Source organism: Pyxicephalus adspersus, chromosome 2 (assembly GCF_032062135.1).
Source record: "Pyxicephalus adspersus chromosome 2, UCB_Pads_2.0, whole genome shotgun sequence".
Taxonomy (NCBI): domain Eukaryota; kingdom Metazoa; phylum Chordata; class Amphibia; order Anura; family Pyxicephalidae; genus Pyxicephalus; species Pyxicephalus adspersus.
The window spans coordinates 40669114-40957471 of NC_092859.1; the positions used below are offsets into that span (position 1 = coordinate 40669114).

The following is a 288358-nucleotide window of genomic DNA, read 5'->3' on the forward strand; positions in this document are numbered from 1 at the left end:
CTATTATTTCAATATTTTTTATTATTATGATTTATAATTATGTATTATTTATAATTTATGATTATAATATAATAAATAAATATAATTATCATACCCGGGAGTTAATCCTAAGAATTCCAGGCCCACAATATAAACAAAAATTTCTATGCAAAAAAAAAGGGTCACTTTTTGCATCAAAAAACTGACAGAATTAGAACGCTAGAGGGGTTAATGAAGCTTCTAAATTTAAATTTATCTTGTAAAAAAAGAATTTTTGCTTTGAATTTAGCTAAAGAATTTAAATCATGTAAGTGTCTACATCATATACACAAAAGAAATGATAAAACATAATGGCGATATTACAGAGGAAGGATGCCAATAGATGCAGAATGCACTAAGCCTGTGAGATAATTGCTTTACTCCACACATAATCTCAGGCACATGAAAACAGGGGAACTGTATGAAATGGCAACCTATTATCTGCTCTGTGTTGCATTCTACTATAACAAGCAGTTCACAACTGCCTTCCACATTATCAACATAAATAGGATGTATGGGTTGTTAGAAATTGTAGTTCTCATTGTTAATAAATCTTCTTAGCCTGAGAAGAATTAGAATTCAATACTTGGGAAGAAAGTGTATATTAATATACAAATAAATATGTAAATATTACTCCTTCAGGAAACGAAGATTTTCTTGTCAAGCACTGTATGTTTGCAGATTCTATTTTCTGTGAAGGAGCTTCAATATATGAGGACAAAATCATCACAGCAGTGAAATTTACCCATAGTATGGAATGGATATTTGGCTGGTAGTTGGTAAAGACTACAGGTATGATTGCATTAGATCATTGTTTCTCAACCTTTTTTACAGGAGGGAAAATAGGAAACTTGAAATAAGTTTCAGGTCCTCAGGGAACCCCTACAATAATTACTTTATCCACAACTCACACTATGTTAGCGTGATAATCAGTGGTCCTCTTACATTGCTGGTCGATGGGAAAATGTCACTCTTTCAGAGAGCCAAACAGATCATTGGTGTCAGTGACCTGAGAGGTACAAATTGGAGGAACTCAGAAATAGACTATTGTTGGAGTTGAGTTCTGGACAAAGCATGATTCATTTCTATTTAATACAAATGTAGCCAAACCCTGTGCAGAATGTCTTCCCTATGCTTACTCTAGAGCAGCTTCCAATACATTGCCCCTTTTATAGTGAGGGTGCTGACATCCAAAAACTCCCTTTTTGTACAAATGTTTAAGTATGCTGATCACAGTTCAAAAGCCAATATGGTTTAAAAAATAGACTGAGAATCTAGAACCCTCCAGAATCACCTTCAACCCATAGTAGCCCCAAACATCTCTAACCATAGTTCCTTCCCCTTTACTAGGTATGAGGGTCAGTGCTTCTATGGTTTGGAGGCCAAACTCATGTGATTGATGTTTTGCTGCAGCTTGCAGTATTGTAGATAAAATCTTTTTTGTTTTTTCTTTAATATTTTTTTTTCTTTTATTTCACATTTATCCGTTTTTGATCTGCTGTATTTAAAAGATTAAACCCAATAACGTACCTCTAACTGCTGTAAAAATTAAATATTTAAATAGATCCTTTTGATTTTGTCTGGAAAAGAGCATGAGGTTTAGTGTTTTAAGGTTCTTTTAGTAGGGGAAGTAAATTTTCTTTTGATAGCCTTTTTTTTTTTTCTGAGTTTGCAGCATATACTTTGTTGATGACAAAGACAACGCTATCTGTTGCAACATGTCACTGCATGCTTGTGTGGTAAAGTAGTGTGCACCCAAGCACCCCAAAAACTTTCCCTCTGTTGCCTTAAAATAAAATTCCTCCCTACCAAAAATGTCAAGCAGGACTTACATGGGAAGCAGAACATCTGTATGTGAAGACAGTAGGGGTAGGAAATAGGTTCTTCTGGACCCAGTCAGGTTACACTAAGTGGTCGCAGGGCATGTCAATTTTTTTATTTTCTAGAGTGGCAGTGCTATAAAGCTACACAGAAGGTAGTTTCATCTCTTAAAAAATACACTTTATTTCTATTTTATTATTAAAGCCTAGCCAAGCTGTAAATACGGTTCAGTCACTCTAAAAAATTTATAGCTATTGTGTTTCAAATACTGCACTGTTTATCTCAGGATAAAATCTGCTTCATCTCTTCCTCTTACATTAAAGTCTAATGTAGCTGCTTACATACTGTCCAGCCACTGAACAAAATTTGCAGCTATTGTCTTTCAAATAAAAGTCCAATATTTATTTGAAGATAAAACCTGCCTTGTCCCGTTTTATTTTCTGACTTAAGTTCTTCCATACTGTTCTGAAGCTTGCCAATTTTTGCAATTCACATACCTAAAGACTATATTTTGATTGTTTTGTGAATAATTAGAGATATTGGATAGGAGGAGGTTCGGGGTTTTGTGTAGTCTTTTCTTACATGAACAGTTGTGCTACTAGCCAATATGTACAAAATTGAAAGCTTAGTTTTACATTTTTAATAGTACACATTCCTATAGGTTTTAGGTATAACCTATGACCAATAATCAGGCATTGCTGTCAAAATCTTTCTAAAAATCCTTTTTTTCCCAAGTTAAAATAAATCAGATGGGGTTCTGCTGTATTTAGACCAAGCTAAATGTAAAAGGTAAAAAAAACTATTACAAAATGGGGTATATTGATCCCAGAATATGGTGTCACTAGCATTGGTGTGTTCCAGTGTCAGAAAATTAGATAGCTGAAGCTGTCCATTAAAATTGTACTGCTCTAAAATGCCACGTTAAACTTACAGGAATCTCATAAGCAACTAATTTAAAGGATTGGTGTTTTGTCTACCTTAACATTGAATTAAAAGGACTCTCACTTCATTGTAATATATTGAAAACCTATATATTTTTTGCTTTGTTAAATGTCCCCCATGTTTGAGCAAATGAACCCAGATTTGCTAATCCCTATTCCTCACTAAGTCCAATTTACTTGTCAAGTTTTCCCTGTTTTGTAGAGTCTTGAGGGTTCTGGTACCACATGCATTCCATTGGCAAAAAAATCAGATGTTCAAAACCAAAAGTTTCTTTCCCTAAATATTGCTTTTGAACAGGCGAGTGTCCTGCACTCAAATACACAACACACAAAGGGCTCATTCACATTAGGGTGTTGTGGTAATACAACATGCTGCCTCGTACAGCACTGGGTGCTCTGAGTGCTCTGGATTGGCACTCATAATGGCACCCCAAACGCACCATAAGAATGCAACGCTGCTCAATTTCCCCTTAAAATGCAGCATGCATTACATTTGTGTGCAATGTTCTGCATGTGGCAGTTTGTTCACATTCATGGAATGCTGAACATAGCACATTGATGTGCACACGGCAATGCATGTGCTTTTAGTAAAGAGCACCTTATTGCTATAGTGTGAATGAGCTGTCAGTCCTATCCAATATAATTACGTATATTATAACAAAAATGGCAGTCCATTTTTAACATTTATTATGTTGATACTAGTAATTTACTTTGATACATGCAATGTAAAAACCAATTTAGATTACCGGAGTAGTTTGAGTGGTTATCAAGTGACAGTAGCTCAGTCCTTTTTACAGGTACAAGAATCATCTTAATTACTGCACACATGTCTGCACTTTACACCTCTTAAGCACATCCAATTTTCTTCTATGTAATTCAACTACATCTTCTGGAGAATTCAAGTTAAATACCTAATTACACTTTTCCCAAATGAGAAATCCCGATTGAACACACACACCGCACACACATACCTTAGGCACAAACGCACACACAGCACCACTGCACATACAAATCAATACACAAAGCTGCATTCTGTAACAACACAATGAAAATTACTTAGTCACCAGCCGCCACTAAAAGGATATAAAACAGAGAGCATGTGTGGGTGGGGAGAGCAGAGCTGATGGGAGTGGGTGAAAATGCGGTGATTGGGAACCACTCAGGAGTGGGAAGACCGTTTGACAGTACCATTTCACCTACAGAGCTTTCATCATAATTATTATGTGTCTTCATGTGAAAGAGAAGTACAGAAAAAAAAAATATTTAGAAATATGTCACTGGAAACAAGTATACATACCAACTGTTCAGGATATCTTGGGATATTCCCAATTTATAACATTAAACCCTGTTTTCTCTGCATTCCAAGTAAGTGAAGTAGTAGATTTTAACACTAGGGCACCCCACATCCTGATTTCGTTGTATGAAGGATTGGCCCTTGACACAGAGAATTCCCATGCAAGAAAAGTGGGTATGCAAATAAATGGTGAAGTTTAAATTCAGCAGGATTAATGTTAAAGTAACGGGAAGGATTATTCTGGGTGTAAGGGTTACAAGGATATTACAAGGATAGGGAAGAGGTCTTCATTGCAGATAATCTCAGTGCAGGAGTAAGGGTAAAGAAAGGATTGGTCCTTGGATTATAAAATACCAGCTGCAGAGGAGGTAAGTATGCAAACATAGGGTTGAGTTTTCTTTGGGGTTAGTGTAAATAAAGATTGGGGGAAGTTGTGTTAGTGGGAAGGTGACAGGTAGGGCTTGTAAGGTAATGAGGGGGAGGACTAGTTACCATTTACAGGGATTGTTAATATACATGTTAGGGTAACAGCAATGGTTTGTGTACTGATGAGGATTACAGAAATATTAATGTGAGGTTTAGGGCTGCATTGAGGCTAACTGTGTGTAGAGAGCTAAGTGGAGGGTAAGTGTTTGTGTGAGGGTTAAGTTTACACTAAACTTAAGAGTTAGAAAGCGGTAAGGTATACAGGGGAGTTTGCAGATTAAAGTTGCAGGTTAAAGTTGAACTAAAGTCCTACTTTGAGCAAATAGCAATCAGGCAAGTTTTTAATATAGAATGGGACAGGCGATGCTACTTTTGCAATAACCGCTGTCAAATTTCACTGAACTCGTGCAGCTCAGTATTGTAGCCAGAAAACCTGGATTCACTTGCTGGGAAGAATCCTACTACTTAATGGGAAATACATCATCCCCGCCCAGCCAATCAAGATGGCTAACTATTGTTTTCAGGAAGCAAAGGAAGATAAAGATGGCAGAGACCTGTGACAGAACTGGGACATGAGTATTGCAGGTTTAGTTTTGCTTTACCTGTGTGGGTTAAGGTTTTAGTAGGAGTAAATGTGAGAGTTGTGGCTACAGGAGAAGGGGGTTGTGGGTGATGTAGGAAGGGTTTATATTGACCCATAGGGAAGGACATCACTTTCTTCAACTAATACCACCACTGCTAAACTGCTGGCACTAAAATCTAATATTTCATAGGCAATATCCCTGGTAAGGAGAATAAAAATGCAGCTGTTTGTACTAGTCATTTGCTCAATATGCAGAAGGACCAGTTGTAAATAAGTTTGGACCCGTGTGCTAAAACACTATATCCACTTTGACACAGCCCACTTCATAGAATACTCATTTGAATTTTTCTATCTTTTTATTTAAATTGAACAGTTGGATAAACTGTTTGCAGTTGAATAGACTGACAAATTAAAAATTTAACTCAATGAACTCTTGCAATAATTTGGAATACTTCACCATGAGAATTTACATTTTGTGAAAGACAAGGAAAGGTGAGACACACACAAACAGAAGTGATAGTAAGATGGGGAAGGACAGATATACAGTGAAAAAATGTATTTTGTACTTTCTAATAATGAAGTGGCCATTTGGTTCTGTTGAGTATAAATTTATTCCAGAAGAAAAGCAACTCACCACCCATAGGACAAGGGGATGAAGACCACCTCTAGAACATTGCATCCCAGTTTTGGTAAATCTAGGTCTTACCCGTTGATGAAAAAACACACCAAGGATTAGCCAGCTAACAGACTCACTGTACCCCCACTGAAATCTGAAAGCCTGCGTAAAGAAGCGAGTTAAACATTTTGGGGTCACCACTCCAACCTATCACTACATGTAGTATGGAAAAAAAGAATCTTTGCTATATCAGTGGAGAAATGCACAGCCATTAAACTGTGTATATGGAATAACGTATAGCATAGCAACTAATCAGCAATGATCTTACCAATTTTACATAGATTATGAGGTGACACCCAGCCCATCAGTAGACCTCATATTTAGAGAAGTTCTCCAATCTTGGTCAATAGGTTCTGTCTGGAAGAACAGTGGGTCATTGCTATGTAAATGATCCATCCATCTCATCCAACATAAATTGAGTTAAAACAGATTTCTTCTGTTCACAGACCCACCAGAAAATGGTAACCTAAGGCTGGTTGGATACTGCTCGCATGTTTGACCACCTTGGGAAGTACAGGAGCATCTTTAACGTAGGTGACAGTGGTAATATGATTGGTCTTCTACTATTCTGTTCTACTATTCTGTAATTCAATTTGCACATCCTTTCTGCTCTTTGCACTGTCTCACACAATACATCTGATTATCTGCTGACATTTATCCAGGTACTGGGGGCTGCCTTGGGCAGAGCTTGGAAACAGAACACTAATAGGCTACTGATAAAAGATGCTGCAGGGTTATAAAACAGCTGTGTATTAGAAGGGTTGGTATAGATACATCAGAATGCTGTAAGGCAGACTTAATGACTGTCATACAGGAGCACTAATGAGACTAGCTTGGGGTCTGCTACATTGCTTCTGTTTTTAAAATTGCAGGCAGTAATTGGAAAATCCACTGGCATGAGAATCTAATGCAGAAAGTACCAATGAACATGGAAAGTGACTTGTCTTGCGTTAGCAAGAAACTGACCAGCACACATGACAAAAAAGCAACAATAAAGCATATGGTTTATGCTGTCATATTACATGTCTTCATTCCATTTTGTACACTGTAGAAGGAATATGTGAAAGTATATTTTTTACATAATATACTACATACCAGGAACAGTTTGTTATACAGCCTTCAAATGTGAGTCTCAAAATGATTCATTTTTTTATTGCGACCTTTCAAACCTCTGAAAAAGTATCCCTGTTGGAAGATTCATATACACCCCCTCCCCAATTTCTCTTCTGGTGACAATTTAAATTTTTGAAATTTTACATTACATTCTGTCTCAATGACAGTGGTTAGCAGGACAAGCAGACAAGTTGAATCTGCCTAGTGTTTGTACAACACTAGAGGCCCGTAGCTATAGAATAAGCGTAGGGCCTGCATGACGGCACTCAGCAAAAGCCCAGGAGAGGTAAGGGTTAAGTGGCTAGGAATGTGAAAAGGGGGGAATTGAGAGGGGGATTGGTTAGGTGGAAAAAGAGGAGGGAGTTAGAATGTTTAAGAGGGGCTGTCTCAGAAGTGGCAGGTCTCTTTTTCAGAAGGAAAAGTTTAGCGAGGACACAAGTTAGTGCAATGGAGTCTGTTGAGGCCCTTATGGAGAAGTTATGGGGGGCAGCGGCTTCACGGGGTGAAGCCTGGCTGCAGAAAAGGGTAGCTGAGGTGCTGGAGGGCTGAGACCCTTTTTGGTTGGCTTAGAGGGGCTGCAGCCTCAGGGTTGTAGGCCTCTGGTGCGCCTAAGCCCAGGTCATTTCCAGAGGGCCTTCTAGCCTGCCTGCTGGGTCTAACCATGCCCAAGCTGGGGTTAGGTTAGGGAGGAATCCCCTGCCTAGGCAGAGCTCTGTTAGAGGAGCTGCGGCTGCCAGGAAGCGCAGCCCCTGATCACCATGTGGTGAGGCCTGGAGCCCATGAGTGTGGGGGTTGGGGACTCATCGGGGTCAGGGATGGATACCCCTGGGGGGGAATACAAGTGGGGGGTTGCAAGTGGGGGTTGAAACAGCGGTGATGGGGGTGAAGTGAGTGACCATGCCAGGGGAGAGGTGTAAGTCTGCTACGAGGGACCGCTAGGTGCGCATTTGAAGGAGGACGTCCAGGAAAATGTTGTCAATGGTGAGTACGTGGAAGTTTTTTATTTTTTTTCCGGTGAAGTGATTTATTTTGGGGAGTCAAGGGGAGCGGGGCTGATGGGCAGAAGGAAGAGAGTGAACTGCGGTGGTATAGGCTGATCCTGTGCATATTCTTCAATTCGGAATCAGGCCTTTGGTATTTTAGCCAATGTCATAGGGGAGAAGCAGCCAAATCAGTGTGTTCCTCTGTTTTGCCATCAGGACATGATTAGTCAAAGGAAGGCTGTGCATCTGTCGCTGCGTTGGAACCACAAGGATATTGGCTTGTGGATGTGCCTGATGACGTCGGTGTGGCAGATGCGCCGGATGACACAGTCTTCTTCAAGATTTAATTCAGGATTGAACTTTAATTCAGGATGATACATCACTTATCATTCCCGCTGGGGGATCGGTGAATGATGGCATCGATCCGGAACTATGTGCGGTGGCTTATAAGTCATTTGACAGGGCGAATCAATGGGTTTGTTGGTATGGGGAAGGATCGTTGTTGGCCAAGGCAGACATAGAGGCCGCTTTTTGGTAGTTGTCGGTGCATCTGGAGAGTTTGCTGTTATTGGGCATTTAGTGGGAGGGGTAATTTTATGTTGATTGTTGCCTTCCTATGGAATGTTCAATTTCCTGCACATTGTTTGAAAAATTTAGCACGTTTTTAGAGTGGGTGGGAAGGACGGTGGCGGAAGTGGATTCGGTCATTCACTACTTGGACGACTTTTTGTTAATTGGCGCACCAATCATGCTCGCTACGATGCCAAGGGAATCTTACAAAGCTCCTGAGGGCACGGGACACCCCGACTCTCCGCCCCTGGGACCAGCTGCCATAAACGACCCCACTAAAACCGAGATAGACAGTCAGCTATAGTGTTAACAGTACCTGGGATATGCACAGCACACACAGCAATGTTCCAGCGTAGACAACAAAAAACCAACCGTCCCAGTAAATTGGAAACCAACCCCGCCTCCTTACAGGACTTAGGCCAAGGCTCGGCGCTCCATTCACCTTGCCAGAAAGCCCCATACCCTGACAAACCTGCCGCATCGGTAAAGAGTTCTAGGTCCACATTGGAAACTGGCCCTGCCATCTAAACTAACCGCCCGTTGTACACCTCCAAAAATCTCCTCCAAACCTCTAAATCCTCTCTCAATTCCTTACGCAGCCAAATAAAATGCCCCAGGCAACTTACCCTAGCCGTAGCCAATCTCTACGCAAAATTGCCCCATAGGCATAATCTGGCCGGCAAAATTCAACTTACCTAAGAGCTACTGCATGTCCCTCAATGTAAGCTTCCTTCAGTCAGCTGTACTGACCACCTCCTTCCAGAGCGCCTCCAAATTGTCCGCTGGCAACCGACACTCCAATGCCATGGTGTCAATTGTGATGCCCAGGAAAACCAATTCCGTCGTTGGGCCTTCCGATTGATCTTTAGCTAAAGGAACCCCAAACTTGTCTGCCAAAAATTCAAGTGTCGCCACCAACACCCTACACAACGCCGACCCAGGAGGCTCAATGAACAAAAAGTCATCCAGGTTGTGGATGACCGAATCCACCCTGGTCACCTCCTGCATGGCCCATTCCAGAAACGTACTGAACAAAGCACATGACAAGGAGCACTCCACTGGCAAACAGCTTTCCACATAAAAGGCACCCTCTCAAGTACGACTTAAAAATCGCTGACTATCCGGATGAACTGGAAGCAGATGAAAGGCCGCCTCTATGTCTGCCTTTGCCAACAGGGCCCCCTTGCCATACTTACGAACCCATTTCAGCACCCTGTTAAATGATGTGTATGACGCTGAAAAAAAGCTGGGGGTCAATAACCTAATTCGCTGACAAACCGGTCGGGAAGGACAAGTGGTGAATAAGCTGAAATTTATTCGGCCCTTCTTGGGCACCACCTCCAAACCCTCTACTGGCGGTGTTAAGAAGGGGCCCCCCATCCTGCCCTGCCCTTCAGTGAGCAAGGAATCCGAAAACCTGCCGAAAACCCCTCCTCCAACAACTTAGCAGCTGCCTGGTCCAGGTACTTACTTAGGAATGGCCGCATTGGACCAACCTTTACCGGCGTCATCCCTCTTTGCACCGAAATCCGGTCCCTTTCCCCACCAAATCTAAAACAACGGGCCGCGCCGTGTATGCCCCCACATTTTGCACACTCGTGCCTAAAGCGGCAGGCATTGCCGAACTTGCAGCCCCCTTCATTGAACAGCCAACCTCACAGAAGGCTGAGGGTCCGAAAGGTGACGGTCAACCACCCCCCAAAAAAAAGGGCTGCATGCCTCCACCCCTAACTGGCGTCATCAGCTTTGTCCACAGGCCTATACACTTATGATCCCACCGGATAAGAAGATGAAAGGCCTTACACTGTCTAAACTGCTCATCGGATCTGAGCCACGCCACACCCCCATACACACTATGCGCCTCGCTAATGACGTCGAAATACCAGAACAGGGTAGAACAATGACCTGGTTCTCTTTCACCCAGCACACCGACAAATATCACAAACCCTTGCAACCAATTAGCAAACTTGCACGGAGTCAGCCTATGTTGTCGAGACTCCTCCTTTTTCTGCCACTCACCTGGCGAATGATCCAGATTAAAGCGCTCCAGAGAAAGCAATGCAAAAATATCCACAAACTCCAGGTTCCAGGTTTGCTACCTCAACTCCTGCCGCAAATGCGCTCCTAAAGGCCCCTCAAAGCACACATAGACCTCGCCTTTAGCTACACCTTTGCCTGGCACCCACAGGGACCCCTGACAACTTACTGCCCCCGAAACCCTGACCTGCCCCCCCTACAACCCCCCTTCCCAACTGCTGATTAACCCCCGGAAACACCTCCCTCAATGCTTCCCCACCGGAATGACGGGGCCCAAAGGCGCCCTGCTCACCACCGGATCCTCTGCAGCTGCCGCCCGACCCAGAGAGCCCCACAACTCTCTTCAAGTGCAGCTGGAGCCCCTCAACTCCTCCTCACCATGTGACCCAGGTAAGCCATATTGGTGCGCCCCCCCCCCCCCACAGGAGCGCCCTCCAACCTCGTGCCCGCGCATGCCACCCACTTGCCTTCTGTGCCCCACAGGCACTTGTACTGAGGACCTCACGGGGGGAGAAGGGGAAGGCCGCTGCCCATGCCTTCCCCCCTCCCACCCCAGGACTCCGCTGCTATTAACCCCCCTAGCGGTATTCCCGAGTGTGACTCGGGGTGGATTTCACTTGCAAAGAGCGGTAATTCTGAGTCACACTCGGGGTCGTCAAAAACATTAAAAAATCTACTTACCTTGTTCCTTTGGCGTCCACCGGTGTCCTGCTAGTCCCTGCAGGTCCTCGGGACACGTCATCTTCCTCCGATCTTCAGCCGGCGACTGCAGAGAATTTCCTCAGGGTTTCCCGGTGACGTCAGTGCAGGCGGGAGGTGCGGCAGGAAATTCAAATAATTTTGTATTGGATTCAATACAAAATAACTGTATTGAATTCTTATAATATATATAACTATATTAAATATATAATACATGCTACTGTACAGTTATCTTACAGGTTTTAGTATTTTTATGCACCTTTGTTTAAACAGATTTTTAAAAAAAAAATTATTTAAAGTTTATTATTAAATGTCTTAAATATTGTACATATTTCGGTGAGTTATGTCAGTTTCAGATAATATTTTTTTAAATGAAGAGCAGGCAGACTTTTTAAAAAAGGCATAAATATAATTTCAGGACAACTAGGAACCAACACTATTATAAGTACATACTTTTATTTTTTAGAAACTGCAAAAACTGATCCAACAAACAAATACAGGATGCAAAAATATTAACTTTATAATGAAATAGAATTTGTCCTTATTGCTAACAGCTGCACCCCCAAAGGCATAATAGCATTCTTTTTTCTGAACTGGTATGTGCATAATTTGGTGATTGGTGATGGTACAGGCTTTGAGTGTATTTATTTTAAATATATATGATTTGCAGATGCATATACTAAATATAAAACTTTTTGACTATTTTGTCATTTTAATTTTCTGACGTACCTCATTGGTGGAATCAAATTTAGTTATTTTACAAACAGGAAACCTCAAGAGGTTTCTAGGGGTTCCTTGAGCACTGATCATTTTTAGGCTCTCAGATAAGTAAACACTGACACCAATTATCATTTTAGCTATGTGTAAGGGGGACATTCTTCCTACTGATAACCTATGTGAGGTGCATCCTTCCCACCGATAACCCCGATCCTTCTAATACTTATTACTACTGAAAGGTGGCCCTTTTACCCAATAACTATCAGTGTTGATGATCAGATGCTGCAATAATGAACCCTACTATTGCTCTCATTGAAAAGAAAAACAGCATTGGTGTCAGTGGATGCAAAATGATCCACCTGTATTGGTGTTAATGAACACAGTAATGATTCCCAGCATTAGTGTCAGTGGAAACAAATATTACTCCAAACATTGGTGTCAGCAGGTGTACACAGAAACCCCCAGCATTCATAAAGAAAGCCCATATTTGATATAATTGAAAACAGAAAGAAACCCCCAATTTGGTGTCAATGGGTGCCAGTCATAGCCAAACACAGCCAGTCATTACAAATAATTATGATAATATTATTAGAGAATAAGCAGCCTTCAATGTCATACTAGCGCAAAAATGACTTTGGATAAACCAGCCATCTAGGAAATTGTAGAGGTATCAGACTGCCAGCCGAGGTCAGTTAACAGATTTCCAAAGCATTAGCCCTAACAGTATGATTCATAGTCCTGTTTCTGGCTGCAGAGTAGAAAACAAGTGCCAGCCCAGTGGTATGCCACAGTCATGCAAGGGTGGGAGGAAACTGATTACGGATTTGTTCTGATTGCAAACCGTAAGCAGTAAATGAATGTCCCCTGGCATATGGATTTAATTCTGATATCAACAAACATATTAAAAGAGTGATGCATCTCATCAGAGATATCTGAAGCTGCCATCAGATTCGGGGATGATGAAAGGATCCTACTGCTGCCTTTCAAGTCTAATGCCAAGCGTAAAATGCATTTCCTTCTCTGCTGCATCTTTAGAGCCAAAATGGCTAATAAATGAATACAGAATCAATCCACAAAAACTGAGATACTGTCTAAATAGTCACTCATTTGTATCTCAAAAATATATAAAAACAATATAGGATGCCGAAAGCTTCCTGTCAATTGAATATATGGGGTGAAGAAAAGGTTTTTTTTAGACAGGCAGTGAGATTTTTGTGATTTTTTTTGTGTGTAGTGGTTTATGGGTGGTTGTAGCTAAATGAGCGCTTCATTAAAACCTGCTGTAAAATGTTTAAATGCTGGATCATTAGGAACCAATGCAGCAGTTGGGGTGGCCAAGTGGTTGGAAAGGTATTATCTCCTGGGAGTCACCTTAGATCCATTGTCTTTCTAATAAGCCCCAGATAGCAGTGAAACCCAACAAGAGTTCTAACACTATCCAAGACAAAGGAAGACATTTTAAATTTGGCCTATAATTTTGGAAACCTAGATCAGCACAACCCGACTTTTTTAATTAAGCCCTGCACATGGCAGTTCAGAGGCGGTTTGACCTTCTTTGCATTGTATTTGGAAGGGACCTACTGAGGTGTTAATGAACTGCAGGTAAAGCAGGTCAAAGGCAAACAAATGGAAAACACAGCATTTGACTAGAACACTTGTCAACATGAACCCTAAAAGTCTGAATGAATAAATTCCTGATCCAATATACAACACTATAACATAATTAAAGCAATAAGTAAGCTCCAGGGATGTGCTTGTGTCTAGGATCAAGAAGGGCAGTCAGGATAAATGAAGTCTTCAGTGTAATGGTCTGGTCAATAAATGTGTACAGGTATTTAAACTAAGTGGTTATCATCAGACAATCCCACTATATCATGATATATTCTCCCTCAGACAATCCCCCATGATATAATCTATGTGATTTCTTTAATGATTAGGGTATGATGTTGTATTTTTGTAATTTTGTAGTTTTTTTGTATCTAAATGGGCAGTGCATTTTGCAAATATACTGGAGTGCTGCTTCTTGTTATAGTAGGGTCTTGTCTCTTTTATTTTTTTATTTTTTTTTTGGGAACAATGAAAAAATATATAATAAAAATTAGGAGCAGACGTTCAGGTTGATATGTTGCTCCTTTCAATCCGCAGGCTGTAGATGCATTCCTAATGAAGCTGTGATGCTGTGCTGGTGTTTACGGGTGTCTGCCTTACAAATCTGGTCGCACAGTAATTAATGTTTAGGAAGAGACAACAGCAGAGATGTGTTTTGGTTAGCACAGTTAGAATTTTGACATGACAGACTGCTAAAATTTGCTCCATTCTAAAAGTATCTCCCAACTGCATAAGTACTAGTGAATCCAGACCAGTCATTCTTGATCTGGGTTCGTGGAACCTTAGGGTTCCTCCAGAGATTGCCAAGGGATTCTTCAATTATGGCTAATATACCCCTCATATTCAAAACATTTCCAGGTCATGTCACTTTCACCTGCGCAATATCTCCAAAATTCGCCCCTACCTGTCCCCAGAGACCACCAAACTCCTTGTACATGCTCTTATCATCTCTCGTCTGGACTACTGTAACATCCTCCTCTCTGGTATTCCACTAACCTGACTCTCTCCTCTACAATCTATTATGAATGCTGCTGCCAGACTCATCCATCCTTCCCAGCACCCCTTTTCTGCTGCATCTCTTTGTAGTTCTCTTCATTGCTTCCATTTCACCTAAGAATCAAAATCAAGCTCCTGTACTTTGCCTTCAAATCCCTCCACAGTTCTTGTCCACTTACTTTTCTGACCTGGTAAAAAAATACTCCCCTAGTTGTTCTCTTTGCTCATCCAAAGACCTACTAATGACTTCCTCAATCATAACCTCATCACACGCACGGCTCCAAGACTTTCCTGGAGCTGCCCCAAATCTCTGGAATGGTCTTCCCCATCTTTTTCGGCATGCTCCTACTTTCTGCTCATTTAAAAGAGCACTCAAAACCCATTTTTTCAAACTTGTCTACCCATCTTCTTCTGTCTTTTGAAACTGTCTTTTGAAACCCTCACTACTTCCCACCACTACATTACACCACTACACTACATATCTCACCTCCTATTGTGTGGTACTTCCCCCACCTCCTAGATTGTAAGCTCTTTGGGGCAGAGTCTTCCCCTCCTCCTGTGTCACTGTCTGTATCTGTCTGTCATTTGCAACCCCTATTTAATGTACAGGGTTGCATAATGTGTTGGCACTATAAAAAAATGATTAATATTATCATTATTGTTATTAATAATAATAATAATAATATTAATAATAATTGACACCCCCTTTAATCCCTCCCTGCAAAGTTTTGGGTCTAACACCACTGCATGGCTCAAATGATGTGTATAGTTTTCTATGAAGTTGGCATTCTAGTCACCACTGCATTCTTCTCACTGACAACCAATTTAGGAGTCTTTTCCCCATTGACGCCCACAAATTTGTTTTAGCAAGGGTTCCCCAAAACCTGAAGTTATTTTAGAAGTTCTTTGGGGGTAAGTAGGCTGATAAAGACTGGTCTAAACCTTCAGACAGGCCATGAGTGCCAAATGGTTGTTCTTTTTAAATGCTGTGCTTGCTATTGGAACACAAATGCAGTGTTTGTCAAGAAAAAGCGACATTGCCCTACAATTCAAAATGCACTCCTGCTTCCAAAGGAACACAGTGCAATGTAGAGCTGGTCAATGCAACCTATGAACTGACATGTGTACCTGTCATTTAAAATGATTTATTGACTTGACTTGAATTAGACTTTAATCACTTGGATTTGACAATAGTTCCAAAGGAACATCAAACACAGAAAAACAATGTCCCTAAACATAAGTCCTAAGGGAGCTAATAGGTTTTACAAGAGAAGCCATTGGGTGCCAGTTGGAATTTTATGTCACCTTTTTTTCTAGGATTTGTGAATGAATAATGATCTGATCCTAATTTACTAAATGACTCATCCTGGTCTAGTAAATTGCTTGGCCAGCCTGACTATATACTCTTTCAATACCTTATTGTGGATTTATTAGGGAGATTAGGGAAATAGGAAAAAACCTAAGACCTTTTTTTAACAAAGTAATTAAAATTTTGTATTGTTAATCTTCATTCTAATGATTCATAATATTATCTCCCAAGACAACACCTGCTGTGATTATGAAAATCACTTCAGTCTTCTTGAGTGGGATTGTTTCATAATGCTTTTTTATTACAATTAAATTGCTACATGCTCATAATATACAGGATATATCTGTAGAAAAACTTCTGTGCTTCTGCCCACAAGCAATTTATTAATAGGTATCCAATCAAATATGACAAATTGCTATATATAAACATGTGTCAAAAGAAGTGACCAGTAGAAACCATCCAGAATAAATCTTTAACTGTTCTGATGTTAATAAATGCGGAATGTTTATTAGCTAACAAGGATGGAGGTTGCAGAGGGTAAATCCAACAGCAGGCATTGGGGTGGAGGCAGCTTAGAAGAGAAGATGTAAATCTGTTTTTTAAATTAATGGTAATATGTACTTGACACTCACATCCTCTGTTGCAGCAATATTATTAGTGAAATAGGGTGCATTAAGTGATGTTACAGTATAACATAATTCCCCTCTTGGCACTACTTTATTTCTCCACCACAAACCATGGAAAGCACAAGCAGATCCCATCATCCTATGCAGCAGACAGACATTAAAGTAGAAGTCAAGGCAGAAAAAACTAAAAAATTCATGCAAGTATGTGTTCATTAAATGTATTTTTTCTAAACACCTTGACTTGAAAGCTGTATCTTGCAATTCCCTGCAAAGCAGAACTTTTTTCAGCCAAATTTGGAGTCCTTTGTTGGGATGTGTTTTCTCTTATGTCCAGAATTATTGCTTTAGTTCTTGTAATAATATATTGGGGATGTGGCCATTTAGCCAATTACCCTCTACCCATTTATTAAATAAATTGAAGGAAGGAAAAGCAGCACATGGAGCTAATCAAAAGAGCAACAAGACTCATCTGACCTTCTGACCTTTATTTTATTTAGTAAAGGGGCAAGACCACAATGAAGGAAAATCAAGTTTTCAACTACCTGTGCTGTTTGGAGGCCTTACTAAATATTAGGAATGCGTGGACTGAAATACAAATCTTTTGGCAGCTAAAATTATTCTTTTATATGTCTTTACTTTGGTTTTACCTGTTGCTTCGGGTTCAGATTTAATTTCGATGTCTAGATTAGCTCATGTATAAATCTATTCCACAGGTCGTTAGAATATATGGAGGCAAGGCAGGTATGGATAGGAAGACCCTCTAATCAGTCTGCTTTTTACCTAAACATAAGTAGTTGTACTCAGCCGAGCTTCAATTCATTCACTAAGCTAGGTGAAAATTCCCAAATAACAACTTGCTTTGCTAAGAAAACAGTCTATATTTCTTCAGAAATTTGGCAGGTGCCATTATTTACCATTTATCTGTCTGTAATTGCCTGGCTGGTCATCTGACTGTATTTCCTATACACACTCTGTCCCTCCACAGGCAAAAAGAGTTAACTCATTCTTTTCCGCCTACCTTGTTTGTCTATGTTGGTTAAATACTCATATATAAATGGCCTTGGCAGTTATATACGTTTATGCAGATGCCATTTTCTGTATTAATTCCTAAATCAGGATCAGTGTGAAAGAAGGTTTTTTGTAGTTTTTTGATAGTACCTCTTTGTAATGGTACACACACCAACAGTGCGTGGTTAGATTCACTCAATCTGAATAGTTGAACCATAATATGCTTAAAGTTTTCCCAAATAAAAAAGCTCCCTGCGTGTTTTTTTTTTCCAAATTATTATGAAGTACCTTAAGTCCCATGTTTCAAGATTGGCTGTGCTCTTTCTTTTATAGATGTGAAATGTGGTACATGGTATGACTTTTTTGTGTTGGGATTTAAATTTGTATTACTTATCTGTGAATGCACACACTGGGGACACTAGTAGACTCCAGTAGACCAGATTCCAAGAGAAAAGTGATTACAAGTGCCTTTGTTTTTGGAGACTGCATTGTGAACACCAGCTAGTGATTCTGAAAAACACATAAAGCAATAATGTTTTATGATTTTTTTAATTCAAGTGCTTGATCTTTGGATGAGGATACTACTATACACAAGTTCAGCAAAGGTTAAAACAGGGGTAGTGCTGTGTTCTTTCCTCAGTGGCACCAAAAAAAAATTTTTGACCAAATGATCACCTGCCTTGGCTGTGTGACTCCCCTTAAGGAATTAGGAGAGGAAATCTCCTGTGTCCCTCTCCTTAGTTTGCACAAGGGTACTCCAGGGCTTTTAAATTCCCAGCAGCACCCCTGCTAGAGAGTAAAGTGAATGGCAGGTGTCTCATTTTGGAGAGGCAAACAATTATTGTTTTGTCTCTGGGGCAGAATAAGGATTATAGCCATTTTCCACTCCAAAACAACAAAAAAATGTTTTTGTTTAATATATACTATAAAAATTGAGTGTACCTTTAGATTTGGTATAATGAGCTTGATTTAATTTACAAGCCACCAAACTGCCTTTAAACATTTAGGAAGGTAGAAACTGCAGTGAACGGTCTTACAACCCTCTCTGTGCTATCTGCCCACTGATTCTTTTATATTTTCCCTTTAGAGAATGAATAGGGACAATCTATTCTCTAGTGAGAAATGTCATTCAACGATAAGCACTTCATTCCTTTTAAAAATGAGTCACTTAGTGAATAGCAGCTGACAGAGAACAGTCTAGGAGCAAAGAGCAGGAAAACATGTTAATAAATCAGAAATATTTTTTTCCCTTCGGTGGACTAAATACATTTACTTCTGCTCAGACCCATTCTTGGCCATTTCAATAAAAAGTAAAGTGCTAATTATAGTAATTGAATAGTATATTAGAGGACAACAGGACTTGGGTATTTAGGTTTACTTTTCATATATATATATATATATATATATATATATATATATATATATGCCTACATATAAAAGTATAGTATAAAAAGTTTTTTTAAAGAAATGTAACAAAAATGTAATGTAAAACATTATGTATGTGTTAAGTATTGTGTCTATGCTTTTATTCTAGGTATATACAGCATGGAAACAGAAAAGCTGTATTTTTCTGCTTTTTGTTTAATTGCAACGCACAGTGATTTATTTTGATTTTTTACAGTTTTATTCTCCCCATGCAGGATGTTTTTGGAAAAGTTGTTTTGACTGGACATTTCTAGCAATTCAGTAGACACTTCTTGCATTTGGTATCAGCATAAGGGATAAGGGAGGACGGCCATGATGATAGTGCAGGGTGATTGGTAGGAATCATGATGGGCAGAACAGACCTATACTTTTATGTATTATAAGGATAATGTTAGCCACAAAAGCAGTACAAATGTCTCAACCATTAGTCATTGCACCATAGGCCATGACCCAAGTGGCCTTGTGAGAAATCTGACCCTGGTTGTCCTGAAACATTTTGGTCCATCAGTGATGGCTCACCTGTTGTCTTATGTCCATGGTAAATTGACAAGTAAACAAGATGGGTACATAAAACTAGTAAACTTTTAGATGTTTTTTCAATGCAATCAAAACATGGAATCCATGTACAGTTACCACTAATGTTAAGTGTTTTCTGACAAACCATGTGGACTTCTCCACTTGGAACAAACCAATATGGATAGCTCCTGTCTTAAAGCAAGAGTTTGCATACCTGTGTATGAAATACCATGACAAATGTATGGTGGTTCAACTCAGAAGTCACTTTGATTAGACAACAATAAATACTGTTGCTAATTATTTATAACCTCTGTAAAAATAAATAATAGTTTCCTATTGGAATATAGTTTCTTGTTCAAGAACACCTGATGTGACCTCTGACCACCAGGCCGCTTTTTAGTTGTGGTGGAGCCTATTCTGCCCTTCATTGCACTGGAACCGGACTCCAATCAAGTAGCAAGAGAATAAAAGCTTCAGAGGCCTTTTTACTCAGATTCTCTTTAATGTTGTACAGTATAGGAGACTTTTGTCTAATTTTAACAGCCCATGCAGGCAAAATAACATGCCTGACCAGATTCCTGGTAAAACAGTTACTTTATTATACTTGATTTAAAGATTTGCACACATTAAACCTATTATGACAACATGTGATGTAAATATTATTAGGATCCTATCACAGGCATCTAAATATTACTCATCTCTTAATGTTTAGCCATAGTGATGTATGATGAGCCTGCACTGAGGATGACTGCTACAATATGAATGTTTGCATCATTTTTCAAGGACAATGTTTTATTTCTTTGCCTCACTTTATCTGCAACGTTGGCGGTTCGGTTAAAAACAGAAAAAAGTATTAACTTTGTAAAATTGTGCAAATAAATAAAAAGCACCTAATGTTAATGTTGCCTTTTTTCCCTCTCCTCCCCCATCTTGTCTTTTTTTACCCTCCTCCACATCACTAAGGCTCCTTGTTTCTTTCTCTCATTTTCTTCTCTCTATCTCCCTCCCTCCCTCTGTGAAGCTCCCATTCTAACTGTTCCTTTTTTTTTTTGTCTCCCTTTATCTTTTTCTTGCTTTATAATGTATATTTTATCTATCTATAAATCTTCTATTGGTCTTTACATCCTTTTATTATTACTTTATCAATCTCTTTATTTGGGTTTCTTGTCAGTTTTAATTATATGAAATAGTAAGGTACACCGTATGAAAATTGTGACTTTTCAACATATTTGAACAGGCACACATTAGATCTTTATTGAAACAGTGTCTGCAGATAAAGGTGATATACTTGAAATGAAACACACAAGAAAAAATTTAAATTGCAAACATTTATTCAGAAAAATGTAAATTAATGTAAAACGTGGAAAAAGTGAGTGGCCCCAGGAGCTAATGATGCCCCCTATAGCAGAAGTTGTTTCTTGAAGGTGTTTTGAAAACTGCCCACCACTTAATGATATAACCTTGGTGACATTTTTCACCACTTCTCCATACAAAATTGCATCAGCTTTAAATAATTTTTACCAATTTTTTTTTTTTTTAAAATGGGTGCAGCACCGCCCTCTTAATTCTTGATCGCCAATGAATAGGAGTGCAGAGCCTCTCGGAATACCTACATAATGCATCCTGGGAGGCTCTTGGCTGGTCCTTTTGCACATGACTGGAACCCTTCATCAATAGTGGAAAAAAAAGCATTCGCAGTGAGATTGGCAAGTTTTTTTCCCCATCTACATCACCCAATTTCATGCCTGCACAGTGAGAGATTGGGTGACGTAAGAAAAAGAACATGGAAGAAGAGAAGAGAAGACGGCAGCGCCTGGAGCTCCCTCTGCGCCGGGCCGAAGACGGATACCCGGACAACGCGGGACCCAATGGAAGAAACCTCTCGACGGATCGACTGATTTGCGGGATTGAAGGTGTGATTTTTTTTGTTTTGGGTTAGATTTGGGTTTACTTCTGCTTTATGTTTCAACTTTTAGACAAATAGCCTCACATTCACTTCAAGCACACTTTCATATTATGCAAAAGTTATAGTTTACCCCATGACCACAAGCTTTCTACTCCTTGAATCAACCTCAGACCATAACATTTTCACCACTATGCTTTACAGTTGGTAGAAGGTTGCTTATCTGAAAAGCTGCCTTTGGTTTGCACTAAACATGTCTAGTGTTAGTGAGACCAACCAACTTCATCTTTGATTTGTTGGTTTATGGTTAAGTCATTAAAATATTAATAGCTGTCACTCTGCAAGAAATTATGCACTTTTCTTAGTGAGTGAAGTAAAGCAATGTTGCCTTTAGCCATTCAATCATGCGTAAGCAATATTTTTTTAACACTGCACATGATTGGGCATTCTTAACTTAACTTTCCTTGGCAAATGATAATTCACTTTGATAAATGAAAAGACTACTACTACAACTATGTTAATATTTTAATTACTATGTTAAAAGAAAACATAATTGTTCTAGAAGCCAAGGTCTTTGCCTATATGATGGAAAGCTGGCATGAATTTTTGGCATGCTTGCTATGCAATATAAATTGGTGTAGCTTTTTCTGGTTGTAGACAAATGCATTTTGATGACTACAAGAATTATCTGGGGATCCTGCATTTTAACATTGGGGCACCTAATAAAGTATTAACTAGTCAGCTCTGTAGCTGAATTTGTTGGGCTGGACAGTCTTGAACAAAATAGCAGTTGTTTAATAACTATACCACTTGTAGACAATTTTATACACAAATTACAGTGAAAATTAGATATTGAAAAAAATTTGGCAATCTTTTAACATCCATTGCTGGACCTATAGACATCTACATACTTTTTCTCAGGGTTCAGATTTTTTTTTTATCTTGTTGTGATGACACCACACATATCAACAGTACAGCAAACAAGACACCTACCAGGTTTAAACAAAACAGGTTACACCTGCATATTACCTAAGGGAGTTTTTAGCAAATTTAGCGGTAAACTTACTATTTCCACATTACAATATGATAATGATAATAAAAATATCACATTAATGTTTTCCTTATCTGTAGGCACTGATAAAAATCTAAGTTTTGCTTGCTCAGGTATGGTGAGATGGCCATCAATTTCTTTCTTTTTCACATGAGTGTATATACATAGGACAGGAAAGGAACCAATCACTACTTTGGTGCACTTACTTGTTGGACTTATTTTGACATGTAGCAGCCTTTTTTGTGGGTTCTGAAACAAGTTTAATGTGTGGGGAACTGGGCCTAGGAAAGGCCTTGTTAGAGGAACTATGGCAGGGTAGCCCTGAGGCCCCAGGGCCTGGCTAGACTGGAACCCAAAGACTGAACCACTGAGGGCATAAGCCTGGTTTCCAGTGTTAGAGGGCTTGGCTTCACTGCAGGGAACCAAAGAAGAAGAAACCTTAAGGAGGTGCTTAAGGACAGGTTCATGTTGGTGCTGAACTTGGAACTGTCAAATCAATGGGGAGACCCACTCTAGAGGAGAGATGTTTCTCTCACTGTCTGTCATGAATGTAGGAGTTCAACAAAGAGGCTAAAGGTCAGCTGTAAGTATTGACTTATTGATTGCTATTGGATGTAAACAGGCACTGTATGACACTCTGCTACCCTAACCTTCTCTCCATGTGTTTTGAATTGAAATAAATCTCCCCAAATTAAGATGTACAAACCGCTGTGACTTCCTATGGCATGCTGCAAGGAAGAATTTGGCTCTCCCTATGGGGATGAGGTCTGTCTTTATCTCCTCTTCCACTGACTGTCATTCTATGCATCCCCCTTTCCGCCTTCGTTCTATCTTACACATACGGTTTACACTTTTCCCCAATCTCCTTTGCACTTTCTTTTTAACTTCTTGGCAGTCATTGAGGTTGATGTGGTCATGCACATTCCGAAGGTCACTAGCACTAGATCATTTATAACTTTCTTTTTTGCTGCTTTTGCTTTCTAGTTCACCACCTTTCGTCACTCTGTTTCCTTATTTTTAACAGTCTGAATGTGTTTCACTTGATTTTAGCACTACATAATAAAAGCGTATTTGCAGTTTTATAATGACATTCTTCAGTCTCTTGAGTTGTTTGCTTTCTTTAGTAAAGGTATTTTAACATGATCATCAAATTTAGATGTGTATAAAATATCAGTATATCTGTAAATTTATGTAAACGTCTTTAAATGATCAATTAGACTACGAAATGAATCTAATTTATTGATCTAACCTTGTTTATTTTGATAAATAGAGGTCTCTAAACACACTTACTTTTTTAGGAGCCCTCTTGATGCCTGTGTGCCACTATCTACAACCTCCCAGAGTAGCCTTAGGTAGCCGTAGGTACACTTGCTGACCATAAATTTGCAGACTACCCAATAACCAAAGCAGCACTTGAACTGTTATGTTCTCCACCCAAGGTAAGTACCATGTACAGTCTTGTAAAAAGAAGGTATATCTCATGAACATTGTTGACACTTTTAACATATTTGAACAGCCAAACAATATATTCAAACAGCTCCTATAAATATTGTCCTTTTAAGTAGAAATTACTTCATGTGAGTGTTTCACAGTCCATCAATCTCTTCCATCCATCTCTTCCATTTTGACCATTCTTTCAAGCAAAATTCCTTCAGTTGGAAGATGTTTGTAGTTTTCATTTTTCTATGAACTAGCTGTTTACATTTCTCCCACAGCATTTTATTAGGATTAAATCAGGGCTTTAGCTAAGTCATTCTACAAAATATTACAATGAAAGATTAACTTCTACTGTAACTTCAAATTTCTGACAGATAGAGCCTGATATTTTAAAACCCTCAAAGACTTGAGAAGATAGACTATCGTGGGAAAACCTGGTTGATTCAGCCAGGCTGGAATGGATCTGTTCCAAGTTGGAAAACATTTGCCATGGAATAGCAACTGATATTTAGGAAATTCATTCTAGGTTTGCTGTATCAGCCAGATTCTCCTATGATAGACTATCCTCACCAGTTCTGGATAGCTTTAATAAATCAGGACCATAGTTTCACTTTTAAATCTGCTACAGGATGATATAATGGCAAAGTTAATTACCTTGACTGAAAGCTGCCAGGCCATGAAGCAGAAAAACATCTTCAAACCATAACATATCCACCACCATGCTTTACAGTTGTGGTTCTTTTGCTGAAATACTGTCTTTGAACATGCCTTTAAACAAGTTGGCCTGGAGCTTGAATAGAGCGGAGGGATGCATGACAGAGTAGAACGACATGCAGTAAGGGGTTAAAATAATAAAAAAAAAAAAAAAAAAAAAAAAGAAAAGTGCGGGGCGGGAAAAAGGGAATTAATGATTGGTGGAAAAGTTGTTATGGGAGGGGGAAATTACTGTATAAATGAAAGGGGTTGGGGGGTGAGGGGGTCAGTTTTACCTTGAATTTAGCGTTCTCTGGACGTGAGAGCAGGATGGCAGAGCTGGAGTCCCTATTGAGCCAGATGAAGGAAGCAGCGGAATCCCGGGGAATCGGCTGGCTGCGGGAACAGGTTTCTTCTTTGATGGAGGGGGCTGGCGGGAGTGCTGAGCCTGAACAGACTCCCCCGTTACGTGCGCGGCGGTCACGGCCGCCGGATCGCTGGAGCCCAGACATGCCCCCAAGGGTCCAGCGCCGCTCTAGGAGCCCCAGGCGGGACCCTCCGTCTCTCCCCGCCAAGACTCCAGGCGGATCTGCCAGCGGGGGGCGCGGGAGGAATCCTCGTCCGAGGCAGGACCCTTCTTCCACCGGTGCCGGACGGGATCTGACGGCTGGTCGGGCGGTGCGGCGTGGGAGTGTACCGGAAGCCAGGGGGCGCCGGACGAGGGGGATCGTTGGCGGCGCTGCCCGTGGGAGCGGAGGACCGGACAGCAGAGGGACCACGGAGGTTGCGTTGCGGATCCGGGAGCCGGATCCTGTCGTGGCAGTGCCTGCTCGAGGAGGGCGGAGGTCAGCGGAGATGAGGCGGTCTGCTGGGATTTCCGGAAGTGCGTCAGCCGGGCAGAGTCGCGAGAGGAGAGGCGGCCGGGAGCGGGGGACGACTTCCGGTTTGAGTACGGCGCCCGGAAGTGACGTAATCAATCTCCGCAGAGAAGATGCGGAAGTGCATGGAAGAGATGTCCGGGCTGTGGAAGGACCCCTTTCTGATGAGGGCAGCCAGTCGTCAGAGGGATCGGTGACGTCCGGACGTGCAGGCGGTACAGCGGCTGAGGGGCCCAGCGGCATCCGGCAGCCTTGTGAGTACCTGGGGGTATGGGATCAGGGTACGAGGGTTAGGGGGAAAAATGTATGTGTAGAAATGTCCAATTTAGAAGGGAGGAATGCTGCAGTGATGCATAATGTTGTATTGTGTCAAGATTCAAGTTGCATTGATAAGGGTTTGACAGGGGTGGGCTCTGAAGGAAGGGATTTATTGCAAAGTTTGCGGGCCCTGTTATGTCAATTTGAAAGAGGTAATAGTGGACTGTCTAGGCCGGAATTCATTCAGGGGGGGGGTACTCTGGGTCCAGTTGGTGGGCAAAAGGATGTCCCGGGAGGAGGTGCGGATGATATATTAGCAAGAGGAGTTAGCGGGCATTCTACCCCGCACTCTGGAGGGTCAGTAGCATTGGGGGCTGGAGGAATGCAAGAAGGTGAGTTACAAAAAAGCAACAGTGAGGGCATTGGCAGCGGAATAACGGATGGTGCAAGAGGTGAAGTATACGTATGCTTTGAGGGGCCGCTAGGGGCACATTTGACGTTAGAAGTAAGGGAAAAAATTTGGAAAGGGGATTATGTTGAAATTTTTTCATTGTTGCCTGTGGAGCGTTTTGGTGTTCGGGAGTTGAAGGCCGGTGACCTCAAAAGGCCTGGCGAAGACAAAGGGTTTTGGCGCCACATTCCCCGCACATTCCAGAATTGGTTGCAGGCTTTTGCGATTTTAGCGAGTATTGTAGGGGAACGGGCGCCCGAACATTGTTCGGCCCTTTTCTGTTATTTGGATGCCATAAGTGAGGCTCATCGGGTCTATGGTGGGGTGGCCTGGCTCAGGTATGATGAGCAATTTAGGCAACGTAAGGCTTTACGCCCGGGTATGAGATGGGACCACCGGGACATCAGTTTATGGATGCGGCTTATGACTTCAGCCAGGTTGCCCACGCAGTCGTTTCATGGAAGTGCCGGGGGCGCAGGAGCCGCGGGGACCCTGGCAGGTAAGAAAAGAGGGCTCTGTTGGTTGTTCAATGAAGGAACATGCAGGTTTGGGGCGACTTGTCGGTTCAAACATGAATGTTCATCTTGCGGGGGAGGTCATGCAGGAGTCCGCTGCCTGGTTAAAGGAAAAAGTAGGCTCAGCGAGCCTGCAGCAAAAAGGGATGACTCCGGTGAGGGTGGAAAAAATGCTTCATTTTCTAGGTAAGTACCCAAATAGAGAGGCGGCGCTGCTATTAGAAAAGGGTTTTTCGGAGGGTTTTAGGATTCCATGTAATTTGGTAAATGTTCCCAAGGGTTCTAAGAATTTACGGTCTGCATTGACTCATCCAGAGGTGGTTACTGCCAAGTTGGAGAAAGAAGTGGCCCTAGGTCGCATGGCGGGGCCTTTTGCGGAACCCCCCTCTGGTTGACTTGGTGATTTCGCCCTTGGGGGTGGTTCAAAAACGGGAACCGAATAAATTTAGATTGATTCATCATTTGTCTTATCCCAGGGGTGCATCTGTTAATGACTACATTGATCCGTTACTCTGTAAAGTTGTGTATTCTTCATTCGATGATGCAGTATCTTTAGTGAGAAGGGCGGGTAGAGGATGCTTAATGGCAAAAGCTGACATAGAGGCGGCGTTCTGCTTGTTGCCGGTCCATCCGGAAAGCTTTTGGCTCTTGGGTTGTGAACGGCAAGGGGCCATATTTGTTGATAAATGTTTACCTATGGGATGTTCGCTGTCTTGTTCGTTATTTGAGGTTTTCAGTACTTTTCTAGAATGGACGGTGCGAGACATGGCAGGGGTGCGTTCCATTATTCATTATTTAGATGATTTTTTGTGTGTGGGCCCTAGAGACTCTTTGGTTTGTGCTAATTTACTGGGAACATTAGAACATGTGGCTGAGCTGTTTGGTGTACCTTTGGCGGCTGAAAAAACGGTGGGTCCTACGTCAGTTATTTGTTTTTTAGGCATTATTTTGGATTCGGTGCGGATGGAATGCAGGCTTCCTGAAGATAAGCTGATACAATTGAAAGAGACAATTATTAGTACTGTAGGCAAGAAAAAGATCTGTTTGAGGGACATGCAGTCCCTCCTGGGGAGGTTGAATTTTGCGTGTCGTATTATGCCCATGGGCAGAATTTGTTGCCGTAGATTGGCGGCAGCGACGGCGGGGGTGAGAGCGCCAAGTCATTACATAAGGTTGACCCGGGTGTTGCGGGATGATTTACGTGTGTGGCAGCAATTTTTAGCCTCATATAACGGTCGTTCCTTGTGGTTACATCCATTAGTGGATAACATGACTCTAGATTTAGTGACAGATGCGGCGGGTGCTCACGGTTATGGGGCTTATTTTGCAGGAAAGTGGAGTGCAGCGGAATGGCCCGAGGTATGGAAAGAGCAGGGACTGTGTAAAAATTTAGTCCTGCTGGAATTGTTTCCAATAGTAGTGGCACTGGTTTTGTGGGGCGAGCTGCTGGCCAATAAGCAAGTGCGTTTTCATTGTGACAACATGGGCGTAGTAGAGGTCATTAACAATAACACGGCCTCGTCTGCACCGGTTGTTTCCCTCTTACGTCATTTGGTGTTGCTGTGTTTACAGAAGAACATTGTTATAAGAGCAGTACATGTTCCAGGTTGTGAAAATGTAATTGCTGATTCGCTTTCTCGATTTCAGTGGTCGCGGTTTCGGGAAGCGGCTCCAGAGGCAGAAGTGCGGGGTACCCCCTGTCCAGAGGAGCTGTGGACGATGGTCTGGGGGCCCTCGCAGATTTGATTAAGCAATCGGTGGGCCCAGCTACTTGGCAGGCATATTCCAGCACATGGAGGGAATGGTTTAGGTTTTTGCAAAATGAGGGGCTATCATTGGATACTAGAGGTATCGAATCTTCAGTATTGCTGTTTTTGCTGGATAGTTCTGCAAGGGGGGTTTCGGGTGGTGCCATAGGTAAGAAATTAGCAGCGTTGGCCTTTTTATTTAAACTCATGGGTTGGAAGGACGGGACAAAAGATTTTCTCGTTAGGCAAGCGTTCAAGGGTTATAAAAGGGGGGCCCACAAGAAGGACTCCAGGAGGCCAGTTTGGTCTTTTGAGCTGTTGGGTGAGTTGTGTGATTGCCTTGGAACAGTATGCTTCAATAGTTTTGAAGTAATTTTGTTTAAAACAGCTTTTATTATTACATTTTTTGCAGCCCTAAGAATTGGGGAGGTCGTAAGCCCCAACAAGCAAAAACCTGGGGGCTTGTGGTGGTCGGATGTCCAGATGGGTGCTGGCAGGGTGCTGGTATGGGTCCGCCGTTCAAAAACGGATCAAGCAGGCAGAGGAGTGCGGCTGGAATTGGGGGCCATGGGAAGTGCGGTCCTGTGTCCGTTGCGGGCTGTTCGTGAGTATCTCAGGGTGCGCCCTTCTATGGAAGGGCCGTTTTTTGTGCATGAAAATGGGGCATACTTAACTCGTTTTCAGTTTTCTTCGGTTTTTAAAAGATGTGTCGGGAGGACGGGAAGAGACGGAGGTGAGTACTCATCCCACTCGTTTCGGATCGGGGCGGCTACAGAGGCGGCCAGGTGGGGGTTGGAGCCGGAAGTGATACAACGGATTGGACGTTGGGAATCTCAACGTTTCAGGTTGTATGTTCGCCCAGATTTGTTATAACAGGTGGGTTAATTCGTTTTCTAGAATTGATCAAAAAAAAAAAAAAAAAAAAATGAAGGGATAAGCCTTGGGAGTTAGGGAGGTGTATTGTTCATTTGAGGAATTTAGGTTTATTTGTGGTGGTTTTTTACCTTTATGTTTCAGGTGGTCCACAATGCCTTATTTGGATCTTGGGGCACTCGTTCGTTTACTGGGGCGCCAGAAGGGCTGATGTGCGTAAGAATGGCAGGCAGCTGGGTTTTTCGCGTGATGTCGCGCAAATTCGATGGCTGGGCTTACCAGGTATGCAGTGGAGTAGAGTTCTGCCTGAAGTGCACAAGTTTGCAAGTTTAGATAGACCCCCGAATTTGCTTTTGATTCACGCTGGGGGTAACGATTTGGGGGTTAGACCCATGCGTGAATTAATCAGGGACATCAAATTTGATTGTCTCAGGATTTGGGCTGCATTTCCAGGTGTCATTTTGTTGTGGTCAGACATTGTGGCACGAAAGGTGTGGCGTCATGCGCGGTCCGGAGAAAAGATTAATAGGGCCCGCAAAAAGGTGAATAAAGAAGTCGGGAGGTTCATTGTTCGCAACGGAGGTCTGGCTTTACGACACAAAGAATTGGAGTCGGAACCTGAGCTTTTCTTGCGAAGGGATGGAGTGCATTTAAATGCGGTGGGTATTGACTTGTGGTTGTTGAGCCTAGAGGAGGGTGTACAAAGGGCTTTGGGGATATGGAGGTGCTCGCAAATATAAGGTTTCATATTTGCGGCTGGTGGCTTTCTTTCATAGGGTCCATGAAAGGGTTAAAGTTGTTGGAGAGAAAAAATTAAAGTGGGGTGAGGCACGGCAGTATTTGAGCCTATGGGTACAGGGTGGGCCTCGCATGACACTCGGTTGTCGTGGGGGCCAGGTGGTTAGATGTGTGCATCCGCTTATTGTCCCTGAGGCGGCGTGAGGGCGGCTGGGGGCCGGTTTTAATGAGTGGAAGTAATGGTTAAAAAATAAAAAATTTTCATGGACCTATAAAGAAATGATTTAGTGTCTGAAAATGTTATAAGTTATGTTTGATGTTTTTGGTTAACTTATATATATGGATATTTGTGTAAAGGTTTTAATAAATGGGGCTGTCATGGCCAATTTAAATCCAACGAACAAACTGGTCTAGTGTGTGTTAATTGTTTTAAGAAAAAGGTGGGGTTTGTAGAGTGGGGTCATGGCTAGCAGCATGGAGGACTCTGCTCTACCCTGGTCATGTCTAGTGCTATTGTGCCGTCTGCTGGATCACCCAGGTTCCCATGATAGTATATCTTCTCTAGTCTTAGCCCATTGAGGCTGATTCATCAAGCAAAATCGGAAGCTCACTCGCGCATTCGTATTCGCGATCCGAAATCGTACGCCGTCGCGCAATTTAGCAACTGAAAGAGCTCGCGGCCGGAGCCGCGCATCTCCGGCAGCTTTACACTGGCAAGCTTGCATTAAAAGTCACTGTTCCCCTAAAAAATCATTCTAGAGCAGGTGTGCGGTAATTAATTGCTATGATCTCACCATTGAGCTTAACAGATCTTCCTTAATCGCGCAGCTGAAATCTAATCGCCTTAATTGGCAGATGCGCGACCCCTATTGCTCATTATTATGAAGGCAGGAATCCGGCTGGTAGTGAGGCGAGTGTACGCGCACACTCGAGTCCGGACCGCGGTAATCCGCGATCGATGGCCGCGCGTACTTTCACGCTTCCAGCGAGCGCGGATTTTATTGATGAATCAGGGGCATTGTCTCTAATGCTATGCAACAATGCCTTACATTTTGCCGGTAGAAATCTGGTCCATTTTCCTTCTTTAATGGAGGGAGACATAATTATACACAAAGAAACACACATTTCTACTGATAGATTAATGTAAACATAGCTTCCGTTTGTATTTGCTATGCTTTGGTTACCTAGTCCTATGGTACAATACTGGTTTAATCATTTTATTGTATTATTTGTTTTGTGTGTGTGACAGTTCCCATATATCCAGGTCACGGTATAGCTAGTAGTGTTTAACATAAAAATCAAACTCTGCTGAACTTCTTTCATCACTACTAAGATATACAGTACGTTCCTTGTGTTTTGTAATTGTATTAAAATTTATTTGGTTCATGTCTTTCTGTCCTCCAGAGCTGGGGAAAAAAACAACTCTTCCGGATGTTTGGAAGAACATCCGCCAGGTAAGGAACCAAGAAATATAGTGGGGAACCTGCCTAGTACTGATTTTAAAGAGTTTTGCTTGAGACAAGATTTATACCTAATTTAGTGGTAGCAAACATGACTATATGTATAATATAACATGAGAATGGCAGTCACTAAATTCTTTAAACACTGCCTTCCTTTTCTCGAACAATTATGTATCAATTGAGACATGTCTCTATCTGTCCCTCTGCTTTTATTTCTCCATATCATTTCCTATTACTACCTTCTGCCTTTCTTCTGTACTGCATTATTTTAACCTTCTTTGCATTTCCTTTTACAACCCCCACAATAGCAGGCTTCTCTGTGTAATAACTAATCATGCAGGGATGAAATGTAAGGGGCTGTTACTTTGCTAATTACCTCTATAGCATGTATGCAGCTGCTTAATTATCCGTACAACTCCAGTATATTCATTTATCTGTGTGAATATTAACCTTTTCTTGTGCTGAAATTCATCAACTGATTTGACGTTGATTGTTTTAACAAACAGCATATGTGGACGAGGTTTAAATGAATGTCACTAAGTGTGTATTACCAAGTAAAAGATTCACAGCTCATTAAACTGCAAAGTGGATAGATATACTGTATAGTAAAACTGTCACAGGCCTGTATAAACATAGGCTACCCTCAGTGAGAATGCAATTTTAAAATGGTAAGTACCCATTTTCACTAGCGTGCTATGGTACTGCTGCATTGGTGCGCTGTGGTGCCATTCATTGTGAAAGGTACCCCAAAATATCTTTCATTAGTGATGCATCAATGATGAGTGCTGTAGGGGAACTTCTTTCTAGTTGTCAGCTAAACAGGTTTCCCTATAAGATAATTGTATTCATCTACTACTTTTGTGATGACTGTAAAATGTTTTATTTATTTATATAGCACCAACATATTACACAGCGCTTTACAAAGTCCCTTGTCATATCACTAATTGTTACTGAAAAGGGCTCACAATCTAATGTCCTATCATAATCATATGTCAGTTACACAGTCTAGGGTCAATTTAGAGAGGAAGCCTATTGACCTAACTGTATGTTTTTGGGACGTGGGAGGAAGCCAGAGTGTAACCCACACAAACATGAGGACATACAAACTCCTTACAGACCGCAACCGGGCTGAGAATTTAACCGATGACCTAGTGTTGCAAAGGCAAGAGTGCTAGCCACTGAGCCAACCGTGCTTGCACATTCTATCCCGGTGATAGAAAACGTGACACAGACAGAGAATAAATGTAAAAATTGTATTTATTCCTTCCATGCACCACCCAACACTGGGCCTGATTTATTAAAGCTCTCCAAAGCTGGAGAGGATACACTTTCACCAGTGTATCTTCTGGGTGATCCAGGAAACCTGGAATGCATCTGGCCTAGGATTCAAAACATTTGCTAGCAAATAGTAAATGACTTTGAAGAAATCCATTTCAGGTTTGCTGGATGACCTAGCTTCACTAATGGAAGTGTATCTTCTCCAGCTTTGAAGAGCTTTAATAAATCAGGCCCTGTCAGTACCTAGCGTACCTGTTTATTCTGCTATTCTTCAGCCAATTAAAAAAATATACATCTTCATTTACTTTGCAGAGGCAGATGGCTGATATATTTACTTGAGTAAAGACTTCATACTCACAGTCAAACATTTGTCTGATTAAATCCCTTGTGGTAGGGAATCTGGGGTTCTTTAGAATCTGACATGAAAAAGTATTGCTGACTGCCTACTATCTTCCAATTAAATTACATAGTATGAATTAATAATATTTCTGAAATAGGGATGCTGTTTCTAAAATTATATCTGCTAGTAACGGTCAGCTTAATATTCAGTGTTCTGTCCCTGTCATACTCTAAAATTTGTCATTCTCTTTGTTCTACAAGTATTTTAACATTTCATGAAAGAGTCTTACTCAAAGGCATTTACAGTTGTTAACTGCAAGTATAAATGATAGCAAACAAATTATTCTGTTCATCGTTTTCTTTTTGATCCCTTGTGTTCATTTATTATAATTAGAGCAACATGCAGTGGTTAGGTAGAGAATCATTGTTTTAAAATATGTTAGTAATATGACCCTATTTATTAGATCTATCTGTCTATCTATCTATCTATCTATCTATCTATCTATCTATCTATCTTTCATCCTATTTATACATATTATATCATCTAATAGACTGTGGGTCCATCTATCTATCTGATTTGCAGATCTGTTTAACTGACTCTATCCGTCTATATTTCTTTCTGTAATATTAAGAAGAGATTTGCTCACTAAAGAGGTACTTAATGATTCTTGAGTATGCCAAGCCTGAGATTATTTGTTAAAAAGTATGGAGAAGGAAAGGAAAAAACAGGCTTTTTATGGCAGTAGATTTTGTATGAATTCTAGTGTTTATTTTTCTAGTGTTTAAATTTAACATTGGTGACAGAAGATTTTCTTCTGGAACTTTTCTAAACAAACGATTCCCATATTATCATGAAATACATATTCTTCACATATGAATTACATGAACATAGAAAATAAACATTGCATAAAAGATAATAAAAATTGTGATATTGTACTCAAAGGGTCCTATTGTCTCAGTTATTACCCAACGCTTTTTGCCTAAAAACTGGCTTTTTCAGGCGATAATGAGACTCAAGTAGATATAAATTTAGTTTGAAGAAGAATCCAAAGGTGTAAGGTGAGGTTGTGTACAGTGACAATATGGAGATGTCAGTCTAAAAAATGTCACTGCAATTGTAGTGAGTGATATTAGACTGGTTGCAGGGTGAGCTTCTTAATGTGGTTATCCTTCTAGCATTAGTGTTTTTTTTCTGTTTTTTGAACATGCAAATTGATTATGGTGCGTTATCTCTCAGAGCCTGAGAGTTTGGGTAAGTGTTCAACCAAGGTGAATAGATCACTAAGTTGTAACGGATCTCTCAAACTCAAATGAGAGTTATGAATGTACCCTAACTAGATTGATGATTGCATAGGTTGTTGAGGATTGGTTGATTCATATCTAGTAGTACAGTAATGGTTGGTAACCCGCATGAAAGCTGTAGTCACCAAAAGGGTAGACAGTTTACCAATACAATCCACGGGTAAGCTGTCAATGAAGGTGGTTTGTATGTATTTGGTTAGTTAAACACTGGTAATTTAAAGAACAAAGGTCTTTTGTAGTTCTTATTGGTGATTCAGTGTAAATGAGGAGAGTATCCGCAGGAAGCCACCACTTTTTGTTTTTCAATCACATCTTTATATACTTTGTTATCTATTTCTGTCTGTTGATCTGATATCTATATCATACATATATCATTGATAATTCTGTCAATCTGTCAAACTTCTATTAGTCTGTGTGTTAAACAATTTGATGATAAGAAACTATCTATATGTAGACCTGTCCATCTGATTCTATCTATCTATCTGTAACACTGATTTTACAGATTTTTTTCCTCTATATATATATATATATATATATATATATATAATAAAAATTATTCTGCATGGTTTTATTTGTGTTATGTAGTAGGTTAACCAACCAAAATTTTAAAAACATCAATAGTTATTCAAGAGCACAAGACAATTAAATAACCTTCTATTAAATTTATCTAATAACTCTAAATTCTATCACATCAATAAACAATGAAGTAATGGTCATTAAATGTACCAGCTGTTGCATTACATCAAGGCACATAACTGTTACTAAAAATGTTATCATGTTGTCATTATATTGAAACTAATTATTTACTCTGCAAATAGTTGATCATAATAAATCTACCAATCTGAGCATGAGTTTGGGGTTGGTTCACCACTGTGTTGGGAAACAAGAACTATCTGTTAGGAGAGGCTTATGTGACCGGCAATCCCATGCTATGCTTCATTACATTATCAAACACTGTTTATTCTTTATCACTTGCAGCAGCAAGGGGAATAAAGAAATTAAGAAATAGCAGCAGCCCCTGCTTCACTTTAGCCATGCAGCCTGATGTATTTTTTCGGCATCCCCAGCACACACTCTGTGGCTGTGCACAGCTGAAGAAGATTTTAGGAGAAGTTCTTGAGATTAGTTCTTTAAGATTAGTTCTTGACTAAATCCTGTGCTGCCATTGGCTGCTAGAGCTTTATAGCCTCTCTGCTCACAGTCTCCAGTACCTGTTGTAATGTTAAACTAGTGTAACTAGCTGCTGGTATGCAATTTCTTAGATTTACTGTTACTGACCTTGCCTGGGTCAGTAACCACCTACAGGGCCTGACCTTTAGCCATGGACCCCAACTCTGCTTTTGTCTAGTCCTTGAATATCTCGCTTGGTGGACTGATTACCTGCGAATGAACCTTAGTACTCTGGATTTGCCTCTGTAAGAACATTGTACTGTATTATATGTGGGATCTTGGTCCTCTGTCAGTCCTTCACCAGACACCATCCCTTGCGCACAAATGTCCCGAGGGCAACCGTGTGCTGGGACAGCACAAATAGCCTCCCAATGCTGAGCAAGGATTTGCTAAAGGTGGAGAGTGCAGCATTAGTTTGGGGGACTGGTGTCTGGCAAATACTGTTGCTAAACCAGGGCCTTACTTAATCTCTGTCTATAAATCTATTAGCCTATTAATGTAATCTTCGTTATGTAGTATACCATTTATTTATTTGTCTATTTATATGTATGCATAATTTCACCAATTAACCAAAACATTAAACCCCGTTGTCCTATATTGTGTAGGTCCCTCTTGTGCTGCCAGAACAACTCTGAACCTTTAACCTCCTGAGCGTTACACTGAGGTCTAGATTTCTGTACCAAAAGTAATCCACTGTTTTTCATGAAATTTTTTTTTTAAATTGTAGACCTGTAACTTACAGAAATATGTCCGAACAGGGGTTCTAGTAGATATTATGAATATAAAAAATGTTTGAAACACACAATCATAAAAAAAAAATTACTTTTAATAAAATTAAAGGAAAAACACAAAAATCAGCTTAAACATGACTACATAAACAAAGCTTGAAGCCATGGCAGGGGTCAGGCAGGCGGTGATGTCCAGGTTCAGGCAGAGATGTCAGAGTCCAAGCAGAGGTCAAAGCAGGCGGAGATGTCAGAGTCCAGGCAGAGGTCAGGGCAGGCAGCAGGCAGAGATGTCGGAGTCCAGGCAGAGGTCAAAGCAGGCAGCAAATGGTCAAAATTAGGCGAAGATCAGCAAAGGTAAGATAAGACACAGTGTTACACACTAGCCATCCAGGGAATAAGTGGCAATTTATAAAACTTTGATTCTGTATTTATTGGGGTTTGTTTTGAATTATTTTGTATTGATTGGATACGGGAGTTTGTATCCAATCCAATACAAAATAAGAATTTGAATTTCCAAGTTATTTACTTTTATTTTATTTTTTTTATTTTTTTGTATTGGATTGGATACAGGAGTTTGTATTCAATCCAATACAAAATGAGCGTTTGAATTTACCAGTTATGTACTTTGTATTAATTTTATAGTATTTTGTATTGGATTGGATACGCAAGTTTGTATCCAATCAAATACAAAATATAAATTTGAATTTCCAAGTTATTTACTTTTATTTTATTTTTTTTAATTGTTTGTATTGGATTGGATACGGGAGTTTGTATCCAATCCAATACAAAATGACAGTTTGAATTTACCAATTACACACTTTGTATTGATTTGAATTATTTTGTATTAGATTGAATACAGGAGTTTGTATTGAATCCAATACAAAATGAATGAATGAGTTTCTATTTGAATTTCCCGCACACGCGCTGACGTCATCACGCACGCAGGGAGGAGCCGTCCGGTTTTTTTTTCTCCGCCGGACGGCTTCTCGTTTCAGAAGGCACCCGGCGCTGGAACAAGAAGGACGTGGGACGATCAGCGGGACCAGGTAAGAAGCCGGCCGGCATCTTGTGTCCCGCCGGCCGGCATCTTGTGTCCCGGGCGGCGGAACACAAGATGCCGGGCGGTGGAACACAAGATGCCGGCCGGCATCTTACCGGTCCCGCTGGCACCCGACGCTGGAGAGGGAGATCGACGGACGACGCTGGACGGAGGACGACGCTGGAATACGAAAACGACGCTGGATGAGCACAGGGGGACCAGGTAAGTATGGATGGGAAAAATCTCGGGGTTAACCATCCTAGCAGTTTTTTTTTGCCCGTACGAAGGTCGAGCTTAACGGCTAGGTGGTTAAGGCATTGACTCCAAAAGACCTCTGGATTTGGCACCAAGATATTAGCAGCAGATCCTCTAAGTCACCCTGCATCCACCGCCCTGACTTTTTATATAATGCAAGGAAATACATTAGCAATCACAAGGAAGCATTTGTTACTGCCCCCTAATCTTGAAACAGTTATCATGACATATGTAAACAATTTGAAGTTCCTTATTCTACAGTGAGAAAATTTATTATTAAAGAAGAAAAACTTTAAGAAAGTTCTATTTTTTTTATATGAGTGGACATCTCATCAAATTCACCCCGAGGTTAGACCATGCAATATGCAGCAAAATTGCAAGAACCCAAGAGCTACATCTCAGACTACAGGCCTCAGTTAGCATGTTAAATAATAAAGTTCATAATATAACAATTTAAAAAAAGTTTGATTTGTTTGCAAAAATTGAAGAGAAAGCATCTTCTGTCAAAAATAATAATGGCATAACAGCTTAGGTTTGCAAAGTTGCATCTGAACAATGGATACTATGATTTCAGGACACATGAGACCAAAGTGGAGATGTTTGGCCATATTCTAGAGCACCACACACAGCATATCGGCACAAAAACCTCATACCAACTTTCAAGCACAGTGATGGTAGTATGATGATTGTTTTTTAGCCACATGACTTTGCCACCCTTCAGACATTAATTGTGTATACTAAAGAATTCTAGAGTCAAATGTGAGGCCATCTGTGTGAAAGCTAAAGCTTGTCTGAAGTTGGATCCATGCAAAAGGACACTGATTCAAAGCACACAAGCAAATCTACAATAGAATTGCTGAAAAAGAGAAGAATCAAGGTGTTGGCACAGTTAAGGAACTTACTTCAACCACATTGAAATGCTCTGGCCGTCAGCTGTACATAAAAAATGTCCACAATCTTCAATGAAATTAAGCAATGTTGTAAAGAAGAGCAAACCCAAATTCTTAATTTATTAAAGCTCTCTAAGGCTGAAAAAGATACATTAGTGAAGCTGTGTGATCCAGCAAACCTATAATGGATCTGGAGCTTTAATAATCAGGCCTAATGTGTGAGACAGATAAAGTAATACAGAAAATTATTACTTCAAGTTATTGCTGGTAAAGGTGTTTCCACATGCTATTGAATCATAGGGTGTACTTAATATTTCACACATGGTGTGAAATACAATTTTGGCCTCATTTTTGATGATAGTGGCCCAGTAGAATCTGTTGTGTACTGTGTTATACCTCTGGTTAGATTTAAATAATTTTATGTTTTGATTTTTAAAACCTTGGAATTTAAATGGTTTAGATCAATATATTCTCTGAGCACCGATTTTCTGCAGGGATTTTCCTAAAATTCATTCTGTGATGATTCATTCTGTGTATCTTGAAATCTTAAAAAATGTCCAGGTATGCTTTTTTCACCTCAAAATGTATTGTGGCTACTAGGACTACCAGCATCACCGCTGCCAATGTCAATTGACTTTAAAAGCCTTATTGCTTCTATCTTCAAAGTCTAACTCTTCTATTCCTCCTCCGCTATATTATAGGATTGCAAGAAAAGCCTTCGATCTCCACCGCCATTACTTCTTTCACATACCATGACTGAGAATAAGTAAAAGATTGAGATAAAGAACAAACTACCATCAAAGGAACTTGAAAAGGGCTTGATGATATATGCTTTGAATGTCCACTACCACTGGTCCTTTAGTTGTCCTTCTTTTGGTAGGTACTTACCAGTGCTTACTTAGAAACCACCCCCCAAGATCTGCTGTTTTGTATCTATCTATCTATCTATCTATCTATCTATCTATCTATCTATCTATCTATCTATCCATCTATCATATTTTTGTCCATTTATATTTCTTTTATTGTTATATATCTCCATCCACAGACCTTGCAATGTCCTGAATATTTATTACTTACTTTAGTCACAGAATGAATTGATCTATTTGGCTTCACGTCCACAGACAGACAGAATGACATGCTGCTGGGAACAGATGGTTTATAATGATGACCCACCGCCTAAATCTGTGAATGTAATACTTGATACATGTAGCAGTCCCAGCAAAGCTTCATTTTATCAGCCATTCCACACAATTCATAGTCCGTAATTCAGATTAATGTCTGTATCAGAAAAAATCGATTTTATGTCTCGTGATATAAATCACATTTATTGATATAGTGGCTGAAATAAATGTTTTTATTGTAAATCATTTATCACCATCTGCACTGTGAACATGTATACGCAGTAAAGGCATGGAAACCAAAGTGTGGCTGTATTCTCCTGTAATATAAAATGTCTGCAGTAATTAAAGATGTCTTTTGATGCTAACCTAGTGATTAACTGCAGTTAATATTTCCCGTAGTTTTTACTAGATCAGATACAAATTTAGCACTGTATGAATATAAGTGTATTTGTTTTGTATTTATTTGCGTTCACAACATTATTTTAAACAAATGGAAAACAATAAGTTTAATATTTCCTTTCCTTACCCAGAAACTAGGACTTAGAAAACCTATAAATAAACAGACTTAGGCCTAGTAAAACCAGGCTAATTAAATTTCCTATCTTATAAAATGAAATTTGAAAAATTCTATCTTTCGTGCATTTAGCAGCTGACACTTCCTGAGAGACCTTTTTTGGGTTTCCAATTGGATTTAGATAAATCAAAAGTGTTTAAAAAAAATTTGGTAAATACTAGTGAAAAGCACAAAAACTGTCTTGAGTGCATAGACAACCATTCCAAGAAAATGTACAGAAAGGCAAAAGATAACACTTATGTGAGCAGTGTTTTATGAATTCTAGCTCATTAATTAACAATCAAAAAATTAATGGGATCAGTTGTTGAAGAGCAGAATTGTCAGCAATCTGCTCATGTATATTAGGCCTTACATGTTTAGTTCTGTCCTACAGTGTGCATCTCTGTGTGTTCTGCCCCTTTCTGTTTTCTTCCTTTTTTAATAGATTTGAAACATATCCGAGATCTCAAATCACGTACACATAGAAATAACAAATAACTCACATTGGTGAGGTAGAAGAAAAAAAGAAAAAAGATTATTTTCATCATTTTTGCTTAGTAATTAAGTACCACATCGAGGACAAAAAAAGTCCCGAATGTCTGACCCTAGAACTAGTTTTTTTTACCTAGCTCTAACATGCCATAGTTTTATATAATGATAGCGTGCTGATTGAAAGGTGAAAATAACTAATGGCTGATAATAAATACTGGCAGTTAGAAAATAACACTGTTTGTGACTGTGAAAAATATTATGATAATCTGAAAACACTGCATTCTTCAATGCACTGTAATTATTCATGGCATTAAGAATCTACTGTGGTCCTGGATTGGTTTTATATTGGAGTCGTGTCTGGCGAAGCAATCCTTTTTGATTGTCTATGGGAAAGGAGAGTATGGGGGAGTATGGGAAAGGCACAAAGTCATCAGGAATTGGCATTGGCCTGAGAACCTTTTGCAACACAAACTACAGCATGAGTGGGAGGTTGCAAAGCACAGAGCTTTATCAGTAATCAAAGGCAGGGTGAGAACTTACTAAATCAACCTGCAATGGATTTGATATTCTAGTATTGTAAGGGCATGATGTCACTTACTTACAAAACCCAATGTGTTGCTATACGGTCCTCTGTGCAACCCCAATATTACTACAAAAAAAATTGGGCCAGGGGGACAAGCTCACTGGATTTTATTCTCACAACTGAAAATTCCTTATCCCAAACTGGCAGATTGCAATCTGAAAGGTCTTTGATAAAAGATAATTCTACCCATAGGTAGAAGTATAAAATGAAAAACGTGGTAATGATCACTTTAGTGGAGGCTGGTGATCTTTGCTTTTTATAGGAAATCTGTATTGAGAGGTATATGTCTGCATGCATCACTGATCTCTGACAAGCCTAACTCTAATGCACAATCAGTGACTTTTTTAACAGTAGAGATGTGATAACAGTACAAGTAAATTCTCATCTTCATTTACATATACTATGGTATTCTCTATGAAATATTGAAATAAAAAATGTTGCCTTGAACAGTATTTTTCACAATGTTTTACAGAACCCAGTGAAGATGAAACAGTTAAAGAAAAACTCCCTGTAAAAGTAACCAACCAATATTGGTGAATACACACATCAGAATGTAACCTCCCATGAACCTTTTAGCTTTTCTCCAGAGTATGGCAGGCAGTGTTTGAAAAACAAAGTAATTTGTAAGAATATGTGACAGTATTGTTAGACGATCATGGTTACACTTGCTCCCTCTACAATAAATATATGTTTTATAACAATATTGAGTCCATCTCGGGGGCACCTCAGTACCAGGCTGATTCAAAAAAGCTTTTAATTGAGGCCCATCCATTAGCTGACAAGTTGTCCTCCACCAGCATTCATGCATGCACAGTTTTCACTAGTTACCATCAAAAGAAAAGTCAGACTCCGGACCCTGATCAGAAGAGATTTTGATTGGGCCCCTACCCAACAAGTTGTCCTCTCCTCGTAGCCTTTAGTTGGATACTGATTTGTACCTAGCTTCCTTTCCAAGTGCAAGCAAAAGGTCTTAGCAAGGAAGCCAAGTGCAAATGGAATCTGACCCCTACATGTTAACCTGAATTTCCTGCTGGTGTACAGGAGTAACTGGAGGGTTTGGGCAAACCAGAAACTATGCCTAGTAGCCATTCATTAGGTGAACCTGTCTTTAGCCTAGGGACTACTTTATACTACCACTAAAGTGAATCCAAATCTTCTGTCTTTGGTGGAATGAGCTGGATTCTTTCACCCAATAAATCATTGCATTCCTGCTGAGTTAAAACCTCAACATAGTGGTTGTATATAGTATAATGTTAGTAATTTTTCAATTAAATTACAACTCTACCTGTATGACAATAAATCAAAAAGTACATGCATATATAGGTTATTAGAAAAGACCTCATCAGGATAGAATAGGCACTGCAAATGTTTAGGTGTAGGCTTCCTTGCTAAGGGTTGCATTCCCGTTTTTTACTTCATTGCTTGGTAGTATTTGACCTGAAACAAACATGAATATCAGGTTCTTGCTTGATAGCCTTATGCATCATTAAAAGTGGGTTCCCTAATAGTCTAGTAATGATTTTGCAAAGTGAAACATACAGATTAAAATGTACTTGTATCGAAGTAAAGCAGTTTAATAAATAAGCTTTGCAGAGGCAGGGCTTTGCTTCTATTAATCAGAGCCTTCAGCAACGATGAGCACAGAAGGAAGATCTAAGGCAGTGCCTTAGACCTCAAACGGTAGATGTATAGAAAAGAGTCTGTACATAGGAGTCCTCACTTACTTGTAAGTGTATTATTTTTTAGGAGAAATTCAAGGCACGGGGTAATTTGTTAGGGTACTGCTTATGTTCTATTAACAAATTTTGATGTTCTCTATATTAAAGCAAATCCTCACTTTAGGAAGATGATGTAAACATCTTTAGAAATAACATTTTACAAGTTTCCCTGAAGACTCTAAAGGGTATCTGTATATATGTAAAATTAGGGTCAGCTTACTTTGGTTTATGTCAGTGAATGTTTAAATTGTTCCGGTTCTATCCACTTTCAATGAGCATGAAATGCCGGCACTAGGTGTTTAAACAGGTGTCTGTGCCTGAAAAATCTGATAAGGACACAATGACAGATGGCAGTTGACCTATTCTACCGGTTCTTGGGGGATTTGGGCAGTCTATTAAATGACAGATCCAAGCTTCTGAACACAACAATTGCTTTTCCACAGCTTTCTGTAAAATAATCAAACAACTTTTTTTCTTGCCAAGAGGAATTTCAAATCTAAAGTGACATAGTTATTTTAGTGTTTAAGTGCATTCAAGCAAGCCACTGTGTTCATCTGTCTCACTTGCCTGGATCAGATTGCTGTCAGAAAGGGACAGCCACTTGTAGCTGTCTTTTGTTTGGTTCCCCAGTGGTCAGCGGTCTCATACTGAACAGCAAACCTTTTTAACCTTGCAGGTACTTTCCTGTAAATGGAAGGAGCTGACTCTCTTGGGATAGCCTTGCTTGCTGAGATCCAACATGTTAATCACAGATAGATATATTCATCAAAGGTTTGACCTTCTTCCCACTCACTTTCAGATTCCTTCAATTATTTGCTAAAAGCCTATGTGTAGAATTCTTTTTCATGTGCTCTATATGGTAATCAAAATACATCAGCAGAGTAATAAAAGATGACTCATACCAAATCTAATTAGTATTTATGTTCTTTATAACACTATTCTCTTTGTGAACTAAAAATATAAAATAGTGACAATGCATTTAATTTTTTTATGTGTGTATATGGGTTTTAGCTTGCTTTTTTCATATTTTATGTCAGTATCTGGGTCCACCTACAATAACTGTTGTCCTTGCAAGGGACAATGATATGTTGAAAAGAAATGACAAGTCATGAAGGGGAAGACTAAAGAGAACTCACCGTACAACTTGCCACACAGATAGCTGCATGCTTGTTTAAGGTGTCTAACTGAAATTTTAAATCCAAAATATCAGTTTTACATCCAGGAATTGGCATTCTTTAGTAAATTCAATAGTGGCAGCTTAATCTCTCAGTGGCAGATCCACTTTAAATTATAGTTCTGTTTAGGATCAGGAATTAACAAATTAGGCTTTCAAGATCTATTTATAAAGCAGTGATCTAATATTTGGCCAAGATTCTCTGGTGGATAATTTTCCAGGTGCATGTGCATGTTTCAATACTAGTGATTGATTCTCCCTGAGATAATGTTATTATTAGTAATATTACTAAACAGTATTTATAAAGCGCTAACATATTAAGCAACGTTGTACATTAAAAGGGGATTGCAAATGACAGAGTTATACAGACAGTGACACAGGAGGAGGAGAGGACCCTGCCCAGAAGAGCTTACAATCTAAGAGTGTGTGCTGAATGTCAGATTTATGTTGTTTTCAATAGACCCCAAGGAGATAGAAAAATGCATTAATGTCAAGAGTAGGGATGGGAATGTGTGTAAGGATTAGGTTATTCATCCAGGTTTAACTGTAAATTTTAGTTTGAAAGTTTATTTTTAAAAAAGTTATTAGGGTTAGGTTTGGGTGGGAAATGTTAAGTGCTAGAGTTAAATTTTAAACCTCTCACAGAAACATGAGTGACTTCAGAAAAAAAGACTGTCTTTTTGTTTCAATTGTTTTTATTAGTTTTCAAAAAAAATTTCAACATATAAACAAAAATATATACATAACAAACATAATTTAAAAATATAGCAATCAGGATCCACCTAGTATTCTGAAAGCAGAACCCAGCTGCATCCAAGAAACCTGAACCACCAGCATTTCCAAATACCATATTTTCTCGAATTCTGAGACCCAATGTTTAATGGAAGGAACAGTGACTTTTTTTCCAAGATCTTGGGATCAAAGCCCTAGCGACCGTGAGAAAATGGCATGAGGCCTTTTTTTAATATGTTTAAGTGAGCCCGGGATCATTGAAAGAAGTGTCACTTTGGGAATATTCAGGATCATGGACCCGGTACACACATTATACAAATCAATTACTGACTCCCAGAACTGAAATATATGTGGACATTCCCACCATATGTGAAGTAGTGTTCCTCTTTGTCTGTGACAACGCCAGCATCTATCAGACTGCTGGGTGGAAAAAGGATGCAGGTCTACCATCTAGATAGAACCTTATAGTTGGTTTCTTGAGCTTTACACGTCAGTGGAAGTTTAGTGCAAGCCTCTACGCATTAGGGACATATCAGTGAAGTAGGGGACAAAGGAAGCCAATTGTCTATATGGGAACCACGAGAGCATCTTACTATTATTGTGTATAACCAGAGAGGCCAAGGGAGGAACCTGGCCATTAATTAAAATATCCTTAAGATGTATATCATTCACAACCGACCAGAATAAGAAATGAGATGTACCCATAGCTGGTAAGAAAGCCGGGTTGTCAAATGAAGGCGTCATGGGACCCGGTTTTGTAGATAGAGAACCTGATTTGATAGAAATATCCTAAATACCGTATTTTTCGGACTATAAGACGCTCCGGCCTATAAGACGCACCCAATTTTGAAGGAGAAAAACCTAGAAAAAAAAGATTCTGAACAAAATACTAAAAAATCACTCTGTGTCAATGTATCCCCTTCTAATCACTCTGACACAGAGTGATCAGTCGCTCAGAGGAGGAGGGGACACGCGCTGCAGCCGGGAGGAGAGCCAGGAGAAGCCGGCACCCGTGCCCTCGCGATCCCGTAAGCAGGCTGATCCAGCCTGCTTATGAGATCGGGAACACCTAACCCCTTGTAGCTGAAGGTTTGGCCAATGTACGAAATGCTAACCGGGGGTGCCTCGCCTGCCACATAAAGTGGCGAAATAGACTATGCAATTTATGTAGATAATATGCTGGTACAGGGATTGGGACTGTTTGCAACAGGTACAATACCTTTGGTAGTATATCCATTTTAAGAGTGTTGATAAGTGCTAACCATCCTAGAGGTAGGGAAGTATATTTCTGGAGTTCAGAATGGAGTTTACTATAAAGGGGGGAATAGTTGTAAGAGAACAGATTAGAGGGATTAGATGTTATCATCACACCTAAGTATTAAATTGCATATTCTAAAAGAAGTGTTGCTGCTAATTGATGTCATTTGGTTAGCGTCTAGAGTAATATTAGGAATTTCGGATTTTGAGTAAATAACTCTAAAATTACTATAAAGACAGAATTTATCAAATTCTGTCAGAATAGCGGGTATCGTGATGTGGGGGGATGAAATATAAAGGAGCAGGTCATCCACATATAGTGACAGTTTGTAGTGTGAGTCACCCACATTGACACCTTTGACATCAGGATTTTTACGTAAAGACTCCCTTTTTGTTGCATGACCGCATTTTCTTGATCTTAGCTATATACTAAAAGTAATTTATTTCAATATCGTCTCCCCCTTTACTCATAGCCGTATGTTTCAATATTCTGCAGTCTCTCCTGATATATTGTGTCCCCTAAACTTTCATAACTTTGTTCTGCCTTTGCAGTATAAGTTTGTTTTGCCAAGTGTTGGGAAGGCCAACTTTGAGAGGTACCCCATGGATAGTGGGAATTGACCTGCTTAACTGGAGCAGCATAGGTAAAGGTGTAAAGTCTAAACACTTTTAGGTATTCTCCATAGGCTATGAGAGAGGATTATGTGCAGCTAAAAAGCACCAGGTTGTGGCCCCCAACTAACTGCCAAGCAGAGTCAGCATAGGATAGTTTAGAGTGCCACACAAGGATAGTTTAGAGTGCCAAATAGCATAAACAAGTCAAACTAAAAATATAAAAACACAGAATTGTCAAAAGAAAAAGTTTGGGGTCAAAAGCCAGAATATGAAAAGAAGCCAAACATCCAGTACATGATTAGACATTAGAGCCAGGAATCAGGAGCCAGAGTACAGTAAGAGCCAAAGTTAGGGGTCAATAGCCCAGAATATATTTAGGAACAAATGTAGTTATTGGGAACAAATTTGATCTGTAAGAAAGCAGGAAACTGTAGCCTTAAATGATAAAACAAGTTCTAATACCCACAGTATGTGAATCCCCTCAGCTAAGGTCTTTGAGGATCTTCTGTAGTAGCTGGCAGCATTACAGATAATGCTTAACGATTTAGTAGATTAGTCTATATTATAAAGATATCACAGTGGTGGTGGCTGGCTGTATTTAAGGTTGTGATTAAAGGGGATTTAAAGTCACAGTCCTCACATTAGAAATTCAAATACAAAAACAAGCACTCCATCAAATATCAGTAATATATATATACCTATTTAAAATTCTCCTTATTTTCTTCTCTACAGCACAATAGAATGGCTACAAAGTAAAAAAAAAACATGAATTGGAGCGTCAGGCATTAAGGATATACAATTCTCTGTAAATTAAATAAGGTTTTATGGGGACTAATCAAGCATATTTTTTTTTTAAAACAACATTGTTGAATGTATCAACAAAACCAATATGGTTTCTTTCTCTTTTGACTTTGCTGACAACTTTTTCCGTGCCTGGTTGTATTCCCTAAGTATACAAAGCTCAAGGTGACAGCCTAACAGTTCTCCAAAACTTCTCCAACAAATGACCCCAACTGGTCTGGACAAGGAAAAACGTGCTGATCACGAAACCTATCCCACTGAAAACAAGACAATTTGCAACAATACCATTGTACAGCCCTGTGGTGCCGAGCAAAAGTGAAGATATTATGCTGCAAGCATTTCAACACAAAGTGACGTAACAGCCGTATCGCTGGGCCAAAGGTCAAGGTAAAACCTAATAATGACCTGAACTACTCCCAGACCGCCGCAGGGAAAACACACCTTAGTATTGGCCAACTCCGACCCCTCTATTTCCACTGCCACCACATTCGGAAACAAATCCACCACCAAACTCCAAACACCAAACCAACGTCCTTCCAAGCCTATGCCCAAACCTCCTGTGCACCATTTACCCCCAAATAAATAACTCCAGGCCCACTGAACCCACCCGCCCCTCCAACCACAATGCCCTACCATTAATGGAATCCAAAACAGCCTCCAAATCTACCCTTTCTCCTTCAAGATCTGAATGAAGTGCGACAGAGCTACCACCCCTGCCATTGCCAACCTCCTTCAAAAAATCTCCCCATCCTCATCACCCTGCAGGCAACAGTAAGCTAACTCATCAAGAACCACCCCCCCCACGCGTACCTTTCACCAACCTGACTTCCTCTCAAAGAGCCAATAAATTGTCCCAAGGTAGCCTGCTCTCCATTGCCCCCGAATCCAACTTGATGCCCAGAAAAACCATCAACGTCATGGACCCTCAGTATTTTCTGCCGCTAAGGTTTTTCCAAAACGCTCAGCCACGTGCTGCAATGTGGCTAACCGCACCCTACATACCAAACTGTCCGGCTGCCCAATCAACAAAAAGACATCCAAATAATAGACAACTGATTTCACCCCTGAAACTCTCTAAACTACCAATTCTAAAAGGTGCCAAACTTTTCAAAAAGCAGGCGAAAATGGAACACCCCATAGGCAGGCAGTGATCCACAACATACTTCCCCCCCAACATACTTCCCATACCCAACAGCCGCAAACTGTCCTAATGCACTGTTAGCAACTTAAATGCGACCTCAATATCCACCCTAGCCCACAGCGCCCTTTTCCCCATAGCGCCTGACCCACTGACTCGCCGCTTCAAATGAAGTATATATCACCACACCTATTTCTGGGCCAATGCCAGCAATTACTAAATCCCCTAGTAGGAACTATAAATGGTGAATCAACCAAAACTTACCTGCTTCCTTCTTAGGAACACTCCCTGAAGGTAAAACAACTAAAACATCAAGTGGCTAACTAAACTGCCCACTCATCCTGCCCAAACTCACCTCTTTCCTCAATTTTCCTCCATTACCTCTAGATACCTCAGCGCAGACTTCCAATTCTGCAGGATCTTCTCCCGCACCCCCACCGCACTCAGAATCCTAAAACTCACCTTGAACCCCTCAACCACTACCCGCACTGCCTCCACATCCGGATACTCACTGAAAAAGTGGCGCATCCTTTCCACCTTCCCAGGGTTATTTCTCTTCCCACCGGCTTCACCTCCTCTACCACCACCTTGCTTGACAAAACTGCCACCACACTCCATGTACTCCTGCCGGAACCTACACCATCCTCCAAATTACCAGCTTCTTTTCCTTTTCACGGCTGACTATCTACCTGCCCATTGACCGCCTCCCTCCCGACAAAGGTGGCCTAACTGCTTACCTTTGGTGAAAATGCTCATCATAGCGCAGCCAAGCCCCACCTCCACTGAAAAATGTTCGGGCTGCTGCTCTCCAATAATTTCAGCAAATTTCCAACTGCGTGTAACCAATTAAAAAAAAAGAAATCAACCGATACAGCCACTGCTCACGCAGCCCTTCTTCCCCTGAACTCCTTACCAAATTAAAATGGTCCAGCGGTAACAGTGAAAAATGTCCACAAACTCACCCTTCCAGATTTTCTTCCAGTGCTCCTGCAAGAGCGCCCCCAAAAGTCCCTCAAAACACCTGGTGAATAACCCCTGCGTAGAAGTACTATAGCTGCATCGCATGCCCCTGAACCCTTCCTCCCACACTCTTTCCCGTTTTTCCCCCTTAAGTCTCAAAGATTGCACTTCCAACCTCACAGCCCCCTCCTCATCCACGACCCCCCCCCCCCCCCCCCACCCACCCCCTTAAAAATTGCCCACCACCTCCTTAAAACCTACAATCACCTCTGCAATTCCCACCACTCCTTACGCACCCAAACCCTGTGACGCAGCCGGTCTTTCTCCAACATCACTTCTGCTCTGGCAATCCTGAACGTTATTTCGGCCAGTAGATTTCCTCTGCGGCCTAACCAGAAGACGGGAAAGCTTCCCGGGTCTGGACTATGCCCGGGAGGCAGAAAAGGCTGTCGCCACTACCACCACCGAGGGCTGGCCGTGAATACTATCTGCTGGACACTCGCATCACGCGAGTCCCTGGCTTCAGGTGAGGCCTCCAAAACCAAGGCCCCTTTACAAGTAGATTGAGGGCTGCGTCCCGTCAGCCACAGCCCTGCATGTACCACAGCCTTTGGATGGGGCTCTACAGGATGAAGGGCCCCTGCTTCAAGAGAGGCCCCAAGCCTGCAGACCTCTGTCCCCAGGGATCAGGGGCTGCTCACATGGAATGGGGGATTCCTCCCTGCCTGGGTCCTCCGAAACCCTAGCTTGCTAGCTATGAGGGTCCTTTAAGGGGCACCCAGGTAGGCGCAGAGCCCTATGAAAGGGGTCAGTCTCAGGCCTCTGCAGCCCTGCTAACCTAGCCGAGGGGGGGCTCACCAAATCTCCCCTCAGCACCTCAGCTTTTCTAGCTTGCAGCCAGGGTTCACCATGGGCCATGGGTCCATAAAATAAATCTCTCTCCTTACCCGTGTCCTGACGGAAAACTTTTTCTTCCAAAAAGAGGGCCTCCCATTTCCGTTTTCCCCATTTTAACTAATCCTATGCCTAATCCTGACGGAAAACTTTTTCTTCCAAAAAGAGGGCCTCCCACTTATGTTTTCCCCCTTTTAACTCATCCTATACCTAATCCCCTCTTACCTCACACTCCACACAACACAGTCCCTCCCAACCATTACTACATTTTATTAACCCTTAACACCTCTGGGCTGGGCCTCACATCCTGTCATGTAGGCCTTGTGCCTAATATCCTATGGCTACGGGCCTCTCTCTAAGAGAGTTCACATAATTTATTGTATTACAGCTACACTTTTATTGCTTGAAATCAACAAAGTCTACATTAAAATCTGCTTTAAAACCTGTTACAATCTTGTTCCATTATTATATCATCAGGACAATTTAGACAGCATTTCGTATGGGATTAATAAGTACCATCTGGTTCGGCATCACATAACAGAACATTAAATGGCTTGTTTTACTGCAGTTCCATTATTTATGCTGGTTTAGTTGGACATTATCACCTGAGTGTTCCTTGTTACATTCCAAAGCTACATGCTCATAATAATTACCAGCAGCACACTGTTTATTAAAGGGAGTTTTTATGCTATTCATTTTCCGTTTATAATAAAATAATACATTTTAACTTGCTGAGAAAAGCATGCTGGGAATGTGGGGGTGTAGGGTTCAGCCATGTAAATGTATGCTGCAAAAGCTTTTACTATGGATTTGATTTAAAACTCTGACATGGCTGTTGCTTTTTAATGAGGATGTAAAGAGACACTGACACTGCCCCTGATTCATCAAGCAGAATCGGATTATCGGTCGCGCATTCGTATTCGCGATCCGAAATCATACGCGATCGCGCTATTCAGCAACTGAAAAAGATCGCGGCCGGAGCCGCGCATCTCCGGCAGCTTCACACTGGCGAGCTTGTTAAAGATTCTAATTGACCTGTAAAGGACTGTAAATAAGCACAGAACAGAGAGCAGGTGTGCGCTAATTAAATGCTATGATCTCACCATTGAGCTTAACAGATTCTCCTTAATCGCGCAGCTGAAATCTAATCGCCTTAATTGGCAGATTCACGCTCCCTATTGCTTATTATTGTGAAGGCTGGAATCCGGCTGGCAGTGAGGCGAGTGTACGCGCACACTCGAGTCCGGACCGCGGTAATCCGCGATCGATGGCCGCGCGTACTTTCGCGCTTCCAGCGAGCGCGGATTTTATTGATGAATCAGGGGCAATGTCTCTGTGCACAACTGTACACAAAATGACAAGCTAAACTTCAGCTAGCAAGAATGCTTAGTTTTGTCCAAATATCACAATATAAGCATGGGTTCCATGGAAGCCTAGATATGTTGAGGTCTTAAAAGACTCTGTACCTTTGGTACAATTTGTCGTTAAATGAAAGCAGCTCCCCAACTAAGTGCAACCTACCTAATCTAATACTCATTTTTGTCCTCTATTCAGAGATCTTTACCAAATGCTTGTTTAAAAAAATGTCCTAATTGGGTTCTTTTCAGCATGTCCACTGCCCTCCCATTCATTCCTGTGGAGAGCCATACTCTAGACCTGAGGTCTCCAACCCCCGGTTGTCTGACAGGTGGGCCGCAAGAGAACAAAGACCAGTGGTGGTCCCCAGCTCTGGCCAGTGCACCCCTCAGTGGGGTCAGGAGGGGCGCACCAGCCAGAGCCGCAGACCTTGTCTCCTGTCCTTATCGCAGACTCAGGGTGGTGGGCTGCTTGTGTCTCTGGATCACCCCTGCGATGGAAGAGTGGGTGGGTTCTGGCATTCTGACATCACTCAGGGGGATGTTTCCATAGATTCCATAGATTCAGTGGTCCGCAAGCTGCAAAAGGTTGGGGACCACTGCTCTAGACCACACAATGAAGATCAATGGGCGAAGGTGAGTATAAGATCAGGTGTGCTGAATTTATTACCAAAGGTTTAGTTCTCCTTTAGCGTAATTCTTCACTTAAGGACAAAGCAATATGTTTGCAATAGCCCCTTATCCCCAATATAACATAATTAGCTCTCGTTCACCCCACAACCTCTCCATGTAAAGTTGGAAGCCAAGAAAAATTAACTAGTACTTTCAGGTATTTTTTACTCACTCACATGTGACATACTAACCAAGAAAGCGATGTTAACAGAATACTCCATACCCTCGTAGGCAGTGTGAAGCACAAAGGAAAGAAATTATATCTGTGTAAAAAACACAGATTCATTCTAAGGTTTCATGCTAAAAAGTTCAAAGCATTTAGTATGGATACTTTATATACTAAGTACTGAGTATACAAACACTCCATACGGATGGTTGACACCGTCTACCAACCCAGCTTTTGTTACTTTACAATGCTGACAATGCATGCAAACACTGCTGTGTGAAATTCTCTGTTAACCTAATGTTCCAGAAACAATGATCCTTAAAACATGATCTGCAGACCCAATGCAACAATTAATAAACATATTAGAAAAAAAAAGTTTTTGTTTGGGCCAAGCTCCCCTGAACAACTGATCTCCGGCAATAAAATTAGTCACCTAAAATGTTCCTGAGATTTTCCTGGACTTAACGTAACCATGCCATCAAAGCAACAGGTTTAGTTTAATGCCAGCCCTGGTAGCAAATCCTTCCTTTATATACCATGCTGCTCTATTCAGTTGATGGGAACAAGGTGAAGGCATGTGTATGATAAGAGTTTCTGGATTCATAACTTACATTATGGTTTATGAACCCCGGATTAACCCAGTCCTATGGCATGGAGTGAATAACATGCTCCTCCATATGAAGAAGTAGAGACTAATATTATTATTATTATTATTATTAATTATAATAATAAACAAGATTTATATAGCGCAAACATATTACACAGCACTGTACATTAAATAGGGGGTTGCAAATGACAGACGAATACAGACAGTGACACAGGAGGAGAGGACCCTGCCCTGAAGAGCTTCCAATCTAGGAGGTAGGGGAATTTACACACAATAGGAGGGCAGATAATTTTCTTTGGCTCCCACAACTAAATGCAGGGGGAGAGAAGTATATGCTAGGGATATATGTGGGAGTGGAGGGGGGAAATAGAGACCTGTGCTTTTGCCTTGAATGCTAAAATATCTTTTATTTAAAAAGCAACTAAAGGCAAGTAAAAATCATTTTGGTACACTGATGTTATCCAGGAAACACTATGTGACCTTTCAATATGAACTTCATTTCACAACACAATGCTGTTGACATAGCCCTTTTATTAGTCCAGTCATCAGTTTGGCGGCTGCTGCCCAAACTATAATACCTATTGCACTGGGAAGAAATAGAATCTTTTCTTTTTCTACTAGTAGGAGTAACTGGATTTTAGTCCAGATGAACAGAACCATAAATCTTTTGGTAGGTAGGCAGTTTACAATCCATATGGAAACTTCAACTATGTATCTTGTGGTATTTTTCCCATCTGTTTTCTCTATAAACCAAGAACTTGAATTATAAAAAACCTGTAAATGTCTCTTTAGTGAAATCTATTCCTCCTGGAAGCTCAATGTGTCATGCTTTCAGTACATTTAATCAAAGAAAAAGCCATTAAAACATGTCATAGTGTTTAAAACTTTCCACAGTTCCATCGTGGCACAGTTGATGATATCTTGCTTGATTGTATGATATCTAAGTATTCATTCAGCAGATATTCTTTTTCGTTTTGAATGGGGTTTGCTTACATTGCTATCATAGCTGCCTGACATTTGCTTACTTTTAATTAATTTTTGAAGGACATTCTTGCTTTTCCTAGTTAACTGCTACCAGATGGTGGTATGATATCGGCCTTCTCAGTTCCAGGAAAGTCTAAAGAGACTTGGAAAAAAAGCATGTAGGACTATTTTCATTGCAAACCCTTATCCAATGTAAATTTTTAAAAGTAAATTACCAACTGACTTAGGGCAGATGCCATCTGTAATCTTCAATAGTGAAAAAATTCTCCTCTGTGCCCGTCTCTTTATGGGCTTGGTCATTGTGGTGGTGGTGTAGTTACCACTTCAATCACTACTCACCAGCCTCACAACAGTGGATGAGGAACTCCTTACAGTCTCATCCATGGATACTTAGTGGGAAGCATGGAAGAATGTGAATAACAACCACTGTCTGCACATCAATGTTCTCAACACTTGAATTCAATATAAAGGCAGCCCATCATGTGGTTTCCTTTGGGCAGGCTGTTGTTGATTCTATCAAGGGCTTGCTCTCTTGGTAAAAGTCAGTGTGTATATATTCAATTTTTGTATCACCTTTGACTTGGTGGGAGAAGGGGGGTGCTGGGGGCAGAGGTGTTGCTTTATGATAATATTGGTTAATGGACACTCAAAGACCCTCTCCATGCAATACTTGCCTGTTTATGTTTGGCATATGTTTATTTGCTGACTATTATTCATATTGATAGTTGTAAAATAAAGGGCTGCTGTGACCAATGTTAAACCAAGTTAGGGCAGTCTGAGTCAATACTTGGGGTAAATGAAGGGGGTGATATTGATGAATCCATCAGCCAAGAATTGAGGAATGTGCCCAAAGATCAAATAAGAAAAAATAAATCACAAAAGGTTGATCATATTCCAGAAACTTTTTCCTGTGTATCATTAAATGTAATATGGTATTGCACACAAACTGCCCCTCTAGAGGGATCTGCATTGGAAAAAACAGAAACAAAATTGAAGTACAGCCGCTTTAAAAGTAATGATAAATATTGAAGCCCACCGATGGGACAGCATCTCTGCAATACAATTCACAGCACAAAGCTCAAGGAAGTGTTACTGAAAGGAAATTTAATAACTCAGCAGTAGAGCAGAATACGGGAGTGCAAATCTAGAAAAATGTTCAGATAGGGGTTAAAGTGGAATTTTTATAAACTTTGCAAGTCTAACATGTATAATTTCCTGATGGCAACTGTATCATTATTAATAATATTATTAATAAACAGTATTTATAAAGTGCCAACATATTACGTTGCGCTGTACATTAAACGGGAAGCAAATGACAGACAGATACAAACAATGACACAGGAGGTTAAGAGAACCCTCCCCAGAAGAACATTACAGTACTTCACCTTTTATGACATTGCCTAGGCTTAAGCTACAAACACACGTCCAGTGATTTTCGCCCGATAATAGGCTCAGGGACGATATCGGGCAAGAATCTGGCGTGTGTACTACAGGAAGCGTCCATAGTCCGAGCGACTGTCCTGGTGGATCCATGGACGATGGATGACAAACGATCCTAATGCAAGGGAAGAGGAAGAGCGGGCAGCAGGTTGCCGCTCTGTCGTTCTCCCCCTCCCCTTTGCATAGAGCAGAACTGTGCTGTACAGCACTCGTTCATGCATTGTGCAGTGCTAGTCGTTGGAAAGGATCGTGAAAGATCCTTTTCAACAACTAATATTGCATGTGTGTATGCGGCTTTAGTGATGTCATCTGTTTGCAGGCAGGAGGAAGTGTTTCCTCAATCTCCCTTTATCTGTAGAGAATATATTGCAACAATGTAACTTTAAAGTCTAGGTTAGTGGCTGCCGCATTGGACTGAATGTTGTCAGGCATTTTCGAACACCGCAAAAGCGGTACTGACTATGCTAACCCACCACAGTTTACAATCTCATTGTCATCTCTGGACCAGTATCTACAGCAGAGATGCCTGTACAAGAGTGCAAGACTAAAAGGTAAGGATGGAGTTCAGCTTTAAAGTAGATGTAAACCTTAACTGCGTGATACTTGGGATAAGGATGGGCAAACGAAATTACAAAATGTTAACACCTATTAGAGGTGCTTGGAGCTAAAAATTTGAAATAATTCTGGCTGAACCTGACAAGAAATCAAAACCCGAGCATGAATCCAAGTCTGAGTCAGAATTCATATCTTTTTAAAAAGGTTTAAATGGCTTATGGGTTGCCATTTAAACCTTTTATAGCCTAATGCTAACCTGTAAGTTACATGTACAGTATAGTGTATGGAAAAAAGCACAGGATAAATTGACTTAGACATACGCTCAGCCAATCTACCCACCGGGCTATGATAGCTGTTATTGTTTGATGCCCAGTTTAGTTCAGATCCGTGGGTTTTCAGTCATTCTGTTGCCCAAATCCAGCAAGGAAGAACCTGGGTGTGCATCCCTTTGATTAATAAAAGGTCCTCTGGAATCTTGCCAAAGAAGGAAGGGCAAAAAGCATGTACCTTTGCCTTTTGCAAAAACCAGACCCTTCTTTACCCCAACAGTGACAAGGGACATTGTTATGGGACAGGGCCTCATCCCCACAATGTGACCTCATTGTTGTGAAGGGGTCTGTGGGTGGGAATTCTATTTGGGATCTAAAGCCCCCTTTAATTAGGTGGTTCCTAGATTCGCAACCCATTCCCCATTCCCATATAATTATAATATTTACCTTTACAGGGTCCAGCAATGTCTAAATATGCTATCCCACAATGATCCCTTCCAGTGCGGGTTGTAATTGGTTGCTCTGAACACAGTATCATTGTTTAGTTAGAGCAGCAGTCAGGGACAGGTGTCCACAGATACCCCCTTGCTGGATTTGCTGAACAGCTCCATCCAGCCGAGATCCTATCATTGTTCAGGCACTTAAGGCACTGGACAACAACAGCATTCATGCAAAAGACAGGTATAGTAATGTAAGTCAGAACCTCAACTGGTAATATTCAGTTCTGAACCTAAAAATTCAGAATTTACCCATATCAGAGTAAAAAGAGATTTTCAATTACTGTGGAAATTATATAGACATGTTTATTGTCAATTGTATGAGATTTTGGCGATTGTGTTTACATTTGCTTTAAAATTATATCAATGTCAAAGCAATAGTTTGGGCATCTTTATATTAAAAGCAATGTAGCATTATAGCAGTGTATAACAGTAAACGGTAAAATTGCTCCCTTATATCATAAACATTTATGTTACTTACTTATTCTACTGACTTATCCATGGCAAGCAAATATAAATAATCAATTCCAAAAATGATCTGCAATAAAAAGCATGAGGTAGATAGCAAACATATGAGAACATATAAAACAGATCCAAGAATCCGGCAGATATAGCATATGGTGCTATCACAGTAACAGAGATTCTGGAAACAGTCATAAAAATAAAAAATAAAAAAAGAATATACTCCACTCTGGATAGACACTGAGCCTCCAGCCCATGGCAGATACGAATCGTTGTGGGCTATATTGTAGAGGAAGATTGCAAGCATAGTACAGTTTCAGATCTCATATTTTGCCTAATGTATTTCCATATCAGCCATACAAAGCTGAAAACAATATACTTACTATGAACTCTAGTTTACCTGGTGGTATCTAAAAGTGAACCTGTAGATGAGTTTACACTGGCATTAAAAAAGTTTAAATATTTTTGAATGGCAGACCTTTTCAAGGCTTTTAGGAGTTAGAGCTGTCTAAAGCTTTTAGAAAACCCTGATAACCTTTTTTGAAAAAAATGTATAAAAAGTACAAGCTAACACCTTATCATTGTCTGAAAGCATCTGGCATGTCATTGAGTCACACTGTTATTGACTCGAATTAAGGCATTTGGCAAGCTAAGCAAGGTGGCACCACCTGTCAAACACTCTTGATGTAAAGAAAAAACTTTCAGAGAAGCAACACAAACCCACACTGAACTTGTGTGTAAACACTTTAATGTTGCATTGATTCTGCAAAACATGTAAAGACTTCAATTCAATAAAACAAATTCCTTTCCCTAAAGAACCTGTCAAGGGATCTTTGTCTGACTTTCATTTCCTGAATAAGCTGAATCAAAGGGGATCATAGTTATATTGGTAATCAATTGAGTGGAGTGGGATGGGGGCATGATGCCCTCTGATGAAAGTTCTCTAGGAAAGAATTGCTTTATCCTACTGGAAAAGAATAGAGGTAAGCACTGAGCTTTCTTATTAGTACAATGACTTCACTGGGTGTGTGTAACTCCCCCTTTACTATTTTAACAGCATTCTCTGAAAATCAATAAGGCTCTATTCAATATAAATCTGCTGTGTTGTGTTAACAATCACAAATTACTGTGCCTTATGTCATGCCTCTGTTATTTCAGTCCATTAGTTTCAAAGGAAATTTGGACATACACTTTTCTTATGCAGTGCCCATGATTGTTCAATGTATATCTGATACTTTATAGTGACTTTGTCACTTTGATTCAGAACAGGTTATCTTTTTAGGTAACTCTATGGCTATGTACAGACACTAGATTTTGTCTTTGGCAACAATCTTTCACGATAGTTTCCAATTACAAACGACTGAAAGATAAATGAACAAGGGCTGTACGTTCTATGGAGAGGGGAAGGGGGAGAACAAGCGAGCAGCACCCCATTGTACTCTCCTCCCTTTACTTCCATTGTGGTCCTTTGTTGTTTATGGATCTGTCAGGACAGATCTATGAAAAATTTCGGAAGGCCTCTGTACATATGTCAGATTCTCATCTGAGAGACGAGCTCTGCGACTCCTATCAGCCAAAAATCATCTGATGTGTATGCCTATGACTTACAATCATCTTCCACGAAATATATTGCCATTATGTACCTTCAGTGTCCTAAATCTGTGCAAGGTCTGTCTTGTATGCTTTTGGAGCTTGCACAAGGCAATGACACATTTTGCTTATGTGATAGTTTTCAGACTGTGGAGCTCGTCCCTAGGTCTAAGTACTACATTGCAAGAGGAGATGATATGATCTGTAATAACCAGAAGCAGTGGGTGTTTTTGATGTCTCTAGTTGAGCAATGAATTAGTGAAGCAATGTGGACTTTAAAAGAGCACAACTGAGTCAGATGAATATTGAAGAGACTCTGTCACTTCTGCCCTGCATTGGCCAAGTGGCAGTCTTAATAACAAAAAATAAATGATCCATAAGTATTGGTGACATGATTGCCCTAATAAGTAGGGAATACCCAAAAGTATTGCCTCTTTTTCTATTGAAAGAAAAGAAAGGAGCCCAATTATATTTAACACAGCTAAAGAATATATTACACCCCATATAATCCTAAACGGTTGGTTCACACCACCAGGACTTTGTTCATTTTTTTCTCAACAGTATATATATATATATATATATATATATATATATGAAAAAAAATAATCACTGCAAATGTCTGTACAGGTGTTTTAGGTGTTTTTTGCCTAGTTCAAAAAAAAGAAATCAACACTGGTATCCCTTTAATATTGAAACCAGACCCTTCTTATATAGGAAATGAAACAGAGAGCTGGTGTGCCTCCCTCTCCTATCCATAAAGTGGTCCCTAGGAATCTAGGTCAGCCCTGATTGACTGAGTGACCCCACCTGCAGATCCCCACAACACCAGCCACTTTGTGAGGAAGAGGCCCTTTCCCCCAAAGATGACCTTTTCCACTATAGGTAGGCAGGTCTGCTTTTTCCCAAACGGGGGGAGGGCTACTTGCTTTTTTTCCTTTTGCCTTTTGTCCACGAGCATTAACATCTTTATTTTTTTCTAAACATACCCTGGGGGGCTAATCATTGTGCAGGCTGGGCTAACAGTACTCCCAGACTAAGCAGTACTCTTGCTATTATGTGATCATCACTCATGGGAAGTTGTGGAAGAATGCCTGCCCTGCCATCAACAGAAATGGCTAGCAGTAAAAAGCATATTTGAATAAAAAGGGTTGGAGGGCAATGGGGAGGTAAGAGCTGTATAAATAGCGCTGCATAAAATATCAATTCGTAGCCATAATTGTGGCACATATGTTAGAATAATAAAACATATTTTGTTAAAGTGTTCATTTACAATGATACTTTTATACCTACAAAGAATCAATATACTGCAATGGTGAACTCTTTTGACATAAACTGAGACATGGCCATCTCCCAAGTTTACATGTTTGTTGAGGGAATACAAGAATGAGCAAGACTGCTTCCGGCTAAAGGTGTTGTGGTGGAAAAAGGTGAAAATGAAACACTTGGCCAATAGGCTTTTTATATTGATTGACTGTAAAGCAAATGGAAAGAAATGCAACACTGTATGCTCTCATTTTAGAACTGAGTGTATATTTTAGGCCAGAGAAGATGGTGAATTATTCAATTCAAAAAGACAAATGACTCCTGGGTTAATGCCGCTGTCACATGGCGGCCTGTAGCACTTGCCACCCTGTACAACCTTTGACAGGTTCGTCCTAAAATAAACCAAAATTCAAATGTTAGATCTTCCTTATAATTTTAAAACCATATCTGCCTTTCTTAACAGAATTAAGTAATAATAAAAACATTGTCAAATATGCTGAAACCTGAAATATGATCTGGTCTTTCTGGGGTCAACAAGTGGTAGTACTAGAGGGGTTAGTTAATTTTCCTGCAGAGTGCACATTTCCCATCAATATATAGTTTATGTATTAATATATAATATCATTTCTGTATGAACCTTTATACTGTATATAATATAGGGTATATAGCTCATGGTTAGGCAAGCTGCATTCAATAGCAACCCCCACAGCAGGTTATTACATTTAAAAGTTTTCATCAAAGGGTACAAATTACGCTAAATCATATAGTAGAAGGACTTTTATTTATTATGTACGTGTGTTTTATGGTGGTAGAGCCACACATGTAGCAATTGCTAGCCAAGTTTGTTTTTATGGAATTAGTCAAGCTTTGCATACAATTTCAGATGCCTGTATCTCTGGATCTCCTTGGTCACTTTCTCATGCACTTTTGACTGCTTCTGTATGTTTTGGTGTATTTTCAATATTGTCCAGGTTTGTGACCTGTTAATTTTATGTGCTGCTCGGTTGCTGTTGTCTTCTTCTCACTTATATGACATGACAGCACTAGTAACTTAGATTGACGCAGGCACAAGAAATCACTGATAAAGTGATTTAGAAGAAATAAACTTGGGCAGACATAACAAATAGTACATACATTGTACAGTATTACAACTCAATAAAAGTGAGCTTTGACCAGGTCTGTGTAATGTGTCAGGTGATTGTTGCAACCCCCTTCCTAAGCCACATTGATCAGGACATCATTTTCTTTTATTTAGCTTCCAGGTAAAGCACAATAAATGTTTTAAATGAAATGTTAAAATTAGAGGAACATTCTATTCTTTCTTCAAGCTAAATGTTTAATGCACCTCTCTTCTCTACATATTGTGCAACTGCTCTCCCTAGATAAGCAACCAGTAGTATCCTGGCTGTCATACTGTATCTCTGGTTCAATAAGTCACTAACCCAGCACAATTGTGCAGTATGGAGTTCTGACTGTACCTTCATTTTACTGTGCTAGGTCAGTGTGAAAGCCAATTGGTTGTATAGTCCACCAACTATTTCTGAAGAAGGTCAGCAATGGCAAATTTATTTTACTAAACCTTTATCACCCTAAAAATATTGTAAAATAGTGGAGCTTTTTAGTTCTTAGATATGGTGCTGCATTAGTTTTTTTTTAGGCTTTTTCAATTATTTAAAACTAGCGGTTCCACTAGTAACAAACTTCCTCTTACAGCCTGGTTATCCTGTTAGTAATGCACTTCCCCTTCTAGTCTATTGATCCTGATAGTACTGCACATCCGCCTCTAACCTGGTGATCCTGCCAGCAACACACTCTGTTGATAACCCATTGACAACACTCACTAACTGTACCGTATATATGGAGGAGCAGTGTTGTTAATCTAGGCTGACCACCTCATCATCTCCAATATAAAGAAGAAATTGTATTGTAGTTCATAGAAGATAGCTGGGAAAGCTGATAGCAATGTTGGAGATAAAAGGTCAGTGTGCAGTAAGTGACACTGGATTTCTAACACTAATGTGCCTAGCTTGAACAATGAAAAGAAATGCATCTACTGCATCTAAAGATTGTTAAACTGCAATACATTATATGTTTATCTTTGTAGGTATAAAAGGACATCTTGGATTGGTGTACAGGGCATTATAATTTCACAATGGATCTTTCCACTGACCTATTGTATTTAAAATGTACCCATGATATATTTTTTTCCTTTTCTCTCTCCTTTTTTTTTTACTTTCATCTATTTTTAGGTCAGTACTGAACACAGCAGCAGACCTTGGGGTAGGACAAGAGGTCGCACATTAGACTAAGCGCCTTAATTATCAGCCATTGTTGCTGTCCCTGCAGGCTTTCAAATCAAGGTACACCTGTCTTTACAAAAGAAAATGAAAAAGTTACTCCCATGCGAGAAGTGCCAGAATACATAAATTTCTTTCTGCACAAACATATATATCCAGATGCTTGAAGAAGTTAATTTATTGCAGGAAGTAAAAAGCTAAAAAATGTAATGGCAGCTACAGTGATTGCTATTTCTTAAACACCGCAGAGCAGAAAATTCTTTTCTTTTGAACAATTAACTTGGCAGGAAAAAATGTTGCTTGGAAACAATTTGATACCTGTCTATTGTAAAGTATCAATCATGGTTGCCATGGTAACAACATCCTGTCTTCCTAGGGACCGACAAGGAAGCTGTTGTTACCATAGCAATCCATCCGCTAGTACAAAACAGGGTCACTGTCCATACAGTTAATTGAGATAGATGGGAGATGCTGTTACCACACCACTGTCCATTGTTCGTTCTGTGTCTTTGATTGAGCTATGCACTCACTTATCATGCCTTAGTTTTCAATATTTTTTTTTGTCAAACTCAGGAGCGGTGTAAAGAGGGGGAATGATGTTTGGGAAGTAGTTGCCCTGGCAACAGAGTTAGGGCGTTTCAGAGGGTGGTTGCTATGGAGATGTGGATGCTGACGACGGCTGATAAGGTTGGGAGGACAGATCGGCTTCATGCTTATCTGCAGGCTTGTCAGTCAGAGACCCTGCCTTCCTCACCTTCACGATAGCAGCAGGGACCGGGCAGAACAAGCGTAAGCCATAGGGAAAATATTATATATATTTGGGTCCACTGCCAGGCAGTCTGCATACAAGCAGAGGAGGAGACAGGGAGAGACTCAGTATTGAAGCAAATAGTAGACTGGAGGACATAAAAAAGCCAAAGCAACACTTGAGAGCTAGCTAGGTGTGAGAATATTTTATGCTTTAAATTTAGGGTAGGTGGAGCACGTGTCAAAGTAAGAAAAGCGTAGCGACAAGAAGCCAAGAAGCGGACGGAAGAATAGAGGGGGGCTATAGACACATTCAAAGACAAGAGCTCATTAAAAAAGCCAGACTGCATCTTTTCGTATTTAGAAAGCGGAGCTTCTGCTATTGTACAACGTGAAGAGGGTGCCAGCTGCTTGTGACATCTCTATCCTGCCACTACCCAACATCTCTGGGGTTACCGCAGTGTGAACAAGGCATGGCTACCATCACCTGTACACGTTTCAGCGAGGAGTACCAATTGTTCGAGGAACTGGGAAAGTAAGTTGCATATTTCATGAAAGCCCTACAGATCGCAACAATGGGAATCTATTATTTAATAATAAGGGCGGTCATCTATTAACATAATCAGTGATGTAGATGTTTCTATTCCTGCTTTGGTAATGATTTTGGAAAAGTTTTGGTTATTAAACGCAAAGGTGGCATTAAGCTTCTTTAGGATACAATTGTGCCTGAAGCGCTTCTACTGAGTGGCATGTGGGGCTTTAAAGCTCTACGTAAGGCATGTTCATCTTGTGGCATGTTGATAAGAAGCTTCACGTGGTGGTATCTGGGCTACTGTACGGTGGCATGATGATTGTGGGATTGTGTTGGGTGGCATGTTGGCTGGGAGCATGTAAAAAGTGGCATGTACGGATTGTGTTGGTGGCATGATGACCAGGAGCTTCTAGAATTGGCATTCGGGCTTGTTAGGTGGCACGTTGACTAAGAGCTTCTAGAAAGAGCATCGGGGTGTTTTGTAGATGGCATATTGACAAAAATCTTTTAGAAGCAGCATGTGGGCTTGTGTTAAGTGGCACGCTGACTAAGTTCTCATAAAGGTGGCATCTAGGCTTGTGTTAGGTGGCTTGGTGGCTAGGAGCTTCTAGAAGTGTCATCCGGACTTCTTTTCGGTGACATGTTGACTAGGCACTTCTGTAGGTGGTATCTGGGACTAGGAGCTTCTGTTTGGTGGCATTGCTGTGTATTGGTGAGATTTTATAAGGTGCATGTGTGGCAGTGCTATTTGATGAGCATGACTGGCAATGAGCTTCTGTAAGTGACAAGTATACCCAGGAGCTTTTATGACTCGTAGGTGGCACATGTCAATAAAATCTTTCTTACTTGCTTCCAAATATATTATTTTCCTCTACAAAGCTTTATCTTATACCCGTCAAACTCCTCTAGGTTTCCATGCTAATACTTTTAGTTTTTTTGTCATACCCCTGTCCTACCTAAGCTTGATGTGCTGTAATTGAATCTTCCTTGTGATTTAAACTGCTTACTTGTGTTTCATGGCACGCTCATCCTTTCCTTTTGCTGTGATATGTAGGATTAGAGCTGAAATGCAGAAAAGCATTTACAATACACACACAGTGGTCTAGTAATCAGTTCCCATCGGTGACAAGTTCCTCTTAGAAAACTGTCAGTGGCATATGGCTTTTCAGTGTACTGGGAATTGGCTAACTTTACAAGAATCAAGGACATCTTAAACCTTCCAATTGGCAGAAAGTCAAGAAACCTGTGCTATCTAACTGAAGATTGACAGCATTTCCTGATATATATCACTGTGTAACTGTTCATGGATAGAGCCCAGATGATCCCTCGAGGATTGCAGCTTATCTTTAGACATATTATGCTAATTATACCTGGAAATGCATTACAAATTCACGTATATAGGATCTGTGAATGCATTGTGAAGAATAAATGGCTCGATGTATTTGTTATGGTCATGTACAGAATATATGGTACTGAAAAAAAATCAAGCAAGCTGAAACAGCAATTTGGATATGAGTTTTTTTGTTTTTTTTATAGGGGACCAAAAAGTCAAAGTATTTTTGACATGCCAGTGGGTTTATGTAATTGGGCTAAGAGATTGATTAATTACCAAAGCACAGCTGCCCATAGCACCTTTCAAATTTTACCTTTCAATAAATTAGAGCAATTAAAGTAAATTGTTGATTGTTGATAACGATTCTTCACTTAATAAATATTTAACACAACTTTCAGTTGGTCTATTGATCTTGATTCTCTTTGCTTATTAAATAATGCCTCTGTTGTCAGCTCACCTTTGATTATGGACTTCTAAATATGCAATTCCCAAAATAACTTACGGTTGAACCTCATGCAAACAGCTACACATGCACGGATATAGAACATATATAAAATCTGTCAATGATTGAGTATTTGTCACCATACAGTCCTGCGATTTATACAGCTCCTCCATACTGAATGGCAAGAGAGGGAACCTGATATCTGTGCTGCAGTTTACCTTTCACTTGCAGGTCTCCTCTCCACCCCCACACTAACCAGGGAAAGAAGAAGCAGCAGAATGTTTAACTAATCATTCAATCAAATCTCTCTGCCTATGAACATTATCTTTCTACTGCAGCTCAACTGATGGGCTTCTTGTGCTGCTTTCCCCTCCTCCAGGTTGAGCTCTTCTGTATAAGGTGTGAGGTTACAAAATGCTCATACCAAGTCAAATTTACATACACTGTTCACAGTGTAGGAGTGATTGCAGGGCTACTTTAATAATTGCCTTTTAATTTCCTAAAGTCTGTGAAAAAAAACCTGTACGGTATGGGTACAAAATAGTTTAGGCTAGCCATACCCTATGCAATAATTTCAATCAATTAAATGAAGACATCAAATCAATGAAAATACTTTAGTTTCCAATCAAGAGCCAATCAAGTCACAAGAGGTCACCTTTGGCATGGTCTTATGAACATGTTGCACAGAAAGTTATTTTTTCTTTTATGGTAACTTTTATTTAAATCTAAAGTGACGAACACTGAACATTTCCCCATAGCTTGACATCAAAGTTATGCAAACAACTTACATTGTAGCGTCTTTTTTTAAAGCAGAAAATCTGACATTCCCTGATTCATTCCCTGCTGGGAAATCTTCCAGGTGCATGCGTTTCAATGGTAGTAATTGATTATCCACCAGGGAATAATTTCAGTCAATGTTAGATTCTCTGCTTTATAAATGGACCCCTATTAGTTAAATTAGGTAAATTTTTATTTTAACACCTTAATGACATCAGACTCAAGTTAACTAACTGGTAAATGAACAAATGATTGCATTTGGTGACAATTTATCTTTTAAGAAAATTTTGCTTTAGGGTATCAACATTTTATCTTAAACTATGTACACATCTTAAATTTCTGCCACTAGAAATCATCTTTTGTGCTAGTTTCCAGTGACAGTAGAACAAATGAGTCCTGTACACACAGCACTGTTCAGTTCCATGAAAAGTGGAGGGGGGAGGATGAGTGAGGGGCATCCCCCGCTGCGTCCTCCTCTAAAGAAAATTACGGCGGTCATTCTCAGTCAGATGTTTAGTGATATGCCACAGTGGATCGCTAAACAACATCAGTGTTGTATACATGGTAGCGTTTTCACCCATGATGATCTTCATAGTACGTCTTGAGTGACAATTATCCAGTATGTGTGTATGTAGCTTAGGAGCCTAAGAAATGATCTGATCTGAACTACAGATGCAAAGTTAGCTCATACAGATAACAATATATTTTCCCTAACTTATGTATTTGCACAATATGTTGGCATTTTTACAACAGCATATTGTTCTACCTGCTTGAGGGTGTGTGTATGAATCTTGGAATTTATAGCAGTACTTTAGCCCAGAGTACTGAGATTGGCTAATCAGGTTTTTCTTTTCTTGTGCTGAAAAAACCCACCCCCTCCCTTTTGTGCGTTGAAAGTGACAAAAATTCCATTGCTTTTACCAGGTTCAATACCAAAGAGGTCATTTCCATAGGATGGTTTAATTGGCTCCAGCACAGCTATTTTCAGTCCCCAGTGACATTTGGACAGTCGTTAATTTGAGAATTGATGGTTAAGCCCCCGAGAGAAGCAGGTTTTAAAGCGTACAGGCAGGAAAAATGAATTTTATACACCCCCAGATAGAATGGATGTTCTGACAGCCTCTTCCCACCCACTGCAGTGTAATGACAACCAACACAGAAAGCCTTAATAGGAGACCCCACGCTGCTCTCAAACAACCCTTAAAGCTTTAAGAGAGGAGTAGCATAGTACTTTGCCATTTCTTGGTTGATGGGTTGCAGATTTTTCAGCATCGAAAAGTCACTCAAAATAGGATGGCACGCTAACCAGACATTTGAAAGTTTTTGTGTCTTTTGTGTGTGTTTATTTGCATTCAATTGGATCTCAAGTCTGCTGAGAAGGGTAGGGTGGTTATCCTTCAGCTGGTGGAAGAAAGAGAAAATTTGACTCAGCATGGCTCTGCAGTCTAAATGTAATCCAAACACTGAGTGCTTATTGAGCCTTTATTGCCCTGACCATAAAGCTCTTTAAAAAAACAGTGTAGCAATTTGTTTTCTTGGTATCCTATAAATGCCTTGTTTTGTATAAATAAGGGGCAGGCAGAAATTATTCAATCAGTTTGTCATCAGATCCATTATTTGATGCCATAATGATCTTCAATGTAATTTAGTTTAAATAGAAATTAGCTACAAATATTCCAGAGGCATAAAAATGTGGGCAAAATCTTACAAAAAGTGTTAGCATGCTGAACAGAAGGATCCTTGCTCTCTATGTGGAAGCAGCGGTCCTTCTGAAAAAGTCCAAATGCTCTGTGCTGATTGGATAACTGTGACTCAATGGGGGATGTGTCAGACTCCTGCAGAGAGACCACTATTTCCATACAGAGCAAGGGTCCTTCTTTTCTGCATGTTGCCAGGTGACAGATTTTTTCACTCAGATTGTGTAGAATTTTGAAATAAAATAGGCTATAATAATTTGTACTACTTTTGTTTTGATGAACCTGAAATACCGTATTTTTCGGACCATTAGACGCTCCGGACTATAAGACGCACCAGGTTTTCCGCACGGGAAAGCAAGAAAAAAAAAATTCATTTGATTTCCCCTGAGATCCAGCGTGCGGCACTTGTGCCCGCCCATGAAGGCGGCGCCGATCGGCATTCATTAAATCAATCGGCGCCGCCTTCGTGGGCGGGCACAAGTGCCGCACGCTGGGACACAGAGGAGGAACACAGACATTGGCTGCTATCTGCCTCTGTCTGTGTTCCTCCTCTGTGTTTCCCTGTCTTCCAGCGTGTGACACTTGTGCCCGCCCACAAAGGCGGCGCCGATTGATTTAATGAATGCCGATCGGCGCCGCCTTCATGGGCGGGCACAAGTGCCACACGCTGGGACACAGGAAGAGGACACTGGCTGCGGGGACCGGCGGGGATACAGGTAAGTAAAAAAATATGCATTCGGACCATAAGACGCACCCTGATTTTCCCCCCACTTTAGGGGGAAAAAAAGTGCGTCTTATGGTCCGAAAAATACGGTATATTTAGCAAAGGTAAATTGAATTTTCATTTGGTTTATAAAAGCACAACTTTTTTATATTATCATGGTTTGAAAATTTTGGGGTTTCCATTTCCACCAACCCAAGGTGATACAGCCCTTGATATTAGGTTGAATTACCAACTAATGTATTGATATCTGTCAGGGACTTACGTTTTAAGATCACTGCACCTGTGGTTACTAGCTCAACACAGCTGCCATGACAACAATAAAGTTTTGCTCTAACCTCTGGAGTTCCCATTTATTTTGCATTGTAAAGGATATAACATAAAAATGAGACTCTCTTGTGTGACATTGCAGTAGTAAAAAGTCAAGAGTGATTTTGGCTTTACCGAGCCCCATATTATCTGCCACCCATAACATTGCCTGCAACCATACATGTAGACAAGCTCATTGATACATCAGTGACTTTTGTCTGTGCTTATTGGGGCCCAGCCAATGATGACCCCTGTACTTAAGCAGACCTAAATAGGAATATGTGTTTGTTGATCTGAACTAAAAGGAGACGAGACAGTGCCCAGTGCCATACCTAGGTAAATACTTAAGAATAGTTTCTTCAAGCTGCTCCTTAGCTGCTTCAAGCTCTTTTGTATTCTCATTGTATCTCATGTCAGAGCTACCCCCAGATGACTGATAATTAGTATTTTTTTAAGAAGATGCAACTAAGATTTAAAAAGCTCAAATGCGTAGAATTAAGGAAGGCCAAAAGAAGAATCCTTGTACTGCACAGTGGGGACATCACTAAATTTCATTTCAAATCTTTTTAACTTAGCAGTCAGAGGAAACAGAGCCTCACACTGCAGATTTGAGACTCAAAGCAGCGAGAGTGTTGGCACTTTGAAGGAAGTGCTGATTTTCTGGAGAAAGTGAAAACAAAAGGCAAAGCTTTCAGGGAATTGTTTGGGCACCTCAGACATTTCTAGATGTCCCCTATACAAGAGCAAATTTTAATTTACTTTTTTACTGGAGTTCAGGTTCATGTTAACTGATAACAAAAGCTGTGTAGACCAGCACTATGAGGTTCAGTGTAGTTTTAGGAGTGGTAGAAGACAGAACTAGCTGTGAAAATGGTAGCTGTATTTTCCAACGCATTTGCATCTAAATGCTATGCTAGCGCACTCTTCTTGTTTTCAGATTATATGCAATAGCTTGTTATCATCCACAGATCAACACAAGGAGCAACAACTTGTCAAAGAGATGCAGACTCAGCACATATAGATATATGTGTGGGCTGTAAAATGGAAGACAATAAATCTTTCAAATACTGCCTAGGCTAACTACAACGGATATTATATTCTATATTTCTAGATAGCCAGATGTCTTATTTTAGATACAACAATTTAATTAGTAGAATATGTTATATTTTCTTGTCTCGGAGTAAGAAGTTATGATTTATTGACAGCATAATGGCCACTGGGGGATTGTGGGCACCTTTACTATAACTGTATTCCACAAAGTCATAGTAGATACCCCCTGAAAGAGACAGATCACCTCAAATATGGCACAAGAATGCAATCTTTGTTGCCTACAATATCTTTCTCAGATGAGGGATGTGCCCATGTTGTACAAAAACAAACCATCAGAGAGTATGTACATGAATAGGAACATGGGAAGGCTATGGGGAATCAACCATTGTAGTAAATATAAGACCTGGCACCTTTTATTAAAAGACATTTATAAATTTGCACGTTTCAGTTTCAAGATTACATTCTGTTTACTGTACAGCTCAGCCAGACCAATTACAGCACTTTCACTATTACAGTTATAAACAAGGAATGCAGTGGTGTTCCATTTATTTATCCCCAGTCTGATGATTGGACATGAAAGAAGCACCAGCAGTCTGATATCTTTCCATCCATCTTTGAACATATAACTCTCCTACATTCATGTGTTCACATAAGTTCAGAAAATTAATTTTAATAATATAGCGGAGAAGGCTGCAGCTGTTAGAGGTGATAGGTGCCATGGCAATCAAGACAGAATGAAAGCGCAGAGCTTCCCGGGATACCTACTTCATGCATCCTAGAAGGCTCAGACTCCTCCTTCTGTGCATACCTGATCTGGGACTTCCACCCCCATCTACATCACCCAACCTCGTGCCTGCGCAGTGCGAGGTTGGATGACGTGTGAGAAAGAACCAGAAAAAGACTGATGAAGATGGCAGCACCCGGCGCTCTCCTGTGCCGGGCCGAAGAAGGATACTGGGATGACGTGGGACCCAAGCGAAGAAACTTCCTAATGGATTGACGCAGTGTTCTCCCCAGAAATTTTTTTCAGCCGGGTGGTAGGAAGCTGTAGCCGGGTGGTAAAAAAGGGGGTGTGGCAAAACACCTAGGATTGGTAACAGGCGGTAAGTGCTGGGCATCTAGGATTGGTAACAGGCGGCAAGTGCTAGGCACCTAGGATTGGTAACAGGCGGTAAGTGCTGGGCATCTAGGATTGGTAACAGGCGGTAAGTGCCGGGCACCTAGGATTGGTAACAGGCGGTAAGTGCCGGGCACCTAGGATTGGTAACAGGCGGTAAGTGCTGGGCACCTAGGATTGGTAACAGGCTGTAAGTGCTGGGCTTTTTCAGAGCTAGAAGTTTTTTAAGCAGCAGTGGTTCCTGGCATGAGGAATGGACAAATGCAAATGTAACCTTACTGCCGGTGTGAATTCAGCCTAACTTCAGATGTGCTCCTGTGTCTATATTTAGTTAAAGTGAACTTTTGTGAAAACATTTTTTTTTACTTGATTCTTTTACAAAATTAGCCCAGCAGGCCCATGCTGGCACAGCTTCCACCTTTTCTTTGATGCTCACTTGTACTGCGCATGCATGAGATTGAACACTTTTTACATTATAAGAAATCCTCTGAAGGTGCATGCACACAAGAAGCATAATAGGACACAAATATCCCTGGAGGCTGTGGATTTCCCCTTTGGTCTTTACCGAAATGGAAGTGAAGACTGAAGGGGAGAGGTCCTCTCCACAAAAGTGTAAAAACAAAAAACGCACATTTTTCCATTACATAACAGAGAAAGTCACTCTTTAATATAATGTTAAAAACGTGGAGATGCTTTAATAGCATCATGCATGTGATATCAGATGGGGACAAGACAGACAGTGACCCCCTCTCATCACTGTCCATATTCTATATAAAAACACTGTCTGTGACGTTTATCCGCAGTGTGTAATGTCATCAGCAGCGCAGTGTGATAGCAATGTGAGTGTAAAAGCTGCTTGTCATATTCTGCAGCCTAACAACTCGCTGTGTTCAAACCTTCATATCTTCTAAACCGTTGGTTGTATTAACTTGAAATTTTTAAGGTACACATGGAGGCATAGGAAACTGAAACTGTAGGAGCAAGTGGGGGACACTTGTGGCTAAACCTTTCTAAAATGTAATTACTATGGCATTATGAGAACATAAATCTCTACCTAGCAAAATGTGCTGCCTGCTCTGTTACACATATCTGTCTGCATCTTACCTCAACCCCAATTTCTCCAGAATTAAGAGGTGCAGGGAAACAAAAATATAGGTGGAAGTGCGAGACACGAGGAGACACTAATCAAATTACTCATCACCATGGCATCATTACAATATTAAAAAAAAAAAACTGTCCATCAAAATGCACTGTCTTGTTACACATGACTGTAACCTTCCAGTACCTCAACCTCAATGACATTCAGTGGGCAGAGTTCTAATGATGCCATAGTGATGAAGTTTTAGGGGATGTTAGTCACTGATGTTCCCCACTTGTACCTATATTTTTGGTTTCTTACACCTCCCCATTCCCCGATTGAAATTCAGAATGTTAGATAAGTGGACAGGAATGTGTAACAGGGCAGGGAAGTCCATTGTAATGGGCAGAGTGTTTTATGTTCTAATGATGCTGTAGTAATGAGATTGTAAGGGGAGAATGTGCCTGCCACTTGCACCTATATTTTCAGTTTTGTACCCCCCACCTAGGAGAAATTGGTGTACAAAGAAGAGAAGCAGACAGTAGTTTTATAGGTATAGATTTATGACAGGTAGGTATATATTTAGGCCCACCCCAATGCTCCTTGCTATGTTAATGGCTCCGGGGTCCCCAATTTGCACTTTCAATTTAGGACTCCTAGTTGCACTTTCCTCAGAAACAGCAACCCCAAAGTCCAATTTACATAACTTTTACAAAATTTACATTTGTAACCCCTATATCTTGAAATTCTTTACAGCTGGGGGGCTGAAATTGTTATAACTAATATCTATGAGGGTCCCCTGTACACCCTGAAAATTACAGGTCATTGTGACATACATATTAGGAGATATGGAGGTTTGTACACAGAGAGCTGGGAGGATGCAGAACGGAATGCAGAGCTAGAGGTGGATACATTTCACAGGCAGAGCTTGTGCTATGAGATGGGGACGGGGTTGCCTGTGTCTCCTTCACATGAAGGCTGAACTGTGTGCTCACCTCTGATCAGCAGCAATCCTCTGAACGGATAACACAGAGCAGCCTCACTGAGATCCGTGCATGCCAGGATGAGAGCTGCCGAGAGCTGGGCGGGGTATTCAAAGTAGCCGGGCGGAGCAACCGGCTAAAAACCTCTGGGGAGAACTATGGACTGACGTATCTTCGGGATTAAAGATAAGTGTATTTTTTTTTTACTTTCGTTCTGCTTTCAGGGTGCTGGAAAGAGGCATGCTGAAATGCATCCTAACTTGACATTTTTACCTGCTCCCAAGTTTTTCAGCACCTTCAGACAAAAGATTTAAAAGGACTTAAAATAGGGTGATAGCCAAACCTTTGATTAGTGTCCAGAACAGAAATAAAGGCTATATAGGCTAATAGGCTAATATATAAAAAAAAAAATTAAAGGCTATACATCATTTTGGATATTTCCTCTCACTTTCTGTTTTTTTATACACATGAAAAAGAAATAAATCTAACTAATGGCATTTCATGAAAAACCTAACAGTGGTTGTAGCTTTTTTCAACTTCAATTAGAAATACTTTAAAATGCATACAGTAGCTACATATTTTAGTCAAGGCATGCTATTTTTTATGTAGCTACTGAAAGCATTGCTTTTATTCTTCTTAAAAGTCCAAAGCAAGAGGAAAATATAATACATTTGTAGGGTATTGATGTACAGTTTCTCAGGAGCTTCATTAATATGTTTCTGCCAGAGCAAATGAATAAAAATTTGAACACGGAACAAAACTTAAAAAAAGTAGTATGGAGCTCATGCATTTCTGCTGGGACTCATGGGATTCATATATCCACAGCAACTTCAAAGGCTGTTTTTACTGATAACAAGTATTTCACAGAACTTTTCTCTAACAGCCATAGGGTGCCTGCAGATAATAAATGAAGTAAGCCGGCATGTTTAAACTGATGGATAACCATAAGGGAGCACTACAGTCCTATTGTGGGAGAAAGCTTTTGCAAAATGTTTGGAAAATCTATTGGATCAAAAAAAACAGACATCCTGGAGAAGGCCTGTAGACCCATGAACTTTATTTAATCCAACCATAAAAGCCAAATCTGCCATTCTCTAAAGCCTGCATATATACCTTTAGGTTGGTGTATACTCCTAATAATTTCAGAAAGCAAAAGGGTTAATAGAATTTTAAAGCAGTAAATCTGATATTCACTGAAGTATTCCCTGGTGGAGAATTTTCAAGGTCAACATGTTTCAATAGCAGTAATTGATTCTTCACCAGAAAATGTTTGGACTACATGGACCTGGAAGATTCCCCACCCTGGAATGTATCAGTGAATGTCAGATTATTTGCTTTACATACAGATCTCATAATAATCATTCTGGTTTCCAAACCTTATTACATTACTTGATTCCAGTATAATGTAGTGCTTGTTACCAGACCCTAAAGTAGATCTACACCCAAGAACAAAAAAGTAAGAGATTGCAGCTAAGCAGTCCTCAGATGTGGTGGCTGCATTTGTTTTCTTTTTTTCCAACTACATTCTGTAAAATTTGTGCAGGTACAGAAAACTACCTATTGATCCTGAACTCCAGTGTTCTTGTGTCTTCCTGTGTATTGAACCAAAATCTTCCATTAACTACATACCCAACTTTCCTATGTAATGAATGTGATGTGAAGTCCAGCTGAAATTGTTTGAGGCTGCATAAAAAAACAAAAAAAAAAACAAAAAAACACATGTCATGATTGCTTAAATTCCCAATTCCAACCCAAGGTCAGAATAGCTCTGATCAAATCTTTGTAACCACCACTCCTGCATATGTAATTTAACATTATTGGAAGTACTTTTCCATGGAATTCGTTTTTGCATGGAAATGAGACAAACTGTTTTCATATTCAATAGATTCACCATAATTGAAAATTTGAATGTGTTTTTTAAGTTTGTACAATAACTAAGAGGTTATACCTTAAATCATTTTTGCAAAACCAAGTAATCCCAACATTAGAAAAGACATCTTTTAATAGTGATCAGATTGATAAGTGAATACAGGCAGCATATAAAGGCAAAGTGATGGACATTATACCTGTTGCATAGGCCAACTGTGCTTTCTTGCTGTAAGTGCTATTTCCTCTCATCTCTGGATTTACCCAGTCAGATGATCAATCAGGTGTAACCACGTGAAAGTCAAAGAAAGAGGAACAATATATGCTATTCTACATTTACCAACATCCCTGCATAACAGTGGAAATCATGTCTACATGAGGTGATGAGCAATTCTAGGACCTCTTATCTGGGAAAATGAAACTAAAAGGCTTGAAAGGTCATGAGCTATAGCCAGGCACAGCTACACAATAGCTTTTTGAATCTAAAAAGTTTAGTATCAAAGGTAAATTTGTATAAATAACGATGTTTGCTTTAAGAATTTAAGCTTTTAAGGAAAGGGTTTATTAGAAACTAAAGTTTCTCCCCATTTTTCATTCTTAAAAATACCTACATTGTATTTCCAAAAGGCTTATCTTTAATAAGCCTCCTCTTCGGCTGTTGGGTATGACAGAATATAATATAAAGCAGAAATCCATTTAGTTATTGTGGGGAATAGCTTATCTACAAGTAGAAGATCTGACGGTACCGTAAGTAAGTACTACAGCTGCTGTATTGCTTCTCAGAGACAAAAACAACAAAATAAAATAGAGTTTAGTTAACTCAATCTTTTGAATAAGGGTGGTGGAAGGTCCTTTTATTTCTTTTTTCTGGAATTTAGTCTAATATACTAATACCAGCCCTGGACTATAGTTATGGGGTGGAATTGAAAGATATTCCAGAAAGGGATAAATTTGTTAAAATGATTGACATACATATTGGTAGGTGTTGCATTCCATATTTTGATACAGTGTAGTAGAAGAGAATTCGGACAAGGTTTTGGATGATAGTCCAATAGCTATGGGCGAACCAATAATAAGGGATCCTGATCTTTCTCTTGTTCCCTAAAATAGTTTGAAAAATATAGATACTTCAGAGGTTTAATGAAATATATGGGAGAGTTGGGCAGCAAGGTAGTAAGGCCTAAATCATTTACTGCTATTACTTCTGTATTCAGCATTTTTTAATGTAGGCCAGTCTGTAGAATATATAATTCCTAATTATTTCATCTTGTCCCTTTTTGCAAATGGTAGGGAAGTTGGCATTGGAGTTGAAAATTGTCTTTGGATAGTATTTGAGAATTAGATCAGTTCATTTTTAATAATCTTTTATTGTATCTTTTAGATACAGAATCATATACTTTGTGTATAGTCTTCTCAACATGGCAACATTGGGTTGTTAACAGAGAACAGTTGCTAAGGGTTTCAGTGGCAGAGTGTAGAGTACGAAAGATGGTGGACACCCTTGTCTAGTACCTAAAGATAATGGCAAGGGTTCAGAGGTCTACCAATTTACATGTATCCTTTTTATGAGATTTAAAGGAGTTTAAGATATCTTAAAGTTAGGCCATACCCGAATGTTGGAATGGGATTCACAAAAAATTTCTACATAATTTCACATATTGGCCAGAATTTATGCACCCACCAAAAAATAGGTAAAGGTCTGTTTCATTTCGGGTCAATGGGGGTCCTATCTGGTTTTGATATTAACATTGTTAACGGTCTCTTCATTGAACATGGTAAGAGATCTTGGAGGGAGCATTATTAAATAAATATAGAGCCTTAAACATCCTAATAAATAGCATTTAATTTAATGGGTAAACCATCCACACCTGATGAAATAGACAAAACAAAAAGGGAACAACTTTTTGGATTATATATTAATGTATTATTTCTCTCCAGCAGATAAACATGATCATGGAAGTATGAGAAAATGAAGTAGAGATACATTTTGTAAATATTGGGGGCTGACTAAGGAAAAATCGTGTGTTACAGACTGTGACTTACCCAAGACACATTAAAATGTAATAGATAGCAGTTGTTAATCATATTTAAATAGACTTCTTGAATACTGAAGACATTTTAATATTTATCCAATTGTCTTCCTTATTTCTTTGACTGGAAAGAAAGGAACTGAAATTATGATGCAAACATTTGTTGTATATGAGCATATAATATGGGCATATCATTATATAGGACTGCTCTTCAAAGTCTATGCAATTAACCAGTACTAATATATGTAATGTAGATACTTTACACAACGTGAGCTAGACTCCTAAAAGCTGCTGAAGTTTAATTTCTGATTTGAAATCTGCATTTTAGCTCATCTAGTTTCATCTAGTTTGGTTAAAAGAGATGTGTATTTAAAGTTCAACCTAAAGTCACATCATCAAAAACCTAAATCCCCATTGTGAGGAACACCTTGAAACATAATCGAGTTTGGTTGTTTATTTGCAATGCATGGGGTGTTCTTAAGTTTTCTTTCAGATGGGAAGAGTACCCCTTTGTTATTTGCAATGTCAGTATATTACCATTTATATACAGTACGTTTATATACTTTATACAAGGAAGGAGAAGAGGAGGTTTCAGATTTGATTTTTCTCTTTACATTTAGTTCCCAGGTCTCAGCTAAGGGCTGAACATAAGACGAAAGTCACATTTCCATGGTCAGTTTTCAGCTACAAAGTACATCTTAGACTTCCCTGCTTCAAATAAGATGATCCCACACCTTCTGGGTATTCTATTGCTAATATTGGGTGGTAAATTAATTTCCATTTCAGACCATTTCATAGATATTTCATAGAAAATTTCAAATTCAGCTGCAGTATACACAATTTTCACATGATTGTATTTCTACATGCCTTTCCTTTGGGGATATTCCATAGGTATAATAGAGAATAAAAAAAATCTATACATTTCAGCATGAATTGCATAGATGATCTGTTGACCTTGTACATTCATGCAATACAGACACCACAACCAATCTGAATATTCTTTCTACCTCGCAAAATATCCTACCTCATGGAATCCTTGTTACCAAGCAATGAAAAATAATACATTTTGCAGGGATCATTGATTAACGAGTAACCTATTTCTTTATACAGCCTACTTTAAGTGCCTGCCTCAGAGACAGTATATTTTATGGTGTTACATAAAGGCTGGCAGGCCCCAGGGGCCCAGTAATTTTACCTGCATATTCTTTCAGCTATTAGATTAATCAGTATATTGTAAAGGTAGAAAAGGCCCTCTTTCACACAAATCACATTTTATTATATACAGGTAATGAGCATTAAAATGAAAACTACAATGAGTTTTTAGATAACACAGATTTGGTGCTGTTATGATGTCCACCTAAAAAAATTGAGATGGTTTTCATATGTTTACCTAGTTGCTGTGTCATATGACATACTAAGTATAGAAATGCACTCTAGTGTTTGGGCCTGATTTACTAAAACTCTCCAAGGCTGGTGAGGATTCACTTTCATCTGTGAAGTCATTTGCTAATTGTTAGCAAATGTTTTGAATCCTGGACCAGATCCATTCCAAGTCTTCTGGATCACCCAGCTTCACTGATGAAAGTGTATCCTCTCCAGCCTCTCACGCTCATTTTGTGTAAGATAGGATAAAATAAACAAAAGGCAACACAGGAAAAAAAACCCTGCACACGTTAGATATTTGTTGCTGGAATAAATCTTTCATGATCGTTTTTAATGATATTAGGTCACAGTACTCAGTAGACACAGTACTCTTTTGTTCTAAGGAGGGGGATGAGTGAGTGGCACCCTATTTCACTCTCCTCTGTAGAAAAGTAACTGCTCAGCCATTTCACGATCCGCCATGAACAGCTTCAGGGGACCACTGCACATTTTCACCCGAAACAATCACGATTGTGCATGTTTGTAGCTAAGTCCCCAATGTAAAGACATAATCATTAAGGAGGGTATAAATGCTGTACTGCATATCCATTAAAGGAAAAGCCTTCACTGATTTTTTTTTTACTTGTTGATTGGAGGTCAAAGAGAGAGGGCTGAAGGGGATGGGTGGGGGATATCAGCAACTATGAACAGGGGGACCTGGGCTCCTAGGTAGAAAAAGCTCCTCCTAATGTTCAACTGAACTACTAAAGGGTCTTTACTAGTTCAATGGGTGAAGAAAAATGGCCTCAATTCTTTCACTCCAATCTTCATTTCCATTTAATCCAGTTAAACCAAAAGTCACATCATCAAAAACCTAAATCCCCATTGAGAGGAACACCTTAAAACATAGGAGTTTGGTAATTTATTTGCAATGTAAAGACAATATAAAGACATCTGATTCACTAAGTCTTTCACTTCCTCTCCAATCTTCATTTCCAGTTAACCCAGTTTAAAAAAAAAGTTCTCACTCTGCAGATGTCAGATTTATGGGAAGGTCTACACTTCATGTTTCAACTTAAAATGGGTATGAAAGCCTTCCTCATAGGAATTAAAGGCATGGCATGCTTGTGCTGGAGGTGGAGACCCCATAGGGAAAATTTTGAAGAGGCCGTGCATTACCGAGTAGGGAAATCTTTTAGAAGTGGGGAGAGCATATGACCTTAAAATCCCTTCTCCTAACCAAAGATCAAAATTGTAATACATTATAGCCTACTAGTCTTTAGGTGTGGAGTGTGCACTATTTTTCTTTTTTTCATAATTTCATAATGATATTTTCTAACTTTACTGGAGCAACACTGTCATCCTAGGAGAAGAAATGTGTTATGACTACAGAGCAAATCCTCCACTCATATTCTTCATAACATAGGGTGTCCTGTAGTTTTCAGAGCATAAATTTAACAGGGCTGAAAATCCATTTTAAGATAAATCTACAGAGAGCACAAAAGAACACCATAATTTTTATGCACCTATTAAAACTATATCATAAAAACTGTATTTTTCTAAGTGACACGCTGGGTTACAAGGTCAGACGTTGAGAATGACAGCCAGCCATTGGTAAGATCTGAAACAAGTCAGGCATTGAAGCATTCCTATTTGTGATGTGACATGATCACTTTGAATACTGCTTTGTCATAAAGATCTGTCTTCTCTTCCCTGTGCTGTCACTCACAGCATCACTGAGATCAACACGGTATAGCAGATTTATAAAAAGGACAAGTAAACATATATAAATCAATGTCACACCAATTTCTCTAGGTAGAAAAGCAAGTCATTCGGAATAGGAATGTTTCACATAATATGAAGGTGACTCAATTATTTTTTTCCACAGTATTAGCAATTCAGGGTCTCCATTTTATTGTTATGTACGGCCCTTGAAGCCAAGCGTATGCATCCCAGCATGAGGTGTTCTAAAACTATAAAAGCCTTTTGTGAGCATCAAACTAACTTTTTTTTACTGTAAAATACTCAGTAAAGGGTTTCCGCCCTAGTTCCTGGGAATTATTGAAGTGAAATTGCTATCTGCCCACCAGCTTACAAACTTTAAGCAGACCTTGCAATCAAATATAATATATGGTTAATATATCACAGCCCTTCTACCATACTAAATGGCAGAATGCAAGCAAAACTGTATTAATAATTACCGGTTTTGACTAATATTTGTGGACATTTTTCCTCCCTTAGGCTGTGACTGCACAGTAAATGGAGAAGCAGGACACTAATTAATTTGTCAACCCTTCTTCTCTGTCCACCTATCAGTATTCTCCCTGCGAAAAACATGATCACTGCATCACAACAAATGGCTTTTTTGGCTGCTAAGTTTATTAGTGTAGCCCTGTTATTGGGGGGGGGGGCATGTAAATGGTTCCCACAAAACAAGCTATGGCGCTAACCTGTAGATAACAAAGAGGATCCTGAGCCTTCGCTATGTGGAAGAATGAGGATAATAATAAAGTTGGCAGTGCCTCCACCCAGGACAGGGTCCCTGTTTGCAGAGGGGCTCCCTTCCTGGGACATTAACCAGAAATAATAACAGCAATATAAAACAACATCTGAGGAACCACTACACCCAGCATGCAACATTAACCATTGCAGCTAAATGAACACACAGGTTGGAGTATTTGTAAGCTTTATATCTCAAAACAGTAATAACAATATATACCATCAATAAACATCAATGAATACACGTAACAAGTACATAGCAGAGTCCTGAGGAGAATTGTGCACAGATATACCCGGGTATATATACAGTCTATTACCACAAATACCTCCAGTACTGATCCGTATCAGGATGAGTTGCAGAGGCCTCTGGAGTTGATTGTAGTAAAGATGTCCTGATGAGATGATCCTCCAAAACAGCAGCAAGGAAATCCTCCAACCGACAATTGGGCTGTGTATGCTGTGATCCTGGATTGCAGGGATGCAGGCAAAGTCTCTGGAGTTCAGGAACAATCTGTCTGCGCTACCACTTAGACCCTAGCAATCACACTAATCTGCCAATGCAACCGGACCTCTGCTACCTATGGGCCATCGGATGCCTAACCTATGCTAGATTTAACTAGACAGAGGGTGCAGATCAGCAAAGATAACTGAAAGGGCAGCACACATATATATTTGTGTATATAGCTGATACACTGATTGTAGGTATACCCCAAAGTGATCTCTGATAAGATATCACATATACCCCCAATACTACAGAGGGTAATAATATAATACTGCACAACACACAGACAAGGCAGTCAGTGTGTTCTGGGAGGGGATGCAAGCACCTATCCTGGCAGAGCACATGTTCTCATCTCTGTCCCTGTACCTCCAGCATTTCTCTATATCCTGATGGGGTTTCCCAGGCCACTATCAGGGGCAGTAAAACTTCAACAACTTTATTTGCTATTTACAAAGTTACAACTCAGCAAGCAGATAGAAAAAAGGCAAGACCCCTACATTAGTTTTTTCCAAAGCTACCAAACACGGTATTGTCACCAAAATTGCTGGGGTTCTAAGGGGGTTATTAACACCTACAACTTTTATTAGGGTTTAGTGATTGGATTTCAATATACTTTGACCTCTTCAGGTCTCTTACCATTCGACCACAATCATTTTTAGTTTCAATTATGTGCTGCTTTATTTGGAGAACTTTTAATTTGACAATATTATTCTGTAAAAAATATTTTATTTATGTAGATACTATCTATGTACAAAATAGATTAAAAATGAAGAAAGTGGGTTGTTTGTAGTTTTTTATTTTATTTTGATCAGTCAGGTCAGTTTTAGTAGTTCAGGTTTCGGTGTCAGTTATAGAAAAAAGTACTTTAACTGTAAATTTGTTAAAAAATGCAGTTTATTCTAAATTTGTCCTGTTTAAATTACCCTGAAACAATACTTCTGATAAAATGTACGGTCTTAATGATCTGCAAAATATCACATCAGTTACTTTTTCCTGCTTTGCAACACTAAAAAAACCTACCAATAAAACATTAAAAAAATACCTTTTTATTCTACCTGTTGCTTTGCTGTGAATAGACAAAGTGAATTAGTTCACTTTGAGGACACCCAAATGTTTTTGTCTATATTTTACTTGTACCAAACATGCTGCAGAAACCAACTAAACTTCCACTGTTAACATCAGTAGCCATTGCAGAACTACCTGCACCCCAGCCAGCAGGTGGGACTTGTTAAATTCCTGCTCTAGCTGTGCTCTATTTTCTGCAGAATTGTGAACATGGATCACATTTGATTTACAGCTTTCTGAGTCAAACAGTTATGGACTGCTGTTCTGTACTGGAACCCATCAGGCATTGTTAATCCTGCCGCAGTGTATAGACTTTCTCTATTTCCCGGCACTAAGACTTCAAGGCCTCCATACTGAGACAACATCAGACCATCTGTTTCAGGAAGGCTGCAATGTAATGGATGACAGTGTCTATCAATGTGAAAGCATGCTCTGATTTGTTCAGTGTAGAGAGTCACTCTGTTACACCTGAAAATAAAACGCTACATATAAATCTACTCTATTAATTCACTGCTTAGACTTTTCAGAACATAATCTACTTGTGTCAACTTTACTGAACCTCTACCCCAACAGTCTAAATTACTATGCCAAATTAATTAATCACAAATAAAACAGCATATTGTATATCATATCATAACTCTTAGTATATCCATCTTTAGGGTACACCCTACATATAGAATATATTCCTTTACCCAATACCAGACTGCTGAATTACTTTTCTGCATATAATTCTCTCGTACCTCCAAACTCCTGAAATTCATCTTCAAGAAGTGTTTAATTTATTCATCTTTTTCAATTTACATACTCTATACCTACTAGAACCTACGAATTACAAATGTATGGAGCTACATTTTTTAACTACATTGGTTATATAATATCAACAATTCTAACTCATAGTTAATCTCATATATCCATACTTTATTTATTTTTAACAATCCCCAGCTACAACATTTATTGTATAATTTTATCTATATCTTTAAAATGATGATCTTTTAATGTATATAATGAATACTATATGTATATATGTTTGCTTGAGTATGTGTATATAAATATTTGTAACTGTAATTGTATCATTCTACTATGTTTGTCTAATTATAAAACATTTAAATCTAGTACAGGGTCCGTCTCGAACTCCCCTGAGGATGCCATCAAGGCAAAACATATCGGGTTTACTGAAACGTTATGTACATTATTTCAACACCTTATCCCTTTATATGGACTTTCTGTTGTTTTATAAAACTCAGCAGTAATTTATGTTTAGATCAGACATCCCAACAAGGTTAAAAAACCTGAATAAGTTGCAAAAATTGAATTCACGTTTTTGTACTTTCCACTATATTTTGTGTGATATGATCATCCTTGAAATTAGTTTAATTCAATATAAATAGTCCTAAAGAAACCCTTCTACTTCTTTTTTCTTTATATATATATATATATATATATATATATATATATATATATATATATAATTAATGTGTAATTACTATACCAGCGGAAGCAAATTTGTCAGTGACAGTAGGTTTGAAAACTTGTAGGCATGCAAATGGTTTGACATTAGCTGTCAAAAGGATACTGTTTACTTTTGTATACTTTTGTAAATGTATAGCTGCTGTGGGAGTTTTATTTACAAATTCTGGGTTATGGGGTGTTAAATTAAAGTCTAGGAAGAAGTCTTACAAATGTTGTGTCTTTTGCATAAAATAAAGATTGATGTGACTGTGATGAGGTCAGGACAATGTTGTAAAACCATTACCCCCAAATCCTGACCCTTAAAGTGATGTTAGTAGGATAAAGCACCTAGCCTAAAACCCTTGGCCCAGATTATGATGCAAGATACAAAATTTAAACGGGAGGAATGCGCATTAAACTGTGTAGATTTTGGTTGACCAAGACAAATGTTCAGGATCTCCTTGCATTATTTACCCAGTAAGGAATTATGTTATCCCCTTATTGGCAAATGATATCTCAATAACAGGGGAGGAATGGGGAATCCTTTGATTGATTAATCTTGCAAATAAAGATTTCTCAATGGATTTCTCATTGTCATAGAGTCTGGACACTACAAACGGCCATCACTGGACTAAACTGGTAATTGGATGCCTTTTAGCACTTTATAGCAATTAGGTCAGGGGTGGGTTGTTTTTTCAATATATTGATCTCCACAGTTTACATCAGATTCATTTGAGCTGATGTATAAGTTTATTTTTACAAATTCAATCATCTCTAGGAATTACATTGATGGATACATTTTAAAATGATTTCCAGGGACACGTTTCTGCTGCTATGTTATAAACTCGAGGGCCTATTAACACCGTAATTCAATGCGCTGAAACTGTGTTTTCATGCCTTGAGGCAAGTTGCATTAGGCAGTTCATTTATTTTGAATGAGTTGTCAGCTCATCCAAAGCATGAAAAATAACAGTGCAGAGCAATGCACAGAGCCCCAATAATACATCTGTGCAGTGCATTATATATGTTTTTTCGGGTGCTAATAACTTGAAATGAATGAGGTGCTTTACAATGCATTGTGGTAATGCATGTTACAACCTGTGTCATTGTGTAAATGAGCCTTTACATATTGTGGTAAGGGTTATATAAAAATACATACAAAAAATAATGTTAATTATGACATCTAATACAAGGATTATTTTATGATATTGTTTAAAGTGGATACAAAAATATAGCAACGTTTTTGCAAATCACTATAATCTTTTGTGGATTGGTATCCTTTCTCACGACACAAATACAAGAAAAACTTTAAAAAAAACTGACACACTGCATCCTGCTGTTATCTAAATTCCAAAGTGAAAAACATTAAAAATGTATTAGTGCAAATGCATAGTGCAATGACACCAAGGTTTTCTTACCAGTGAAGTGTCAGAAACAATCACCAAACCAAGTGCAGTAAAACCATTTATTAAAAACAACATATGACTGCTAAGACACCAACATGTATCAGGGAATGTTGTGCAAATCAGTGTACTATTGGTGACCCAAATGCTTACAGTATGTTAAAAGCTTTAACTCTAGATCCATTCCAAGTGCAATCACTGAATTTTGGCCTCATCCATAGATCAATACAAAGGACAAAAATGCTTATATCGATTATGCTGAATGGTGAAAAAATTAGCCATTTACAGATAAAGTTCTCAAAAAAGGAATGTACTTTACAATGAAGAATTTTAATGTTTCCACATTTGATATTTTGCCAATAATCCAAAAAACAGAAAGGTCCTTCTGGGGAAACTTTTTGTGATCCTTTAGGGGGGCTCAAAGTCTAACGTCCCTACCACTGTCAGAAGTCATTAGCAAAATCTAAGACCAATGTTTTATTTTTATTGGGGCAAACCAATTAACCTATCAGTATGTTTTTGGAATGTTAAAGGAAATTAGAATGTCCAGAGGAAACCCATGTAATAATGGAAGAACATACAAATTCCAGTGTACTGGATGACATTTGAACCTGGGACTCTAATGTTGCAAAGTTATTGAGTGCTAGCCACTCTGCCCCCCTTACACATACTGATTATATGTACAGTTACATGTAAATACAGTTATCCTTATTAATGCAATACAGAAAGGATATCTTCGAGACGTTAAACAGTGTACAATTGGAAGTGTAACAATAGCATTACTGTAGGATCATTTTAATTAAACCAGAAGTAGAAGAAGACAATGCATTGATATTGTATTAAGGTCATATTTGGGAAATACTTTTTTTTAATTAGATTACTGGTGCTATAGCCAGACAAGACTACTGGCAGAGGAGGGGTTGGATACAGTAGCTGTTATTGTGCAAAGAATGAGCGGCAGTGGCTGGTCTTTAATAAAGAAAGTATAAAGACAATGTTTTGCATTAGATCACTGCACAAAAGTATACAAAGTGCATCAAGATTTAAGTAAGGATATATATTTATCTTGTATTTATAAATTTTCAGCTTAGAAGTCACCATGCTGACTGGCACAACAAACTTTTTGGATTGGAATTTAAGTATATAGGCGCAGCAATAGTCAGTGTTACATAGGTGGCTTTAGATGGCATGGCACACACAACAGGATAATGATTTTGGCACTATATTACCCACACATTCTGTAGCAGATAGAACTATAGGATCATTTTTTTTAGAATATATATATGTAAGTGGACTTCTATTGGAAATTTAATATAGTGAATAGTAACTAGTTTATAAATAGACTTTAGATTACTTGTTGCCCTAAATGGAAGATTGAGAATATATATTCGCATGCATAAACATTACTCTGTAGAATAAAATCTGGGTCTACTAATAATATACTATATATAGTTCCACACATCTAGCCTCAATGTGATGGGGTTATTATTAGGATTTTTCATATTGAATATGATATTGATATTAGGCTAGTGATCTAGATTTTATACTATAGATACAGCAGTTCATTTTACCCAGATATATGTTTTTGTCATAGCAGTTTTCTGGTTTTTGATTCTTTTTTGTGCTTTGAAGAAGTTGCACAGGCAGGGAAGAGTGGGATAACTGGCAATACCCAAAAGTTTTCAAGGTTTGTCTATTCAGAATAATTTGGCATGTACTTCTAAGTGTTAGCATCTTCATGTTGATAAAGACATCCAGTAAAAAAGGCTGATCACATACATAAATGTTTAAAATTAGTACTTACAGATGTTATCATTGATATAGTAATTCATTATACCTAAAATCAGCATTAGCTTTTCACTTTTCATAACATTAAAATGTTCTGTGCTGACCTTGCCATCACCAGTGTGTCAGGCCACTGCCTGTAAAGTTGTCCATGACTGTGGGAGACTGTCTGCCTGCTTGAAGTTACACTGGGTATGATTTATTAAATCTCTCCAAAACTGAAGAAGATAAGGTAATCACAGGGGAACCTGGGTGATCTAGTAAACCTGGAATATACCTGACCCAGTATTTGAAATCATTGATGCAAACATTTGCCAACTATAGCAAATGATTTTTAAGAAATCCATTTTAGTTTGCTAGATCTTTCAGGTTCTTTTATAATAGTCTATCTTAGATGCTTGAAAAACTGCTGTGTGAACATGGCTTTGATAAACAAAGCCATGCAACCACAATGTCAGTAAAGATTAATGTCTGTAATAACTTCTGCCATTATATTTCTTCCAAGATGAACTTAATGCTCATGAAAAACTTTTCTTAGGTCGAGACAGGCAGGTCTTGGCAGGTCACTGATAATGATTAAAGGAGTTTCATAAAACTGTTTTATTTTGGCTTTTCTGTTGACTCCAATACATTCTGCTGAAATTTCCCCAACATTGTGGAATTGCAACTGCCAAATTTGGAGTATATTTTGTATGAAGGAGTCTGTTAAACCATGGTGTAGATGATATATTCTTCCCCACACATCCTCAGTTATAACCAGTAATGATGGTTAGATGTGTGTATAAATGCCAGGTCAATGTAAGCACATTGTGCACTGTAAGGCTGACCAGAAGCTGGACCGTGTTGTTTGGCTATGCCCCTATGCATTTAGAGCTGCTTTCCCCCGATGGGCTAGACAGCTCATTATAACTTAATTCAGAAAGCAGTGAACTGAAAGGCTTTAAATTGCTTGCCGAACACACCATTATGATTATTTAAATGTTATAATGAGACTGCCATCCCGTTACTTGGTATACACAGCAGCATCTTTCAGAAGTTACAACACAAGAATGAAAAGGCTTTGCTGGGGCATGCAAAGCCAAAAATTATGTAAATGTGTTCTGGTGGTTTTTAGTCCTTTTCATGGTTGCCAAGGTAACACTAGAAATGTTTAATTATAAAACACTTTCATTTCCAAGAATATAATCATGCAGAGTTACACATACAGTATGTGTTCTTTTTCTTGCAAAATCTCTGCCTGTTATCATACTGTGTTTATCATGTCACAGTGTACCTTATTTCCTTGTTTCCCCCTATAGGAGGTACACAGTGCTCTTTAAATCGTGCTAATATCCATCATTTACGAAAAGTACAAAATGTTCTGCTTTTTTGGGACTGCATTTTGTAAGTGAAAGCTAGCAGGATAATAATGCTATGTTTAAGTTTGCGGCATGGTGAATATTTAGGTGTTTCTTAAGTTACTAGTTTTTCTGTTTTTGTAACAGCTATCGATTACCAAGGGGTCGGGATGTCAGCCCTGTACACAACCCCCCTGTTTTTAGCATGAGGGACTGGCAATGGCAGAGCAGAAAATTCATGCTAAGACTAACAGCAGTCACTTGTACCTAAACTACCATTAAAAATGCATTTGTTTTTCATATTTTTAAGTATTTTCAATTTATATATTTTACATATTTGACAAGGAAACATACAAATTTTACATACAGTGAGAAATTAAGACTTGAATGTACTGTTTATTTAAGTTTCTTTTGTTCATACAAAGGATTTATTGTTACTTTTTTTACAGTAAAACATTTACACTTATATCTTTTCCTGGAGTGTTCAGGACAATCCCACCGGATGCTCCAACAATAGTCAGTCATCATATGTACATCTCATCTACCCTGATACCATTCTTCCATGATTCCACCAAAAACTTGGTGGAATCGTTCACCATGCTTATCACTGACTGCACCAATGTTTTTCCTGGAAGTTAGAAAGATGGCTATGCAAAAATGCACCTTGATGCTCATATTGCAACCAAGCATTTTGTAGCTGTCCAAGAGTTTCTGGACAATTTCTGTGTAATTATTTGCTTGTGTGTTTCCAAAAAAAGTCATTGACAATGGCTTTGAATGATAACCAAGCATTCTTTTCGAATTCTGGCATTGTCCTGATGAAATGTTCATCTTTGATGAGCTGCCGAATCTGTGGACCATCAAACACACCGGCCTTTATTTTTTCAAATGACAGGCTAGGAAATGCCAAAATGAGGTACTTGAAACATTCTCCTTCAGTTGGCAAAGCTTTAATGAACTGCTTCATCAGACCCAATTTCATGAGCAGAGTTTGGATCAACTGGTAGAAAAATGTTTGGATCAACTGGTTTTAGGGCAGATCTTGGAGGCCAATTCCTTTCCACCCAATGCCTCTCACAAGCCCTGCTGTCCCACATGCACAGATACCAGGGATACTTGGTGTATCCGCTTTGCTGACCAAGAAGGGAGCATACCATTTTAGGGTCAACACAGATGACCCAACTGTGTTGGTGATATTGCAACAACTCAATTACTCTCTTTATGTCTGCATATTTCTCACAAAGAGAAACAGAATGACCAATTGGGACTGACCCAAATATATTGCTATTGTGAAGGAAGACACACTTTAAGCTACGCTTTGACCTACCGATGAATAGTCACCGTTCAGTTGAGTTATAGATTGGAATTCCTAATTCCTCCATTAAACCAGGTATGTTATGGCATTACACAATGCCACTGTCAGTTCTAAAGTACTGCAGAAATGCAAATTTCTCTGGTTCGAAAGTACGATACCTTAGTTCCTTTTTCAAGTAAGTTTTTCTCCTGCAGTCTTGATGCTAGGAGTTCTAAAGCCTTCTTCAATAGTTTCAAATCACGTGCCAAATCACTCAACTCATGCTGATCAAATCCCTTATGAACAGAGTCCTCTTCAATTTCAAACTCTTCATTATTGTTGTCACCTAGTTCATCACCATAATCACGTTCTTCAAGAGAAGGTAGTGTAATGAAAAGCAGCACTGGGATTTCATCTGAATGAGCCACTGGGCGTATAGCAGATGGTAGACTAAGTTACTCTATGTTACATTTATTTTTCTTGTTATATGCTGAAGTTTCCACTATACAAAAGGAACAGTCACTGAAATTATCTCCCGGCTCTTGCCAAACCATAGGTATCCCAAATGGCATCTTATCATATGTTCGCTTTGTCCACATCCGTAAACCCTCAACACACTGTTTGCACACCTTATGAGGGGCCCAAGACTTATCTTTATCACCAAGTTTAACTTTGAAATATGCCAAATAGGCTTGCTCTACAAATGTGCTGATGTTTGCCCTTTGACTGGGAATGGTGAAACTGTCACAGATATAACAAAATTAATTACCCAGTGTAATTTGTCAGAATTTAACATCAAGATTTGCCCTTTGTAGACCTAATGAGATTCACTTGCAAGATTGGGTTCACCAAAATTTTATTCACTGAACCCTTGACAGCTCTAACATGCGGTTGGTTCACCAGTACACTGCCCCTACTTAGGTTTGAGCTGTTGTATTCCTCGTTTAAAGCGGAACTAAACTGAAAAAAAAAATCACACTTGCCTTCAGTTCCACAGATCCCTTTATCCCGCTGGAGAAGTCCTTGATCGGGTTCCACCACTGTCTTGGGATTCTCCCATGTCCCGATGTGGAGGAAGCACCAGGAGCCTCCTTCTTGACCTGTCTTCCTTCTTCTGGCTACGTCACCTGATCTTACACTGCTCAGGCGCAAGATCCGGTAATGTAGTCTGCTGTAAAGGGGGGGGGGGGAGGAAATACCCTTTCCCATTTTCCCATTAAATTCTCACTAAATCTAGGGTTTAAGAGATCAGTTCCCCCTATTTTTATAGAAACACCATACAGTATGTGGTTTAACAAGCTAAAAGGCTTTGAACTTCTGAAAAAGATTAACTGCATTTTATTCATCAGAATCTTTTTTTATAAAAATAGCTTTTACTTCAATACAACAAGTACTTCTAGAGCTTAATAGAAAGCAAGACACTAAAGTCTTTAGGTAAAAATATGTATATCATAATAAATATGTTTCACAGTATAGTCTTCCAGGAGATGCAGAGGTAGGGATTAAAGTCATTTTCACAAGCTTATTTATTATATTAAGCAATTGAAAGTCATCTGTGCAATACAGTGATGGGATTAGAGACCAATCAGAAGTCTGATAATCAGGAAATCCTGCATTTTGTTACCATAGGTTGAAGTATATGAAAACCACCATTTTATTTTGTTTTAGATAGAGCATCAAAGACTTACCCTACCCCGAAAAATCTATGACAAAGTCAGGGGTCGTCTTGTACGCCGGGTACCAGTACTTACCTGCAGCACCCAGTGTCCTCGCGAGTCCCCTCTCTGGTCTGGCGTCCCTGCGAGTCCTCCTGTGCCTCCTTCTGTCTTCCTGCTTTTCAGCTTACACGAGTCCTCCTGGGCAGGCTCGCGTTGCTTCACAGCAGGACTCATGTAAGCTGAAAAGGCTCAAACGATCGTATCTATTGTGTGTACAATATCTACGAACGATCGTGTCGTTATCTCTATGTGCAGGATCGGTGCTATACAATCGTTCGTATATATCGTGCAGGATCGTTCGTCGTTCGTTTTCCAACGATAATAATTGGAAGTGTGTACGTAGCTTTACTCCATACTCCAAAAAATAAAGTGGAGGGATGTTTTTTCTAAGTTGATTTTGCTGTTAAAATATTGATTGGCAACATTTAGTTGAAGACAAAACGTTGCTTATTGAGATGCTTAAACAAAATGTTTTTGGATTTATATTCAGTAAATAATTTCATTGACTGTTCTTTATATTATTGTTTTTCATTTTTTGTGTGTGTTTCTGTGTGTGTATGTGTAATCTTTGTTGCTTTATATTCTTTTTAAATTTTCCTTTTTTTTACTGTTTTAATTTCTGTGAAAAAAATAAATAAAAAAAATAAAATAATATATATATATATATAAATATATATATATATATATATATATATATATTCAGGAAATTAAAGACGTGGGAAGATAGTTGAAAAGAGCTTTGTTAACCTGTAGAAGCCATTGAAAGCTCAATGCACCCAAAAAAACACATTTTTTCCTTCCCAAATTACCCCAATGCATTAATGCATCACAATTTGCTAAAATATTTTAAATCTTTATCAAGTTTCATGAGAAAGAAAACTCATTTACTTGCATCTTCATATGCTGTCATATACTGTATATAGTGCAATTATGGTCAAAAGCTTGTACTGTAATCTCCAAGCATTTGGTTCTTTTTTGTTCTAAGCCCATTTATCTCATATCAACTTTTTTCCATATTATCATAATGCTTTAAACAATCAATAAATCAGATACATGTTTTGTGTTAAAACTAAGCTGTAGTTTTCATGAAAAGTAGTTAAATGTAGGTTTTAAAGAATGCTGATCTTGCAAAACCTTACTTTCTTGAGGGGCTTTCAAATAATGTCGAACAGCATTACAAAAGCTTAGCTCTGGCTGTGGAGAAGGCCGTTGTTCTCTGTAAGCAGCTGCCTTACTACAGCAGGCAGCAAGTTCACACACATGTTGTACATTATAATATGTTGTGTTAAGGCAGCCTATTTAAATGAAGAGATTTCCAATGCAGAGGCACACACAAAAAATGGATATGCAGCATTTTTGTTCCAATGCATTTCACCACATTTCCATTGACAACAAATGGAACTTCAAAGCATTGGGATGCGCAATGCATTATTGTGCTTTTTCTGCAGTTCACCACACTGAAAAGGTTTGACCCAGCCTTTCTCATCCCCAAAGAAACTATAGCCATAATTAGGTCTCAGGAAACTACCGATAAAACTAATTAATTAGGGATCAGTGGGAAAAATGCTTCTACATTGATGTTGAATGCTATGAATGAATGCTTCTTCCAGACAGCCTCAGACAGCCTAGATCAGTGTTGTCCTACGTCTGGCTCTGCTATGTGGCATTGATCACGGAATTTGGCAGGCATAGTCAAATGGGAAGTTAATCAACCACAAGTCAAGGGATCCCCAGCAACCTTTGGAGGAACCTACAGAACCCCTTATGAGAATGAGTCTAGCTGTGACTCAGCGGGCCCTTTAGTCACTCCTTCTGATCCCCCATGGGCTTTTGTACTGTACCTGGAAATGATTTGCCTAAAAGTAAGTCTAAAAGATGGCTGGTTTCAGCATATAAAGATATATAAGGATTATTTTCTAGAAGCTACAGTTAGGCCTTAACACAAAGCATGACCTTGATTTACAGGTCTTAATTTGGTTTGGAATATTATAAAATAGACTTATATGATAACTGTAAGGGGAAAAGCACTTTTTATGTACATGCCTACTGTGCTGGTAAAATCAGCCACCCTTAACTGTGATATATTTACATGGCAAGTCATGATTGATAGAGATCCTTCTTATTGGGGTTTGCATTTGGTATATGATAAAAGGTTATCGCAAGAGTAAAACATATAAAATATCATACTCTTTAAATAGGAACTTTATTAGATTTAAAACTCTAAAATGGCCCCTTAAACTGTTATTGTTCATCAAAGTGTACAGTTTTCTGCTTGGCACACACTATATCAATAAATTCCCAGAGGTCATGCTCTATATTCAGTTCTTTCTTGAATTCTATTCTTTAGGGGTAGAATGTTCTACATTTGATACAATGCATCATGTTTGAAGGTATAACATACTCTGGCAATTTTCCTCGAGGTAAGACTGACTTTGGCACAGTATGCTTAGCTTACTTCATCTGCTGTTTACTGAAGCTGTTGTGGGACTAGAATACCAGTATTGAATTCCACATTGCAAATATTTGAGACTCTGTGACATATGTTTCCTAGTACTTATAGAACATGAACCTATGATGGTCTCATTGATCAATTTGTCAGTATAGGAATTATATGACTTTGTATGTGTTTTATGTAAGCTTTGAATTTTACATTTACCATTTTTATGATTTTTAATATGTACAAGTACATGTACAAAATAATTATGGCTGCTTAAAAGCTTTGATAAAAGAAACATTAAAACCAATTATAATAGATCCTTGACCAAACATGGCATGATGACAGGTTAAATAGGAACTGATTTTTTGCTTGGATAAAACATAGGCAGAGGGGACCGAACTGGTCCCTGTATTAACTGTGGTCTCCCTGTAGCTGATCTTTTCCAATTGTTGACCTGCCATACCTTGCACACTGGGTCTTTGTGTGGGTTTCAAGGAAAACAATGAGCAGCACAGTAATTAAATCACCAAAGCTCATCCCATATCTTCTGTGACGAGCAATCAAAGGTAGCAATGCCTTGGATCGCAACCTCCACATAGACAGCTATGACAATCCTCCCAATTTCACCATTTTAGGAAGATGGACACCAGCATAAGCTCCTTATGCAGCAATCCTTTGTACATACAAATTACATTTTATTACAGTGCCACAGGCACAGACACATATATAGCTCAAGGAAAAGGAGAGTTAACACTTTGTCTAAGCCTACTTTAAAGAGAGACTTTATTAAAATAGTTGAAGTACCAGAAGTCCTGCATTGTATGTAAGAAAGCCAAGGGCCTGGCCATAACCCAAAGCATTGAAAGGAAAAGATTGCCAGCTCATGGGGAAGTGAGAAAAAGGATAAATAAAGCTGTTTTTAATTTTCTCTGGAGTTCAGCTTTAATGAATTATTAATCTCTACTTAACATTGACAATGGAAACAATAAAGGCTTTTGATGCTAAAATGTGTGTTGTTCTTGCAGTATGTGCAAAATGAAATCCACAAACATATTCTAATTCAGTGCTCCTAATGGACAGTGAGAATCATTCTCAGTGTTGAGACTTAATTACTAAAGAATCATGTCTGTGTGCCAGCCACATCTAACACTGAAATGGAAAATTTTTGCAGAATTCATTTGCACAGATGTGGACATCTGGCTATTTGGTAACATTGTTATTAACTATTTATGTGTTTGCATTTTATTTATGTTTGAGGGCGTTACATATTGGCACATTTGTCAAAAGTAACAGATCAGTGCTGGGCATTTTTCTCATTCTTTTAACCTGCTGTGTCTCCGAACTTGTAAAAATGTAAAAGATAACTGAATAGTTGACTATGAGCAATAGTTTAGAGACTGGGCCTCTTACCTGCAACCTGCTTCCCCAAATGGTTGTTGGGGTTTGTTGGGAGCTTATTTGGAATCCGAAAACTTCCTTTAATTTTCGGCCCCCAGATTGCCCTCCCATCACCCATTGGAATGAGTATAAGGATACATAGCATCCTTAACTTATTTTGAGGAAGGGGTAAAGGAATACTAGATATTTACTTTACTCCCAAAAGCCAGAGCTAAATTACAATCGAATGAGCCACAACCAACAGGGATCATTTCCGATGGCACAAAGAAAAGTAATTATAAAATAAATTTTATTGTACAACCAATACTTTAAAATAAATGTGAAATTTTGACACATTTCACTATTCCATAGGTTCTTCATGATATGGTATATGTAATAATAACGAACTGTCTAGTAAAGTATACATAAATATGTGTGTATCAAGAAAATAAAATAATCCAAAACATCACAAGAAAGTGCTGTATATCCCTTTACTTTCATTGCTAAAAGCATGCTTAGCATCGTCTGTTCAAAACCTTCTTAACGTACATTTGTATTCTTTGCCCCTTGCAATTGTGTATATGATATGTGTATTTGTGTATAACCCTGTGCTTGACCAAAGTAAGATATATACCATTGTGATGTTTTGGATTGTTTACTTATGTTGAAACTCAAATTTTTCAATGTACACCTTTAGTTATTTAGTTCATTATTATTACCTTTATATAACATAAAGTAATAATATTTGCCTAAATTTAGCAATGTCAGTAAAATGAATATCAGACAAATAATGAATTGCTAATGTTATCTAACAAACATTAAAGTTCTAATAAAGTCAGAAAGTACCAGCAGACTGTCAGTTTGAGTTTATATAGTTTTGTGCAGCTTGATTTATCAGGATTCTCAAAAAGGTTTTGTAGGAACCACAGTGTTTTGTCCCACAACAAAACTTGGGGACACAAAGTCTGTCTTTTTATACGCTTAGACTAAGATCCAGGCAGAAAAGAAACATGCAGCAGAGTGAAGAAAAAAAATTAAGCAGTTTAGGTTCAAATTTTTCAAGAAATATTTTTTGCTGTTTCCAGGCAACGCAGTCTGAATTTACCTGCCATGGCAGTACGTTACTCCAGGCTTATTTTTATATATATATATATATATATATATATACATATATACCCCTTATATAAACATTCATTTTTTTCCTGCAGTCTTGTTTGGTTATGTGATATTACATGTCATCTTCTTACAGCTGAGAGCGGATCTTGAATGCTACATTTCATGATTTCATGACACTTCTTTACTTCCTAAGTTGATTTAATGATGCATGGGGTCATTCAGACTGAACGAGAATCAGCATTGGAAGGCAGAGCAGAGAAAGGATCATTATTTTTTTATTTTACCTAGTCCTGGGCAGTAAGCAACAAAAAAAGAAAGACTTGGACTGAACTATTATCTGAAACCGGTTGATATTTTTGCCTAATTAACAAACAAATCTATCCTCCCCTAATTTCTAAATGCAACTGTTTCTGACCATTTCTTTTCCTCCAATTAAAAGCAGAAATAAAGCCCCACATATTATACAATACAAACCTGTCCCCCAACTCACTTTTATTTATATATTTATCTACCTGCCTTTGTTATAAAATAATGTCATCTATGTTTAAAAAAAAAAAAGTTTCCCTCTTTTCACATTACAATTGTCTTGATATCAGAGAGTGGTTAGATAAAAAGCATTTTGTACTGACAGCCAGTTCATCTGTCATTAGATTAGCAATTAGAAGGTTATCTCCTACCCTCTTTACACCAGTAAGGTTTTGATTGTGGTACACTTTTGGTTTGTGGGTCTGTTAGGCCTGTTAGGAAATAAAACTTTTGAACAAATTTTCAAAGTGTTGTGTGACTATATTACTTCTTGATGTCACACAGGGAATGCCTGAATGGCTTTTCTAGCCTACTATTCAGCCTAAAGTGGATCTTTGGACCACTTTTCCAGTTCACTACATGAGCTGATCAAAGTAAATTAGTTGGATTGCGCAGATTTACTTTAAGAGACATCCTAATGGTAACCTCTGTGTTCCTCTCATGATTTGACTTGACAAGGTGATTTCTAAAAACATTTTATAGATCAACAAGCAATAATGCTTATGTAATCTAACTTTGCTACAATAAAATCAAATAACTTCTACATTTAACTTTAATAATTCTATTTGTACATGTTGAAGAAAATCACTAAATGAAACAATCTATTGACCTTTCTGTCTCTTTTATTCCTAGGGGAGCTTTCTCTATTGTCCGCAGATGCGTGAAAGTTTTATCTGGCCAGGAGTATGCAGCAAAAATCATTAACACCAAGAAGCTTTCAGCTCGAGGTGAGTGCAGGCTGACAACTTTTATTTCTTCCCAGCTGCCTTTGCCTGATAAGGTCACAGCTTCATATGGAATAAATCTAGATCTTATCTGTGTAGAGAAATTAAAAACCTCACAGTACTAGATGGAGAAGGCCAAGGGTGTCATGGTGTTGTGTAGGATAAACAGTAAGTGGAAAAAAACAATAGGAAAGGAAAGAAAGTTAAAAAACATTTATTCCTAATAGTGTATTACCAAAAATATAGGTTTTCTAAAAGCTGTCATATCCCTGGTTACTTGCATATTTCCAGAAATGATACGCACCAATGTGATTCTGAATGACACGTAACCTGGTAACTGTATACCAGGTCTTGTCCATTTTTAAGTTATTGCAATATCAGCCTATTTGTTCATTTGATCATTGTACTTTAGAAGATTTAGAGATTTATGGTTTCTTCTTTCTGTTTAAGGGAATCTACAGTCTTTTATATAGCTGAACTCTAGCTTTTCCTATGACGTATTAAACCACTAGTATAGAACAAGCAGTAAATACAAAAGTTCTGACTTGCTGAAGTATGTAACAAATTCTATTACAAAGAGTTGCGGACCTGTTTTTCCAGACTTTGTAGTGGTGCATTGTGCAGCAACTTAGCTTACTGCTGCATGGCACCCTTCGTAAAAATGTGCAGCATAGTGAACAAAATAGGGCAGTGTGGAATAGGGAACAAAGTGCAAATAGATGACATATCATAGTATTTCCCAGGAGTTGTAATGTGTTTTTTAACATGCCCTGCCTTTTTATTTATTTAAATCAGTGACCCTGTGGTGACAAGTATAGGTTGTGCACTAAAAAATCTATGTTGTTAGTCACACTTACATTTCCAATATATAGATGAAGGCACTCCCACAGCTTCATATCAGGTGCAGCCAATTTGATCAAAGTTCCACTGAGTTTAGAAGAGTATCCTCTGATGCCACTGTCCTCTAAACTACCTACCACCGGTGGGTTACAGTGCACACAAAGCCACTACATCTGACAGCCAGTGGGGGCAGAGTAACCGAGACACACTTGGCAATGCAGCATAAAAGGAAACAAAATGGTGGGCAGCCACAAGGTTTACACTTTAGGGTACTTGTTGGAGTCCTCCTCCTGCTTCTACTTTTTAGTGTGCAAATCATATCCTTTGTGTTGGAGTTTTCCTCCTGTCTTTTTGGTGAGTGTATCCTATCAATCTTGTGGGAGTTCTCATTCTGGACCTGATTTATTAAAACTTTTCAAACTGGATTTTAATTATATTAGTTTATTGAATTTAGAAAATGATATGTATTTCGTAGAATCTGGAGATGCACTGACTAATTATCTTGCCAATACAATTTGGCTCCTGTCAAAGTTGCTGAGATCTTATCACTTCCCAATTTTTTCTGCTTTTAACACATCACCTAAAAATTCCTTAAGTGATACCATCCCACACTTTGACAAGTGCCATTGTAATGGGATAATCAATGTTATTCATCCCACCTGTAGGGGGTTTTAACACTTTGGTTGATTGGGGGGGGATCTAAAGTAGACAAAAACACACACCAGCATACATCAGTCCTAAAACCTCACCATTGCCTCTCACAATTCTCTTTTCTAATACTGTCCCTGTCATTTGCAATCACCAAAAAAATAGAAAACAAGTTAAACAGAATGCATTTCACATCATGATTATTTTATATCAGGTTCTACAAGGCTGTTTGGTGACCAGACACATCTTCATGCCAGGAATGTTATATAACACGCTATTCCAAAGTCTAACATTAGAGATTAAACCTTTTCATCTAAAATATTCTGTTGATGAAAATCTCTGATTCCCAGGAACATTTTGCCTAAATCTGACAAGATGAAAAATACTTTATTCAGCTTGTCTGTGGATCTGCAGAACCTCAGCACTAAGTAAACCAGCACAGGATGGCTGATCGTAGGCCAATCTGATATGAGGACTTCTTTATAAAAGTTTCCAGCGATTTTTCTTTTGGCATACATTTTGTCTGCTCATCTTTTTCTTTCACTGCATAAACAGTATAAAAAGTAGACAATGGAAAATTTAGCTGAACTCTAATCAGTGAAAGAACTAAATCCCGATGATCATATGTTTTTTTACAGAGGTAAGGCTTGTTAAACTGGGCTTGATTAGTTCAATCAATGCTCCAGCCATGGATCCCTTTCCCCAACCATTAATTCTTCCCAAGGAAATGCAGAACTTTCTAAATAACCGTACATTGTATTAAAATTTATTAAAAAACACAAACCAAATATTACCAGCGCTTTATATTAAAAAGGGCAAAATTTGTATTCAGATTTTCTAAGCTAATGACCCCCACTTCCTGGTCCTGACCTCCTATCCACTTGCCCCCTCCTTTATCTCCACCCCCCTTGATGCCACCTCTCTCTAACTTCCAAAACCAAATTAACCCTTTGCTAGCCTGCTCTGTTTGCCCAGTCATGCTGGCCCTCCTCCATGCTCCTTTTATTCGCTCGCTCCAGGCCTGACTTTCCCTTCTGGAGCTGCAGGTTATTTAAAATACCCTTTAGAGAATAGGCTACAAGGGACCTGGCCACATAAAATGAGGAGCCTGTATGAACAGGAGGTAAAATATGTAAATTAGCAATTAACTCTTGCAATGACGAGGATCTCCAAAACAAGGGTAGATTTTTCATTTTTCTGGAGTTAGGCTTAAGATGAAATCTTTAACAGGTATAGTGTGACAATGCATGTCAAAAATTCATATAATTAAGTTTCTTTTATTTCTATGCATTACATCATGAAATGTGCACATAAACATTTTTATTTTAAGGTAATGAATTATAATGAAAAAACTAATGTGACCAGCTTGGTAAGTAATTAAATGTTCATGTACTAAATGAAATGGCATGTGAAAAAAACATATTCTGTGCTGTTGTAAGAAAGAAACCATCAGATTTATTTCCCTATGTCTCTTTTTCCTCTTTCCAAGCTTACCAATTAGGGATTTTGATAGTCTCCTTTTAATGATGGCCATGTGGTTTCATTCCTGCATGGCAGGTGAATTTACATGCTAATAGCAATTAGCAAGACTCATAAACTTAAGACAAAACCACAACTTAGCTGGCATATGATCGAACACTGGAGCATTCATTCCTTGTTATTAAATTCCACAAATATATATTATATTCTGTTAGAATTACCTTTTGCTTGTTAAAGTACAACAAATGCTCTGGTGTATACAAAGTGCTTTGGTAAACCAAATCCAAAGTATTTTAAGCTTCTATGGAACACGTGTCATAATGCTTTACTAACTCTTACCTCTGTCTGGCAGGACTTGCTCTCAAAGATTTACATTAACATAAATGCCCCAGATTATTTTTTCTGTCATAAACAAAAAATGTAGGTTTCAAATTATCTGCAGCTTCGCTTATTTTTTTACAGCCCAAAAAACTTAAGCTCAGCAGTTAACCAGAGGGGAAAGGAGACAGCAAGCCATGTAAGATCTAAGCTGTCAGTGTAGGTTTACCGATATATCCTTATCCATTGTCACACTGAACTTGTGGAATTACAGCACATTTTGACAGCTTGTACATCACCAACCTAGATCTTAGGCCTAAGTTCCAAAAACAAACAGCTTCTTATGTTCTCAGAATGCTACTGCAGGTGCTAGTCAGGAACAGCTAACCATAAATTGTTGGACTGTTCAGATTACAAAGGTAAATCCAGTTGACAATATTTTACCCTAATTAGCAGGGTATAATAACAAATCATACATGCTCGCCTAAAGATCAATTCTTTATTTATTTGAATAGAGAAGGATAGTTACAATCAGATTTTTACTGTTGATATAATTTTCTACTATTTCTATTTCCTGTTCAAAATACAGGTTTCAGTAGAGCAGAAAGTTAGGGGAAACTTTTATTAAAGAATATGAAAATCTGAAGATGTAACCTTTTTTTATTTTGTCTTTATTCTATGAGCTGGATATGGATATTCAACTCATTACATATTCTTAACAAGCAGTAAATTAGATTTAAAACAAATCCTCACTGATATTTGTAGCTGCAGACACTGTGGGGTAATTAATTCCTAAAGTTAATATCTTAGGGGCTTAGATTCCTTTGCCAACCCCTTTGGAGATCCTGTTCTGAATTTTCATTCCAGATTACAAAGCTGTCGGGAGGGATCAGCAGACCAGGCTGAGCTTGATGATTAAGGTTATGTTCAGACTAGCAGTGAGGTTGCAGTGTGGTTACTTTTTCCTCAAGCCACTGAACTGCTGCCTTGGGAGTGACACTATAATGACTGTACACCCATGGCAGCGCAATAACAAAAATGAAAAATCTGCAAATGCTGGTTCTTTAAAAAACTAGGATTGCGGTGCAGGCGGTGAGCAGCTGGCAAAGATTCTGGCAATCCTGGAAGCCACTTGTTCCCATTGTATGTCTGAACCTGCCCCAAGGCTGAAATGTGTTGGTGGATGATGGCTGTTTTTTTTAATCCTTATATCAATAAATTATTTGTCTGCATTTTTGGAGTACAACGCTACGTGCATTTAGTGCTTAGTGCTTTACTGCTTGTTAAGAATAAAAATTCAAGAAAGTCCATAGCCTACCCAAATGTTCACTGTAAAGCCTTGGCCATTTAATAACTGAATGCAAAGGCCCATACAAGAATAACATGCGTAGCATATAGCGGAGCTAAATATCAATTTTATATATATCATTTATTTATTTATTTAATTTGTTTGTTTTTATTGGTCCTAAATCCACCATGTGGATTGTGACAATGTGTATAAAACCTTATACTAGATTAATGCATTTTAATGATGATGGAAAAAATGTGGGCTGACTACTGTACAGTGAAAAAGTCTCCCTTTGCTGCCAGTAGGCACTACTGTGCCTAATGATAAATTCAGAGTGTATGGTGTTCCATATGTCTTTCAATTTCTGCCTGCTGGGTGGAACAATGAAAGTCAATGAGCCTACAGCATTTGAGGACTTGAATGCAGGCAGAGCAACCTCTGATTGAACAAAACAAAAATATTTTGTTATTGATACATTTTTAAGTCACTTCAGCAACCCTCTGCTGTTTTTTCTGCAATATAAAAAAATATCCTAGTGTTTTATATCCTGCATTGTCAGCAGTTTCGACACTTGGACAAGACAACAAACTTAGGTGATTACTTAGCAAAAAAGTAATTGTTTCACCAAGCACTCTCATCTGAGCTTACTCCAGGGTATATGCCCCAAAAAGTTTGTGAGTGTCCCCAGCCACCAGCCCATCATATATATTCATTGTTACAAAGTCTAAACTATACTTAAACATTTAGCACTGACATCAAATTTATGGACTACAAGTGGACTGCAAGCAGTCCTATAACTGAAACCACTGACAGTTGTGTTCTCCTTAAAAACATAACATTCTACTTAATACGGTAGTTTGTTTCTTTAGGCATCTTGTATGCTTTGTCATTGTAACAGATGTCAGTTTGTTGCTAGCTGTTCCATGGTTCTATCACACTGAAATGCAGAAGAGCTGATGGGAGAACTGAGACTTCTGTTATCTAACACAGCACAACACAGCACAACTTTTCCTCCCGATAATCATCCTATGGTGTGTTGCTGGATCCAGTAACAGTGAAATGGAAAAAACATTTGTAATTAAAAAGCTTCTAACTGTTCTATCCATTTATTCTGTCATCACCCCAAAGCAGTGTAGTCAGCCTCCATTTCTTAGCTACCCCCCTCTTTTCTCTGTCTTTCTTTTTCTTCCTATTTAGGTATTTTCTTCCTCTCATGTATCACCATTTTTTTAAAATATCTTCTCTCTTTTGGTATGTTGATGTGTCCGTGCATATTTGATCATCAGTATCCGACTAGGCAAGAAGTTTGAAAAAAATTTTTACTAGGAGGACAAACAACAATAAAAAAATAGGTTCTAGGATTGCCCTTCTTAAATAAAATACGTTAATTATCTCTACTTCTGTCTGTGTTGCTGTGAGAGAGATTTTCCTACATCCTATTGTGAGAAAAGATCTTTTTACCGGATAGAAAATTAAGGAATTTTTTCCAATGGAGTCTGATAGCTGTAAAATGGAATTGGAGTTCTAATTCTTTCCCATTTTATACCAAAAAAAAATCTATAGATTTACATTAGGGTGCCTTTAACTAATTAGGATGAGTGCAACTAAACTTTGAAAAAAAAATTTGTAAACATTTAGAAATATAAATTGTACCTGGGCTGTGCTAAAAACAATATATGTGTCTGGAAGTCAATTTTATGCAGTGCAATTGCTTGTGTTGGAGGGTACCTAGACACAGTAATGCCCACATCCTCATAACGGGATATCCCATCTCTATTTAATTATTTCCTCCTATTTCAAAAGAACTTCTTTCAAAAAGATTAAAAATGTTTAGTCTTAGCCATCCCTAGTGTCCATCCCTAGTGTCCTCAAACTTCTAATATTCCTTCTGCTTTGTAAGAGCTTGATTGTAACTACATTTGCTGTCCCCATGGCACGTCACACAGTAGGCCTGATTTACAGTATATGATATAAAGAATAAACTCTTGTAATGGAAAAGGCATATAAACAAACATAAATTGTGGCATAAAAGTCTGTAAAATTACAGAAATAAAAGTCTGTAAAAGAACCTGTTAACACAGCTAAGAGAAATCTGAGCCTGCTACACCAGTTCATTAGTGTCAGGCTTTTCCATTGTCAAGAGTTACTGTGATGTGCAGGAAACTTCTGGGAGGCTGAGAAAATAGCAGCTCCTTGGTTTTTTTAGGAAAAAGGAGATGATCCAGAGTGGGCCTGGTCTGTGCAGGTCCCGCACAACACACGTGAGGGATTCCCTGTGCACGGACTCCCTGTCTGTCCCTGTCTGTCTTGGAAACAGAGTGGGCGTGGTCCATGCAGGTCCGGCACAGTGCACGCCCACTATAATGATGTAGGGCATTCTCTGTGATGACAGAGACTGTGGGCTGGTGGAAAAATGAACATGGGCCACAATTGGCCTAGGGGTCTGACTTTGGACATGCCTGGTGTAAGGTTAGGGGAGTGCAGAGCCCATTTGAGGGGGCCCCTTCGACCGATCCATTGGTCAGGAGTCTTGATGTTTAGGAAATCTCTGACTAACCAGGCAAAGTGGAGAGGGGGTCCTTTTGGTAATGGTGTAGGAGTGATTCACACATTTCCACACGAGCATCATATTCTTCCGCTTGAAGTTTTTGAACAACCTGAAGTCGGTAAGGGTAGAGCTTTATCACTCTCTGAAGCATCTGCTGAATCGAGCTTTTGTTGATGCTGAGTTCCTATGTGGCCCTCCGGATGGAGGTTCAGTGTTTTCATTGGTAGGGGTAGTAGCAGGCCTTCCGCTGCATGGTTTGTCAAGAACAGAACCTGTTTCGAGAAACTTGCCATGGATAGCCTAAATTGTGTTACGCATTGGAACAGTGTGACGGCCATAAAGCTTCTCAAACTCGCGCTGAAATGCAGTCAGGGACTGAAAAACTTCTTGCCAATTTTGCAACTCTGCTTCCATGTCAATTGGTGAGCCATTCATTGTTAAGAGAATGATACGCTTACAAAAACTACGAAGTCTAAGTTGTCATATGCTGATGGCCTCAATTCTCTCTGAATGATACCTTGAATAAAATAGAAAAATGGAAGTGTGTGGTGACTTTTGGGACGCCCGGTATATAAGAGTTAATTGTCACATTTTCAAATAGAATCCAATGCACAGTAAAAGTATGTGTAAACCTTGGGTGAAAACATTCATATTTATATTGTTTTCTGAAAAAACTAAGTGTGGACTTTTATTATTAGAGTTTCAAAGGAAAACGTGATATTATCCTTACAAAATGGCCTTATCACTGCAAATATGAAACATTTATTTCTGAACTTGTCTTTTTTTAACTGGGAAGGGCACCAATTTTCTACAAGACTCCTATGACTAAACAACTTTAACAAGAAAAACATGACACATTCTGCTTAATGCAGACAGTTCCTATTTTTTTCCTCACTTGCTACATCCTGCTGTCCATTGACTCAGCAAGAGCGGGGGGTGATGAATGAAGGTTGTTCACGGATAACAAAGCCTGTTCAGAGTATTCAAGCTTTTAGCATCTAAGTGAATCAATGTAAATAAATACTTGAAATACATAAAAGGGATTTTTAAGTTTTATAAAATTAGTATTGCAAAAACTCTTGCATAAGTATTATAATATTGAATAACTCTTGCACTGAAATTATAGATTATAAAGGTCTCCAAGGATGTAGTGGAGTTTTTTGAAGTCCTTTGACCCCAGCATGAACAACATTAATACAAGAGAGGCATGTGGTGTTTTCCAATGAACATGTACAATCATTGTAATTTATCCGAAAGCTCTGATAATCCTTGTTTGCCTGGACACGTTGACATTATCCTGGAAAAAGGACCACAAGTGTGTTCAGGGATGGGGAAAGGGCTTTTTGGCAAAGTAAATAGAAATTTCAAATTTATCTGACATCTATTTATAAGTTATGGTTCCATTTATTTTGGGATCTGATTACCACAGTTCAAACTGCAGACAGGACTTCAGATTTGGCATTCCACAAAATGCCAGCACTACAGGAGAATTTTTCAGTGCTTCTACATAATTCTAAAAATCCAAAATGCTGTACTTTTTGTATTTGAACAATATTTTTCACAAATTCACTATTATAATTAATGTAGACATTATTTTGTGTTCTCCAACCTTATCTGCAAAAAGAATGTGAAATGCTTAGATAATTAAAGATAAAATGAGGAGATGCACAGTGCCATTTGACTTGAATACAGTTGGGCAGATGCATTCCCACAAATCTTTCCTGATTTTTAATGACTATCACGTTTGAAAAAAAGTATTGAAAACCCTCTACAATATACGTAAATATTTATTTCATTACTGTGGGAGAAAAGGATTTGCCTGCATGGATACCAATTTTGCTCAGGGTAATTATTTCTGTGTGAAACAAGATTTACAAATTTAACTGTATTAAGACATTTTTACTAAAGATGTCTTGACCTTTTATATTCAAATTAAAGGATACAAATAACAGCTAGATTTTTGCCTGCAACTGTAGGCAACTGACTTATTCCTGAGCAATTTACTTTAAAGAGAACGGGCCAAATTACATCAAAAAGATATATTTTTTGTTTTGTTTTATAGTCTAAACCTTTTTCACGTAGTCCTATGCAAAACTATGCAACCCCCTTCTTCTGCCTTGCAACCACAAACTATACCTACTCCATTCTATTGTTATTCTTCTCTGTTCTTCTAGAGCGCACACTGCTGATAGACATTAGAAGACTTTTTGGATGTGTATCCATATTCTGACCATTTCATTATTTCTTGGTTTTTGTCAGAGCATAAAATCATCTCCACACTGGGGTACACAGACTTTATATTGGATCACCTGTTAAGATTTATTACGTCTCCACTTTGTCCACATATAAATATTTTAGCAGGCATTTGGCTTTAGCTATTCTCCCACAATCTTTTGTGTAAAAGTTTTTGGGCAGTTACAGGTGCTAGATCCTTCTGTCTCAAATAATTCTGTTGTTACAGTGCTAAAGAACTTTTATATCTGAGAAAAAGGATTTTAATAAATAACTAAAAGTATAGACCCACAGAAAAGTGGCAACATTGTAACAGGCGTGTGCAATTGAGCTTGAAAAGATGTTTGAGCAATAACCTTGGATAAAAGTAGCTATTGATTAAGGCACAGCGGGGCACTAGGCATGGTAGTAGCCTTGCATCCCCCTTCTTTTTGATTGGCAATGATTATGACTACAATAAGCACAGAATACTTATCCCATTTGCATTGTCTTAATTGGCATATTCTGCCCCATCACTCACCAACAACATTTTGTGCATCTTTCCAAACTTACAGACAGGTGCATATCTTTAACCAGTCACACTACTCCTCTGGTAGTCAAAAATTAAGCTTTCCCCACCTACTAGATTGTAAGCTCTTCGGGGCAGGGTCCTCTCCTCCTGTATCACTGTCTGTATTAGTCTGTCATTTGCAATCCCTATTTAATGTACAGCGCTGCGTAATATGTTGGCGCTATATAAATCCTGTTTATTAATAATAATAATAATAATAATAATTAAGCTGGTTAGGCTACGTGTATTGAATGTATTTGCAATAACAATATATTTTTTTCTTTTTGTAGATCACCAAAAGCTGGAACGTGAAGCACGAATTTGTCGTCTCTTGAAGCATCCGAACATAGGTTAGTCAATCAATTACCTTATACATAATACATACTATTGAGACAATGTGCAATTTTTACATCTGAAAACAAAAGTTTACAATAATTGAGCACCATAGCAGATGCAACATAATTTTTGCACTATCTCTGACCTAAAGTAACTGTGTGTTTTGAATTTTAACGCTAACACTGGAGGGAAAAACACAAGGAGTGCTGCGTTGTTGGGTGCATTCTGTAGAGAATTTATGTATCTGCAAAACTCCTATTGGCTGGGTTATCAAGTATTAAAACAATATGTACTCCAGGTAAAATGAACAATATGGACTCTTTACTGGATGAATAGTGCACATAGCACAATTACTTCATAGGTGGTACTCAGTACATTTGCCCATTTCAACCTAAAGTAGACTTAAAGTAACTAGAGTTGCACTGTAGGTAGGTGTTTATTGTAGAAAGAAACAGGTGATATCCAGCACATCCCAGCTTCTCTTGCCACTACTAAATTAACTCCTGCACCTTACATCATCCCAGCCAATCAAGACGGCTGAAGATCAGAATGCGGAATAGAAGAAGAAAGAAGATGGCAGATCCCGCAACAAGATGCAAACTGGTGAGTATCTACTGAGTTTAGTTCCGCTTTAATACCTTTAAATTACATTAAAGTATACCCATGTCCATTGATCCAATGTAGTTGATAGTCTCCACTCATAATACAACATGTGCACTTCCCATCTAGACTCATAAACATGTCTAATTGCTTTACCACTGACCAAAGAGAAGAAAATTAATCCGGTTGATTAGTTGACCAATGGATCAGTTGGTCAGATGTAGATTTTACATTGGATTCATTGAACTCCCACAATTTTATCAGATCAGAAATTGTTTGGAAGTGAACAGAGACAGAGTTCCCCAACCCCACCCGGTCCTCTGTTACTTGGATGTTTACATAGGACACTGCAGTCTCCCCTTCTGCTTATCTGTGGTTGGTGTTTTGAGAGCAAGCCTAGTTTACAAAGAGTTTATATTGCTTTAATTTTATTTGTATTTGTATTTGATTACAATACCTCTTGTTTAAATCTACTAAAAGCCATTAAACAAATCCAAATTACTGCAGGTATTTATTATTTAAATGTAATTATTTAAAGCTTGTAACTAGCATGGGTATCTAAATTTGATTTGGTATTATTCCCTTGTACATCACTAAAAGTCACTGGACAGGATTGACAAAAATACTTCTGCCGGGAAAACAACTCTTACAAATGTAGTTCAATTGTATATTTGGCTGTTTTGCCTAGAGTTCAATAAAATAGATTCTACACTTCTACTATTATGTAATGCATGTAGCATTGGAAATCAAAATTTTCTGGAACCTAAGATCAGATGGTATACTACATTAGCAATTAAACAAGACACCCACTTGGACATACGCTGTGTGTTGTTGATGGCTTTTCCTGCACATCCCTCAAAATGGGAACCAGCCAGACAGCAGCTGGTAATAAACTTATCTGAAGCAATATTAACAATTTACATATAGACTTGGCAACTCAGCAGTCCCTTTTTCTCTAGTGCAGGATATGTTAACCAGAGAATACTGATACACTGCTTGCGTTTTCAGTTGTGCCTTATTCATGGACACGCTGGCACTGCCTAGCTCAACAACCACATTGCACCCTACAGTACTTTACCTTTTTCAGATGCCTGTTTATCCAGAAACAAGAAATTGTGAGCAGGCAGCTCTTTATTCCCATGACATTCTGGGCCTGATGTATCAAAGCTGCCCAAGACTGGAGAAGATACACTAATAATTGAGAACCTGGGTGATCCAGCAAACCTAGGATGGAGTTGCTAAAAATAAATTGGCAAATGTTTTTTTCCAGACCAGATAAATCTAAGGTTTTCTGGACCACCCATGTTCTTCCATGATAGTCTATTTTCCTGTAGAACTTTAGTAAATCAGGCCCTCTATGTTTCTTCTGTAATAAAACAAACTTACCATGCATGGAAGTTACGTCATTCTGACCTAGCCAATCAAGATGGCCAAAGACCAGAGCCTGAAAGAAAACTGTCTGAAGATGTCAACGCTAGTGATGGAGCAAGGAGAAAAGTTTAGTTCAGCATACACATGGCAATTGTGGCATTTCTAATTTTGTAGCAATCATTTGATTAAGGTTCTTTTTTTGTTCTGGCTTGACTGTGCCCCTATGCACAAAGCCAGTTCCATAAAATTGGCACCATTTCCCACAAACACATTTTAAAACTTTGTGGAAACAGAAGTTTAGGGGAAATCTTCCAAAGAGGAAAATCTTTCTGGTAGCACCTTTCTAAAAGCGGAAATCACCTAACTTTGGAAAGATCTCCTGTAACTTGTCTGCTGTGTCTTTGGGATGAAAGAAGGAAAATCTCTCTTTTAGGACATGCATATCAAAATAAAAACTTATAGGAGACTCAACCATTCCCTACTCTATACCTCTATGCATTGCTAAAACGTGGCTCTGAGAACCCTTCTATACAATATTTTTAGTCTAGATTGCAAAGAGTACTATGGAAATTGTAAATTATCAAGAAAGATTTTGAAAGCTTTCATTTCAAGTAAATGGTAGCGGAGCTTGTGAAAGTTCTCTTGCACCCAAATCCTGTTTTTTTTCAGGTTGTAAATAATTACACTATTCTATAATGTTGAAGATGTTTCACCACTCATCCAAGTAGCTTCTACTACTTTCTCTCTTTAAAAAAACTATGGAGTAGTGCTCCATTAAGAACTAAAATTGATCCAGATGCCATCTGGGCCCCATTCAAAGAAACTTGCAAAAATCAAGTTCACTTGATTGATTACAGGGGTACCACTCATGGTGGCCCTGCCTTTGGCTAAGCTATGGGGCAAGTTAAATGTCTGAGTTATTTACCCAATTGCTAGCAGTCTTATTTTTAGACTAGAACTGCATATAAAATTTGTAGTAGCTCAATAGATTACATACGAGATAAGAACTGTAGGTTTGTTATTAAGTTGAATTTGGATGTAAGTCGGAACAGGTACATTATTTTAATAAATGCAATTAGGACAGATGTTTGTCTCAAGTGTATCATAAACAAAGCAAGAAAAAAAAACTTTATGAACTGTAGACATTCATTAACTTCTGGAGCAAGCTGTGCTTTCATATGCAAAAAGAAACAACTGCAAAATTTGTCTTGGTCATTAAAGAGTTACAAGATGTTACAGCACAGCTCTTAAGATCACCCACATCCTCAGCTGTGTTTAGCAAAAGATTTCTTCTGCTAGTCATGCAAAACCCCTCCACCAAGCCTCCGTTCTGCACATGAGTGAGCAGGGAAGCCCCGTTCGTATCTAGGAGTCGTTCGTATGTCAGATGTTCTTAACTCGGGGACTACCTGTTTTAGCAAGCAACAAATGGCTATAAATGGAGTAGGCAATCATCTTGAAAGTAGAAGGAATTAATCTTGCACAACTGCACAATGTGTTGGCCATGTGCGATTGATCAATGCAATAAGCTCCCGTCTATTACTTGTGTAGCTTAGTCTGCCAGGAGCTATTAGTTTCATCTGTTTAGAGATCATTTGCTATTAATGCTAGTGCGATTAATCGCTTGTGATTCTAATAGCAGATTGAGCTATTACAAATCTCTTGTGTAGCTCTATTGCCTTTCATTGTCTCAAGCAGTTGACCAAAATTGAAAAACAGAGATGTTACTTTACCAGAGAGAGAACTCTTCGGGGAACAATCTCCTGGGACAGTCCCTGAATTATATTATATTAAATTATATTTCACAGGTAAAGGTTATGCTTGTATAAAAGAGAGAAAAACTACCATGCTGAGCCATTTGAAGGCAACATAATTTGTCAGCTGCTGCAGCCATTAATATTTTTGTTTATATCTTTTAATTTTACCCTCATAATATTCTACATAAACACAAGCAATAAAAATACTTAATGCAAATGAAGAACACAAGCACCTGACAGAGCAGCACAATTTTATGTGTAGACTTCTGCTGCTGTGGTGATACTGCTGCACACATACCAGCACACATAGTGTAGTGCCAGGGATTTATTAATGTTTCATATCATTTATGAGCAGCCTGTCAGGTTCAATCTGTCTCTCCAACACTGGGAGAGAACCTTTCTCTCTCTGTATATGGGACATGAGAACTGCCTTTTGCAGTAAGGTTTCCACGGCAACAGAATTCAGAAGCACACATGGAAATGCAAGAGTAGGCTGCACTCATAAACCTACTAAACGGATGTATACAACAATAAGAAAACAATTCCACAAGACTATTAACATCAAACATGACTTTATGTGCTAATTAGAGCAAGAAAACAACATTATAATAACCATTTCGGTTGACTTTAGAGTTTAATGATTTGCTTTGCAATCCTACCTGTTTCAATTTAAAATGAGCTACCGCTCAAAGGCAAACCCCTAACAGCAGAAACATTTTAGATACATTTTATGTGAATGTTTTTACTGTTCAACTCACTGACAATATTTTTCAGCCTGCCTTGTAATTTATTGACTCCTATCCCTCCTGTCCCTCATGGCTAAGCAGACAACATTACTGCTGTTTTCTGATTACTGATATCTACAACACCGTTCCATGATAACGTCCCAATTCCAACCATGCAACACCAGCTGGGGGTACTAATCCACTTGGTTCACACCACAATTTGGTAGTTCCCTTTCTGAAAAAACAGCAGAATGCTGCATATCACAATAGCTATAATACTTGACTTTTGGAACAATAGTACTATCCTAATTTATATGAAAATTCAGTAATTTAAATAATTTGTGATGTCACATTTCTCTTTTGGTTTTTAAATAAATTTGTTCTTGTACTAAAGCAAAACTTTCACCAAGAAAAAAGGCCTTGATCACTCTGCAAACCGAGTCCAGTAGGACTTTTTTTCTCGCGAGGACAGGACAGCAGATGTGGCCATTCTGTTCACATCATCCAATCTCACACATGCGCAATGTAAGATTGGCACTTTTTTTTACATTCTAGGAAAGTTCTCTATGACGCATGGATTCTGGCATGTGTAGAAAGAGCAGCATGCAGCCTTCTGGGACAAGTGACATATGTATCCCAAGGGATTGCGAGTTTCCCCTTTTGTCTTTACTACTGTAATTAGAAAAAAAAACTAAAAAAAAACATATTTACATTTTATACATTTATATTTGAAAGAGTTAGCCACCCTTTTATATAATTTTAATATAACTGGTGATCTATCCATGCCAATTGGATTGTTCATGTTTAAAACAGCAGCTTACCATTTCCTAACCTTACCTCTTACAGTTACCCTTGTGTTTTTCTGTATGTAGAGCCAATAGAAAGCACAAACTCCTACTAAATTACTAAATGTTATACAAGTGTTTCAAGCTGTGGACCCTTTAGGGTCATGTTGACTTAATGACAGCATCAACCATGGCTAATATCATATAAAGCAGTTTAATCAAACTACTAATGTTTTGGCAGCTTTCGTTATGCAGGTGTACATTATGTTACCCTGCTGTGCACACCTGCTGCATACAGCTAGTCTTCCTATGCAATATTTAATAGATTACTACAAAACAACTCAATTTCTTCTTTATGTCCTGTCAGGCATAATATGGGAATAAACAATGTAACATCAATACATCCTTACTTAAAACAAGCACAGATCTACCCACATGTAGATGATAAAATCCCTAAGAAATTTTCTTCCCAGGGCAACCACATTTTCTATCACCCTCTCATACACTGTTTCTTGCCTGGGAGCGCTGAAGGAGCTGTCATTTTATTTTGTATTATTTGAATAATTAGTTACTGAGATGACACGAGAGGAAACAAAGGGAGGCAGAAGAATGAAGCTATGAGGGTACAGCATCAGAACAGAAAAGCTATTCCTTCAGGATAGAAGAAGCTCAAGGTCACTAATTATTATGTAGAATAAACTCCAGAAAGATGTCTTTATAATACACTCTGTGCTTTTAAATAAGACTTTAATAAAACCTCAAATCTCAGGACGAGATATCATGAGAATTGAGAATTGAGTGGTACATACTAACATGAGCATCCTGAAGCTGTAAATATCAATGCCTATTGAAGGTCCTGGTACACAGATGGGTTTGATAGCAGATGAATTTCACTGGTAGGTGTATGTGTTGATTTTTGGAATGTATAATTACTTTCCAAAGTTTTAATAAATATAAACCATAGGCACTATTTTCCATAATTTATGTTGTCTGCATTTTGACAATTTTCTGTAATCCAAATTACATTTTCTTTTGTGTATTTTTTTGTTTTTTGAATACCTTTAAAGAGACTGTGAATTATTTTAAAAATTGTATTGACATTCTCTTAAATAAAATAACTTTTATACACAGCTCTCCCATTTATACTCAAATCTCTGACCACCACTGCATTGTATTGCTGAAGCAACATGCCAGTTTCTTTAATAGAAAAAAAGATAAAAAAATGATACTCACCTATCTGGTAGCTTCTTTTCAGCACTGCTGCCTCTGTCAGACTTACATTCCCGTAGGAGTGTTACATCCCTCTATTCCTCACCATACGTTGTGGTTCCCTCTGGCAACCCCTTCTGCACCGCTGTGTTCTAGAGTGACAAAGGGGTCAGAAGACTGAACATGGTGGGGAACACTTAAATTAAAACACTTTCAGAAAATTGTGATTCCTTTAGAAGTGACAGAGCTGAAAGAGCTACCTGAGAAGTAAGTATTAAAAGAAATGGTATTAGGATGTATTGATTAACAGGATCATTGTCAAAGGAACTTGCATGGGTGGATTTACCATTAGACACAACATGATTTTGCCTATATGCAACAGGGCCAAAGAGGCAGCTTTTACCTCTATATACCCTGTACAATTATCAGACAGTAACTAACTACCACTATAATACCCACACATTTTTGTCCTTGATAGGAATCATTGGAATCAAGTAGTTGTCAATTTAATATGTTTCAAATAATTATTTTTACCATCCAATTGAATAAAATGATTGCACTGAATTCTGGATTACATTTAAAATGTCTGTGTGTGTTCAGCCAGCATTTATGTTAGATTAATGGTGTCAAATTCAGAATCACATGAAATTGATTTTGTTTGGAAAGACAAAGTGCACTTATTAGTGCACACCAAATGGCAATCAACACTTAAAGCGTATGCCAAAGCTTATACCATAGCATTACTTATTAAAATTCTAGTCTAACTATACATTTAGGACAGGCATCCAACTACTCATACCTCCCCAAGAACATAATTTAGGGAGCATTCAACTGTTTGCAAGATAAACCTTCCCAATAAAGCTGTGACAACATTCTATTTAGAATGTGTATGTTACTAATATACTGTAAGGTATGGGATCCAGTTTAAAACTGCACTTTGTATATGGAAAAAAGTGAAATAAGAATTTATTTTATTCTAATTATGTAGCTAGAAGGCTTCAGTTAGGCTCTAAAGCACAGCTCATGCCACTAAGTGGTAAACAGCGTGGAAAGGTAGGAACATACACCTTCTGAAAATCCTATTAGCCCTTACTTGTGCATTACTTGTAAAGCATTCATTGTCAGTAAGTGCCTCATAAACATATTCCATGATTCCAAACAGAATCAGGAATCTCTTTCCCCATTGCTCAAGGCCCCTTTTTTGGCAATGGTAGCACTCTATTCAGATGCTGGCACTGTAGATAGGTAGGACATGATCATTTCTTTGTGGCAATCAGACACTGCAGTGGTAATGTAATAACATGACACGGCTTACATAAGCAAAGGGAATGTGAAGGAAACATAGCCAACTCTTGTAAATGAAGGGTGCCATTACATGACCATGGGCTCTGAGACAATTGCACACAGTGCAATCTCCCTTAGTTCAACCTGGCACATTTTAAAATACTGATCACACTTTTGTGAGATTTGCTGTCCACATTTCTGTAAACATGGCTGTTAAATTTACCACTTCCAGATAAATGCACCTTGATTCTAGCATGACCAGGTTATACACTGCAGCTGTTATCACACCTGCTCTGCTGGAAGTAGGTCAGAGCTCAGTATGTTTCTAGGGAGGAGGGTTTTAAAAGTTGAATGCTGAGCTGTTCTGTCAGTTCCAGGGGACTGCACACAGGCAGCTGCGATATACAATGACAGCAACTTGGCGGAGAAGATCAGCATTGAAACTCATCCCTTTGGACAGTGAGATGTTTTTCACCAGAGGAACAATTTCTGACTTCACTGCAATTCAGAGGTTCTTGGAATAGCTATGGATGCATAAAGGGCACAGATGGGCTTCAGAAGTTTTAAAACTGGTTACAAAAATATATTTTTATCCAGGACATAAAAAAGTCGTTTATTCAGGCCATTTACATACAGTACATATACTGTAGACTCAATAAAAAATCATAATTTCCCATAAAATGTATTTCAGTTTTGGGCAAAAAGTATTTCTTATATTTGGAAGTGCAGAAAAAGACCTTTATAGCCCAACTGAACCCTTAGTTTAAATCAGCTAAATACATGAATGTGGAAAGTCAGATCTGACCGGCCACACCTCAATAAACCGCCTTCTAACACAATATTGAAACCTGCCGGTATGATGCATTTGGTTGTGTATTACAAAACATCTTAAAAAAAACATTCTCGCATATTATAATGACATTAACCATATACCATTACAACACTGCAACTTATATAACAACATTATAACCACCTTACCCCTCAGGTCCTCGAGGACATTAGCACCTTCACCACTAGTAAACCAGGGATCTGCAGTTCTCATTGATATCGCAGACTCCCAGGCGCCATCCCATTGCCTTGGGAACAATATTAACTATGCATACTATCGATTAACAAATGATCATCCACTTACTGATGAATTACCATTCATGAGACCCCATAACATAGATGGTTCTCCACACCATTTCATCACCTTCTCTGCACACTGCCCTTGAAGGACCTCAAACCACCCATCCCTGTACCGCCCACTAAATCTATTCAATACCAAAAAAGTAAAACAACAAAAAGGTGGAGGGATAGTGGGAATCACCTTTCCATACTAACTGGATCTCTGCCTTACCCTCTCACCCCCACCCACCCATATGACTTCTTTCCCCATCCACTAATTACTTTATCCACATATCTCTGCCTTCACCCCTCCCTGGCCTCACCATCCCTTTAACATTTAGCCCTATCTTTGCTTGTTCAGCCTTCCCCCACCAGTCATGCTGGTCCTACACCTAGCTCCTTCCATTTGCAGACTTTATGCCCTTCTTTCCAGCTATAATTATACAAACACTGTTTAATGCCTTACAGTTAGTTTTCACATGACACATGACCATGACATTAGATTGTGAGCTCCTTTGAGGGACAGTGAGTGATATGACAATGGACTTTGTAAAGCGCTGCATCATATAAATACTGGCTAATAATAATAATAGTCAGGTAGCTCAGTCATTGCAGAGGCCCAACAGTCCCCTACATATTCATACCATAAATTGTGTAATCAGCAAAGCCAATTTTCTCCACTGATTGAAGAGCTTTAGATAAGATTCTGGATGTTGCGCCATCACTACTAATTCCAATTTCATTGGCACTTCTTTAACAACAGATATCTTCTTTAGTCTTTATTAGTCTTATTAAGTGGCTTTGCTGGTATAACTCCTACACATCCATCCTGGTATTGTAGGCATTTTATGGCTACATGGTACCTGCTCAAAAACCTGGCATCATAGTAGGGAATTTATTTGCAAGCTGAAAAGTTATGGGACGAAAGTCATCCATCAATGCAACACAATGGTGCACCTATATATATTTTTACTCTTTCAGTTACTTTAATAAACCATTCTAAATTGTGTTATAGACGCAGGCTCAACCAACATTCCTATCATACAAATGTTACTTGTGGAAGGTAGGAACAAAGCAGCAAGATGGTACAAAATGTTCTATAATACCAATATGAATGTTTATTTCAAAAGCCAGTACCTTGTTTATTTAAATTTAATAGTGGTTAGCTCAGAAGCAATCACAGCTTTATTTGCAGACACATTACATCAGGTGTTATTGTGATTTTAGTTTATTTTAGTAATAGATCAAGTGATTGATTTACCCACAACCACAAGCGTGAACTGTGATATTTATTTGAAAGATGGAAAATAGGTATGATAAAGACTGATAAATAAATTATGATAAATAATATAATCATAAGCAAAAATTTTACATACTTAAAGCACCAAAACCCATTAACCTTATTGCCAAACTAAAATTTTCCAGAAAAGCATTACCTGTAAAGAAGTAAGTATTTTCCCATTACTTATATTACTTATATTCAATCATACTTTCTTGTTGTCCATACTGCAAAATGCAGCCCCATTGAAGAAGAAATGCTGGTAAACTTTCGTCTGCAAACGTCACTTGTGTGAGGTTCAGTCTACTGTGTACTTTATAGCACACGGTGGTTTTTAACATATTTCTACTTAGTTACTTTACCCTTTAGCACCATGAAGGTCAGTAGGATGAACCATTGAGAATAGTGGGGGATGCTCCCATCAAATCCTCTAAAATGAAGCGACATTCAGCAGTGTGGGTGGCAGAAGTGGTAAGTATATATTTCTTCACTGCAGGGACAGCTTTTTTGAGGAATTTTAGCTTTGTCACAGGTCTCTTTAAATACTTAAAGTACTTGCAATGTAGCCCTGGACAAAATTATGTCCGCCCTGTATTAGGTTGTCTTTGGGGCCGGTGCTGACAGTGTTTGTTGAATATACGCAGTATGCTTTTGACATCAATTTGACATTCTTATCAGAATTATTACAGATGTGGTTGACCTTCAGAAATTTGTCTTTAAAAATTATTACTTTGATGTTTTTTTGTCCCATCACTTCCTGTTACAGTGACCACCATCTAATTTAAACCCCTTTCCATTATACAAAAGCAAATTGTAGAGCAAACTTTTGCCAATCTTTGGGAATGTACTAAATCAAGGGTTTACAATCCAAGTGAATTAAGTCTGTTTTTGTAGTTTTGTAGCAGGTGACCTATGTCTAACATCTTATAAATATGTGCAGCTTTGTAATTTTTAAGATGAAGGAGAAAAGAGCCTTACATATTAGAGTCTAGATGTTACCTTTAAAATTTTAAAAAGACTTTGAAATAGCAGTTCACAGTCACAGAAATCAGTGGCAAGCAAATAGTCTGGTGGATTGCAAGTGAATTTTTGGCTTTTTTTTAGAGGAGAATACTAGTTCCAAGTGATTCATATAGCACAGGAGTACCCACACTTTTTTTGGCTTGCGAGCTACTTTTAAAATTACCAAGTCAAAATGATCTACCAACAATAAAAACTTGGACTTAATAACTCCTGTGCGTGGTAGAGTTTATTTTGAAAGGCAGGGCTCTGGGATCTGATATCGACCGAGACCCCTGATATAGCATGTCCCCTGCTAGGCAATTGGTTTTTCCCATTACCATTACAGTGAAGCCATCAACTTCTACATCAATACAAAGTACAGTTCTAAAGTAGTTAAAAAAGTGCACGCCACCTGAAAAAGTTATGTATTTGTACATGCCTGTTTCTTTCAATCTTCAACCAATCTCTTCAAAATCATTTAAAGCTCTTGCTGCACAGTATGCTGCATCTACTGGTTCCCAAGTCATATTAGTCACATAGTGGGCCAACTGACAAAGCCACAGCACACAATGGGGGACCAAGGCATCCACTAACACCAACCAAGAAGTGTTGGACGTGCAAGATTTTGCTGAAGGCCATACATGTTAAGCAAAGCAAAGATAAGAGGGTAGGAGGATAGCCAAATATGACCAGCCTTACGTTTTAGCTGATTTAAAATATTAAAAGGCCTTAAAGTAACCCCTTATTGGACTATAAGGTGGGTTTTGGATTGCAGGGCTGTAGGAATGAAAGGGTTAAAAAAGCTGAAGTCCAAAAGAACTGGACAATTTTGGTAGACTGGCACATATCAGCTGGAACTGCCAGTGGTTGCAAATATCACCTTTACAGATTTTGTCATCAAGTAACATTTTCAAGCGATTGTTTGCCACTCACTGTTGATGCTAATAACACCTAATAGATGCATTTAAATCTAAGTGCAGAAAAACACATTGGTAATACTAGATGGTTTACATGTTTCTGCCTAGGAATTACAGAACATTGTGTCCTAGCTATAAATGTCCAAGCTATTTCAGCCAGCACATTATTTAAAATATTCTAACCTAAGAAAAGGGCTAGTTTATCTATACACTTATATACAGCAATTGATGGACTGTGGATACGGACCTACACTGGAAAGGTTGGTCCATGTGGTTTGATTTAAATTTTAAAGAAATGTTAAACTATGGCCCATGGCTCATAAAATGGTATTACACTAAAGCCCTAATGTTCAATATGGCAATCTGAATTAGCTTAGAACACATCTTCTGTGATTTGGTGGATTTGTTAAGTGGCAACTGATAGCTTGAGATGTCAGTAATGGGGATGCTAAAGCTAGCTGGTATCAATACTGCATAATGACTTTACAAAACTGGGTTAATAGCTTTATGTAATGGCATGTTTACTTTGAAGGGAACTCATTTCTCCCCAACAGTCACATTATACCATAAACATAAACTCCATTCCTTGGTCCCAACACCATTCCCCTATTAATAACCACAGGACAATCAGTTTGGGAGCTGCTTATTGCTACACCCCTTCCTTTTAAATAATGACCCATTTTAAATATCCATTTATTAACCAAATCTTAGTAACAAAAAAATATAACAATATACCGATAAATGTTAACATTACGTCAACAGTAAAATAATAACAACCAGATAAAACAAAATATTGATAGTATCATAACATTTTATAGTTGCAGGCCCTTGACAGCTCACCCAACTATGCACCTTATAGGGGATCTGCACCCTAGGTAACTGTTCTTAGCCACCCCTTAATCTAACAGCTCCGGAATGAAGACCTTCCTTGCAGCCCTATTTTAACAAACACTCTGTACGTTTAACTTGAGGAGATGTCAAACCATAGTTTACTCTTCCACATATTTCACATCACGCCCAATGATGAGAGTTTAATTAAAAAATTGAGATCAGACATATAGGCTTATTTTATTGCAAAAGCGAGATTACTTGTCTATTCTGTAATAAAGAACCTGACTGCTTGCAGTTTTTGTTTTTTGATGTTTTAGTTACATTTTAAAACTCCTCCAAGAAAAAAACTTGTTTTCTAAGATTCAATGTATATGCACTTGAGTAAAGTCACAGTATTAGCATGGAGAAAATGACTTGATTGGAGCGATTGGAGCAATTTTAAAAGATCTTCTCTTTCTCCTGTCTGGGACAGAATGTTATGGAAAAATTTCTCAGCGCTACACCGACAGTATACCTTATGGGGTACAAAAAAAAAAAAAATTAATAATATTAATATACAGTTTCTAAAAAATCTGTATTTAGTGACTGCTACAGATTCATGGCAGTAAAATATATAAAACTTTATCATTATAAAATTTTGTTAAAGAAGTGTTAATCCATGATTTATATGCAATGTAAAGAAAAGTTTTACACCATATGGTAAAAAACTGTAACTCTACCACACAAATTCATTGTAAGGAGAGTAAAGATAACACGTTTATGAATTTATATAGTGGACATAGTGTATGAACACTCATTTAACAGTACTGTAACCTTTTGTTGGGTATCACTGTTTCTGGTATCCTTACTCTAAAACTTAATCTTTAATTGATAATAGGCTTTATTGATGGGGTTAGTTTGATGTCATATTGAAGTGCTTCTGAGATAATGCAAAATTCCTTGGCAGAAGATTCTGACCTGTAGTTGATCTGCTTGAAGTAAACAAAAGACTGTTGATAAATGCTCTTAGTTTCCTACAAGCCTTTATATAAAATACATCAAATGATACAAATACATCAAATGATTTTTTTAAGCAAAATCCTGTTTTCAATAATTGTTCCACCTTTCTTTTATCTCACTGCTACTAATTTCTCAAACCTTTTTTTTTAGTGTCCATGATGGGCCCTTGATTTACCAAAAAAAATAGCTGTTCACATAGCAAAGTGAGTGTTGTCACTTCATAACATGAAGTCCTATGTAATATTTTTATGAAAACTTCAGATTTAAAAGATCAAAAGGACTTTTAAAATGAAAGTGGAAACATTTATATGCTATTTTATTGATTGGGCTTTTGCATACTCCAAACTTTCTGTAAAATCATTGTATTTTTATCACATTCTTAGACTCTAGGTAGTCTAAATGTCATTTTCTCACCAACACTAAACTGTGACCTTCTGGGATTTCAGGAATTGCACCAGGAAATATGATTTTGAAAAGAAAGCACAACAGCTGAGTATTAGATTTAAAGGCAAGGAGTATAATCATAGATGACTTTCTATTGCCAATACAAATGAAAGGGCCAAACAGAGCGAAAGACTTGAATTGCATTTTGATAGAAATATAGGAGAAGGATGTCATGTTAAAATGATGTGTTAAGGGTAAATTTAAAATTTAGCAATTTATTTTACAAAGATTAAGGGTGACACAGTTCAAGCTATTATCATATAGTTTTAAAAATAAAGCTTTTTTTTCAATCATGGGTTATGCTATGCTAGTTTATTATTACTTTTATATTGATAGACCTTTATGCTTTGGATTTTATACTGATATTTTATTTTATTTTTGCAGCAGTCTTTAAATACTGGTTTTCTTGGAAAGTTTTTAAATAATCTGTGCCAGATTTTTGTTCCATTCTTATAGTAACAATAAACAAATACCTATACTTGACACTTGTCTTGCGTGTTCCTGTGCATTGCATTCAGATACACATTTTGTAAATATATGCTTATGTTAACACTAGTGGGAAAAGTGCTAACAACTAGTCTGCAGAAAAAATTTTCACAGTATTGAGCTTCAATAAGGGTAGGTCCCTCTGCAGCTCCGGGCATTGGCTGGGGCCAAAGAGTCATGTCGGTTGCACCATAATCTAGCAACTATGTTCTGGCAAAACTAAAGATTGGTTTGTTAGACAGTGCAAGGCATTTCAAAGGTCATTGGTGTCAAACTCTGGCCCACAACAATATTTTTTTTGGCCCGCAAAGGAATCCTAAATATAAATTGCAGCTGGCCCGCCACTTCATTGAAATATCACTGCTACTACAATTCCCAGCATCACTCGTGTCCATTGAGCAGCTGCCTCTCTGCTTATGCGTGGCCCTGCATTGGACTATTTTATAGACACAAGTAATGCCAGGAATTGTAGTAGGGGTATCACTTGCACCTATAGACCAGCAGGCTCCCTGCCTATACGTGGCCTCGCATTGGACTGTTTTATAGACGCAGGGAATTGTAGTAGCGGTGCTATTTCAGTTTCAAGTTTGGCCCGCGACTTTGTCTAAGTTTTTAATTTTGCCCCACTGTGTATTTGAGTTTGACACCCCTGCTCTAAGTGAACATAGATTGTTGGTGATAACAGCACTCATATGACTCCCAGTTGAGATTGGAGGGTGACAATGAGGCTGGACTGAGCCAAGGTGTTATATAAGCACAACAAACGTTTTATTTTCAGGTTGTCAGGATAGCACAGTTTGAAAAAAAAATTGTGGAGAGCAGTGATTTTAGATCTACTTCAACTTAATACCTATGCAAAAAATGTACCCAGTATAAAGCAGTAAACCTATTAATGCTGTCATTTGCATCTTAGAGCGAGCTATTATTTGAATGTCACTTTAGAATAATCGTGTGTTTCAATTTATTTGCTGTTCTGCTTGTAAATTGTTTTGCAGTGCTGCCAGCATAATTGAAATAGATTAAAAGTGTTCTGGTTTCTTTGAGCAGTAATTTTAAAAACCATTAAATATATTATTTGAGGGGTTTTTTATACGCTGTCATAAAGTGTTGGTCTTTATCAAACAAATAACAATGATTATACCAAAGATGGAACTATGACAGTGCAGACAGTGCTATGGATGGTACTGAATTTGAAAGGTGCTTTGATAGATGGAACTTATTGGATTTAGATGCAGAAAAGCATCAACACTGGTGAGAAGCAAAACAATTTAGTACCCACTAAAGCCTGAATGCTACATGAAAGATTTGGCTCTAAGGAACCACCAGAAAAGTTTACCACCTTAGAGAGAAAAGCGCTTGGGAATAATGCATTTATATTTATAATAGCATGTATACACCATCTTCTTAAGAGATTTTGTCTATGCAGCATTTCCTGGGATCTTAAATCATGCACTAAGAAAGTTGTGGAAAACTGAGTATAATATCTAAATGTCCCTATGACTGCAGTTGGGCACCACCATCCTGGTTGTCAGCATTCCAAGCGCCCTGTGACTGTTTATTAGCCTGGGGATTTACATTGAAGCAGAACTAAACTAAAAAAGAACTCCAGAGCTTTCCTGGATTGTGTCTCACACCGTCCTGGAATCTTCCTTTTTACCAGCACAGAGGAAGCATCTGACACCCTCATCTTCTTCCATCCTCTTTTTTTGGCTATATCCCTGGATATTGCACTATGCAGGAGCGTGATAAAGTCACTGTCAATGGGAAAAGAAAGAGTGCTGATCTCACTGCTCATGCGGGAGATCAGTATTCTTTTCCCATGTATGAAAAAGGTCTTTCTGCGCATGATGTGGTTATCCCAGGAGGTTCTGCGCACCTATTCAGCCTTTACCGCTGTGCCAAAAAAAAAGAAGGGGAGGGGCTTCACTTTTTTTTTTGCTTTTTAAAAAAAAGAGGGTTCCAAGCTTTTTAGAAAAAGAAGATACTTTTCACCTTGTATAAAAGGATTGTCTACCCTTTTATGTAAAGTTAACATTTTGGTGATAAATCTATTTTAAATACCTATTCTGGTGTTGGTTACTAATTTCAGTTCCTCTTCCTCCTAAAATCATATAACTAAAGCCTTAGTCTAATTTGGCATTTAAATTTCCCAAACTAAGGAAATGCTTGAAAAATAAAACTTATAAGGTAGATTTAAATGCAGGGACATTTGAAAGTATGTTATGCATGAAAGAGCCCACCCTATATTCTAGCTCACGTCACTTCTCACTGTCACTTTTTTATTTGCCTTACACAAATGACTTTCTGTTTTTTTTTTTACTTTATTATCCCACGCTCTCCCACAGCCTCCTTGAAAAGATGGTTTACTTTCCCTAACATGTTAAGTAGGAAAGAACTACCACTGTGTTTTTGAAATGTTCGGCACCAAGATCAATTTTTAAAGCACTGTTTCTTCAGATTTGTTTAAGTAACCGTAGCATATAGTAAAATAAAACATAATCCTCTTAAAGTGTATGTAAAACATTAAATATTTTTTTTTGTGAATACACATGCCATTTAAAAAATAAATTAGCAGAGCCTAAATGTTTAAATTTGGTGTAGATTTCTAATCGTGATTCACCAGTTGATCCTGCCAGTTTTTCAGTTCCTATATGCTTTCCTTGTGACAACAATAATCCAGCAACACCCAAGAAGCAGTCACTACTGCATATTGCCTGTTTTCAATAACTGTTCTTGTACCCCCACCCCAATTCATTTCCAGCTTGCCTTTACATATCAGTGCTGCCTTGTACAGAAAATCATACCTATATCCTGCCAATCTTTTTGCACTGCCCAACATACTTTCCTATATCACTCTGAAGAAAGTGGCAAAGGAGTGGACATTGTATAGCTCCAAGCAAAACCCAAGAGTTTAATCATGTTAGTTTTATATGTGCCTGGAGCCGAATGCTTATTGTCATTAGATGCTGAATATTCATTTTGTTGCAGCTAAGATGTTTCCCGTATACACTCTGGCCTAGAGCGAGCGATAAAAAGGAGCATAGAGGAGGGCCAGCATTACTGGGCAAACAGGGGGAAAACTAGCAAAGGGTTAATTTAGTCTCCGAAGTTAATGAGAGGTGACCTTAAGGGAGGAGGAGGTGAAGGAGAGGGCAAGTAGATAAAAGGTCAGGGCCAGGAAGTGCGAGGTCATTAGTTTAGGAACGGATGAGAAGAAAAATTTTACCTCCCAGTAGCCCTATTTATGTTAGTCGGTGTGGGTTTGAGTTTTTGTTTTGTTTTGGTTATTGGGATAGGCGTTTGAGGTGCTTGGGGGTTATCTGGTAAAATGTTGTGGTGAATTGGGGACCCATCGTTGATGTGGAGTACCCATTGGTTTGGTAAAATTGGTTTATTAATATTTGGTCGTAGTCTGTGGTTAAAGGAAGGTTATGTAGTTTCTGAGCTGGGTGGTTTTGTGGCTGGGAGCAATTATATATACATTTATCATGGTGAAACAGACCACCGGTGTAGTTGGGTGCCTACGAGGACCAGCAACCTGTGAAGCTAAAAAATTGGTTAATTGTTTGCAATAAGGTTAATTAATGCTTATTAAGGTAGAAATGTTAATTTATGTTTTAGGCATTTATGTTATTTGTTTTAAGTATGGTTTATATTGAAGATTTGTAATTGTCATATTATTTGAATATTTATTTGTTGTAGTAAAAGGCCTACGGGCCATTTAAACAAAAAATTATTGTGTGGGTATTTGAATATTATATATAAGGGGGGGTTAGTATTGGTTTGGTGGGGTCATGGGTTTTTAGGGTAGATAGGTTGCTAGATCTGTTTTGTTGCATGATTGCTACCAGGACACATTGAATACAGAATATCAAAGCCCAGCTAATTAGTATTTTTTTTCTTTTTGAATACCAAAAAGTTTGCAAATATTCAGAATATAACTGCCGTTTATGTCTTAATTGGGGATGATTCATTTTACTTCCCGATTAGTTACAAATAATCAAATAAAAGAACAATAATAATAGGAAAGCCCTAGCACATAGGTCAGGTTTTTGTTGCTGTGTGCACCTTGCTTTACAGTAACTCCCATGCTAAGATACTTGTTTTGGCACTGCCCCTATGACCAAGTGTCCAAACTCTGTTGCACAGGGGAGGTCATGTGCTGCCTTTTACCTGAAAGCCTAGAACGCATCACTTTTCCCTTAATAGGCAAAAAAAAACAGTCTCACTTTAAGCCTACAATCTCTACTCAGCTACTTATAATATATGATTTAATCTAAAAAACACAAGTACACTTTAAAGGAGCAATGCTGTACTTTACAATAAAAAGTGACAACAAATCCTAAATCTTATGCCACCGTGTCCTTAATCTCCCTTAGGCTCCAAAGTACAAATGTTAGTCATTGTAAATGGTAACGACTTGAATATAGAAGGGTACAGCCCAGTGATTTGGAAAATGAATTAGAAATAGAAACACAATGGCAGAATGTTCCAAATTTTTTGTGTGTTCAGAATGTGATGTTTTGTAACTAGTGGAGCTCTTTGTGGAGAGAATTTGGTGGCTCTTGCTGTGTAAGTGTAGTGTGGATGATGGGAGAATTAGGCTGCAATTAACACATCGAAAACTAATTGCCAGGCTTAGAATGTGCACTTGGGTGTCAACGTACAGAAATAGACAAGTATTCCCTCGCTGCTCATTGTCTCCAATGCTGCTATTAAGTTGTCGCTGTATGGTGTCCCCCCACCTACACTGTCCTCCCACCACAGTGTGGGGTTTTCCAAAGCTGAGGGGGTTAAGGAAGAAACAATTAGAGCTACAATTATGTGATCAGGAGTTCAAGAGCGCCTCTTGTGTGCCATGATTTTCCTGTAAAAAACAGCTCCCGCCTAATTAAAAGAAAAGGTTTAAAAAGAACATTCAATATAGAACTAATTAATACTCAACCTATTTTTTGACTGTCCTATACATAAAGGAAACATTGAGGATATTTCCTAAAATGTTAGAAACCTGGGTTTGATAACAAGCACATCTAATGCACTAGTTAACCCTATAGTGACATAGACATTTCTTGATTCTTCTACACTGCCTTAGGTAGAACGAACTTTTTTTCATTTTAAATAGTTTGGATAATGATTAAAAACCCGGGGGCGGGGGTAAATCTCCCATTAGGAGACAGCAATAAAAAAAAAAAAAAAAAAGTTCGACCTCCTCCATATTCAGTGCAAAGCTAAGGTCAGGGATAGGATTAGAGAGGAAAGTGGGGGGAGAAGCGAACGATTAATAGGGGGGTCAGACAGGAAGTGGGGGGAGTCAGAGAAATGGAATGAAGAGTAAGGGAGAGTACGTTTGTTAAAGGAGACGGTTGGGGTCCTTGGAGGGCATCTTAAAAGAGGGGCGGTAAAATGAAGAACCATCTTTGGTGGTTAAAACTAATTGTAATTGTTGTTGTTACTAAGATGGTATTGTTGGTATTATGGTTATTTATGATTAAAATGTTATAATGTTTAATGTTTTACAGTTATAAAAAATAAGTTTTATATATTTTTAATAAAAGACAGAGTTTTAATGTAAGGTTGTGACAATAAAGTGGCCAACTAGGCCATTTCCCACCAGTTGGATTGAGTGTCATGGTATTGGGTATGGCGGAGGCGGAAATGGTGGAGTGGGGGTGGTAAGGTAAATAGGGAGGAGAATGGGGGGGAAAAGTGGGTAGAGGAAGCAACAATGCTTGCTCCCTGGGTCAAGTAAATATGACAGCTAAATCTCTGTAGTTATATTTATATTTACAAATTTCTTTTAATTCTAATGTAAGCTTGAGCTTTACTTATTTGTTAACAATACTTTCTAAGGTGAATAAATTGCAAAAAAAAACCTCCCTTCCTGACTATCCATGCTGCTCCATTGTTGTACATGGTAAAACAAATCCATTCTAATAATCACCTACCCCATAACTGATTTATAACTTATATTGTTTAATGAGGAAACTAAGAGGAAACTAGAATTTTCTAATTTTGTAAATCTTTCCATATTCCTTTATATGTTTCTCCTTCCCTTCCATACTACTCCTTATTTGTCTGTGGGACAAAAGAAGAAAGATCTCCCCAGTGGGATACCCAATTATATTAAAAAAGTAGGATGATTAGGATTGGGGCACAAGTGTATACAAGTGCTTAAAATACACCCTTTTTCAATTAAAGGGAAAAGAAAGATATGTTTGCATACTACTCAGTGCATAGTACATCATGATCATACAGTGACAGATTTGATATATTTAAGTTTTTCATTATGTAAAGATGGCTACATGTTTTATTGCATAAATGTGTTCACTTCCCTTTGTTTTGCAGTAAGGTTGCATGACAGTATTTCTGAAGAAGGACATCACTATCTAATATTTGATCTGTAAGTAACCTATAAATATTATCAATATAACATGTATACTAGGTTTATCCATCCATTGATTGTGTTTTAACATTTTTACATTTTGCTTTTTGTCTTTGCAATTTGTATATTATATAAAGTAGGCGGATAAGTGAAAAAAAACTAATAAACAAAAAAACTAATAATAATATTAATAAAAACTTGCAATTAAAATGCAAGTTAAATTAAAAAAATCTCATATGATCAACAGAGATTTACATGCTGTAAATTGAAAACATCTCATATGATCAACAGAGATTTACATGCTATATACTATATACATGTCTCCTAAACTTTCTCCTAAAATTTCAAATATTTCCTTTATTAACAGCCACCCCAGCCCCGTTCTCAAACACAAATGCCTTTAAAAAGCCATTAAAAAATAGTTTATATACAAAAAAATATTAAAAGTACTTGGCTTTCAGAATGCATTCATGCAATGGGCTTCAATATAAACACAGACAGAAAAAATACGTAGAAGATAGAAAATGTAACCCTCCTCCCCCACTGTACATTTGACACAAGACACCCACAAGACATATCTACTACACTACTTAGATATATTTTTCTTTTTATTAAAAGCATTTGATGTGGTTCATCTGCTCTTCTGAATCAGGATCTGTTCATAATTCCTAGAAACTTGGTTGTAAAAACAACTCATTAACTTTCTTTGGGAATCCATAAGCACTTCTTACTTAAAGTTTGCTTAGTACAGTTTATGAGAGATAACAACTTTTGGCTTTCTAAAACATGTCTTTCTTGATCACTAATCCAACACAGACAAGTCAATCCAAGACATAAAAAATAAAAAGCTTCCATTCATGCTATTTTTCAATTTAACATGCCATTTTTAGTAATATTGAGGGTGTTAACTAAATGCTATATAAAGTATGTATTTGCACCAGATGGTTTGAAGATTAAAAAAAATTTCCTACCTTTAACCTCTTAATCCGAACTTCAATACCATGCCAATAAATCATAATATAAATAATGTTATGCATCAACATTTACTTTTGTAAAAGGTAATTTACAGTGACCATCAGCTCTCTAATATGCAGTTTATAATATAGTTATGATTGATAAAGTTTCATTTGGAATTAAGAAGTGAGGAAACTGGTTATTCTCACAATACTGCCATGGGTAAACCCGGGAAAGAAAATGTGTGGCTATTTCCACAATCTCCTCATGCAGATATAGACCAAAATAAAAAAAACAATGAGGAATCATAACTTCTCTCCTTTTCCCAAAACTTAATAAAAAAAGATTTCCTTGGTCTGCATAAAAGTTAATGAAATCACTTTATTATGTTTTTTATTTATTTAGAAAAAGATTCTTTATAATAAAATGTTGGAAAATGATTGTTTTTTTATAGTAAATACAGCAGGTTCTTCATTCAGACCCTTGTATTTATAAGGACTAGTGTGTCTTCATATCACACGGTAATCATGGCTGAACTCATGGGCAATGTCTCTGTCTGCAGGGTCACTGGAGGAGAGCTGTTTGAGGATATCGTTGCCAGGGAATATTACAGTGAAGCAGATGCCAGGTCAGTGCATTCTGTAAATAACAAGGGTCATTGCAGTGTTTGTATTTTTTTCTGTTCTCTCTTTTGCCATGCATCTTTGAAAGCCTAAATTGAATAGTACTCTTTAGTAAAACCCTAATTGCCTGGCACATTTATTAATATATATAATTACTGAGAAAACAGACAGCTTATTCTGCCCTTCTTTTATCATGTATTGCCATTCCTTTTCATAATGAGCTTGATAACTAGCCAAAATGCACTAGCTGAATTCAAAGATAAATTCAATACATTACTTGTCTTACATTTTATGTCTTGTTTTTCCTTGATAATTAATGTGCAAATAGGAGAACAAGAGTCTCTTTTTTTACCAGCCACTTGATCCGATTCTAATTTGTGACCAGACTTGGCTCCCTTTAAATCCTATATTTAAGATCAACAAGCGAAAGAAGAGGCCATTTACCTGTGAGCCATCTACACATGCACATTATAGAAATGATAACTTTTGGTAATAAGTGTTAAAATGAGAGTAAAATCAGTTGTGCGCTACAAGTTTCCCCTCAATACGTTAATTGCTTCTGTCTGCTATTTCAGTACACAAAAAGGCGAAGGACAATATCTAGGTGATCAATATTGTTTGCCCTAGGCAATTACTAAGGACTGTGAGAAATGAGAAAATGAGATAAATATCTATATAATGAATGATAGGGAAAGCTGAGAAGAAGTTGGTCTATTATTTTTTGGTTATCCTTCAACCTTAATCCCATTTCCTAAAGTTCTACCGGCACAATAAAGTGACCTTCATCCAACTTAATATTTCCCAAAATAGTTCAGGAGCCACGATTGAGAGTAAATATATTTGGGAGAGTCAGTATTGGGGCATTCAGAAATGTCAGCTTAGAGAAAGCAGCACAAACAAAAATTATTAGAATGTAAAAAAAAGTCTATTTTCCTAGTTCCTAGTCTAGTTCCTTTCCTTTAGGAGACATAATCCTGCCCCTGTACAAAGCATTGGTCAGACCACTTCTGGAATATGCAGTCCAATTTTGGGCACCAGTTCACAAAAAGAACATTGTGAAATTGGAGAGAGTGCAGAGAAGTGCAACTAAATTAATAAAAGGAATGGAGGAGCTATGAGGAGAGATTAGCTGAACTGAATCTATTCTCTGTTTAGAAGAGATGTTTAAGGGGGAATATGATCACCCTGTATAAATATATAAATGATCCATATAAAGAACTCTCTTCCCGATTATTCACTTTGAGATCATTACAAAGAACATGAGGGTACTCTTTGCGTCTGGAGGAAAAGAAGTTTAAGCTCTGGATAAGGAAGAGATTCTTCACTGCAAGGTCTGTGAAAATGTGGAATAGGCTCCCTCAGGAAGTAGTTTCAGCAAGTTCTATGGATTGCTTTAAGAAAAAGCTGGATACTTTTCTAAAAGCACAGAATATAACTGAGTATTAAAACTTTTTAAGAACATCTGAGAATCAAGAAGGAATTTTTTCTCCTGTTGGAACAAATTAAACCAGGGTTTTTTTTGCCTTACTCTGGATCAACTATATCTATAGAGTGTTTATCTGGGATATGTTTACTTCCCTAGTGGTTAAACTTGATGGATTTATGTCTTTTTTCAACCTGACTAACTATGTAAGTTGATAGAGGTTTATAAAGTTTGTGTGCATTGCTCCCATTTGCCATAATAATAAAAGGTAATCCTACTTGGCCCAAAAATGTAACAGGAATGCCTTTTAATATTCTGATATACAATATACAGAAATGTGGTGTAAGTGACAGGGACTGAATCTTTGACACGTATACTGAATCAAGGTGGTCAGCATATAACCCAGACAACTAGCATTTCGGGGGGAGCTCAGCAGCCACAATTTTCACATTTCTTTAGTGATCTTGCTAATGTGTGAAACCAATTTTCACTTGTATAAATCCAAGTCCCATCATAGTCATAGGTACTATTTAGGATAGAACAGTACAGCTGCAATTAAGTGGAATGTTGTTATTTCCAAAAAAGCTTGCCGTGTGTACTATATAGTTTTTACAGAAATACAAGTTTGTTTTGATGTGTTCATTTTTTATTACCGTTATTTTTCATCATTTCTGTTTATTCTTTTTTTTTCAGTCACTGTATTCAACAAATCCTAGAGGCAGTACTCCATTGTCACCAGATGGGGGTGGTACATAGAGACCTGAAGGTGAGAAAACAAATATGGAGTCCAAGGCTAGAACTACATAGGCTTGTTTTAATAGCACAATCATGCTCCTAAAATCACTAGGGATTATTTGCTAGGTGATGGGCTAGCAGAAATCTCTCTGTAGTCATAGCCTTTAAATGAATGTATACTAAACTGGAGTTTTTTTTTTAGGTCTGATGTGCCGAGAAGCTATTGGGAGCTAATGATTGACTCTTGAACGGACTGTGCCAGGTTAAATCCTGGGGAGGGGCATAGCAACCTAAATTTTTATGGTTCCAAATTGCTAGGTCAGCAAATATGAACTTCCCTGTTAGGATGTAGTTCAATCGGTTTGTCTCTGTCTGTGTCTTATTAGGAAAAGTTCCCTTCACTGGGAAGCAGCTGGAAATGAGGGTGGAAATCTGTCCAAAGGGAAAATCTTTTCCCCTCTCTTGTTTTAGTGATGACTGTGATTGTGATAGTGATTGGATTTTCCACCTCTATGGTCACAAGAGCAAATATAGGGGGTGCATCTCCAAAGCAGGAGCTACATACAGCAATAAAACAAAGGCTCTGAAACTTATATACTCTATTACAAAATGTTTTTAATTTATATATAAATACACTTCAAGCACAGCCTTAGTGTTTGCTTGGTAGTATTAGCTGGTTGGTTAGCTCTTAAAATGTACCTAAACTCTGGACGTCTTGATTTTTATGAAAGGTATTTTTATGTTCCTCTTAGATCATGAAACAGCTACTTTAATTTACGTGGTCTATGTGAAGACCATTCCCTGAAATATGCCCACTTTCTTCTTCTTCTTCTTTAAACCACCATGAAGCCTACATGCAGGAGGTGGGATTATCTCAGAAATGAAAATTCACAGAGGCCAAGTAAAGGAAGATAGCTAGTCATACTGTAGGGGAGAGAACATGCAGATACCTTTTTATTTGTCTTTGTGAGGTCCTATCCCTAAGATATGCCTGCCTCTCCTATTTTGCAAAGAATTCTTTGGTGGTTCGAGAATCTGGCCGATCCGCCCCCCACTGGGTCAGGAGAAGAACCCCGCTGGGGCCGACCATGTCCACACTCTCATTGCAGGCTCAGACCTGCGATGGGTGAGTGGGCGGGTTCTGGTATCATGGTGGAGTGTAGTGGGGCGGGTACCTACCATGCCCCTCTTTTTTTTCCTACAACTACACCCCTAGTTCCATTTCTGAGACTTTTCCATTTCCTGTCTATAGTCCAGCGTGAAGCCTACAAGCAGCAAAATGGGGATATTTCAGGAATGGGACTTCATAGAGACAAAGTGAAGATATTTGTATGAAGAAAATGTAAAGTTTTGCAACCAATCATGAGGACTACAAATGAGGAGAGCATACACATAACTTTAATTTATAAAGACATCTAGAATTTAGTGACACCTTCTCTGCATCACCTCTTCAATCTACATGTGTAGTGTAGAATGTATTCAATAACAAACTAAGATGAATGTACAGGCTAAACTTTTATATTTCTGGATAGAATGGTAAAGAATTATAACTTCTGCCAAGTTTTAAGTGGTTAGTGTGAGGTGAGAGAACGGGATACACTTTAATCAGTGAAGCAGGGTGATCCAGCAAACCTGGAATGGATTTCTTCAAAGTCATTTGCTATTTGCTAGCAAATGTTTTGAATTATGGGCCAGATCCATTCCATGTTTTCTGGATCACCCTGGTTCAATGAATAAAGTGTATCCTTTCCAGCCTTGAAGAGCTTTAATAAATTAGGCCCTATATCTTTCAGTGTCTACAAGAGGAATCCGCCTTACTTTGTAGAAATTTAATTTCCTGTTGCATCTCTAGGACAGGCAGTAAAGTTAAATTATTTTTTTTAACAAGATATGTTTAGAAAAACAATAAACTGGCATGTGTTATAACCCTTCCTTTCATTATATCATTATCCACAAATATTCTGATATTCAAACATGCTAAGATCAAGAACATAATGAACATGACCTCAAACTAAAGTTTAAAAACTAACCATAAATTTTACAGAAAGTGTTGTTGATGCCAATAATAAGTGTATTTAGCCATACTCAGAACACAGATCTATGTTCAGCCAAAAGGTTAAAAAATAGTAGGGACAGGCTTGATGGACCACTTGCCCTTTTTCTGCTGTCACTTTTCTATGTTTCTATGCACATTTTAAGGGTCCATAATATTTAGGAAACAGCGTGTTGGTATATTTTGAACATCAAGTGCCATATTTAAAAATTGATAAGAATCCTCTGCATGTACCAAGTGCAACTCTGTTATGTTAAATTACTGGGTAGTGTACCTAGTCACAAAGAGCCATTTTTCAGTTCAATTTTTCCTGCAAATGAAACACAAAAGGCACCAGAGATACAATGTAAGAATAATTAACGTGCAGAGGTGCTGTGTTCTAGCAGAACAATAAAGTAACACATTTTCTTCAATCAGAAAGATTATATCCAGTTACACAAGAAACTGCTTTCACACTCCTCCATTGTAAAAGAAGTGAAAGAACTCTGTATTAATAGCTTGTCTCCTGCAAAGCTTTTCAGGTTATTGTTGTATGACGCTGGCATTAGGAGCACAATCTGTACCAACGACACAGCATCATGACATGCAAAAAAAAAGGTTTCTAAACTGCAATTTTGAAGGTGAACTCCAGGCACAAAAGCTTTCATTTAAATATATTTCTCTATAGTCACAAAGGATATAAATCCACTTTGGGGGCTCAAAATTATTTCACAAACACAGTTATTACTTTGTAGAAGTAGCTGTTACATCATCATGTGCTGCACATTGTCTGAACAGAAAGCAACCAGGGTCTCTGAAGGTCCATCCACCAGGGGCTGCCTTCAGAAATCTACAGGGGATCATATTCAGGACCAGTCACCCAGTACATGGAGAAAGAACAACAGTGACTGGTCTTTACAAGAAGTTCTGTGGCAAGTTTTATTCTCAATTACTGCACAGATTATCATACAGAATTACACAAAACTCACCAACATTCAAGTAGGAATGCACATGCCGCCTAAACAATAATTGCTTATCCCAGAGTTTAAATGTAAAGATATTTGCTGATAGCTTATTTCCTTTTATCGTGTTTAATTAAATAAAACCCATTCCATTGTGTTTATTTGTTTTTATTTATGTGAAGTAATTGAGCCATTACCCTCCCTGGCGGTATTTCCGAGTGTGGCTCCACACTCGGGGTGGAATTACAAAGGTTTTTAAGTCTTACCAGGTCCCCACGGCATCCTCCAGTGATGCCCACAGGGCCGCCCTCTAGCGATGCCTGGCATCTGCTTCCCCTGGTGATGCCCAGCCGCCATCTGTGTAGCCTGGCGCTGCCCCACGGGCATCTACATCCCCAGCGTGTAAACCTTGGGGACGAAAGACCAGGAGACGCAAATGCCGGCCAGGCCGTGTGAGTGTGCAGCTGGGGGGCAGGACTGTGCAGCTGGAAGGTGCAGGAATCAGGCAGGGAATTTAAAATAATTCATTTTTCTTTAAATGTACCACTTTGACATTTAAAAATACATATCATTCAGACCACCAGAGAGGTTAAAAGAATTAGGACCTTCGAGACCTTCTCCTAGATGCAGACTATAATTAGGCTTGTGGCTTATATTATTCTCAGAGTTCCCTTCTAATTTGTTATTAAGTGAAGAAAGGTATGAATCATTGTATTCTATTCTAATGTCCCATTGTCAGTTCGATTGATGCCTAAGAATTGGGGACGAGATTCAAAAATTTGCACTGATTTGAAAATGGGCCAAATAAACGCTACAGCTACAGAGTTTGATTTTCAGGTCAGTTCTATTTGCCTCCAAGTCAACTTTTGGCATCTCTTTGACCATCTCTAATCATGACAGGGGCTGGGTAAAAAACAAAGGACTACTCTTCTGATAAATATACTTGGGCATGAAATTAAAGGAAAATTAGAATTTATATATGGGATCCGCTACTGCAGACTTGTTTGTGCTACTAACCCCTTTTTTTCTTTTAGATTTCGATAGAGTGAGTAAGAGGTGATATTTCTGCCACTTTTTTCTATTTCTGAAATTGCAGGGATGTTATCCTAATTCCTGTCACTCTGGCCTTTGCAGCCCTAGTTCCCAGTTTTGAATCTCGGCCAGGACACTGCCTGCATGAAGTTTGCAGGTTCTCTCCGTGTTTGCCTGGATTTTCCCTGGGTGCTTTGGTTTCCTCCCACAGTCCAAAAACATACAATTACGTTAATTGGCTAACACCAAAATTGACCTTGAACCATATTAAAGACATATATATATATGGTAGGGTCTTTAAATTGTGAGTCTCTTTGAGGGACAGCTAGTGACATGACTATGGACATTGTAAAGCACTGAGTAAATTGTCAGAGCTATATAAATACTGTGTAATATTATTAATGAATCTGAAGAAAGATTAGCAGCTCACTGATCATACAAGTCTGATTTTTTTGGGTTCCAATCAGTTGAAAATACCCAATTGATATTGTATGTACTACTGAGTACACCCGATCAGAATTTCTATCCAGGGAAAATAACCATGTGGCAGAATCTCCCACAAGTATGAATTTTATTTTGGGACTTTTGATTGATCGGATCAGATTCCCTGACTGGAATATTGATCATGTTGTTTGGTGGAGCACAAAATGTGCAGATCTGCTAGTGTGTACTGGGCCAAACCCTTCTCCACTCCAAGTGCCTTAAACTGTTTGGGAACTGTGTGGGAACCACCACCCCTTCCCCCTTACCATTTTTAACTTGCTTACTTTTTCTTACCTTCTTACCCAATTACTTCTGTTTTATGGGCAGAAAGGTAAGTGAGGGAAAATCTCCACAAAAAGCACACTAATACCAATAGTAAATCTGAAGAATACATGGATCACAAAACTAAAAATTCAATATCTGGAGTTCAGTTCCAAAGTTTCTTCTCAATCCTGCACTGTAAAAATTCTGCCACTTTTGTAGAATAAATTAACGACTAGATGGTGATTTTTTTTTTTTTTGCTGTTTTTAGATGACATTTTATGTTACCTCACATGCTCCCATTTATATTCATAAAAGCAAATATGCAAAGAAATATGGACTTAGTGCAGAATAATTTATCACCATATGTTTTATTAAACATTTATAGAGCAATAAACACTGGCTATAGATAGAGCACTGTTTCCTTATCAACTCTTAAAAATATCTGGTAATATATTCAGTCTATTTAAAGGTAGCCAAATCTTGTTATTTACTGCATGTGGGATGTTCTACTGTGTGTAAGAAATTAGCAGAGCTAGATTGGTATCATATTTACTGGCTTAGTCTTTAGCATTAGGGCCTTGTAATGCCGGGCAGTGAACCGAAACCTCATCCCTAGTGGTCACCAAAACAAGTGGGGAGAGTAAATCTTCTAATGTGGACACATTTCTGGGACACCCATCTATGAAGGGGGCAACAGATCTTCTAGGAGTGACAAACATGCATAAAAGCTAATGGTAGTTAAAGTGAAATGTTAGTTAAAATAAAAAAATGACAGTTTCCTTTATCCCTCCACACCTGGCCTTGATTCTGTCCCGTGCTGTCCTGGATTTTTCCTTTGCCCCAGTGAGGAGGAAGCAAGGAGGCAAGAGTGCCAGTCTCATCAAACACTTTTTTCCATATCTGGAAAAGCCCCTTCTGTGCATGCCTGAGATTGTAGATAGGCTCTGTGCTCCCATTCAGTCTTTACAGGTAAAGTCAGAAGGCGAGGGACTTTTTTTAAAAAAAGAATAAAATATAATTTTGGAGGGAAAAATTGTAATAACATTGTTATACACTTTATATAAAAGTATAATCTATATATTTCTGAAAAGTTAAAATTGTGGTTATAGGTTTGCTTTAAAAAATATATAAACAATGCTTCACGTTCACCTGAAAGCACTTGAGGGTCATGAATCCATGTAACCTAGCACTGAAAAAAAAACCTAGCAGGTGATTTCTAATTTTACATGCCTTTCTCCATTATCCAGGTGACTTTGCTGTAAGCAGTAAAAGTCAAAGATCTTACAGGTCCTAATAATTGCCCATTACCAGTGTACACCCTGTGGTATCTTGCATACTGTAGGCAACATCTGTGCATTCTTGCCCATGGGATAACAATCTCCTCTGCTCATTTTTCTTGTGTGTGTTTTTTAAGTGAGCCTTGCCCTTCAGTCATCCAAGAATTTTATATTACTCACATTTCCTGGCAGGATTCTATACTTCAAATTCTAAAAACCCTGCAATAAACATTCCACATTCTTACAATTGGTCCGTTAGATAAATGCAGCATAATAAACCTTCAGGAACAATTTGCATTGTTTTATAAAGCTGATCTCAGAATTTAAAATGTGTCAGAGGTAAACTAATTTGCATAAACCTCAATATCCTAAGCCAAATATAAATTAAGGTGTTTTTTTTTTGTGATTTGTTTACTTCCACTTTATATCAACTTTTTCTGTTGGTAGAACATGCCTAGTTTCATAGCTAGTGAAACCAAGTGCCACCCTTTTGTAAGTATTTTAGATATATTTTTAGGGCATTCAGGAGCTACTGATTTTTTTTTTTTTGGTGTGTTTTATTCCAGACTAAATGTCATTTTTTTACCACATCATCATATCTTATGTGGCTTCCAGAAACTTCCAAAGCATTCTGCTCATTTGTTGCTTTATAATATACACTATTTGGAACCAGGTTGGAATTGCAATTGATTTATAGGGACTCCCAGTTTGAAAATTACACATTTTTAGAGTTTTTAAAATGTTTGGCCAGACCACAATGGATTGAACTTTTTTGAAGTTAGCTTATCTGTACTAAGGCTTCTATAGTTTCACCTCTTCCTTGGAGAGAATGAAAGAAATGGCAAAGAGGCTACTAGTAACAGCCATATGTATGAAATACCTTTACCCACCTCTGTGGCTTGAGGGCAACATGGTTATTTATGGTTAGAAAAACGTGACTAGCTATGTGTTACTAGTACGTAAATGATGTACGTTGATTTTTAAAATTGCAAATTCGAACGTGGTGCATTTCCTATAAGCGACATGACATTTCTTGCCTTGCAGTTGCTTTTCCTCCTCTGAAGGTAGAACAGCACTGGAAATGCAAGGACAACATGTGAAAATGCTTTAACCTGTAGTGCAGTTTGGAACTCCTTGACATATAGCAGCAGTTTGATATGTGCCTGGTAGAGGTTTAACACACGGGTTGCAACTGCAAGTGTAAAGTCTTTTTGTTAAAACTTCCCCTGCCTTCTCTGAGTGTCCTGGTCTCCTTGTGTATCAATATTTTAAACACTAACTTTGAACACTCTTTCAGTATTATTAGGATTTAAAGAAAATATGAAGGTTATATATCTATATAGATATATCTCCGGTCTCTCCTTCTCCTAGATGCATGGCCAAACCCAAAGCAAGCAAGCAAAGAAAATATTTCTCTGACATATCTTCTTTTGGGTCATTGGCTCTCAATTGGCTCTCAAAAGTATTTTCAGTATAAATAGCACCTTTTGTTTTTATACTGCGACAGGTTTTACTTTTAACATTAATGTTTGGTTGGAATAGGAATCTGTTAACTAGTTACAGGTCAATTGAAAAGTCTGGGCTTGCCTGGACAGTCAGTTCCCTAAACCCTCCTTATGGCAAATAAAAGGTGCTGCCAATGATGAATGTTAATGCTGATAAAAAGAAAAAAAAAATTCTTGTTTTTATCTGCAGCCAGAAAATCTGTTATTGGCCTCGAAACTAAAAGGTGCAGCTGTGAAATTGGCAGATTTTGGTTTAGCTATTGAAGTGGAAGGCGAGCAACAGGCATGGTTTGGTGAGTCATTCAAGTTAAAATGTCTTTAAGTATTTTTATTTTAACAAAAAGATTGTGTTTATCCATCACACTGTTAAATGACTAGAATGCTAAAAACAAAACAGCTTACACAGATTATGCTTGTATGTGCAAACTCTCACCTGCCAAAACATTAGTAAGGATTTTCAGATGGTCATAAGAACCAGATGCTATTGTCAATGACCTCAGTTTTCCTTATGGCCATTAAATAGTACACCAGGCCTTCCCCAACAGGTACTTGATCAAAACAATACAATTTAACTCAACCCACTGGTTATCTTTACTATTTCTTTAAGTGATAAGAAAATATTTCTAATATATAATGCCGTAGTATCTCCTTACAATACAGGAAGGAAAACATCATACACCCTGAGTAACCTTCTTAGGAGCTCTTAGCCCTGGTACATGCAAAAAAAAAAAATACTTTGATGAGTAGGTGTCTCTCTGAAGAAGAAAACAGTATTTGCATGCAGAGTAGCCTAGATGACAACCAATCTAATATCCACTCCTGCATTACACTTTATGAAAATCAACCCCTCTGTTCTGACTCACCTGTGTGGCATTCACCTTGCCAGTCCCTCTCTTGTGCTACACAGCCCAGACATATCCTTTAGCTCCCCTGCTCTCTTACCTGAAGCACTGGATTACCAGAGCCCTGCATCCAAAAACATATACTGTATGTGCCAGTCCTGCTACTTCTTTTCCCCAAACCTTCCTCAGCAAAGCCAGTTGTACTGCCTTTTTCTGGCTGTTCGAGCATGCTATTCCACACTACCACCCTCATGTTTCTTATTCTTTTTTCCTGAGTTTGATGCACCAGTAAGACTCTCATGTAACACGGTTATTAAGGTGTATTTTAAGGGTACAAAGCACTGTCATATATATACATTAATTCATTAGGTTAGCCCAGGCTGTATTTCATTTTTTTTTTTTGCCTTTTCTTCCAAACCTATCATTTGGAAAAATATGTCCAAGCTTTTACAATGAAAATATGGTATACTGATATGTAAAAAAAAATCTGGAAAGACATGTGGGAGCTCTTGGCTGCCTCTTATCATGCATGATTTATATAAAGTGGTTTCCAGAGCATTGTATGGCAGAATATGTGATACATATTGAAGTGACATAAAAATAATACAGACATAAATCTCCAGACTGGGTTAATAAATAAAACATGTGGTGACTCTTTGGAGTGAAACAAGATATCTTTTACCGTAAAACAAATGCATAAATATACTCCATAGCAGATGAAGGAGTAAACATAGCCACTATTATTACTTTTTTTTAGTTTTAAATAAAGTAGAAAATGGTTTAGACTCTTGTCAAACCAAAAAGAATATTTTGTCTTTACGTACACTTTAGGCTTTAAGTTAGTCCTAGATATAACACCCTTTGCTTGCCAGAACTACTACTCCAGGGCAGATTGGTTTAGCAGAGAGCATGACCCAAGTGGCGTCCGGAGGTTCATTCCTTCTTTAACTTTAACCCCTCCCCCCCTTTAATTAGATACTGACATAGTAAGGGTGGGTTAAATGGCCGATGAAGGTGTTTGTTAACAACATTTAAAGTTTTTAACTTTTAAAACATACCATAAAACTTTTATTATATATCCCTAAAACATACCCTAACAATTTCATAAATCCAACAACAATAGTGCAACATGACTACCCCAACAGGCTGCAGATCCTCCAAGGCCCAAACAGTTCCCCTCCACCTGAACGCTATTTCTTTGCAGCAGCCCCTACACACCATCTTTACCTTCCACCACTTCGGTAGACCCCATACCTTGATGGGCCCCCGTTTTATCGCCTTTTCTTACTGCTAATCTCCACCTCAGAGGACCTCAGCTGCCACCTTTACCTCCCCCTTAAAAAAGTAATCACACCTAGGGAGGGTGGGCGGGAAGCTTGCTCTCTGCTGTGCATCCACTCTCCCCTCTCCTTGCCCATCCTTTTAACCCCTTCCTTTCCTTCCCGCCTAAACTTCTACCAATCCCTGACTTGCTTCCCCATCACCCCACTTCCCCAAACCTATACTTCACTCCCGCTCATCATTGGTCATGCCTTCCCTCCACCCTCTGCCCCCAGTGGCCCGGCTCTAGTCAGTACTAGAAACAGATTCACTTTATTGGTAACCCCCATAAACAACTCAAAAACTGATCACACTTTATTCTTCAATTATTTATTGCAAAAACAGGGCAATGAAACATGTTTGTTTCTTAGATATCTTCATTCTGTGGCCGCCATGAGCACGATTCAGGTAGCTTGGAAGTTGACCACTTGTCAACCCCTCTAATCAACCAAATGCTTCTCCCTTCTACCAATAATTAGGACAGACACCGACTTTTGTGGGTATAAATGGCTATATAGGCCTCTTTATTCATTAACCATATAACTTTTTTACCTTACAACATTAATAAGAAACAAAAAGGAGCACCATACTTTTATTGACTTTTAATAGTTACCAACTATGACCACATTGTCCCACCAACAGTAACCCACTACCAGAGCAATCCCATATGGTTGAAATCCTTGGTTCCTTCTTGGCCAATCCAGCGCGTTGGATTTGCACCACCAAAACTTGTGGCTCTCAACTGCACCAGACACGCTCGAGGACAAAACCACACTTGCAGGCCTCCAATCAAAAACTCCTACCACCATCCTAAAAGATTCCTCTTTTTTTCACCCTCAAGAGACACCACATCTTACCCCATAAAAACATGATAGCAAGACAAAATACTATAAATCCGCCCCCTGAGAACCCCATTTGCCACCAGCACATCACATCCCACCATAGCCCTCCAAACCTTTAACGGGTGGGCAGGTAGGAAGCTTGCTTCTCCAACTCTGCTTCACTACACCCCCACTTCCACTCCCTCCCCCTATTTAACCCCTCCCACTGTTTCCACCCCCATGCACTTAACACTTTCTCTCCTTCTCCCCCTCACACCTGATCATGCCAACCCTTCCCTTATTCTCATTAAATTCAAAGGGCTCACTGACTTTCTCCTACCTCTGCTGCTTTATTCAATCCTAATTTTCTGACACTTTCTCACTTTGAGGCACCAGAAAACAAGATTCTGATGTGCATTCTTGTAGAGTTAGTGCATCAAAAAATACTAATTCAATTGGATATAACCCAGACAAAAATGATCCATACTTTATCATTATAGGTTTACTATAAACTGCCTCTAACTTCTAAACAATCATTGAAAGTGGATAAGAATTTTAAGTGGTCTAAGTTCTTTGTACAACCAGAAATCCAAGATGCATGTGAGCTCCCACATAGGGATTGATAAGAACCTAAAGTGGTCCAAGCTTTTTGTACAACCAGAAATTCAAGATCTATGTGTGGTCTCACCTAAGGTGCGTACACACTTCCAATTTTTATCGTTCCAATCGAACGACGAACGATCGATTGGGCAAAAAATCGTTGGTAAAAAAGTAACCAACGACGCCGACGAACGAGGAAAATTGTTGGAAACGAACGACCGGACCGGCGGATCGGATTGGGCGACGATCGTTGAACATCGTTCGTGTGTACGGTCGTTCGTTGATCGTCCATGGTCAGAGCATGCGTGATGAACGAACGTCCGTTCACTTTCCTGTCGTGCACATAGTTCCTCTATCGCTTAAACGATCGTATCTATTGTGTGTACAATATCTACGAACGATCGTGTCGTTACCTCTATGTGCAGGATCGGTGCTATACGATCGTTCATATATATCGTGCAGGAACGTTCGTCGTTCGTTTTCCGACGATAATAATTGGAAGTGTGTATGTAGCTCTAGGGATTGAATTAAAAAAGTGTTGCAGAGTTACTGCAGGCAATAGAAGGATTGGCACTTGAAGACTTCTGTAATCTTAAAAAGTGACAATGCTATGTAAACACACACGTCAACAGCTCAGACAGCTGGTTTAATATTAGCTGCATCTACTTAACAACCTACATAGTTAATGGAAAGTCACTATTAAATAAAGCCATGGTTAACCAGCACCAGGGTGAAAATTTGAACAATCATATCAGTGCTATTCATTACTTAGCCGAGTGTTACTACCTAAAAAACATAGGTGTGTGGGTTTAATTGTATGGCACCAATAAATTCTGCAGTACTACACTGTCATATAGATCTACACATTAGTACAACGCTGACAAAAAGTGGAATAAACTATTTATAACTATATATTAAATATATTTTTTTAATTAGAACACTAAAAAAAATCAAATTATAACTGTAACAAATACAAACAGAAATGGGGAGTACTTACAAATGTCTCGACATTTATGTCTATAAATTTTCAGAGATAAACTTAATCTAAAATTAACCTAATGGATGAAACTAAAGACCATACAACTTCACTATAGTTCACCTTTAATGAAAGCCATTGTAGCACCTATAAAGACTAATGAATGATGATGAATTTTTTTTTTTATAGTTTAAATTTTTTAAAATATATAATTTTTAACCTAACTTCTTTTATTTACAGGATTTGCTGGAACGCCAGGCTACCTCTCCCCTGAAGTGCTACGAAAAGACCCCTATGGAAAGGCTGTTGATTTATGGGCCTGCGGTAATATAGGCTATACTAACAAATTCCATAATAAATGTGTCTACCTCTCTATTTAGAACTGCTCAAAAGCAGGAGAACCATAAACCTAATGATTCCACAGTATCTATTTTTGTAGTATTTTCTGTTGTTTATAGACTGTACTGAAAAAAGTTATCACGCAGAAGACTTTCTCACCTATTACCCTGTACAGAATCCTGGGATATAATGCAAAATACCATAGTTTATAAAAAGTGGACATTCTAGCCTTTCAAATAAAAATTGATTGTGAGCGACCCCCATTGTCTAGGAATATCACATGGGGCTCAGAATAAGCATAAACTGCAGTGCACTTTACTGACTTGAATAGAAAAGCCCCAAACATTCAAATTCACCCCAGCCTTCTAGCAAATGCCAGAATTCTTAAACTGTACTGTAGATCTGACTGAATATAACTTTTTATTTTTACAGGTAATTGTGCACCTATATAACAATCATTGTATCAATTTCCTTTTCAAATAGGAGTTATTCTATACATCTTACTTGTTGGCTACCCACCATTCTGGGATGAAGATCAGCACAGGCTGTATCAGCAAATCAAAGCGGGAGCTTATGATGTAAGTAAATCTAAAATCCAGTTCATGGTTTATCCTAAATCATGTACATTGATACCTTGTATACTGACACACAAGGGCCTTCAGAAATAAGATCTTAGACTATAGTTTCTGTTTATTTACAATGTGTTTATTGTAAGATATCTAGAATATTTGTATGTTATTTTAAAATGTTTTATTCTAATGGGTATGCTTTTGTATATATAAAAAATATCAGTATATACTGTATGTCACATTGTAGTATCAAAAGTCTGTATAGACAATTGCTTATGACAACAGTTAAGAATGACATCTAGAAAAACAAGCCTAAGTCTTTAAATTAGGTGCAAAGTATTGTGGGGAACAAACATACCAGTACTTAAAAGAAGCATAGGGAGCCAATATTTCTACTTATACCAGACCTAAAGATCTTATTGTATGTAGGACATTGGTATGCTTGTGGATTAAAGTACCTGCCTCAGTGACCTAAATTGAAAAAGGATATAAATAAGATAGAAGTAAAGGGTAAGTGGATGATATGGAGGCTTGCATGATATAAGTGCTTATGTTCTCTGGATAAATCATGTTAGAGGGTAAGCAGGAGCAAATTCAAGGCAAGGGAAGATGTAGTCCACTGACAGTCATAGATAAGAAAGTCCGAAATTAAGTATTTAAATAACTTTTCAAAACTAGTGACTCAAAATGTAAATCTAAAATCCTGCTGAAGAACCTTAAGTTGATCATACACTAGTTGATAGGTTCACAACAGGTAAATGATTGTTTCCCTATATAATATGCCTGGTTAACACCATGTTCGCACCATGAGTTAAGCTACGTACACACTTCCAATTATTATCGTTGGAAAACCAATGACGAACGATCCTGCACGATATCTACGAACGATCGTATAGCACCGATCCTGCACATAGAGATAACGACACGATCGTTCGTAGATATTGTACACACAATAGATATGATCGTTTGAGCGATAGAGGAACTATGTGCACGACAGGAAAGTGAACGAACGTTCGTTCATTACGCATGCTCAGACCATGGACGATCAACGAACGATCGGTACACACGAACGATGGTCAACGATCGTCGTCCAATCCGATCCGCCGGTCCGGTCGTTCGTTTCCAACGACTTTCCTCGTTCGTCGGCGTCGTTGGTTACTTTTTTTACCAACGATTTTTGCCCAATCGATCGTTCGTCGCTCGTTCGTCGTTTGTTTTGAACGATAAAAATTGGAAGTGTGTACGCACCTTAATGCTGCCCCATATTAGGTATTAGTTCGGAATACCCTATTTTTTTTTTAAATGCATTAAGTTTTTACTACAATAATAATGCTGCTACTCCCTGTGTTCTTATGTAAATAAGGTAAATAGACCATATTTACCCATGAACACATATATTTCCAGTTCTAACAGTGCTATAGTAACTCATTTATAAATAGCACTGAACTGGAGACATTACAAAACCATTCAATAAATTTTCTGGTTCATTGTATTGTAACCATTATTATGTTCTTTTTTCATTGTATTAATCAGTTTCCTTCTCCTGAGTGGGACACTGTAACTCCAGAAGCAAAAGATCTCATTAACAAGATGTTGACCATAAACCCCTCAAAAAGAATCACGGCTGCTGAAGCACTGAAGCACCCATGGATTTCAGTGAGTGGACCTTCATTTCACTAGCCATACCCTTATTTAATACTGTATCTCATCTCCTTATTTGTATCCTGTGTGCAGATACTGAATTTGCTACTTTCTCCTTTAGCACCGTTCCACAGTGGCTTCCTGTATGCACAGACAGGAGACGGTCGACTGCCTGAAGAAGTTCAATGCCAGGAGAAAGCTAAAGGTATATACTGAACTTATTTAGGAAAGGGAAATATTCAATTACCTGTAAAATGTAGATTGTAAGTTATTACTAAAGAAGAACCCCACCTGGGCATAAATTTTCCATTAAATATTCATGGGTCAGTACCTAGGGGAAAAGGTTTAGAAGGGAACACCATGCCACAAAATTGTGGTTGCTTTACTCTTTTGTTTAACTGTAGGGGGAGGTATATAGATACTGTTTGGAGATGTTACAAGACTCTATATCTTCTACAATGTAAAACCTTAGCTCGGTCAATCCTAATGATGTGTCAGCAAGGGGTGGACCCTGTACATGAAGGTCATTATTCATGTGTGCTTTGGGCAATGTCTCAAATGTCTCAACCCTTCCCCTTTACATTTACACCCCCTTGACTCCCATTTTTTGTCCCTGATAGCAATATAACCTATATTTGTTACGGCACAGGAGAAAAAAAAAACCCTTTGTGATGTTTATTGTAATCTGCAATCATATCTCCACCGTGACATTTAAAGTAATCCCACACAAGTATTGTCAGAGATCTTTTCTATTTATGGAGTGTTCTAATTATGAATCAGTGAATATGGAAATTACAACATTGTACATTTGTAGATTTGGCAGAGCAATAAAGAATTTTGTGCAGAGACACTGTATTTACCCTGGACCACTTTCAACAATGTGGGGTATTAGCGGATTATTAACAGTATTACTATATTGATAGGAGTCAGTAAATCATTCTGTAGGCTGTAAATGATAAACTGTGCCAAATTGTATGCTGTCTGAGCCAATATGTATCACTTTGTTTGTATAAAAAGAAGTACATTAACACATTATATTACTTTGTATAGACCCTTGATATACACAAATGCTTGTTGTACAATTGCTTTATAGTTAATTTGTAACATACACAGATTTGTTTAATAAAAAGAACCAGTGTCTCAATGCTTTATTTATAAAGAAAAATAAACATTTTGGAAAAGAAATTTAAACAAAAATGAGAAAAGTGCTGAAATTAATTTAGTCCTCACATTACCTTTGAAAGTTCAGTTCTATATATATATATATATATATATATATGTGTGTGTGTGTTACTTCTAAGTATCTAATTTAACTGTATTTTCTGTTGCCAATATAGGGTGCTATCTTGACTACTATGCTAGCAACTCGGAACTTCTCTGGTAAGTAATAACTACTTCTGTGTGCGTTAGAGTAACTTTTTGGCTGCAGACATTAGAGACAGGTCAGAGAATTATGTGTAAAACCACAAAATGGCATTATATGGAAGCCAACAGACAAGTGAAATTTAGCTGCTACATCTTTGTCTCTACAGAAAATCATAGACATTAATGCTCATTTTGCTTGACATACAAGCCTAATTTGTTAAAGTGAATTTGCAGACACCCCTGTACAAAAAGACCTAATTTGGTCGATGTAGTTAAAGAAGAAAATTACCTCATGCCAATGGGCACCTAAAGTAAAACCTTTTTTACCATCCCACCCTAATGCTAAAAATTAGTTTACTGTAATCTTCAGTCCTCTAACTTCTTCCTATATATATGCAACAAGCAGTGTTGTGTCTGCTTACTGTGTTATCATCCGTTCAACACAGAATCAAGGAACTTAACAGGATTCTTGTGGATGCCCATCTTTTTAAACAGACATACATTTTTAGTACACTGTAGGATCTATTATTAGGGTAGGGTTAAAATGTTTGGTTAAATAAAGGCTGTCTTTTTTGTCAGGCCAAAATTGAAGGATTAGGATACAATTCTGATCCAGCATCTATTCTTTTCCCCATTATTAAAGACAAATTACACAGAGTAAAGGAAAATAGATTATGCAGACCAATACTCAGACCAATAATATATGCATGTTAAAGTATGTTTAACATTGTCAAAGGGCAATTACTAGAATATTGCTCTAAATTGTTCTAGAGAACATAGGAAACTATATGGTCCTATATTTAGGATATGGTTGCTATGATCAGCACAGCCTTAAATAAAAGAAAGACATGGTGGCAGCCATTGCTTGTCTCTCATTGATCCAACAGCCCTGATTTATTAAAGCTCTCAGAGGCTGGATAAGATACACTTTCAACAGTGAAGCTGGGTGATCTAGCAAACCTGGAATAGATCTGGTCCAGAATAGGAGAGCTTTATCAAAGCAGGCCCATTCAGTGGACACAGAACACCAAAACTGCAGCACAGGTTTTTTTTTATATTTCTTGTAGTTAATAAAATATACTTTAGAGTATCACAAAACATTTTTCTTTGTCTCATTTGAACTCACAGTATATAAATGGGTATAGTGGGTGTTAGCAAACTGTTTCCTGCTTCCGAAGTCTTCTGCTGCCTGCACTCCTTTCCCCATGCCCAATGTCTGTTGGAATCAATCCACAGGACATTCTGGGACACACTTAAGAACTGAACGAGGGAGTGAGAGATATAGAAGGACAACTGTTTATCATGCACTTGTGCAGCTGTCTTTGTGGGATACTTGCTTTAAATGTCCAGAGCATTAAAAGGCTATTATTAGACAGGTGAGCAGTAGGGCTTGTTGTACACAGACTGGAAATAAAGATACAACTCATTGGATGGGTGGTTAGGGAGAGATGAGCCTCAGTGCCTTCAGCAGGGCAAGACAGGCTGACAGGAGACTCTGAGACACCAGAAGAAAATGGACTGACATTAGAATGAAAGAAGGCTTCTCTTTACTGGTAGAGGCCCATCACTGAGGACTTATATACAATGAATGGAAATTACTGAAAAAAGTTAATTGGACACTGAGATGAAAAATGATTGGACACAGCACCCCAGTTAATATATATGTTTAACCAGAACAGAAAGTGGAATTTGAATTGATTTAAATACAGCTTGTCTAAGGATGTTTGCCATTTGAGCCTGCCGCAGCTTGATGTCCATACTTGTAAAGATCTTTGAATACAAAGAACTGGTCAATATGCTTCTTTTGATCTTCGGTCTCCTACTGGTTCCCGGATTGGCTGTTCTCACTGCCTGTTTTCTTTTCCTAGGAGGCAAGAGTGGCAGCAACAAGAAGAATGATGGGGTTAAGGTAAGGGACTATTTATTCCACATAGAGATGGTGGTACCTGTGTCTCCAAAAGTGTCTAACTATGACTTTATTTTAGTGATGTTTATTGAATTGCCAATGTCTTGGTGTTGGAATTGGGAATCGCTTGTCTCACAAAAAAAAAACAACAAGACCTTTTTATTTTGGTTGATAACATGTAATGCAGCAAATATGCATTAGAGAGTACATTCAGTATGACTTCCTTATACTCTACAGGCAGTGATGATCTATGCTCTAACCTTTGACCTCTAGAATATATTTGTCCCAGGATCTCTGTAATTGTGCATGGTAACAAATGATTATGAGTAAATATGTTGCTATAAAAGTACTCTGAACTTCAAGACCTAAAATAAATGCAATATGTGCATAGGACTTACCGACCTCTACAAGTTTAACTTAATGCTGGCCATGCATGGTCACATACCACTGAAAAAGACCCAGGTTGAGCTATGCCAAATTAAGTAGGACATCTGAATGCAATGGAGTCTATTTATAAATGTTATCACACAAGATTCACACAGGTTTCTCCCAGGAATTACACATTTTCCCAATTGAATCCAATTAGAAAATGTGTGAATCTTGGATAAAGTTGTTAAATCAGCAATGTATACAATCTGGTTGAACATTCAACTAAAGAGTGAGAGATAGATTGTTATACATAATGCTTCCATTTTTTGCCTAAATTAGGATAATTTTCAGTGGAAACGAGCTTTGCGACAGTCTCCAGTGACAGACGAAGAAACCAGAGCTGTACACACAGCATCCGTTTTTTTCTATGAAAGGAATGGAACATTGGTCATTTACAACCGTTCATTCATTTACCTGCCCGCACCTTTGAATAGTCATGTTCTTTGGCAGTCCAAGGCTTCTCTTTAAGTTAGGGCCATTGGCTGCCTGTTTTTATGGTACTTCCTTTATAATAATACCGCATTTAGAATAAATGGGCGCCTATGCTTACTTCTCTATCATAAGGCTGCAGTTTAAGCATTTGCGTGCCCATGTTTTCTTCTCTTATAACAGTGTTTTCCAGCCATAACAAAGAGATAGTTCCTTTTTAATTGCCTGTTTACTTGATTCTACTTTGGCTTATGAAAGAGGCATATGGCAATCCATGCCTGTATATCTAGGTTGCCTGGATTTTTTATATAACTGTTTAATGATGAAAGATACCCCATCCCTTTAATAGAGAAAGTTTTATTACGTTGTGCAGCCATTATTATACACACTTTAGTTGTACATTGCTGTCTATCATATGTGTGGCCTATTTCAGTATTTTATGGATCAGAAAATCTTCCTTTTTTGGTAGAGATAGAGATACCAAAAATATTTGTTTTTCCTGCATTAATTAAGGTATACAATAAAAGCATGGGTAACTATTACAAGTGTTCTTTACAATATGTTCTCTGGATTTTATTTACTTGCAATAATTTTTGCCTATCATTTTGCCAAGATGTTCCTTATAAGGTAATTACCGAATGACAGATTTCATTTACTGTGTTATGTTACTATATAAATGAAACTGTAAGCATTGCTGCTCACTGATGAACATAACATGTTAATATGTTGAGTGAATCAGCCAATAGCAATTACTGTATCTGTATAATGATACATGGCAGTATGATAGGCATGGTGAAGTGCCATCTGCTGATTACTTGTGAAAATGATATTTAATGCTTGGTGCAAAGAGCAGAAAAGTGCAATAACACACAGCAACCAGTGTTGTCTTTTAATACTTTACAGCAATCAGAACAATTAAAGATGGCCTCCCAATGTCATCTAGTTATGTGTGTTGCATTTTATTTTGGAAGCTTTTATTTTTTTTTTAGTTTTCTTGATAATATAGGCTATAGTCAAAATGTTATGAACTCTGACAACACCTTTTTGATAGCATCTTAGAAATTGTATCTAAAATTTCAGGGCTCTAAGACAGTAGCCTAGAATTCTGAGCTAAGGTGTCAGAGCTCTGCAACAAAAAAAATCAGAATTGTAAGCTAAATTCTCAGAGTGCTGGGAAAGTATCTCAGAATCACGAGCTCATGGGTCATTCTGCTGGCATGGTATTTCAGAATTTTAAGCTACAGAATGCTGGGACAGTCTCTCAGAATCCTGAACTACAGAGTTTAGGAAGTATCTTGGAATCCTGAGCTCCTTATAAAGTCGACTCTTAGTAGTGACTAGGGGTGTAGTAGGATGGGCACAGGTGGGAAGCTGTGCCCTCACTTTTCTCTGGAATGGGCAAGCGTGCCCACTCTTATTTTGCAAACAATTATTTGGTGGTTCATGGCTCTGGCCAGTCCGCCCCCCTGCGGGGTCAGGAGAAGGATAGAATTGCAGGCTCAGGGCGGAGGGTGTATAAAGAAAGAATGACACTCACCATCGCCTGGCGGGAACCTGTAAGGTACAGTAGGAATTGTCCATCTTTAATTACTGTGCCTGATGAAGAAATGTCTGGTCTTCATGAATCCACAGTCCTTTCCAAGAAATCACCCTAATAGTATTTTTTATTATGGTTGATTTTCCAAAGGAATTAAGAATTTTAACTTTGCAAAGTAAATGTTCAATACATGTAGCACATTGGACAAAGCTTGGGACAATTCAGTTATAAGTATTCAAGAGAACATTTGTAGTTATGTGAAAAAAAACAGGTACAACCAACAGAAAAAAATGAATAAATAAATCCATAAAAAACTGTATATAAAGACCCGAATACTTAGAAAACATCTATCTGTTTCTCTGGCACCTGATGCTAGTGTCATAGGAAGAGGGAAGAGGCTTTGTAGGAGTGTTGGACACCAATGAGTAAGTCATGTGCAACCTCTGACAGCAGGGAAATCTTCCACTCGAGTCTGTAAAAACAATTATACGCCAGGATGCAATAAAATGTACAAATGTCCATTGAGAACTAAAATTGCTGCTTTTAAAAGGAGTTGGGCTTTAATAACACTTGTTGACTTATTGCTGTTTATGGATTTGATTAAACGTTATGACATATGTAAACGCTGCATAGGTATTGACAAAAATCTTCCTGAAAGAGACTGATGTTCCAATTACAGTATGTAATAATTTAATTGTAATTACTGTTATGCGCCTTTCACTGCTGGTTATATTGTGATCTGCAGCCTTAATTAGGGCTTTGAATTTAGAACTACAGTTCAGTACTGAACACCATCTGTTACTCTTTTCTTTTCCTCAACAAGACCAAGAACATGCTGATAAATAAGTGTGCTTAAAGGGGAAAGCCCAGCTTTCAAATCATTCAGCTGTATATTGTGCCATGCCTCCATTCTTATGCCTTTGTAGAACAAAATGGCTGTGCCTTTCTAATGACAAATCATAGATTTCACATGTATCCTGTGAATAAAAGCAGTTGTGTTTCTGCCGAAATCAATTAATATTTTCAGTTATAAGCTGCCACAATTATGTTTTTTATTTCATCTGTTTATTGAAAGCACAAATATTTCTGTTTTTTTTTTGCCACACAGCAAGGATAGAGGAGTACTTAAAAATTAACTTTTCACTCTTCAGAATCTTTATCACACAAAGATGTCCAATCATAAATATAGAATAGACTAACTTAAAGGGGATGTATGTATTAATATATATATATATATATATATATATATATTCATTTTTTATGCCATCATTTTTAAAATGTGTTTTAATCAGGTAAATATTTCATATAACTATTATAAATATATAAAATTAAATACAGTTAGGTCCATAAATATTTGAACACAACTGTTTTCTAATTTTGGTTCTGTAGATTACCACAATTAATTTTAAATGAAACAACTCAGATGCAGTTGGAACTGCAAACTTTCAGCTTTAATTCAGTGGGTTAAACAAAAAGATTGCATAAAAATGTGAGGAACTAAAGCCTTTTTTTACACAATCACTTAATTTCAGGGGCTCAAAAGTAATTGGACAATTGACTCAAAGGCTATTTCATGGGCTGGTGTGGGCAATTCTTTCAGTATGTCATTATCAATTGGGTCTAAAGAAAGTCCCATATACCACCCAACAGATGTGACCTCAATCAGAGCTGGTATACACTTTCAACAGTAATGTCCTAACCAGAATATAGCGGCAAAGCCTGTAAGAAAGTAAATATTACAGATGGTCTTTTAAAATGCAATGTTCATAATGGCTGTACAACCCATATAATATATGTTTATGTGCAAAATACAAATAAATAGGGTACAAAATCAGTATTTAAAATAATACCATTTAAAAAAAAATAGAAAATAGTTTCTAATAAACAATTTACATGTTTAGACCTCTAGGCAATTGTAAAATTATTTTGTCTACTTGTATAACCCTAGGGGGTTTTGAATTGTACATAAAGACTTGTTATTCAAAATAATTTGCACAAATTACCACTAATTATTCCCTCTGAGAGTTTTTTAGATTTACAGAGAAAGATCATTGCATAGTTTACAGTTTGTTCGTGCCAAAATACTGCTGAATACACTTTGCATTGAGCTGTGTATTATATGATTTTTTGATGTATTTGTTTGTACCTTTAAAGTGCTCTATTTATATTGACTTATACATTTTAGGCTATAGAAGTATGCTCTATGACAGGTCAGCATAAACCCTTTTGAGTGTTTTTTCTGTCATGTGTATTCTGTCTGCCCTGGAATTGACAGCAAATGTATGACAATACATCCAGTGTGAACAAGCTCCAGGAGCCCCATAGAGAATTTCATTTAAGGTCTAATTGAGCTTTCAGTCTAAATCAGCTAAATACATTCCAGGTGCAAACAAAAGGTGCTTACAGTCCACACACCCCCTGCTGAATCAGAGCTAAAGCTCCCCATTCAGCAGGGAATGTCGGACCCTTATGGTGAGACCAATGCTTCCACATATAGAGCAAAGGGCCTTCTCCTGAGTATGCTGCCAAAGAACAGGCTCTTCTACTCAGGTTGTGACTTCTTTCCAAAGAAAATGTAAAATGTTAAGCACCATTTGTTTTCATTCACCTCTAATGTATTTAGATGATTCCAAATGAGAGTTCGTCCAAGAATTACAGGAAGCTCTATTGTATGTTAAGTTTACTTTCATAAGGTTCATTTTGCTAGGACTTTTTTATGTTTTTTATTTATACTATTCTGCCACTCATTCACATATTGATTCTCAAAAGTGCAGCCAGCATCCCTCCTGAACAGAACCTGACAAAGGGACAGATAGATATCTAGTTTGTCTTAGAGAGAGACAAGAGCCAGGTCTTAAAGTGTGTTAGTCACCAAATAAAGCACTCAAAGTCTAGACATTTTCTTTGTAGGTATTTGAATTCGTTGTCTGAATTAAAGGTCAGCGCTTACAATTTTGCTGTCAAAACTATATGGGTTATAGCTCTTCAAGTAGTTGTGAATGATACTACGCCCACCAAAGATAGATAAATTGCAAACCCATGGTCATATACAGGCACTGTTTTCATGGAAAAAAAATCTCAAAAAAGCCTTGGTAGTTTGCCTGAAACTTTATACAATGGTCCTGATTTGTTAAAGCTCCCCAAGGCTGGAGCATATACACTTTCATCAGTGAAGCTGGGTGATCCAGCAAACCTGGAAAGGATCTGCTTCAGAATTGAAAACATGTGCAAACAAATAGCTAATGATTTTTAGGAAATTCATTCCAGGTTTTCTGGATCAGACTTGGAGAGCTTTTTTTAAATCAAGACCAATGCAAGAGCTGTAAGGTGGACATCCCCTTTAAGCACTATATTGTTTGAGTTGTCCCTGATGTTTTTACTTATAGTACCTTGCACAAAAAGTGTTTGGATTGCAGATGTTTCTTGCTTGGTGGGTACTGAATCAGGATTAACTTCAAGAATCATTTGCACTATAATTTCCACTGTCTAAACTGCAAAGTGTGGGATAGCACCTGTTGATATCATAAAATCCCAAGGGCAGGTGACCAAAAGAGCCCACAAAACAGTTTCCTGCCATCAGCTGCGCTCCTGCTGCACACTGTGTCATCTGACGCTTTACTGCACTGCACACTGTAGAAGCTGCTGCTGTATTGCGCTGCACACTGTATGACATGCTGCTTTCTTGCACTGCATATTGGTTCAGATGTTGCTTTAGTGCACTATGTACACAGGAGATTCATCATCGTATTGTATTGCTCTAGGCAGACGGTAGATACTTTTGTCATGATGAATGTTAAAGTGTATAAATCAGTCCCATAATTCTGCTTTAACACATCGCTTCATTTCCTGACTCATTGCACTGAATTATATATCAAACTGCTGTATGCACTGCATATATTTAGCCTTAAAGGGAAAGTGTCTGGTTAGTGTTCTCCTAAAAGTATTAAAAGCTATAGAAACATAGACAGCTATTCATAGCTTCATCTGTATCCTTTTTGGTTCTATGTGGTAATGGTATTATCTTCCAGCTAGAGTTTCTGAGTCTTCCCCAACATGCCACATGGGCCTTTACGCCTTGACATACTTTTATAAGCTTATTTTTTCTGTTGATGTCTACATGGATTAGATTTTAGTTTTAACCAAAAATGAAAAAAATACATTGTCTACCGTCCACCACTACTCACACACCCTCACTATGTTCTAATAGTAATGAGGTTCAGGTTTGCTGCTGCCATGGGTTTAGCGCTAATCTCTGGGTTTATGGCAAATTCTTAAGATTTCCAAAGATCAAGATTCACAAACATTGGCTAAAAATATTTCAGTTTAAACCTATAGTGCAATGCATAGTTTTTTTCCTAGTCAGCAAGCACCTGAGTCACATGCATCAATAATTTGAAGGAATAGATTATCTAGCCCACTTTTTTTAAAAGGGTAGGTTTATCATGTTGTAGATGTATTTTGGAGATGTATAGAGATCTGATAATTATGTGTAGGGTGGGATACTTTTTGTTGCTATTGGCAGTACCATTTAAGATCAACAACATAACAGTTGCATTCAAGGCTATCATAGAACAAATGTTCAGATGGTAGCTACAAGGGAAAATAGAGGGGAAAATATATAAAGGTAAATTTGATCCCAGAAAAAAACACATTGAAGATTGGAAATGCCCATTAAATCTGATACTTCAAAGGAAAATATTAATCAATCACCTGAGGCCTTAAGTGATTTCAGAAGTCTGTGATCTGTTTTTTTGAGATCCCCAAAAGTATTTCTGGGGGAGGGGGTCCTGATTAACAAGAAAGAGCGATTTTATTGCAGTAATACAGTAAGATAAATCTATGGGCAGCAGGAGCAAGAACCAATAGTTCACTTCTTCAGGCAAGACCCACAATTACTGATTCTGTAAGATGGATTTTTTAAGTATTGTATATTTTACAACATGCAAAGTATATAGGAACACTGAAAACTTTAGGAAGGACCACAACAGAGTCAGGAATGCTGGTGAGAGCTTAGGGTAGCAGTATCTAAGACATATTTGAAGGCAACATTTAGCTCACCAGACTCCACTTTTTACTTAAACTTCACCTTTGGGTAGATTGAAACTTTCATCTACAATTGCCAGCATTATTTTGTTTTCCCTCTAAATATTTGCTAAAGACATGGAATATGATGGAGGTAGGATAATATATAAATAAAGACAAGATTACTCAATATAACTAAGAGCAAGGTGGTCTCATCAATATTTATGCATTCCCTTTAATGCAGAAATCCATTGCTTCATTCAGGCTCTGCTTGCTGGTTCCATTTTCTCTCCTGATTAGATTTTGGTCACTGTGTTCTGTCCTGAGCCTTGGCCATGTCCTTCTCTTACTTTTGTCACTCACTTTTGTGCAGGTTGACATTCTGGTGACATGTTAGGATGCCTCTTTTTAATGTATGTCTCCCGCTGTGCTACCTTCTCTACCCTCTGATTGTGCTTTTGCTTTTATATGCTTCTGCAGCTTACTGTGTATGAAAAACTCAGAGCTTTACCACCTTGCAGATCTTGTGCTACTTTGCTGTTCGGTGTAACACCAGAAATCCACAATTCTTAGCTTTTTGCCTTTTATTCTATCTCCAGTTTAGATGTGTTTTACGGCTGTCCCTGCTTTGTTGCCTTTTTGTGTTCCTATTGTATATTTTCATGCTCTTGGCACCTTGTTTTTTTATTTTGAATTGCTTGTGGTCACTGTGCTGTCATTTGTGCTTCCCTCTGTGGTCACTGTGCTGCTGGCTGTGTGTCTCACTATCCTTCCTATCTGTTCTCCTTGTTTTTCCAGAAAAGAAAGTCCAGTTCCAGTGTCCAGTTGATGGTGAGTCTATGTTTTGTCTTATTCAGTGCTGGTTCCTCTGAGTCCCAATAAGGAGTCCCAGTAAGGAGCTCCGAGTTCCCTGTAATCAGAGCAGTCTGGAAAAAGGGTGATGCAATTAGAGATATAGAAAGCACTCAGCACCAAATGTTCAGTGTGGTTCACTTCAGACTGCTCAATTTACAAGGAGTTTTGGTCTGCTCAGAATGGCACAAAATAAATCATTTTACTTACAAAGACAGACAGGTCTAGTTTTTTACACTGGCCACAATCTTGGTGCCGGTGGTGAATGAGCCAACAGTAGGCCCCTGTGCCAAACTGACCTGGAAACCCTTTGGGGCCTCTGCTGGCTACAGAAGATCTTGGGCCCTTGTGCAGTGGCACTCCCACCTCATTGCTTGATGCACTAGTGGAACCACTATAGGTACAGAAAATTCTGCATCAACACAGATGTTTGGATGCCAGCGTATGTGAAACTGGGGGGGGGGGGGGGGGGGGTCTTACTGCCCGCTTAATGAGAGGAGTCACCAAATGATATATAAATGATATATAAAAATACTTCATGTCATACTTCAATGTCTATTTTGTCAAATCCCTTTCAAAGTAAATTAGCTGTAAGAAGATATTTTTTGTTTAACAAAAGTGGAGGTGCACATTATTTGAGTACAATGAAGATTCAAATAAAAGTAGCTGCTATGTGCAAAGTCCATCAACCTCCCCAGCATATTTAGGAATCTTGTTTTAGTGTAATCCTAGAGAAAAACAAGTGCTGCCATTATTGACACATCTAATTCTATTTGTCGCCAATATGCTGACTATTTTCCTCCATTGTGCTCACAGTCACTGACCTTGAATTTAAGTTAGTAAAGATAGGAAAAAACTAGGACCTAGTATTTTCAGGAGGTCCCATCGGTGCCTACAATGTGTTATCTCTAATAGATGTGATTACTGAGGTCTGTATATCTCATTTTTTGTGGGTAAGGGCAATTTTTATTAAATGTATTTATTTTTTTTTTCATTTTGGTCTTTCCTTGCTTCAACAAAAATAGGACTATCTATGTGAATGGACCATGAACAAAAAAAAAACATACTGTGCCACTCTGAGCAGCTTCCTTTTTTATATCCTATGCTATGCACAAAAGGCAATGGACCATCCTACAAACATTCTGTAATATATTGTCCAATACCTTTTCTGCCCAGCAGATGGCGATGTCATCCTCAATATGGGGCTCACAGAGGAATGAGCAGCTGTGTTTGTAGCCACAGCTCTGTGTGCAGTCAGTTGGTGCAGCTGGTATTGGGATATGTGGGAGCTGTAATTGTCTCCTAGACATGAAGACTGCACAGAATGTTGGGATATAAAATAGTTTTATGTCCCCAGCAATATAATAAAATGTAGCCACATGAGCTGCAGATATTAAATTAAAAAAAAAAAAAAAAAAAAAAACAGGACTTTATCATTATAACCCCTTTTTCCTGGTCAGTAGTGACATCTAGTGTTCAATATATAGAATGCAGGGGAACCTCACTTCAACTTCTGACACTGAACAGGACCTATTGAGATGCACAGCAAGAAGCTCTGCACGATGGGGTGCTCTTCTGGTGCCCAAAACACATCCTAAGCTGTCTCAGTTGAAATAACACAATTCTTCCTCCCTTTTGACTTTTATCCAGGAATCTTCAGAAAGTACAAATACTACTATTGAAGACGAAGACACCAAAGGTAGGTGGTTACATTCATTTCAAATCAGAAACTATTTTAGAACTTTTTCTTTTAGAACCTTTTTAAGCATTATTGGATGAAGGCATGTCTACCTGAATATATCTAATCTCCTGTAAGTGTGTAAAAAAATCTCAGTCCATTTGAACTCTTAGGAGTCTAATTATAAAGTAGTGAATCTCACATTAACTGAAACAATCAGGGAATGTTTCAGTAAATGTCAGGTTCACTGCTTTATAAAAAAAAACCCTTCATTTAAATCAGATGAATACATCAAATCAAAAAGTTATTCTTACAGTTCATTTACTTTCTAAAGCAGCCACAACTAGAAAAGCCTGTGCTTTGCCAGAATGCTAGGAGCAAAGGTTCCACTCTCTGTTTTAAAACAGAATTTATGTTATATATTAAAATATATAGGCATGGAGATTGCAGCTGCTTTGTTTAGGAGACCAGGGCCACCATTAGAGCCCCATACAAAGTAAACTTCCTGAGCCCCCTTTCTCCATGTTTAGTCCAGCATTGTAAAAGTTAAGTTGTTTTAATCAGAGCCCTGTACAGAAGTACCCCTGTGTCCCCCATTGATGGTGGCCCTGTTAGATACTAATTAGCTAATATCCTTGTGCTCCTATATAAACCTGTCACGTACTTGTACACATGCTGAAAAAGTGCATACGCAATGGTTACTTTTAGAAAATACTGTTTGTCTAAACAGTAAGAAATATGGTAAACTAAAGGAATAAGTAAATCACACCTTTTCTGTTAAAGTTGATCTCGGCCTTTTGGAAGGTTTTTGAGATAATGGGACCAATCCTAATTTACAAATGTGAGATTTGTATATAAATACAGCTATCTATCTTAATGCATCTGAGCATTTGCATATAGTTTATAGAGGTTGGAAAGACTAATTAACAAACCAGCATAGAAACCCCTAGACAAAGTGAGCAGTTAACCATTGCAGTGTGGCGGATGAGAAAGAAGAGATTGAGATTATTATTATTATTACCCGGTATTTATATAGCGCCAACGCAGTGCTGTACAAAGTCCATAGTCATGTCACTAGCTGTTCCTCAAAGGATCTCACAATCTAATGTCCCTACTACAGTCAATTGTCTTTAATACAGTCTAAGGAGAATTTTGGGGGGAAATCATGTCTTTGGAAGTTTTTGAGATTTGTCCGTTAGTCATTTTTTTTTTTTTTTGTAGCTGACTGCAGTTTAGTTTTCGGAAGGATGATTTTAGTGCAGAATCTTTTACACTTAAAAGCAGTGTGTCTAATTAATATCTACAATTAACATTGTAACACCATAGATCTGTGAACCTAGTGTCAGGCAAGTTTGTTAGCAGATTTGTTTTTTTACAGATGCTGTAAAATCACTGTACAGCATTTCTTTAAGTAGGTTAACAAAACAAACTACAAAAGTCCCCATCTGAAGCAATAAAAGATAAATTGTGACAAGGAATAGACAAATTACCTCTTTTATATCCATTTTATAACATTATTTAGTCCTGAAGGTCAATGTGTGTTTTCCTGTTACAGTATAGAAGCTTTCCTGTAGATGAAGCTCCCTTTGCTTCTCTCTGGTTGTGCATGTATTTGGTCCTTTTGAAGAGGTTTAATTCCTGCCACCTGCTGTGGTTTTCCTATCCTCATGCACATCCAGTGGGCACAGGGACAGCAGTGTATGGCTCATCATTTAGTTAAATGCCTGCAGTGACCGGGGAGCAGCAACTTGGGAGCCTCTAAACACACAGGCCACCAGAAAGGTAATTATGGGTTCCCATCACCCATTTGTTTAAATTTAGTGACAGAGGAACTTTAATGTCAGCTTATGCAGCAGCTCATGTGAAACATTGACTAAGCATCAAGGAGGATCAGCAAAAAAACAGATTGATCCCCACTTTTTACTTCACTTTTTAAAAAGAATTTGTTCTCTGCTGTTTTGTTCTTTACTTTTTTTACTTTTTACTTAACCTATTTGCAACTTTAAAAATACCAAATGTATCAAAGTGGGAACACCTTTGCATTCCCTGGTAAATATGCTTCTAAAGTTGAGAATAAAAGTACTAAAATACTTCTAAAATGGCAATCAGAACCCAAAAAATACAATTTTCTATTGTTGCCTGTGGCATTCTTAGCGTCCAGGATTAAAAATAGCACATGTATTCTCCATTATAAAGTAAAAAGGAATGAAAAATACAGTGACATTTAAAGTCATGTTTAAAAGCAGAGGTAATTACCGGTTTGGTGAAAATGATAAAAACTATAACAAATATGTTGATAAAAAATAGTAATAATTATTTTCAAAAAAGTGTCAACAGACCTAAATGTGCCTCCTAAGCTTTGTTCTTGCAGCCTTAACAGGGTGATTGCTCTCCCTTGGTATTGGTAACTAGGATGCGTTTTACAATTTAACAGATACACTTTAAACAGATCTAATATCTGTCGTCTAAAAGCTAAATTTTTTACACGTTCTAATTAAATGTAAAACTCTACTTTAAATAATTGCTCTCTGTTTTATTTATGTAATGAAATGATAAGTATGCACAAATCGCTAAGCATTAATTCTCACTAATTTGATTCTGAAGGATACATCATTTACGTCATTTGTCTGCAAGCTTAAATATTAGAGGTGACAATTCTGAGCTATGTATATAATAGAATTCTGTCTCTTGTAACACATTTACACCATTCCAGTGACATCTGATCTCTGATTTAATGCTTACTTTTTGTGATTACAGTGAGGAAGCAGGAGATTATTAAAGTTACAGAGCAACTCATAGAGGCTATTAGCAATGGGGACTTTGAGTGTTACACGTAAGTATAAGTACGCCTATACATGCAAACCCATTTTTTTTTTTAGTACAGGTATAATGAGTGATGTACAGTCTGTGATGGACCATTTTGCAAGATACTTTAGATAGTTACTCAATAGTGATTGGAATATTTATTGTATATTAATAAAATATTAAAAATTAGTTTTTACATAGAAAATATTATGTACAATAATCTGTTCATGAAAAAAAATGGGTAAATGTTGCATTATGGATTATAGCTGCTCTCACCTGATTATGACCTCCTTTGTTGTAATGTTTTGTATTTACAAGTAATTCACATAGACAAAAACTCTAATAGAAAATGTTGTATAGTTTATTCCAAAATGCCTATCTTCAGAACTGCTCTTTTCTAAAGAAACAGCTGGCATGACCCTTAGCTATAGTGCCCATCATTAAACATTCCTCTATATTTGGGGCATTTTTACACCTGTGCAAATGCCTTTTTGTTCATGTTGTACAATACTGTATGCTTTTTCATATACAATGATGTGCAATTTTATGTGAAGGTAGTTTGGAATGAATTTTGGATTATGAATAAAGATGGGAAGCATAGAAAAGCATTAAAAACCATTTATTTTAATGGACATTAAAATAAACCTTGCATGAAAATAATGCCCACATTATAGCACATTAGATTTGTGCCTATATGAGCATCGTAATCCAAATACAGGGTCCCAAAGGCACTGTAGAAAAAAAACACTTGCCATATCTCAGATCCCAGTTTGTGTCCACTTCCTGGAGATGTATGCTTGAAACCCGGAACATCGAAGAAGCACCATATAATATGTGTAAATCTATGTACACATGCTAAAATCTAGTGTATGTACAGTAGTCAGTTATTGCAGATGCCTTCCCTGATGCAGATGCCCTAAAAATGCACAAAACTGCTTGTACATGTGTTAATAGTAATGACCCTGCCTAATGCATAAACACGGAATATGTGTCCTCTCCTATATATTTTATAGTAATACACTGCATAGCAATTAGTAGGATTAGTGAATGAGTAGATCATTTTCATTCAGAAAAAAAGGTGTTTATTTCAGAAAAATTGACTTTGAATGTGTAAATGAACAATTTATGCATTGCATTGCATATTTATGCTAAGTGTATTTTTTTCTACCTTCCAGTAAGATGTGTGATCCTGGAATGACAGCGTTTGAGCCAGAAGCACTGGGAAATCTGGTGGAGGGTCTAGACTTCCACCGCTTTTATTTTGAGAATTGTGAGTTTGAATTTATGTAAAGATTTTCTTTTTCCTGTTCCCTTTTCAACCACTTAGAATTTAGGCATAAGTGACGAATGGCTCTTTCGGAAGAATGCCACCTACATTACTGGCCAGTGGAAAGAATGTCACCCTTACAGATAGCCAAAAAAGATAATAGGTGATAAACTGACACCAGGGGCACAAACTGCTATTGGCTCAAGTGAATTTGGGTTGAAATTTAAAAACAAGGACAGAGTGAACCTAATACTTGCATGTCATTGATTAATATTATTATTAGTAACTAGTATTTATATAGCGCCAACATATTACGCAGAGCTTTACAAAGTCCATAATCTCCCTCAAGGAAACTCACATTCCAATATCCCTACCATATATATTCATATGTCTTTAATAGAGTCTAAGGTCAATTTTGTGGGAAGCCAAATAAACTAACTGCATGTGTTTGAAATATTTAGAGGAAATTGGAGAACCAGGAGGAAACCCACACAGACACAGGGAGAACATGCAAACTCCATGCAGATAGTGTCCTGACCAAGATTCAAACTTGGGACATAGCACTGCAAAGGCCAGAGTGCTAGTCTCTGAGCCATCAGGCCAAACCACAATTAGACTAATTAGTTCACCCCCACAAAGCCTGGAGACAGATGGGGGGTGGTTTGTTGTCATACCTGTATGCTAATTCTGCCATGTGGTGTAATGAAGAACATCTGGTATATAATAAAATATTTCACCCTGCCATAGAGCTAGTGTCAACAGGTTTTACCTTGTCGTACAGTCCTGTAGCAACCGAACACACATTTGAAGTAGATCTGCTGCGGGCCAGAAAAAGGGCAACTGCAGTATAAATGCACCTGTCAATGAATTCCAAATGAGCTCAAAAGTTGCTCAACCGATGTTACATTGACAGAAGTCCAAGGCCTGTTTACACAGGTCCTCAGTAGACTTATTTTCTTTCTTGGAAAGCTGCCTCCCAAATTCTTGAACCCCAAAGTATTATTGTGTAACAGATCTGCTACTTCAGTCCCCAACTTGGCAATGATCTAACTATGTGTAAGTCTTACTACATAAATCACTGCTTACTAATTTTAGAGGGCTCTGTATTGGCGTCTTCAAACAGAAATAAGTCACTGCACAGCATCAACTTTGAAAGAAGATTATCTGGCATAATCAGTATATGAGTACATCAGGTTAATAGACAGTCTGATTACCCCTTTTAGCGCAGTTGGAAAATGAAGCATATGTACATTAAGATTTTTTTCTGACAGTTTGACAAAGGTTGATTGTTTTTCCTGCTGGTTTCCTCTGGATAGCACGCCTCTTCAGCTGTGAGAACCAGTATAAGCCATCAAAGTACAAGACGTATTACTAGGGTTTTATTTATACATCGTGCTACCACAGGCATGAGTGAAAAAATTAGACACTTTTGTACACGTTCACCTTTTTAGTCACAATACAGACAGAGTTCTATTTAATTGTATATTCCACTAAATAAAGAAAAAGTAGAGACTGGTGAACAGTGCCTGACCTAGAGAACTATATGACTTCTCTCAGTAGACTCTACAACTTTCTCATCCCTTCTAACCCCTGGATTTAAAAATTAAACTAAGCAAATACATAAGGTGCAAAGCAATGCAGCTCTGTAATCATTAATACATCAATAAACATTTTTTTAAATGCTAGCATTGTAAGTGAATCAGTTTGACGTGGTATCTGCCTCTTGGAGTCTATTGTACAGTCTGTATAGCAGACCACAGAGTGGAGGGAGGACACAGCACAATAGAGAAATTTGCTCATCATTGCGCAGTTTATTTTTCTATTGTTAAGTAACAAGATGGCAATTAATCCTTTAAATGAAAGAGAAACTGCAAGAGAAAAAGACCAGCTCCCTTCCCCTGTTAAGAGGAGATATGCTGCGTGGAAGAGTTTTGTAAATGTTAGCATTATATATTTAAGAGATAATTGTTTGTTTTCTCAGATAGTATGAGGATATTGGTGCTTTCTTCCAGAAATTCAAAATTATATAACAGATGTGTTTAGGGGTTACCCTAGGCCCCAACAGAAAGGGATTTTATGGCACCCAAATGCATCAAATCCTTCCTAAATAAAACATAATACTTTTATTTAGACAAATAATAAAAAAAAAGTTTGCACAAAGCATGTACCTACAGTAGAGTATACAAATTCTGGGTACAAAAATGCACAAAGATAAAAAAAATGTGCTTATAAAAGCCCCCTCATAGTACACAGGTAGGTAGATAAATTATTTCTATTTTAGTTGTAGATAATGAGAGTTGTTGATCAACACCAGAACCCACTCACAATAGTTATTACTCAACAAATGTTATAGCACATGGCTACTTGTTAAGGGGAGGAACTTTGTGCAGGTGGAACTCCTCCTCACCTATCAATCACCTCTTGGTAGCCTCTCAGGACTAGATACTAATTCTAAATACTATATCTGTAGAAGGTATAAAAAAATCTCATATACAAATGTAAACAAATTAGTAGGTATGCCTCAAGGAACAAAAAAGGACCAACAATTGTCACTAAAATAAAATAAAACTGAGAAAAAGGAGAAAACATAATTTATTAAAACTTAATCATTGTTAGTTTTATTTTTTAGAAACAATCAAACCTTGTGTTAGAGTTCTGAATTAACAGAATGTTAACTCTACTCCAGTTGTGTTAGGTTCTCCAGACTGCATGATCCAGTTCTTTCCACATATATTAAATAGGATCCATGAATTGGAAGTGAGACAGAACTGAGACACTGGGGTAGTACATTTTGCACTAGAATGTCTAGTTACTTTGTGAGCATAAGCAGAAATACAGCCCCAAAGCATTACTAATCCACCCACCAAAATGTTTTGTCTGATGTAAAAATGTAGAGCTTAAGTTTATATGTCTAAAACAATATCACTTATTTGTCTTTCAGTGTGGTCACGGAGCAATAAACCTCTTCATACAACCATCTTGAACCCTCATATTCACCTGATGGGGGATGAATCTGCATGCATTGCTTACATTCGCATAACCCAATACCTGGACACCAGTGGTGTTCCCAGAACCGCCCAGTCAGAGGAGACATGTATTTGGCACCGCCGGGATGGAAAATGGCAAAATGTCCACTTTCACCGATCAGGGGCCCCTTCTGTTCTCCCTCAGTAAGATAATTTGCTTTATATATTTTTTTTTATCAGTTTTGTTTAAAGAACATTTGAACAATTATATAAAGTCTACAATGTCCACAATGCCACAGCAGGAAACCTGTAAAATCATACCAATGCTATACATAAAGCTGTTTATTTGACAATGGGCCATGGTGGCCTTTTTCTAGTCATGGGCTGTTCTTTTCCTCTGGTGAACCATCGGCAGGGGGTTAATCACCTTTGGGCCTCAGGTAGCATTGACTTAGCATTATTGGTAAGGTATGATCATCCCTACTGGAAAGGCCGAATCCTCCCAGAGAAATTAAAAACAAGCTCACACCTCCATTGCAAGCTCATTTTAGCCCCTTTACACCCGTGGGGAGAGCAATATTTGAAGAGGTTAAAGCTGAAACCTGTGTTAAAAGTTAGAAAATGTACTTACCTTACCCCATCCTCCATGCTGGTGAAATCATCATCCTTCCAACAAGATCCTGAGAACTCTGAGTATCCTGTATCTCACATAAAGACACTCCAGCTCATTGGTTGTGTATGAACCTGTGAAAAACGCAAACCATGAAGACTAGGCTGTGGGTTCACCTGCATAAGGACACCAATAGTGTGGCCAAAGCGCAGAGTATATGGAGCTGCTAGTTTTCAGCAGAGCACCTTGGAAGGGGTTACAGAAATACTGGGATAGGCAGTCAAAACAAGGTAGCAGGACATCAATGACAAAAAAGACAATCAGATGTGTCAGAAGCAGGCAGAAGTCTTTACCTGGTAGTCACTGAAAGTACATAAAAACTCTGTAGGTCATAGAGGGCATAGAAAGCAATAGATAATACAAAGGGACACTGGAGGTTTTCATGGCTACAGGAGAGACTTGGGGTCACAGAAGATGTTCAGGGTTGCTGGAGGCACAAGGTACCTGTAGACATTTGGGGTTACATGAGGACACTGAAGATACACTGTTACACTAGGGAACACCAGCAGATGTGTTGCTCAAATGCGAGCCATGTGCCGCTACAATAGGATCTCACCAGGAGGAGATCCCTCACTGCTGCAGATTGAAGCCTGGTATACGATAAGTATATTTTCTATTAATTCTGACTTTTTTACCATTATTATTTGTAAAAAAAAGGAAGAAAGTGGGTTGATGTACTTAATATTTCATTTAATGTTATGCCAACTTTAAAGCCTAGCAGAACTTTAAGTTGAAATCAACAAAGTACATTTAAGGTGCAACAAAACAAAAGGTAAGTTGAATAGCCTCTCCCCTGCCAGAATGTTGCAGAGAAGAAACATTATTCTCTCTGTAGAAGCAGCAATCTATCTGCAGAGGTCTGACAAATCCCTATTGTGTTAGAGCTGGAGCTTTCCAATCAGCAGTGAGAAGGACTTTTGTTGATTTCAATATTCTAGATTTGACTCAGCAGGGATTGTATGGGCCCTAGAGGTTTCTGACTTGCAAGGATCATGAGATTTGTTGATTGCTGTACTCCTTATCTGACTCAGTAAGGTCATGGTCCACACAGAGAGCAAGTGTCCTTCTTTACTGATTTCTGGCGGGGTGTCTTTTCTACCTAAAATTAAAGAAAACTGTAAGACTTTGTTCATATTTTATTTTGATTCACCTGTAATGTATTTAGCTGATATGAAACATAAACTTCAGTTGGTCTAAGTAATAGGAGAAAAAACATCTAATCCCTACTGCACTTGCTGAAATCTTTTATGATGAATTTATTTCTAAACATTTAAACATTAAAACTTTAAAAATAAAGTGTATACATTAGGTCTGATTTATTAAAGCTCAAAGACTGGAGAATATGGACTATCATGGGATAACATGGGTGAACCAGCAAACCTGGGATAGATTTCTTAAAAAGTATTACCTTTTATTTGACAAATGTTTAAGTCCTTGACCACATCCTTTCCAGGTTTGCTGTATCACACAAGTTCACCAATGATAGTTTATATTCTCCAGTCTTGAAGAGCTTGAATAAATCAGATCCATTGTCTACAAAAGTCAAACAAATCCAAGCTGGGGTTTTTACGAGTTAGAAAATTAAAGATGGAATCTACAGACTTTCATCCCTTTTTTCTCTATAAATCAACTTTTCATTGTTCAGAAGGTTATAGAGAATAAATAAAGCTTTGTGGACTAATTACTTTTGCCTTCAATCATCCCAGTTCAATCTTCTTGAGAGTCATCTCCTCTCATTACATTGTGGAAAATTTTCGCTTTGGTTTCTGGCACAAAACCCTACCTATTGTCATTGACATTTACAGCCCAGAAACTGTAATTCCTACTGATGTTCTGGCATTTAACAGTGGCAGTGCTTAGCACCAGTGGAAGGAGTGAGGCTTAATCTTGACAGGGCAGAAGTTGAGGTTTCATGTGGAAACCAGGCCTACAGTTGTGCAGAGGCACCACAAAATATTTTTGGTCATCATTTGGTCATTTATTGCACCAGGTCACATCAGAGATAGATACCACTACATAGCAGAGCCACCACTTTACCCTACTACTTAAAGGACTCCGCACTAAAGATTGGTTTCTCAAAACCATTTTTTACTACCAAGATTACTACCTTCAAGGACACCAACTGCCACATACCAATCATGACTTTATCCAGTTGAACTGTCGGAATTATTCCTCTGAAAAAAGGGGTGGAGGAGGCAGAAGCCAAAGTTCTAGAATCTATTTTTTCTGTCCTCACCTATGCTATTCCTAAACCCCCTCTCAGAACCCACCTGTCCACAATTCTGTAACCCCCAAATTTTTATGCTAACCCTTTTCTTATCTGTTTCCTGTTTCCACCCTGTCATGTCGTACCTATATCTATGCATTTTTTCATATTTAGCTTTATGACTTCTTTTACTCTTTGGGAAAAAGGTCAATAAGACCATAGAGTTAGTGAAGGAGTACAGACAGCAATGAAAACATAAGATGGTTTACCAAACAAGATATTTTTTATGCCAAGTTACCAAAAAAGTAACCCGCACTTTGTTGATCTTTAGGGCGGGAGAGTTTGAAAGTAACATTGTCATTAAGGAAAGCCATTAAACCAATATCAAAACTTTGTATTTTTCAGCTGAGACTCCATCTTTGGCCATGGATTCTAATTATCAACGCCAGAAGAAGCAGCCCCTACAAATCTTCTGCAACTCTCTCTCCTTCTCTTTCTCTCTGCACCTGTCTTTTTTTGTTGGTCCATACCTCTCTTTCCTATTTTTCCCTTTTTGAGGTGTCAGGTGACAGGAAACAGTGTGTAAGCTTGTGTCCTGAAATGTGTGAGCCTGTGTGCTTTAACATGTCCTCTGCACAGTTGTAGTCACCCACCAATTAGAGGTCATGGAGAGAGGGGGTGCATCTTCTCTGGAAATTATCTCACTGCAAATTGGGGCTGTTATCTCAGCAGTGATATTCAAGCAGATCAAATAACCAATCATGAAACCTTTTCACCGTCATTGTAATAGAATAAAACAAATTGTGTCAATATTCCTACATGTGGCAGACACTTTTAGAACTGACTGCACCTACTAAAAAGTCAGTGTAAAGTGTCAGACATTCACATATACCAAAAGCACAAGTTCACACATAATGGAGGCATCCCTGGTTTTTAAACCACAAGCAGCAGATGTCTAAAGTTTTCATCAGTAATCATCAATCATATCATTTCACCTTTTTTTTTTTACATTTCTGAATTTTTGATCAGAGTTTTTAAAGGTTGCCTTAACTACCAGAGCATCCGATCAATTTCATAAATACATTAGCACTCCAGGGACAAAAGTAATAATATTAACAATAACAAAGTTTGATTTTTTTTTTTTTGCTATACTCTGCCCAAAACCTTGCTGTTTTGTGGGTGCAGTGTCTCTGCCTACAAATATTTCTTTTTCAAAGAATGTATATTTATTTTAAAGAGCTAAAGGGTTCATCGTTTTTACGTTGCAAAGCAATGTTGTGCAATGAACGTACACACAATAAAAAAATAAAGTTCAGTGCAGACCGATGATGCAAGCTATAGTAATAATAAATATCTATAAATATTCATACATATATATATATATATTTTGTGCAAATACATCAGTGTGTTAAGAACAATAGTATTTCTATTTGAGATCTAATATATGCATGCTTTTATAGAAGTAAAACTTGTAATAATTTATTTGCAATATGTTACTAATTTATTTATTAATTTTTTTTGGGGGGGGGGAGGAGTTCTCAAAAGCAACTTTTAAAGCAGTCGCTTTTTCTTTTTTTCTTTGCATCCATCTTTTTTTGGATGGTATACTGCTTACCCTAAATTTTTGAATGTTTGTTAAAATGCTTGTACAATATTCTGCTGTTAAATGAAAAGTTTCAAATTGTTTTCTTTTCATGAGTTCAGATTGTGGTTTTATTTATAGTGTTGTTTGGGTTCTGAAATTAGATCAATGGCTGCTTTATTTACTTTAATGATAGGAAAACTCTTGTTAAAGAGGCTTCCTAATGTACAGGGCATTCAATTTTACTGTCCCCTGCATGGTGGCTTTTTAAAACTAAGCAATGATAAAGTCTAATGATGAGAAGGTCTGGGCATGTTTACATTTTTAGCTATATTAGTGATTTGTCTGATTAGGCTGCTTATTGACTAATATGTATGATAAATGTGGTGGGTTTATGTCCTGCTTTCAAAAATACCTAAGAACGAATGACTGTTCTGGGCTGTGATGTCTGTTTCTTTCTTTAGTGAAGATGTGGAGATTAAAAAAATAGGTAAAGTCCTTTAACCGGGATGGAATAATTTGACGTTGCTCAAATTTAATCTCATTCAAGAAGAGTTGAAGAACAGAAGACTTAAATGAAAAAGTATTTGTCACAATGAGCAGGACACTTGAATGCTACTACTGATGGAATTTTTTTTCTTGAATTTTGGCTACATATATGGAATCATCATTGAATTTTGAAGAACGTAGTAGGGAGTAACCATCTACAAAGACTAATTTGATTAATACTTACTTTGTTCTTTTTTTGTGGTCAGTGGTGGTCCTCAGTGATGTTGACTTGTTTTAAGGGATGATCATGCCTTTTTTTTACTTGATTGCAATTGTGCTTCATTGCCAAATAAAATCAGTTTGGTGTAAATAATACAGAATAAATAGGCTGAACAAACTTGGCCTAGCAGCACACCAACTACACCTTTTTAATTTTCATTCGAGATAGCAGTTTTTAAATAATGCATTTATTTATGAGTAAAGGCTATTTCAGTTTAATTACAAAATTGCAGGTCAATTAGTATTTAACCTGTATGAGAATGACTGACCAAACAAGTTCATTAGCAAGGCTTTCTACTTTTAGTAGACTCTAATATATTGTTGCATGGCGTCTTTGTTGCCCATATGTGACCTGTGCCAAGTGTCTCCAAAGAGGGGCATTTTTGCATTCACTTCTTGGGGTAAATATATGGTCAGGGTTGTTTGCAGAATGTCTTGTCTCTAGTCTTCCGAAAATTGTACCTGTAAAGATTATATTGTGTTATACCTCTGCTTTAGTACCTGCCCTCTCACCTGCTACAGAATAATGCATCTCAAATATTATAAGGGAATGTGGGAGCTAACTGTTAGGTATCTCACACCAAAAACAAAAAAAGGGAGAGAACAAACTGCAGATACAATGTCTGTAATCCACACAGTGTCTTTGAAAAGAACCTTATGTAATGCCCATAGCTATATCATGGCTAACCCTATACTTGAAAAATCACAGCTCAACTAATCCACCCTGGTAAATGTGAATTTTTCAGGTACTATGATTTTACTACAGTAGTGTCTTCACCTGAAAAAGTTATGCACCAAATGTTGTGCCTTTACTCAGCATTGCTCATAGAAACATTAGATCCTGCAGTAATGGTTGCTTATGGATGTGGATGTGTGGTTAAAGGTATCTGGTCTCGGTTTTGTTACATATTAGCTATGGCCATTGCAGACTGTTCTAGATATGTAGCTTATATGCAGTCTAAACCACAAGTGGTCCCATCAAAAAATGTTGTCCTTACATTTTTGCCTCCTGACAATAAGGAGTTTTTTCTACTTGTTCCCGTAATACTGTTAAGCCACTATAGTTTGTCTCATGAGGATTTGGTAGAAGTAGTGTGGTTTCTTTTTTTACTAGTTGCTAAGTTGCATTGATGATATGGTACAATGCCATTTGCCCTAAAAGGTACTCTACAAGAAAAGAATCTGTTCATATTTTTGTCAAAGTGATCAAAGTTGTAAAGTCATCATATAGTGCATTTATATTGCACTCAAAATACTGTTCCTACTTATAGTATCCTATGGAAGCAGACACTCTCTCATGTCTTGGTGCATTCTACTTTCAAGCAATGGTGTTGCTCACGATGAATTTGTTTAGACCCAACTGCCCTAGATCCTCTCACACAGATATCACCATTAATAATTATCTAGTCCTGTCCAAACCTTTTTTGGTGCTGTACTGTTTTTTTGACACTTAATGAATGTATTTTCTTGAGTGACCAAACTTTTCTTACCTTATCTGCACCCTGGAAATGCATCTAAATTATTACCCAAACAGAGCTACCTAATTTTCTGAAACATGCAAAAAAAAAAAATACATTTTAATACTTGTGTTAATGTGTTAAAGATGAAAAAACACATTAAATGACCTTTTTATATATTTGTAGCTGTGCTGATGTATCATTAATAAACTGGGCCATTCTTGCAAAATTGGGTTATGTCACAAAATGTCTGCAGTTGTACAGCTAGTTGCAGTGCAGTGAGGCTTTTAATTTTGTTAAGAATTCCTAGACTACTTGTGGATGGTTGTGATATGGCTTTTCCGGAACAAATTTTTATTAAAATTTAAATTACTATTTATCTGCATATGTTCCTAAGAACTGTTTTGAACAGATTACTGTGCAATCTTTGCTTAACGGTTCATCATCTCCAGGTCAGTGGTGGCTCACTTACAAAGTATAGATTGCCCTAACTGCAACCTGTGACATCACCAAGGATTACAATTAACATTCAGTATCAATATTGCTACTATGAGAAGACAGTAAGAGACTTCACTTATACTACAAGAGATGTCCAGAGACTGCAGACATACTACATGTGTGGCTGGAAATTGGAAACATGCGGCAGGAGATAGTCAGAGACTGTAAACATGTTACATAATACTGCTATAGATCACTACTTATATAATGATTTTGCAGTTAAATACTCCAAATATTACTACTTTCCTAAAGTAATCAAGGCCTACACAGTGGGTACCAGGACTCCAAGTCCTCCCATCGGCTGCAATAACACCAGTCAGCCCTTTTCCTTACTGTCCTATTAATGGTGACCTTCTTGTGCCCCATGCAGGCAAGGAAGCATTGTCTAAAACGGGTCGGAAAACTTTTTATGGCCACTAGACCATTTCAGGGATGGGCGGGAGCACAGAAGGCCAGACTCTGATTCTCGCCCTAATGACTCCGACCCCCACAAGGGAACGCCCCCTGAAGTGAAATTTCTCTCCTTCATATGCATTGCGCAGGAGAGGGATTTACTTTCAGGGAGCGTTCCCTATTTACTGCGGCGGCGGAAGTATTAGGCCTGCCGTGGTAAATAGAGGAGCCACAGCAAGGAGGTGGCACCGGAGCCCCAGAGGCTCCAGTAGTTCCTAACACCCCTCTGGCATTAGGCCGGATCAGCCAGGGGACGTTAGGCTGGAACGAACTACCGGCTAGGCCGTATCTGACCTAAAGGCCGGAATTTGCCAACCCCTGGTCTAAAAACTAATTTACTAATAATATTCTCATTGAAAGTAACTAAAGATTTCCAATAAATGCTAATCCCACTCAGTACCAATAGGCATCACTCATAGTTGGTCTCTTCTATGCAGCTTCATGGTCACTTTTCTTTTTTAATAACATGATACAATTTTTATGACTACGCACAACCAGTGTGTGCTTTAGAACTGTTGTTATGGACAGTACCTGCTGTATGAGCCTGTAAATAAAATAGCAGAGTGACCTTAGGTGTATAGTGCTTTTCTCTTTGCATGTGCTTGTGCTATATACTTCTCCCAAATCAGAGCAACTAGTTTTTACTACTACGACTGAACCAAAAATGTTGTTCTTACTCATACTATTGAAATATAAAATATTTTTTTGGGGAGCCAAAAAAGCTTTACCTTGCAGTCTTCAGAAATGTATTTATTTCTATATGTTCTAAAGACAAATTGAAGATAAAATATGAAACAACAAAGTTTTTTTTATATTTGTGTATATTTTTTAAATGCAAGTGTGACAAAACTGGCACCAATTATATTTAGAAGGTACAAATAAATCAATGCATTTGCTAAATGAAGGAATGAACGGGATGAATGAATAAAAAATTAAAAAGGAACAACTTACCAAAAACACTTTATTACATAACATGTTGCAATAACTCACATAATATAGAGAGCAAAGGAACGAGGTAGAACAGGTTTGGTAGGGAAGAAGGCCCTGAGTATGCTAGGTATGTCTAGGGTATTTCAATTTTTGGGCATACCCTTCTTCATGACCAAGGTCTTATCTTTATCTCACCCATGTAGCTTAGCACAAATGCTCCCTATATAAATGGCAAATCACCTGTCAATCTGAACTGTTTGTAACCATCTATTGATCACAAAATGTAAGGCAACCTACTACTAACAGTTTCAGTAATCTTACAAACTTGAAAAAAAATTTAAGGTATGTTATCTTAATCTGTATATTTTTTTTTTGTAAGCAGGATTTTCTAAATTTTGCTGTAAATATGAAAGCGTGCTTGCATAAAAAGTAAATATGGCAGCACCTGTGTGCATCTATATATGTATTTAAAAAGTATACAAAGAAAAAGTTTTTAAACATAATAAAATGTTGGTTTATAAGCTGACCAGTTTTACATTTTGCCTTTTAAAAAAATGTTTTTTGCTTTCCTCACATGTGAAAGATAGGAATAAATGAAGGTATTTTGGTGAAATATATTTCACTGAAAAGTTAATTTTTGCCTAAAATTTTTTTATTTTCTGAAAAATACTAATATATTAATACTTATTTTCACTCATTAAGCTACTAATTTGAAATCTGATTTAAAGGAAAAAAAAATCCTTTATAGTTTTATTTCTGTTTTAGTTTTATCATTTATCCTGCTTTTGTGAAAAAACATAAAATAAGAAAGATAACATAAGATAACAAACATAAGATAAGAGAGCCATTTTCCAACAAAGGAACCAGATCCATTATAGCTAATAAAAAGTGATCTTTAATTTTAGCTTTCTTTTTGACTCCAATGCATTTTACCTATATGGCAAGATTTTTCTGAAATCGTTTATTTTTGCCAAAATCTCAGGATAAGAAAAACTTTAAATTTTGTGCATCCCTAATGAGAATTAGTTCATGCCAGGAAATCTATTTTCTTATGTGTAGCTCAGGAGAAATATAAGATAAAGATTCATATTAATAATTAAAAGTATGCATGTTTAAGATTATTTAGGATATATCAATACAAAAATGAAAAACGTATGAGCATCATGGGAAGTATGCATGATTTTTTGTTCTCATGTTCTGTGGTGTAATAGTGAAATTTTACACAAGTTTACATTTACAGCAAGCCTCTACTTTTTTGGAAATGTCCCAAGCTTTGAGACATTGAATCTGTAACAGGTGAAAGGAAAAAGCACAACTGTCAGTTTGCTTTAGGCACAAAATGTTTTAAAAAGAAATTTTGAACTAAAAAAAAAAATCTATTTATTTTTTACGTAATTCAGAGCGTGCACCGGTGTAACGTGTTGCAGATGTATTTGTTCAGGTCAATGAATTTTGTTCTTTATTTCCAGCCTGTGGCTGTTACACTGATAAGATAGTGGTGGATACCCTGGCACAGTTTTATTCTGGCTGTATATTTTAATCTTGATGTTCTGATTTCAATAAATGGCACAAACTGAAATTTAATCATGTCTGATTTTTTTTTTTTGGGCATCTCTTTGTCTTAATTTACTATTTTGGTGTCCATGTCATTAGGACAGAGAAACATGGAAATGTCCCTCATGGCCACACATTTTTTGAAATACAGTCAACTAAAATGATAAAAAAAACAATCTAAGAGGAAGATGTAAGGCTGGGACTGGAATAACTAATGCAGATTCTAAGATATGCATATGGATCTTTATATGTGCTATCAGTACCACAGTCACTACTAACATAAAAAAGTGTGCTCTTTATAATACAATACATCCGCTTATGCATTCTGTTCATAATATGTTCTGCTTTATTGTCTATTGCAAGGCCTGAAATGCCAATGCTTAACCAGGTGCGATCCCCAATCTAACATCATACTCTTCACCTGGTATCTAAAGGGTCGAAAAAGTCTTAAGGACAAAATGGCAAACAGTCTGAGGGTCAAACAAAGTGTCAGCAACAAGTACCACACAACAACACACCAACAGCAGAACAGGAAGTAAATGCTGTTCCAGGCAGTGATCACCTGGTCTGAGCCCTACAAAAAATAGAAGGGATTCATAGGCTTGGTGGGGATTGCAGAGGGAAAGTTTGATCAATCAGGTAAAAACCTCCCAGCTCGCAGTGCTCAGACATCAGGCAGGAAAAAGGGAAGGATAGCTACTTGCTGGAGGACTACACATAACAAGGAACTGCAAATGATGCTACTATCCTGTGAAGAACACATCTCATGACTCTCCACCACGAGAATGCTATTACAGATGAGGCACCCTGTTTGGGTCTTTTTCCCTTGAACTCTGGTTGGTCCCATATTTATTTAGTCAAATAGCTTTACTGGACTTTTTTAGGTGCCACTTAATAAACCAATTTCTTTAAACCTCACATCACTGTTATAACCATCAGTTATTTGCCATTAAAATACATAAAATGTACACAATCTAATGGACATTAATGGAGGGACAGCTAGTGTCATGACTATGGACTTTGTACTGTGCTGTATATTATGTCAGCACTATATAAATACTGTGTAGTAGTATATTTCCTTAATTATAATGCTTGGCTTCAGGGACCCTAAATTCTTCTCCAACTGCAATTATGGTAATATAAAAATGCAGAAAATTTCATATCAATTACACTGGTTAACAAACATTTTCTTGCCAAACAGATTAAAGTCATTTTAGGTTATGTTTGATGCACAGATTCCAAATATGGTATTGGTTTTGCTAGATTGGCTCTAGTTTTTGAAATAATGACCTTAATAATAACCTCATAGAAAACTAATGAAAAATGAAAATTAAGCAGAAGTAAACTAGATATGCCTACATATACAAAATTGAAGTTTTGAAATACTTTATGTTAATATATTCTATATTCAGTATACTTACAGAACTAATCACAAAGAAGTCATTGAAAAACTCAGTTTGCACGATTACTTTTATGCTGATTATCAGGACAATCACATTGAAGGCTCCAGCAGTAGTCTGCCATCATGTGTCTATCCCATCTGCCCTGATACCTTTCTTCCATCACCTTTATATCTTGGTGGAACCTCTCCCCTTGTTCCTTACTGAAATCGCCAAGGTTTTCTGGAAATTTTGCAATTTGCTATGGGGAAAGTGTACCTTTATGCTCATAGTAGTACCCAAATTTTTAAAGTTTAGGAGTTTTGTACCAGTTCTTCATAGGTTTGAGCTTTATGGTTACCCAAGAAGTTCTTGACATCCATGACATAGCTGTGCCAGGCAGAAGCTTCAGTATCAGTCATGTAACTGAAATTTTAATCGTTTATCAGTTTCTGAATCTGGGGTCCATCAAAGATTCCTGCTTTTAATTTTTCAGTACTCAATCCAGGGAAGAATCTACAAATGTATTTGAAGCAATCACGGTCCTTGTTCAGAGCTCTAACAAATTGCTTCATTAATCCCAACTTTATGTGTAGTGGAGGTAGAATGATTTTTTCTTTGTCAACCCACAAGCAGATGAAACATGGGTACTTCCCGGGTACTTCATGGGTACTTTACATGTGTATCTACTTTGCTGTCCAAGTAGGAAGTTCACCATTTTTAAATCAACACATATGGAGCATTGGTGTTCATGATAGCAAAGCTTTTGTAAGACCATTTTGATATTTTCATATTCTTTAGGTTTTATTGAGTGACCAATGGGAATTGATGCATAGTAGTTGCCATTATGCAGTAAAACAGATTTCAAACTTCGAATGGAACTGTCAATGAAAAGCCGCCAGTCTTCTGCTTGGTATTCTGGTACTCCCATATGAGCTATTAGTCCAGGCATGTTACAGTACACAAAGTCTCCATATTCACTGAAATATGGTCGGAGTGTCTCCTCTCTTGTCCTATAAACCGTTATTTTAACTTCTGGTTTCAGACAGTTCTTTTTTTTTTAGCCTGGATGCTAAAAGTTCAGATACTTGTTTTGACAGACTTAGGTCATGTATTAAATCATTGAGCTCTTCTTAGGAGAACTGCTGGTTTGATGAAACACTTCCTTCATATTCACTTGCGCTGCTAACTGGATTACAAACCCTGTATATCTTCCATGTCAGATACAGGAATATCTGGGAGTGAACTGAACACTGGTATGGGAACATTAGCACCATGCGGCACATGTCGTCTTGCTGATTCCAGATCAGGGTACTCCCACTTGTTTTTCTTCTAATGTTTGCAAGCTTTTACATTTGCAGCACAAAAATAACAATCATTATGATGATTTTTGGGCTCTCGTCATACTATAGGTACACTAAATTTCTAAATTTTCAGTTTTCCATTTTTCCACTGACGTAGACACTCTACACAAGTTTTGCATAACATATGGGGAGCCCAATACTTATCTTGGTTCCCCAGTTTAATACTAAAATATGTAACATATGCTTGTTTCACAAATTCTGTAATGTTTCTTCTCTGTTTTTGCTGAGAATATTAACCACAATTGTAGCAAAATACATGAGGGTCATTTAAACAACTTTCTAAAGAACTCATATTTCTGTAAAAAAAAAGAAAATGTATGAATCAAAAGAAGGCAAATGAAAGTTTCATGAAAATAATGCTACATTTAATATATAAAACATCAAAACTTTGGTGTAAATAAAGAATAATTATATTATGCTGTGTTTACATTTGTTATTAAAATGGTCTATTCTGATTCCTGTGTCACAAGAACTAGAGACAATTCAATGAAACTGATGTCATTTCTGGATTCAGCAGACATGAAATACACTAAATATATTAAAAAATGCTTGGCAAATGAAAAAAAAAAATTTGTTAAGCTGTGTTATCATTGCAACCTGGAACAATCAAGAAAATGAACTAAAGTGTAGAAGATAGAAAATGTTTACCAGGCACAAAAAAAACTTTTCTAAACCTGAAATTTACCACATAAATCCTTGGGTCCAGTCATGGTGTCTGCCTCGTCATGCCATATCCATAGGTTGCCAGCACAGTGTGTTTTTGCACTTGCCACTGCCTCTGGTGACTGAACAAACTTGGGTTATACAGTTTGTATATTTGATATTGTTCCTGCAGTAATTCTAAAAGGAGCTCTATATATACCCTTGCTGCCTTCTTTAGGCTTCTAGGCTCTCTTCTAAAGCAGCCATTCTTGGTGGGCCTGAGTCAATGTATTTTCTTTATTAGTCCACAATGTTCATTATTATGGGGGGGACCATCTTGAGGAAAGGTTTTTACCTGTAGACCAAAAGTCGGCAACCCGAGGCTCTGGAGCTGGATGCAGCTCTTCAGCCTTCTTGTGGCTCCCTTCGGCCGCCGACAGGAGATCCCTGATGGGTGATCCCCTTCTTCCCATAGACACTGCGGAGGAGGGGGAATTCCCCTTCCGGTGTTCTAACAAATAAATCTACCCATGAAATAAATCTGCCAGGGCTGTGTACAAATGGGTACAAATGCTGTACAATGACGCCAGGAAAGTTTCCCAGCTGTGTTTGTGTATGAATGCTGCATGTCATGTACTGCAGCCTTACATCTCTCCCAATACAAACCTCCATATCTCCTAAACAGTATGTCGTACCGACCTGAAATTTTCAGGGTACACAGGGGACCCTCAAAGCTAGCAGTACAAATTTCATCTCCCCACCTTTAACAACTTTTAAAATTTGGGGGTCATAATTATAAAAATAGTGGAAATTGAACAGCAGGGTTGCTGTTTTAAAAGTAAGTGTGTCTAGAAACTCGAAATTAAACATACAAATAATGGACACCCAGGGCGACTTACATGGCAAGGAGGTGCGAACCCCAAATTTATACCTACCTGTCACAAAACTAGAAATGTCATACTATACTACCCTGTCCCCTTCCCGACTTTGAACCCCAATTTCTCTGGAATGGGTAGATGTACAAACCAAAAATGTGGGTGCAAGTGGGGGACACCTGTGACTTACACCCCCTAAAATTTCATCATTAGGCCATTATCAGAACATAAAGAACTCTGCCATCAAATAAATCTACCCAGTTACATATTGCTGGAGGCTTCTAGCACTTGAATCCCAATTTATCTGGTACTGGGGGGTACAGGTAAACAAAACTGGAAGTGCAAGTGGGGGACACGTGTGGCTAACACCCTCTAAAATTTCATCGCTAAGGCATTGTCAAAACATAAAGAACTCCACCCATCAAAACAATCTACTCTAATCTACTGTTACATTAGAAGCCTCCAGCTAGGAGGGGCAAAGTTCAGTGTTTAATTTTTTTCAAAGTAGGCCTACAAATGCACACTGCACTTCTTTTTGTTGCATTCTGTTGTTGTAACAGGTAAACGTAAAAAAAGAACAAAACTTGTAAAAGTTTATAAGCTGTGTTATGTTTTGCTACTCCAGGCTATTTTTCTTTGGTGAAAGAAAAGGTAAAATGGCTCTTCTGATTGTAAAGGTTGCCAACCCCTGCTGTCGACTATTCAAGCTAGAGCCCAGGAAAATTTTGTGCCAGACACTGGAAATACAAGGAACAGACAGAGTCCCTGCCGTGTTTATGCAAACTTTGCTGCTGTGGTGATTGATATTTTTCCATAATAAACGTTTCTGTAAATGGTGAAGGTGTATGACAAAAATATGCGAACTGTTTGCTCTTGGTCTGTGAAATGGGTTAGATATATAAAGATGGCTGCTGCAATTTTTCATCAGCTCTGTGAAATTCCTTCTGGCCTCCAACATCTCTGCCACCCCTCAGACGGGCATACACATACATGACATTAGTCCTAAAATCCTTTTACCTCTAAACCCTCTTTATGTCAACCTTACACGTATTTCTCTGTTTTAAGCTGCAGGTCTGTATTTATTTTACTCTACATTGGGAGACACTTTGATAGCTATGGGGTTATCAGTTGACACCACCAACCAAGTCCTGTTGCATACCTCCCAACTGGACAGTATCGATATCCAGCTGTCAGTCATATGTCCCAGAGAACACATCACAGGGGCAATTATTTCTACTCTGGTGTAATTCTGTCAGCTGCCACTAGATAATAACCACAAAACAATTGTTGGTAACTGTAATTGTGGTTCCTGAATGGTCTCTGTGTTTCTCCCTAATAATCACATAGTACAGTGATCACCAAAACAAGTTTTTTTGGAAATGTTCTGCTCTTGAAAAAAAGTTTGTTTTTTTAAAATTATTATTCTAATTATAAATGTTCTTATTTAAAAGAACAAACAAAACATAGTTTATAACATTTTCAAAAAAAAAGGTACTTTATATGTTGTTCAGAAAGCCTATAGTAATCGGCAGGTGAACTGACGCATATTTACAAAGTTACAGATTTTATGAATACGTCTGCATCTTCAAATATTACAGAGTGGATGATGTAAAAATGTAGTTGATATCTAGTTGCAGAAATTTACATCCAATTTAGATCTTATTCAATTCTGACCAACATACAAAGAACCTCCCTTTTAAAAATGTAGAGAAGCCTGGAACCCATGGACTCAGGGCCATAGGAGGAGGGCTAGACATGAGGGGGGGGGGGGAATCTGGGTCTAGGCAGTGAAGGGTTAAGATGGGATGGATAAGTGGGGAGAGGACATTTATGAGTTTTTAGGTGATATGCACTCTTTTGTGAGACATCTGAGGTCTGATAGAGACATCTGGTGTGTCAGGATCTGGTGTCACTATGGATATGATGGGTGGTACAGCTGCCATATCACATCTATTGTAAAGCCAGGAGCCAAGTCATCATTTTGATACAGTCTACCTCCTAGCCGGTATGATCTGTGAGTTGGGACAAGCCATTTATAAATGGTACATGGTAGGTAAAGTAAATCTGTAATCAATCAATGAACATAAGTATATACTTTTTTCCCAACAAAAAGAAAATAAGCTTTAAAACAATCCTTTCCTGACCTTTGTGTCTGTAGACAATGAGGAGCAGTTCACCTTCACAGCACTACACAGAAGTCCCTCATCCCCCATCTCTAACAGTTCCACCATTGCAAAAGTCAAGTTCTTTGGCACAGACCCCAGCACAGAAGTAGCCCTTGCCCCTCTTGATGGCTTCCCTGTCTGCATTTCTAAAGGGTGCCAGTTTGCCAACCTCTAGGTATGGATAGTCGTGTGAAGAAAATGCAATACTTGATCATCCATACCTTGACCACCGGTTAACTTTGAAATTTATGTGAATATTAATTTGTACAGCAAATACATGCTATTAAATGACACTTTAGTTTTAAATGGAAACAATAATTTATGTACCATCTATTATGTTTAACCCTTTCACATTCCATATACATCCATATACTTTTCTATTTCTTTGGAATATCCAAGGTGATTTGCTAAAAGCAAAGGGTAATAATAGATATACCAGGAAAGGTGGCATCATGGATATGACCTGAAAAAGCTATAATAACTGTGAGACTCATAGCAGTATATGAACAGTAATGTTGGCTACACAATCTGCTCACATTAATTGGACTGGGTGGGGGGTGGTAGCAGTGCTGGCAAACAATGATGGGTTCTTATCTTGGGGGGAACATAAATGGGGCTGATAACTTAATCTTTGGGGGTCATCTGCAAACCTAAGATCACTAAGATCATTGTCCAGTTTGCACATTTTTTTTGATTTGGTAGACAGTTTCATTTTAATGGGTAGCATTGCAGAAATATCTATACAGAAAAAATGAAGCTTATTTATTTGGAAATTACTGGATAGAATCCAAAGAGGATCCTGTATTGCTTTCATATTGTAATGATTGTTTCACCTGGATGCATTTCACAAATCCATACTCATCAAACCCTTGGACCTTATAATGCACAATTCACTAAAACAGAAGCATAAAACACTTACTGAATAGTAAGGTCTATACTACATTGGGCCATAAACATAAATGAAATTACTACAGTGCTCATTGCTACTGTTTTAATAGCTTGCTTTATTTACTCAGCAAAACAATGCCTTATAAATCAACAGCTACACAATTGCTTTAAAGCCTCACTAAAGATCTTAATGAGGTCTGATGACCATAGTCACTTCCATGCAAGGCTTTATGACTTGCAATACACAAGCTTTGCCTGTAGATGGCAACATATAACCATTGTGAATGAAGAATGAAGAATAGGGCGAACCTTATTTAACTCCTGATTGGCTAAGAACTAAATTGTTCCCATAACTGTAATTCTCTTGGAAGTGATACAGCTGGAAGTAAATGGGTTAACAAAAGCTATGGTGCTTTCCACGTAGACTGCTACAATCAGCCTTTGTCCCCTTGTTATCTCTTCGTAATCTGCTTACCATGTCTTCCTCTTGCAATAGAAAAGAAAATATTTAATAGGGTGCATTCACAAAGTCAACAGTTTCTGTCCTGCACGGTTTAGTTATACAAGGGGATGAGCTAATCCGCCTTACTTTGGTATTGGAAAGGTTTGGCGAAACTCCCTTAACATTCACCATAACCAAACTTAGCTCCAAATGTAAGTCTGTAGGAGCCAAATCCTATTCATAATCAGGCCATTTTTACAGCAAATAGGCAGACTACTTTTAAAAAGGCAGACGGAGGGACTGACGGAGGGATATGTACCAACACAAAGGTTGTAGTGCCACTGTACAGCAGGGAGGGATTCTCTAAAACATCCTTGAGGGATGCCGTAGAAAGTTGGGTGTCTTTTTATTTATTATTTTTAAAAAGGCATGGGGTTTATCTTAATATTTTTTTTTGCATGAAGTGGTTGAGAGGAAAGGGAGGGCAGCAAGCATGCAGACCCTCTTCCTGTATCAGACCAGATGCCATTAAACATGGGGAATGCGTGACTCTGCAAGGGGGAGGCAGTATTCATTTAGTTGATGCCCAAATGGGAACTCTGAACACTCAGCTCCTCTTCCTTGGGTCTCAAATCTTCTATGCCTGTCCTGTGTCTCCCTGTTCAGCAGTTGGTTCCTGTTAAGATCTGTGGTTACCTTAGCAAGAAGCGACCAGCAAGTGGGCATAGACTACAGTGATTACCTATTAACAAGTACTACATGTGTAATAGAGTGGTATATGGTGGCATATCTTTGCCAAGAGATGAAAATGAAAAAAGACATTTTTAAAGAACATGATTAGATCACAAATTCAACTGCAGCTTAAACAATGTCGGGTTTTGAATGTTTACGTGGTGTTTGTACCGATATCTCCACCTCTGTGTGATAAGAAATGTGTTTCCTCTACTCAGTGCTTCCCATAACTAGGTGGAGGTTCAACAAAAGTTAATGGGGTTAGCCTGTCACAAGTTATCTGTTACAGAGAAAATGAATAGTTTGTATGAACACTGAGCTTAATGATAATGATTATGAGTGCCATCAAGATGAACTTGCTAAACCCCGCTGGTCTATTAAGCTATGTACAGATGTACAATAATTGTCTATGGAAATTATTGTTGGTGATTTTTTCCACAACAGAGAAACAAACAAGTAAGAGTGCGGTAAGGTGCGAGGCTCCCCACCTTGTCCCCCTATTAACAAATAACAATGGGCCTTCCTGATAGTCATTTAGTAATCCGGCAACATCCAGCACAGGAACTGGGACAGTGTATCTATATGTGTGTCTTCTATTTCGAGTATCAGTTCACCAGTCCTTTATATGCCTGTCTTTCCTAAGGAGCACTCTAGTCTAGACAGTTTTCAAGAATTATATCTAACAGTAACGTTTTCACTTATTGTAACCTATTAAACCAGCCATTCTCCATCAGGGTTCCTCCAGAGCTTCCCGGAGGTTCTATGAGCCATGGCGGACTGTCCTACAATCTGATGTTACCTGCATAGTTCACAATCTAACACCACTTGGAAGGGCAGAAAACATGACCTTCAATGGTCTTTTTACATATCTATACAAATTGTTCCCTAGTTCTGTACTCTCTTGCAGAACCATGGGCACTGGCCATACCCTCATATCCAACACCTAAAAAATACAAAAAAAAATACATAAAAAATATATAAAAACTTTTAACAAACAAATCTTCCACAAATCACCCACATTCATATAAGGTTTACACTTACAATTTTATGTATTATTGTACATTTATAGGTCTCTTGGTTGTTCTGATGAAGCTGATTAGGTCTGTGAAACGCGTCAACTAATATAATGCTTGGAGACACCTCCTGAGAATTTATATAAAGTGGCTATAAAACAATGTATGCTATAGGAAATTGTATTTGATAATATATACCATTGTGTTTTTTTAAGAACATGGTTCGATTAGTTAAAGAGGAAGTATACTAAAAAAAAAAAAAAAGACCAAAAAATACCTTTAGTCCTGCAGGGCAGTCCGATCACTCCAGGTGTCAGCTTTGGGTCCTGGGTTGTCTCAGCATCCATCCCGGAGCCAGCGCTCCGGGCGCCGCCATCTTCGTCTTCTTTTCCGGGTTCTTCATCCTACATCACTCGACCCAGGCGCAAGATCAGGTGACTAGGATGTTTTTCATTAGGATGAAAAACAAATTTACCGATCTCACTGCGCATGCGTCATTATTGAGCACCTAGGCGGGCGAGAATTAGGGGGCAGAGTTGCACCCTTTTTTTTTTTTTTTTTTTATGAATTTTTTACCTTATATAAAAGGGTTCTTTCCAGAACCCTCCCATGCGCGCTGAAGCAGGCAAACATTATTCAGTTTACTGATAATCCAGCAGTAAGCATCACTTAAGTTCTTAAGATCTCCAACAATTGGCAGCAATCAACTGATAGAAAAGTATTTTCCTGTGACAACATCATGAGCTAACTAGTTACTGCTATCTAACTCACTGATGAAGCATGGACAGGGTAGGTACTGCTAAAATGTTTTAACAAGGGAAAAATGGATGAATTACAGACAGCTAACTAGCAATCTCATGAGAGCCCCAGTTTTTCCCTGAAAGATTTCTTTTTGAGAATATATATTCCTTCCTGCTTATGTTGTCCTGGCTACTACTACAGCTGTCTTTATCTATTTAGCAATAGCGGCTATGTAGATATTATAACATTTACACTTTAAAACCTAAAGTGACCTGCCTGTCATTTCATAACTGCAATTTCTGCAAATTGGACAATAAACTTGCACCCTCGGGTCATCACTAACATGTCTATCTGACAACTGTAAATTACACATACACATATGTACAGGAAAGATACAGAAAAGTCATGAGCTGGGGAAAGTTCTTTTTATGATCTACACACTATCTAAAGACTGTGGGCTCCTACTTTAAAACCTATACTATTTTAGATTTCCACGCGTCAAATCAGTACAAAGAATGACCCCAGCTAAACAATACAATGATTTCCACTTTCCACTTATTATGTCAAGCACAGACTTAAATCTTGATATATGAATCTCATATCCTGGTAATTCACTAAAGCAACCCCACTGCGGCCCATTTTCAATCCCTGTATTAGATTGTTGTTCTCTTGTCTAAAGAAACAAATTTGCTACCTTTAATATTTACCCTTGAAATTCCTTTTTTCAGTAAAATAGACTGGGCGCATTAAGTGTTGGAGGGGAAAACGAGTTTATAAATCAATCTGGTTCCAGAGCAGTTCTGTCATTGACAACAGATTTCTAGACTTATGTTAGCTGATCTGTTCGAATAATATGAGTTTGATTCAATGACATACCTTTTTTTAATTTTAATAACATATTCCATTATTTTCCCTCTTTTGCTCCATCAAATATACTATCAACAGCTTTTTTTGTACTTTATATGATGTGCAAAAAACAAAAGTTGACCCAACCAAAAATCTTTATCAAATATTTCTCTGCACATTTTGTATATTCTTCACTTTTATCAGAGAGCATGTCTTCCAGGATTCTCCATGGATTACAGAACACCTCCCCTCCATGCTGTAAAGATGAGGCAGGGTGGTTTTCTGTATCCTAAAACATTTCCTGCCTAAGGGCAATAGTGCTGCTGTATGGCAGGTGATTGATGTCACTCAAGGATATGAGTTGTGTCTCGGGCAGTAGTACCAGGTGGAAATAAAGAAAAACAGAATTTAGATTTAGAAGAAAAAAACTAGTCATGGCCAAATATATAATGTTTTAACTCACATTGGCCTGGTAAGTGGTGTAGGCAATAGTTTTATAATGCCCTTGCTGTGTGTAGTAACCACGTCTTTTAAATGATTGTTATTTTTTCACACTTTATGAGAGAATGTGATCAGTTTCTCTGATTCTTCCTAACATAAACAAATCACTAAATGCCATTGGTTATAAAGTAGATGATTCAGTCTTCCAGCACCATGGACAGAGCAATACTGTCTCTGCATGCTATGGTTGGCAACAGGAAAAGGGGGGAGGGGTACTTAGAGCCACAGTCCAGAGATTAAAGGCTAGTTTAATTCACTAATATCCTTGGGAAACAAAACCTATATGTACACCTAAAACCAAATGCCGGTTGCCATTCATAGAGCCATCAATAAAGATTTCTAAGCACCTAATGGCAGCTGAAAACCAAACCCTTCGTCTCCCAGCAAAGTGAAGCAGACAAAACTGCTCTTTACATAGTGATCTTAGAGAAATACTTTAAGCTAAGTCTTATGAGACATTGTCTGTGGTAAGTAAACAGGCTTCTTTTAGAACTGCTAAGAATTAGTCTAGCAGGGAACTGTAATGTTGTACATTTGAGGCTCCCACTTTATATTTGCCCACAGCCCTAATTTGTCTAACACGGTCCCTGGTAATCAAGGTTTGTAAATTTGTAAATAATATTAGGCAGAAAAGGAGCTTTGAAACAAACCATCTCCATTTCTATGGACTGCATGCAAATACAGTCATACGAAATGTCTTTGTGCTGATACAGTATGTGAGAGGTAGTGATGTGAGATGAAAATTCCCGGTCTTTGCTGAGGTTTTCTAAAAGCAGGGACTGTTTTCTGGAGGTGATTGTTATATGGTTGAATAATTTCTTGGTTCTTTCTGTGGATTCTAGTACAGTACCTGACTATTCTGCTCTTTCATAAGTGTAGTACAGTGAATGTTATAGCGTTAGGATGGGAAGTATGTTACTGGAAGTTGATAATAGGGGGAAAAAAAAAAAAAAACAAATGCAGCCACCACATCTAAGAACAACTTATTACATTTTAGTTTTTGGATGCAGAATCATGTTAAATCCAGGAATTAAAAAAAAGTTTCCAGCAGTGGCGCTTGACCCCTGCGCTGCAAGTCTTAAATGTTGGTTTATATCAAGGGGGGTTATAAACAGAAGATTTACTTACCTTATCCTTCACTCCTTCAGGCTTATACTCCACACGACCAATCCCCTACAGCCTCTTCCATAAGTCTTTTTGTGTGACAGTCACTGGTACTGACATCATTCCCGACAATACAGGACCAATAGTCCTGCAGTGCAAGTAAAGCCCACCACAAAGGCCAGACAAGGCAAATAAAATTCTTTCTACTGTTCCCCATAGACCTGAGTATTTAACCCTTGCAGCACAGGCGTAGCTCCAATGGAATGGAAGTTTTTTTTTTAATTTGTGTACATTTCTGATTGGTTTGATAAGTTTCTATGGATGTAAAAGACAATCCTGGCAAGTAGCACTTTGTTACCTTTGTGAACCCTATTTTTGTTCTGTTTTATGTATACATTAGATAGCAGCATAGCAATTACTTGGTTCAAAATCTTTTAAAAAATATTCACTGACAGTTGTGACAATTTGTAAGCACAAATGTTGAATATTGTATTATTTATGAGAACCCTGTTAACATTTCTATTATTATTATCGTTATTAGTAAACAGGATTTATATAGCGCCAACATATTATGCAGCGCTGTACATTAAATAGGGCTCTATAACTATAAATTCTGCGGTCAGATCTCACCAACCTGCAGAACAATCACTAACCACCTTCCAGTCAGCCAGATACTGAGCAAACACTTGGATGTTTCATAAGTGTCCATATCCTAAAAGGTGATTTATATAGAACTCATAAAACTAAATTCATTAATGGTTTAGTGCAAGCATCAAGATATTCCAATTGCACAGCTAGGATAGTGAAGAGCTTAATGAGATAACAAACAGCACCAGCACCTATTAAATTATTAAACTAAATGTCCTACTTCCTTCTCATGGGTTTGTCTTGAGGCAAAGGCCAATGGCACGGCAGCTGGTCAAAGAGCGAGCCAATGGCAGTCTTCTGATGTGACTGCATGATGTGACAACATCTGACAGTGTAAACAGAGTCAAGGTTAAAGCTCGGGCTTCATTCCACCCATAAATCTTTATTGCCCTTGCCTGGCCATAAACTGAACTTTCCATAAACTATACTTTATGACAGGATGCTAATGATTAATCTTTTGGCTCCCAGTACTGCCATGGGTTCCCAGAGCCAACCAGTGCATTCAGGCATTTCCCACTATATACATAGAAAGGAGGAACTGTTACACCTTCCTCCTTTCATAACCTGCTATGAAACCTGCTATGTTTTCTAATTAAACATTGTGGGAGACCAGTGATTTCACAAGCCAGTTGGCGCCCATCGGGCGAACGTTAACCGTCTGTGGACTCCACCTTATTTTTATAAACAAAAATGTTGCCTTTCATCAGCTTGTGAATGACACCAATCATTTTATTGATATTCAAAAAGTATATTTATTATATACAAAAAAAAAAAATTCATTTTACACAATGTACATTACATTACAAATAGTATCAACCAGTACAACCAATGTTGTTCCCATAGCTTCTATTAACCTGTGTCATATAGCAAAAATTACTGTAGAGATTTAATCATTTAAAATCATGTATGCTCAAATATGACTTAGGATTTAATGTAAATTGTGATAGAGGAGATTTTTAATAATATTTAAATATTCATTACCAATAATTATAAGGTTGGAGACATTTACAAGCATTCAATAATATTGATAAAAGGGACCATTAAACATCTAGGGCTTTTTAATTATCTGCAGGTAAATTTAACAAAATCTGATTTTTGTAAACTGAAATCCATGCAAATTATTAAAATGCAGTTGCAGTATATCTACTGTACAAGATCTGTTTTACCTGCTATAGGTAAAATTGTTGTAATTGTTTTTTGTACCCCTGTTCCATGTCTCATACCTGGGAACCCTTTAAATATAATTTCACCAAACTCTATGACTGTTGGGCCTCTGGCTGGAGTGTTTCCATCCAAGGCAGTAATGTCTAATTGGTCACTGCAGCAGGAGTTAGGATTGGGGTAATTTGGCAGAGTAAAGTCTATGGCTATGTACACTACGACACAGGACTCTTCTTCAGGGCTGAAATCAAACGAGAATCTGACGTGTGTACTTCGCTCGTCCGACGCTGTTCATGGATCCACAAACAATGGATGATGATCAATCGAAATACAAGTGAAGGAGAGAGAGCACAGCAGGGTGCGGTTCGCTTGTTCCTCCCCTTTTCCCTCTTTATATAGTAGAATGGCATATGTACAGCGCTTGTTCACACATCTTTCAGTAGTTTGTCATAGGATAGAATTGTGAGAGATCTTTTCCAACAACAAAAATCTAACGTGTGTATGTAGCCTAAGTCCCATCCACAGGTGAGAAGGGAGAGAATACAGAGATGGGCGAGGAGTACTTAGGATCTAAGCCAGCAGAGTAGGTCCTTAGGAAAAAGATTGAAAGGTATTGACTCCTCCATCTTGGCTGACCCCTCTAATCTGGTTGCCTTTTCCATCCTGACCTAGTAGATCTCTCCATCCTGGGTGACCTCTTCATCTTAACTGTGACCTGTCCATTCTGGCTTTGATCCCTCCATATCAACTGAATTCTAAATCCTGGCTGACATTTTCACCCCGACTGTGACCCCTCTCTCCTATCTGTGACTGGCAGTTATCTTCTCCATTGCGTCCCTGATACCTTTATGCATTGTGGCTGATCACTCCATCCAGGTGAGCAGCCAGAGAAAGTGTGTATCAGCACATCAATCTTATTAAACACACTCACTTTAACTAAAGCTATGTACACACGTCCAATGGTTCTTGCCCGATAATCGGCTCAGGGCCGATATCAGATGAGAATCTTGCGTGTGTACAGCGCCCGTCGATGATGGACAACGAACGATCTACTCCTCCCCTTTTCCATAGAGCACATTGGTGCTGTATGTACAGCACACGTTCATGCATTGTGCAGTCTTTTGTCGTTGGAAAGGATTGTGAAAGATCCTTTCCAACGACAATAATTGCATGTGTGTATGCAGCTCTAGGCATGCCCACATTTTTTTCTCTATGAACCTTCAACCACCTTACTTTTCCCACCTCAACAAAGTTTTGCACTTCACTCTTCTCATGTTGGCATTTCATCTCTCTCAACTAGAGCATTTTAGTAATACAGAACATTTTTGCTTTTTCTGTTAAGAATTAGAAAGGATTAAGAAGAACATAGAACGTACATAGGAGTTTTATAAACAAGTTATAAAAGGGAACATGGCATTTGTTCACAATTGGCTGTAAAGGTCTTCCTGGAAAATGATTGATACTAAACACGAATCCAGTTCTTAGAAAAGCAGAAACTGATTTGGTTGGGGTGGGTACATGTGTCTATTCTGGGACAACGAATGGTGCTAAACATGTACCTAAAACAAATCAAATATATTAAAATTGGTTAGATTAGAATGTTCATACGGTTATTTGCTATGAACAACAAGTACTGTTCCTTCTGTTGGATCCTTTAAATTATGACACCCACTGTGGAGGATCCTTCTTGGGTGATCAGTCATTTTACTCCTGCAAAGCAACAAACAGACCTAATGCTGTACTTTATATTTAAAGTTTTATTATAAGCTGAGGATGAATGTGTTAGGACCCAGCTAGAAACCTATCAATATTTAACTGTCACCCCATGCAGATGATAGTAAATTAAAATCCCATGAGTCACTATCTTTTCCCAGGGAGTGAAAGCAATTATCACCAAGTGGACATTTATAATGCATGATGCCAAGTCAACTTGTCCCTGATTTGCAGGCTTGCAGCAGTCTATCAAGGAGCATTTCCTTTCTGGATCATTTTCCTTGCTTTAACTAGCACTAGTAATAATTGCCTTGTTCTGATTCTGGCATCTAATGCAAACTTTACAGCACATCATTTTACATGTGATAAACTTTTGATTAGTTATGAAAGCACAAAGGTTGATATTCTAGATTTTGAAGGAACCATGGCCTCTACATCATGAAGTCTAACATTTCTCAACCAGGGATCTGTGGAACCCTAGAGTTCCTCCAGAGTTTGCTAGGGGTCCATTTAGCAATTTGTGCTTCCCAGGTCAGTTTATTGACAACAATGATCTTTTTGGCTATCTGTAAGGGTGACATTCTTCCCAGTGTAGATATTATACTAAAAATTAATTTAGGTTTTAAATAAGAGATCATTACAATTATTTTTAAAAACCTGGCTGTACTCCTTCTGTGAAATTATATACAGCGCCACTCAGACTGGGAGAGAGGAGGGTTGGCTGTTAGCCAATCAGGATTCTGAATTGCTGTTCAAGGAAAGTGAGTGCAGGATGGCCACATATTGATGCCATTCCACTGTCCAGAAACAGGTTGGGGCTGGAACTTCATCAGGTATGATCTGATGCTTTGTAACCGCAGTGTTAACTGTTATTAAAATGCAAAACATCTCCTTTTATAGACACAAAAAGAGAACAGATGTTTAGATGTTTAGCCATGAAGCCAGGCAAAGTTTAGTTAATAAAACTAAATCACTGAGGGACTAAGAAAGAACTTACAGTATATGCAAAATAATAATAATAATAGCAGGCCTTTTCTTTTTTCTTAGATGGTTTATTTTAAAGATATACAAAATGAAATAAAATATATTTTTTCCATTTAGTCTCAAAGTAACTGCTATACTGGCACTATTTCATATTCTTGGAATTTTCTTTTGTATAAGTAATGTGGAAACTATTCAAGGACAGACTCATAAATGTATCATTTAAATGTATATCTTTAGTTAGCAATAAGCAAAGCTGCAGTTGAAATAGTATGCAATTTTTAGTGTAGCCCTTGGGGTATCTCAAATAAAGTGCAATCATTTGGATTATTCACCATTTACTGAAGTTCCTTGAGGTTGGCTTTAGTAATAAGTGCTTTGTAGAGCTACAGGGAGGTGAAAGAAAGTTAAGATCTATCCTCCTATTTCCTAGTATGCCTCAAAGATGGAAAAAAAATCCTTTTTGATTCAACTCAATTGTACTGTGATAGAATAAAACCAATGGACCTAGAAATGCTATAATATGCATAATTTTTTTTACACATCCCTAATTAACAATTTACCAAAGCCACTATCTAGGGTCGCTATCCGTAATTTCTGGGCCCCTTACTAGGTAAACTTCCTGGGCCCCCCTTCCCTATCTCTAAAAGTTCCAACAATACAAAAGTAAAAAAAAAAGTAGGTGTCTAGAGCACAACTCAAGTCTCAAATAAACAGAAATGCAGCAGAGCATAAATCATACAAAACATCTGCTAGTCTGAGCTAAAAACGTAGGACATCTCCTAACTAATATGGTGGCACCGGATGTGATTTCTAAACAGGTAGCACATGTACCTTTTTAATGTTTTCTGAGCAATTAGGATTTCATCCAGCAGCAGGTTCTAATCAGCCCTACACATCAATCAGGAAGTCTTTGGCCAATACACGGCTGAGACTAATAATGAGGTCTGACTACTGACTAAGATTTGGACCTAGGAATGGAGGCCTATATCTTTTAAAGCTCTGCAAAGCCCTGGGGCTCCAGTACCAAAGACAGAACTAAAGGTCAAAATCTTATAAAATAAAATGAAAAATAAAAGATAACCATATCTGTAACTCAAAGAATTTGGGTTTGAGAATTCAACTAATCATCTTGCTTGCTGGATCTCTGCAATGCTGGGACATTCAGCTCTGCCCTTATAGGCTGATAGAGGTAAGGCAGCAGCAGCACTACTAACAAATGGAGATATTAACTGATTCCAATGGATCATCAGAAAACAGAGTTGGGAGTAAATGTGGGCTGTGCACTTTCCTCTGTAATCTCTGTTTAGAGACTGTTTTCCAAATATTCAGTACTGGCGCCATCAATATCTAAAATAATGTAAGATTGCTCCTACAGAAAGTCAAAATGCAGAATGGCATAGTATGGCAGCTAGCCTTTGTCAGATATGCAAATGCTGTGCTGAGGTTACAACTATTAGCTTGAGGGGAAATATAAAATTTATTTACTGAATGTCTGGGCTGGTGGAGTGTACAATACATGTCTAGCTGAGGAGAGGGTTTGAACAATGTATTTATAAATAGGTAGGGGAAGAGTTATTTGATTATTAGCTGGGGAGAAGGTGTGCACAATGTATGTATAAATAGGTAGGGGAAGTGCTCGATTTATTATTAGCTGGGGAGAGGGTGTGTGCAATCTATTTATAGAGAGGAGGGGAAGTGTTCAATTTAATATTAGTTTGGGAGAGGGAGTGTACAATTAATTTATGTCTGACACAGGGACATTTTTTCCTCCCACTGAAACACCTAAATATTCCATCTTTCAAGTGACACTGCTAACACAAGGGCCTCTTTTTCTGCCTCTGCTAGCCCTAAATTTTGCCAGGAATTGATATATTCATCTCTATTACACTTTAAAATTTCTTGCAGTGTCCATAATCCTTTGGAACCTTTGGAATCATGATGTCACTGCGTGCCTATTTTTTCCATTTGGATCTATTTCCCCACCCCTTTCCCAATCCTAGCCTCAGACCCACTGGTTTCCAGAAGTTCTAAGGTATCAAGGTAAATTGTTGATCAAATCATTCTGTATGGCTCCCTAATGGTGATATCACAGAATTCAGTTTTGTAAAAGGTAATCCTTTCTGTGCTTCCTAAAGATCACAAAAATGATATAATGTGGCTGTTTTAGTATGTGTGGAAAGCCACCCTAGTCACAACTATCAAATCTTAGCAATCTTCGGAAGTTATAAACATTTAGGAATTCCCGCACCTCCTCTTTGAGACGTGACTTGATCTTCTTGCTAGGAGAGTGTGAGTTTTACATCAACATAAAAGTTTTATACTGGTTCACCAGGATATAAAGTCTACTAAAGACAGCAATTGTTATACTTATAAAATATATTAGCATACCCCTCTATGAAATGAATAAATGTTTCCTAGTGGTGTGGTACAAGGGGACTATGGAGTTAGATAAGCATGTTTCTTATGTTTTCCCCACCACATCCACCAACCTGTGTATGAAAGCTACATTCATGGCAAGATGTTAGTAAACACATAATACCAGAGGAATGATTACAGGAAAACACTAGTACTTTTTACCTATTACCACAAAACATTAAAGTGTTATGTAAAGAATAACACGCACACTTTGAAAAATGTGAAGGATGAATATGAAGGATAATTAGCGCCAAAAAACAATCTGACTTTGCCTGTAAAAGGTAAAAATAGACAAAAGTACATACAATGCTAATAATTTCTCTGCTTGGTTTAGAACTTTGCACACAAACTAAAGTTATCATCAACTTTAAATGACACAGTTTAGCATATTGCAGAGTAATAAAGGTGTCTGACTATGATCGTAAACAGAATTTCCCACTAAATGGGAATTAAAAAAAAAATTAAATAGAAGAAAAAGTAAATAAAATAAGGTAAAAATAAGGCAAGGGTAATTATAAAACTAAATGCTAAACATACCACAGCATCAGACAAAAACAACACAAATAAAATGATTATGTATATAGGATTCAAAGATGTCAAGTAAATGTGAAATTTGTCCCTTGTTGATAGTAGCTTATTATGTAATAAACTATCCACCAGTCCTTAAATGTGGTGACTGTATTAGATGAACACACCTATTATCCAAGGTGTTCTAGGGCAGGGTTTCTCAATCCGGGTTTTTCCAGAGGTTGCTAAGGGTTCCTTGAACAATGAGATATTTGTGACTTTCTGGCCAGTTTTACTGACACCGATGATCTTTTTGCTGGATATAAGGATGACATTCTTCCCTTCCCACTGACCATCACACTAATATACTGTGAGCGGTGTACAGTAGGTATACCAGGAGTTCCCTGAAGACGTCAAGTTATTGTAAACTAAGTGAAAGGGTATTCTCTTGAAGATCAATATAGATATCAAAGGGTATGTACATGGAGGAAAAAATAGTTCAACCTCCAGTAAGAGTATTTAAAATGTTAAATAGATTTCTGCAGGTGCTAGTTCTTTCTAACTCTGTATAGGCTGGATGGCTTTCCACATCCACTTATAATTAAAATTATTCTACAAACCGCTGACCCAGTTACTTGTTGAGTACTAGAATTGGACTGTGCCTAATTCATGGTACTTTTTTGCCTTCCTTGGGATAAACTGCACCATTGGAGTTCTGGTGAAGCAGATTTTTTATTTATGTTTGTCATTTAGGTGATAGAAATGCATCTTTTGGTTACCATGTAACCTTTGCTTGTTATTAGCAAAGAATTAATTTGATAAGCTCAATATTTACTCCCACTGGTACTGAATTGGTTAATCATATTTTACTAGTAGATAGTTTACAGTCACAGTAGGAAAAGACTTTAAAAAGGTAAACAGTTATACAAGATTTAGAAGGATTCTAGGCCAAGTCATCGGCCCTTCTCATGAATCATGTGATGACCGGTTTGTAGGTTTGGCTTATTGTCCCTCTCATAAACTGTCAGGTTTCAATCCAAGTTTGATATTGATTTTTACAAGACTTTTGAGCCTGTGAAATTCCAGCAAAATGACATCACTTTTCTTGCTGTACCTAGGTGATTTTCTACATGTTGTTTGCATTGGCAACATGGAGATTTTTATGTGTGTATATAGCAATAGCTGTGAAATACATACCATGTGTTACTATAAATAGGAGTTAGAGGAAAGGTAATCTGAGGTGACAGGTACACAGAATGGTTAGCAGACCCAGATATGCCAAATAGCAATGTAGGCCGAGGCCTAGAGCAGCAACGTGTTAAGAGGATGGCAGTCTATGCTGACATTTCCCGTGCTATTTTTGTATAAGCCTGGTTGTAATATATATATATATATATATATATATATATATATATATATATATATATATATTTTTTTTTTTTTTTTTTTTTTTTACACATACATTTTATAACACCTTTCACAATGTATAGAAATATATGGACACAAACTTTAATATTAGTAGAAAATACAGTGGCCTGAGGGGCTCAAAACTAGAACTGGTCCCCAGTAGTTACCCCACTGGATTTTGGCTCTGCATAGATTATCATTTCAGCATAAAGTGATCCCTCACTACTTGCGCATAGGTTGGTTGCCTTTGTTAATACCTGTAAAGACTTGTCAGTCACTGGTAGGTAGACTGGCATTACCCTATACCAACTATAGACTAGGTCCCATATTGGGTGGATGTATTTTTGAGATGTAGTCATTTGGCCATATAGTTTTACAAATTGTGAAATCAATGGTGAATGCTATAGAATAATAACCATGGCTGACAGTTACATATAGAGATATACAGCATATATATAATGTTAATATACTGTTACTACCCTGTTTCCCCGATGATAAGACACTGTCTTATTTTTTTTGGAAGGCCAAAATATGCTCTAGGGCTTATTTTCAGGGGGATGCCTTATTTACCCATGAAGAAGACTACAGTACACAGTTATTGTTCATGTGCCATTCATGTCCACTTCTGATCAATCTGTGCCAATCATTGTCCCCTTCTGATCAATCATGTGCCATTCATGTCCACTTCTGATCAATCATGTGCCATTCATGTCCACTTCTGATCAATCTGTGCCAATCATTGTCCCCTTCTGATTAATCTGATCCATTCATTGTCCCCTTCTACTGTAATCAATAATATACCGTACCATTAAATGTCCCATTGTAATTCATCATATACTGTACCATTTAATGTCCCATTCTAAAGCTTATATACAGTAAGTGGTATTGCTCACAGCAAAAGAAACCTGTCTGTGTCTCACTTTTGGATGTTCTGGCCGTGAACAAACTCCTGCAGTCTCCGTTAGGGAGGGATGAGGGAAGCTGCCTGTGTTTGCTTGGGCGGAGTCACGTGCGCGCACTGCAGTCCTGTCACTTCCTCTTCATGACGAGGCGCGGCACGCAGCCATGGAGGCAGACGGAGGAACCACACGGAGTCACCCACCGTACCACCCGATTCGGGTAAGCGCAGGTATCGGTGGGTGGCTTATTTGTGGGGGGGGGGCCTTATTTTACATTTTTCTCTAAAAAGGGGGGGCTGTCTTATTTGATGGCCCTGCCTTATCATCAGGGAAACACGGTAATACACTAAAACAAAAGTTTAAAAACCTCTGCTTTATATTTGTGAATATGACTATCTGCATGGAATTTAATGTGCGGGAAAGCACATGCGTGGGGGTTACTTCACCCCAGCCTGGCCAATCAAGATGGCTAACAATCCCAAACCTTACTTCCACTTTAGGCTGATCGGTGTCATGAAAAAGTTTTTCCACACAATAGAATGGGAGCTTTTTCCACCCAGCTTTACTTAGTCTGAGCCATCACTCCAATAATACCATGGAAAACTTTTATTGTCACTAAAAAAGCCAATTTGAAAGTAAATATGCATGCCTGGAAGGTAATAGCTATTATTAGATTTTTAATGAATATAACTTTCCTCCACAAGTGTATTGATGCTCAGTCACATCCAGTCCACAAGTTCTATTTTAGAAGCATAACTGATAATTAAAATATGGAAATAAAACACCTTGTCTGTTTGGCACAAGAAACACAAAGTAAAGGGAAATATGCAGGAAGATGGTGTGCTAAATCTATTTCTGGAAGCATAAGAGTTCACAAAGCACAGCATGAAAACCACTGCTATGCCAACTACAGGAAAATATATATGTATATATCATGTGTAAATGTAGTAGTGGTAAGTTAATTCAAACATTTTTAATTGACTCCAATGTGAAAATTGTGTACATTTGGGTAAACATTAGGTGCAAAGTTTATAATCAGACCCCTGAAGTGTGTTAAGTCAAAAACGTTTTCTAATTTTGGAGAGAGTGTTGAAGGATTCGGAGCTATCAAATATTCATTGGATTTCTGCTTTTTGGAAAATGTTTAGGTATATCTAAACCCCAGAAGAATAAATATATACAATGGCTTACAGGTCTTTAGATGTGGCGGTAGATGAAGTTTTCTTTTTACGTTTTTTTCCTTTTTTTTTACTTTGTAATCGTACAAGCAGCATATTCCCTCTGATGGAGAAGCAACATTGTGACTCTAGGACAGAAGTGTGTTGGGATTACAGGACACGTCCATCTTCTTTCAAATCATAGGTATGTACTAAATTATAATAAATTGTGATCGAATGTTGAAATATTTATATAATAGCACCTAAAATGTTTAGGCCATGCAGGTTTTATGTAATATACTCTATATGAAGGTTTCAACATTTGGCAATTGTTCTGAACAATAGTTATACCTGCAGCAACATTTATATTCTGCCACTGACCCAGCTATTATGAAAAATGAAATCCTTCTGTGAATGAAATGAAATTCTATAGATCATATAGAATAAGAATGATCAATGCAAGCATAACGTGCAGCCAGCCACATACAGTTTTTCTACTTTGCTTAGAAGATAAAAATAACACACTCAAAAGCATTTTTCCTGGCCGAAGGAACAGATGATGTTAACAAGCCATAAGGATGAAGATATGTTCTATGTTCAAACGTTCTCATAAAATGTCCCACTGATACTCTTACAATCAGATGAGAAGAACACCTCCTACTGCCCAATTGGTTGTGTAAAGTGACCAAAATATGCTGTAGTAATATTAAATTGTTTCTAACCCCAAAGACAAAAATGTCATAGATTTTAGTTTAAAAGATTTTAGATATGGTGAATGCATTAATGCTCTTTCAGGCCTTTTTCATTATTTTCACATTGTGATCTTGCCAGTAACACACTACCTAGTCCAGGGTGGCAACATTTTCTCACTTTACTATGGAGAGACAGTGTTGCCACCTAGGAAAGAAAGTGTGTTAGGACTGCAGAACTGTAGAATACAGGTTATATTAGGAGAGCAAAAGGAGACAAATAGAATAGGTCAGGTTTTGTCTATGTTTTATTAATAATATATAATGGCAATTTTCCAGGAGCCTGAATGGTGGGTAGCTGAAATACAAGTAGTCTTTTGCCTTCCTTTATCATTTTTTGAGTACAGGTTCCACAGTGTAGGTCTTCTTTAAGCTATGCATTCCTAAACAGTTACTTTATTTTCAATGAGTTTTAGTACAATGACAACGTTATATATCACAGGGAGGGAAATATGGAAAGAAGACCTAAAAGTGGTAATGAATGCACATTCTTTATAAACAAGATTCATGTATTTCTCTGGTATGCAACAGTGCTTGACTGATATATGCCAGAGCCTTTTTAACATACCTGCACCACCTACTCCACCCATTTTTCACCCCTCCCCACTTTCACCTTACAATAATACTCTGACACCTGCAAGTATGGTGAAAATTGTCCCTAAGACCTTTTATAAACGTAACAGTTTTAAATAACTTAACACACATTACAAGTGAGAAATATAACCATCCTTTTAAAGCTTTAACTTTATCTCTATCAGGTGGCAGGTCCTTGACAGGTCTTAACTCCATTTAACCATATTAACACTGGATCTGCGTTTAAATTGATATATAAATGTCATGCTCCCAGGTGCCACTCTACAGCCTCGGAATGATATGAATCCCACATCTCCAAACCCCTTAAACACACGGCAGGAGGGTGGGGATCTCTTCTCCTTCCATCTGGCAAATTTCTGATCTCCTCCTTCCAACTGGCAAATTTCTGATCTCCTCCCTTTTCTCTCTATTTTATAAACTTCATTTCATGCCTCCTGTTGATTTCATTGACATATCCTGACCCCTCTATTCGATCAGACCACTCACACCCCCTTTATCACAAAACCTATTGGCCTACCCCCTCAATCATGCTGGCCCCCGCCTATCTCCCTTGTCACAGGCTTTTGGGGCCTCACTGTCACCACAAAAAAAATGCAACAGTACAATTTGTTTCTGGAAACATTTTATATATGTTTATGTAAGTAGGAAAATTAATAGCAATCAGTTTTGTAGACAAGCATGGACAAAGCTATTTCATGTAATCTAATTATGATTTATGACCCTTAGATCATCTTTTACCTTGCAGATGATGTCTTTGTGACATTAGTTTTATCAGTAAAGCATGTAGATATGATAAAGAAACCTTTCTGATGAAAGACTTTATGTAAAACATACATTTTCAGATCTGTCCAAGTGTGTATGTTTATACATATTCAGGGAAGAAGGAACTTTTCCTGAGTCTTAATATCTAAAAGATTGACCAAGGAAAGGGCAAATGGGGACAAAATGTGATTTACGCGGCTTTGGATGTTGTATAGATGTTGCACCTAGGAGGCTTAGTTTGAGTATTTCAGAAACTGCAGGTCTGCTAGGATTTTCATGCACAATCATTTCTAAGGTTCACAGAGATTGGTCAGAAAAATTGTCTAAAAAATATCTGGAGAGTGGTAGTAAAAATGTTGATCCCAGAGCAGAATGGTCAGAATGGGCAGACTGGCTGGAGCTGATCGAAAGACAACATAAACATAATTAACCACAACTCAGGTATGCATAAGAGCATCTCTGAATGCACAAGTTGAACCTTGAAGAAGATGAAGTACAGCAGCAGTAGACCATGCCAAGTGCCACTCCTGACAGCTAAGAACAGGCACCTGAGGCTAAAATTCACACAAACTTACAAAATGTTACCTCATCTGATGCTTTTTGATTTCTGCGGAGACATTCGAATAGTGGATTCACAGTTTGTTGTGTGATCCAGTCTGCCTTGTTTTGATGGTTCAGGCTGAAAACCTGCAGAAAAGTGTGCCATGTCACAATGCTCAAATCATCTGAAACAGGTTTCTTCAACATTACAATGAATTTACTGTACTCAAAAAGCTGCTGCATGATGCCCCTATGTCAATATACAATATGGACCACTGGGTCTCTGAAGTTGTCCTGTGATATCTGCCACAAATTTATTAGCAGGAGGTCCTCAAGGTCACTAATATGCAGCCCCATGTAGAGCATGCCTGGTTTTCCTTGTTTGAACCACTTTTGGTAGGTAGAAACTACTATATACTAGGAACACCCCACAAATCCTGCTGTTATGGAGATGCTTTGACATAGCTGTCTAGCCAAACCTTGGCCCTTGTCAAAGACACTGAGATCCTTACATTTGTGGATTTTCTGCTTTCTAAGCATACCCTTCAAGAACGGACTGTTTACTTGTTGCCTGATACTGTAATGTCACTCAATTTTTTATTAATTTCATATTACCTGTGTGTGTTATATATATATATATATATATATATATATATATATATATATATATTATATATATACACACACACATATAAATTCACAGGTGTTATACATACACACACACACACACACACATAAATTCACAGGTGTTATACATACACACACACACACACACACATAAATTCACAGGTGTTATACATACACACACACACACACACACAACACACACATAAATTCACAGGTGTTATACATACACACACACACACACACACATAAATTCACAGGTGTTATACATACACACACACACACACACACACACACACACATAAACATATAAATTCTAGTGGAGGGTGGATTAGTGGAGGGTGGATTTGGGATAGTTGGGGGGAGGATTATGGATAATTGTAAGGAGCTTCCCATGTTACAAACAAACATTGGATTTTGCAGTACTAGTTGTACTGAAAAACAAAATGATTTGGCAAACAAGGATGGTAAAAGCAGCAATGGTTTAAAGAGCCTGTTCACCAATGCTAGAAGTCTAGCAAACAAGATAGGGGAGTTGGAAGCCTTAATGAGGAGAATTATTATGACTTAGTTGGTATTGATGAATCCTGGCTTTGATCTTCACATGACTGGGCTGTCAATATTCCTGGGTATCCTCTCTTTCGTAAAGACAGAGTCAAACGAAAGGGTGGTGCTTCTGTCTGTATGTGAGAAGTGATCTGAAAGTGAATGTGAAAGAAGAAATTGCGGAGGGAACAAGCGATGAGGTTGAGGCATTATGGGTGGAGTTGAATAACACACAATTAATGATTGGAGTCTGCTATAGCCCCCCCAGTGAGAAGGAAGAAGTAGAAAATCAACTACTAGCACAGATAGAAAAAGCAGCTAAAAGTGGAAGTGTTTTAATCATGGGAGATTTCAACTACCCTGACATTGTCTGGAGTAATGGCACTACAGGAACAGGAAAAGGGAGGAAATTTGTGAATTTAATACAAGATAATTTTATGGTACAATTTTATAGAAGCCCCAACTAGAAATGATATTCTGCTGGACCTAGTTTTTTCTAACAATGCAGAGCCTATAACAAATGTGCATATAAAAGAGAATCTGGGTAGCAGTGACCATAATATGATTTCATTTAATGTAAGCTGTAAACAGGAAGCGAAAACAGGAAAGATAAAAACATTAATTTTAAGAGAGCAAATTGTCCATGATTAAGGGCGGCTCTCTGTGACATGGACTGGGAGACAATATTCTTCTCAAAGAACAGAACAGAAATGGGAATGTTTCAAGTCTGTTCTACAAAAGCAAATTGAAAAATATATTCCAATGGGTAATACTTTTAAAAGGCTAAAAATAAAACCTATGTGGCTTAGAGCTGGTGTTAAAAAAGCCATTAGGGACACGAAAGGGCATTTCAAAAAAATAAAAGTGAAGGATCACCTTCATCATTTGAAACCTATAAAGAATATAACAAAAGATGTAAAAGGAGATAAAATGTGCAAAACTTCAAAAAGACTGAAAGACTGATTGCAAAAGAAAGTAAGGCAAACCCCCCAAAATTTTTCAAATATATTAATAGCACAAAGTTCAGATCTGAGCATGTAGGCCCCTTAAAGGATGTTGCTAGGTTAGTAACTGGGGATAAAGACAAGGCAGATTTACTAAAGACTTTTTTTAGCTCTGTGTACACGAAGGAAAATGGCAGAGCTCAAGTCCAAATTCATAATAGCATTGTCACTGCCTTAAATGAGTCACAATGGCTCAGAATTGATATGATTGAGAAACAGCTGGGAAAAATTAAGGTTGACAAAGCACCAGGACCTGATGGATTACATCCACGTGTCCTCATAGAGCTGAACTCAGTTATTTCAGTCATTATTTCTAATTTTTAGAGACTCTTTAGTCACTGGCAAGGTACCAGGTTTCAAAAAGGGAGAAAAGTCATTAACAGGTAACTACAGACCCGTTAGTTTAACGTCTATAAATGGAAAAGTCTTGGAGAGTTTGATAAAGAGCCACATAGAGGAGTTTCTGCTAAAAAAATAACATTATAAGTAATAGTCAGCATGGGCTTCAGGAAAGACAGAAGTTGTCAAACAAATTTACTCTCTTTTTATGCAGATGTAAGTAAACAGGTAGACAGTGGAGTAGCAGTTGATATAGTGTACTTGGACTTTGCTAAAGTATTTGACACTGTACCCCACAGATGGTTAATATGGAAGTTAGGGTCGATAGGTTTAGAAAAGTCAATCTGTAAATGGTTACAGAACTGGCTTAAAGATCGCATCCAGAGAGCTGTAATTAATGATTCATACTCTGAATGGTCTAAGGTTTCTAGTGGTGTACCCCAGGGTTCAGTGTTGGGATCTTTACTGTTTAACATCTTCATAAATTATATAAAGTTTGGGATTAAAAGTACCATTTCTGTACCATACAGGATGTCTATAATCTACAAGCAGACCTGGATGTAATGTTTGATTGGGCAGCCAAGTGGCAAATGACATTTAATATAGATAAATGTAAAATTATGCACTTGGGAGCTAACAACATGCATGCTTCATACTGTCTAGGGGGGATATATTTGGGGGAGTCAGAAATGGAAAAGAATCTGGCGGTTCTGGTTGATCATAGACTTAATATTAGCATGCAATGCCATGCTGCAATATCTAAAGCTAGTAAAGTACTTTCTTGATGGAGACATAATCCTGCCCCTGTACAAAGCATTGGTCATACCACATATGGAATATCCAGTCCAGTTTTGGGCACCAGTTCACAAAAAGGACATTGTGGAATTGGAGAGAGTGCAGAGAAGGGCAACTAAATTAATAAAAGGAATGGAGGAGCTCAGCTATGAGGAGAGATTAGCTGAACTGAATTCATTCTCCCTGGAAAAGAGAATTTTAAGGGGGGATATGATCACCCTGTATAAATATATAAATGGTCCATATAGAGAACTCTTTTCCCCATTATTCACTTTGAGATCATTACAAAGAACATGAGGGTACTCTTTGCGTCTGGAGGAAAAGAAGTTTAAGCTCTGGATAAGGAAGGGATTCTTCACTGTAAGGTCTGTGAAAATGTGGAATCAGCTCCCTCAGGAAGTAGTTTCAGCAACTACTATAGATTGCTTTAAGAAAAAGCTGGATGCTTTTCTAGAAGCACAGAATATAACTGGGTATTAAGGCTTTAGAGTAAAAATAACAGTGACTGTTGATCAAGGGAACATCCGATTGCCTCATGGAATCAGGAAGGAATTTTTATTCCCCTGTTGAAGCAAGTTGTACCAGGGTTTTTTTTTTGCCTTCCTCTGGACCAACTATGTCTTATAGGGTTTTATATCTGACATATGTATTTCCCTAGTGGTTGAACTTGATGGACTTATGTCTTTTTTCAATCTAACCTACTATGTAACTATGTAACTAAATTCACAGGTGTACAGTGGTTATCTACAAAAGCGGTGGACAACCGCCGATTGCTCTTGCAAGCTTGTAGTATGTGTTCTTGGATAGAGATTATCTATCCAAAAACACAGAAGTCCCACGGTTGTGCTCATCATGAATAAATGCAGCCTTGGGAATCATCCTGTGATTCATGAATGCAGCCGCGGTACTCCTCCTGCCTCCCCGCGCACTAGAGGTTAAATGAGGACTTGCCCTCATTTAACCTCTAGTGCCTGGGGATCGTGCACAGAAGGATTCTCCTGTAATGATTTCCTCCATCTTCCGATGGGTCCGGAAAATCGGTTCTCCGAAATTTCGCAGACCCATCGGAAGTTCGAGTAAATTTTCGCGAGAATGTCAGAGGAATTCTCGCTCATAACTTAACATTACTATGCCATAGTAAATCACATGAAATACACATAGGGAAGAAATACAAGCATTTATATTTATTTAATGTTTTTAAAATTATTTGACAAACTAAATTTAAAAAATAAAATGAATTAACAAATAATTTATTAAATACATTATTTAATAAATATGTAACTGTTTGTTTTGAAAAAGCATTGCACAAATTGTGCAGAACAACAAACTACTAGCAAATGTTACATATTTCGTAGGTTGGAAGTGACATTGTTTCCCCTTATGACTTGTGTGCCCATCTGATATAGGAAATTAATTTAACACTGACCAAAATCCATAACAGTAAAAACAATACAGAATTATCAATGAATCATCAAGGCCTGCCAAATGTACAGATTCAGCAACATAAAATTGATATATCAGTATAGTGGCGATCCTAACTCATAGATCAACATACGGTATGTAATTTGTCATTGAAACCATTTTCTTAAGCTTGAGTCTTACTTAAACATTTGATTGCGGTTATTGGGCCATTGACCTGCCCCTTAAATTTGCTTACTCAATCCTAGCTAACTCTAGAAATACACGCTTACCTTTGAATAATGGGAGTGAAATTTATCCTCAGTTAGGTGAACCACATTGAGGAATGGTTATATGAATCTTGCAGTCAGAAAGAATTTAAAAATAAATTTACACTTTGATAATTATATTGCAAATTATTCTATTTATTTAAATGAATATAGATATTTTCTTTGTTCCTTCAGTAAAATAAAAATACAAAAATAGAAATATCTTTGTAATAGAAGGTACATTTTATTATAAAAAAATATGATGACGTCAGTATACCATATTCAGACAGGATACCCTCTATAGTGGCTTTTATCAACCATTTTACCATGGGTGAACCTTTGAAACAACATTTTCAGGTCCTATGCTATATTTACACAGCTTTCAGTACATTAGCATGATGGTGGGAAGAATGCCTCTTGTGTTTATGGCCAGTTGGGAGAAATGTCACCCTTACAGATAGGCAAAAAGGTCATTGGTGATTGGTGGTAAATGGGCTGAGAGTTCCATACTGCTCATGAAGGAACTTCTACCAACCTCAGGAGGAAGTTCAGGTTTCTACGGAACCCAGAAGTTGAAAAACACTGCTCTTTAGCATGATGAAAAATGCTGCATTTCAGTATGTATGTTTATAACATTTTACTGTGTTTTGATATGTTTATCAGTGTTTTTATATGTTTTCTGTGTTTTACAGTAATATCCTAAAACATAGAATAATATAAAACAAAAAAAGAACACAAATGTACACCTGTAGGAAAGGCAGAAAAACAACCAATATAGAATTATGCTTTAGTTTCATGTTAAAATTCTGTAAGTATGAAGCCTCTCAGCAGTTAGAATGCCATATATTTATTCTCTACAAATGGCTCACCATGTCCCTGTAAGGAACCACTAACCAACACTTCTGAAGACTCTTTAGTTTAGTTGAAGTGTATGCTACCGAGTTTATAAATCTCCTGGAGCCCTTCTGCACCTAGTAGTTCCTCCCACTGCCCCAAACATCACTACTCTATGCCATAGTGCTGTAGAGGTTGGTGATAAAAGCCACTGAATGCAGTGAGGGGTCTGACACCACTGGGAGTGTTAGTTTTTTTTAGGAGGCTTTTGATGAGGAATTTTCTGATTTTGGCATTATTCCTAATGCCATCTTTAAACGTTTAAAGAACATTTTTACTCACGTTTTTAGCAACAGTCATTTTACTTTACAATACTATATGGCACAACGTACAGCAAACAAGTTCGAGTTGTCAGGATTTTAATTGATATCAGGAGAATCCTAAATTCTGATTTAGGAGAAATAGACTGACATCATATATACGTCTAGATAATTAGTTTTTGTTTGTTTTTTTTTTTTGGCTCCTGAAAACTATCTTGTTTAATTTTACAGTAGGAATTTTAGTACCAATATTAAAAAATAAAAAAGCATTTTATGCCTAATCAAAACCTTTTAATACCTTTATTTCAAGTTATCACAACTACAAAATGGATTTATCATACCTGAATAATAAATTTCATTGACATTTATAGTTTATTTCATATTTAAAAGGTAAATTGTATCTGTTTATGGTGATTATCATGGAGATATGTTCTCCAAAACATAAATAAGCTATCACTTAAGAATATCTTTCAATAAAGGCTTTGGCGTCTATTTACAATGTCCCAAAATACTCTGTAATGTTCATTGGATGTGTAGGATAATGGATATGTAAATCAAGAGTCTGATCCATTTCATTACCTGTAGAAAGCCAGACACTTGTTACTGCTGCTCAGTTTTTAAAGCTATAGAAGCAAACAATCGCATGTTTCATGCTTTCTCTTGATATACTTGAAACCTGAAATCCTCATTTACATGTCCCCTTACCTGAAAGCTAATAAAGAATAAAGTAATGCTTGCAGAGTCAAGAATATACAGGCCTATTTGTGTTATGGAAATCCAGATTAATATAAGGTCAATTTTATTATTTTAAATATTTTTAAGGCTTTTTATTCCTGAAGGAATATGTTGCTGGCGGATCGTCCAAGGGGCATTAGGAACTACCGGAGCTGGAGCCGCTGGAGCTCCAGTGCCTCCCCTTTGCAGCTGCTTCCCTATATACCGCAGCCGGCATTGATATTCCGCCGGCACGGTAAATAGGAAAAGCTCCCTGAAGGGAAATCCCTCTCCTCCGCAATGCATACAGAAGAAGAAAATGATTTCACTTTAGGGGGCGTTCCCTGGTGGTGGGCGGAGCCAATAGGGCATGTCTGGCCTAGTGAGCTTCCGCCCACCCCATAAAAGGTCTAGTGGCCATAAAACTTTGCCGACCCCTGTGTTAGACAAAGATGGCAGCAATGGACGTGTAGCAGATGAGAAGCAGACAATCAAGAATCCCTGGTTATTGGCAAGTTACAGGTTTGTGAATCAAAACAGAAAAAGCTGCCAGTCACCTCTCTGAAACCAATTTTTCATGCAACTGTAGCACATGTTTACATAATGGTGGATACTCTAAAAGTATAGCATAGTTGCCACACCACCACCACCACAGGAAGCGGCATTAGGTGCAATTCACTGGCAAGGTCAACAGGTACTAGGGGGACTTTGAGGACAATCTAAGAAAAAAGTGTAAGCGCCGATACATTTATAATGACATGTTTCATCACACATTAGTCTATAGTTTTATAGAACAGCCACACAAATGTTAAACTGAAACAATGAAGTCTTGGTTCTGATGTTAAACATGAACATTTGGATCAAGCCCAGAACCAAATGATCTATCTCCATATTATCCAGGCCAAAATATTATTGCCACTAATGGCTTACTGCTTTACCCATTTGTCTCCTACCCACAGCTTGGAATAACACAAAGAAATGTGTTAACCTGTTTTGAAACCTGTTGGGGTTCATTAACAATTTTGAACTTGCCATGCTCCACTTTAAACAGCAGTATATTTTAGTGATATTGTTCTTTATAGTAAAAACTTGGCTTTAAGGACTGTGTTGATCTCCCTTGGGCGCAAGAATAGGCACCTTTGGCAATTGGTTCTTCATTGGGGTTTATTTATTACACATTTAGTAATTTGAAAATTGTCTTGCAAGCTGGCATCCAATTCTTCCCACTTCAGTGGAAGATTTTTCCAAATACACATGACTGTCACTGATTATCCTATCATCCTATTACCTGGTTATTTTTCAACATGGTACAATATCAATCATAATCATGAAGATGCTTCCCCACCTATAATTCCTATGTGTGTATTTGCGGGTTTAAGGTCAACCCAAGAGCCTTTGTACTTGGGCTTTTTTCCCCATCAGAACTGCTTCTTTCTCCCAACTCAATAGGAATGCAAAAGCAGCTTGAAGCAGCTTTAATAAGGGTAAATGCAGGTCAGAAGGAAGATGATTATACCTGTGAAGAAGAACCTCAAACTTCACTCAAACGCACGCCAAATGCATCTAAATACAAGCTGCATTTGCCCATCTACACAAGTCTTAAAGTTCCTCATCAGGCACGATATAGATATAGAAAATATTAGATAGGAAAGACAAAAAATAAATACTGTACTACTACGTTAGTTATTGTCTCAATAAAAAGCCCTTAGCTCCCAAACCAATATAATACATTCACATTAACCTAATATATACGATCCCAGAGGACTGGTGCTATAACAACCAAAGTTACCATACCTATACACAGAAACACAGGATAACCATTTTTAAGCAGAGACTTTCTTTACAATGATTGGATTTCGTGCTACCTGTAAATCCATCAAATTGGGTTGATGTATTAAAAGAGTAGAACATGTTCACCTTGCAAAATAACTTCACTTAGCTTACTGAATATGGGAAAGCTGGGCTGATATCACCAATCACCATGCAAACATATAAGCTAAATTCCTGTTTTTTTTTTTATTCTGCTTGCATGTTATCAGACATTTTTTCCAAAGTTAATTTTCACTTCACTTTACTTTGTTCAGCAAGCTAAACAAAAAATGCTCTACTCCTTTATTAAATAACCACCAAGAGAGCTTCACCCAAAACAGAAATAAGAAATATTAAGTTATGATTATGATCTACTAAATAGCTATCTTAGCCATATCCTAGACTTAAGCTATAGTCATAATGGTTAAAAGGCCAGTTTATTCAAGAACGATCATTCAGATTTAGATTGGTGTTATCTAACTGAGCTGCTTACAAAGCTTCTTAGATTCTTGTGGTAGGGGATCCCCTACATTGGCAGACAACTAATAGTAGGCTCCTGTGCAGAACTGAATTGGGGCTTGTGGCACCTCCCTATATTCAACCCTGATCCCGTACTTGGCCTGCCTATCACTAATTTTAATTATTTCAAAGTTTTTAATCTTTATTCTCTATGTTTTTACAAATTTTACAATGCAAAATCGAGCACACATTTTCTGTTCTTGGTTCAACCTAATGATGAATAAAAGAAAAGTTTATTTTTAGAGAAGGTTTTAAAGTCCTAACAGGTTTTAATGCTGTTTAGGTCCCCACTAAGCAAGTTTCTCCTGGATTCCAGTTTCAGCACCACACAAGTAAGGGCACACCACTTTAGGGAGGGAGATTTAGGACTAGTACTAAAGCCTGATGTCTGATGAGTTTAGATGGTGCAGCTTTGCATCTAGAGACTCCCATATTTCTGTACTGCAATATATATGTGAATGAAATATATAAATGAAATGAAAACTAAAGGGCTTAGTGGGGATAACCCACTGTTTTGCCTTTCATTCCTCCTAGAGAAGTTTATGGACAATTAAAGTTTCACACACACACTAAGTACTGGCTTCTAAAATAAAAAGGAGATTGGAGTGGGATTTTTACAGCACTTGTATACAAACCATGTTCAGTCTGTGGAAATACATTATTATTTTATGAGCTTTTTAGAAATAACATTTCAGATTACCCTTTGCTTTTGGGTGAAGCTCTTTAATTACGCACTTTGCCACCATTTATGGCTTACAGACCTTTCAGTTCAACTGCTATCTTTAATAACAAAGCCTGGGAGAATACACAAGGAAGTATGGGTTTATCCAAGCACAGAGACAACACAGGGTTCTCAGTGACATTATTTTTACAAAACAATCACAATTACATTTCTGAACATAGTCCCACATAAAAACCAACCAACTGATAGTGTTTCTTAATCTAGAACCTCCATTTTGAGGGGCTGGGTTGGACACAAGATTAAGAAAAGCCTGGCCTTGTGTCAGGGAAGCATGTGTAAGCCCCCAGGAGGACAGGAGGTCTATTTAATTCTTCACAGTTCCTTCTGCTTCCTCCTTTAACATCACATCATGGACTCCTCCTCTATTTCTTTGTCCACCTCAATGGCTGTATTTTCATAACTTGTGATTCCTCCATATTTCCTCATATGAACCATCAATGGTTTTGGCGACTGGCTGCCAGCCAGGGTACTAACATACATGCCTGTCCTGTTTTCTTCCAGTGATGGCCCCCAATCCAAAGCAGGTCGGCTGGCTTGGCGTATTCTCTGTGAAAAGTTTGGAAAATGAGAATTAGTGAAAAATGCAAAAATGGTAACAGCAAATGTTTCTGAATACAGAAGAGGAAAATGTTTGAATAAAATAAGCAATGGTCAGAACGTTTGTGAGTTTTTAACGGTTGCCTGGGGAGATATCCTTTCATCTTTTTTATCTTAGTTCTTCCAACAGGAAGTTCTAGGAAATCTACTCTGACAGAAACCTTCAAACTTTTCGTATCACTTTCTTCTTTCTGGAAGCAAAAGTTGCTGGGTCCAAAAAAGTAGTATGCAATAAATGAATTGTAGGATTTTAATTGAAAACTTGATAAGCATGTTGATAGAAGGAATGAAGGATCTAGGTTAATCTCCAACCAAACATCTTAAATTCACAACTGTCCTGAAACATGATTGGATGCGTCACTCTTAAAGCTTGATGCTTATCAATTAGAGTTTTAGCGGGTAAGATTTTGTGCCAATCTTCTCTGTTCTGCCCTATTCCTTCTTTTCAGTCTCCAGAATGTTGAGTTTGGATGAGAGAAATGATAGAATTTTATTGCAGCAGTTCAACAAAACTATTATTTTAGTATAGATACACATAGACTAAATAAACGTGCAAACAGTACAAACTACCATATGTTTTTTATTTTTTCTAATATGTGGACTTTTTTTCTCTATAGGAGAGCCCAGCCTTCTCTGCACCCTGCATTCTGTCTCTCCGAACGCTTGGTAGAAAATAGGCCATGTCTTTTTAGGAACTCATTAGCCCCACTTACTGCTAAATCTAGCAAATGTGCTATTAAATATCACACTGTATATTCATTCATTGTTTTTTCAGACAAACCAGATCACAGCTTTGACAGTCTGAGGCAACTAATTTATGTCAAAGGTTTACATTTCTATAAATAGAAAAATGAATTTAAAGGAAATTAGTGATAATTGTAATGTGGATTCCTGACATTTTGCTGTACAGGTTTGGAGTTGGTCATCCTAACTCATAATTACCAATCAAAGAAAAAAAGCAACAAAAAAAAAGCAAAAAAAGAAATGCTGACTTTCTAGTTTTTAGTGATTGCATAACTTTTCCAGTTCTTTGGCTCATAAGGTAAATACAATGTTATACCGTTATTAGTATTAAGAACAACAACAAATATAGAGTTCAAGCATAAAGTGACTTTGTTAATGGTTAAAAAAGTATTAAACAAATGCTTCCCTGCAAAGAAAAAGGGTTAATGCTTACAATCTCATAACCCACGCTTACAATTTCTAATGTTATAAACATTGCAATGACGACAAATATTTTCTCTATTCAACAATGTCCTGCGCTATGATCCTGTAATCTGCAGTTCTTCAACTGCAGGACACAGCACTGGTGTAAGACACTATCAAAAGTGTTATAAAGCTATATGAGTGTTTGTTCCATTATTATGTGTAGAAAGCTTAAGTAATTTGTGGAGCATTTTGAAAGTTATGAATGCTGCTGTTCCATGAAACACATAACAATACATCTATCACCTCCAGTGGCAAATACATTTCCCAAACATATGGATGATGTTGACACAATTCATCACTCCTGTGGACCACTAGATTGTGAGGGGTGGAGTTATCACTATTTCACTATCAAACTTGAGATTTTGGTAAGAACTTTTTTTTGTTGAGGTGGTCACAATAAATCCTGCTAGCATGGTGAAAAAAATCAGTTGGCATTTAATTTGAGACTACCAATTGGGACCTTAAATGCTGAAGCTTTCTTCTTATTCTCTTAAAACCCCGATAATCTGACACAAAGGGCCTGATTTAATAAAGCTACCCAAGACAGGTGATGATCATGGGGGAACCTGGGTAATCCAGCAAACCTGGAATGGATGTCCTAAAAGCTATTTGCTATTAGTTAACAAATGTTTTCAGCCTGCACCAGGTCCATTCCATGTTTTTTGGATCACCAAGGTCTTCACCAGTCTTGGGGAGCTTTGATAAATCAGACCCAATGCACATTCTTTAAGTTATTAAGTTTATTTGCAAAACAAGTTTTATGCAATAAACAAGATATAAAAAAAACTAAAATAGATAATATTTATTTAAAATTAATACAGGTCCCCTTGCCAATATTGTGGGCTATACTTTCCAGTAATTCCAGGTCAGACTTGTAACAAGTAGACAGAGTTTCCATCCAGGTGGTTTTTGACATATCAGATTGGGCTACATCAGAATGGTTAAAGTGTCACACAGTGTAAAACCCAGCAAAACAAAATTTACCTTAAGCATATTACAGCTAATGAAATTTGACTGTAATTTCATTAACATTTACCTGATCTGTGGAGGTTGTGTTCACAAAAGGGCAAGCAGTGGCAAAGGCCTGGTCACCAGTAATTCCCTTAGGCTCCCAGTAGCTGACCTTTCCCCCATAACTGATTTACCATGGCATGTTCTACACTTTGCCTAGACAAAATTATTATTTCAGAAACAGCAAATCTTCACTTTTTAAATTGAAGACTACTTTAAAACTAAAATCTGACTGTATAGTATAGTATGAAAATTTATGTTCTCCTATAAAAGTTCTGTCATCATTTTTCTCCATGTTGTCATCATAGATTCTCCATGTTGTTATCAACAGGTTTGCAATAAAAAGTGTTCTGTACTGTCACAGTTGCCAGAAAGTCTGGAACATTCTTAGGTGTGTTATGATATTTTTGTACAGTCATATAATTCTTAAAGTTAACTTTACCCCTCTGATTAGGACACTTTTTTGTCCACGAGATCCAGTCAGTATAGAGTTATTTTTTGGACTGAACTGGAATAAAATAAATACTCCCAAAATGTTTTTCTTTTTATATGCAGGCAATCATTGGATATTGCATGTAAATAAATAATAATACTATTTTATATGGAGACAGCAAGTGAAGATCCCACCTCCTTTTCTTGTATTTCAGTAGTTGCTGTGTTGCAAAAAATCCTGTTGTTTTTAAGGGTCAAACCAAAATATGCAAACAAAAATGAAATAGTCTGTATGGTAATAATAAAATACATGCCTTGGGTGAAGTAATTAAAGTTAGCCCTGTGGTTTAGAATGCAGAAACCACTGTTGCCCTATAGCGACTGTCAGACTGTAGAGTTCCTCACAGTTTTAAAGGTATGGATGACTTTGCCTATAGTAACATCTAAAATGAAAATCAAGCATTTCCCTTCCTCAATTTGGATCCTTTAATAGGAATTATTGTAAATATTGTACACATCTCATATGTGTTATTAGTTATGTTTTATCTGTTTAATCTGATACATATGAAATATTCAAATAACTAATGAAGCAGAACGCTCTATGGAGAGTGGAGGGGGAGAACGATGGAGCGGCACCCTGTTGCCCTCTCTTCCCCTTCACTTCCATTATGATCGTTCATCGTCCATCATCCGTGAATCCGCTAGGACGGTCGTTCAGATGATGGACGGCAGGCGCTGTACACACGTCAGGTCAGATTCTCGTCCGATATCGTCCCTGAGACGATTAAACGGGTTGTTAATGCCAATTTCTGACTTCATCATCCAAATGTTGCAGCTGAAACCAGGACTCATCAAGTCCTTGTATTGTAGGAACCCTTATAGCAGCTTTTTTAGGCTTTCTCTTCAGCTGAAAGGCAAGATGCTGAAATAAAGATAATTGTATATATATATATATATATATATATATATATATTTGATCAATTTTTTTATATTTTGATGCCTGGGACCAGTGATGTTTCTGACAATAGTGGGAATATGAGTCATTGCACACCCTTGTCCTATAAAATCCCTTTATATTCATGTCTGTTGCCTCAACAAATAGTTAACATCATGACTCAGAACCCAATAGCAGACTGTGAGGCATGGCGGGCATGTGTTTTCTATAACTCCCTGAAAATTGAGAAAGTGTCACATTTTTGTGCTTCATTGCTTCTCTCCTTAGTGTAGGAAATCAGGGACAATTCACACATACAAATCACATTTCCATCATGATTCAGAAATTAGGAAAATGGTGGCAGAAAACTCGCTTTGCGTGTGGTTGTCCAGGTAACAGAGCGCATGGACCAGAATGTGCGAATAGAATGCAATCTATTCATGAACGATGATAAAAGTATGTTTTTTTATAATATCTGAGTGGACAGCAAACTGTTCTTTATAAAAACCAATGAGACAGGGATGAAATTGTTTTATGTATGTTTGCCTAAACAAAGCTTGACATAAAAAAAACAAAAAAAAAAAAGTAAAGAAAAAGGTAAATTTAGTTCACATTTCAGACCATATCTAAAACCATATATACCATATATAAAATAAACAATAAAAATCAGTATTATTAAATAATATATAAAAGTAAATGGTATATATTGTTATAAGTATGTTATATATCAATTTCCAATCGTATTAGTCCTGCATAGTATGTTGGCGCTATAAAAAGTCCACAGTCATGTCCCTCAAAGGGGCTCACAGTCTAAAGTCCCTACTGTAGTCATATGTCTTTAATACAGTCTAAGATCAATTTTGGGAGAAAGCCAATTAGCCTAACGGCATGTTTTGGAATGTGTGAGGAAACCAGAGTACGCGGAGGAAACCCACGCAGACACAGGGAGAACTTACAAACTCCTTGCAGATAGGGCCCTTCCCGAGATATGAACCTCAGACCTAGCGCCGCACAGGCAAGAGTTACCTTCGTGCTAGCCACTGTGCTTAAACTATCTTTTGTGCATCACTGTTTGCTACCAGTAGATGGTGCTGTATCCTCATGTAACATGTGTAACAAACTCTGTCCCACATGTAATGAGTTTGGTGTAGACTTTACATAGGGACAGAAAGCCATCTAGAGGCCTGTGTATAAACTATTAGTGTTTTTAAATGGCATTTTCAGGTCAAAAAATCTTAGTTTATACTTGGGTATTTACAGTAAATTAAAAACACCTTTCATCATCATAACTTTTACACCTTTAGGTATTCTGTATAATAAGGCAGAACTCCAGAAAAACAAACAAATAATTACATGTGAGTAGTTTCACTCTCTAAAGCATTGGTATCTTGGTCTATCCAAACATGAGGTTTATAAATTTTGCCACAAAGTACAGCCCTGTCTGTAGGGATGCAGAACTGATTTTCTCTGCTGAGAACTGGGTTACATCTGGGTTACACTTACAAGTTTTCATACTTCCCAATTGTCCCTGGTTTGGAGGGACTATCCCTTTATTACATCCAAGCTGCTCCTCTTTTCTTAGTACTAACTATTTCTGGGTGAGTATATGCACTTCAATAAATTAATTGTATTATTTACCTAACAGGTGGTATTTTGCACTGAACCTACATCTATCCTTTAAATTATTCAATTTGGTTTTTGAAAAGCAAAGGAAAAAAATGTGAAATACACGTTTAACCAACCATTTTTATGGTCTGAAAAATGTGGGGCGTGTCATTTGCCTGCCTACTTTGAGGTAAAAAGTGTCAGACATATAATGACCCTATATATGTCACTTTGCTTTATTTTCCTATGAACAAGCTCCTTGTAACCATATGAACACTGAAGCACAGCCTATTGGCTACTTGTGCTACCCCTCACCCTGTCTAAACTGTGCTATACAGAGGTTCTAAGAGGTTGTACCCAGGTCAGATTTAGGTACTTACACTTCTTGTGCAAATACTGAGCTACTATACGGTATGTATTTAATATCTGTCTAAAGTTCAGCCTAATTTTGCTCAAATAAGGAAAATAATTTTTATAATCTTATAATATCTGTATTTGACTAGGGAAATAGTAACAATTTTTTTATTACTGCTTAAATCTTTAACATAGCACAAAAGATGTAAAAGACCCATACAAAAATAGAGAAAACATACAGCCACTGATTGATATGAGATTTTACCAAGATCAAATAAATCAATTAAGATCTTAACCTGCACAACAGTTGTGCTAACCCCTTAGCTGATATCCAGCTAAAGATGTGGTTGTTTTTGAGAAAACAATTGTATTTTAGGGGTATCTCAACAAAATTCAGGGCAAAGTTGAAGCCCCCCCCCCCCTTCCCATTCTATAACCCATATTCCCCATGCCCATAACATAGCCATAAGACCATATAATGCATAACCCTAGGCCCACATTCTTGCCCTATACCCTCCCACCCCCATAATGACATAATCCCTAATTAACCAAGGGCCATGTTCCAGCCATATGACCCCCCAAGCCATACCACAATGGGTTGGCATGCATGCTCTGTGAAAGTTATAGGTGGACATTGTGTCATTACGTCAGACGCCTTACGGTGTCATTTATGGAGTTTCCAGAAAAAGGAACATGACTTTGTGACGCAGAGGGCTGGAACTTGCCTGGAGAAAGCCATGCTGTGCATTACTGGGGGCCTTAACACATAAGGATGACATGTCCCTGCCTATGAGAAGAAGAGATAAAGTATAAATAGTGCTATTGTTTGTATTCGGGTTGAAGCTAAATGTGGCTGTAAATATGCAATTCCCGATATTGTTCAGTAACACTATAAAGCACTGATAAGTACAATTGCGTGTATTTTATTATTAAAACAATTAAGGTATCTAAGAACTGTTCAAATATCATACATGTTTTTAGTTAAAATATTTGTTCACCCCAATTCAGCAATAGTTGGCATCAATATGCATTTTTGGATGTATGACTTACCTCCCAAAGTGTCCCTTCTTCTTTTAATATAGCAACCAGCATCCCAATAGGTACCATCATACAAGAGAGAAGACCCATGAGAATCCCTAGTGCTTCTGACCAGAAAGGGAACTGGTAGTTACCGTACTTTGAGGGCTGATATTTCAGTATGCTGTAAGCCAATAGGCCCTGGGTGAATAAAAACAATGTCAGTATATTGAATTATGTCATAATATTGAATTATGTCAGAATGTAACAATGTTTCTGACTTAAAATATCCTGGGAACACACTCTTATGTGGTTGAACTTGATGGACTTATGTATTTTTTCAACCTGTATTACAACTTTGTATTGTATTTCTGAAGTTGAAATATGTACAACTATTTGGGGGTGTCAAAGTGATTATATTTAATACAAGGTTTGCTTTGCAACCTTAAATATTACTTTGCTTATCTCCAGCGGCCACAAAAAATTAAAAGTCATATTGTTAAGTGGAAGGTCCTGATTACCGTATTTTTCGGCGTATAAGACGCACTTTTTCTTCCCCAAAACTGGGGGAGAAAAGTGGGTGCGTCTTATACAGCGAACACAGTTAAAAAAAAGTTTTAAAATTTCATACTCTCCCGATACCGCGATCCCGCGATGCTGCATGCTTCTCCTCTCCTCCTGGCTGCAGCGCGTAACCCCGCGATCCTCCTCCTCCTCGGAGAAGCCGGCACACAGGACCCGCGATCCTCCTCTGAGAAGCCGGTGAGAACTGCGCCCTCGCGATCCTCCTCTTCTGATAAGCCGACACACGTGACCCGCGATCCTCCTCCGAGAAGCCGGCAAGAACTGCGCCCCGCGAGAAGCACTGCGATCCCGGAAGCACGCTGACCGGTAAGTGGCACAGGGTGATCAGAAGGGGTGAATTGGCACAGGGTGATCAGAAGGTTGATATAAAATATTTTACTACAGTATTTGGTTCAGAATCTTTTTTTTCTAGATTTTCCTCCTTTAAAATTGGGTGCGTCTTATAGGCCGGAGCGTCTTATACGCCGAAAAATACGGTACTTTTAGTGAGCTTCTTTGGAAAACTGTGCTTGAGAAAAAAATGATTTGCTTTTTGAATTCCTTGTTACAATGGTGTATTTCTTTGGTTTCTTTTATTGTAGTATTCTTTTGTATCTTTGTTTTTCATTTTTTAATTTAATAGTCAATAACCAGTTCATATCGCACCTATCACATTCTAGCATGATCTATACATTTTGCAATGCATTATGAAGGTTGCAAAAAAAAGCTTATGTTGTGGAACTCATCACGTTGATCACGTGATCCCAAATTCTTTACCATTGCTACAGCAGGCCAGGCAGTGGGTATTAAAACACCAATTTAGAGATGAGTGCATAGAAAGTAACTTGACAACAGTGTTGTTAGCAGGTACTTACTACAACCAAACATTCTCTTGTGTGAATAATGGAATATATTAAGGGATGACATTTATTGTGTTCAAAGGACAGGGTATTTTGCATGGGATCCCACTGTAAATGTACTGAACTAATAAGGCCAAGGATCTGGGCTACCTTTGGAGTTAAAGGTACCCTACTATAAGTATTAACTCTATAATGATCAGCTACTATGACTTTGCCTAGAGTAATTTTACAGGGAAAATGGGGACAGTGAAATACACCATGTGCCAGACAGAATCCTATTACTTCATTTTGTTGCACATACAATAAGTACACAAGGTAGAAAATCACTGTATAAATCTCTCAAATGAAGTATATACATAGGCATTCACCTAACATTACCTGTGTTGTCATTTCTCTGCAATAAGTAACAGGATAAAACAGATGCACAGTGCGGATTGTTTAAGACGCTATATTTTAAAGGCTTTATGACTCGTTGAGAATTATGATGTGTAAATGATGCAATTAATCAATTGTCCAGAGCAGAATGTATTTATAGAGAGACTCTTCTATGGATGTACAGAGGAGGGGTCTGAATAACCCTGGGGATAGTGCAAGCTGTCACTTATGCAATCCCAGGGATTTCCTCAACATGTCTGCTTCAGCAGACTTCCAACACATCACTTCTTTCTGAAGATTGATTTCTTTTTACATTATTAAAACAGGAGTTCTTTCTAGTGAGAATATGCATAAGTGAAGCATCTGAGATGTTTAGGTGTTTAATTCTATTGGTTCAGTGAAAGGGATTTTTGTTTGGTTTTCCCTTTCATCAGGTTTTTTATTGTTTTACTCAATATTCCTACTTTATTGTTTGAAAACGGAAAATGGGGGAGTGGCGGAAAAAATTTCTGTTATGTCGGGGAAATGGTTTACTGCACATTGTACCTGCAATTTTGTTCATTGTATTCCTTGAACTTTTTAAGATTTTTAGGAACTTTTTAAGATTATACTTTTTGTTAATTTTTTTGTTATTGTGTCTCATGGGACCCTGTAACTTGTTTCCTGCCAATAATTTTACTAATATTAATATTATTATTATTATTATTATTAATAATAATGATAATCAGGATTTATATAGCGCCAACATATTACACAGCGCTGTGCATTAAATAGGGGTTGCAAATGACAGACGAATACAGACAGTGATACAGGAGAAGAGGACCTTGCCCCGAAGAGCTTACAATCTAGTAGGTGAGGGAATTTACACACAATTGGATGGGAGATATGCAGTGGTGGGAAGTAGTAATGGTTTCAAAAGACAGAAGAAGATGGGTAGGCAAGTTTGAAAAAATGGGTTTTGAGGGCTCTTTTAACTTCCCTAGGGGTAACTCCGAGTGTGACTCGGGGTAGAAAAAACTTGCTGAAAGCGGTAACCCTGAGTCACACTCGGAGTAGGTAAACTTATAGAAGGTTAGTGAATGCAGCGCTTACCTGATCCGCCGGCCTCCCGCATTGTCCATCGCCACGATTACTGACCTATACCTTCTTCCTCTGGCATCTTCTGCACACGATGAGTCACTGGGGAGTTCCCGGTGACGTTGGTGCGTGTGTACGTTGCTGGTAGGGCAGGGCGGGAAAATAAAAATCCATTTGTATTGCATTCAATACAAAATAAGTGTATTGAATGCAATACATTGGATTTAAATGTGTAAAAGCGGCTGGAGGAGTATTTTTTGACCAGGTCACAAATGTAAGTGGGACAAGAACTGTGTAGGGATTTATAGGCAAAGCACAGGAGCTTGAATTTGAAGGTGACACCAAGACAACATGCCTGAGGGGAGGGACGAATAACAGCATTGTTAACAGTTAGATATATGTCAGGGGGAGATTTGGAATTCGAGGGGGGGATGATGATGAGTTCTGTTTTATCCAGGTTGAGTTTCAAAAATCGGCATGATGATATGGCCGACAGGCACCATGAGACCTTATCCAAGACTGAAGGAGACAAGTCAGGGGTGGACAGATAGATATGAGTGTCAACAGCATAGAGATGGTACTGTAAGCCAAAGAAGGATGTGAGACTACCAAGAGAGGAAGTGTACAGAGAAAAGAGAACCGGTCCAAGGACTGACCCTTGGGGAACACCAACAGGGAGGACAGTGGGCGAGGAGGAATTACCATTGAAAGAAACTTGAAAGGAGCGGTCAGAGAGATAGGAAGCAAACCAAGAGAGAGCAGTGTCACTGATACTAATGAAGCGCATGATTTGTATTAGAAGGGGGTGATCAACAGTGTCAAAAATAGAGGAAAGATCAAGGGGAAGGAGCAGGGAAAAGTTGCCTTGAGACTTAGCTCTGATGAGGTCATTGGCCACTTTAGTAAGGGCTGTTTCAGTGGAATGGCAGCTCTAAAACTAGACTGGAGATGGTCAAGAAGAGAGTTAGTGGTCTTTTATAGACAAGGTGTTCAAGAAGTTTGGAGATATATGGGAGAAGGGAGATAGGACGGTAGTTGGAGGGTAGGGAGGGGTCCAGTGAGTGTTTCTTTAGGATAGGGAGAATTATGGCATGTTTGAAAGCGGAGGGGTATTTACCAGTAGAAGGGCCAGGGTGGAGGAATGGGCACGGAGTAGATAAGAGGGAATTGGGTCAAGTGGACAGGTAGCAGATGGAGATGATGAGAGAAGAGACTTTGTCCACAGTAACAGGGCTGAGGGTGGCCAGTGATGATTTACAAGTGGAAGGGGTAGGTATGGTTGGAGTGGCTCGGTGAGCAGAGACATCATGTCCGATTTTGTCTATTTTATCTCTTAAGTAGGTGGCTATGTCTTGGGCAAAGAAGGTTGTTGTGGGGGAGCAGGTGTGGGGTTTTGGAGGGAGTCAATTGTTGAGAAGAGGTTGCGTGGGTTGGAAGCTTGAGAGGAAATGACAGCGGAGAAATAATTTTGCTTGGTGACAGTGAGCTCAGTGCTAAAGCTTTGTAGCTTGGCTTTGTAGTCCATGAAGTCAGCGCTGAGGCCAGATTTCATCCACTTGCGCTCAGCTGCACAAACAGTTTTTTGTAGCTGTTTGGTGTGATTGTTGTGCCAGGGTCGGGGGTTGGCAGGGCGGGGGTACTGGAAAGTGGCAGGGGCAACATTATCCAAAGCCAAGGAAAGAGTGGTTTAACAGGGTAGCAGCTTCATCTGGGGAGGTGATTTTGGAGAGTGCAGGGGTTAGGGACGCAATGCAGTTTGAGAAAAGGTTGTGGTCGAGGTTACAGATATCTCTCTGCCATTGACTAGGTCTGGGGTGTGGTAAAGGGGGGCAGGAGTTCGATAGGTTGAAGGTGATAGGGTTGTGATCAGAAAGGGGAAATGGTGAGTTGTCAAGGAGGGTGAAGATATATTAAAAAACAAAAAACAAAACAGGAGTTCAATTGGCCACATTTTTTCCAAACAATAGAAAATGCATGTACCCTGAATAATAATATGTGAGAGTCTGAGCAAATATAACATGTGTGCATTGTGTATAGGTATGTTATGAGCTAACATGAGTCTACGTAATAGTTTTGGTATTACTAAAGCTGTCAGTGCACATGATTTGGTCTGTGTATTTAAAAATCCCAGGATTTTTGAAACAATCTGTTAGCATGTTGACATTTTGACAAAGCGATATTATATATGTTCAGATATACTCACTATTAATGTAACTGGTGATAAAAATGCCCAGCAGGTTTTAAAATAGATTCCTGGTTTGAATCCAAGCATCATTTGTATATCCCGACAAAAACTCTTCACTCCTAAACAAAAACAACAAAAAAAATCATTTACAGCAAAATAATGTTTGGCATTTACATGGATAGGCAATTTGAAGTAAAATGCTTTGGCCAAACAAATTGATAATTTAACGATCTAAAATGTAATATAATTATGCAAACCATATACGGGAGCATTGAAGTTGTTGGTAAATACATATATTCTGTATATATCTTTATTTTTAGCTTTAAAATGTATATAGAACCCAAAGACTAAAAGAAACAAAACATGTCCAGAAGACAGAAATGAAAAAAATTATGAGTTTCCTCCCTTCTACAAACTACTACACTCAATCTGCTGCAACAGTACCAGCTGTGAGTGGCATTGTGGTAAATACAGGCAATTCATCTTACCGTATATTCTTGAAACCACAAGGCAGAATGTGATTACCATCACTAGAAGGCCAAATCCTGCACTGTAGTCATCCAAAAGGACGAGCCAATACATTCCACCCTGGGACAATAAAATACAAGAAATTATATTATGTGCAACATTTATAACTCTTTGCATTTCTGTTAGCAAAATGCTGTAAATTTCTACTGACAGGTACTTCAAATCTCCAGTACTGGAATATGTCAGTTCAGTTTCCACTGTTTTTCCCTCAACTCTTAGCTTTTATGTTTCAAAAAGTGCTGTTACCTTACTGCTACCCACTAGTGTGTATAGTTAATGATACAGCTCAGGTTAAAAAAAAAAAAAAAGAAATAAAGAGAAAAGACTGGCAAAGACTAATAGAAGTCATTGAGAATTCTGTGCATGAAAATGAAAAAAGCAGGATTTACATAGCTCTTTAAAATGATTGGAGAAAAGCCTAATCATGTGGCCATGCTCTACTCCAATCACAGAGTTTTCTCTAGTAAAAAGAGAGCTCCAGCACCCTCCACTGGCTGTCCTGACTTTTTTTTATGAATGTGGCAGGTGCTGTGTGCAGTCGATAATGCTAACATGATACACTAACTTTATACATAAAAATGTAACTAAAAATACACTACACCAGGCATTCATATTGGTTTAACACTTGAATTTTGCTACAAAGTAAAGGTAAAAACACTTTTATGTACTCTTTTTTTTATAAGTAAACTTTTCTAAGGGAAAGCTAAGAATTTTTCACTTATTGTCCTAATGGGATGGGTCACAGGGACAGAAAGTGACTGGTAATCTCTCCAACACAGACATGCCAATAGCCCAATAACAATGCGAAATCTTGCCAAAAGCCAGAAATAACAGCTGGTAGAAGGAGGAAAATTACAGTAGCTGGGTTTTCATTTCTTGATGTGTTAGCTGCTCATGTCTGCAGAACACTTAGAGAATGTTAGCCAGAATATCATGATGCAGCATTGTCATATCTGTGTGTGTCAAGTCTGTGGGTGCTTTAACTATTGAATTCGAGTCATGTAAAAAAAAGTATGTACACTCCATGGAAACGATTGACATTTTCAACAAATTTCAACAGGCAAACATTAGTTAGGAGGTCTTTTATCTAAAGGGCAAACAGCCCATTTGTCAAAAAAAATGTAATTATTTGTACTAAAATAATACTATTTTCTATTCATTCCATTTCAGCTGAAACAACCGCTACTTTTCAGTAGGTGGTATAGATTACTTTGTACGGAAAGTATGCTAGATTTATCTAGCGTTATTGTCACTTTTGGATTGTCAGATAGGCCAGATAATGTAAATGCCAAAAGGTACAAAGATCAAGCATGTTGTTTTGAACACCTTGTTTGCCACTTGTGCCATGATCACCATGTATCAGTATTCTTTTTAATTGAATAGGGTTTCTGATCACCAATGTAGATTATTTATGGCATGGCAATTATTCAAAACAAGTGATTACATTATTATAATAAGTGGGGGTCAGAAATAAAAAGAAGCACATGTTCTAGTAGGTCTGGTCTTCACTATGTCCCATGGCAAATTGCAGTCTTGCTTTATCAGAAATTTCAACAGATCTTCAGTAGGTCAAGTCCTACCTGCAAACTTTCTAAAGCGTTTCCTTTTATCGACACCTAATCTGGTTCTAATTTTATCAATGTGAAATAGAGGTAAATATAAGGGTGTACCTAATTTGCTAAATGACAAATATGCAATTTTTCAGTGTAGATTTGGGAATTATTTTTGTGTCATTTGTTTGAGTACATCACCTTTAACTGTAGGCAAGGTTTAATTGATAATCTAATATATACTTGTTCAGATATGTTGAAACACTCAACAATTTCAGTGAAGTGTACATACTTTTTCAAATTGAATTTAGAGATATAACTTACATCAGTTGTGAGGATTAACCCCAGAAGAAACAACGCAACACAGATGATAAAAGAGAAAAAAGCTTTCTTTGGTCTGAGGTAATAAGGGAACTCGTCTGTGATGGCTGTCACAATGGTCTCCATGAATGCAAACTGTGGAGGACACAAACAATATCCTGAATGAAAATAGGAGAAAAAAAAATCTACAGCATTCACTGTAATATTAGGTAATGTGATGATTGGGTCATTAAAGACTATGCATCAAAAATATACAGCCTAACTAGTATCCAATGTCCTCAATGGTGAATTTATTGACTTGGTTCTGGATAGACATCAAAGAATGTCTATGATCTTCAGAGAGTTAGAAATCTAGCCATCTCTTGGAAGCCCATAAAAGCAAATCAGAGGGGAAGCCAGAGTGTCTGGTGCTTTCATTCTTATACTGTACACCCAAAGGTTTTGGACACTTGACTATCACATCTTTAGGAGTTTGTTGGACAGTTCAATTCATTTCAAGACATTGAGCAGTTATATAAAGTGCCCCATATTACCATTTGTGTTAATCTAAAAGATGTTTAATAGCTTAAGGTCAAGGCTCTGTTCAGGCTTTTGAAGTCACCCCACACAAAACCTGTCTTTTTTAGACCATACCTTGTAAACAGGGGTACAGTTATGCTTTAAAAAAAAGACCTTTCCCTATAAGAAAAATTCCTTTAAGTTGTGTCTCGGTGCTTGATTGTATGAATCTGCAATGTGCAACAGGTTTACAGAGGAGCAATTATCAGTCCAAAACTTTTGGTTGTCTAGTATATAATCATTCCCATTTCTCCCCAGAAAAACTTGCTGATAAAACGATTTATAAGAAACAAATTACTCAAACATTTTATGAAACTTTATGAAGCACATTACTGATATCATGTAAACCTCTTACAGCATAATCATCACAAGAAACAAGATATATTAACATTACTTGCATCTCTTTTTTATCACATGGGATATAACTGACCCGACATTGTATATTACATCAGCTTTTGTAAAGAGGGATAGTCTGGCCAGCAGCATTTTATCTCCCAAAGATATGAGTAGTTCTATGGTAATCAGAATGGTGCTTAATTAGTAATCTGTGCCTTTTTCTGCCAAAAGAGGTTCGAAGGAATAAGTGGAGAAGGTGGCCTATCTTTAGAAAGGCAAGTAATTGCTCCTCAAAATTAGTATGTAAGTTTAAATATTTTAGAATATGAAGTTTATCTTAGTGTGTGTGTCCCTGTGCTAATAAAACCAGAAAGAGACAGCTGTACATTACACATGAATGTCAAAGAAAACACTAAGTTCCCCTACTATCTAAGCACCCTTCCTTTGTACCCCAACTTGTTTGTTCAAGCATATGAATACTTGAAATCTCCAAATATCATGTAACTCTCAGATAATTTTATAATGCAGTGCTGGTTGTAAGAGCAGCCAATTACAAGACAGTAGCACTGTCATGTGGGGTTGAGAAGAGTGTTCTTAGCCCAGTGTAAATGTAAGCTTTGACTTGTAGATTACACATAATTATTTTCCTTGCAGTCATAGGTGGACAAGACAGCTGGGGCAAAAAGAATGCAGGCAGTCTTTAAATTACAAAAAACATGAGAAAAAAAATAAAGATAAAATATATATTTATAAAATTCTGGTGTATAATAATATGTAATAGAATTTGAATTATTCAAATGCTAAAACTGTGCAAAAACACTAACACACATAATAGAAAACCTTAGTCAATATTTCTCAAGCTAACATTGTCCAACATTATGTTCTTGCCAATGTTAGATGTGCCTGTATACATTGGGTTTTAAAAAATTTGACTTAAATATTTATACACTGAAAATACATTATAGTGTCGGCTTAATAGTCACATTTATATACATATACGTATAACCCATTATTTTGAATATAAGTGCATTACCAAATGCCAAAAACTGGTCAAGCTCTTGCAACTCCAGAACATGTGTACAAATGTGCGGATTTCATTACATTGTCTCTAGCACATCAGTGTAGGGGTGAGCGAAAATGCCTCTGGCCTTCAAGCAAAAATTTCCTTGAAGTTCCGATGGGTCCACAAAATTTCGGCGGAAACCATCGAAAATCACTAGAGGAGGATTATCGCGGCTGCATTCATAAATACAGCCATGGGAATCCTCCTGTCAGTAAGCGATCAACGGGCACTACAGGTCAGAATGAGGGCAAGTCCTCATTCTGACCTGTAGTGCCCAGGGATCACTCACTGAGAGGAGGATTCTCACGGCTCCATTCAAAATGCAGCCGCGATACTCCTCTCAAAAAGAGTGGTGCATCCTGCGTTTATGAATGAACACGGCTGTGGGAAAAATCAGGGGATTATTCCCACGCTGCATTCATTCATGAGCAGCCAGCCGTGAGACTCACACTGTCTTCCTAGATAGAGAAACTCTACCTAGACATAGTACAGAACATATGGGGACATTGACTTTATAAAAGGAAACACCACCAAATTCCTGTATTTCATCCAGGAGTATTTTTAGTGATTGGGCAGGATTGGTTAGTATCAATATTGCCATTTGCAAATAGTCCTATCTTGTGGGTTACTTGTCCTTTTGTGATACCCCTAATGTTTTCATTTTGTCTAATTGATTGGGCATAAGGTTCAATTACAAATGAAAATAAAATTGGAGACAGGGGGCACCCCTGTCTTGTACTGTTAGAAATGGATGGAATAGAAACCATACCAGAAGAATACACCTGTGCGGATGAGTTAGTATATAAGACCATAATAGCTGTCAGAACCAGACCAGAGAATCAAATTTGGATAGGGCAATCTTGAGAAAATCCCAGTGTACCCTGTCAAATGCCTTCTCTGCATCTAATGTGACACATGTAGCATTCAAGTTGGAATTTTCAGCAAACTGAATAAGATTGATCATACGTCTCATGCCATCCAGAGCTTGTCTTCCATTAACAAATCCCACCTGATCAGGGTAAATAAGACATGGGATGATATTTACGATTCTTAGAGCTATAGTTTCGGCAAATATTTTTAAGTCTGTGTTTAGGAGTGATATTGGTCTAAAATTTCTGGGAAAATCTGGACTCTTTCCTTGTTTTAGGTAGAGTGATTACCAAAGCTTTAAGCATTTGTGATGTAAATGTACCCGTAGAAGCGATTAGGTTAAATATTTTGGTCAAATAAGGGGCTAATACATTCTTGAAGTTTGTATAATAATCAGACGTAAATACGTCAGTACCAGGATATTTGTTACAAGGTACTATATTTATCGCTTTTTCAAGTTCTCTAATGGAGAAGGGTTGATTTTTGGGTCTATTTGTTTTTGATTTAACTGCGGGAGTTCAACAGAGGCCAGATATTGTTTTATCTTCGAAATTGTGGGTTGGGATGTACTATAGTTTTTTAAATTATACAGCGATTGATAATATTCACCAAATGCATTTGCAATCTCTTGTTAATAATAATAGGGTTAATAATCTTATTTTTTGTAAGTGGGTGGTAAACAAAGGGTATTTTGTTGCGTGTTTATCTTTTAACTGGTAAACTAGTAGTTTGCTGGCCTTATTCCCTTGGCTGTAGTGTGTGATTTTTAAGTGTTTAAAAATTTAATTTTGGTTGCTTAAAAAAAGGGTCCTTAACTCCTTTCTAAAACCCAATAATTCTGTAGCTATTTTTGCCATTTGTTGTTTTTTGTGTATAGCTTCTAATTCCTCAATTTTACTATAAAGAAATTCAAATTTCTTTGTTTTTTCTTTTTTTCTCATTAGCAGTCTGTGTGTCATTTAATTTAAAAAAATTCTTGGGGGTGAGTAATATTATTATACCGTTGTTGTTGTACAGATTTGAACAATAAGGTGTCCTTTTTCCATAGGAACATAGATGGGATGTTTAAGGCTTCGGAGACCTCTAACGAGACCGGAGCATGATCAGACCAAGTTATGTTATGTATCGTACAGCTAGTTTTTTTTAGGTATCAACCATTTATCTACCAAAAATAAATCAGTTCTAGAATACGATCTATTGGAAGAAGAATAAAAGGTATACTGCCGTTCATTACTGTGAAAGCATCTCCATGACCATACATGAACAGAATATCTAATAAAGGTTTTGATAGTACTGCTTGGTTTCATTTCAGTGGAAGAAGTATCCATGGAATTGTCTGGTATACAATATAAGTCTCCACAAAAAATTGTTTAACTATTTTAAGGACTTTCTTAAGAAACGGTATTTGGTGAATATTGGGAGCATATATGTTCGCAATAGTATATTTAGTATTGTTGATAGTAGCAACTAAAATCAGATATCTGCCAGAAGTTTCAAGCTGTTGAGATCCTATAAGGCAGAACTCTGGATACTGGTTCCATTTAAAATTTAGTTAAGGCATCTAGTTTAGGTTTATTTAGGTAAGGCCACTATTACTAGAAGGGGAAGGCTCCTATAGGATAATTATTTTTGGAAATTCCACTTTGAGAAGTGTACAGGTGTCTTATTCATATTGGATGTAGATTTCAGTATGTGAGGTGAGGCAGGTTGGAAACCCCATTTTGCCAAAAGATCTTGACCAGACTGTAGTGAGTTAACAATAAAGGTTAATCCATTCCTCATTATTACAAATTTGATTGTTTCGAGGTACTTGTGTGATAGGTGCAAAACTTCTCCTTGCAGTTATAGTTGCTTGTAATTGATTTGAAAAAAAAGTGAGATCTTTGAGTATGGGTCAGGTAGTGGAGCACCGCTTCTAGATATCTCCATCAGTTTCTCCTTTATATGAAAATATTGAATGCATGCCAGTACATCTCTTGGTATTCTTTCTGGAAGATGAGATTGTAAGCTCTTCGGGGCAGGGTCCTCTCCTGTATCACTGTCTGTATTAGTCTGTCATTTGCAATCCCTATTTTAATGTACAGCGCTGCGTAATATGTTGGCGCTATATAAATCCTGTATAATAATAATAATAATAATGAGATGGTTTAGGCAATCTTTGGGCTCTAATATTAGTTCTTTGCTAATGTCATTATGCTTTCTAGTAAAGTCAGCCATCTTATTTTCTATGTGATTTACTCGATCTCCCATCTCCTATAAGTCCCCTTTAAATTGTTAGTTTAAATATACTTTTAATACACAGTGCAAGCATTCACAATGTTTAAAAGATCACAGTTAGCTTTCCAAGCAAACTACTTACTTGACTGTCTAATCCCAGAGTCAAAAGCATGAAGAAGAATAGGAATGACCAGAAAGGAGACAGAGGAAGCATTGTCATGGCTTGTGGATACACTACAAAGGCCAGTCCTGGACCTGCAAAATACATACCAAATAGCAAATGTTTATTAAAAAGCAAACATAGTAAACTTTTGGATGTGTCTTTAGTTTGGGAAAGAGAGGGAAAGGTAAGAACTGTCATTTTTGTATTGCTCTTTCCTTGCTTAGATATCCCATTTTTTCTTGTTTTTCAGTTGGGAGATTCACTCTCCCAATATCATTTACCTTGGTAGTTATAGCCATTGTGGGGAATTTACAATAGAGACATTAGTGTTGATTTACTAAAGGGGCATTGGCTGTCCACTAGGCATAGTAAACCATTAGTCTCCAAAGAATATTTCACCTAGTGTAAGTAAATTAATTCTAGCCGAGTGACAAAACATTTGGCAAAGTAAACAGCCTTTTTTTAGTAAATCAAGCCAACTAAAGTTTCTACTGTTTTACTTTCTAATGCAGAAGAATGTTGGTAGGGTGTAGGCTCCTCTTTTAAACACATAGTAAGTGTTTTACCCTACCAAAACTTTTTAGGAATGATTTACTTTAGAATTTAATATCTGATATGATTTCCAACATTAAAAAATTGAGTTTGGATTGCTGAAACTCAAAGTTCTGATCTAAGGTCAGAATAGCTAAAATCTGTGTCGGAATCCAAACTCCAATCAAAACTGTGACCACCTCTACCCATTACCAAAAACGGCGATAAAAGTATTTTTTGTTACAGTATATTTAGTAATGATAACATTTTTCTATTTGAAACTTGAAACTTGATTTGAAACTTGATTCTGCTTTTTTTTTTGAACAGTCCATCTTCTTGACTAGGGGCACAGCTATTCCAGCATTTTAGAGATAGAAATTCTTGGACCTAGCGCGCAAATCTCTCTAATAAATGTTAGTTATCTGAGCACAGCTGTCAAACAATCTTTATTACTGGTAATAGAAGTCTATAGAAATTATCATATTTGTTGGCTCTGTTTAGCTCAGTCGAGTAAATCTGTCATTTGGCTAATTAGTCAAGGGGAAATATTTCAAACACAGCTAAAATTCAATGCAGCACTTCAGAAATAAGAGTTAGAATAAATTGTCGAGGAACACCCATGAAAACAATGATGATGGATGGTAGGTGGGGCTAGGAGGGTGCCGTTCATAAAGTTCTTGTGTCAAATAACATGTCCCCATTACTGCAAGACACGGTTTGTGGAAGGCTGAACCTGACCATGGATACAGCATGAGCAGGGCTGGTATGTATCCTTTATGGGACACTTTATGGGCTAGATAGCTTGGCATCAAAATGGGATACACCTCAGTTTGTGATGTACAAAACTTTTCAAAATCTGCTCACATTTTTGCCTTTACCACCTTCTCCTCATCTTCTTCCTTTTCCAGGCATGTCACCTCCAAATTCTCAACCACAAAAACTTCTGTATCAACAAAGCTCCACAGAGCATCACAGAACAAACGGTCCTGCCAAAGGAAAAAGGTTTTGCACAGGTTGGATCAAAAACGCTGATCATTACTGAGTAGCCACCCTCTTTAATCCAAGCTACAAAAATTGAAAGTCAGACCGTTTTCCATAGTAGAAGTCACTTGATATATTATATTTACATACTGCTTATAAAAACCATTTCTTGTTGGCAACAGAAATCCTGGTAAAAGTTGGAGCAGAAATCTATCTGGTAAGGGTTGCAGCTTGATTAGTCATGGCAGACAAGCAAGAAGCAGCACTAAAATGGAATGTAGGAAAAATGGGAGATTGCTTTTTTTTCAGAAAACTGCAGTCAGATCTCTTCATTATCAACACCCACAGGTAGTGCTTGGTCATGATAGTCAATGTGATCCAATTTGGATACCTTGAACCTCAGAAGTGAAGACCCAACTGATTACCTGACTGAAGTGCAGAAGTCCGTACTAGTAGTAACATTGTATGTACATATTATGTAACTTAAGAGTTCAGGGGGTCAGTGGTCAGTAAGAGGTCAGAGTATGCAACCTTAAGAGTCAGTAGTATGTAGTTGCCCATGTATCTCCAGCCATCCTACCGCAGTCTGTGCTGTTTTTCATTTCATGGCCCATGCTGCTCCTGCCTCCTTGTCTTGTGTTGACAACCAGAAAACTGACAAAACCTTATTTCCTCATAAGGCAGGAGTGATGAGCCCTGTGTGATAGTACAGATAGCACATCCAAACATCGTCCTTGTTGGAAGGTATACATTGTCTTTTTATTGTAAGCATTACAAACCAGGTCTCCTCAATGGTTTACCTAATTACAAAGACAACAAATTTCTGGCAGCACTCTGATCATAAAAAAACATGTGAAACCCAACATAATTAGAGCAAAGGCAGAATTAGAAGAATAGATAGAAAGTAGCTGCCAACAGAATCCAATCCCAACAGATTCAGGATGAAAAAGAAAGGCACCATCTGGCTAGCAGAATATGTACAACAACAGGCATTCCGTGTGGGATGTAGACAGTTACAGCAGGAAAAGTAAATAATGAAAGATTAGAGCCTAAAGGCGACCATTATAAAAATAAAGAAAGCATACTGAGTAGGTCTTATCCATTCATCATCAGGGGATCACTGTATTGGATTATTTAAAGCCAAATAGAAGTCACAGTAATAAATAAGCAGTAAGATATTATTTGCACAAACACTTTTTACCAAGTAATACCTCTACTATCCTTTTATTGCAGGTGTTCAGGGTAATTCAGTATATCATCATTTCTATACAGAAGTATATCATTTTTTTACATATTTAAACATTTACAGAATTAAGAAAATGTACAAAATAAAAATAAGAATAACTGTAATTAAATCAGCTCAATCAACTCCAAATGAATATAGGGAATCAAGTATATTGTAAGTAAAACTTTTCTTCTTTTTTAGAAGAATTTTGAAAAAAAGAAGGTTGGAATACCTGCCAGTTTTGTTTATCTCATTACAAAGTTTTTCCTCTACTTCTTGTCCTGTAGACAGAAAGATTATATCTTTCAAATGTGAAATAAATCCTTAGAAAGTTTTAAATTAGGGGTTGTTGCTATCATATATAACTCTTAAATTTTGTATTTGTACAAACTATGAAGACTATCTTCACCCAGCAGCATAAATATTTTTTTATGTTGCTACTTATCCCACGATAAGCATTTTCATGTGTAGCTGACAATGCAGTACAGAGTTAACACACTTTAAGGCTTTGCATTTCTGGATTTTAGTAGATGCACAACTGCTAATATGTTTAATTAAGTCACATAAGGCTGTGTACAAAAGCTAGATTCTCATCTAATGTTCGTACAGCTGTCCCCTGACATCATTTAGTGATTCATGGTGCCATATCACTAAACGACTGACAGAAACGACAGCTATTGTTTTTAAATAGGGACAACGCAGCGGCATGCCTCCTGCTCACTCTCCTTTCTTCTCTCTGGACAAAACAGATAGCTGTCTGTCTGTACAGTGCTTATTCCTTCCTGCTGCTGTCACTAGGGATGAGTGAGTGAAATTTTTAATTTCGATCACGCAGTGAATCGGGCCTTGTGATTCGCCATGAGGTTGTGTTCTCGCTGAATTCAGATTAACTCTCAATGTAGAAAGTCCATCGAGAGTTTGCCTGCAGTCACAGCTGACAACTTGCGGTCACAGCCGATTGGAGGCTTGCGAGTGCTCCCAATCAGCTGTGACTGCAGGCAAACTCTCAGCCCGTTGACCGTGGGAACTGAACTCAGATGAACTCTCAATGGAGTAACTCGATTAAGTGTTCGCCTGCAGTCATAGCTGATTGGAAGCACTCACGTGCCTCCAATCAGCTGTGACAGCGCTTCCCACTGTCACCGGGCTGTACTTATCAGCCCGGTGATCGTGGGAACTGTACCCAGATGTACCCAGATTGAGAGTTCATCTGGAGTTCACCTGCAGTCGCAGCTGATTGGAGGCACTCGGGTGCCTCCAATCAACTGTGAACGCAGGTTCCCATGCTCCCCAGGCTGTACTTATCAACCCAGGGAGCGTGGGAACCTGCACCCTGGACTTTAATGGAATTCTTCAATGGAAGTCTATTCAGTGCCTGTTTTGTTGACCTTAAACTTAGAGAGGACACAAAAAAGAACTAAAATCAAAATAGCAAACACTTTAAAACCCAATAGCAAACAACTGGAAATATTCTGATCAGGTAAAACCTATTTTTTTTAACCTGCAATAAACATACAGAAGTCATAAAGAATTTCACACACAAACTGATTTTTCCAAGGCTAGCAACAGCAGATGCATTCTCAAGGCTGACTGGCAGTAAAACATTGGTTTATCTTGTTCAGCTCAGCCAGTGGAATAAAGTGGTGTCTGGTTAACACCATCCTTTTGTATTTTCAAAGAAGAAAGTTAAATAACACTGGGGAACACATTTTTTGTTGAGTTAGATCCTACACTTGTTTTTTTTTTACTTTTTTTTGGGTGGTGAATCCAGAAATGACACTAGTTTTTTGCTATCACATCCAGTTTTTGTGATACAGGGTACCCCCCATTTTTGTCAAAAAACATACAAATTTTGCATACAATGAAAAAATAATGAAATAATAACTTGAATGTACTGTTTATTTAGGTTTCTTTTGTTCATACAAAGGATTTGTTACTCTGACATTTTTTTACAGTAAAACATTTTACACTTATAGCTTTTCCTGGAGTGTTCAAGACAATCCCGTCGGATGCTCCAACAATAGTCAGCCATCATATGTACATCCCATCTACCCTGATAGCGTCCTTCCATGACCGTCAAATCTTGGTGGAATCGTTCACCTTGCTCATCACTGACTGCATCAAGGTTTTCCAGGAAGTTAGAAAGATGGCTATGCAGAAAATGCACCTTGATGCTCATATTGCAACCAAGCATTTTGTAGCTCTCCAAGAATTTCTGGACAATTTCTGTGTAAATATTTGCTCATGTGTTTCCAAGAAAGTCCTTGACAAAGGCTTTGAAAGATAACCAAGCATTATTTTCAACTTCTTACATTGTCCTGATGAAATGTTCATCTTTGATGAGCTGCCAAATCTGTGGACCATCAAACACACCGGCCTTTATTTTTTCAAATGACAGGCTAGGAAATGCCAAAATGAGGTAACTGCTTTATCAGACCCAGTTTCAGAGGTAGGAATATAATACTCTTTCTACCAACAAGCTGCTCATGTAGAATGTTTGGATCAACTATTTTTAGAGCAGATCTTGGAGGCCAATTCCTTTCCACCCAATGCCTCTCCCAAGCTCTGCTGTCCCACATGCACAGATAACAGGGATACATGGTGTATCTGCGTTGTTGACCAAGAAGGAAGCATGCCATTTTAATGTCAACAGTGATGACCCAATTGTGTTGGTGATATTGCAACTCAATGACTCTCTTTATGTCTGTCTGCATATTCTTCGCAATGAGAAACTGAATGGCCAATTGAGACTGACTCAAATATATTGCCATTGTGAAGGAAGACACACTTTAGGCTCCTCTTTGAGCTATCGATAAATAGTCGCCATTCAGTTGAGTTATAGATTGGAATTCCCAATTCCTCGATTAGACCAGGTATTTTATGGCAATACACAATGCCACTGTCAGTTATAAAGTACTGCAGAAATGCAATTTCTCTGGTTCGAAAGTACAATATCTTTGTTCCTTTTTCAAGTAAGTTTTTCTCTCGCAGTCTTGATGCTAGGAGTTCTGAAACCTTCTTCAATAGTCCCAAATCACGTACCAAATCACTCAACTCATGCTGATAAAATCCCTTACAAACAGAGTCCTCTTCAATTTCAAACTCTCCATCATTGTTGTCACCTAATTCATCACCATAATCATGTTCTTCAAGAGAGGGTAGTGTATTGAAAACTGGCACTGAGATTTTATCTGAATGAGCCACTGGGCGTATACCCAATGATAGACTAGGATACTACATGTTACATTTATTTTTCTTGTTATATCCTGAAGTTATCACTATACAAAAGTAACAGTCACTGTAATGACGTGTTTCCTTTTTCCACATTGGTAAACCCTCGACACACTGTTTGCACACCCTATGAGGGGGCCAAGACTTATCTTGATCACCAAGTTTAACTTTGAAATATGCCAAATAGGCTTCCTCTACAAATGTGCAGATGTTCGCCCTTTGACTGGGAATGGTGAAACTGCCACAGATATATAAAAATGAATCAGGGTTGTTTAGACACTTACGACGAGAAACTGCAGAGCAATACATGATCTGAAAGACAGGAAATACGTGTACGTAGAGCAGCGCACACCCTCTGACCACACTGTCTTGTGTGTAAATGAATAGCCTATACAAATCGATGCTACAGTAATCGCATTAATATAAGCGGTAGAGAAAAAACCTGGCGTGATAGAAGAAAACTAACTGCACTTTCAGAATCAACATACCTATTTTAGTGCAAATAAGCTTAAAATTCAAGTAAAAAAATGTGTTCAAAATTGTTCCCCAGTTTATCTGTGTGATAGAAAGAGCTTCTGATGTTAACAGACAATTATGAGGCCTTTAACCTATCACCTTCTAAAGGAACACCTAAAGAATGTACATCAGATCACTAGAATGGAATGAAACTATTTAATTTATGACCAACTTATATTTAATTGAAACATTTGAAAAATCGAACAATACAACTGTAACATGAACAGACACTAGGAGTGTATTTAATAATTTTCGTCAGTAGATTCAATTATTTTTTCACTCATTTTATTCGTTTTCCCTGTCAGGTTCACTTTTACCCATTGCTCCAGTTTCCTTTGCTTCCTTCATTTATTCTTCCAAAATTTCTTTAAACTATTCCTCAAAAAAGCTAGGATTCACTCACCATATTTACTGTGAGATAACATTTACTGTGAGATAACATATTGTATTCAATAGGATAATCTTTTTTGTGGTTTGTTTAGGTTTAGGGAAAATTGTTTGAAAAATGCTCCTATTGGAACCCCTAAACCCAAACCTCCCCAGCAATTTTGGTGACAATACTATGTTCAGGAGCTTTACAATAAACATACAAGGTGGGCGGTTGGCAATAGCCTACATTTAAAAATCGTCAATTTCACATCTATATTTTAATGTTAATTTTGGACAAAATCATGTGTTTTACCATTTTTATATTTATTTGGGACATTGTCCCATGGGTCCCCAGCAACTGTGGGGACAATGTAACTAAAAAGCATTCAATTGACAGGGAACACGAATGGCATGGGAGGCCAGACACTGAAAGAGTCAACATGTACTATTGTTCACAAAATTTATGAATTCCAGCTCAGGTTTGGATTATAGATTGTTCATTATTCACATGCGATACAATATTGTTACTGATTCTTAACTTCCCTTTGTGTAACTTCCCCCCTTTTTTTTTCTTTTGTTTTTATTGTAATTTTTCTTTATGTACCTTAACCAAAAATTCTTAATAAACATACAATTTCAAAAAAAAATTTATGAATTCCAGATATTTGTTGTGAGCCTAAAGAGGACTATGCCACCAGTGAGACCATTATCAAATACCAGCACTTGATTGAAGGTACAGGAACACTGGACAGGAATTCTACAGCTAGGTTAGGAAAAAGACACTGCTCTAGAAGCCACATGGCCTAGTCACCTCCCTGTCAAAGCTGTATGAACACTTATGTTTGAGCTTTCTCTTTATAGGGTAAATTACAGTTCCTCAACCAGAGTTCCATGGAACTTTAGGATTTCTTCAAAGGTTGCTAGGAGTTTTTTGAGCAATTTGTGACTCTCAGGTCAGTTTAAGTGACACTATGATGCTATGATTATAGAAGGGGTTCCTTAAGACCTTAAAAGGGTCCCCCATGTTGGAAAAGTTGAGAAAAGATGGGTTAAATCAAGAAAGTATAACTTTCATTGTTTGCTTTCTTGTGGGCCTGAGTTCAATTCATGACAAACACTATGTCCTAAAGCTCAGTTTTTATGGCTTGGTGATAGAACACTGATATCATTTAAATTCCTTTTAGAGTTTTAATGGATTTCCAATTCTTTACCCGGCAGCTAGAGAGAACTGCGCGTATCTTCCATGTAACAGCATGACTATCGCTGTCTGAATTGACAGTCATAAAAAATGAGCTAAATGACATTAATTACATAATGATTCTTCTCTACAGGAGTGAGCGTCGATGTGCTCCCTGCAGGCAGCTTCAGCAGCAAAGTCTAAAAGTGGAAAGAATTAACTTAATCCTAGTCTGATTCTCTGAGATATTAAAGGCACAAAAACAGAAAAAAATTAGTGGGATTCTCCATGGGAATGTCAAAGAATAAATATGCTCTGATGCTGGCCAGAGATATTTTAGGACAGCCAGATGGGTCAGAATGATCTGAAAGCAGAAAGTTTTTTTTTAAATTGTGGATAAACATGTGAGCTAAGAGAGGGGTTATTTTCTTTGGAATTTAACAGGCCAAAATTTACATCAGCAATAGAATTACCCCAAGTAAACTGGCAGTATTCCTTTAAATGCAAAACTTTAATTCATTCACAAATCAATTCAGAAAAAAATATAATATTGTAGAGTATGGGGACACTGTTAGTTGCAGCTTAGGTGAAACACTGTAACAAGTTACTACTCAAAACATTTGAATATCAGGGTGGGAAAGTGACTAACATAAATAAACTGTTCCCTGCAAATGGAAAAAAAACTCTGCAGTAGTAAAGAGAAAGTGAAGATCCTTCAGATTTTGACATATTTGGTAGGCTCAGTTTTCCTGCTTACCCATCCAGTGATATACAATAGTTCCTCCAACCAACCCTACAACCCTAAAGGACACATACTTTTAACCTTAAAGGTATAGCAACACATCAGCCGCCCAAACATCCCTTTACTACTGGCAGCTGAAGGCTTCCAGTGTGTGTTTCTATGTTTCCATATCCTTCTGCACCTTTCCCTTTTTTGATAGTTTAAGTCTCAGAGGGTGCTGTTATTGCCTTTTTATCACAAAAATGTGCTAGGTTTGCCACAGATTTTCTTGCTTGCCATTATTTGCAAAGTAAAGAATTTAAGAAGTTGTTTTCAGATATATGCACTTAATAAAGTGGTGTTAATGTGACAGATCGGTGTGTTAATTCTAATATAATTTAGTTCATTTGACAGACATTTGCACAACAAAAAGTGGTGCGGTACTAATAATCTTATGGAAAAGGTATATGTTCACACGATGTGACATTTGAAAATACAGTGTAGCTGCGCTCATGAATGTCCATTATTTTATTTTAAACATTTTTTCCTTTTTAAAATGATAAATAATGAGGGTTTAGCCTTAGTTTAAAGCCAGGAAATGCATTGTCCTGCTTCACAGCAAGTGCATGTTTTGTTCTTCAAAGGCTGCATGTGGATGTTACAGTTTCAACCCTATACCATTAATAGATTTTGTATTAATCATACTGTATATTCTTGCAGTTAATAGAAATATACTTTTTCTGTACATGAATAGAAGCAGTATGAAATGGTCAAGCAGAGAATAAGCACAGCTATTAAACACAGTGAAATGTTTGATTTATTGTTCCTCGGTGCAGCCTGCAGGCAAGGTAATACACAATTGTAGATTCTTCTATAATATTAAGACACAATTGTGTTCCTTTATCAAAACGTCTGAAGGAAGTATTATTCCTAAATATGTGCTGCTCATACAAACAAATTACAATCTTTCCTTTTATTTTCCTGAACATCGGGTAAGGAAATGAAAGCTACAATGCGGTTTATTATTAATTATATAAATGGGTAATATGTTTACATACAAGTTAAATATTATGTTATAATATGGTACAAAAGTGGTACAAATGGTACGATTGTGCACGTTCACTTTTTAAAAATACAGGCCAGCAGTAGCTGATCACTCTATAGTCAACTGTGTGAACAGGACAGAGGGAGGAAAGGAGAGTTGTTCTAAATCAATATTTACAGTAGGTGATCATTTTACACTTTACAGCACAGGGTAAAGAACTGCAAAAACTACATCAGATTCTATATTCTGCTGGCTAAACTGGCGGAAGATGCACCCCCACCAACACAACCTTCTCATTGGTAGATAATTCGTACAGAGCACCTATTTGTGTGACTTCCAAGCTAAAAGGCTGGAAGAAAAGGGCAAAGTAATCTTCAATTTTCAAAGTGGCTTTAACTGACATTTTGAGCATCTGTGATAGGTTTTACACAGTTGGCACATTTTATCCAGTGACCAGCACTCTTCTTTGCAGCACAGGGGTGCCAGTCCTAGGTCTGAATCTCAGTCAGGACCCTATATGCAAGCTGTGTGTGTGGGTTTGCACCAGGCACACTGGTTTCCTTCCAACACATGCAGTTACATTAACTGGACTCAATGTATGGCCCTGGAAGTTAGTAAAATATGACTATGGTAGATTGCAATCCCCCCTGAAGGACAGTTAGTGACATGACTGCAGACCTTGAAAAGTAATGTATAATATGCTGGTGCTATATAAATACAAGGTAATTATAATATTAGGTAAAATGTTGCTTGTTAATATATGACTCTGAATGTGCTATCCAGTGTGCTTTAGCTAATGTTCTATATTTACCAAGGTAAATTAAATAAGAAATAATGCCTTGTACAATCCCAATAAATGTTACAGGAAATAAACAGTCACTGCTTTCTGTTTAGTGAAAAGGATTAATATAGAGGTATTTAGGTTTTTCTTTTGTTACACACCTCTTAAGGTCCTCAAATGAGAGATTGTGTACCCTTCTCCATCATTGGGGTAGTCAATAATGTGGTTGGAGTGTTGTGTATTGCACACAATAGAAACATAGTAGTTTTAGGTGTTTAAGTCTTTTCCTGTGTCCAGAATGTAAAATCTATTAGATCCCTATTTCCTTCTGGTTGGTTCTTAATTCTGGCACCCTATATATTTTGTCATTTACAAAAATCTAAAACAATAAATTAAGTAAAAACATGCCCTGTAAAATCTAATAGCTGGTACATGAGTAGTTCTGCAGCCTATTTTGTGCTTGGCCTAATAATTTTCTAAATCCCCAAAACACTGAAAACACAGGTACAATATTCCTAAATACCAAAATTACACTGTTCCAATGGGCGAACATTGTGATAGGAGAGGTGAATACAGAATACAGAGAAAGCACTTCATTTCAGAATATACCCATAAAATACACAAAAAAGTTACCTAAAATTCTGTTCTAACCTGCTTTAGCCACTTGATCAACTGGAACTCCTAGCTCCTGCGACATGTAACCCAACACAGAGAAGATAGCAAACCCTGCTAGAATACTGGTAAAAGCATTCCCAAGAGTAACGATAAACGTGTCCCTGCAATAAAAAAAAAGAACAGCTGAACAAAAACTAGTACAAAGACAAAAACGATTACTTTAATTCAGAAAGAAGAAAAAATCCTAAATGACAAGGAGCTTTTTCTTAGACAGAAGGAGGCCAAAACATTAATTTATACTTAATTCCAGTTACTTTTTTTTTTTATTATTATTTTTATTAAAAGATATCAAGGTACATACAGAGAAAAGAAAATAAAGTGATCATAACATACAGTTCAAAAAAAGAACATACAGCAAGGTTAGGTTCTAACAATACATATCTTCAAGCTTGTGGCTTAACAGATAACCGCATAGGAATACAAACATTGTAACCAACCAGTTGTGCTGTATCAGTAGCAGGAACCATGATATCTTAAGGTTGTAAAAAAACATTTTTATAGGAAAATAAAAATAAAAGAACAAACAAATTAACTAATTAAAAAAAAAGGAGTTAAGAATAAAAAAAAAAAGAAAGGGAAAAAGGGAGGAAGGAAGGGTTTAAAGTGGGCATTGCATTGACCCAGAATCAATCACATCTCTGAAACAGTGGCAGAATGCAATTAGGCATCCATCCCAGTATACTTAGGTATCTGGGGGAGGGGGGTGGTCGTAACAAATGGCAATATTCCTCAGTAGTGATAAAGTGGATCCAGTGGTACCAGGTCTGTGCGAATTTTTCCGCTTTCTTAGCGTCAGTGGACCAGTTAGCTTTTTAACTAAATTTGTTTCTTTGGAGTCAATTTATTCATTTTTTTTACTCCAGATTCACCTACCCCTCAAAAGTACAACCTTTTTTTTTACATAGGATTTAATTAAAACTACACGAATTGCAAGTAAAAGTTAATTCACACATTTTTTTAAATCCCAAAAAATGTGTAAATTTGGGTAAAAGTTGACTTCAAATTTAATCCCGGATTTATACCTAAACTGTACCTCTAGGCAAAGCTTTTTGCTTTCCAATTTTGGATAGAATGGGGGAAGGGTCCTATTTTATAATGTTTGTGCTCCATTTGGGCAGATTTATTCTCTATTTGTACTTGTGACCATTGTTATCATGAATAATTTAAAAGGAAATTCAAATGGAGTGTCTGGTCCTGGAGAGAATTGTGTAACAAGGGAGTTACACTTCTTTAACTTCATGTTGCACCTCTGAAACTGGAAGTGAAGGAAAATTTCCAGAATGATACATAGTTAGAAAAAAAAGCACCTGTCAGGGGTTTTAACCCTTAACTACTCTCCCCACAATTTAAAAAATAAATACACTTTAAACTTAACTTCAAGAACACAAGTACATTTATCATTTTCCAAGGCTAGTGATTTATGCGGTGAAAAACTACACTGGCTCGTTAGAGGCACAACTGAATACATTACAGGCGTCCTCAGAGGATTTAGTAAAAAATACACTGTTAACTCTGACACATTCTGGTCTAGTTCTCATGGGGTAAGTAATTCATTATTTGCTGCATTCTTTATATCTGAAATATCTGAAATGCAGGCTGAGCATATGTACAAATAAAACAGCTTTACCCACCTGTAAATGTTTTGATGGAAAGTGTTGTATGATGCAAAAGTTAGTAGACCACCAAATCCAACTCCGAGGGAATAAAAGATCTGAAGTGCAGCTTCAATCCATACCTATAATTATACAAAACAAAGCAGAGGATCCAAGCTATATGTAAAAGAGTCATCAGTTACATGTCTGTGTGAATACATTCTTGATATCTGAAACATAATATATAGCAAAAATAAATCATTAAAATGCCATCTTAAAGTTGCGGTCCAGTTAATTTAATTAGGCTGAAGTTTGATGAAGCCATCAGTTTCCTGATTAGACTGCCATACTGTTATGTTTGAGCAAGGTGTAGTTGCAGGGGGTGATATGAATCAAACATTTAAACTGCACAGATAAATAAAGGATTTACATCTTATCCAATTTAAGGAAGTAAATACCAATTTGCTCGGTATTGCTGGACAGTGCAGAAACAAGGGTGATACCTTCCTTCTGACATTGATAAATTACTTAGCATGCATACACCTAATTAGAAAAAAAGACCATTAGGCTTAAAATACTATTTACACCTGAAGTTATTGAAAAGATTAAAAAAAGAAATTCAAGATAACACGCCTATGGTACTGAATATATTTTTATATATTAAAGCTGATTTAGTAAAGCTCTATATTGGCTGGAGGGAATACAATTTCATTAGTGAAGCTGGATGATCCAGCAAACCTGGAATGGTTCTGGTCCAGGATTCAGATGACTTTGAAGAAGTCCATTCCAGGTTTGCTGAATCATTCAGGTTTAACACTTTAATAAATCAGATCCATAGTATTTGCTGTGTAAGATTTTTTTGTTATACAGGATACAAGGTCAGGGTAAAGGAGCATTGCAAAAAGTTACTGACAATATTATACTATTGGACACATTTAGATCTGCCTGTCTGCAGTTCTAAACCTTCCCCACTTTTCTAAAAATGTGCTGTTGTCTCTGTTCAAGTTGGAGAGATTTAATATCACTTTCGGCGTTGAAAGGAAATCTCTCCAATATGAACAGAAGCTGAAATAAAAACCTGTCAGTGGCCATATTCATCCCTAATAACAAAACTTTTAATCTGGATTGAAAAACGCCCAAAGTCTACCCTGGGTACACAGTATAAAGTGGAAGATGTCACTGTAAGTAAACACACCTAAGTTATTGATCAGTCGTTTACCTTTGAAGTCAGTAAGTGTTCAAATTGCGGTGTCAAGTAAAACTTAATCCCGATCCAGGCTCCTTCCAATGTAACCCCTCGAACTAGCAGCATAATGAGTATTAGGTAAGGGAATGTAGCGGTGAAATACACAACCTAAATGCACAAAGATGGAGAGTGAGCTTCCATAACCAATTTACATGGGAACTATAGTTTATACATACATACTCTCCTTTTTACCATAACTAAAGGTGGGGGTGTTCTGTAGTGCATGGAGAGATGGAAACAATGCTAACTGATAGCAACACACACACAAAAATTGTTATCTTACAATGTTTCTGACATGACCAAATTTTTTTATCAAAGGATATAACAAAATGCTTTCAATAAAATGAGGACAAGACTAAACATACCAATATAGAGAACTTGAGTTTTAAGGTTTACATACATATTTTATTAGATATTTTAACAGCTAATCTGGTTTAAAAATATTCTGGATTAACCACACTTCTGGTTTTGCAATATGTCTGGTACTGTGTGATGCTGCAATATTATTCAGCTCCTTTGTGACTATAGAACCCAATAACGAGAAAAGGACCAATGGATGGAACCAGACATCCAATGATTTAAAAATTATGTCTGCTGCAGAATATTTTCTGCTAGTTTAGCTCTTCTAAATAAAGATTGGAAGTATAGACAACTGGGCAAGTAGGTACAGTGTTAGCCATTTTCTTTAACGGAAACCATTTTTTTAAGTGTAAAATGTATTATTGTTCTCTGTGTCCCTATCTGTGTAATCTGGACACTGTGCTTCTCCAGGAGACTTCAAAGTAAGTGAAAGAAAATCAAGTAAAACCCTTTGCCAGTTTTTAAAGCAGGTATCCCTATTGAATTTTTTTCCTTCTGCTTCTGATACATTACTAGATGTAATATTTCAGATTTATGTAGATTTAAAGCCATGGATAGAATAAAAAAGACTAAAACACCTTTGGGTAAATTCACCTTGATAATTTTTTTACATATTTTCAACAGAAATGAAGGGGAAATCCCTCTAAAGTAAAAGTAAAGCTGTCACCCCACTCATCCTGTTCTAATGACAATGGTCATCTGAACTAACCAGAAAGAATGAATGAATGAACCTCACAGAGGTACTAATTTTTCTTTATAACAACAAATGTTTTGGCTTCAACTAGTACACAGAACAAAAAAACATTTTGTTCCCTCGCTATGTCCAAATGAGAAAAAAAAATTAAATGGAGTTCCACTTTAATCCTTGCCAAAAGCTAACAAATGCTTGTTGCCTCCAACTTGGTTGTAGGTTTCATTGCTGAAATACCTCACCAGCAGTACCCTATACAGATACCAGATTTTAATACACTCTGAAAGAAATCGTTATTAAGGAATTTATACCTTGCCAGAAGACTTCACTCCCTTTAGGATGCATAGATAAACAATAACCCAGGCCAGGAGAAGACACAGACATAGGTTCCATCGGATCTGTCCCGGATCCCCAATTCCAGAACTCCCTTGGATGTGAAGAACGTAGCGACTTCAGTGGAAACATAGACCGTAGGAATCACAATATAAAATGAACAATCAGATATTATTGATAGTAATTAGTTACTTTTAGTATTATCTTTAATCCAAGTTACACATGATATCTCCCTATTGTTTCATTTATGTTCTCAGTAGCCATGAAGGTAACAAAGAACACCGTAGGTTAAGGACACTCACCTCCAGTACTCCTCGCTGGGGCTAACAGTGCTACTGATGTTTATTGGTAGTGCAGAGTTGCTGGACCGAATCACATGGTGGTCCAGGCAGAGCTCAGTGTTCCACCAGTTGCCACAATGCTTCCAGGGTAAGTTGGTGGTCAGAGAGGCAAAGAGGTAGAATAACACGTAGGCTATAATCATGTTGTAGTAGATGGCTACTAGGGCAACAATAAGGAGCATGCCCATTCCAACACCTACCAAGCACAAAGACACAAAGACAAGGAGAAGTTACAATAAATTCAAAAGAAGTAGAGATTAGATCTGATCTGTAATTTTACCATTACTATGCAAATGATTTGTGTCATTTTTAATTGACATAATGAAAGAAATGTTCTGTGCATACACTGAATATTCTGCTTAAGCAAGAAAGTCATTCTCAAAGTAATACTAGCAATATTAGTAAAAAGTTAGTGGCTTGTAAAAGGCAATCTGTTCTGAAAAAGAAAATACACAAAGCTCATATTACTGCCCTTCTTTTAAGAATACTGGTTCCCTGGATGTCTCCTAGCACTATTTGAGTCTCTAACCTGGAACAAAGCTGCATATTAGAAAGTCAGAATTACTGATTTGCATACAATCTGAATCCGCATAAAAGTCCGGTAATTAGCATTTTTAAAGTTAGGCTAGGTACACACGTGCAATAATTGTCGTTAGAAAACAAATGACTAACGACAGATCAACGATTATGCACGATTATTTTGAATGATCGTATTGTGCACAATTCTGTACATGCTAAAATCTTATGATCGTTCAAATAAAATCCACCAATAATGTACACAGGCTAGATTCGATCGTTTGATGCAGGAAGTGACATGTAAAGGAGAAAGCGTACTGCAAAACCATCCACGATCACTGAATGACTACACAAAATAGATTGCGATCAATTGTCGCCCTATCAGATCCGACAAGACAGTCATTTGTTTCCAGCCACAATCCTAGTTCATCGGTGTCGTTGGCCAGTTGTTGTGCACTTTTTTTGTTAACAGTTATCGGTCGAACGGTCATTAGTCGTTTGTTTCAAATGATAATTATTGCACGTGTGTACGTAGCCTTGGGATCAAGCTTTATACTTATTACAGGTTTTCTTTATTATAAATGACGGAGGTGAAAAGGTTAGCACTTCTAACCTGCAAAATTAAAACTACTGCACGATGTTTATATGCCTTAACTCCAGCTAAATACACAGATGGAATACAGACATGATCATACCTGCTATCATACCTGCCAAAAGATTTGTATTTTTGTCCATTGATTCATATCATTTCAACAGCAGTGCCACACAGCACAGCCACAATGGAGACCTTTCTAATACCTTCCTGCAGGTGGGTTTACAAGTTAAAAAAGGATCAGCAGACTGGCACTTTAGCTAATTTATCTTTCACTCTTCTCTCTCCTTCTATCACCATCTTTCTTGACAAAACATGGGCCTGCAAAACAACTTTGGATCATTGTGTTGCTTTACCCCTTCCCAGTTAGAGTATTTGTTGTAAAAGGGACTGTAACAGCTGATAATCAAATAAAAACATTTAACCTATTTGCTTTAAAATACATTTTTAACAACTTATACTGGAAATATTATTACCTAGGTTTAGCTTATCTGGTTCCTAATAATGCCAGCCATTAGATAGTAAACATTTCTTTATACTATCTGTGTGTATGATAGAGACATTATATTCTAAACCTGCCTCATTAATGAGTTATTGTTACTTCAGGCTACATGCTTATTGATATAAATTAAAACTAATAAATAAAATATATAAATTATAAATATATAAATATGATATAAATTAATCCATCATTCAATGTGACTGTGTTGATAAAATTAAAAAAAAATGAAACTCATTTGATTTAATGAACTCTTTATCAATTCTGAATACAAGTCAATCAACCATAACAGAATTTTTACCGTTGTTTCTGATTGATGGAACAAATAACTTACTCTATAAATGATTCCATTTATGAGTGATCGAATGTATCTTTATTAGACTTTTTTTTAGTTAATTAGAAGTGTTTAGCAGTTGCACGTTTTCTATCCAAATAAATATGCTAATTTACAGCCTTCAAAGCAGATCTCAGCAAGACTATGTTTATTTATAAAATGGACACTAAGTTTTGTCATCTGTGTATACCAAAGAATCAAATGGTGTAATAGAAATTAGGTTTATAAAAAATAAAGCATGATTTATTTTTATATTGCAGAAGAGACATGGGGGTGATTTACTCAAGAAAAATAGGTTGTAGTGAAGGTGAATTATTAGGGACAAACATAGTGAAAGAATAATGGTGAATAGTCACTTTGGAAATACCCAATCACATGCAAGTGAATCTAAAAAAAACTGATTTTTTGCATGCATATGATTGGATGGTTGACATCAGCAGAGCTTCACCTCATTTATTAAACTAAGTGAAATATCTCTTGAGAGGGGGATAATCCACTTTGCTATGCAAACAGCCTATATTACTTTAGTAAATCAACCCCATAGTGTATATATTGTATAGTGTATACTTTCTTATCTTCCTGTGGATAAGTTTCTGTAGAATGTACACCGAGTTACGCATGTCTCGGTGCTGGAATGAATAAATTGCAATACACATAGGAAAAAAGTCAGGATTCCTGTAGAATCTTCTTAAGGACATTGCATCACTGGAGCAATGGTACATCTACATCTGCTGTAATTCACTATGTGACTGCAATAATGTGACTCACCTTTAAAGAGTGGACTTATTTTCCACACAGCTAAGGGCCCCAGGCTAGAGAACTGACCCAATGACAGCTCCATGAAGAAGAGGGGGATTCCACAGATGCCCAACATGATGAAGTATGGAATAAGAAAGGCCCCTGAAAAATAATTCATTTTTACTCATAGAAATCAAGTAAATCAATATTTTTAATACGATATACCAAGAAAACCAGAATTAACCCATAAATACATACACTTTAATGTTATGCGTATGTGAGGTTGTATCCCAGCATAGGTAAAACATGTTGTCATCATCCAGAAACTAGATTATTCCAAGTGAAATAATTTAGAGAGGTTATCCAATATACACTGAAATACTAAAGTCTGAAAATGTACTTACACTGTTAATATTGAATTAAAAGTAGCATCTAACATATATATATAATATATTTGCTTTATATATAATATATATATATCTAATATATATATATATAATATATTTGCTTTATATATGTGCATGCATATGCATGCTTAATATACTATATTTATGTATAAAATTATATACAGGTATTATATATTATTACTATATCCAGTAGTAAATTTTATATTATTCTCCTAATAGATACACTATTAACTAATTTATTGTGTGGATGAAACTAAACTAAAAGGCACAGTCCACTCACAGTGGAATTTATAAGTAATAAATTTAAATTTACAATACAAGTATACCCATTAGAGTTATGGTTGGGATAAACTAATAAAATATTCTTCCTAATTTAAAATACATTTTAAAAATCCACCAAGAGTGGTAGCCCCTCACAATGGCCACAGCAGACCCAGGGACTCAGTGCAGAGATCTCATAAATACCTCCAAGAGATCGAAAACAATTTCAAGTGTTTTTTTATCCCGCATCCACTCAAAGCTAAAGCATCACTTTTGGATTGACTGACTATTTTCTATTTACAGAAAGGAGTCTTCCAGGAGAGAAATAACTGTAGCCTCGCAGAACAGAAATCTTCGATTTTAAGAAAGGGTAATCTTGCTGAATAAGTGGCAAAGAAGTCAGATACCACTGAAAGTCAGTTTACTGCCCACTTGACCGCCAGGCACTCCCAATATACTACCGGAAAATTTTTTATTGAGCTCCTGTCAGTTTCTTGATTAGAAAAACTAAGGGAGGATCCTCTTCATCAATAACCTGGGACAGAACCACCCCAATCCTACACCTGAAGCATCAATTTGCACCACAAATTCTCGTGAAAAAGTTGGCACAGTGCAATTTTTAGATTCAGGAACACTTTTTCTGCATCCTCATTCAATTTAAGCATTACTGACTTGCGGCCCTTGGTCAGATCCGAAAGGGGGGCTGCTATGTTTGAAAAATTGGGAACAAATCGTTGTTAGTAGCTGACAAACCCTAAAAAGACTCGGACCTGTTTCTTGGTGAGAGGACGGGGCAGTTCTGAATTGCTTCCACCTTGTTCACCTGGGGTCTCACCAGTCCCCTACCCACAATGTATCCTAGGTACTTTGCCTCCTGAAACCCAACCAGCAGATCAAGTAATCCGCTAGGCCGCCGCCCGTATACCAATTCAAAAGGGGAAAATTCTGTAGAAGCCTGGGGATCTTCTCTAATGGCAAAGAGAATGGCTGGGGGTAGGCAGTCCTAATTTTTCCCATCTTTTTGTACCACCTTTTTCAACATTAATTTTAGTGTTTTATTGAACCTCTCTACCAGGCCATCTGTCTGCGGGTGGTAGACAAAGGTTTGCAACTGTTTAATGGTAAATAGCTTGCATACATCCGCCATTACTTTAGACATGAATGGAGTACCCTGGTCTGTGAGGATTTACCGGGGGAAACCTATCCGGGTGAACATGTTGAACAATTACCAAGCGATGGCCTTGGACGAGGTGTTTCTTAAAGGAATCGCTTCTGGATAGCAAGTTGCATAATCTAGAATCACTATGATGTGTTGATGCCCCCTAGCTGACTTTACCAGGGGCCCCACTATATCCATAGCTATTCGCTCAAAGGGAATTTCAATTATGGGTAATAGCACCAAGGGGATACAGAAATGTGCCATTGGCCCTGGTAGCTGGCACGTTGGGCTGGAAGCGCAGAACCATTTACCCTCTTCCCTAATTCCTGGCCACAAAAAACGGTCAGTGATACGGGCTTCCAATTTTTCAGCCCACAGGTGACCCCCTAATACCTCATTATGCGCCATTTCCAGAATCATCCTCCTATATTGCTGGGGTACAAGCAACTGTTCAACCCTCTGCTTGCAGATTCTGGTAACACAGTACAATAAATCTCCATTAACCGCAAAATGGGGAAATTTTTCCTCAACCCCGGGTTCTTGAGGCACTCCATCCACTATCATATTATGGTCCCTGACATTCACCAAAGTAGGGTCCCTCAACTGGGCAGTATAAATTTCCCCCTATTTACTTTTAAACCGGGATCGATGAGGCTGGAGGAAGATTCCCCCCATCATCTCCCGCCATAACCTAGAAAGGGAACACTCCCCCCCAGTATTAACCCCCAACCTTTCTTTTGGGGAAATTTCTCCATCAACATTTCCCCATTTCCCACCACGTGGGGCTGTACCAGAATCTTTCCCTGCCCAGTGATAGGGAGAGCATCCTCTACTCACTTATTAGGCATTTTTTTCTTCCCCCTCAAGTTCCAAAACGTCAGGTATGTCTTAGTATCACCATGTATACACATTACACGGCAGTGTTTTCCCCCAGATGTATCCTCGCCAACCACTTTAGCATGTACCAGAGTCACCGTGCTACCTGAGTCCAACAGGACCCTGCATTCAAATCTGTCTGGGCCTTTCTCGGGACTAGCATTACACACTCTAAGTGTAGAAAGACCTTCTTCGCAATCCTCCACACTGCATGGGTTCCTCTTGCAGGGGACATTGAGCCCTAATGTGGCCATAGGCTGAACACCGCCAGCACTGTACAGGGTCTCCTCTCCAAGGTGTGACATCTCAAGGTTGAAACTACAGCTGGAAAGACGTTGAACCTTTGGGTGTAGTCATATGGGTTCCGGGTTTCCTTCAGACAGCATTATTTCCTGGTGCGGGAGGCCTGGTTCTCCTGGAGGTGGCATTTTGGGGACAGTTTGATGACAACAGCTCCTCCAGGAGGGTGTATCGCTCCACATTTTCCACCAGCTGGTCTGCTGTTTTAGGGTCCCCATGGCTTACCTACCCCTGCAACTCTTTAGGCTGGGACTGCAGAAACTGGTTGACCACAAGGTGTTCCACTATTTGGGGACTGGTAAATGTCTCGGGCTGCAGCCACCTGTTAGCCAACTGTATGGGATCATGCATCTGGGACTGGGGGAATAGATCGATGCGGTATCTCTACTTAAACACCCGCTGCGCCCTGACTGTGGTAGTAACTCCCAGATGGGCAAGGATCTCTGCTTTGAGACTGTCATAATTTGAGGAGTCCCTTGGGTAAGGTCATAATAGGCCCTCTGTGGCTCCCCAGCCAAGAAAGGGGCGATGAGGCCAGCCCATTTATCTTGGGGCCACCCTTCCCTTTCAGCAGTCCTCTCAAATGTTAATAAAAAAGGTTTCAACATCATCTGTGGGTGTCAACTTTTGGAGAAAATGGCTGGCTCCCCTCATAGCCTGGCTGCTAAAGGCAACCCTCATGGTTTCTTGCCCCTCTGTTATCCGTTGCACAGTCTCAGCCAACATCCTTGATTGTGCCTCGGTGGAATCCCGTAAGGCCTCTGTCGTTTCCTGCTGGCTGGCCATGCTCCTCTGTAGCTGCACAGTGGCTAGTGCCAGTTGTTGCAGCAACTTCTCCATAGCAAAAATTTGGGAGCCTAGCCCTTTAAATGTCACTTTTCTTTTTTTAAAAAAACGAAAAACTTTTCCTGCAGTGCTGCTGCCGGCATCCTGCACCAGTTGTAAAGTCTGGGGATTAGCTCAAACTGCAGCCAGCGTGCTTTTCACCAAAAGGGTGTAACAAACACAAGTTTTTATTGGAATAACTAAAAAACAGCTTCTTTTCAGCAACTCAGGAAGGTATAAACAATAGAGAAAATGGCTTCCTTTAGCCTGGTGGTGTAAATGTCCATAGTCCATCAGAACATCCTCACGATAAGGATGAGTCCAATACAAGTCTCTCGTGAGGGTCCAATCCCCATTCTGGAGTTTCCATAGTCCATAAATCAATGAAGTCAAGTCAGCATCAACAGCAACACCACTTCTGAGCTTGATTCCCCACATGCTTGTTTGCAGGCCACTTCCTGCAATTCCACCTCCCTCTCCCTCTTGCACACCTGAGCCCTTATGGGATTCCCACCTTCCTGCTGGGCCGGTGCAAGTCCTGGTGTGTACTTAGATAGACTGAAGAGGCCTACCCAATCCTTCCCCTTCAGTCCAGAGTTCGGGTCCCATGACAACTAGGTAAAAACACAGCAACGTAGTAGCTTAACATAAAAATAAGCCCAAATTCCTTTCCCGACACACCAGTCTAAAAGGGCCATCAAGGATCCAACCCTGCGATCCAGTACAAACCCCATATGCAGCAAGTTGTGATCTTCTGTTTATTATAACACCTGTCTGACTCCTTTCTCTATTGGTTAGCATTATATACATTTTGGCTAATAATATGAACATCAATAATCCTTGGGTGCCCATGACCTTGATGCCGTTCCTTGGAGCACTTTTGGTAGGTACTAACCAGTACATATCAGAAAACCCCACCTGCCGTTTTGGAGATTCTCTGACTGAGTATTCTGGCCAGTAATCTATCCCAATTTGGCCCTTGTCAAAGTCACTTGACTATTTTTTCAACACAACCCCTTTAACCCCCCTAGCGGTAATCCTAAATCACACTCGGGATTACCGCTAGGGGCGTCCCCCGTCATCCTGCTGGCCCCCGCAGGTCTTGGGGAATCATCCTGCTTCTACGATCTCCAGCTGCGAAGTACAGAGACAATCTCCAGGGTTTCCCGGTGACGTTGGTGCGGGCAGAAGGATAGGCGGGAAATTCAAATAATTTTGTATAAGATTTATTACAAAATAGCTGTATGGAGTCCAATACAAAGAAATATTGATATAATATATATATATATATATATATTTATATTATATATGCTACTGTACACTTACATTACATGTTTAACTATTTTTGTAATATTTTTTTTTAAGTTGATTATTAAATTAATTAAATATTAGACATATTTCAGTGAGTAATGCATAAGAATATATAGTCTACAATGTAAAATAAATTTCCATGCAAAAAAAATGTAACGCTTTTTGCATGGAAATTTGGATGGAATTAGAATGCTAGGGAGGTTAGGAACCGACTCTTCACCTGCTGTCCAAGTTACCCTGTCCCATGACAGGTGCTATTGTAACAAAATATTTCATGATCTTCATTTCATCTGGCAGAGAATTCATTATGGCAGATCACTGTATGTTTTACTAACACCACAATTCAGCAGATAAACTATTATAAGATGGCCTGACTTTTTCAGGTCATACCAGTATTAAAATACAAATAATTTAACCATGTTGAACTGTGTGAAAATAGATAGCAGAATCAAAGGGCAAAGCTGAAGAGAGAAAGAGATAATATGCTGGCAGATAGTTTCAGATGTGTTAAGGAAAAGATGGTAGTGTCTGGTGTCTGTCAAATAATATCTAATCAGATTAGCCTGCAGTGTCAAAGAGCAAAAGCTGCTAAAAGTATGAAGAAAATAAAACTCAAAAATGAGGAAATGAACTTTAATATATATATAATTGTAATGGCTAACAGAAGTACATCATTACATTTTACTGTTAACCTTCTTTATTTAAAGCAAAACTTCAACTTTTATTATCCCCAGTTACTTACCAACCACCATGTCTAAAATCTGTCCCGTTTTTCTTGGGGTAAACCTTCTTCCTGGACTGAGCAGCTTTTGTAATGACGTGTGGTGTCAGTTCAGGAATAATGTGAGACCAGCCAGCGTGATGATGCACTGCCTAGGGGTGCATGTCAATGACAACCAGGGTATACATGAAAAGGCCAGAATGACAAAGTTTTAAATCTGCTCAAAGAGGGCTAAAACAGAACTAGAGTGTAAAACTGGTTGGTAGTAATTGGAAGGAGGTAATGAAAATAGTACAAAAAAAACATAATTTTTCTTGTTTATACCTTACTGTACAGATGCTCTGACTCTACTTGCACATCCCCTGATGAAGCCATCTGGCAAAACGCGTCGGGTTTGAGATTTGTGCGCTTTATGTACCTTTGTTGCAACACTTAGTCAGACAATTCTATACTTAGAAAGCAAGGCATATACCTATCAAAGGGACACCTTTACAGTCCAACTGTGATTTTACCATATTTGCTTTTCTCACACTGATGTAATGAAATATGTGTCACTCATGTTGTACTTTTTTGAAAAATACACCTTAATTTGCTGGCAAAAATCCCTGTCCCTTTTCTATTTGATTCATACCTTGTACAAAAAATCTAGTTAGGCCCCCTATATGCATAGGGGGTCAGATATGCAATCATACACACCAGAACACCTATAAGTATGTTATGGGAATTAAACAAAGATGTTGGCAGGCATTGAAGAGACAATAACCTCTGTAACAGGACTATTAACCAAGGAAATCAATTGTTCCCAAGAAAAGTTGCCCGGTGATTATATGCAGGGCAGGGTGGATCAGGAAAATTACATATCTATGGCTAATACTTGTCGATATATAGTTACATTTAAAAATACATTTAAATAATATTATACCATTCTAAATAGTTTGTAATAACATTTTTGTATATTTAGAAACAGCCATATTAACTTGATGTAAATCTTTCCTACTTAAGGTTTAGCCTGCGCTGGACCATTAAAGAACAATAGGGAATATTAACAAACCAAATTCCTCTGCTTAGTGCCTACAGAATTGCTTTTAGCCAGTACACTGTTTAAAGTGGACCCTCCATGGGTTACTTTTTCATGTTAACTGCATGTAGTAATTGGTAAGTGCAACAACTAAAAGGTATTTATTCCTTCCCACAATATTTCCTCCAACCATGCTTTTCTTTGGGAAAGGACAAAGCCATTTTTGTTCAAGCACCATGCAGGGTCAGCATCTACTTTCCGGACCAAGGATTTGATTTAGTTATCTTAATCTTGATGCCTGCTCAGGTCTTTGCCTCTACTGAAGTCTTTCACCTTGTGATTTGTGGTTAAAAAGTTACAATGTTGCAGCCTAATCATTAGTGGAAAGGGGACTGGGGAAATTGGTTCCTCCTTGTTTACCTAATCTGACCCTTCAAATTTTTCCCACTCTGTGGCCTTCTCTTGAGCCTAACTAAGGTCATTAAGGCCCATTTCAACCTTCTAGATTTTTCCAGTGCCAGTGGTAACAATAAGAAAATAGTGGTACCCAATCACTGTAAATTTCTAAACACAATAGGTGTTTTGTAAGGACATCGACATTCATGAGAACAATTTTTTCTCTCCATAGTAACATCAAAAATATCTGCAATGCATCAGCGATTGGCTTTGATCAGCATTTTGTAACTGCCTATCCAAACTGTCAAACTTTTCAGAAAATGTAGCATCTAAAGAGTGAAAAAATTGAAGAGCTGCAACTTTGTGAATATCAACCTCACGAAAATTTTTTAAAAAAAACAGTATTGGTATTAGACAGAACAAATACTGTCATTTCAGCTTGCATTTTTTTATTTTAAGAATAGCTGTACCAGTGCTACCTCACCCACTTCTTTTAGTTTACAATAAAACACAGATATAATCATTCTTATTTAGTCTTTTTCTTAAATGAAAATAATTTTTTAGCACCTTTTATTCTACAGTCATGTGATCAGTCATACCTCCAACAGCATTCTCTTTCCTATAGTAGTGGGCATGTCTACTTGGGCAGCCATTGAAATATACATAGAAGAGAGCTACCCAGACTGTGCTCCCCTCCTATTGAGTTACAGGAGGCGGCATCTCGCTTGATAGAGCTGCTGTCACTGCTGTCAAAACTATAGAGCTGGGCAGGAAAATTGGGGAAAAACAAATAGCCTCTTGTGGCTCCAAGCAACAGCCCAGAAATGTATTCTGATCATACCAAGATGGATCTGCCTCTGTCCTTGACTAAAAAAACATGGAAATTGGCAAGATCGCCAGGTATTTCACAAAGCATGAAGCGACAAAGCAATAAAAAGCCAGCTTGACATAAAACACTATCATTATAATACAAATACAAATGCAAAGTTCATTTATGAGTTGTCCATTTGGCCATCACAGACAGTAATCAAACACTTCTAGAATAACGGATTGCTGTCATGAGAGAGAATTATGATGTTTAGACATATCACAGTGACATTTTTTAGCAATTTCTAAGGCAAGTATATAAAGATAAATAAAAATACAGAAAGAAAGAAAATATATATTTTTTTAATTTTACCTGTTGACCTTTATAAAGCACATTTCAAATGTTTTACTACTTTTTTAAAAAGATTTTATTTTTTAAATAGATTTAAATAAACGTAATAAAAAATTAAAAAAAAAACAATGTTTATTCATAAGCAAGTTGCTTTAAAATAAGGGAAGCAACCAATCAAAGCCATTCTGTTCCTGATCTGACAATAATAAAGTGAACTCTGATTGGTTGCAATGGGTTACTAAACTCTACACTTTAAACTTCACCTTTTTAACCAAGAACTTAAAGGATATCATAATGAATGCGAACATTACCTCCTCCATTGGTGTATGCTCTGTATGGAAATCTCCAGACATTTCCCAAGCCAACACAGTATCCAATACATGATAGTAGAAAATCCAACTTTCCTGACCAGTTTCCTCTGTCTTCAAGGTATTCTATGTCCAGCTCTGCATCATCACGATCACTGGGGGTCATCAACAGGTCAGGAGTGATGGGCTATGGATAAAAGTTATTTTTTAAAACAGAACTTTAGCCAAAAACAGCAAAATGAAAATAAATAGCCAGTTTAAACATAAATTAGCCACAGTCACACTCAACTTAGAGATTCCCCAAGAGAAGTATTTTATTGCAACTAGAAGTCTGATAACAAGCATCAAGACCCCACTCACTTCCTCTCTCTCTCCCCCTCTACACACACACACACATTATATATATATATATATATATATATATATATATATTATATATTTTGAGCTGCCTAAAGCATAAATCCACTTTATTTCATGTTCTTATTCAACAGTAAAAGTTTTGAAATGACTGATTTGACACTCTAATATATATGTATCTATGGGGTGAAAAAGGGAGGGAGGTGGTGAGAATAATTATATATCAGGGATTCATTTTTTTGCCACCAGTGGTTCTCCTGTTATATGCTCTCCCTCTTTAGCAGCTATAAAAGTCACATCCACAGAGCTGCAGTTCTGATTTATTGCTTTTAAGTAAGAAATCGCACCAATCACACTAGACTGATATTTTGTTTGAAACACAGACAGGAAAGAAGATGCTATGCTTGAATTCCCATTGTGCATTTTGCAGGAAAAACAAAGCTGAAGGTACTGATACTAAATAAGGGTGCATTCTGCATAACCTGGAGTTTTTGAAAATAATAAGAAGTTCAGGTTAGTTGTCCTTCCCCCACCTTGTGAATGAAACTGAACAAATTATCTTCTCCCTTTACCTTTAACCTCCTGAGCGTTACACTGAGGTCTAGATTTCTGTACCAAAAGTAATCCACTGTTTTTCATGAATTTTTTTTTTTTAAATTGTAGACCTGTAACTTACAGAAATATGTCCGAACAGGGGTTCTAGTAGATATTATGAATATAAAAAATGTTTGAAACACACAATCATTTAAAAAAAAAAAAATATTTTTAATAAAATTAAAGGAGGGAAAAATCTCGGGGTTAACCATCCTTGCAATTTTTTTGTGCCCGAACGAAGGTCGGGCTTAACGGCAAGGTGGTTAAAACTACCTCTGATATCTTTCCTAAAAGTAAATCACCCAGTCATTAACCCTTCCACCCCACGGCCATGTTGTGTTAGTGTTACCATGACTCTGTACTCTTCTTCATTCCCAATATTCAGGACTTCTCCAGGTCCTGGTTTACTTATATAAACAAGACCTGAAAGCCCCGCTCTTCAAACTTTTCTACCCAACTTCCTCTCTCCATCACTGATTAGCCACAATTTTCTGTACCCATTATATACCATCTCCTAGACAAAGATTTCTCAACCAGGTTTCCTGCAGAGGTTGCATTGGATTTCTTCCATAAAGTGAATTTTGGTCACTTCACTTGACAACAATGATCTTTTTGGCTATCTGTATAGGTGGCAGGCTTCCTACTGGCCAGCAATGTAAGCAGCATTCTTCCTACTGACCACCAGACATAAGCACTGTGAGCTGTGGATGTAGGAATTATAAAGGGGTTCCCTGAAAATCTCAAAGTTTTTTCAATTTCAGTTTCAAACTGTCCTAGAACGTAAGCTCAATGGGACAGGTCCTCTTCATTCCTGTGGCATATGCATGTGATGTATGCATATTTATCATATGTAGCCCCAATATATTGCATTGTACTGTGTATTGTGTTGGGGCTTTACAAATAAAAGATAATACCAACAGAACCATAGCTTTAATTTTTCTGTTTTTTATTTTTTGTCATAAATTGCATTAACCTCCCTTACACTATACATGTGGATAATGTGACATACGTCTCCACATTAACTATCTGCCTCCTAGCAGCTTTTTATTATCAATTTATAGCTTGATTTGTGCTTCACTTGTTTTCCAGCCTCTCCTTGTTTCAGAAGTAAAAAAAAAAATTCTGCAGGGTAACTTCTGTCATTCTGCTTGTAGTCAGAGCTGGCTGGTGTCAGCTATGGAAAATGGAAAATTTCTTCTGCCGATTTCCTGTCACAGATTGCCAGGCTGCCCTTTTAACAGCAGGTTGTGCTACAACTGTGCAGTCGGCTGCTCTGTTTCCATGGAAACACAGAAATACTCCAACAGCTGATTTAACACGTGTTTATGTGTGAATGTATATTTATACAGAATGTACCGTATATATTCTCCTTCCACTCAATATGCTGATACCCCACCTACGCCCGGGGCCACAATCTATACATGTATTTATCTATCCATCCATAATCCTCATTATGTTTGCTTTGCCCATACCACCATTCCATTTCTAAATCACTCCTCTCACCCTGCCTCCTTCCATGATATACAATGATATAAATGTTTTCTCTCATTCTCCCAAAACCTATTCACTGCATGGTTCTAGGGTGCACCTCTTTTTATTTTTTAGCTAGTGACAGAACCACCCATTTTATTTACTACCTTCACTACCCAATGCATCATGGCACACCTGTGATTTGTAGCTGCTTGGATAATCATTTTATTCAGCTATAGCCGCAACTGTAGCCATCTTTAGAGAAAACAAGCAGAGAGATGTGTATCGGTTACAGATCTCTGCAAGAAAATCACAATTTCATCATATAAATACCATGCAGCATGGCACATATACAGTGTATTACAATACATTGCAGAAACATGCATTTATTGGCAGATTTTAGCTGTGTTTTTATGCATGTAAAGGTGTATACATAGCGTGACTAACATTAGGATTAATAATTTACATCCTCTGTATAAAGGACATCATTGTCAGGATCTTTTCTTATCTGTGTATATCTATGCTGCACATTTGGACTTCTTTTGCCCTGTAAACTGGTTCTAATTCTGTTCTTGTTCTATATACTCTATATAGATGCAATTACAAGTCAATTGTCGTATCTTTACAGAAATAGTTTTGTCCATTACGATCCCCTTATTAATGCATACAAACATAATGCAGATAAAAAAGACAAATACAAGCAGCATGATTTAAAGGATTAGCACATCCAAAAGTGATATTTAAGTAAAAAGTGGATCCTGGTCAGTTGAGTCTGCCCTGGCTTCCTATGTATCTTGGATACTCAATGTGATTTTTTGCCATAATTTTCAACTCCTGTCTCCTGCTCCTGTCCACCTTTAAATGCTCGGATTTGTAGTTGAATCAGGTTCCATCTTAAAGTAAGGGGAAGCTTTGACCTTTGCCTGGAGGAACGGTTCCTTTAAAATCCAGCTAAAGGTTGGGGAGCCCACCCCCCATACCATTCCTGGAAACCCACCAACTTGCATTTAATTTGTTAAAGAATTTTTTCTATTAGCATTTCTTTTTCTGGAGCCTTCTTGCCGGTCACCTGATATAAGTCCTTCATATTCTGCCCCAGTGTCTCCAGTGGTTGGTTTTATAGGCTGCAGAGAACACCATTCACCTATTATTATTACACAGTATTTATATAGCGCCAATATTTTAGAAAGTGCTTTACAAAGTCATGTCACTAACTGTCCCTCAATGGGGCTCACAATCTAATGTGTATTAGGTCAGTTTTGGAATATGGGAGGAAACCAGAGTACTTGAAAGAAACCCACACAAACATGGGGAGAACCTGCAAACTCCATGCAGATAGTGTTCTGGCCAAGATTCAAACCTGGGACCTAGCGCTGCAAAGGCCAGAGTGCTAACCTCTGAGCCACCATGCTGCCCACCTAAAGATGTAGGTGCTGTTTTTCTACTGTTCTGCCTTGAGCAAAAAAAGCTTTTATTGTTCAATCTGCAAAGCAAGTGGAGGTGCAAAACAAAGGAGGATACCAGGGCCAGTGCTGGAGCATGGAATGAATAAAATAAAAAAAATCCAAGCAAAGATGTATGAATTCAAGCACACACATACCACAAATATATTGGTGAGAGCTACAAAAACAGGGGATTCGTTTTTCCAGAATCTAACAAAACATAAATGTTAATTTTGGGCAGTCTGAGCCTTTTGTTAAAAAAAAACTTTCTCAGAAAAAATAAGAGCAAAGAGGAAGAAAAACTTACCTAAAATCTATTCATTAGGTATACACAGTTCTTATTTTAACTAATTTTGTTCTGTTCTTTATATGCTAAAAATACTAAAGTTTTAATTAATCACTAACAAGCCATCAACACATATGTACACAAAGAGAGATGACTAAACCACGGTGTTTCCTTTGTTAAAGTTATATTTATAGAAAGTGTAATTTCCCAAAACTTTTTTTTGTCATACAGAATGTCCCTCCTTACAAAAGGCAGTGAATTTAAATCAGTGCAATATATTGGATTGGACTTAGAATAACCCTAACATGATCTAGATAGATGTCTAGGGGCAGGTGGATGTTCAGGGGCCCACTTGTACAAGTAGGAGAGTAATCAATAAGCTCCTCTGTATACTGAAGAGCTTCCAATTTATACAGGGATAATAAAGGCTTTAGAAGGTAGAACAACTAAAGCTACGTACACACTTCCAATTATTATCGTTGGAAAACGAACGACGAACGATCCTGCACGATATCTACGAACGATCGTATAGCACCGATCCTGCACATAGAGATAACGACACGATCGTTCGTAGATATTGTACACACAATAGATACGATCGTTTGAACGATAGAGGAACTATGTGCACGACAGGAAAGTGAACGAACGTTCGTTCATTACGCATGCTCTGACCATGGACGATCAACGAACGACCGTACACACGAACGATGTTCAACGATCGTCGTCCAATCCGATCCGCCGGTCCGGTCGTTCGTTTCCAACGAGTTTCCTCGTTCGTCGGCGTCGTTGGTTACTTTTTTACGAACGATTTTTTGCCCAATCGATCGTTCGTCGTTCGATTGGAACGATAAAAATTGGAAGTGTGTACGCACCTTTAGTCTTTGAGGGTATATAAGGGTATCCTATTATATAGGATATATAATGAAAGTAGAGCTTACAAGCTATTAGGTATAGAGAGGAATGTTGGCAGTGGAGAGTTTATACTTTTTTTTAGGGTATAATGAATGATTTAAAAGATAGAAGAGCTTACATTCTATTAGAGAATAAGAGAAGAAAGATAAGATAAAAAAGTATACTTTATATTGAGGTATAAGGGAGTATATAGAGAAGCTTATAATCTATTAGAGTATATGGAAGGATACAGAGGGTAGAGGAGTTTACATTCTAATAGGATATAGGTTGAGGATATAGAAGGTGGAAGAGCCTACATCCTAACAGGGTAAAGGTGAAGATGCAGAAGGCAGAATATCTTACAGCATTTTAGGCTATACGGAAGCATACAAAAGATTATTATTAAACAGGATTTATATAGTGCCAACATTATACGCAGCGCTGTACATTAAATAGGGGTTGCAAATGACAGACAAATACAGACAGTGATAAAGGAGGAGAGGACCCTGCCCCAAAGGGCTTACAATCTAAGAGGTGGGGGAATTAACACAAAATAGGAGGGGAGATATGTAGTGGTGGGAAGTAGCTTCAAAAGACGGAAGAAGATGGGTAGGCATGTTTGAAAAAATGGGTTTTGAGTGCTCTTTTAAATTAGCAAAAAGTAGAAGCAAGCCGAGGAAGACCATTCCAGAGTGAAAAGGCAGCTCTAGAAAAGTCGTGGAGCCATGCGTGTAATGAGGTTATGAGTGAGGAAGTCAGTTGTAGGTCATCGGAGGACCAGAGAGCAGCTAGGGACAAGACCTGTCGAGGGATTTGAAGACAAAGCACAGGAGTTTAAATTTGATTCTAAGGTGAAAAGGAAGCCAGTGAAGAGAACTGCAAAGAAATGCAGCAGAAAAGGAGAGGTGGCAGGGATGGATGGGTCTGGCTGCAGCATTCATAATAAATTGTAGAGAAGAAAGTCGAGTTAGTGGAATACCAGAGAGGAGGATGTTACAGTAGTCCAGGTGAGAGCATGTACAGAGAGTTTGGTGGTCTCTGGGGACAGGTAGGGGCAGATTTTGGAGATGTTGCATAGGTGAAGGTGACGGGACCTGGAATTGTTCTAAATATGGGTGGTCTATGAGCGGCCAGAATCAAAGGTGATGCCAAGACAACATGCCTGAGGGGAGGGACGAATAACAGTTTAGTTTCAGGAATCGGTCAGACTTTGAGTGTCATCAGCATACAGATGGTACTGGTACATTAAGTCAAAGGAGCATATGAGACTGCTGAGAGAGGAGGTGTACAGAGAAAAGAGAACCGATCCATGTACTGGCCCTTGGGGAACACCAACAGGAACGGGAGTGGGAGAGGAGGAATTAGTAATAAAAGAAAGAAACTTGAGGCAGCTCGAAAACCAGACTGGAGAGGGTCAAAGAGAGAGTTGGAGCTCAGGTAATCAGTGGGTCTTTTGTAGACCAGACATTTAGGAAGCTTGGAAACATATGAGAGAAAGGAGATAGGATGGTAGCTACCTGTACAAAGTAGAGTGGGGTCTAGTAAGGGTTTCTCCAGGATAGAGAGAATTATGGCATGTTTGAAAGTGGAGAGGTAGATACCAGTAGAAAGGGAGAGGTTGAATAGTCCGGTTAGGACGGGGGCCAGGGTGGAGGGATGGGCATTGGGCACGGAGTAGATCAGAGGGAGATGGATTAAGCGGACAGGTAGTAGATGGAGATGATAGCAGAGAGGAAATCTAATCTACACCAACAGGGATGGGGGAGGCTAGTGATGACATACTGGTGAAAGGGGTGGATATGGTTGGACTGGCCCGGTGAGCAAAGACATCATGTCTGATTTTGTCAATTTTATCTCTAAAGTTGGTGTCAATGTCTTGGGCAGAGAATGTTGTTGTGGGGGGAGCAGGTGTGGGGTTTAGGAGGGAGTCAATTGTTGAGAAGAGGCTGCGTGGGTTGGAAGCTTGAGAGGAACTGACAGCAGAGAAATAATTTTGCTTGTAGACAGTGAGCTCAGTGTTAAAGTTTTGTAGCTTGGCTTTGAAGTCCATGAAGTCAACACTGAGGATGGATTTTCTCCACTTGTGCTCAGCTGCACGAACAGTCTTTTGTAGCTGTTTGGTGTGATTGTTGTGCCAGGGACAGGGGTTAGCGGGACAGGGGTAGTGGACGGTGGCAGGGGCAACTGTATCCAGAGCCAGAGAAAGAGCATGGTTGAACCAAGTGGTAGCTTTATCGGGGGATGGGATTTTAGAGAGGGTGGGGGTTAGGGACGTAAGGCAGTTTGAGAAAATGTTGTGGTCAAGGTTACTGATATCTCTCTACCATTGACCAGGTCTGGGATGTGGCAAAGGGGGGCAAGAGTTCGATAAGTTAAGGGTGATAGGGTTGTGATCAGAAAGGGGAAGTGGCAAGTTGCTAAGGATGGTGAGGTTGCAGAGTTTTGAAAATACCAGGTCTAAAGTGTGTCCAGCAATGTGTGTGGGGCTATTTATGTTATGTGTGAGTCCAAATGAGGAGGTAATGGAGAGCAGTTTGGCTGACGAAGGATGGTTGGGCTCATCCACTGCCACATTAAAGTCACCAAGGATGAGGGTGGGCAGGTCATGGGAAAGAATGTATGGGTGCCAGGAGGCAAAGTTATCCAAAAATTGTGATACTGGGCCAAGGGGGGGGGGGGGGCCTAGACAACAGCAACAATAAGGGGTAAGCGGCTGAAAAGACGGATGAAGTAGATTTCAAAAGAGGTGAAAATGGGAGAGGGCAGGGTAGAAAGGACTCTGTATGTACAGTTAGGTGAGAGAAGAAGACCCACGCCACCCCCTACTCTGTTGCCAGGTCTAGGAGAATGTGATTAAAAACCTAACATTTATTAGAGTATAAGAGGGGATATGTAAGTTAATAAAAGCAGAGGAACATATAACAATTAAACTTTATAATGTACAGCGCTGCGTAATATGTTGGTGCTATATAAATCCTGTTTAATAATAATAAATGGAAGGAATGTAGACAGTGAAAGTTTATACTAGGTTAAGAAAGTACTTTAGAAGAATATATGTTTGTAATTCTTATAAAGTAAAGTGGTAATTAGGGAGATTTCCTTGAGGTGAAAACATTTGTGTTATATTATCCTAATATAATACTTTGCCTTGGCCCCTGTTTAGTCTTAATCTAGCTCTGCAAAAAATATGCCCTTATACATGTGATACCTTGACTAACTAGATAGGATTTTTCCCCCATATAGGAGTATATAAGTAAACCTTACGTTTAATGTCTTCTTGTCCCTTTCAGTGTCATCACTAGTTCTGCAAACTATATGGCCAGTAAAAATGGTCAATGAGATGCAAAAAATTCATACATCAGTATACAAATTGCACAGACTTGAAAATAGACCAAGCTATAGAGTTTATTTGGCTCATTTTCAAGTCAGTGCTTTTGCGTAGTATTTTTCTACAAAAGTTTTTTGTTTTTTTTGTTTTTTTGGCATCTCATTGACCATATCATGTAGAATGCATACACTTATTGTTTTTTTATTCTGGGTTATACTTGGTTAATATAATGACAGGTATTCCAATTTATTTAAATATACTCTTGTGATCCACTACAAGTTTTCAGTGTGCCATCCACTTCATATGAATTACAACCAATTGTACCATTATATCTAAATAAAATGGAAAAGAAAAAAATCAATTTTTTTAAGGTACGTATCCAAACCCCCCAAAAAAGTCTAAATATTATTCGAAAATATAGAAAATCATCTTTTTAGCTCAGTTTAATGTTTTTACCTTGTTATGTATGCCTAGCTTTACTGTGCCTACCCATGTGCAAGACAAAGTCTCCAGCAAAAAAAAAAAAAAAAACAGGAGAATTTTCTCAGCCTTATATTGGTGAAACCTGTACAAGTGTTCTGCAAATATTCAGTTATTTACTGAAGTCATTATCAGTTACATGGATTATCTGTCATGCCACAAACATAAACATGACAATGCTTACCAACTTGTTGTACAATATTTGTTTACTATTGAAAATCGCTGAGTGGTTGCTGTGGTAACAGAGCAGGATGCCATTATTTCCTGCATATTGCAGGTCATAGAAAACAATACACAAATGGACTGCCTGGGGTAATTAGGAAAAAATAGAAGGCAATAAATATTTAACTGTGATAGAAACTATAGTAAGAAGAACAAAGGCAGACGTCACCGATTCCATTTTTATGTCCACAGGGGAGTGTGAAGCTTAATTAGGAATAAAGAGGAATCAAACCTCTTATGTTGTGCTTCAAAAATAATTAACGAGAAGAAAAGGGAAATCATACATTTTTATTTCTAAGGGCATGTAAACTCTTACAAAGAAAATCTTTCATTTGCTTCCCTGCTCCTTCCAAAACCTTTACTGTCTGCCAAAACCTTTACTGTCTGCTCTACCCAACACCCCTCAGCCCTTGCCCACAATGTTTTATACTGTTCTCTACTATACATTACAGATGGGAAAAATTTACAGTTTTCAGTTTGTCAAAATGTTGCAACAAAATGCATTGTAGTAAATTGTGCAGGTGATATTATTGTCCTTGCCTGACCTTCTGATCACACGCCTACTGTTTGTTAAAAAAGAATATTAGGGCATAAAGTAAATTTGTTATACAAACAAATATATTTGCTATGCCTCTGTTTGCATAACAAAAGACTTTGGATTGGCAAGGCAAGCAGTTAAGAAGTAGAATTAGTATTTGATTTTTTTTCATCATTTAATTACTAAAAAGATAGGGGAAAGGTTAAGCTAAAAATGTGCACCTTTTTCCATATTCCAAGTTAATATTTTTTTGCCTATTTTACTGTATTTTAATATATGATGTATTTTGCACACCTGGCAAAAAACACTTTTATGTAATATTGTTTTTTGGGAGGATTTTTTATGGTATTTTCTAACTATATCCCACATATTCATAATAACTGATCATCTACACTTTTGTTCAGTTTTAGATAGGGAAGGAAAATGTTTTCTGCTGTGTTCAGTTTTTAATAAAGTCTCTGTCCCAGTAGATTTCACCTCACCCCCTGTTCCCATGACAGAATAACGGGAAGACTCCCCATGGAGTTAGCTGCAGTAGCTAAAACACAATTTCAAATAAGGTGGAGAGGGAAGTGAAACATCTCTGGTTAGTATTGCTGTCCATGTATTCACGTTCCTAAAACACCCATCAGAGCAAATTCATTGTCCTGACACCCCAGTAACAGAAAAGAGAGTAAAATCTCCCTAATCAAGACACAGCTATAAAAACCTGACAAAGGTTCTAATAATTACCATTTTGTCCCAAAAAATAAAGCCAAAGATAAATGTAGAACCTTAGTAAAAGCTATTTACCTACAAAAGATATGTATAACTGTTTTTTCATTCTGACAGCACAGTCAGCCTGGTGACCTAAATTGTCTATAATGCAGCTGAAAAGGAGATGGGGCCAATATGCAGCAAATGAGGAACTCAGAGTCACGTGCCCAAGATGATCCCTGCTGACAGCTTGGTGGTTTTTGTAGTTCACCAGCCATTGCAGTCTTTATGAGTGTCACTGAATATTAGTATAACTGTATAGGCAATTGGTATTCAGCTTTTCTAATGCATTCCCATTGAATGCAGATCACTGGAACTGGTACCGCCAGTGGGGTTATGTGAGAATCAGGAACCAGTAAGGCCCTTTCCTAACCGTGGTGGAAAAACATGTGGTTGGCAAACACAGCAGTTAACATATTGGCACACAGTTGCAGCTGTGGCTGCAGACAGTGTCCAGTTCATCCAAAAGCCACCGCATGGTCAAAAGCAACTTGCTGCTTTCTTAAAGTGTGATCCGCCGCTGTGTGCAAAAAATAGTTCCCAACCACTAATATTCACTTCACTGCTGCTGTCCAGGGATTGCAATATTGACAGAAATGGTAGCTTGTCCAGCTTGTCTGATAAAAAATGTTTGTGATGAGTGAGAGATATTTTATATCAAAGAATATATAGTATGTATAGTGTATGTATGGTGAACTCACCATCCACCCTGCATCCACCCTTACCACCCCTCCATACAGTGTCATTTATCTAGGTCAGTCCTCGTTGATAGGCTGCAGGTGGCAGATGGGGTCACCACCTTTTATGAAAATTAAACAATAAAAGATAACACTGGCATCAAGTATAATTTTCACCACCTAGGAGAGTAAAATACTGACAAAGTTGGCAACTCTAGTAAATTTTAGTTGACCTTCTGTTTCCAGTCCCATGCATGCAGGACTGCACACTACTAAATTAGCTTTTATCACTGCAAGTCTAGTTATGCAGGTTGCCATCACCCACCTTCCCAACAAAAAATACACTAGGTGCTGATTTGTCCATATTGGTTATCATTTTTAAATATTTAATAAGGCTCCTTCTTAGACTTTTTAAAAACCCTACTATTGGTTGCTCCCCGGTGTCCCTATTCAACTCACAAGCACTTTGTTGGTTGGTTGTTGTGTGGTTGCTGCAATCCATCCAACTGTTTGCAAATGCGTTAAAAACCTGTTCCCAAATGGTTGGAAGCAGGTTTGAGTCTGAGTTAACCATTTATCAACATACAACCTGTAGGAGCCCTACATGTTTATACCTGTCTTTCCTACAGTTTATATTAAAATGATATTTCACATGATTACAAATCTCCAGCATGGGCTTCTGCAAGTCTAGATTGGTGTGGGTTATTGTCAGTGGGAGAAGTGTTGGTTTTATTTGGGGACATGATAGGTAATCATCATTCAGAGGGTGGTTGTTATTGTGCTGGGGAGGGTGTGACAGTGACAATATGCTGTATGTGGAAGACAGGATTTACAAATGTGACAAGAAGAAAGGGTGGGCAGGTGCTGATTGCTAGAAGAATCTCTCTATCTGTGCAGCAGCTATACAATGGCATTGCTGCCGTGTGCAAATGTAAGGAATACAATACGAATAAAGCAAGGTATTATCTTTATTTAAAGCCCTAACCTCATACTTACTGAATAATCTAAAGGTCATTAATTTTTTAAAGCCTATGAGGTCAGCAATGTATGGTGAATTACAATATCAGCAAGCTGTAAGCAGAAATCATACAGGATATGATGGCAATCACAGTTTTTCAAATGCTAGAGAGCTGAATGTTGGCTCCATCTTAAAAAGGAGGACAGAAGGAAGAATTTACATGCTTGCTTTGAAAAAGGTTGCCTTATATCTCCACCACCTAGTCCTCCATATAGTTTGTCACAATGGCAGCTTGTAAGGTGGTAGTGACTGAAGGGAACAACAGCTCTGCTCAAAGACAATGTGGGGTGATTTATTAAAGGAACATTACCTATTTACTTAGAAAAGAGAATTATGCTATGTGAAGGAATATTTCACTTAGCATAGCGAATGTGGTGATAAATCACTTTGCAAGGATTACCCAAACAGGATTTCTGCTTGCACATGACTGGAAGGTTGAAGTGAGCAGAGCTTCACCTCATTCAAAAATGTAAATGATAAAAATATTTTTCAAAGGGAAAATTCATATTGCTAAGCAAAGAGCCCAGATTCCTTAGTTCAACCCCATGCCTAAACTGTGACACTGCTCACACCCTAATGGAAAATAAGCCAAGCTGTTCTGCTTAGCAACCTCATTTCCACCACTTGTAATGTATTATTTCACGAACAATTGTAACCCCACTGTCTGATGTACAATACAAAGAACAGCTGATAACCAGAAGCAATGTAGTCCTATAAAAAGCAGCCATGTCCCTAAGAATCCATGTTTCCCTCCTAGAAACACTGACCAGATGACCTCCTATAAGGAAGCATTAACTGACCAGGACCTTCTGTTACAAACTCCTAACACATCTTTCATGTCATTTGGCATCATTTTATGGTGTAAGTTTACTTCTATTAATATCCACAAGAGTGATGATGCAGAACAGAAAGAAAACGGAATCTCATGCAGCAAGAGATCTGTGTTTGAACTGACAAAGATTTGGGTGTAAAATCAAAAAATACAGTTTACTTTGAGACGTATGAGCCGAATAATTTGGCTAAATCTAAAAAAGACCACAAATATTATTTTGACTAAACAATATCTATACCAACTGCCATGTAGCGTCACATCCTGAATGTAAAATATTCAATGGGTATCTAATAAGCCTTTAGACTAAAAAGGTGTGAGTAAATCTTAGGATTTTGCCCAATGGTAGCCAGAAACATGCTAATCAATGGTTGCTCTTGAGCTTGGCTGATGGCAGTTGAATTGTCCAACCCTTTCCTCCCAATCCCTATTGTTCCTGGGCTTCCTCTATCATTAACTGGATTTCATTCCTCTCAATAATTGAGGCTCAGAATCACATTGATGTTACCTAGGCAATCTGAATGGAAATGCAGCATGCCTAAGAGCGCCCACTCCACCAGACTGACATCTACCAATCAAGGCATTTTGATCTTTGTAGAACTCATCCCTAGAGCCAATTCCCTGCTTGCTTCACATTCAGAGGGTTTTATATTTATATATATATATATATATATATACACACACACACACATACATACATACACACAGATATATAAATATATATATATATTGTATGTTTTTTTCCCCATTTTTATCAGCCTTTGATTCTTTTAGTTTGTTCAATGGGCTCCATTGGTAAAATAATGTAAGCCTGATCCAAAATCCCCCTGCACAGTGATCTACTGTCAGCTGCAATCAACTATCATTCTACCCTGGCCATTTGACAGTTTCAGTAGGTTTGGTAGCCATTACTATTGACAGCCCAAATAGGCCTCTGTATCTAGGTTTTGAGACTGGGTGTTGAACTGGTTCCATCATTTTTAGGCATTTGATGCATTGTAAAGCACCTTTCAGTACCGCAAGGGAATTTGGTATTTTACAAGAACTCTAAAGTTTTGTATGCATGCTAGATATTTGTGGTCCAAGGCAATCATGATTGTCACAGGCAAAATCTTGTGTGTACCACGGTCATGTCATTTAAATTTCCATCACAGGGGATCTCTAAATGATTAACTGGGGATGACCACTGGCCTTACTCTGGCAGATTGATGAATGCTTGAAGATTGATGAATGATTGAACAGAGCAGCACTGTGTGTACAGCGTTCATCTGTTTTCTTGTCATTGGAAACAATCATGAAAGACATTTTCCGGCAACAGAAATCTGACATCCATGTGATGTCTGTATAGGGCTTTGGGCCTTGTTACACCTGACCATTTTACACCACGTGCATAATGTCATGCATTAACATGTACTGCATTAGGAAGTACATTTATTGGCTGCCAGTACACACAAAACACATAAAATGTGTGGTGTGTTCAAAGTAAGTCACTCAAAAACATATTACAGCGTGGTATTGCATGTTAAAAGGAGCATGTGACAGCAATGACATGTGAAAGTGGGCCTTAATGATGTTTATGGCATAGCCTATATACTTCTTTCAATCCTATTACTAATAATTTGTTCAATAATTGCTAGACACTCAAGGATACATAGATAGGTAGATAGAAAATTACATAGGTCTTGGATCAATAGGATTACTTATACATATTGCACAATGAGTGGGTGTATATATATATATATATAATATATATATATATATATATATATATATATATATACACATACATACATGCACACACACATAGAAAGATAATAAAAAAACAAAAATAATTGACAGTATAGATATTATACTCTTTCACGTGTAGGCTCTGTGTAGGGGTTAATCCAGAAGTCATTTCCCATACTGAGAAAATTATTTTTTTTTTTTTTCCTTTCACACACACAAGAGCCACTTGTATCTCCACTTTAGCTAAAAACACAAAGCAAAGATAAAAAAAAAACTGCACTGGCTTACACTACATCAAAAAACAACAATTTTCGCTTGATTTCTCTTTATCACCTCCGTAATATATGTCCCTAGACCAACTTCCCAATAAATCTGATCACATTACTCCCTCTGCTTTCTCTGGATAGTAATTTCATTCATTCTAAAGCCTTTCCCTAATTTCCTTTGCCAATTAGTTGAATTCCTGTGTAGAACCAGGAAACAATACAAAGGTGCCTGCTGTATTCTATTTGGAATCCTAGGGAAATAGTGTTTCCTAAATGAAGGATTCATAGATTTTGGGAATGCAGAGACCTTCTAGGCTATGTCTCCAGTCATAGGAAGCCTGGTACCTACCTGCTGCAGATGATGCTCTTGGTACCTCTTCATTCTGTTGCTTAGGGCTTTCCCTGTCTCCGTTTCGCTCCGTCAGATTCTGTGCCCACAGCTGGAAGATGAGGCCAGCTTGCTGGAGAGATGTTCTCGTTCACCCGCTCTCCCTTCTTCTCTCCCTCTCTCTCACACACTCAGGTGATTGGCAGAGAATGGCGATGAGTCTTTTCACTGTTAACCCCTCTTAGGAGATGAGCAAAGCAGACAGATTGGAACAAGGAGTTTGGAGTAGGGGGGTCTAAATAAACACAAACATTGATGTTAGAAAGCATTGCATGAATATGGATTTCTCAGATTTATTAACCTTCCTGCACTATGGAAATATTTCAGCAATGAAAGACAACCGTGATCATTAAGCCCTTGGCACAAATGAATCATTTGTAGCATAAACATAATATATTGTGGCTTTGGTTTTTAAAATCTAAACCCAAAAATCTACCGGTATACCCAGCAAAAATAGTAGATTTTTTAAATAATGATTAAAGCATTACCCAACCAGAATTCAGAATAATTTGATCAAAATCAGAATAATAAAAAGTCAATTTTAAATGGATAAAGAGACCCTGTTACCATAAATAAAAAGATATAATATTGTATTTAGCATAGTTCATGTATGTTATTTACATGTGCAAGCTTCCACTGTTTAGACATTCCATCTTGGATGTGATGTCAGCAGCAACATGAAAGGTTGGATAGGGAGAGGCAGGGTATGATATGTAAGGAGTAAGGGGGTTGTGCCAGGGATTTGACTGGTCAAATTTTCTAGCCTGTTGAAAGGGTCATTGCAAGTGAATACATATAATACATGGAATAGAAAATCACTCTATGGAAGTATGTAAAATACTTGTTCTGCTTTAATCTGCAAGTTGGTGACAGGTTCTCTTTAAAGAAAAGCATGCAAGAAAGAATAAACTGTAAATTAAAAAAAATGATTCAGTTGTGTGTCCTTAAAAATTAAGTCATCAGCTAGAAGACCTGAACCACAATCAGGGTATTTCATATGGGACTTTACCTTTTTTTTAAACCATTTTATGGCTAAATTTAGACTTTTTTTTAAGTTGTACCACTATAATGAACCACAAAAGCCACCCTCCAACAATTGTTACCATTGAAATGGATGGATGCATTCTCTATCCTTTTTTTTCAGGTTTTCCTTTTAAGACAGCTTTAACATGCAATGACACCAACTGATTGTTGGCACACAGATTTATTTCTTAAGGCGGGACATTAGACTAGACTGAGGGACTCTTCATCCTAAGCTACGTACACACGCCACAGTATTCTCGCCTGAGATGAATGTTTGTGTCTCAGGCAAAAATCTAGCATGTGTACAGCTTTCTCCCAAAGTCATTCATCAATATGTTTTGGCTGATTGATGAGTGACTGATCCAGAAAGGCTGCAGTGCTTTCCTGTAGAGGAGAAAAAAAAGTACACGGACATCTGTGGACCCCGTTGTGAAGGGAGTATAACATTTCCTCAAAAGAACTAGCAGTCCAGTGATCACATTCATCTGGTTGTTAAAGTATATACAGAGATGAACCTATAATAGTGCTGCTTCTCCTGTCACTGTCTAGTCAAAAGCTGAAGCAGGTCCAGGACAACCAGGACTGAGAGGAAGCTGTGGTCAAGGACTGAGGACATCTAGGGGCAGAAAAAAATACTGCAGATGGAAAGCTCTGAATTAAAGGCGATTATTGTAGCAAAGGATGTTTATTATTTAACAGGCGGTTTACTTTTTTTTTGTTTGTTAATTTTTGCTTTACATAAAGCTAATCCTAAACTCTCCAACTTGTCACCTAATTTTGAACCACAGCACTTTGAGCCTTCGATATACCCTAACACTGAGCCTCTATATCTTACCCACTGAGCTTTTTTAAAAAACACAAATAAATTAAACCACAAATATAAAATGAATCTTTACTCACCATGCCCTTGTTGAACATATTGGGCTATCCAGCATTGTGTTTGCCATGTCCCTTTAATTTAATGTTTTCACATTGCTCAGCCCATTAAACATTTCAGTGCTGCTGATCTTCTCCAGCCTGTTGTTCATCTGCTAATCACCTCCAGTCTCTTTCAGGCACTTCCTATCTACCTGCACTCACTCCAGTGATAGTAACATGGCTACCCATGACCTTCATCATATTACCAAGACAAGGTCATTGCAGAAGAGCAATGAGGGGACAGACAACAGGATTAGTTTTGCAGTTGTGATTCTAAACTGATTACAAAATTGATGCAAATATCTAACATTCAGTTTGTTTCTTCAATTATGTTTTTTTAAATTGTGTTTCCCACAGCATAAAGAGCAATAATTTTGGAGAGTTTGTTGTTTTGTTTCAGGGATTCACCTGTGTATGTTTTATATAATTGAATAAAGCTGCTATATTTTGTACAATGTAATAATGAAAGCTTGAAAGTCCCATTTTGAATTCTATATTGTTCTGATGGTTATTTTGGCAGCTGTGGTACTTAGACAAGGTCATCTGAAGCCCTTTACATATACAGAACACTCATTTATTATTCATTATTATTAGCAATGCCTGCAGTGACTGTGTATAGCTGCAATGCAATGAATGATAGTCCTCCTAATTCAACTAATCTGACTACAGATAAAATATATGCGGTTATCAGGGGGTTAACATATTTTAGGAATCATAATCTTTGCCATTTGTACTACCTCAATAATTTGCATTCCTAGGAATACATAAAAGAGCCGTGTTTAAAACATAGAAAAAATCCTTGTTCTGAGATCATCAACCGTGCAGCCAACCCTCTCATTTATACGATAGAAATGCAGTGTGTAGAGGCTGGAAATCTTGAACCCTGGCCCTTGTTTAATTATGGGCTGAGAAACCTTTTTATGATCATCTTTATATTTACTTTGTATTTTGTGCTTAATTTATATTTGTTTCCTATTGCATGGATTATTTCCCTATCTTTATATCTCTCCCTTATTACTGACTTGTTCTTCCATCTCCTGCTGCTTCCTGCCCCTGACATACTTGCATCCACCATCTAATTAAAGAAGTTGTGAATAAGAATTTCTAACACCTTTACAGGGCCATTATTATTTCTCCAAGAGGTTGGCTGAAGATTTCCCTCTGCTGGCCAAAACTATGTATTGCCAGCTTTTAGACCAGACACCATTGTACTATTGATTAGGTAAGTGCTATACATGTTTTATTAACAAAAACTAATTCTTATTACGACAACACGTTTTTTTAATACGTTATTTTTATTTGGGTGTAATTTGAAACATGCAGGGCTAATTTCAGATTATTTCAGATGAATTGCCATTCCCCTAGCTACATTCCCATTCAAGCAAACTGGAGTTTGAAAAACCAACTTGTAAGTGCGCTTGCACATGGTTGCATTTGAGTTGCCTTTTGGTTTCTGGAAGCTGCGTGTTGCTTCTGTCTATTTGGTTGCAATAACTTCTCTGGAGGAAGAACCACACTGCTACTGCAAACACAAGAGCAATGCATGCAAACACATTGACCTGCAGTACAGTTTGCCAGTCCTGCAGGTTGCTATGTGCCACACCGTTGTAAACCACATCTTTTAGAAGCCTAGTATTTTAATTCTTTTATTGCTAAACAATCTAGAAAAAAGAAAAGATCTTTGGAGTCCTGCTAAAAGGGTTGATGATCTTTGCAAAGCACTATGAATATGAAATCATATGTTAATGTAAAAGGTCAACAAAGGTTAAGTCATTTGCTTTTCACATGATAGGGCCATGGACGCTAATATCCATATAATTTAAAAAATTGCAAGTCTTTAGTAAATGAGCCAAAAGCGCCAAAGAAATGTTTAGTAGCCAATCAGATTGAAACTTTCAGATGAAGTTTGATGCTGATTGGTGACTTGGGAGAACTAATACGCAACCAAACAGGTAGCTTGGTTTATCCACAAAGAGTGATCTATTGTGCTTGGGTATCCTTCAACTCTACATACACCATGGCCACTACCATTAGGTACGGTAGTATTTCATTGAAGCTCCATTGCGACTGAGAAGACATGGAGCACTCATATAAATAATGACTGTACCTCTTGAAGCCAAGGCTGAATTTATATCTTTTGTCCCGCAAGGTCAACAGTGTTGCCCCCCCCCCCCCCTTTCCCCATTTTACCCCAGTTGACTGACTATCCTCAATATCATACCTACAATATCAGGCATCATATCAGACATCAATCCAGTCTTGGGGAACTTACCAGGCCCACTAACTGAGCCAAATAACCTAATAACACATAGGGTGTATTGATAAAGCAGTAAATTTCACTTTCACCAAACATTCTTTGGTGGAAAATTCTCCAAGTATGTGTGCTTCCAATGGGAGTGATTGAAGCTCCACCAGAGAATGGTGAATGTCAGATTCACTGCTTTATACTAGAGCCCATTGAGATTCCAATTGCCATAGTAGGGCACTATAGTTCCTCTCAGGTAACTACAGGTATTTCTTAGGTATACAGGGCAAGAGTAGGTGATCTGTAACTATTCATTAGGGTGTTCTAACAAACAAAATGTCACAGATTGTACAAAGACAACAATATTATGTTTTATTATAATCTGTAGTCCTGTATGTGTTAATACCAGCTCCATGATGTGGGTGTTGTGCTTCCCATGCCAGTCCTGCCCTATACCCTGGCCTATTTTGGCTACAAAGGCTATTCACCATTTTCTTTAATGGGCAGCCATATCATCATTTGATATATTTTAGACTACACAAGGGATCCCAGGCCTCCTGCAAGAAACCTGCAAAGACATGCAGGAAATCAGAGGAGTAAAGGGCTTGCCCTGCACGGGCAAAATGGGCCTTCACCTTAACCCAAATACATCCGTACCTTATCTGTGACGCTTCTCATTCCTATCTCTACCTGCTGTAAATTCAATAATGACAGCAATATATGAATGTTTATGAAGTGAAATTTAGTAATTGCTTGATATGCTAATTCCAAGTGTGTCTGCTGTACGCAGCACGGCGCAATAAATTAAGGTCAGTCCAAGTCTACATTTCCTTCTAACTGAATATTGAGATATTCTGTTGCATGACGTGTTTTGGAGTTTTTCAGTAATCAGGCGTAGGTCAAACTGGTGATAAAAGTTACTCTGACTGAGTTCATGAGTAAACTAAAGGTAGCGTCAGATGTTTCCTACAAAGGGATAAATTCAGCACCCCTCCCCCAGAGTAAAGGGGGAGAGGATTCACATTTATTGCCTTTTCCCATCAGCACCTGCTGCAGTACACACCTAGTTAGGATCATGTAAATGAAGAGACCTTTGCCCTGGCCGTTTAAACAGCCAGTGCTGATACTAACAAGCTTACAGGACCTTCCTCAAGACTTAGATCCTTTAGATAATACTAGATTGCTGGGATAAATGCATAGACCACAAGTCACTGTCATGAGCCCAGTTTTATTGTGAGGTTATTGAAGGATTACCTTGTTTTACATTTACAAAAACCAGGGGGTTCATTGCATTGCAACTACCTGGCATTGACCAGTCCACCAGAACTGCTCCACCCCATCAGATATTAATTCATTAAAGCTGAACTTTAGGCAGCATCATAATAATTTAGAATTACAATCATCTATACATCATTAAATGTCGTTTTGAAGCGCTGGCTGTGTAAGTATCTACATTAAACCTGGTATCATCTGCATCCCCTGGCATCCCACACATGCTGGGCATCGCCAGGGGAGGCAGATGCCAGGCGGGCATCGCCAAGGGGACACAGATGCCAGGCCACAGATGATGGCATTGTTGGAGGATGCTGCAGGCTCGTGGGGACCAGGTAAGCCCTCAATTCCACCCGAGTGTTTCTCGGGGTTATTGCTTTTTGCGCTGAAAATTAACCCCCAACTCAGGATTACTGCCAGGGAGGCCCTGGGCTTGGTGGAAGTCGGTTGTATAGTACTTGCTATCAGATTGTGGACATCTAGTGGCAGAAAAAAGTACTGCACGAGAAATCACTTGAATTGAATATTGTAGAAAACAAAATTTTACAGGCTTTTCACCTTTATCTTGTTTTTTTTTTCGGCTAAACTTCTGCAGAAATTTGGAAATGACTCCATGCTTATTTGCCCAGCAGGCCACAATATACAGTAACAGTTTAATTCTCAATAAAAACTGTAATTTTTATTACTAAAGTGACTCACCACTTACAGCTAAACCCTAAACAGCTGAAAAAGGCACATATCGGTCCAGCTCCAAAACACATAATCAAATGAATTTCTTTAAATCTAATTTGTGTAAGTACCTATAACACCCTAACACCAAGACACATACAACACAGTAAAGCAGAGCTCAAAATCGCAGAAGTAGAAGCTGCATGTGTTGTAATGTTCTTGTGTTATCAATGAATATGTTGATGTTGTTAGATATCTGCTTCTCTTTTACTCTTCAGTCACATCCTCGAAGGGGGGTCTCATAACACACTGGGCCCAGTATGTTATGAGACCCCCACCATTGGGTTGAATGATGGTGTCCATCATTCAAACCAAATTACTGAGTACACCTTGTGGCAGAAAGGAAGTACTGCACAGGACAGCTAGATTAATAGGGAGCCTTGCTGCAAAAGTTACTCAGCAAGTTCGGCATACATACACCTTCATGTTGCCTGTTTAGCCTTCCTGTTGGAAGTTGGCATCAGAAGATGGTGATGCTGTGGTCATTAAAGGATGGACATGGTCAATAACAATAAAAAAGTAGGCTATGGCATTTAGTCAATTACCAATTGCTACTAAGGGGACCAAACTGTTGTGTACCATTACACCACCAGCAGCAGCCTGAACCAATGATACAAGACAAGATGGGTACATGCTTTCATGACCCATCAGACCAGGTAAGGTCTATTTCTTTTTTTCTTGTTTAGGTTTGGTGAGCCAGTGCAAATTGTAGCCTCAGTGCCTGTTTTTAGCTGTCCAGAATGGCACCCGGTGTGGTCTCCTGCTGGAACACCTGATTTGCTTCATGGTTTGATGTGTTTAGCGCTCAGATTCTGCATATATCAAATGTAATGAGTGGCTGTTTAAATTACTGTTGCCTTTCTCAAACCAGTCTAGCCATTCTCCTCTGACAAGGCATTTTCAAGGAATTTGAGAACTGTCCCTCATTGGATATTTTTCGAGCCATTCTTTGTAAACCCAGGAGATGGTTGTGCATGGCAATCCCTGCAGATTAGTAATTTCTGAAATACTCAGACCAACCTGAAACATCAACCATGCCGTGTTCAAAATCACCAAGTTCTGATGCTTGGTTTGAAATTCAACAGATCATCTTGACAATGTCTATGTGCCAAATTGCATTGAGTTGCGTTGCTGCCATGTGATTGGCTCATTTTATATTTACATTAACAAGAATTGCAACAGATGTACCTAATAAAGTGGCTGGTAAATGTTTAGCAGGTAACAAGTTTCTAGATGTGGCAAATGCATTTGTTTTCATTTTTTCAGGCTAAAAAGATTTTCAGCAAGTACAGAAAACTTCTGTTGATAATGCCAAAAATGCAGCATGTTTAAGACTTCTTGGCACTTCTTAAAAAAAGGACAAAGATCTGTATATCTATTGTGTATCCACCTAACCCCATTAATCCATCCTGTCATGGACATGAACACAGGCAGATATGTTTAAAGTACAAAGGTAATACTTAAAATGTACATTATTAAACATGATTGATTTAATAATTTGTTTTGTTCAAAGTTGGCTTTAGCTGGGTTTTAAAAAGGGGCCAAAGTGTGTGCAGGCCATCATTAAAATGTGTATAATTAGCTATATAATAAGGTAAGGAAAATAACCAAGGGAATTCCTTATTACTTGTCATGACATAAGTAATTCATTTTCTTTTTGGTCCTCTTTAGTGCATTGACCCTATACACGTTGAATGCTTACTTATATGTGTTCTCCCCTCTGCCAGCTGCTGCCACTGGTATCTCGGAATGTTTCAAGTTTATGGCAGCGGGATATGCAGTCTGTTGTTAGTCATAAACACTGATTAGACCAGGTTCTGGGAGGCTGATCAAAATCCAGGGTTTGGCCTTGTTCTTTGACCTGCTGTTGTTTTTTTCTATCTGTTCCTTCTTCACACCTGTCCTATGCTTTGTGCAATTTTCATTTAAAGTAGATATAACCCCTAAATAAATTTGATGAACCTTTCTAAAACACAGTGCAACATAAACATATCTCATATGTATTTTTTTTACAAACTTTTGTTTGTACGCTTGGAAAAAAACGTGTTTTTCTCCACTTTACCCAATGCTGCAGATCTCCTGAGTTTCCTGAGTGACCATGTCTCCATATTGCTGCAAAATTCATTAGCATGACCCCTTATAGACTCCACTGAGATAGCAGCAAAAAAGCGACATTAAAGAAGAACAACTAGCAGACAGAGCCGTGTCACCCTATCAGATAAGGTATTTAAAAATAGTGCAATTATTAAAGTGACACTGTCAACATATGGAAAATAAAACTGGAACCTGGAGTCTGTGAAAGAAACATTTTAATTCCCATCCACAGAAGGTGATTTTTGGAGCTTTTATCTCTTGAACATCTTTGGATGATCTTTGAATTGTTAAATAGAAATGGTTCATGCTCCAATGGTCCAATGGCCCATGCTGGTGAATGACATGGCTCTTCCCATTGATCCCTATGTCATTTCCCTAAAATATTTAATTGGGGATTCTAGTACACAAATGTGTGTTTAAACAATTTCAGTGTCCCTTGTCTATCTGTAATTACTTTTACATAATCCTTGGTTTACTTCACTCTGCTATGTTATATGGATGTTTAACCTTAAGAACAATTCTGGAGCCTCAAACTTTTTAAGTTCCTACTTTGCAGCTGCCATCTCTTTCTTCAGATACAAAAACATAAGACTGAATATAAAACACTCAAAGAGAATACAATTTCCTATTTGTATCATGAATATTTGCTGTAATCAAATTTCAAAGTAACTTGCGAACGAAGATGAATTCATTGTTATTACTAATATATTTTCCAGTGTTTACTGTACAGGGACATTGGGAGGGAAAACATTTATTTAAGTAACAACATAAGACTAAAAACTATGTAAGAGCAGCAATGGTAACAATAAATTATATCATTTTCATTTAAACACAGTAAAGTAATGCAGTATGCCAAGGAAAGCTTAAAGAAGCAGACGTAAAATAAAGGCTGCATACAACCCAAGTCGACATCAGCACATACAATGTTTGTTGGCCTCCATTACAGCCGATAGCTGGTCAAAAACAAAAATCCTTTAAAGTTCCCCAAAATGTTTGAAGGTCATAGTAGGGTTACTGTTTGGATTTGGGTCAATTTCAATATTGACCTGAATATCCAACATTCATTTTTACCGTGTTTCCCCGATTTTAAGACATCCCCATTAAATAAGCCACCCCCGATTTTTGAAAAAATAATTAAAATAAGACACTCACCCCTGAATAAGACATCACATGAGTGATCATGAGTGACTTTCAACAATAAATGTGTACTGTAGTCTTCTTCATGGAAAAATAAGACATCCCCTGAAAATAAGACCTAGGGCATATTTTGGCATTTCAAAAAATATAGGACAGTGCCTTATAATCGGGGAAACAGGGTAGTTGTAATAAAACAAGATAACCCTGTTATTCACCAAACATTCGGTGTGAGGTTATCACACAAGCCCTCACCCATGTACAGTGTCAACAGGCCTCCCCACCACTTCATCTTTTGTACTAAATCAACTGTAAACTAAACTATGATGGGGGTGTTGCTAACAATTATTAATTAAATAGACGTAAGAATGGATGGGCTAGAACCAACAACCACAAAGCTGGTAGGTATTTTGCATTACAGAGCACCATAGCCTTTGTTGAGTCCTGAAGTATTCTGCTACCCAGTGTAAGGGGAACTTGTGCTTCTCCTACTATGAATATTTAATATTTGTTTTTATGTACTTGCATTTATTTATCACCAACATGTTACGCACCACTTTACGAAAACCATAGTCATATCACTAACTTTCCCTCAAAGGGGCTCACAATCTAAAGTTCCTTCCATAGTCATATGTCATTAACACAATCTAAGGCCAGTTTTTGAGGAAAAGCCAAATAACCTAAGTGCATTTTTTGGGGATGTGGGTGGAAACCGGAGTACTCGGAGGAAACCCACGCAGACACGGGGAGAACCTGCAAACTCAATGCAGATAGTGTCCTAACCTGAGATTCAAACCTGCGATCTAGTGCTTGAAAGGCCAGAGTGCTAACCATCTAATAGCTAATCTATAAGATACCTATACACAAAATAAATCAGAATTATTCTGAATAAATCATTCTTTTATATCAGCCTTTTTCTGCTTTTTATCCAATTATTCTTTAATGATCTAACAAAGAGGTGGTTGGCAGGTTTATGCTGAATGGTACAGATGAGCATATTCAAATATGAGAATGTGTAAAAAGGGCTGCACATTTTACCAGGTTGAAGCCAATGTTTTCCTTTACCACATCTTTCCTACCCACCCTGTATGTTATGTATTAAAGATTTTGTAAACATGACAATTATCTTTAGATGACCCAAGCTGCCATCCAGTCCAGCGGGCACTATCAAAATCTTCTGGAATCATTGAAATGTTCACTTTCTGCACCTTTCCTCAGTAATTCCCAGAAGGTCAAACAGAAAAATAAAATTTTTTCATCATCATCGACATCCTTGCTTATGCTTTAGGATGCTGCTTTAAAGAAAAGAATATAACATTTGTTTTACAAAGAGCCTATTACATGCTTAATGTTCCTGGTAAATGACTTGTAAAACAAATAAATTAACAAAAAAAAGTAATTTAACCGTTGACTAAAAACCCATTTAAGTGATATGGTAATAGTTACCATACACAGCTTTCATTTTCTTTTTATGATCCACAAGTTAAAAAGCCCATAAAGTGATTAGTACTTCCAGCTTAAGGTGAATCTGTTATTTACTGATATTGTAACTTTGTGTGGGTAAATCGTTCACTTCAGACGCCCAGCTAGAGGTGCTTGTATGAATGGTCAAAACCAGTTGGAAGGCAAATTTTATCCAGCTTTGATTGCTGATCTTTTTGAAGCCGCTTCCTGTTCTCTCCAGTCTCAGACTTAGCCCCATACTTATTTAAATGTGGTATTTCATTTTTTTTTAATGTATAACATTTTCTGTAGTTTTCAATACATTTTTATTATGTATCTTTAGCTAAAAAAATATCTGTTTTTTCTGTCATGACAGTCCATGTTTAGATACTTATATAGTGACATTGGTATACCAATTATACTCCATTGTTTCACATGCTGTTTGCTGAAAACTACAATACACATTAGTATATTCCACCTGTGTCACTCATGAAGCCAGTCCTGAACAATCAAGTGCGTCCGAACATGGAATAAGTACTTGTAAACAGAAAGTGGCTTCAAAAAGATTGGCAATTATATGAGCTGAATAAAATTTGTCTTTTAACTGGTTTTGACCAATCATACAAGCACCGCTATTTGGGCATTTGAAGTCAATGACCATTTACCCACACAATGTTCTTTTTAGAATATTTATAGTAAATACACAGGTAAAATCTGGAATTTTGCACCAATATAAAAACAAGGTATATTAATACAAACCATCAATGGAAACCTGAGGCAGTGCACAGAATTATCCAGAGTACCACAACAGTAGAAATAAAAGTTCAATATGTCGACACAAGGAGAAGTTTATTTCAGCTTTAAAAGTGATTCTGTCTTGATGAAAATAATGTAAGCTACCATTTTTGCTCTCTGCTTTGCAAATGTTAGTTACCTGGCTCTTGAGCTAGTACTTTATGGCATGCTTCCACCATATTGTTAATTATTTTTGCTGTT

At 37.9% G+C, this 288358-nt stretch overlaps 2 protein-coding genes across 3 annotated transcripts; one reads left to right on the forward strand and one right to left on the reverse strand.

Annotated features, from left to right (window-relative positions):
• The first annotated feature begins 63264 nt into the window (after nucleotides 1–63264).
• On the forward strand, nucleotides 63265–178062 carry CAMK2A (calcium/calmodulin dependent protein kinase II alpha). 2 transcript variants are annotated; one of them, XM_072400558.1, is made up of 19 exons: nucleotides 63265–63849; nucleotides 97752–97846; nucleotides 108037–108096; nucleotides 129224–129278; nucleotides 130777–130842; nucleotides 132954–133026; nucleotides 140741–140843; nucleotides 145350–145433; nucleotides 145932–146026; nucleotides 147551–147673; nucleotides 147780–147863; nucleotides 148996–149038; nucleotides 150892–150932; nucleotides 159145–159177; nucleotides 160849–160897; nucleotides 163634–163709; nucleotides 164857–164951; nucleotides 167890–168118; nucleotides 171196–178062. In XM_072400558.1, exons 1-19 carry the CDS (start codon nucleotides 63788–63790, stop codon nucleotides 171197–171199), a joined length of 1470 nt encoding a protein of 489 aa, XP_072256659.1. In that variant the 5' UTR covers nucleotides 63265–63787; the 3' UTR covers nucleotides 171200–178062. The 2 variants fall into 2 exon arrangements, with proteins under 2 accessions (XP_072256659.1, XP_072256661.1); XM_072400560.1 differs by lacking the exon at nucleotides 159145–159177.
• A 36175-nt stretch (nucleotides 178063–214237) lies between these two features.
• Nucleotides 214238–276723, reverse strand: SLC6A7 (solute carrier family 6 member 7). Its single transcript, XM_072400561.1, has 14 exons — nucleotides 276466–276723; nucleotides 261238–261421; nucleotides 252524–252655; nucleotides 249776–250010; nucleotides 249452–249590; nucleotides 248063–248197; nucleotides 246883–246986; nucleotides 245228–245352; nucleotides 233979–234091; nucleotides 228796–228927; nucleotides 226882–226981; nucleotides 226412–226512; nucleotides 221366–221533; nucleotides 214238–214719 (listed from the first exon to the last, which is right to left on the reverse strand). The coding sequence occupies exons 1-14, from the start codon at nucleotides 276496–276498 to the stop codon at nucleotides 214516–214518; spliced, it is 1905 nt and encodes a 634-aa protein (XP_072256662.1). The 5' UTR covers nucleotides 276499–276723; the 3' UTR covers nucleotides 214238–214515.
• Nucleotides 276724–288358: the final 11635 nt, after the last annotated feature.

What these genes read in the sequence shown, in the direction of transcription:
- CAMK2A (XM_072400558.1), top strand. Translation starts at nt 63,788, where the DNA reads ATGGCTACCATCACCTGTACACGTTTCAGCGAGGAGTACCAATTGTTC. An exon ending in TTGTTCGAGGAACTGGGAAA is followed by an intron (nt 63,850 to 97,751) that starts GTAAGTTGCATA and finishes TTTTATTCCTAG; the next exon opens with GGGAGCTTTCTCTATTGTCC. An exon ending in GGGGACTTTGAGTGTTACAC is followed by an intron (nt 163,710 to 164,856) that starts GTAAGTATAAGT and finishes TCTACCTTCCAG; the next exon opens with TAAGATGTGTGATCCTGGAA.
- SLC6A7 (XM_072400561.1), bottom strand. Translation starts at nt 276,498, where the DNA reads ATGAAGAGGTACCAAGAGCATCATCTGCAGCAG. An exon ending in AGCATACACCAATGGAGGAG is followed by an intron (nt 252,656 to 261,237) that starts GTAATGTTCGCA and finishes ATTATTTTTCAG; the next exon opens with GGGCCTTTCTTATTCCATAC. An exon ending in CCCAGCGAGGAGTACTGGAG is followed by an intron (nt 249,591 to 249,775) that starts GTGAGTGTCCTT and finishes TTTCCACTGAAG; the next exon opens with TCGCTACGTTCTTCACATCC.